General features: G+C 54.0%; 11 protein-coding genes across 24 annotated transcripts; 7 read left to right on the forward strand and 4 right to left on the reverse strand.

Annotated features, from left to right (window-relative positions):
* The first annotated feature begins 19,760 nt into the window (after positions 1-19,760).
* On the forward strand, positions 19,761-70,128 carry PPL (periplakin). Of its 2 annotated transcripts, none has more exons than XM_068969403.1 (22): positions 19,761-19,834; positions 42,495-42,594; positions 48,049-48,203; positions 48,853-48,973; positions 49,551-49,664; positions 49,760-49,801; positions 51,028-51,189; positions 51,287-51,394; positions 53,116-53,211; positions 54,475-54,597; positions 54,695-54,841; positions 55,461-55,612; positions 56,573-56,670; positions 56,832-56,992; positions 60,665-60,843; positions 60,937-61,075; positions 61,802-61,995; positions 63,295-63,445; positions 64,173-64,256; positions 64,961-65,077; positions 65,555-65,647; positions 66,639-70,128. In XM_068969403.1, exons 1-22 carry the CDS (start codon positions 19,773-19,775, stop codon positions 69,309-69,311), a joined length of 5,271 nt encoding a protein of 1,756 aa, XP_068825504.1. In that variant the 5' UTR covers positions 19,761-19,772; the 3' UTR covers positions 69,312-70,128. The 2 variants fall into 2 exon arrangements, with proteins under 2 accessions (XP_068825504.1, XP_068825505.1); XM_068969404.1 differs by having other exon boundaries at positions 56,835-56,992.
* Positions 70,129-70,367: 239 nt separating this feature from the next.
* On the reverse strand, positions 70,368-101,928 carry UBN1 (ubinuclein 1). Its single transcript, XM_068967675.1, has 18 exons — positions 101,803-101,928; positions 98,288-98,575; positions 95,298-95,384; positions 94,642-94,737; positions 94,149-94,283; positions 93,357-93,460; positions 92,264-92,702; positions 85,700-85,770; positions 84,391-84,520; positions 84,079-84,197; positions 83,814-83,942; positions 83,487-83,630; positions 77,926-77,976; positions 77,791-77,833; positions 75,557-76,762; positions 74,304-74,547; positions 73,988-74,077; positions 70,368-72,347 (listed from the first exon to the last, which is right to left on the reverse strand). The coding sequence occupies exons 2-18, from the start codon at positions 98,534-98,536 to the stop codon at positions 72,298-72,300; spliced, it is 3,387 nt and encodes a 1,128-aa protein (XP_068823776.1). The 5' UTR covers positions 98,537-98,575; positions 101,803-101,928; the 3' UTR covers positions 70,368-72,297.
* Positions 101,929-102,709: 781 nt separating this feature from the next.
* Positions 102,710-134,226, forward strand: GLYR1 (glyoxylate reductase 1 homolog). 5 transcript variants are annotated; one of them, XM_068969276.1, is made up of 16 exons: positions 102,710-102,776; positions 103,847-103,883; positions 104,818-104,897; positions 113,067-113,205; positions 113,752-113,994; positions 117,493-117,579; positions 118,431-118,487; positions 119,202-119,252; positions 119,340-119,413; positions 121,798-121,897; positions 126,318-126,428; positions 127,114-127,215; positions 127,912-128,074; positions 128,391-128,570; positions 129,185-129,309; positions 132,135-134,226. In XM_068969276.1, exons 1-16 carry the CDS (start codon positions 102,739-102,741, stop codon positions 132,207-132,209), a joined length of 1,662 nt encoding a protein of 553 aa, XP_068825377.1. In that variant the 5' UTR covers positions 102,710-102,738; the 3' UTR covers positions 132,210-134,226. The 5 variants fall into 5 exon arrangements, with proteins under 5 accessions (XP_068825377.1, XP_068825378.1, XP_068825379.1 ...); XM_068969277.1 differs by having other exon boundaries at positions 102,735-102,776; positions 126,336-126,428; XM_068969278.1 differs by lacking the exon at positions 119,202-119,252 and having other exon boundaries at positions 102,735-102,776.
* Positions 134,227-134,707: 481 nt separating this feature from the next.
* Positions 134,708-140,369, forward strand: ROGDI (rogdi atypical leucine zipper). 3 transcript variants are annotated; one of them, XM_068968793.1, is made up of 11 exons: positions 134,708-134,769; positions 134,849-134,920; positions 135,618-135,700; positions 135,946-136,000; positions 136,705-136,785; positions 137,430-137,525; positions 138,734-138,832; positions 139,183-139,296; positions 139,373-139,422; positions 139,527-139,653; positions 139,960-140,369. In XM_068968793.1, exons 1-11 carry the CDS (start codon positions 134,725-134,727, stop codon positions 139,999-140,001), a joined length of 864 nt encoding a protein of 287 aa, XP_068824894.1. In that variant the 5' UTR covers positions 134,708-134,724; the 3' UTR covers positions 140,002-140,369. The 3 variants fall into 3 exon arrangements, with proteins under 3 accessions (XP_068824894.1, XP_068824895.1, XP_068824896.1); XM_068968794.1 differs by having other exon boundaries at positions 135,618-135,696; positions 135,951-136,000; XM_068968795.1 differs by lacking the exons at positions 134,708-134,769; positions 134,849-134,920 and adding an exon at positions 135,437-135,506.
* An 8,468-nt stretch (positions 140,370-148,837) lies between these two features.
* SEPTIN12 (septin 12) lies at positions 148,838-158,411 on the forward strand. 2 transcript variants are annotated; one of them, XM_068968334.1, is made up of 9 exons: positions 148,838-149,000; positions 151,428-151,553; positions 151,630-151,711; positions 152,435-152,572; positions 152,679-152,796; positions 152,899-152,994; positions 157,243-157,339; positions 158,061-158,112; positions 158,198-158,411. In XM_068968334.1, exons 1-9 carry the CDS (start codon positions 148,838-148,840, stop codon positions 158,409-158,411), a joined length of 1,086 nt encoding a protein of 361 aa, XP_068824435.1. The 2 variants fall into 2 exon arrangements, with proteins under 2 accessions (XP_068824435.1, XP_068824436.1); XM_068968335.1 differs by lacking the exon at positions 152,435-152,572.
* A 14,318-nt stretch (positions 158,412-172,729) lies between these two features.
* Positions 172,730-181,046, forward strand: ZNF500 (zinc finger protein 500). The gene is made up of 6 exons (XM_068968068.1): positions 172,730-172,814; positions 173,422-173,925; positions 175,414-175,597; positions 175,793-175,860; positions 176,813-176,923; positions 179,660-181,046. The coding sequence occupies exons 2-6, from the start codon at positions 173,518-173,520 to the stop codon at positions 180,272-180,274; spliced, it is 1,386 nt and encodes a 461-aa protein (XP_068824169.1). The 5' UTR covers positions 172,730-172,814; positions 173,422-173,517; the 3' UTR covers positions 180,275-181,046.
* Positions 181,047-183,360: 2,314 nt separating this feature from the next.
* On the reverse strand, positions 183,361-192,939 carry DNAAF8 (dynein axonemal assembly factor 8). Its single transcript, XM_068968404.1, has 9 exons — positions 192,401-192,939; positions 191,700-191,841; positions 191,182-191,310; positions 189,562-190,047; positions 187,899-188,016; positions 185,882-186,023; positions 184,946-185,074; positions 184,451-184,537; positions 183,361-183,628 (listed from the first exon to the last, which is right to left on the reverse strand). Exons 2-9 carry the CDS (start codon positions 191,805-191,807, stop codon positions 183,361-183,363), a joined length of 1,467 nt encoding a protein of 488 aa, XP_068824505.1. The 5' UTR covers positions 191,808-191,841; positions 192,401-192,939.
* A 1,002-nt stretch (positions 192,940-193,941) lies between these two features.
* On the forward strand, positions 193,942-208,320 carry ANKS3 (ankyrin repeat and sterile alpha motif domain containing 3). The gene is made up of 17 exons (XM_068968593.1): positions 193,942-194,029; positions 194,966-195,267; positions 196,157-196,355; positions 196,510-196,631; positions 197,760-197,841; positions 199,690-199,825; positions 201,886-202,044; positions 203,717-203,854; positions 204,185-204,291; positions 204,565-204,732; positions 205,898-206,022; positions 206,439-206,580; positions 206,792-206,964; positions 207,222-207,307; positions 207,701-207,784; positions 207,876-207,965; positions 208,053-208,320. Exons 2-16 carry the CDS (start codon positions 195,098-195,100, stop codon positions 207,953-207,955), a joined length of 1,971 nt encoding a protein of 656 aa, XP_068824694.1. The 5' UTR covers positions 193,942-194,029; positions 194,966-195,097; the 3' UTR covers positions 207,956-207,965; positions 208,053-208,320.
* A 299-nt stretch (positions 208,321-208,619) lies between these two features.
* On the reverse strand, positions 208,620-211,106 carry NUDT16L1 (nudix hydrolase 16 like 1). 2 transcript variants are annotated; one of them, XM_068968631.1, is made up of 4 exons: positions 210,954-211,106; positions 210,611-210,871; positions 209,682-209,904; positions 208,620-208,862 (listed from the first exon to the last, which is right to left on the reverse strand). In XM_068968631.1, the coding sequence occupies exons 1-3, from the start codon at positions 211,104-211,106 to the stop codon at positions 209,683-209,685; spliced, it is 636 nt and encodes a 211-aa protein (XP_068824732.1). In that variant the 3' UTR covers positions 208,620-208,862; position 209,682. The 2 variants fall into 2 exon arrangements, with proteins under 2 accessions (XP_068824732.1, XP_068824733.1); XM_068968632.1 differs by lacking the exon at positions 208,620-208,862 and having other exon boundaries at positions 209,683-209,784.
* A 7,089-nt stretch (positions 211,107-218,195) lies between these two features.
* MGRN1 (mahogunin ring finger 1) lies at positions 218,196-254,701 on the reverse strand. 4 transcript variants are annotated; one of them, XM_068967142.1, is made up of 18 exons: positions 254,557-254,701; positions 241,602-241,720; positions 240,074-240,162; positions 239,294-239,440; positions 238,156-238,273; positions 234,087-234,153; positions 233,628-233,677; positions 232,019-232,066; positions 230,709-230,777; positions 229,953-230,112; positions 228,119-228,228; positions 226,018-226,083; positions 224,398-224,636; positions 223,835-223,934; positions 223,643-223,688; positions 222,305-222,403; positions 220,833-220,877; positions 218,196-219,576 (listed from the first exon to the last, which is right to left on the reverse strand). In XM_068967142.1, exons 1-17 carry the CDS (start codon positions 254,642-254,644, stop codon positions 220,837-220,839), a joined length of 1,656 nt encoding a protein of 551 aa, XP_068823243.1. In that variant the 5' UTR covers positions 254,645-254,701; the 3' UTR covers positions 218,196-219,576; positions 220,833-220,836. The 4 variants fall into 4 exon arrangements, with proteins under 4 accessions (XP_068823243.1, XP_068823244.1, XP_068823241.1 ...); XM_068967143.1 differs by lacking the exon at positions 226,018-226,083; XM_068967140.1 differs by lacking the exon at positions 220,833-220,877.
* Positions 254,702-260,279: 5,578 nt separating this feature from the next.
* UBALD1 (UBA like domain containing 1) lies at positions 260,280-265,131 on the forward strand. Of its 2 annotated transcripts, none has more exons than XM_068968802.1 (3): positions 260,280-260,462; positions 263,740-263,802; positions 264,063-265,131. In XM_068968802.1, exons 1-3 carry the CDS (start codon positions 260,343-260,345, stop codon positions 264,414-264,416), a joined length of 537 nt encoding a protein of 178 aa, XP_068824903.1. In that variant the 5' UTR covers positions 260,280-260,342; the 3' UTR covers positions 264,417-265,131. The 2 variants fall into 2 exon arrangements, with proteins under 2 accessions (XP_068824903.1, XP_068824904.1); XM_068968803.1 differs by having other exon boundaries at positions 264,138-265,131.
* The last annotated feature ends 7,505 nt before the right edge of the window (positions 265,132-272,636 follow it).

A 272,636-nucleotide genomic window follows, 5' to 3' on the forward strand; every position in this document is an offset into this window, starting at 1 on the left:
CTGTAATCATCTTATTTACTTATTCATTTTATCTCTTTGTAGCTCTGACCCAGGAGACTGTGAGCTCCACAAGGGCAGAGACCTTATCTATCTTATTCATGTGCCCAACGTCCACGGGATCTTACTGGGGACCTGGCACACTGGTGCCGTGCGTTTTCTTGGTTAGGGTTTTCAAGGACAGTGAAGCTGAAGCTCCAATCCACTGACCACCTGATGCAAAGAGCCGACTCATTAGAAAAGACTTTGATGCTGGGGGAAATTGAATGCAGGAGGAGAAGGGGACGACAGAGGATGAGATAGTTGGATGGTATCACCGACTCGATGGGCATGAGCTTAAGCAAGCTCTGTCGATGGTGAAGAACGAGGACTCCTAGTGAGCTGCCGTCCATGGGGTCCGGAAGAGTGGGACGCGACTGAGCGACTGAACAATCAGGAATGGAAAAGGAGCGCCCCGGGTCCCACTCCTGCCACAAGATGGCAGCACAGTCCGTGGCTCCTGGAGTCGCCACGAAGGGGACCGGTCCGGGGGAGATGGGAGCCCCGAGGTGCATCGCGGTATCCAGGGCTCATCCAGGAAACCCCCACGCTCCTCCTGCGCGTCTTGCAGGGCGCGTAGTGAGCATTCACTGTTGGCTGTTGTCACAGCACGATTGCTGATTGCCGTTAGCTGGCACAAAGTAAGCCCAGATTGGAATGCTAACACCTGGAAGGATAAAGCTGAGCGATCGATTCCAAACTCTCCAGCTCCGAAGACCGCTCCCCACTCCCCAGCAGGGCGAAGGCTGAAATGCAGATTCCCGGGCACCGCTGGAAGAGCCTAGGAATTGGCTTGTTTAACAAAGTCTCCAAGTGGTTCTTCAAAGTGGACACGCCTGGCAGTGCTGGAGGTCATTCCCAGCGCTGGGGGATTCCAGGACGCTCAGAGGAATTGCGGGCCCTGGGGAGGGGTTGGGGCGCTTGTAAGTGGGGGAGTTCGGCTCTCGTGCTCAATGCTCCCAGTACCGCGTTCTGCCCAGACGGAATGTTCCGGGTCATCTCCACGCGTGTCTCCTTTGCCACAGAAGGTGCCGGCTTGAGGGAGCAGGAGCGGGCGTGAGAGATGCAAGGAGTGGGAGCAAGAAAAGCCGCGAGGAGCAGATGAGAGGCCCTGAGACTACGGGTAGGCTCCGGGACTCCTGGCTGACTCCTGGCTGCCGTTGGCGCCGCCCCTGCCCACAACCCGTGAGGACGCCACTGGGGGGAGGGTGGTTGGGAGGAAAGAGGTGCGACAGCTGCGTGGGCCCAGGAACTCAGAGCGGAAAATGGGGCCCAGAGGGGAGGGAGAGCCTAACTGCCCCTTCCTCCAGCCAAGGCAAAAGAATCAGTAACAGCACCACCTGCCACCTGCTTCTATCACAGCACCGTTTTTCTATCAGTCATCCCTACCTTTTATTGAGCACTTACTTGGCACAGTGCTGTATACCAGGCAAGGGGCTTCCCTGGTGGCTCAGCGGCTAAAAATCTGCCTGCAATGCAGGAGACGCAGGTTCCATCCCTGGGTCGAAAAGATCCCCTGGCAATCCACTCCAGTCTTCTTGCAAGGAAAATCCCATGGACAGAGGAGACTGGCGGGCTACAGTCCATGGGAATCGCAAAGAGTCAGACAAGACTGAAGCAACTTAGGACTCATGCAGGCACATACCAGGCATGGTTCTAAGGCTTTACAAACATTCAAACACTTAATCCTCAAAAATAGGCCCTGTAGTGATGAAAACGTTTTGGCACTCCACAGAGGTGGTGGTTGCACAATACTGGGAATGCTCTGAATGCCGCTGAATTGTACACATTGAAATGGTTCATTTTATGTTTTAGAACCACACCTACCCTGAATATTCACTGGAAGGACTGAAACTCCAATACTTTGGCCACCTATGGGAAGACTCAGCTCATTGGAAAAGACCCTGATGGTGGGAAAGACTGAAGGCAAAAGGAGAAGAGGGAGGCAGAGGATAAGATGGTTAGATAGCATCACTGACTCAATGGACATGAATTTGAGCAAACTCCAGGAGATAGTGGAGGACAGGAGCCCGGAGTGCTTCGGTCCATGGAGTCACATGGACCTACTGAACAACAACAACCAACTATACCTCAATTAAAACAAACAGCCTTTTCAGGTCAAAATGCTGTTAATTCTCATTTCCCTGGTGGCTCAGAGGTTAAAGCATCTGCCTGCAATGCGGGAGACCTGGGTTCGATCCCTTGGTCGGGAAGATCCCCTGGAGAAGGAAATGGCAACCCACTCCAGTACTCTTGCCTGGAGAATCCCATGGACAGAGGAGCTTGGTGGGCTACAGAGTCGGACACGACTGAGCGACTTCACTTTCACTAAAGACAAGGAAACTAAGGCACAGAAAGTTTGGGTAACTTGCCCTAGGTCACACAGCTAGCAAGGAAATCAAACCCAGGACTTCTTCCCCCAGAGCTGCAGTGGAAGTACCCAAAAGGTGTGATTTTCCCAGCCTGAGCTTCAGAGATATCCAGGCATCCTGGTCAGGACTGAGGAGGTACCAAAAGGTTGGGCTGATCCTATGGGAACACGGGGGCACGAAGTCAGTCCCAGGGGCAGGACCTCCAGCCTCCACCTGCCGCTTCCTACTGGCCCTCGAGAATGATTGAGCCACAGCTGCCTATTGTTGTGGTGGATTTTGAAGACTCCAGGAACTACCTCACATCTGTGAATATCTCCCTGCAGTTGAGTGCATGTGTGTATGTGTGTGTGTGTGAGATAAGGTACACAAAACGGGACTTCCAGGGTAGTCCAGTGGTTAAGACTCTGCGCTTCCACAGCAGGGCTCAAGGTTTGACCCCTTGTCAGAGAACTGTGATCCCACATGCCGTGGCAAAAAAAAATTTTATAATAATAACATGAAAATTACAAGTTTTAGTCACTTTCTTTCTTTCTCTCTCTCTCTTTCAAGCCAGAGACTTTACTGGGAAGTGGCACCCAGATGGAGAGCAGGAGGTTAAGGGAACCCAGGAGGACTTAGTTATTTTCAAGTGTACAATTCAGTGGCTTTTCGTGCATTCAGAAGGCTGTGCATCCATCACTGCTATCTAGTTTCAGAACATTTTTATTACCACAAAAGAAAACTGGTGCCCATCAAAGCAGTCACTCCTTCCAACTCCCCTTCCCCCAGTCCTGGCAATCCTCAGTCTGCTTTCTGTATCATATCTCATTTGTCCTGGGGCTGCTTCTAATCCTGTTCCTTCTTCCTCCTCCCCAGACTCAGACACTTCCCAGACTGGGGAACCTCCAGGGTCATCAGGGTCGTTGGCAAGGGTGGCTATGTACAGATGTGCAGGTTGTAGCCTGTGGCAGCTTCGATGGAGCAGAGGCTGAGTCTGGGGTCAGCAGGAGTCGGAGGAGGGGAGCGAGGGGAGGGGAACCTGACCTAGAGGGCCGCACAGCCAGACCTCACCCACCTCAACCCCCAGCCCACCCCCAAGTCTAGTCACTTCCACACAAATGCTCTGGGATTCCAGCAGGCATTGAATGTGGAGTCGGGGTCCAAAGGTGAGCAAAAGAGTTGGAGCGCAGGAGCTCTCAGCGAGGAGGAGAGGAAGCGGAAGGGAAGGTAGGGTGCCCTAGCAGAGTCGCAGGGCCTTTGAGAGGGGGTGGGGTGGCAGGGGGGTGAGTGGCGGGTGCCGGAGTCCAGACAGGCCTGTGTGCAGGTTCCAGCCCTGTCACCTTCCAGTGCTCCTGCAGTTTATGTGGCTGCAGTGTCCCCTCCTTGAAAATGGGGATAATGTGGACATGTTTCAGCCTTCACAAAGGAAGGACAGGTCCATGGATGAACCTTGAAGACATTATGCTCAGTGGAAGAAGCCAGACAGAGAAGGACAAATATTGCATGATCCCACTTTCATGTCATCAGGCTCACAGACAAGGAACATAGAGGGGGTGGCTGCCAGAGGTGGCGGGCTGGGCGGGGTGGTGGGGGAGGCAGGGGCAGGGGCAGGGGAGTTAATGTTTAATGGATGCAGAGTTTCAGTTTTGCAAGACGAGACATTCGAGGAAGTCGTGGAGGTAGATAGTGGGGACAGTTGCACAACAGTGTTGAGTGCACTTAATGCCGCTGAACTTGTACTTAAATGGTTAAGGGACCTCCTAGGAGATCTAAGACTTCTCCTTCCAGGGCAGGGGATGTGGGTTCAATCCCTGGTCAGGGAGCTAGAATCCCATGTGCCTAGTGGCCAGAAAGCCACATCATAAAACAGAAGCGGTATGGTAACAAATTCAATAAAGACTTTCAAAGTAAAAACGGGGCTTCCCTGGTGGCTCTGTGGTAAAGAGTCCTCCTGCCAGCGCAGGAAGCATGGGTTCAGTCCCTGATCCATGAAGATCCCACATGCCTCAGAGCAACGAAGGCCGTGCACCACGACCATCGAGCCTGCACTCCAGAGCCCATGAAGCCCTCGTGGCCTAGAGCCTATGCTCCGCAACAAGAATCCATCACAATGAGAAGCCCACACTCCACAATCAGGGAGTAACTTCCGCTCACTGCAACTAGAGAAAAGCCCATTCAGCAACGAAGACCCAGCCCAGCCAAAAATAAGAAATAAATTTAAAAAAATTTTAAAGACTTCAAAAATGGTCCACATCAAAAAAACCTCTAAAAACATGATTAAAAAATAAAAATAAAAAAACATGATTAAAATGGTAAATTTCATGCTATGTGTATTTGATCACAATAATAAAAAAAAAATCTCATTGGAGAAGTCGATAAAACGAAATAGTGCTAAATAGTGCCAGCTTGGAGAGAGGGTCCATTTCCCACGAGACTCTGTTGAGAGGGTGGTGTTGAGATGGAAGGGGAAGGAGACACCCACTCCCCAGCCCCTTTCTCTCCCACCTCCGTCATGACCTTCCTTTGGGCCAAAGTCATCTGGATGGTAGGGCAGACAAAGTCCCCTGCAGGGCAGGGAAGAAGGGCCCCATGTGTGAGTCCCCCACAGACACTGTAATGGATCAGCACACTCTTAGTGGGTTAAAGAAAAAGCAACACAAATGGGGACATGCCTGGTGGTCCAGTGGTGAAGAATCCAGATCCCACATGTATCGGGGCCGCTAAACCCATGAGCTCCCAATCCAGGGGACACCAGGTTCAATCCCTGGTCAGGAAACAAGATCTCACATGCTGCAGCTAAGACCCAACACAGCCAAATAAATCAGTAAATATTAAACACATACAAATGTATTACCTCACCATTCTGGAAGCCGGAAGCTGAAATCAGTCGCTCTGGGCTACAGTCAAGGTGTTGACCACCTTCGTGCCTTCTGGACGGTCTGAGAGGAGACTCGGTTTCCTCGCCTTTTCCAGCTCCTGGAGCCCACGTTCCTTGGCTGGGGGCCACTTCCTCCTTCCTCAAGCCTCGCCGCTCCCATCTCTGCCTCAGTCGGGCGTCCCACGGCCTTCTCCTCAGGCGAGTCTCTGTCCCCAGCCTCCCTCTGCCCGTCTCTCATAAAGACATCTGTCATCGGATGCAGTGCATGTGGGCTGTCGCCTCTGTCGTGTCTGACTCTGTGACCCTATGGACTTTAGCCACCCCGCGCCCCCCACCCCCCACCCCCCACCAGGCTCCTCTGTCCATGGGATTCTCCAGACAAGAACACTGGAGTGGGTTGCCATTCCCTCCTCCAGGGGCTCTTCCCGACCCAGGGATCGAACCCACATCTCTTATGTCTCCTTCATTGGCAGGTGGGTTCTTTACCACCAGCGCCACCTGGGAAGCCCCATTGGATGCAGTGAAAGTGAAGTCGCTCGGTCAATTCCGACTCTTTGTGATCCCATGGATGGTAGCCTACCACACTCCTCCGTCCACGGGATTTTGCAGTGAAAGTGAAAGTGGAAATGAAGTCGCTCAGTTGTGTCTGACTCTTTGGAACCCCATGGACTGTAGCCTACCAGGTTCCTCCGTCCATGGGATTTTCCAGGCAAGGATACTGGAGTGGGTTGCCATTTCCCACCCTAAATCCAGAATGATCTCATCTTGAGATCCTAAATTTAATTGCATCTGTAAAGACCCTTTTCTCAAATGAGCTCGCGTTCCCAGGTTGCAGTGGGTTAGGACTCGGACTGTCTTCTCTAGGGGGACCACCGTCAGGCCACTGCAGGACCCCCCACCCCGGCGATGTGCTGCCCCTGGCATGCTTTCTACCCACTTCCCTGCTCCTGTATCCCAGAGTCTCTTCCAAAAGCAAAGTCCCTGAACCCAAGCTCTGCTTTCAGGAGGACCTGGGCGAAGATGTTCAGCAGATCAGATGTGACCTCTGCCCCCTCATCGGAGGAGGGGTGTAGGGACCGGCTGAGGGAGGGCAGGACTATGATACAGGCAGTCAAAGGTCTAGGAGAGATGAGGCAGGCTGGCCCCTCGATCCTGGAGCCCGCACTCCAACACTAGGAGATCAGCTCAGGTCATGGTTCTGCCCACCACGCTGGGTCAGACTAAGGGGCTAGGGATGAACAGCCACGGGTACAAGCTTGACCTCTTCAACAGACCCCAAGGGACCCCCAGCTCCATCCTGGAGGCCCTAACTGCCCCTGCCTTGGAGAGGGGCTATGGTTCCAAGCCACTGATTTCTCCCCCACCCCCCGTCTGGAGCCACCCAATGTGACAGTCACCAGCCACAGGCAGCTATTTAAATTCATGAAACGGATATGAACATGTCCGATATTTATGTAAATAAGAAATATAAACAGCAAAATTAAACACGCAGTTGCACGAGCCACATTCCAAGTGCTCAACAGCTACGTGTGGCTCGTGCTGAGAGGACAGAGTATTCCAGCACTTGCAGGAAGTTCCTTTGGCAAGGGCCGCTCCAAGTCACCCCCCGGGGGCCGGCAGAGGCTGGGCCCTGATTCGGGAACAGGATGGACTAGGTGGGCGTGGAGCAGGGACCCCGGGGCCGGGAGGAGGAGGGGGGTGTTTGTCCAAAGCCAGCTCTCGTTGACTCATCACTTCCGAGGCCCAGGCCCGGATGGGGGATTAAGCCTGAGCCAGTGACCAGAGGTTGGCCTGGGGTGGGAAAGGGGTTAGCCTGCTGTGGCTGGGCCTCCTGGGTCCAGGGCAGGAATGTTTGACCTCAGCAGAGACAGTAGACAAAGGGCCTGGGCAGGTCCAGACCGGGTAGATAGGTCAACTTGCCAAGTTAGGGGCAGCTCTAGTTCGAATCAGAAACTGTCAAAACATCTGCTGCTTCACTTGTTACCACCTAGACTTCCCTCCCCGTGAGGCTATGGATCCCTGTCTTTCTGACCTCATCTGCCTGTCCAGAGCCTGGCAGTATCATTGATTCTCTGCCCACCTCCTCATGGATGAGCAGTTAGGTCATTTCAGTTCTCTTTTTTTTTTAAATCACAAATAATGCTTTTAATTATTTAGTTTCTTACAGTATTCATATGACGGAAACTGACAAATCCATGTTGTTCTTGTTTAGACGCTAGGTTACGTCTGACTCTTTGCAACCCCATGGACTGTATAGCCTACCAGACTCCTCTGTCCATAGGATTTCCCAGGCAAGTATGCTGGAGTGGGTTGCCATTTCCTTCTCCATTCATTTCTTTAAAAAAAATTTGGGGGGGGCTGTGCTGCATGGCACATGGGATCTTATTTCCCTGACCAGGGATGCAACCCATGCCCCCTGCATTGGAAGCACAAAGTCTTTTTTTTTTAATATATAATTTTATTTATGTATCTGGCTGTACTGGGTCCTCCTCGCTGCCCAGGCTTTTCTCTAGTTGCGGCAAGTGGCGGCTACCCTAGTTTCAATCCCTGGGCTTCCCATCGCTGTGGCTTCTCTTGTTGCAGAGCACCGACTCCAGAGCACTCAGGCTCAGTAGCTGCGGCTCCCGGGCCCGAGAGCACAATAGTTGTGTCTCACGGACTTAGTTGCTCCGCAGCATGTGGGTTCTTCCCAGATTAGGGATGGAACCCACGTCTCCTGCATTGGCAGGCGGATTCTTTACCACTGAGCCTCCAGAGAAGCCCCTGAAAGCGCAGAGTCTTAAACCACTGGACCACAGGGAAGTCCCAGGTCATTTCATTTCTTTACATGTGGTCATCAGCTTGCTCTTCTGTCCCTTTCTCTGCCCAGACCGGGTTGTTCAGGCTGTATCTTGCTAGCTCCTATATCCCCAGGACAGGGCATCAGGTAGGTGCTCCACAAATGGTAGGCACTCTGGGGGCAAGATCCTCCCCTCGGGACAGGGAGCCTGGTTCCCAAGGAAGTATCAGTGATGGCTGGGAGGGAGGGCCATGACGAGGGAGCCGGGGGTCCCTGCCTCCAGCGAGGGCCTCCAGCCACCCTCAGCCTGGGGTCTGGCTGCTTTCATCACGGTGTCTTGGGGCCCGGTCCATGATTTTGTCTGCCTGCAGCGCTGCGTCCTTGGGGATATTCAAGAGATGCTGTGATCTCCCCCTAGGGACGTCATACTTTCACTGTCTCCTCATTCCTGCCCTACTGGCTCCCCGAGAGTAGGAACCTGTGTCCATTCTATTCCATTTGTATCCTGAGCACCTAGAACAGGACTTGTCACATAGTAGATGCTCCATAAATATTGAATGAAGGGACAAATGACTCCCTTCTCTTCCACCCCAGTTCTGACTCAGGACCTACTAGCTCTGGTTGGTCCTCCTCTGGGGACCTTCCCTGGGACAACAGTGGAGTGACCCTCCTGATCACACCATTCATTCGTTCAACATGACACTGGGCACTTACTCTGTGCCCGGCACCTGCTGCTGAATGGTGATTGAGGTAGGGACAACGGTGCTGGCTCAGACTGCAGGGTTTAAATCCTGAGTCCCTTCCTGATCTTCTTGAGTAGGCGTTGAATGCACTGAATGCGTTGAAGCTTCAGTTTCCACATCTGAAAATTAGGGAGAGGAAGAAGGCCAGTTTGCCCTCTTTGTTGTGATTCCACTACTGTGTGCTTGCGTCAGAACTTATCAGATGATACACTTGAAATATATGTACTCTGTTGTATGCCTAGCACACCTCAACGAAGCTAGAAATCACAGTGCTAGCATGCTTCCCTGAGCTAAGGACTTAGCGCAAGGCCTGGCACACAGTAAATGCTCAAAAAAATTTGTTATTTTCTGTCATTATTACATGTTTTCAGTTCAGTTCAGTCACTCAGTCATGTCCGACTCTGCGACCCCATGAATCACAGCACGCCAGGCCTCCCTGTCCATCACCATCTCCTAGAGTTCACTCAGACTCACGTCCATCAAGTCCATGATGCCATCCAGCTATCTCATCCTCTGTCGTCCCCTTCTCCTCCTGCCCCTAATCCCTCCCAGCATCAGAGTCTTTTCCAATGAGTCAACTCATCACATGAGGTGGCCAAAGTACTGGAGCTTCAGCTTTAGCATCATTCCTTCCAAAGAAATCCCAGGGCTGATCTCCTTCAGAATGGACTGGTTGGATTTCCTTGCAGTCCAAGGGACTCTCAAGAGTCTTCTCCAACACCACAGTTCAAAATCATCAATTATTCGGGTCTCAGCCTTCTTCACAGTCCAACTATCACATCCATAGATGACCACAGGAAAAACCATAGCCTTGACTAGACGGACCTTAGTCGGCAAAGTAATGTCTCTGCTTTTGAATATGCTGTCTAGGTTGGTCACAACTTTTCTTCCAAGGAGTAAGCATCTTTTAATTTCATGGTTGCAGTCACCATCTGCAGTGATTTTGGAGCCCCCCCCAAAAAAGTCTGACACTGTTTCCACTGTTTCCCCATCTATTTCCCATGAAGTGATGGGACCAGATGCCATGATCTTTGTTTTCTGAATGTTGAGCTTTAAGCCAACTTTTTCACTCTCCTCTTTCACTTTCATCAAGAGGCTTTTTAGCTCCTCTTCACTTTCTGCCATAAGGCTGGTGTCATCTGCATATCTGAGGTTATTGATATTTCTCCTGGCAATCTTGATTCCAGCTTGTGTTTCTTCCAGCCCAGTGTTTCTCATGATGTACTCTGCATATAAGTTAAATAAGCAGGGTGACAATATACACCTTGACGTACTCCTTTTCCTATTTGGAACCAGTCTGTTGTTCCATGTCCAGTTCTAACTGTTGCTTCCTGGCCTGCATACAGATTTCTCAAGAGGCAGGTTAGGTGGTCTGGTATTCCCATCTCTTTCAGAATTTTCCACAGTTGATTATGATCCACACAGTCAAAGGCTTTGGCATAGTCAATAAAGCAGAAATAGATGTTTTTCTGGAACTCTCTTGCTTTTTCCATGATCCAGCGGAAGTTGTCAATTTGATCTCTGGTTCCTCTGCCTTTTCTAAAACCAGCTTGAACATCAGGGAGTTCACGGTTCACGTATTGCTGAAGCCTGGCTTGGAGAATTTTGAGCATTACTTTACTAGCATGTGAGATGAGTGCAATTGTGCGGTAGTTTGAGCATTCTTTGGCATTGCCTTTCTTTGGGATTGGAATGAAAACTGACCTTTTCCAGTCCTGTGGCCACTGCTGAGTTTTCCAAATTTGCTGGCATATTGAGTGCAGCACTTTCACAGCATCATCTTTCAGGATTTGAAACAGCTCAACTGGAATTTCATCACCTCCACTAGCTTTGTTCGTAGTGATGCTTTCTAAGGCCCACTTGACTTCACATTCCAGGATGTCTGGCTCTAGATGAGTGATCACATCATCATGATTATTTGGGTCATGAAGATCTTTTTTGTGCAGTTCTTTTGTGTATTCTTGCCATCTCTTCTTAATATCTTCTGCTTCTGTTAGGTCCATACCATTTCTGTCCTTTATCAAGCCCATCTTTGCATGAAATGTTCCCTTGGTATCTCTAATTTTCTTGAAGAGATCTCTAGTCTTTCCCATTCTGTTGTTTTCCTCTATTTCTTCGCATTGATCGCTGAAGAAGGCTTTCTTATCTCTTCTTGCTATTTTTTGGAACTCTGCATTCAGATGCTTATATCTTTCCTTTTCTCCTCTCTTCTTTTCACAGCTATTTGTAAGGCCTCCCCAGACAGCCATTTTGCTTTTTTGCATTTCTTTTCCATGGGGATGGTCTTGATCCCTGTCTCCTGTACAATGCCACGAACCTCATTCCATAGTTCATCAGGCACTCTATCTATCAGATCTAGGCCCTTAAATCTATTTCTCACTTCCACTGTATAATCATAAGGGATTTCATTTAGGTCATACCTGAATGGTCTAGCAGTTTTCCCTACTTTCTTCAATTTGAGTCTGAATTTGGTAATAAGGAGTTCATGATCTGAGCCACAGTCAGCTCCTGGTCTTGTTTTTGTTGACTGTATAGAGCTTCTCCATCTTTTGCTGCAGAGAATATAATCAATCTGATTTCGGTGTTGACCACCTGGTGATGTCCATGTGTAGAGTCTTCTCTTGTGTTGTTGGAAGAGGGTGTTTGCTATGACCAGTGCATTTTCCTGGCAAAACTCTATTAGTCTTTGCCCTGCTTCATTCTGTATTCCAAGGCCAAATTTGCCTGTTACTCCAGGTGTTTCTTGACTTCCTACTTTTGCATTCCAATCCCCCATAGAAAAGGACATCTTTTTTGGGTGTTAGTTCTAAAAGGTCTTGTAGGTCTTCATAAAACCATTCAACTTCAGCTTCTTCAGCGTTACTGGTTGGGGCATAGACTTGGATAACTGTGATATTGAATGGTTTGCCTTGGAGACGAACAGAGATCATTCTGTCGTTTTTGAGATTGCATCCAAGTACTGCATTTCGGACTCTTCTGTTGACCATGATGGCTACTCCATTTCTTCTGAGGGATTCCTGCCCGCAGTAGTAGATATAATGGTCATCTGAGTTAAATTCACCCATTCCAGTCCATTTTAGTTTGCTGATTCCTAGAATGTCGACATTCACCCTTGCCATCTCTTGTTTGACCACTTCCAATTTGCCTTGATTCATGGACCTGACATTCCAGGTTCCTATGCAATATTGCTCTTTACAGCATCGGATCTCGCTTCTATCACCAGTCACATCCACAACTGGGTATTGTTTTTGCTTTGGCTCCTTCCCTTTATTCTTTCTGGAGTTATTTCTCCACTGATCTCCAGTAGCATATTAGGCACCTAATGACCTGGGGAGTTCCTCTTTTGGTATCCTATCATTTTGCCTTTTCATACTGTTCATGGGGTTCTCAAGGCAAGAATACTGAAGTAGCTTGCCATTCCCTTCTCCAGTGGACCACATTCTGTCAGACCTCTTCACCATGACCCGCCCGTCTTGGGTTGCCCCGCAGGCATGGCTTGGTTTCATTAAGTTAGACAAGGCTGTGGTCCTAGTGTGATTAGATTGACTAGTTTTCTGTGAGTATGGTTTCAGTGTGTCTGCCCTCTGATGCCCTCTTGCAACACCTACCATTACATGTTTTGCTTCACCTAATCCTTTTAAGGCCCTGTGGAGCAAGTATTAGAGTGTCCAGTTTTGCAGATGGAGAAACCAAAGTTCAGAGAGTTGAAGACATTTCCCAAGCTAGGAAATGGAGGAGTGAGGATTTGACATCTTCGCTCACAGGCTCTTCCCAATTTTACAGATGGAGAAATTGAGGTTCAGAGAGGTTAAGCCACTTGCTTAAGGTCACATAGCTGGTTATATGGCTGAGCCAGATTTCAAACCCAGTCTGGTTTCAAGCTAAAGCTTGATTTGATTTTGTATTTTGTCCCCTATGGCCTGGCCTGTCCATCACTCAGGTCCCCAGGTGCAGGAGGGAATGGGGTCCTGACCTCCTGACCTGGGCCATCCCCAGGAACTGTCACACACTGGCCCCAGAAATGTAGCCCCACCGGTCTGGGCAGCATAGGCCCTGGCAGGGCAGGGAGGAAGTAGGCTTGGTCGTGGGGAGGGGAGTTTTGGATTTGGGTTGGGCAGCCTGTCCTGCGGTAGAGATCCCAGGCCTGGCAGAGCCAGTCTGGCCCCAGGACCCCACCCAGCTCCACTCTCTGCCCTGACAGTGTGACCTCCTCACTGGGTGGCCCTCACTGCTCCATCTGAGAGGCCCAGGGATGGGCTTGAAATGAGGTGTCCAGAGATGTAGAGTAGGTTGTGCCGGCAAGCCATCCAGGGTTCACGATGAGGCTCAGATCTGCAAGATGCTATGAGGGTGCAGTCTGGCTGGGCCAGAGGGGCCGCCAGCCTGTGGGTGAGGCCAGGCCCAAGAGGCCCCTGCTGAGCAGAGGGTTAACCCCTCCATGGCTGGGTCCTGCAGAAGGGCCAGCGTGGCCAGAGGCAGTGGGGGCTCAGCACCACCGCTATTCACCCACTGGTCAGGAGCTGTTCCAATGTTTTACAGCAGACACAGTCATGCAGGTACACAGCCTTCCAGAGAGGGCCGGCAGGAAGGTCATCTGAGCTGCGGATGCTCCCTTGGGGGCATCAGGGTGGGACTCCCTGGCAGGCAGTGGGGAGGTGGCCAGGATGGGGCAGCCTGCCAGGGGCCTCAGGCAGGTTTGGGCCAGAGGCACATTCCTGGGGGATGACTCAGGGGCAGGCAGAGTGGGTGACTCACCGTGGACCCTCTCTTGTCTCTGCTGCCAGCGGCCAGCCTCCTCTCTGGTCCCAGGGGGGCTGTGGTGGGGAGCTCACCGGCCCAGGGCTGAGTGTGAGTCAGCCCATCTGGACTGGATGTCCAGCATGATTTTCCATCCATTGCATTGTTCTGCGAGGAAAGTAAATACATGTTACAAAACACGGGGTGAAGCCGGGCCAGCCCCCTCCTGTCCCCTTGGAGGGCGGGGAGGAGAAGGCCCTCTATGCCACGCCATCACGGAGCACTGGCTCATCCACATTTTACAGATGGGGACGCCCGGTTCAGAGAGGTTAAGCCACCAACCCAAGGTCACACGCTGAGCAGGATTCAAACTGAGGCTGGCCTCAAGCTACAGCCTGCGGGTTCTTCCCCAGAGGGTGTAGACCAGGCCTGCCCATGTGCTGCATCTCTCTGCTCACAAGTGTGTCTCTCAGGGCAGCCCAGAGACCCACAAGCTTTAGCATCCTGGGGGGCGTGGGGGTGGGGTATGTGCTTGTTAACATGCAGATTCTGGGGCTCTAGCCAGACCCACCAACTGCAGTCTCAGGGGCCCTGGAATCTGCATTTCTGAATGCCCTCTAGGTGGGGGTGAGGCCGTACCCCTGGAGATAGGAGAACAGCTGTCTGTCCACAGGGAGGCTGGGCCTTTGCCCTGGGAGGAGAGGCTCCATGGTGAGGAACTGGCCTCCCATCCTGCACACCCCTCTCTCTGCGGGAATGCTGCCCTTCTTGTTTCAAACTGGTTCACCGAAACACCTGAGCCAGCCAGGGAGTGAGCGAGCGCCTCTCCAGCTGCTGGGGAAACAATGATGGCAAACAGGGAGGGTGTGGATGACCCTTCAGATGGGGTGGCCTCCTGGGAGACGGCCGCCTGGCCCAGCTCTAGGCAGGGGACGGGGTTCAGGGGCCAAAGGTGGCCTGGTTGCCAGGGAACAGAACAGCTGGGCAGGTACCATCCCTTCAGGGTGAACATCAAGTCAACCCCTTGGGGAAAGCAAACACGCTCCCCAAGCCCCCACTCCACGGCACAGGCAGACCGGATGAGTCACTTGGCATATGAGGGCTCCTCGGAACCAAGCAAATCCCATCTGCCCACAGGAGGATCCACAGGGGCCAGATCCCAGCTCCCACCCCATCTAGCCTGCCCACGGAGTGTCATGCACACGTGTGTACACACGTGTACACACACACACACACACACACACACACACACACGTTGCCCCAGCTCAGAAACCCAGATTCTAGAGGCTGGAAGTAAGAGGGATGGTGAAGGACAACTCAGTTCCTCCCCAAATCTACTCATTCTCCCCGAAGCACTTGGGCCGGGCCCAGCTGAGTCAGTCCACGAGGGTGGAGACGGGTGGGGGTCCAAGAGCGTGGGGCCAGAGCAGGCTAAGCCAGGAACCAGCCCAGCTGGCAATGGGCCTCTCAGGGCCTCAGTGAGCTTCCCTGGAAGATAACAGACCTTCCTCTTGGGAGGGAGGGTCCTTGGGGAGTCAGTGGGGGTCTCTGGGGAGTGTCAACCCGCTGAAGCATATTGGCCACGTGCTGTGTTTCCTGGCATGGAGTCGGTCCTCAATAATGGAGAAATGGCATTAATATCATCAATGTCACATAACATCATCAGTGTCACGGCTGTTATTCAGCAGCTGAGCTATCAGTGTGCTCACCTGGAGGTCCCTAGTTTGGTTTCCTCTTAGAAGCCAAACTTCACTTTTCTAGGTGTGGGGAAGGAGGATTTGGAAGTTGGGAGAAGTCTGGAGTTCTGAAACAGTTTGGAGTTCCTATAATTGCTTGTAACCCTCAGCCCCACAAGCATGGAGCCTCCACCTGCAGAGGTCAACCCCTCCCATTTGTGGGACCCTCACTCAGGGCCTAGGGGCATGCCAAGTGCTTAACACATGGGATCTCACCTAGGAGGCGGATACTATGCTACTGCTGCTGCTGCTGCTAAGTCGCTTCAGTCGTGTCCGACTCTGTGCGACCCCATAGACGGCAGCCCAACAGGCTCCCCCGTCCCTGGGATTCTCCAGGCAAGAACACTGGAGTGGGTTGCCATTTCCTTCTCCAATGTGTGAAAGTGAAAAGTGAAAGGGAAGTCGCTCAGTCGTGTCCGACTCTGTGCGACCCCATAGACGGAAGCCCACCAGGCTCTTCCATCCATGGGAATTTCCAGTCAAGAGTACTGGAGTGGGGTGCCATTGCCTTCTCCGGGGTGGATACTATAGTTGTGTCCATTTCACAGATGGGGAAAACTGAGGCTCAGAAGCACAAGATGACCTGTGTACAAGCTGCAACAGCTGAAAGAGACTGAGGACTCCAGGGCTCCCCAGGCTGCCGCCCCTCACCCCATCTTTGGAGCCCTGATAAGGTTCATCTCCCTAGACTCAGCCCAGTTGGCTTTGTAGTTGCTGTCTCTTTGTCTCTGGCCTTAGACTATCAGCAACTTGAAGATAGGGAGGCTTCCTTCCTTACCATGGGTTCCATTTTGCTCAAATGTTGTATCTTCCATAATCCTTATCAACCAGTATCTTTCAGTCCAGTAAGGAAGACTGACAAGGAAGGAGGTTAACACCATAGAATGTAGTGGACCCTAACAGAGGGGCATGAAGTGGGGAGTGGAGGCAGGGAAGGGTCTGGGAAGTGGGAATGCCAGGCTTGGGTCATTTTGAAATGAGTCTTGTAAAAGTAACTGAAGGACTTCCCTGGTGGTTCACTGGTTAAACCTCTGCATTTCCAATGCAAAGGGTACAGGTTCAATCCCTGATTGGGAAATTAAAATCCCACATGCCACATGGCTAAAAAATAGAAAGTAATTGAAAAAAGACATTGAAAAATTAATCCAAGCACATATAAAAATAATATCCAAAGGAAGTTTTAAAAAATAAGACAAAATCCAAACACTATGAAAGAGCATACAATGAAAATTCATATTTGTTTCCTGAGGGGACTCATGGCTAACAGAGTCTTGTGGATACTTCCAGAAATTTTCTGTACATATAGGCATATATATTCTCTCTTTCTCTCTCACGCTTTGCTCCTGGCACCTGACAACGAATTCCACATCTCATTCATTTCCAGCTGCACGGTCTTCCCAGAGTAGATGCGCTCTGGTTTATTTAACCACCTGATCCCCATCCCAGTGGCCATCAGGCTGTTTCCAGGATCTCCTCCCTAGCAACGGTGCTGCCGTGAATGACTCCAATTTACTCTCTAAGGGAAAGGTAACCCGGAGAAGGAAGGAAAAGAGTTTCCATGCAGAGTTGTGCCATAAAACAGGGGGTTGGACAGTATTCCCTCCTGAGCCCTTTGGCTCACTTAGGGGCACAGGAAGGGGTCCAGGCTGAGCAAGTTTTGTCCTGACTTCAGGCCAGGTCTAGGCCCCAAGTCACTCCCCCCCCCCCCCCCCACCAAGCTGTGTGTTCTGAAGCCTTGGGCTCCTCCCTGACACCTATTCCCAATGGACTTGTAGTCTGGACTTATAGTCTCTAGGTCTCCTGCATTGCAGGTGGATTCTTTACCATCTGAACCGCCAGGGAAGCCCAATGCTTGTAAGTGGGACTCTAGGTCCCACCCTACTCCCACCCCTGGAGCTAACCTCAGACTTGGGGAGGGAAGGCCCTGCAGGTTGGAGGGAATTGCTCAAGCACTGAGCTGCCTCATGGGGAACTCCCCATCTAGAAGGGGCATCTGAGAGAGAAGCCAGGGCAGTGCCAAGTTCAGAGAGGAGAGAAGGGTTAGGTGTGGCTGGAAGGTCTGTACAGGGTTCCCTATCTGAGAGCTGCAGGCAAGATCCCTCACTCCTGGTTTCTCATACGGGGCCAGGGACCACCAGGGGGACTCGCTAAAAGTTAAGACCCCTGAGAACTTTCCTGCGCATGGCCCCTCAATCAGGAGCTGGAGGGGGGTCACACCCCGGAATCTGCATTTTACAAGCTCCCCTGGGGAAGCTGAGCTGCTGCTCCTCCCAGCGTCCTTTATCCTTTTTAGGCCTTCAGATCCCAACTTGAGGTTGTCAATGTATTGTTAGTAGTATTAGCATGTGTCTTTCCCTCTCCCTTAAGAGAAAGGCCTTTTATGTTTTCGTTTTGTTTTTCCCTTTTCTCATCAACGTAGCAGAACCAGGCAGCCACGGCTGGGAGAATGCCCATATCTGTGGAATGAGCCAATGAATGAGCCCACTGAAAGCGATAGACCCTCACCCTCAAAATGTGCATTTGGACACACACACATTTTGAAAGCAACTGTAGGAGGATCTGCAGACCCCCTTAAGCCCACCGCAGATACCCCCTAACAAATAAGGTTTTCCCAGAATCTCTGTAAGGGACAACAGATGACCTAAAGCAGCCATCCCCAAACTATTTGGCACCAGGGACTGGTTTCATGGAAGACAATTTTTCCGAGGACGGGGTTGGAGGGGGGATGGTTTCAGGATGATTCAAGCACATTACTGGTTTTTTTTTTTTTTTAATTGGAGGATAATTGCTTTGCAATGTTGTGGTGGTCTCTGCCATACATCAACATGAAACAGTTATATATATATATATCCCCTCCCTCCCCACAGTAATAAACTCTCTCCTCCCAGTAAGGAGAAATGCCTAAATGGAGGTGCCAGGCACTGAACCCGGGGCCTCGTGCATGCTAAGCACACGCTCTACCATTGAACTACACCCCCGCTACTACACTTACTGCGCACTTTATTTCTATTATTATTACATCAGCTCCACCACAGATCATCAGGCATTAGATACTGGAGGTTGGGGGACCCCATGACCTACAGGACACTGTTCTCAAATGCTCTGGGGTCTGGGGCAGGAAAAGCCTGTAGGAATCAACTTCCCCATCAACCTCCTTATTTTTTAAATAAAAAGCGGCTGGGGAAGTGACTGGCCTGAGGACTCTGGATGCCTGTGGCGGGGAGTCTGCCTCCTTCCCTCATCATTGCTCCCCATCTGAGCCCTTTGGCATCTCCCCTGAGGACTGGGTGCTCCTCCTTCCCTGCTGGGCTCAACACCCGCAGTGCCCTCCAGAGGGACGCTGAAGGGCTCCCTGCTGTCAGGGCCCCACTCTGGCTCAGGGCCAGACCCGGGTTACTGGCTGTCTAACTGCAGCCTTCTCCGCGGGCACACAGAGCAGCAGGGCCCCGGCGTGACTGGCCTCTGCTGGCACAGATGTAACTTGGCACATGGGACTGTGTGAAGTGTTGTGTGAATGATCTACAGGAATCCCTATGGGGTGGGGTGCAGTTGTTACCACCGTTTGACAGATAAAGGAAACTGAGGCTGGGAGCAAGAGAAGCCTTGCTGAAGAGTCAGCTGACCATTCAAAACAGCAGGATTTGAACTCAGGCAGGCGCACTCTGGGGCTTCCCAGGTGGCTCAGAATCCGCCTGCCAATCCTAGAGACGCAAGTTCGATCCCTGGGTCTGGAAGATCCCCTGGAGAAGGAAATGGCTACCATTTCTTGGCCACTCCTGTATTCTCACCTGGGAAATCCCATGGGAAAAGGAGCCTGGCGGGCTACAGTCCGTGGGATCGCAACGAGTCGGACACGACTTAGCATCTAAACAACATCAAGGCGCACTCCCAAGGTCCCTTTTCTCAACTGCTATCGACAGTCCTACCACCTGAGAGTAATTCACTAGCTATCGGGGCATAGAGACCCGTCAGGCTGTCCCATCTGACTGGGGGCCCCACCTGGGTGTTAGCCAAGAAAAGGGAGCCCCGGTGCCCAAGAGGGGCATCCGAGACCCGGGTGAGGGTCCTCAGCCTGGGGCGCGTGCGCCAGGCCGGGAGTCAGGGGCGAGGGGGCTGCGGAGCGCGCTCGGAAGAGCCGCCAGTGCGCCTCCTCCCGCCTACCCAGCTTCTCGAGTGTCCACGCTGGGAGGTGGGGTGGGATGGGCCGGGTCCTCCCAGGACCCCGTGTCCCCACCCAGATTCCAGGCAGGGCGCCCAGCTAGCTCCAGCCTGGCCGAGGGCGCGCCTGGAAGCCCCGCCCACCCGGCGCCCCTCCCCCGGGAAGGTAAGCACCACCTTCTCGGGAGCGGCGGGGGCAGCCGGGGCCTGCGGGCGCCCCGCCCCCCGCGAGTAGTGACGGGCCGCCGCCGCCGCGCCGCACTCGGGGCTCCCGCGTCGCCGCCCGCTCACCTGCGCCGGCTGCCCGCCCCTCGGTGCGCGCCGGGGCCTCCGCCGCCCCGCCCGGCCGCCACCATGAACTCGCTCTTCAGGAAGAGAAACAAAGGCAAATACAGCCCCACGGTTCGGACCCGCAGGTGGGGGACCGCGCTGGGCCGGGATGCGGGGCGCGGGCCGTGAGGGGAACCGCCGGGCCTCCGGGGCCGCGGCGGCTGGGAGCGGGTGCGCACCGCCCTCCGCGGGGCGGGGAACCCAGCCTGGAGTGCGCGACGCGCGGGGACGCGGGCGCCCGAGGGCCACCCTTGAGCTGGGAAGCACGGCCAAGGTGGGAATGGAGTGGGCCGGGGGCGCGGAAGGAAAACACGCTGTTTGGCCCCGGAAAGTTCTAGGAGCCGGGAGAGTACTGGCTTGGGCGCTTAGAGAGCAAGGTACTGAGGTGGAGTCACTGGGGGGTGGGGGTGGGGGTCTCCGCGTCCCGCGGTCGCTCTTGGGCCAGGGGTCCTCGCGGGCCAGGAAGCACCGCCCAGGTGGAGAGTGGTGTGTCCGGCGGACGCTACACCCAAGGCGGGGCGGGGTGGGGGGCGACGGGGGCGGGGGTGTGTGCAGGGACAGAAGTACCGTCTAGGGGCGCACCCACGCGGTGAATTTGAGCTGGAGCGGGGGCGTGTCGGGGGACGTTCACCAGCGCTCCTTGGAGGGGCGCACAGGTGCTTCTGGAGTCGGGGAGGCGAGAGGTGAGGGGACGAATTGGGGGGCGGGGAACGTGCCACCTGCAGCAGAACTTTCCGGCACCTGCCATCCTGCGCTCCAGAGCCTGGTTCGGAGGAATCCGTGGGTGTGGGGTCGGGTTGGGGGAACCCGGGCTGAGGCACCCCTGGTCCACACTCCGTACCCCACCCCGAGGTCTGCGCAGCTCCTGGGAGGGCGGTCGGGCCTTCTCCCTGAATGATTTCTCAGGGGCGTGGCTGCCCCCAGCACCCCCCCCCCCAACCCCCGCCGAAACTGGCGGCGTCTCTGAGGGCCTCCGGTTCCCAGGGCCGCCTGGGAAGGGAATGACATGTCTCGATGTGTTTGCGTTGTAACGGCAGCCCACGTCCACGTCTGCTTGGTAAGCCTAATGTATTCACTTAATAGCCGGTTTAGGGGAACCTCAGTGGAGATGCTGAGATTGAGGGAGGGGGCAGGACCTCAGACCCTTCCTTGGCCTCTCTCTAGGGAAAAGGAGGCAGGGGCTATAGCTGGGAGGGAGCCTTTATCCACAAGGGGCTTCAGACAGGTGGGGAAACTAAAAAAAAATTGCAGAGCCCACCTGCCCAAGTGTATCCACCCCAAAGTGCCCTCATCTGAGACCCCCTCCCCTGGAAGCAGTCCCTCACTCTCTCCCAGGCCAGGGATGAAGGCGAGGAGACCCTGGCCTGCACTCCCACCCTGCCCCCCGTGGTCCAGCCCAGGCAGACCTGTCTGACAGGTGCAGGCAGCTTGGGCATGGTGTGGAGAGGGTGGGCCCTCCATGTCTTTGTTCAGTCAGTTCAGTTGCTCAGTCGTGTCTGACTGTTTGTGACCCCATTGACTGCAGCAAGCCAGGCCTCCCTGTCCATTGCCAACTCCAGGAGCCTGCTCAATCTCATGTCCATCGAGTCAGGGATGCCATCCAGCCATCCCACGGTGCCCTCACCTGAGACGTAGAGTGTGGGCCCTCCATGCCTTTGAGTTCCAGGCTTTTCAGAAACTCCCCTCCCCTGTGACCCCACCGCCCCTTCTCCCCTTTGCCTTGTTTCAAGTTCAGAAGCATTTCTTTCCCTCCCCTCTTGGGATCCCCTCCCACCCCCACCCCCACCACACACACACACAAGCCTCCCTGGTCTTTCCCAGCCCCAGGGATTGGGCAGGGCTCTGCGCACTGCTCCTCAGTGGCCAGGTCCAGCTGGCTCTCCAGCCCAGCTGGGGTCCCGTCCGGTCCCTGAACTAGTCTTTCAGATGTTGCACAACCAGATGCTCCGTGCCAGCCAGGGAGGGCTGTGCTGTTCTCCCCCCACCAAGACCGGGGCCCCTCCAGGCCTCCACACACATGCACACACCCACACACCAGGAGCTGGGCCAGCCTCGCCCTGCTCTCCGCCTCCCTCATCCCTCTGAGCTTCCCCTTCTTCCAGCTCTCCATCCGTCCAGTCCCCCAAGGGCTGGGCTTGGACCTAACAAAAGGTTATAATGAATCTGGACAATCTGGGAGGGTCTTAGCCTTCCCAGCAGAGGGAAGGAAGGAAGCAATTAACATCCTTTACAGCTTCAAGGACTCAGGGTTAATGGGCATGGATCCTGCACTTCGAAATACCCCTGGCCCAAGGCAGCCATCCGCTGCCCCTAGCTGAATGTGTGATCTCAGCTTGGAGGTCTCTTTCTCCAGGAAGCCCTCCCCGATTCTTCCCAAGATGGGATGAGATTCTTCCTTTGGGCCCCATGGCCTTGCACAGTCACAGCCCTGTGTAGATGCCAGGTGACCGTGGTCTTGCCAGCCCAGCATGTTCCCCTTGGTGGAGACAAGTTCATGGAACAGATTGCAGGGTCGAAGGTAGCCTCTTGAGTGTTACCCAGTGCTTGGCCCTGTACCCATAGCTCTAAGATGCGGTCGCTGGTCACAGGGTGCTGACCCCTAAGTTACTCTTGCACCCTGAGTTTTCTAGGGGCTTCCTCTTCTGTCTGGGGGAGGCAGGGTTGCCAGTGAGATTCAGCATTGAGGTGGTCAGTTGAACACCTCGCCTCTTGTTCCAGAGAGGCTCAGGAACCTCTCTGAATCTCAGTTTCCTCATCTGCATGGCCCGCCTGGTACTAATATCTTCCAAGTGGGGTTGCTGGGAGGAGCCAACATAACAATGGAGAGGATTCCGCCCACCCCCTGCAAACGCCCCCCCACCGCGCTCCCCCATCCCCCCCCTCACCTTCCCCCCCCCCCCTTCCCCCCCCCCCCCCCCCCGCCTCCCCAGGCTCATAGGAAGGGCCCAGAGTGAGGGTCAGCATCCCTGCCCCCAGCAAAGGGGATTCAGGAGCCAGTACTTGTGACTCACACACAACCCTGCGGTCGCAGGCTCTGGACAAGTGAACAGAAATTTGTGAATGGAGAGCCCCTTAGGAGAAAACCGCCCCTCCCTGTTTGTCAGCCTTGTAGCAGCTGGAACTGGGTGTGAGCTCTGCTGCTCCTGCTGCCCTGGTTTCTAATGACAGGTGTCGGAACTGGTGTTCACACCTGCGCTAATGACAGGGTCAGGCTGCTGGTGCAAGGTCACCAAGGATAGTGTCCAGCTCAGCGGGGAGGGCCTTGAGGGGCCCTGGTCCTGCTGCCCTGCTTGGATGCTGAGAGTACAGCCCTGGCCAGTCCTTGCTCTCCAGCTGTGCCACCTGGGGAGAGCTGCTTGGCCTCTCTGAGCCTCTGCTTTCTCAGCTGTGGAATGGGCATAAAAATACTACCTGCCTGGTGATATTGTTGACATGATGATTAAATGGAATAATGCAGGGAAAGGGTTGAGAATTACAGGAAGCCTCGTTCCACAGCAGCTGTGGTAGTTATAACTGTTGAATGCATTTGAATAGGCACCTGCTATGTAGCTGGGATTGAGCTGAACGCCACGATGGACAGGCAGTGCACTGCACAACTCCTGGGGTGTCATTCCGGGGAGTAGGGGTGGCTGTGGAGGAGACGTTGACAGTCTCTACATTTGATGGAATTTTGCTTAATTACCGCTGTGGTTGCAGGACTGTGTCATGGTGGTGATGGGAACCACTGAGAGTTTGGGAGGCATAGAGCTGGACAGATGAGATTTCCAGCCTGATGGCCCTGTTGCTCCCTGACTGGTCTGAAGTGAGATCTGTCAGGGTTAGGGTGGAGACCTGGATTATCGGGGAGGACTTCCTGGGGATGTGTCTGAACTGTCATTGGGCAGGATGGATGGTTAGACCCAGCTCTGCAGTTAGACCGAACTCTGCCTGTGTTTGCGTTTGGCAAAGGAATTTGGCCTCGCTAGAAGCCTCGGCTTTCCCTTCAGTAAAATGGGACTAATTTTGTCCCTCTACCCAGACCTCGGTCCCAGTGAGCACCCAGCAGCCTGGCCTCACTTCCTGACCTCACCTAGGCAAAGTCCTACAAGAATGGCCCAGTCCTAATGGGGACATCCTGTGGGGGAGGCAGGGCCCAAGGGTTTGGAGGCTGGTGAAAGGGGCGTGTGTCCTCCTGGAAGCTAGCTGGGGTACCCGGGGTCCCTCGGTGATGAAGAGCATGTCATCCAGGTGTGGGTTCAAGCCCCAGCTTTGCCTCTCCTGAGGTATGTGTCCTTGGGCAGGTCACAAAACACTTGAGTCTCAGTTTCCTCATCTATGAAACGGGAGTGTTTCATCCGCAGCAGCCATCAGCTGGTGACGTTGCTAGTGGCTCAAGTGAGATAATGCATGTGACGGGCCCAGCTCCCAGTGAGTGCTCAGTAAGTCAAGGCAGTGACAGTGGTGACTGCACACTGCTGTTGAAGATGAAAAGTGAAAGTTGCTCAGTTGTGTCTGACTCTTTGTGACCCCATGGACTATACAGTCCATGGATTTCTCCAGGCCAGAATACTGGAGTGAGTAGCCGTCCCCTTCTTCAGGGGATCTTCCCAACCCAGGGATCCAACCCAGGTCTCCTGCATTGCAGGCGGGTTCTTTACCAGCTGAGCCCCAAAGATGAGGATGGTGCTAAGAACGGGGCTGACCAGGCAGCTGGGCTCCTTCCAGCTGTGGAGGCTGTTGCCCCAGGGGCACAGGAGGTCAGCTGACTCCCATTCTTTCGCCCTAGCATTCAGGTGGACCCCACACACACACCTTAAGAAGACACATGGAGAGAGACACCTGCGTGCATTGATCAGTGTCGGCTGAAAAGCCCGAACAGTCTGCAGGAGGGCCCTGTCAGCAAAGTTCACCTCCCACTACATGGGTAGCCGGGACTGGAGTGATCCGCCCAGCCATTTCTCAACACCTGCGGTGCACCCAGCACAGACATGTTGTTTTATATATATATATATATATATATATATATATGAAATGTTTTATATATATATAAAGGATGTTTATATATATATAAAGGATGTTTTATATATATATATATATATGAAATCTCATTCTGACGCTGAGCCTGTAAGGCTACTGCTGGTATCCCATTTCACAGAGAGGAACGCTGAGGCCAAGAGTAAAGGTACTCGCCTTGGGCTCACGGCTCACACATGGCCAATGTTGGGGCCCCTGGAGAAGGAAACTAGGGCTCCCCACCTCAACCTGGGGTTGGTGCTGTCTCTGGGGACTGCCCCAGGCCAGATGGTGGAGTCACTGGGTTTTGTATCCCTGACTCCGCCCAGCAACCCTTTGCACCTCCCCTCTCTCTGGCTTTGCCCTCACTTGCCCAGTGCTGTTGGCAGAGGGAACAAGACCTGGTGAATTAGATTCAGGACAGAACAGAGCTGAACATGTAACAGTGGCTGCTAATGGTGGCATTTCAGACACAGGGAACTCCTCTGGGGAGAGGCTTACCTCAAGTCATACCTTTTAGGCAACACTCCTAGAAGAGTGAGGGGCCTCTGGAGGGCCCTGGGGGCTGGGGGAGAAGCTGCCTTTGAGAACATGTCCAAGGCTCCTTGTCAAGAGATTTCTGGCTCCTCTCTGCTCCAGGCAGGGCTGTGTCGGGTGTTGCCAGCGCCACCTGCCACTCTCCAGCCTGCCTGCCTGCCCTGACCTGTCTTAGGAATGGGGAGATGGAAATGGCCCCTGGTCTTTGTTCTCTCTGCTTTTGATGGGTCTTCTGTCCTCCTGAGCCTAGGGACCGAGGCCCCCGGTGCCCCTTCCTGCCTCCAGGCAGACTGAGCCCTGCCTTGGCCTCAAGGCTCCCTGCCTCCAGAGCGGGCAGCCCCGCTAGGGCCCCAGGCCCTGTCACCAGTGCCTGTATAGGGGTCAAGAAACAACAGTTAGAACCAGACATGGAACAACGGACTGGTTCCAAATTGGGAAAGGAGTACGTCAAGGCTATATCTTGTCAGGCTGCTTATTTAACTTATATGCAGAGTACAGCATGAAAAACGCTGGGCTGGATGAAGCACAAGCTGGAATCAAGATTGCCAGGAGAAATATCAATAACCTCAGATATGCAGATGACACCACCCTTATGGCAGAAAGTGAAGAGGAACTGAAGAGCCCCTTGATGAAAGTGAAAGAGAAGAGTGAAAAAGTTCGCTTAAAACTCAACATTCAGAAAACGAAGTTCATGGCATCTGGTCCCATCACTTCATGGCAAATAGATTGGGAAACAATGGAAACAGTGACAGACTTTATTTTCTTGGGCTCCAAAATCACTGCAGATGGTGACTGCAGCCATGAAATTAAAAGATGCTCGCTCCTTGGAAGAAAAGCTATGACCAACCTAGACAGCATATTAAAAAGCAGAGACATTACTTTGCCAACAAAGGTCCAACTACTGATTTTTCCAGTAGTCATGTATGGATGTGAGAGTTGGACTATAAAGAAAGCTGAGCACCAAAGAATTGATGCTTTTGAACTGTGGTGTTGGAGAAGACTCTTGAGAATCCCTTGGACTGCAAGGAGATCCAACCAGTCCATCCTAAAGGAAATCAGTCCTGAATATTCATTGAAAGGACTGATGCTGAAGCTGAAACTCCAATACTTTGGCCACCTGATGTGAAGAACTGACTCATTGGAAAAGACCCTGATTCTGGGAAAGATTGAAGGGACGACAGAGGATGAGATGGTTGGATGGCATCATCGACTTGATGGACATGAGTTTGAGCAAGCTCCAGAAGTTGTTGATGGACAGGGAAGCCTGGTGTGCTGCAATCCATGGGGTCGCAGAGTCAGACACGACTGAGCGACTGAACTGAACTGAGGAAGAAACCAGCAGCTCCTAAATTATGCTCCCCCAGAGGAGGGGGCTCAGAGGGTACTAAATAATAACACTGTTTTTGAAAAAAATCTGAAACACGTATGGCCGAGTGGCAACATCAGCGAAGTCTCGGTGGCATTCTTTTCCATACTTTTCTGCACGTTTGAGCTAGGTTAAGAGTTTTCAAGTTTTTAAAAGTGAGGGGTGGGCTAGACCAGGGGGGCTGGCAGCTGATCCAGCCTGGAGGGAAGCCTGCAGTTCTGGATCTGAGTCCAGTCAGCAGGGAGACAGCAGAGAGGAAGAGGGAGCGGGCCTCAGCGGGGGGAGATGTCCAAGGCCTGGGGAGCAAGAATGGAGAGCTCTGGATGCGGAGACTCAGAAGTGTGGGAAGGAACCATGGCCAGGAGCTGGGAGAGGTGTGAACACGTGACAGCCTCTGAGGCTGAGGTGCAGAGGAACAGCCATCCTGAATTATGACTGTATTGTCCTTAGACAGCAGTGCCCTCGTCTATCTTTTCCAGGTGAGGCTCAGTGTTTTAGAGTCTCAGCGACTCTGAGCCAGGAGCAGATGAGCTGGCTCCTGGGGTGTCCCCTCTGGTTGCCCAGCCCATCCTTTCCTGGACAGAGGGCTTGTCAGGTCTTATAAATGCACAGTGGGCTGCTGGCTGGCCGGAGGCTCCACCCCACCCACGGCCTGCTGACTCTGGAAGGCTGCGGAGCTGCAAGAAGACAGTCCTGTGCAGAATTCTTTACTGCTCCAGCAGCCAGGGCTCAGATGTCAGACTTGTGGCTTTGAGGGCTTTTCACTTCTCCATGCTGGGATGGGGACTTTTGGGTTCCAGGTGAAGGTTGAGAAAGGATTCCGAGTTTGTGCCATCAGGAACAGAGGAGGCTCCAATCCTGCTGCTCTGCATCAGGAACTCAACTCTTCCCAACTATAAACTGGGCAGCGAAACCCCCTTGTTACTGAGACGGAAGCTGAGGCTGAGGTCAGGGATGGAGGTAGAGTAGAAAGAGCCTGGGTTTGGGAGCCTGGATCTGCTTTCCAGGCCCAGTTGTGCCTCTTGTCAGCTGTGTTGCTGCTGGCCACCTTCCTGCCCCACTGTGGGCTTCATGAAGGTAGGGGCTTTGCAGACTGTGTGGTCACTCCCACACCCCCCGAATGATGCCTCACACATAGTAGGTGCTCAGTGAGCAGCAGTGAGAGGTCTGTTTTGAATCTACAAATTAGAGACGTGTAGAATCATGGAGAGAACTGGAGATGATGTGTGTAAAAGCAGCAGACACATAGTAGGTGCTTCCTATTTGAAGGCCAGTACTCCTTGTCCACTGGTTTTGAACCTGGAATGATGTCCTAACAACTGGGGTTGTCACAGTTGGCTTGCTGCTGCTGCTGCTAAGTCACTTCAGTCGTGTCCGACTCTGTGCAACCCGATAGACGGCAGCCCACCAGGCTCCTCCGTCCCTGGGATTCTCCAGGCAAGAACACTGGAGTGGGTTGCCATTTCCTTCTCCAATGCATGAAAGTGAAAAGTGAAAGTGAAGTCGCTCAGTCGTGTCTGAGCCTTAGCGACCCCGTGGACTGCAGCCCACCAGGCTCCTCCATCCATGGGATTTTCCAGGCAAGAGTGCTGGAGTGGGGTGCTATTGCCTTCTCTGACAGTTGGCTTGAGCCCCATTTAAATCTTGCAAAAATCTCCAAGACACACCCTAGTGTTACTCAAAGAGGTTTGAACTTCTGTGTGTGTGTGTCTGTAAGGAGAGCCCAAAAGCACATGCCTGACATGAGGCCCCAAGGTGGGGAGGCCTTCCCTGGGTGGAAGCAGGTTAAACCATGAAACAGAGCTGTAGTTACTCCCACCAGCAGCCTTCTCACTGTAGAATCTACTTCCCGAGGATTAGTAGACAGTAAATTCCTCCACACCCAGCCAATTATCACTGAGGTTTCTAGTAGGGAGCCCGTCAATCAGTTGGCCTGTCAGTCTGGTAATTTTTGGATGTTTTCTGTGTACTGTTCTCTACAAGACTTCCTTCCTGCCGAGACCTGGGAATTCTTCCTTGATCTGCTGGTCTAGCCTTGCAGCACATGACTCTGGTTCGTTTCCTTGTTCCCAGCCCTGCCAGCACGTTAGAATCATCTGAGTTTTGGGACTTCTCTAGCAGTCCAGTGGTTAAGACTCCAAGTTCCCAATGCAGGGGCCCAGGTTCCATCCCTGCTTAAGGAACTAGGTCCCACGTGCTGCAACTAAGACCTGGTGCAGCCAAATTTAAAAAAAAAAATTATCTGAGCCTTGCAGGTGATGTCCAGGTCCTATGGCAGACCAGTTAGGTCAAAGTCAGTGAGGCGGGGCCCAGACTTCAGTCTTCTGATATGCAGCCGTCAAACCCGGTGTTTACACTGCCCTGAGTAAAGGGGCAGTGTAACTTGTCCATAAAGTTATATGTACCTTGCTGTTGTTTAGTCGCTAAGATATGTCCAACTCTTCCGCAGCCCCATGGGCTGCCCATGGTATTTCCCAGGCAAGAAGACTGGAATGGGTTGCCGTTTCCTTCTCCATGGGATCATCCTGACCCAGGAATCAAACCCGTGGCTCTCACCACGTCTCCTGCTTTGCCGGTGGGTTCTTTACCGCTGAGCCACCACTGCACCTTGCTCTTCCTTTAAAACAGCTAAAGCAGCAGTTGCCTGGTCTGTTGCACTCTATTCTTTTAGTCCCAAGCTTCCTATGTAATTTTATTTTAGATATGTGCCTTGCAGAATGGCGTAGAGCTGGCTTTTGTTTTGTTTTCATGTTCTCCCCGGGAGTCTTATCTTTTAGCGGGTGAGTTTAACTCATTCTCATTTATTGTACTGACTGCTGTGTTTGGACCTGCTCCTGCCATATATTTTCTATTTCCTATTTATCATGCTTTCTCTTTGTTTTCTTCTTGCTCTCTTCTTGCATTTTATGGGACTGACCTTTATTTTCACAATTAAATTAGGATACAAGGCCTGAAGTGGGCAGAGTGGATGAAAATACCCTGACCCAAACAGTCTGAATCTCTGGAATTACAGTTACTGGAGAGCTTTTCTAAATCCTGCCTATTAGACCATAAACTTTTGGACAATAAGGACTTACTTACCTTTTGGTGGAGGTTCTTCTGTGGCTCTTAATTCAGGATTTGTGTAGGCTGGGGGCTCAGTAAATAAGTGTTGAATTAAACAGACATTTTAAGCATGTTGACAGCTCCAGGGACTTGCTGATGGAGAAGGGCCTGTCCCCAGGGCCTGTAAGAGGGTCAGAGAGATGACAAGGAGTTGGGGGTGTGGTGAAAATTTATTCAGCAATTACTGAAGATCTGGAAATCTTGATGATCTGGAAAGCTGACAGGGGTGGTAACAGTCACCAGCGTGGATACTAACCTTCTGGCCCCAGGCAGGTCTGCCTTCCCCCCCAGGCTCAGCTTATGTATCTGCACTGGAAGCAATAATAGTACCAAGCTTGATGATGGGTTGTTAGGATCAAAGCAGGAACGCATGTCAGACACTGGGGGAGGGTGTGGCCCAGGGAGGGGTTCTGTCATACCAGTTCCTTCCCCCTGCATGGCCTGTTCAGAGGGACAGGCTGGGAGCCCCTCGTGGTGGCATCTTGGGAGAATGAATGACTCAGCCTTAACTACCACCACTGATGGTTACTCAACCACTGGGATTAATTATACTGCTGAAGATGCCAACGAAATGTAAGTCACTATGCCTCCCCTGGATGGTGAACGCCTTTCTGCTTTGTCTCCTGTCCTTGATCTCTCCCCATCACTTTGTGGAATAGTATTGACAGACCCTGATGCTGGGATAGATTGAGGGCAGGAGGAGAAGAGGGTGACAGAGAATGAGATGGTTGGATGGCGTCTCCAGTTCAATGGACATGGGTTTGAACAAGCTCAAGGAGATGGTGAAGGACAAGGAAGCCCGGCGTGCTGCAGTCCATGCGGTCACAAAGAGTCGGACACGACGTAGCGACTGAACAACAATATTGACATCCCTCTTGTTCTGAGGAGGTGGCCCTAACACCTGTTCGGATCTTGACATCATCACTTCCTAACAGTGTGACTTTGAGCAGGTTTCTTAGCCTCAGTTATCTTCATCTGAAAAATGAGGAGAGAAGAATTTTTCACATGCTATAAAGTGTCTGCTCAATTCAACCTGTATTTATTGAGCCCCAAGCCTGTGCAAAGCCTGGAATTAAAGGCTACAGAAGGGTCCTCCCCTCCCAAAAGATGAGTAAATCCTTATTGTCCAAAAGTTTATCACCTAATAGAATTAAGAAAAGTACCCCCAGTTACCAGAAGGGCGTGTTTCTCCCAGGATTGCCAGGTGTCAGGAGATGCTGCGGGAATAGGCTGAGCGGGTGATGGGCACCTAGTGAGTCCTCTCTGTCTTGCTGTGCATTTCTTCAGTCATTTCCTGCACCTGTGTGTGCCTTTGCGGTAGAGACAGGGCAGGTGTCCTGGAGTGAAAGCCTGTGCTCTCTCAGCCTGGCAGTGTTTAAAGAAGGTGGGGTCTGGAGGCCACCTAGCACCCAAGATGAACTTGGAGGTTCCTCTGGGGGCCGCTTAGGCCCTGGAGGCAGGCAGGACCCAGAAGGGGTTGACCATGGGGAACAGGAGGTCAGGCCCCTTCTGTGGACTCTAGGAGGGGCGAGGCTGGGACAGGCTGGTTCCCAGGAGAGGTGTGGGCTCCTGTGCATGCCGGACATTCCGAGACTGATCATCCAGCTCCGCTCGCACCCACTGAGACAGAATTAACCCCAAAAGGGAGGGACTGTGGACATCATCAAGGACCAGAACGTGGGGACTGACTCAGGCCTGGAAGGTGAGGTGGCGCTGGCCAGGGAGGAAGGGCCGTCACCATCAGCCACACCCTGTCCCTGCCGGTTCCCATCTTGACGCCCAGAAAGAAAAAGCATGTTGGGCATGACCAACAGGTGACAGAACAGTTCTAGGCGGGCAGCGACTGCTGGGGTGGGGGCTTATGCTAGGGCTGTGGCCCCTCCGTAGTGGTATGACCCCCTGGAGGTGGGTCAGGAAAGAGGCCGTTCTCCCAGGAAGGAGGGTGGCGTGGCTGGCTCTGGCCCGTGGCCATGGGCAAAGACACTGGAGCTCTGGGGGCCCGGGAAAGGATGTGGGGCTGTGGTCTGTGTGCTCTGGTGCTGCACACCCAGGCACCACGCTCTGCTGAGCACAGCTGGGGGCCCTGGATTGTTTTGAAGTCAGGCAGCCAGAGACCCATAGATGAGACCTGGCCTTGGGCAGGTGTCTGGCCAGTCTGTGTGGGTCTGGTGGGACACTGGCAGGAAGCAAAGGAAATGACCTTTTTTTCCTCCAATTAATTATTAATTTCCTTGGCTGTGTCAGTTCTTAGTTGCAGTGCACAGGATCTCCACTGTGTCACAGGGTATCTTTCATTGTGACACACGGACCTCCTAGTTGAGGCTCAGTGGCCCCACGGCATGTGGGATCTTAGTTCCCCCACCAGGGGATCGAACCCACATCCCCTGTGTTGCAAGGTGGATTCTTAACCACTGGACCACCAGGGAAGTCCCAGGAAATGACCTTTTATTACGTGGACCTAGGGTGCTAGTGGTAAAGAACCCACCTACCAATTCAGGAGATGTAAGAGACGTGGGTTCAATTCCTGGGTTGGGAAGATCCCCTGGAGGAGGGCATGGCAACCCACTCCGGTATTCTTGCCTGGAGAATCCCATGGACAGAGGAGCCTGGTGGGCTACAGTCTATTGGATAGTGAAGAGTCAGACATGACTGAAGTGACTTCGCATGCACGCGAGGATGCTGATAACTACCTTGTGATGCACGCAGGTACCAGGCACTAATGTTCTGAGCCTCCTCCAGCTTCATTATGGCAGGACTGATGGGCTGCAGTCATTGTGGGCTTATCGCAGAGCGGTGTAGGGGCTGCAGAATCACCCAGAACTATGCCATCGTATTTGTTAACCACTTGCCATGTGAGAGATGCATAGAACAACCTGAGATGCCCTGCAAGTATAAACCACATGCCAGGTGTTGAGGAAAAGAGAATGTAAACTGTCTCTTTAATAATGTTCTATTGACTGTCAGAATAATGGTTTAGCTGTGCTGTGTGTGTGTGTTAAGTCATTTCTGTAGTGTCCAACTCTTTGCAATCCTGTGGACTGTAGCCCACCAGGCTCCTCTGTCCATGGATTTCCCAGGCAAGAATAGTGGGTTGCCATGCCCTCCTCCAGGGGATCTTCCTGACCCACAGATTGAAAGTGTATCCCTTATGCCTCCTGCGTTAGCTGTATTAGGTTAAATCAAATGGTGTATAAAAGTTAAGTTCACCTGTTTCTTTTTATGTTTTTCGCGTGGCTACTAGGAAGATTTAAACTACAAATGTACTCACATTCTGTTTTTATTGGACAGTGGTGGCTTTGAAAGCAAATCAACCTAGTCCCCACCCTATCTGCCTTGGGAACATTTTCCACCTATCAGATATGTCTTTCTGTTTGCTACGCAGTAAGTGGATCCAATAACCTCATTGTGCAGACAAGGAAATTAAAGGTAGGCAGGTGAAACAGCACATGTTGTTATTCCAAATGCCAGCAGCTGTTCATTAGATTACTGCTGGGACAAGCTCTGTGCCGGGCACCATGGATGCAGCAGTGAGCCAAACAGACCAAAATTCCAACAATCCTGAGCCTTTCTGGTGTGACACGTACGTCCAAGGTCCAAAGTGTTTTACGAGGCTCCTCTCTTTGAACTGTCTCCATCCTCTGGATGAGGCTGATTCTTATTCCCATTTTGCAGATGAGAAGACTGAGGCACAGAGAGGCTAAGGAACCTGCCCGAGCTCTCTCAGTCTCTGTTCTTTCCCTGGGCCAGGCTGACTCAGTTTCCCTCGCTGCAGGCAGGATGGAGAGGAATGGACCAGTTGCTGCAGGGTGACCGGGACAGAGAGAGCTGACAGCAGGAAGGGCTGGGCCGGGCAAGGCAGGTCCCAGACAGGGGAGCGAGCTCTCTTCTGAGCGTGTTTGGGAGCATCGACAAACCCGATCTCCGACAAATATGCAGAAGTTGGCTGGGGGCAGCAAGGGTCAGAGTGCAAGGAGATGGCTGGGCGTGGCCATTACATTGGTCCAGGCGAGAGGTGATGCTCTTGATCAAGGTGAGGGCCTTAGGGCCAGAGGGAGGATGGAAGCACAGGGCTCTCTTCCCAGATGGAACCAGGGGAGGCAGAGGCAAGCGTATGGGGTGGTCTTCGGGTTCTGCTTGAACAACTGGGTAGACAAAGCCTCTCCGCCCTGCCCGTCGGCCGTGTCCCTGCTGCAGACCAGGTACAGCAAAGCTCATAGTGGAAACCCCCTAAACCCCTCAAATCCCAAGCCTAGTGGCCTAATCCTGACTCCAGACCCAAGAGGGTTCCTCCAGACTGGGGCTGGGGCTGCGCCCTCTCATTACCCATATATGTGCACGGCCCCTCCCCGCAGGAGCTGGAGGAGACATTCCCAAGTATTGAGGTGGCTTGTGAATTCTCCATGCCCGGACGAGGTGACATCCACAAGGCGGAAGCAGAGTGGGTCTGGGCTTGCATGAAGATCAGTGCGGATGGCCTGGGTGACCCAGGGTCTTTTTTTTTTTCAGCTCCCCCATGCCTGTGGGTTCTGACATGGGGCCTTGGCTGCCAGCTTTTATCAGCTCCTTAAAAGGAGCCCAGATCCCTGGGTGGTGACCCTGGGTGGAAGCAGAGAACCTGGGCTGCCTGCAAGGCACCACTTTGTACCTGTTCTCTCAGTTAACCGTGCCCCAGCCCTGAGAGGTGTGGACTGCCGTGACCCCCAGTGACAGACGGATGACCTGAGGCTCAGGAAGGCTAGGTAACTGACAGCTTAATAAGGCCTGAGTCAGGATCCGGATCTAGGCCGCCTGCCTTTGGTCCGGGTGCTTAACCACCAGGTTATACTGCAGCATGGCTTATCGTGGAAAAGGGCCAGGGGCTCCCCACCCAAAGTAAAGCATGAAGGAGTGATTGGCGGTAGGTGGGGCTGAGGGTCCTGCAAGAGCCCTGGGTGCTCTTTCCCCACGTGGAGCATCCGCAGAGTCTGGGTGACCCGGAGTGCCGCCTCTGTCCCCACTTCTCTGATCGGATTTCCTGCCGGCCCACTGACCAGACTCCACCCCCCTGGGCTTCACAGCACGGGGTTCCAGCCCCGGCTCCCCAGTCTGAAGCTGACCTCCTGGGCTTTGAGCAGCCACCCGCAGAGCAGGCCAGGCTGTGCTTGTAGAGTTTCTAACTCTGGTGATGGAGTGAGGGTGCCCGATGCCCCGTGAGGCTCCCAGGCCATCTCCCCGCAGCTCTAACTCCCAGAGCACATCCTGAGGGACAAAGAGACGCCTGTTCCAGGCTGGTGCTTGCAGGCTCAGACCCAGAAAGCGATTGTTTGTCCCAGAGTGTCCTCAAACCCAGTCATGGGACTCTGAGGCAGCCCCAGACGTCCCCCTGGCCGTGCCCTCCTTGCACCAGGAGTCTCATACGCAGACCGGGCCAAGGAAACGGGGTCCCTTTTCATGCCTCGGATGGGACCTGGGCCCTCGCCAGACTCCAGCGTCCTCAGCCTTGGAAAAGAAAACAAGGGCAGATTCTCTGGAAAAACAACCCCTGTCTGCAGGGTGTGACTCCACCTGGCTTGTGAAACCCATTTACCTTGTCTGACCAAAGTCTGGGCTGGCCTGAGAGGGCCATTTCTGGAGACAGCCAAGACCTGGGTCCCATTGGCCTTTATTAGTACCAGGTGGGGTCTCGGGCCACAGTGCCCACTGCCCTACCTGTCAAGATGGGCATCCCTAGACACACCATTGCCCAGAATGATCTGCTTCTGTAGGGTTTTGCTGGAAAACCTGGAAATCTAGACATGAAAAAGTGAGTGTTAGTTAGCTCAGTCATGTTTCTTTGTGACCCCATGGACTGTAGCCCACCAGGCTCCTCTGTCCATGGAATGCTCCAGGCAAGAATACTACAGTGGGTTGCCATTTCCTTCTCCAGGGGATCTTCCCAACCCGGGGAGCAAACCCGGGTCTCCTGCATTGCAGGCAGATTCTTTACCATCTGAGCCACCAGGGAAATCTAGAAGGAACCTTTAAAGAAAGAAAACAAAAACAACTGAGTTATGAGGGCTTCCCTGGTGGTCCAGTGGTTAAGCCTCCTCGCTGTCTTGCCATTGCAGGGTGCACAGGTTCGATCCCCAGTCGGGAAACTAAGCTCCCACATGCCACGCATTGTGGCCAAAACATTAAAGAGAGAACGACTGAGCTATGAACTTCGTTCTGCCTGCCCAGTTTCCCCGGATGCCTCGTTCTGTTCCAGGCCCCAGGTTGGATTCAGTCATTCTGCCCGTCTGACTGTTCCTTAGTCTGGTCTTTTTTTTTTTTTTTTTAATTAATTTTATTAGAGTATAGTTGCTTTACAATGTTGTGTTAGTTTCTGCTGTACAGAAAAATGAATCAGCCTAGTCTGGTCTTTCATGGCCTCGGCAGTTTTGAAGAGGTCTGGTGAGGCGTTTTGCGTTTGTCTGCTGGCTCCCATCCATGGCTTGTGGGTCGTGCATTACCAGGGAGGATTCTGAGGGGGTGCCATGTCCCCTGTGTCGAGGTGCCTTCTCCCTGGTGGTGTTCACCTTGCTGTCCTCGGTGCTGTGAAGTTCCTGTTTTTTAGAAGGAACCTACTTACAGCTTCCCTGGTGGCTCAGCCTGTAAAGAATCTGCCTGCAATGCAGGAGACCCAGGTTCCATCCCTGGGTCGGGAAGATCCCCTGGAGTAGGGAATGGCAACTCCAGTATTCTTGCTTGGGAAATCCCTTGGATAGAGAAGCCTGGTGGGCCATAGTCCATGGGGTCACAAAGAGTCAGACACGGCTGAGCGACTTTCACTCACTTCTTTTACAGAACCAGGCACCACTGGCAGGCGGGGTTCCCCAGGAGAGAAAGGGGGTCCATAGGCACAACCTCATACACAGAACAGGGAGCAATGTAAGGGCGCAGTTTCATCTGGATGGAAAGGCCTTCGGGGAGTAAAGGTGCATGGGGCAGTGCTCTGTGGATAGGCATTGTCACCACTTAGGGGACCCTGGCACTGTGCTAGGTGATTAGACCGAATATTTGCTGAGTGCCTCCAGTGTGCCAGGCACTGTTTTAGGTGCTGGTGAAACTGGTGACACCCCACTCGTGAGCTGACATGATGTCTGATCTGCTCAGAGGCTGCTGTAAATCTCTAGCTCAGTCCTCGAACCCCAAAGTGGTCTTTGAAACTTGATTCCAGGGTCCCAGAAGTGACCCTGACCCTCACTACCCACCTCACTTGCCTAGATAGGATGAATCTTGCCCATCTGATGGATGATAAAACTGAGGTTCAGAAACAGAAAATAGCTCTTTCAAGGTTGTGTGCGCAGTCACTCAGTTGTGTCCGACTCTTTGCAAGTCCACGGGCTATAGCCCGCCCTCCTCTGTCCATGGGATTCTCCAGGCAAGAATACTGGATCTGGTGGCCATTTCCTTCTCCAGGGGATCTTCCCGACCCAGGGATCAAACCCCCATCTCTTGTATCTCCTGCGTTGGCAGGCGGGTTCTTCACCACTGCGCCACCTCTATGGTGGGGATATTGACCATGCCGGTGGAACACCACCTCTCCCGCAGCATGCTCTTGTTGATCTGTCCCTTGCCTTTCGTGGCGCTGGGTTACGAGGTTACACGGATGGTTAGCGCAGTCAGGATTTGAACCCTGTCTGGCTGTGGACACTGGCTGCTCCCTGTGTGACCTTGGGCGGGTGCCTGCGCTTCTGAGGGCCTCAATTTGCTCACCTGTGTAATGAGCAGGTGGGGCTTGATGACTTCGGAGGCACCTACCAGCACCGACGGCCACTGCCCTCAGCATCTCTGTCCGTGTTAAACTTCTGAGTAAGTGGAGGGAGGCTGGGTGTGTCCCTCTCCCAGCCTGTCACTCAGATCCTCTTCCCTGGTCCCTTCCCTTCTCAGGTGGGGTTGGGGATGGGCACCTCAGCTTTCCTGGCTCAGCCCAGAGATCCCCATCTCCGTGAGTGGGAACGGACTCGGAAGAGGCTGGTAGGGAAGAGCTGTATCCAGGCCTCCATCAGTTGGGCCGACAGCCCCCCAGGGGCCGTGTCTGGCTGCCTCAGTGTGGCCCATTAGCTGGATGAAAAGCTGGACCGGCCCAGCCAGTTCTCAACCCTCTTGGGATCTGCACATAGACACACACACACCACCCACCCCCACACCCCCACACCCCTGCCCCTGCAGGTTCCCGACTCACCCGCATTCCTGTACTCCTGGTGTGGGGCTCTGCGGCTCTCAAGGGGAGCACACATCCGCTCCTATGGCCAGCTGGATGGCAGGAGGAAGGCAGGACCCTTTGGGGCCTCTCATCTGGGACTCCAAACCCAAAAGGCAGAAGTGCTGAGACTGCTCCAGAGGCATGGGCTTGAATCCCAGCTCTGCCTTGCTTTAGCCAGTGAGACTGTGGCCAAGCGAGCTAATGGCTTTGTGTGTCAGTTTCCCCATCTGTAAAATGGGAGAGCAGTGCTACTTCAGTGGGTGGTAGGATTAATGAGCTCATCTGGATGTGATTTGCTTAGCACCAGCCAGGCACATGGTCAACCCTCTGTGAGGTTTTAACTAGCATCTTCCAGGCAGCTGGGTGTAACCCAGAGCTGGCCCAGCCTCCATGGAAAACAGGATAAAAGCTGGGGACCATTCAAGAGGGTGGGGGAAGACGAAACACAGCCCTGCCACTTGTAAATGGCACTTGCCAATGTTTTTGATAACAGTTTTGTTGAGACATAACTCGCACACCATACAGTTCACTCACTGTGCTTATGCTTAGGTGGTCAGTCGTGTCTGACTCTTCGCGACCCCGTGGACTGGAGCCCACCAGGCTCTTCTGTCCGTGGGAATTCTCCAGGCAAGAATACTGGCATGGGTTGCCACGCTTTCCTCCAAGGGATCTTCCCAACTCCGGGATCAAACCCAGGTCTCCCGCGCTGCAGGCAGATTCTTTACCATCTGAGCCACCTGGGAAGCCCAGTTTGCTCATTAAAAGTGTACAATTCAGTTGTTTTAAGTATATTCACAGAATTATATGACCACCACCATAATCAGGGGTTTCCCAGGTGGCACTAGCAGTAAAGAACCTACCTGCCAGCGCAAGAGATGTGAGAGACGGGTTTGATCCCTGAGTTGGGAAGATCCGCTGGAGGAGGGCATGGGAACCCACTCCAATGTTCCTGCCTGGAGAATTCCATGGACAGAGGAGCCTGGCGGGTTACAGTCCATGGGGTCGCAGAGAATCGGATGCGACTAAAGCGACTTAGAACAATGCACACCATAATCAATTTTAGAGCATTTCATCACCTTAAAAAGAAACTCACACCCTTTAGCACTCCCTCCCCTTCTGTCTCCTGCCCCTCCTGACTATTAATCTACTTTCTCTTTCTATGAATCTACCTACTCTAGATAATTCATGTAAGTGGACCTTTTGTGTCTGGCTTCTCCGACTTAGCCTCGTGGTTTCAAGGTTTCTCCGCACTGTAGCCTGTGTTAGCGTTTCATCCCTATTTTCTGTTGTACGGATGCTCTGCATTTCGTTCATCTGTTCACTAGTTGAACATTTATGTTGTTTCCGCTTCCTGACTGTTGTAAATACTGCTGCTGTGAACATTTGTGTACAAGCTTTTATGTGGGCCTGTGTTTTCATTTCTCTTGATATCTATCGAGTAGAATTGCTGGTTTCCTTGCTTGTAAAGGGGCACACACACCTCCCCTAGAGAGCTGGGGTGAAGATGCTATCGGGGCTGTGTCTGTGGACGTGTCTCATGTCTGGTGAAGCGTGTGCACTAGATTTCAAGTTACCGCAGTGACTCTGTGGTCATCCCCAGAAGACAGATGGAGAGACTGAGGCACCTCAAGGCTGAGGTGCTTGCCTGGGACAGTCCCAGCAGTAAGTGGTCCAGCAGGCCTTGGAACCCGCGCCTGTCTGACCACACGCTTCCACCGAGCTGTCCTTTGTTCCCCACCAGGAGCACCAGGTCCATGGAGCTGGCTGTCCCCACCCCACCGCCCTGTGTCCCCTTCCAGTGCTGGGCTTTGGCTGGAGTAATGGGCTGGCCAGGGTGCGGTCCAGGAGGCACTTTCCTTGAACCTGTCCCAACCAGTGAGGGGCCTGGTTTGGGAGCTGGTCCCTTGCCCTGAGGTGCGGCTGGGCTGGACCCGAGAGGGATAGAGGCCCCCACCTAACCCACACTGCAGGATCACAGTGGTGTCCTTGGCTGTCACGGTTAAATATTTGGGTTGAGACTCACCACGTCTGACTGCTGAGGCCACGGTGGGGTCAGCGGCTGGGGTTGAGTTGAGGGCGGAAGTGTTCACATGTGCCACGTGGCCAGCCCACGCCAAGGTGGGGGACGATGGGAGTCAGCCCATGGCCCAGCAGCCTCACCCCACCTTACCCAGAGCCTCCATGCACAGTCGCCTTCTCTGAGCCTTCCTGGGTGCTCCACTGAATACCAGCTTTCTCCACCACAGGACTTCTCAGAGCCTTTACTGACTTATTGAGGGGTCGGGTTTTCCTAACCGCCTTGAGTGACAAAGCTTTCATTCCAGGAGCAATTACAGGACCAGGGTTCCTGGGGCCCCACTTGGGGAAAGGCTGTTTCCTTGGTTTTCTTTGCAGAGGGTGTGGCCTGGGTCTCGTTCGCCAAGACCCTAGCCCTCTCCCCTCCTAGCACCTGTGTATCCAGACCTGGCACAGAGCAGGCCCCCAGGCAAGGTTTGGGCCTGAGCCGGACAGTCTTGCAGCTCCTGTTCGTGTTCCTGTTCCTTCCACCACTCCGGCTTCCCCTGCAGCATCAGTAGCGCCTGCAGTGTTGAGTCTCAGACCCTGCCATTGTTCAGTCGCTAAGTCGTGTCTGACTCTTTGCAGCCCCGTGGACTGCAGCACGCCAGATTTCCCTGTCCTTCACCATCTCCCAGAGTTTGCTTAAACTCATGTCCACTGAGTTGGTGATGCCATCCAACCATCTCATCCTTTCTGTCCCCTTATCCTCCTGCCCTCAATCTTTGGAGTCAGTATATGAGGTCTTTGGTGGAGATTGGAGGACTAAGAACCAATCTCAACCACTGCTGGGTAGCTGTGTGACGGTGACCAAGTTGCTTTCCCTTTCTGGTCTTTGTTTCCTCCTTTGTTTAGAGAAAACAAGGAGCTGGATAATGATCATTAAGGCTCCTTAAGTATAATCATGAACCTTCGTGAGACTTACGGGGCACCCAGCTCTTTGCCTGCATACCCTCACTCCCATTCCTAACACCCAGCTGGGAAAGGCCCATCTGATAGCGGGAAGCAGAGGCACAGAGAGGGACAGCAGCTTGGCCAAGTCACACAGCCCCAGTGCACATCTGAGTCCAAAACCAAGGTCTCCTCCACTCCCCCAGTAGTGCTTGCCAGGGTGGGCTGTAGTGAGATTTTGCAGGGCAGACAGATACAGCCAGAGAGAAGACAGAAACGCCGAATGAGAAAGCCTTTCCAATTTCAAATCTCTCCCAGACACTCTGAGAACTCTCAGGGGGTCTCAGCTTGGTGCCAGCAGAGCTCTAGCTTGGCTATGGGGCATGCATGCCAAGCTCTGCCTTTAAGCAGGAGAGGGCAGGGCTCAGTTTCAACGTGTGCAGGCGGCCAGGTGTCCAGCTAGAACTTAATGCCATCCTCTTATTTCTGTGGAATTTATTTTGGCTATTACCTCTTTATGGCAAAGGCTTTTGGTTTTCTGTTTACAATGGGGAAGCAAGTCCTCTTTTTTAGAAAATTTATTTAAATATAAAGAATGAGTAGATTGAAAGAAAAGTATCAGGTATTTAATAATGAGACTGCTGACACAAAAACTTGTACCTGAGTGCTCAGAGTAGTCTGAGCCATCATGGCCAAAAGGTGGAAACAGCCCAAGTGTCCCATCAGTGGATAACCAGATAAATAAAATGTGGCATAGCCAGGCTGTGGAATATTATGCAGCCATAAACAGGAATGAAGCACTGTCACACACTAGCTACAACACAGATGACCCTCAAAATATTGTTAAGTGAAAGAAGTTAGACACGGAAGGCCCCATGTTGCACAGAGTAGGCAAATCCATAAAGACAGAAAGTGGATCTGTGGTCGCTAGGGGCCATGGGGTGGAATGGTGAGGAGTGAGTTGCTAAAGGGGGTGGGGTTTCTATTTGGGGGTGATAAACATATTCTGAGATTACATAGCAATGATGGTTATACAACCCTGTGAATACACTAAAACCCCTGAATTATGCACTTTATTTTTTAAATTTGCTTTTATTGATTTGTTTGGCTGTGCCAGGTCTTAGTCACGACATGCGGGATGGGAACTCTTAGTTGCAGCACGTGGGATCTCGTTCCCTGACCAGGGATCGAAGCCGGGCCCCCTGTGTTGGGAGCGTGTGGTCTTAACCACCGGACCACCAGGGAATTCCCAGAATTAGCACACTTTTAAAGGGTGAATTCTATGACATGTGAGTTATATCTCAATAAAAAAAAAGTGGTAGAACAGAGTAAGCGTGCTCTGCCAACGTGGCAAATAGAAGCACTGGGGTGATGGCCAGAGCAGAGGCTGATTCCCAGAAAGGCGCTGCCTCGCTCTGTACCTTTAGTGATATTGCCCTGGGGGACAGCCAAGCTCCATTCGAGGCTCACTGGGCAGCTTCCACTCTGAGCCCGGGGCTGGGGACAGCCTGGGAGGCTGGGGCGCTGGCGGGACCCCGCCCCTGCCCTCCGGCACTCCCCCACCGCGGCTCACCTCCCCTCTCTCCACCTGCAGCGTCTCTAACAAGGAGCTGTCAGAGCTCATCGAGCAGCTGCAGAAGAATGCCGACCAGGTGGAGAGGAACATCGTGGACACGGAGGCCAAGATGCAGAGCGTGAGTGCCCGCCTCCCACCCGGTGCCCCCGAGATGCCAGCCCCCTGGGGACCCGGGGCTCGGATGACCCCGAGGTTCTCACCTGGGCATGATTCTGCTCCTGGGGGATGTGTGGTCACGTATGGAGACATTTTTAGCCACCGCACCCTGGGGAGTGCAGGGTCAGGTATCTAGCGATGGAGGCCAGAGATGCTGCTATGTAGCCTACAGAGCACAGAATAATTCAGCCTCAAATGTCAGAGTGCCCAGGTGGAGACACATTGAAGAGGAGCCTCCTTAGTGCTGTTAATACCAGCTCCTCCACCCCAGACACCGAGTTCCTGCAGCCATGGGCCCTGTCTGGAGCAGAACCACAGTCTCAGGAGCCAGGCCATGGCTAGGACCTTGGTTTTGCCACTTACTGTGTGACCTTGAGCAAGTCACCTTACCTCCCTGTGCACCCGAAAGGGGGAAACCACCACCCGTCTCCTGGGCTGCTGGAGAGATTTGATGAGATTATGCAGGTGGCACTAGTGGTTAAAGAACCCTCCTGCCAATGCAGATAGACCTTAAAGACCCAGGTTCAATCCCTGGGTCCAGAAGATGCCCTGGAGAAGGAAATGGCAACCCACTCCAGTATTCTTGCTTGGAGGATCCCATGGACAGAGGGGCCTGGTGGGCTGCTGTCCACGCGGCCTCACAGAGTCAGGCACAACTGAGCACGAGGCACGTATGCGGGTGCCGTGCAGGGCTCCCTGTGATCAGCAGCATCATCATCCTCACTTCCCTACCACCGCCACTACTCAGACACAGGCAGGCCAAATCATTTCCCCACTCCATGCCTCAGTTTCTGGGACTGTAAAATGGGGATAACAACCAGCCCGAGCCCAAAGGTTCTCCTAGGGATCCTGCTCCTTGGGCTGGGCAGCCCTGCAGCCGTGCTCACACCTGTGAGCTGCTAAGCTGGCCGTCTCCTCTTTGAATCCCTCCCCACCAGCCCAGAGTGGTTGAGTTTGTACCTTCTTTGTGGCTAGAGAGGGCCAGGATGGACTGTGTCAGTGACAGAGCTGACCTCAGAGCCATTCCCCCACCCCCAGAGTGGGTGTTGCCAGATTTAGCAAATGAAAATACAGGATATCCAGTTCCATTTGAAGTTTAGGGTGCAAATTTTTGTGGGTGTAAGTGTCTCCCACACACTACTTGGGCTATACTTATATTACAAATTATCCATTGTTTACCTGAAATTTGAATTTAAACGGGCGTCTGTATTTCATCCACATTCCAGGCATGACTAAGAGGCAGTTCCTTGGGAGCTCAGGGGAGTTGAGGGTGGACAAGTCATGAGGCTGGCTGGCCCCACAGCTGGCCCCAGGCCCAGACGTGGCTGCCTCTCCGCTGACCACCCAGGTGTCCACTCCCCTGAGGGACACGGGTGGGTGGGGGGAATGACACTCTTTGGGTGAGAAGTAGGGGGCGGGGGAGCTCGGGAAGGGGGCAGATTGGACAAGAGGGTGCTCTGCTCCCCGCTAGGGTCTCCCTCCCCCAGGACCTCCCTTCTCCTCTCCCTGCCTCCACCCCCGATCTTTCTTTCTGGCCTCAGCTGGCCCTGCCAGCATCCCTCCCTCCAGCCATGCCCTGGCCCTGGTACCCAGTCCCTCTGGCAATTTCTGTTTCCTCCCCACTCTCGTGAGTGCCACAGTGGCATGTGTGCTTTCCTAAATGAAAACAGCTTTTTGGGGTGTGTCCTTTTTTCCTCCTAATAAAAGTAATATGTGTTCGCTACAAACATTTTGGGGCCGATAAACAAGTATAAAGAAGCAAATTAAGATGGTTCCACCGGCAGAGAGGAAGACCATCCCCTCACAGCCGGTGTCTCTCTGACCTTTTCTGGCCTGTGAGAGTGTGAGGGAACAGACCCCAGCGCTCGTCTCATGGTATCTGCTTAGAGTCATGACTCAAAGTAGCAAGGATGTGTTTGGAAGATAATTTTGCATGTTTTCTTTGTTTTAATTCAAATGAACAAACTTAAACCAGATTTTGAAGACAGCATGGGCTAATCTTTTTGTCTTTTCCTTCTTTCAGAAGAAAACATCATTATTAATTTTATTTATTTAATGTTTTATAAGTAATGATTTAAAACTATTTATAAATATATATATCTTCATTTATAAGTTAAAATTAATTTTATTAAAAGAGAACCCAAAAGTTCTCTTTAATTTTCCTATTTTTTAAAATGGAAGTGAGGTTCACATAGATAAAGTGAAGCATTTAGAGTATAGAATTTCATGGCATTTCATACGTTTATGATGTGCGATGACCACATCTTTCTGGTCCCAAGTTGCTTTCATCCTCCCAAAGGGAACTCCCATGCCTATCTGCCCAGCAACCGCTACTCTGCCTTCTGTCTCTTTGAATATACATATTCTGGATATTTCATAGAAACAGAATCACACAGTGTGTGGCCCTGTGTGCTGCTGTGCTTTCCCTGGTGGCTCAGATGGTAAAGAATCTGCCCACAATGCAGGAAACCCCGGTTCAATCCCTGGGTCTGGAAGATCCCCTGGAGAAGGGAATGCCAGCCCTGTCTAGTATTCCTGGGGCTGCCCTGGTGGCTCACACAGTAAAGAATCTGCCTGCAGTGCGGGAAACCCTGGTTTGACCCCTGGACTGGGAAGATCCCCTGGATAAGGATATGGCAACCCACTCCAGGATTCTTTTTGTACCTATCCCAATTTTTAAATGCCAGAAAAGCCGGAAGGGTTGGAGAACACCTGTAACCTCACCACACAGATCCTACCAGTAACCATCTCCTGGATTTGCTTTATTGATTATCTGTCCGTCAGCGTGGGCAAAATTTACAGGATATGTCGGTCCCTATGACTTTTTTTGTATACTTAAAAAAACTTGTCTGTGGTAAGTGTCCAAATTTTAAGATTTCACGCTTGTGAGTTTTCGTGTCAGTTGGTACCCGTGGAAACTTTACTCAGGTCAAGTCAAAGGACGTTTCCTGAAAGGTCCTGGGGGACCTTTGCAATTAATGTCACCCCCCACCCCCGAGGTAACCACAGCGCTGACCTGTCCTCATTGATCAGTCTTGCCCAACTGTGGACTCTTGAACTCCTGCATGGCATCTTTTGGCTGGATATTCTCTCTTATTTTGGCTGGACACGTTTTGCATTCCCACGGAGTCCCTGCACCTGTGGAAATTAGGAGATGATTAATTTACTTCCTCCTTTTGCAAAATTAATCTTTGACATGGTCATTGCCCAGCAGAGCTTCAGATCAACTGGTGATGATGGAACTGATAAAATTCCACCCAAGCCAAGAACCATGATGTTGTAACTTTTTAACCAGCCAGACCTACCTGCAGTGGAGCAATGGTCCAGCGACTTTGGCCTTCTGCCACATGGGTCTCACCCCCAAAGCCCCTTAGGGAGCTGCCCCCACCCCTCGCTGCCCAACCCTCCCAGAGTTGGCCCAGGAAAGACCTGGAATGTGGGCTGGATACCATCTCTTCCTCCAAGAGGGAGCTGAGTCATTTTACACTATACCAGGCACCATACCACCTCCGTTCACTTCTTTTTCCTGTTGCCGTTCCTCCCTTCGGTGCTTTTTCTTTTTTTTTAACAGCTTTATTGAGGTGGGTTTTACAGATCAGAAAATGCACCCCCTTCGAGCACACAGTGCAGTGATTTTTTTAGTAACGTCACCGAGGGGTGCAGCCATTTCCACAGGTCAGTTTCCAAACCTGTAATCCCTTTGTAAGCTCCCCTGGGTCCATTGACTGCGGATTCCTGCTCCCATCTGGCCTCTTTTGTGGATCCACCGACTTGGGGCAGTCCCAAGGGGCGTGGCCTTCAGTGCCTGGCTCCTCTCACTTGCTGGTTTTGAGCTCGTCCCCATCTGTACTCCCATCTTCTGGCGGCTGAGGGACAATTCCCTGGTCCCTTGGCTGCCTCTGCTGCAACGTGGGTTTCTCTTACTGCCATTGCAGAGATGGGGACACTGACCCCCAGCTGGGGGTAGCAAACGGGCCTACGAGGTCCCTTATGCGACCCCCCGCCCCGCCTGTGCTCAGTCCAGTCTCTGACTCGTCCCCCCTCCGCTCCACCGCAACAGGCCTGGCTCAGAGCCCATCTCGCTCCATGAAAGTCCACTAAGTGGATTAACAGGCTGTGTTTAACCTGCTGTTCCCACTGCCAGTTCATCATTCTTCCCTGAATTCTCAGAGACCCTGGATTCATCAACCCTGAATATTCGTGGAAGGGTTGATGCTGAAGCTCCAATCCTTTGGCCATCTGATGAAAAGAGCCAGCTCTTTGGAAAAGACCCTGATGCTGGGAAAGATTGAGGGCAAAAGGAGAAGGGGGTGGCTGAGGATGAGATGGTTAGATAACATCACTGACTCAATGGACATGAGCAGACTCCAGAAGATAGTCAAGGACGGGGAAGCCTGGCATGCTGCAGTCCATGGGATTGCAAAGAGTCAGACATGACTTAGCGGCTGAACAGCAACAACTGGACTCATCATTGACTGAGCAATTGTACCTTCCAGAGGTCCACCCACTCTGTTTATTCTCGCCATTTCACTGGCAACACCCCAGTATAGGCCACCCTCAGCTCTCTCCTGGGCCTTGTCATAACACCTGACCATGCCCCTAGCTTGGACCCTCTCCCCCTGAGGAGCCCCTGGAGGAGTCGCCTTTAAGGATGGGTGGCACCGTGCCCTGTCCCACCCCTAGCTTCTTCCCCTGACCGTCCTTCCAGCCATCATTTCCTGCCACAGGACCTGCACACAGGCCACTCCCTCTGCCTCCAGCTCTCTTCCCCCTCTTCCTTCATTCTTAGCCTGCGTCACTGCCTCAGGGGGCCTCCTTGAATCCCAGAGCCCGAGCTCAAGCAGGTCCCCATGTTCCACCCCTGCTATGCTTCCTTGGTAAACTCCGACCTGTGCAAACTTTGTCATCTTTGTTCCCCGACCAGGGAGCGAACCCATCTCCCCCTGCAGTGGAAATGTGGGGTCCTAACCACTGGACTGCTAGGGGGTTCCTGAGGTTTATTTGTCGACAGGCCTTTCCGGGGGTCTCCCTCCTCCCTTGTTGGCACAGTGGTAAAGAATCCACCTGCCAGTGCAAGAGATGCAAGAGCCGCAGGTTCTATGCCTGGGTCAGGAAGATCCCCTGGAGGAGGAGGTGGCAACCCACTCCAGTATTCTGGCCTGGAAAATCTCACAGACAGAGGAGCCTGGCGGGCTACAGTCCACGGGGCTGCAGAGAGTCGGACACGGCTGAGCGCACACACACGCTGCCCTCCTTTCTGGGCTGGATGGGCCATGCCTCCCTGTGCACAGCCGTGTCCCGAGCCTGCTCCCTCAGAGCAGGGGCTGGGCAGGGCCAGGGGAGCCCCCCGATCCTGGCTGTGCCCCCTGAGTCCCTGCCCTCTGTCTTCCCCACCCCTTTCTCGTGCCTCTCGCAGGACCTGGCCCGGCTGCAGGAGGGCCGGCAGCCCGAGCACCGGGATGTGGCCCTGCAGAAGGTGTCAGACTCAGAGAAGCTGCTCTACATGCTGGAGGCGGACGCGGCCATCGCCAAGCACATGAAGCACCCCCAGGGGGACATGATCGCCGAGGAGTAGGTCCCCTCCGCTTCCGGTCCTGAGGGAGCCGCTCGGGGTCAGGGTAGGGGGGCTGTAGCCGCTCAGTGTGCAGGGACCCAAGTCGGGGTTTGTGGAGGGCTGATGGTGGGGCCAGCCCTAGCTGAATGCTTCATGTGATCCTTCCAACAACCCATTTCACAGCTAGGGAAATTGAGGCTTGGAGTACTCGGGTCCCCTGTCCTGGTCACAGTGTGACCACAGCCCCCGACCTCCAGGCTTATGAGTGCACTGTCCCCTGCCTGATGCCCAGCTGGCTTTCTGAGCTCCTGGCTCTTGCCTCAGCTCAGACACGGACAGAGCACTGTTTCTGTCCCAGCCTGCCCGGTGGACAGTGGGCTCCAGGAGCAGCAGACTGGCCTGTTTGTTCCGAAAACCTCTATGGTTCCAGGCTCATAGCGGGCCCTGAGGAAATGTTGGTGGGGGAAGGCAGGATAAAAGAGAGTGGGCAGGAGCAGGCCAGGGAGTGACTGCCTGGACCCAAGGCCACCGTGACCCTGACCTTCCAGGCCACTGAGCAGAAAGCTGAGACTGGGGCATGGGGTGGGAGCAGAAGCCCCCCAGCAGAAGCACTGCGCCTGCCCCCCAGCCCCGCTAACCAGGGTGGTCTCTCCCCTCCCCGCTCAGCATCCGTCAGCTGAAGGAGCGTGTGACCAACCTCCGCGGGAAACACAAGCAAATCTACAGCCTGGTGGCGAAAGAGGTGGACCCGCAGGTCAACTGGGAGGCGCTGGTGGAGGAAAAGCTGGTACGGCCCGGGCTTCAGCTGGGGTGGGGCCATGTAAGGCCAGGAGCCCCCCCTCCACTGCATGGGCACTGGAGCCCTGCTGTTCCCAGTTATTTCCTGATGTCTGTGTTGATGAGATGAGCAAGGCTCAGAGAGAGGTGCAGTGCCTAGCCCAGGGTCAGTAGATGTGGTGGAGGTTGGGAGCCTCCCAGGATCGTTGGGGTCCTGGTCAGCTGGGGGCAGCAGCCAGATTTCTGGCCGGCCGCTGGTCTTCCTGTGCCCTCGCCAGCCCATCTCCACCCCAGAGAAGCCCGGCCACTGGTGTGATCCTGAGCAAGTGACTCCCCAAGCCAAGCCTGTTTTCCCATCTGTGAAATGGAAGCAGTAACCGCGAGGGCCTCTGAGGTTGTAGTGAGATTAAATGAGATCAGGGGTGACAACCTCTTCCCTCATCCCTCCGGGGCCACTTAACTGCCTCCTCAGCTGGTGCTGTGAGGAGGAGAGCTAAGGTTCCCCGGGCATGGGTACTGAGTGGCCTGTGAGTCCTGGGCCCCCTGGCCCATGCCCGTGTGTGTCGTGCCCCCGCCTCCCTGGCCAGGACAAGCTGAGCAGCCAGAGCTTCGGGACGGAACTGCCGCTGGTGGACCACCAGGTGGAGCAACACAACATCTTTCACAATGAGGTCAAGGCCATCGGGCCCCACCTGGCCAAGGTGTGTGCCTGGGGGAGGGGCAGAAGGGACCCTGGGGAGGAGGGGCTCCTGCCTGCACCCCCCACCCTAACCCGTGTCCTCGGCCTTATCCTCAGGAGCAGAACGGTGAACTCCAGGCCAAGTACCAGAAACTGCTGGTGAGATGCCCCCAGGACCGGGATGGGAGGGGACGGGAAGCCAGGCTGTGGGCAAAGAAGTGTGTGCGGTTAACACTTCAAGCAGGATGTAGGGGGATGAAGTGGGGAGAAGCAGTATCCCGAGCCCCTACCTGAGAGGCACCCCTGATTGCCCTTTGCTCATAGAAAACCCAAAGAGACCCTATGGACACAGTTTATTCTACTGTTTGCTTCTTGATTCTTTCTTGAGCACCCACTGTGTGCCAAGTACAATGCGAGGTGCTTAATAAGCAAAAGTTCTCTATTTCTGTTTTCAAAACCTTCTTTGTAACTGCACAGGATGCATAAATGCTTTCTTGTTGTGGATGTTACAGACACCTCAGACATGAGAATGCAGGGACGGTGACAGGGTAGCCCATGGCAGGAGGCTCTGGAGCTGGGCCGCCTCCACCCCTTTAGGTGGGGAGACCTCGAGCATGAGCTGCTGAGCCTCAGGGAACCTCAGTCTCCTCATCTGTAAAATGGAGTCACTTCCACTCCTTGGCTTACAGGAAGCCTTCAGGGTTGCCTGAGTTGATGTTGGAGAAGTCCTTTGCGCAGTCATGGGACATGGTCGGCTCCCCCGTACGTGTTCACTTCTGATCTCATTTGCAGAGTGGAATGCAGACACCCCCTCCCCACTGCCCTGTGGTAGTTGGCACCATGACATGTTAAAGACAAAAGCAGAAGCATAGCTGCTAACATTTATGGAGCACCAACTGTATGCCAGGCTTGGTGCCCTATGAGATCTGTGCTATTATTCCCATTTTGCAGATGAGTAAACCGAGGCTCCACAAGCATGTCTGTTCTGTGAGGGTTTTGTCTGTTTCACTCACTGCTATATCGCAGGGCCTGGAGCCATGCCCAGCACTTGCATACGTGCCAAGTTGCTTCAGTCGTGTCTGACTCTTTGTGACCCTATGGGCTGTAGCCCGCCAGGTTCCCTGTCCATGGGATTCTCCAGGCAAGAACACTGGAGTGGGTTGCCATGCCCTACTCCAGGGGATCTTCCCAACCCAGGGATGGAACCCGAGTCTCTTGTCTCCTGCGTTAGCCCAGCACTTAGTAGATGCACAATAAACGTTTGCTGAACGAATGAAGGGGTTTGGGAGGGTCAGATGACTTATCCAAGGGAGTCCAGCGGGGCAGGAGGTGTGGAGGGAGTCCCTTGCCGGCGAGGCTGCAGCCCTGTCCTTGCCTGCCTGCAGGCGGCATCACAGGCGCGGCAGCGGCACCTGAGCTCGCTGCAGGACTACATGCAGCGCTGCACCAACGAGCTATACTGGCTGGACCAGCAGGCCCAGGGCCGCATACAGTATGACTGGAGTGACCGCAACCTCAACTACCCCAGCCGCCGGCGCCAGTACGAGGTGGGTGCTGGGCTCTGGGGGTGCGGGGCGGGGGGCCCTGGAAGGAGCTTGGGGCTGCCCGCCTGGGCACTGAGCCCCTCCACCGCCCTCACTGCAGAATTTCATCCACCGGAACCTGGAGGCCAAAGAGGAGAGAATTAACAAGCTGCACAGCGAGGGTGACCAGCTGCTCGCCGCCGAGCACCCCGGGAGAAACTCCATTGAGGTGCGTGAGCCCCAGGAAGGAACACTTGCTTCAGGCTGGCCTCCAGGTGACCTCTGGTCTGGGCTCCCTGCACTCAGGCAGGCCCCAGGGTCCTATGTCCAGTGTCTGTCTGTCTCTCCACTTTGCCGTCTCCTTTCCTCTGTCTGGCAACCCACTCCAGGACTCTTGCCTGGAGAATCCCATGGATGGAGGAGCCTGGTAGGCTACAGTCCAAGGGGTCACAAAGAGTCAGACACGACTGAACAACTTCACTTTCACTTTCACTTTTCCTCTGTCTGGCCCTGCCTCCTCTCTCGATGCCCTAGCCCTCGGTCCCTAGACTTCTGAAGACCATGTGGTGCCTGTATTAGTTTCCTATTGTTGTTGTAACAAATGACCACCAATTTGGAGGCTTTAAACAATGGAAGGTTATTCTCTCATAGTTCTGGAGGCCAGAAATTCAGAATCAAGGTGTTGGCAGGCTTGTTTCCTCTGAGGGCTCGAGGGGAGAATCCTTCCTTGTCTCTTTCCTTGACTCTGGTGACTGCTGGCAATTCTTGGCTTTCCTGCAGTTCAGTTCAGTTCAGTCACTCAGTTGTGTCCGACTCTTTGCGACCCCGTGAATCGCAGCACGCCAGGCCTCCCTGTCCATCACCAACTCCTGGAGTTCACTCAAACTCAGGTCCATCGAGTCGGTGATACCATCCAGCCATCTCATCCTCGGTCATCCCCTTCTCCTCCTGCCCCCAATCCCTCCCAGCATCAGAGTCTTTTCCAATGAGTCAACTCTTCGCATGAGGTGGCCAAAGTACTGGAGCTTCAGCTTTAGCATCATTCCTTCCAAAGAAACCCCAGGGCTGATCTCCTTCAGAATGGACTGGTTGGATTTCCTTGCAGTCCAGGGACTCTCAAGAGTCTTCTCCAACACCACAGTTCAAAAGCATCAATTCTTCGGGTCTCAGCTTTCTTCACAGTCCAACTCTCACATCCATACATGACCACTGGAAAAACCATAGCCTTGACTAGACAGACACCTCCTATATCCACCTCTGTGTCTTTACATGGCCTTCTCACCTGTGTGTCCTCTCCTCTTCTTATAAGTACACCCTGAATCTAGGATTTCATCTTGATATTCTTAACTGATTATATCCGCAAAAATCCTATTCCAAATAAAGCCACATTTTGAGTTCTGGTGGACATGAATCTGGCGAATACCTTGTAAGATTTTTTTTTAAAGCACCACTTTGGGCAGACATAGCCCCTACTTGTCCCTTGTGCAGTGCACAACCTGTGCGCCCAAACATGGCAGCCCTGCTTGACTCCTCAGTACATTCTCCTCTCTCCTCCTCTCACTCCTGGCAGGAACTGGCTGGGAGTCACACACATGCAGAAGCCAGATGCCCCTCTCCTCTACCCTTTTCTGGTCTGGAATCCCACCATCCCTCCCCTGGTGTCCCAGATACCTGTGTGTGTGTGTGCTAAATTGCTTCGGTCATGTCCATTTCTGTTTGCTGCCCTGTGGACTGTAGCCTGCCAGGCTCCTCTGTCCGTGGGATTCTCCAGGCAAGAATACTGGAATGGATTTCCTTGCTCTCCTCAAGGGGATCTTTCCGACCCAGGGATCGAACCCGCGTCTCTTACATCTGCTGCAATGGCAGGCAGGTTCTCTATCGCCAGCACCACCTGGGAAGCCCTGTCCCAGATGCCTGGCCAGCAGCAGTGTGCCCCCTTTCTTCTGACAGGCTCACATGGAGGCCGTCCACGCAGATTGGAAGGGATACCTGAACCTGCTCATCTGCGAGGAGAGCCACCTGAAGTACATGGAGGACTACCACCAGGTGCCTGCCACCCGGGCCCCATGGAGGTGCACCCAGCGCCCACTTGGCTCCCTTGTGGGCTCAGCACCGCTTCCTCGGGAGCCTTTCAGAGCTGCCTTCCCACGCCGCCCAGTCTCTGTGGTTCTCATGGTGGACACGCACGTGCCCTAAAATTGCCGGGCCCTTGTCTGCCTTCCCAGGGGGCTGGGACTGGGGAGTCTTAACTCACTAAGAGAGCACAGGTGCAGGAATAGGTGTGTGGGGTTTTCATTTTGGTATATATATTATATGAAGTTTGCCATTTTGGGCATTTTTAAGTGGACAACCCAATGCAGTGATTATATTCACAGTGTTGTGCAGCCATTGCCACTGTCTTTCCAAAACGTGTTCACCACCCCAAGTAGAACTTCTGTACCTAATAAACAGTCACCTCCCCCACTCCAACCCCTGATGACCACCCCTCTACTTTCTGGCTCTTTGGATTTGCCTATTTTAGATATTGCATAGAAGTGGACTCACATGATCTGTGGCCTTTTGTGTTTGGCTCTTTCACTGAACATGTTTTCAAGGTTCATCATGAACTGGAACTTCATTCCTTTTCACAACTGAATAATATTCCATAGATTCCATTGTATGCGTAGACCACGTGTGTGTTCTCCATGCACAGTGTTGATGGATACTGCTGTATTTCCACTGGAACGTGTTTTTAATAAGACAGCTGCACGTGATTCTTCTGAGCAGGCAGTTTGGGGACATTTGAACTCAGACAACGCTAACATAACTAACTTGGTGTCGTAGTATCTCAGTCCTGCCGGGCTGTGGACTTTCCAGCGATCCCAAAATCATGTTCACAGCTGCAGCCCAGGGGACAGCTGTCAGTGAATGATTCCAGAGCTGATAGGCTGAAAAACGGGCAAGAGAGTTTCCCAGAACCAAGTGGGGAGGCTTGTCTTCCATGTACTGAGACTTAGAATAAGTCAGGGTGTTCCCAGCAAAGACAGAAGTGGAATAGAGGAGAACCCTAAGGTTACTGGTGTATGGACATGAAAACAGTGTGTCGTAGAGGTGGCATTGTATGGATTGGTGAGAAGGGACCCGGTTTCTCCCTGTGAAGCCCCCCAGGAAGGTGGGCTGGGGAGGGTTGGGGGCATCCCCAAGCCTGTGGATTCAGGGTAAGTGGGAGGCCCAGCCCCACCTGGGAGTGGGCTTCAAGTCACAGCCAGGATGAGCCCCAGGCATCCTGGTGGATTCCCGTCCGTGATGGGACCCTCTGGTCTCCTCTAGTTCCACAAAGACATGAAGGATGCCCAGGAGCTGCTTCGCAAGGTGGACTCGGACCTGAACCAGAAATACAGCCCCGACTTCAAGGACCGATACCAGATTGAGCTGCTACTGCGGGAGCTGGACGTGAGTGACGCCCGCCGAGTAGGCCCTTCCCTGGCTCCCTGCCTGCTGCCTGGGGAGGGCTGCGTGGTCTCACCCGGGCACTCCCCTCCACATCCAGGACCAGGAGAAGGCTCTGGACAAGTACGAGCATGTGGTGCGGGGGCTGCAGAAGCGAGGGCAGCAGGTGGTGCCCCTCAAGTACCGCCGGGAGACGCCCCTCAAGCCCATCCCCGTGGAGGCGCTCTGTGACTTCGAGGGTGACCAGGTGAGCCCCTGCCCAGGTGTTCCAGGTGCCCCAGGCAGACTGGGCCCGGATCGGCCTCTTCTCAGGTCACTGAAAGGCCTAAGGGGTGACAGGGCTGGAGGCAGGACCTCAGACGTTTTCAGGAGCCTGTGTTTATCTCCGTCATTGGGGTCACTCTCTGCCAGCGCTCTCCACCCCACACACACCCCTACCCCTGCCACATGGTCCCACCTGGCCTTCTGTCCCACCAGCTTAGAAGCACCAGTTATTCCAGCAGATGTCTCAGGGAAGGTTCTCATTGGCCCACTCTTGAGTCATGTGTTCAGCCTGAACCAATCACTGTGGCTGTGAGTGCCATTCTCTCATTGGCCAGACCTAAGTCACACGTTCACCCTGAGCAGTCAGAGGATGAAGGGAGGAGACTACCTGGGCTGGGACTGCATGGGGTGGGGTTTCCCAGAGGGAAGTCCAGGTAGGTTTTAGGCTAGCATAGCCTCTCATCTTCATGATGAAACCTCTTGAGGAGTTTCTGAGAGACAGGCTAAGACTCCCCAGGTCCCAGAGTTAGGCAGGGACTGGCTCCCGACCACCAGCTGTGACAGGTCTCTCCATGTGTCCTGACTGGCCTGTCCCCCACCAGGGCCTGATCTCTCGGGGCTACAGCTACACCCTGCAGAGGAACAACGGGGAGAGCTGGGACCTCACGGATAGCGCGGGGAATGAGCTGACTGCCCCGGCCGTCTGCTTCATGATCCCTCCCACCGACCCCGAGGCCCTGGCTCTGGCTGACAGGTATGGGGTAAAGGAGGAGGAGCTGGTGTGGTGTGTGGCCGCACCTCCCTGGGCTCTCAGGCCCCATTCACAGCCCTGGGCACCACAGCTGAGCCTCAGGGTGCCACTTGTGTCCCACACGTGCACCCCCTTTGGAGGCTCAGGTGGAACAGCAGCAGATCCCGTTGGCCTGGCCAACTTGTGTGTGAGCGTCCGGCTCTGGGTATGTTGCAGAGAGGGGCCTCTCTGCAGGTGCCCCGGGGCCTTGGCACGTGTAACTCCCCCTCCCTGCACGCCAACGCATCGCCCTGTTGACTCAGACCTCTTGGCTTGAATACCCCAGCCCAGGGGCCACCTCTTCTGTGAAGCCGTCCCTGATTGCCCCCTCCCCTCATCTTCCACTCTGGCTCCAGGACGAAAGGCTGCCGCCTCTTGGCTCCCAAGCACCTTCTCCCACCTCGTGCGCTGCTCTCATGAGGCTGCTCTGTGTCTATGTGTCCATCCCACTGGGCAGAGGTTCCTTGAGATTTGGTATACTTGCAGGGTCTTGTTCCATACCTGGTGCAAAGCAGGCACCAAAGAACTCTGTGTTGAATGAGTGATTCAGGAACTCCTTCATTTATTCGTTCAGCAGATATGTATTGAGCATCTGCTATGTACTGCTCCCTTGGAGGAAGCATCGTGGTGGGGAAAAGTTATGAGCAAACAAGACCACTGTAGGTCGCAAGACTTGCTATGAAGGAAAAAGAGACAGAGGAAGAAAGGAGAGGCGGAAGGGGCCCACTGAACCCGGGAGCAGACAGAAGCCGGTGTTTCAGCAGATCCTCTGTGTGCATGTGTTATGTTGACATTTCAAAGCATTTTGAGGAGCTGCCAGACTCCTCGGGGCTGTCTGTTGAGCCAGAACCCAGGGTCCCGCTTCTGTGGGTGGTGGGGGTATGGACCACCTCGGGGTCCCCAGCCCATTTTTTGTTATCACAGCCTGGGCAGCCAGTACCAGAGCCTGCGGCAGAAGGCAGCTGGGAGCAGAAAGGCGCTCCAGCAGCGGCATGAGGTGCTGAAGGCGGAGAGCTCTGGAGGTGGGTACCAGGGCCACTGCCCGCGGCTCTGGGGGGACCGGGAAGGGGCCCAAATCCAGGGTCTGTGTAGTAGATGGGACAGCAGGGTGGGGAACACGCTGAGCTGACCCCTAAACACCCACTAGGGCCCCCACGGCCCCCTGACTCTGACCTCCCTCCAGCAGATGCCTCGGATCTGCAGGGCCGCCAGCTACTGGCCAGCTTGGACAAGGTGGCCAGTGACCTGGACCGGCAGGAGAAGGCCATCACGGCCATCCTGCGGCCACCGCTGGAGCAGGGCCGGGCTGTGCAGGACAGCGCCGAGCGGGCCAAGGACCTCAAGGTACCCAGGGCTGGGGGCACGGGCTGGCCCCCTGGGCCTCCCGCGGGCCCTGCCCACAGTCTCACGTCCATGGGGGCTCTGGGTGCTCCATGGGGTCCGCTTGCCACGTGTAATGGGAAGCCATGAGTCACAGGGAGAGGCGCTGTTCTAGGCTGAGAACTGAAGAGGTGCCAGAGGTCTGGTGCCCCCCAGACATGTCTCCAGGAGAAAGGGCTCTTGATAGAGCTGATGACAGCAGGACTGCAGCCTGAGCAGGTCAGCACCCAGCTGGGAGAGAGGCGGGGTGCCCGGCGGCCCAGGGGCTCTGGGCCGACAGAGCCAGCCCCCCTGCCCTGATTGCAGACCTCAGTTTCTTCAGTAAAATGGGCTGGCTGCCCGCTCAGGGGGTCTCGGGAGGATGGAGCACAGGAACGCCGGCCACAGCTCACCTCCTTCACACACACACACACACACACGCCCCTCCTACACAGACACACACCCTCCTACACACACACACACCCTCCTACACACACACACACCCACCCCCTCCTACACACACACACACACCCCCTCCTACACACACACACCCACCCCCTCCTACGCACACACACCCACCCCCTCCTACACACACACACACCCTCCTACACACACACACACCCTCCTACACACACACACACACCCTCCTACACACACACACACCCTCCTACACACACACACCCACACCCTCCTACACACACACACCCACACCCTCCTACACACACCCACACCCTCCTACACACACACACACCCTCCTACACACACACACACACCCTCCTACACACACACCCTCCTACACACACACACACCCCCTCCTACACACACACACACCCCCTCCTACACACACACACACACCCTCCTACACACACACACACCCCCCCTCCTACACACACACACACACCCCCTCCTACACACACACACACACCCCCTCCTACACACACACACCCACACCCTCCTACACACACACACACACACCCTCCTACACACACATCCTCCTACACACACACACACCCTCCTACACACACCCACCCCCTCCTACACACACACACCCCCCCTCCTACACACACACACACACCCTCCTACACACACACACACACACACACACCCTCCTACACACACACAGACACACACCCTCCTACACACACACACACTCCTACACACACACACCCTCCTACACACACACACCCCCTCCTACACACACACACACCCTCCTACACACACACCCACCCACCCTCCTACACACACATCCTCCTACACACACACCCTCCTACACACACACACACACCCTCCTACACACACACACACCCTCCTACACACACCCACCCCCTCCTACACACACACACACCCCCTCCTACACACACACACACACACACACACACCCTCCTACACACACACAGACACACACCCTCCTACACACACACACACTCCTACACACACACACCCTCCTACACACACACACCCCCTCCTACACACACACACACCCTCCTACACACACACCCACCCACCCTCCTACACACACATCCTCCTACACACACACCCTCCTACACACACACACACACCCTCCTACACACACACACACCCTCCTACACATACACACACCCACCCTCCTACACACACCCACCCTCCTACACACACCCACACCCTCCTACACACACACACACACACCCTCCTACGCACACACACACACACCCTCCTATGCACACACACACACCCTCCTACACACACACACACACACACCCTCCTACACACACACACACCCCCTCCTACACACACACACACACCCTCCTACACACACACACACACACACACCCTCCTACACACACACAGACACACACCCTCCTACACACACACACACCCTCCTACGCACACACACACACACCCTCCTACACACACACACCCCCTCCTACACACACACACACACCCTCCTACACACACCCCCACCCACCCTCCTACACACACACCCTCCTACACACACACACACACCCTCCTACACACACACACACACCCTCCTACACATACACACACCCACCCTCCTACACACACCCACCCTCCTACACACACCCACACCCTCCTACACACACACACACCCTCCTACGCACACACACACACACCCTCCTACGCACACACACACACCCTCCTATGCACACACACACACCCTCCTACGCACACACACACACACACCCTCCTACACACACACACCCCCTCCTACACACACACACACACCCTCCTACACACACACACACACACACCCACCCTCCTACACACACCCACCCTCCTACACACACCCACACCCTCCTACACACACACACACACACCCTCCTACGCACACACACACACACCCTCCTATGCACACACACACACCCTCCTACACACACACACACCCCCTCCTACACACACACACACCCTCCTACACACACACACACCCTCCTACACACACAGACACACACCCTCCTACACACACACACACACTCCTACACACACACACCCTCCTACACACACACACCCCCTCCTACACACACACACCCCCTCCTACACACACACACCCCCTCCTACACACACACCCACCCACCCTCCTACACACACATCCTCCTACACACACACCCTCCTACACACACACACCCTCCTACACACACACACACCCTCCTACACATACACACACCCACCCTCCTACACACACCCACCCTCCTACACACACCCACACCCTCCTACACACACACACACACACCCTCCTACGCACACACACACACACCCTCCTATGCACACACACACACCCTCCTACACACACACACACACCCTCCTACACACACAAACACACACACCCTCCTACACACACACACACACCTTCCTTACATACACACACACACCCTCCTACACACACAAACACACACACCGTCCTACACACACACACACACACACACACCTTCCTTACATACACACACACACCCTCCTACACACACCCTCCTACACACACACACCCCCTCCTACACACACCCTCCTACACACACACACCCTCCTACACACACAAACACACACACCCTCCTACACACACACACACACACACACACCTTCCTTACATACACATACACACACACCCTCCTACACACACAAACACACACACCCTCCTACACACACACACACACACACACACACACACACCTTCCTTACATACACACACACACACCCCCTCCTACACACACCCTCCTACACACACACAGAGTTTCTGGGGTCCTTGGCCCCCTCCGTCGTGGGTGCAACCTTCCCGGGCCCACAGAGGAGACATGGGACTCACAGCGGTGCTGTGGCCCTTGACGGGGCTCGTGCCAGGGCTGGGAGGGGCTGAGCCAAGGCCTGGTACGGGGGTGGGGGCGTGGCTGCAAATTCCTCAGCCTCATGGAGTCGCACCCATCTCGTCAGGGTTCCCCGTCAGTAGCACCATCCCCGTGGAGTAGTGGGAACCTGAAGTGCTTGGTGTTACCTGTTGATTTTCATCAGTCCTGAGTCCCCATCCAGTGCATCAGAACCCCCGGGGATGTTCATTACAGACCCCGACTCCTAGGCCGGTGCCCCAGACCCCCAGGCAGCCCCCACCCCAGGGAGGGTGTCCTGGGGGAGAGGGGCCCCTGGCCGTGGCCAACACGAGGGCTCCGGTCCCCACAGAACATCACCAACGAGCTGCTACGGATCGAGCCCGAGAAGGTGCGCAGCACGGCCGAGGGCGAGGCATTCATGCGGGCCCTGCCGGACAGCAGCAGCACCGCCCTGCTGAGAACGCGGGTGGAGGACACCCAGCGCAGATACGAGCGCCTGGTGCAGCTGCTGGAAGCCGCCCAGGAGAAGTGGGTGCAGGCGGGCAACAGTGAGGCCAGGCAGGGTGGTCAGGGGCCGGGCCACCCTCCACCCCGCAGCTAACTCCTGACTCGTGTCCTCAGAGTTGACATCGCCAACCGCCTGGAGAAGAGCCTGCAGCAGGGCCGGGAGATGCTGGCCACGTATGAGACCCAGCTGGCCCAGGAGGACACAGTGCCCGAGAGTGACCAGGCCCTAGACAGCAGGAGGCAGGAGCTGGCGGTGAGTGTGGGGACTCCAGGCCTTGGAATCCCCTCGCTGAGCTGCGAGTGGGCTCTAAGGGCTCCCATTCACCCTCCACCTCTGGACAATCAAGGGGCCCAAGGCCCAGGACAGCAGGTCTCTCCAGATTTGGAATCCCAGCCACATAAGGGGTTTGTGGGGCCTGCGGAAATCAGGTGCTGGTATCTGCAAATCAGGTATCAGCGTAGCCACCCCCTCTCCGTTTCTCTGAAGGAGCAGACCTAGCCACCTGTGCCCAGATGCCTGCCGGGCAGGTCAGCTGAGCAGAGGCAGCTCTGCCCCTTGCCCAGCACCTGCCGTCTTCACGGTGCCACTGGGCTGTTCTAAGCCCGTCTGTGAGCTCGTGGGAGGCCCCTCATTCATGGACCACCTCACAGACCCCTTGGCTTTGGTGACAGCCTCACTGGGAATCCAGGAAGCAGGCTCGGAGGGCAGAGCCTCCGCCGGGGGCCCTTCAGTCCACATACAGTGTTACCGGCCTGCACTGTGCACCTCAGGGTTTTAGAAGCTGTTTTTCCCAGGTGGTATTCATTGTCACGAGACAGAAATTGTAGAAGTGACCTCAGGTTTGAGGACCACTCAGAGGCAAAGCCCTGGTCCCTGACCGGGCCAGACCCACCACCTCCTCTAAGCAGGCGGCCCCAAGCACTCTGGGCCCTGGAGCCCTTGGCCACGGCGCCCGCCACCTGCCTCTCCGCCCCGCAGGCCATGGCCTCCGAGCTGCAGGCCCGGAAGGCCCTCCTCAGCGAGGTGCAGCGGAACCTGCAGGCCGCCAAGCAGTGCTCGGGGTCACTGGCCAGCCGCTTCCAGGAGCACTGCCCGGACCTGGAGCGCCAGGAAGCCGAGGTGCACAAGCTGTGCCAGCGCTTTGACAGCCTCTGCCAGCAGGCAGAGCTCAGGTCAGGGGCCGCGGGGCGAGGCTGGGGGGTTAGGGAGGGTGGTCTCGGTGGCCTTGGCTTAGCTAGTCTGCCTGAGGCACCCAAGTAGGATTTCTGCGGACAGCGCTGAAGGCTGTTTATTTTCCAAATAATTGCTGCTTTTTGGAAAAAGCAATACACATACAAAATTTTTAAAACCCACAGGGGTTGTAATGACCAAACTGTTTCCCCCAAGATCAGCCCTGCTATGAGTTTCTTGTGTGTCCTTCCAAAGCCACCCTGTACAAACCAGGGTTGGTAGGAAATGCAGGAACACCCAGCGTGTCCTACTAGTTCCCCGTCGTGTGTTTTCCTGGCCTGAACAGTCAGGACGTGCTCCCTCCTCCTCTTGTTTTCTGAAAGAGGGTCTGTGAAGACTGGGTAATACTTCCTTAAATGTGTGGTAGAATTCACCCCGGAAGCCATCTGGGCCTGCAATTTTTTTTTTTTGTAAGAAGGTTTTTAGCTACAAATGCAACCTCTTTTATTAGATATTGGACAATCTGGGTCATCTGATGCTTGAGCAGCTTCACAAGTTTGTGTCTTTCAAGGACACATCGTACACCTCGTCAAGCTGTTGAGTTTTGGGCATGAAATGGTTCATAATATTCTCTTATCCTTGAAGGGAATGTCCTTGCTTTCATTCCTGACATCATATCTTCTTTTGTTGTATTTGTTTATTCTGTTTTCTCCCCCTGATGATTCTGTCTGGGGTTGATCACTTCACTGACTGTTTCAATGAAACAGCTTTGGCTGCAGTGATCTTTCCATTTTCCTGTTTCCTGATTCACTGAATTCTGCTCATCATTATTTCCTACTATAACTACTTACATTTGGTTCAGTTGGCTTTTCTTTTTCTTCCTTATTAGCTTAGACTGTTGATCTGAGAGTCTGCTTTTTTTTTCTCCCTAATCTAAGCATTTAAGTACATCTTGCTAAGTACTACTTTCGCTTTGTCCCACAAATGATGTTTTTATTTTCAGTGAGTTCAAAAGATTTCCACACCTCCCTTGTGATTTCTCCTTGGATCTGAGAGTGATTTAGGTCCTGGGATTCACAGTGGGCATCACCTCAGGTCCGCACACTCAGGCCTGCCTGCCTTTAATGGAGGCCATGCAGTATTCCCACCCAATACTCCACAGTTTATCTAACTACTCCTCTTCCTGGTAAATGTTGCGCTGACTCCCAGTTCAGTTCCCTTTGGTAACCTCTAGAAAGGGATAGCAGGCAGCTCTCAGTGCAACCCAAGCGCCCAAAGGCCTGGCTGGCTTTGCCCCGCAGGGCCCAGAGCCTGCAGAGCGCCCGGGCTGAGCACGACGCCTTCTGCAGCGGCCGTGACCGCCTGCTTCAGTTCCTGTCCCACATCCCCAGCTACGAGCCCCAGGAGACGGACGGCCTTGGCCAAGTGGAGACCAAGCTGAACAACCAGAAGGTGAGCAGGCTGGGAGTCAGCAAACCCCTTTGTGGACGGGCGCCTGGTTGTGGTCCTGGCCTAGCAGGCTCCTAGCACCCGCATCTCTGAGCTCGAGGATAGGGCCCCCCTCGCCGCTCCCTCCCCGGTCCCTTGCATGGGGCCTGGCCTGGAGCAGATCCCCACCCCCCTCCCCGGCACAGGTCTGCTAAATAAGCAGATCACTGCAGGGTCACCAGGGAGCCCTCGTTGGGGGAAACCCCCCTCCACAGCCCAGAGCCCTGGCTCCCCAGAAGACAGCAGGGCCTTGGGGTGAAGGATGAGGAACGGAAAAGCCAACAGCCTGGGCTCAGATCCTGCTCCCACCCCCGGAGCCATGCACCCGCAGTCCAGGCACTGCACCACTGGACCTCCTAAACTGGAAGTGAGGATGGTGCTCACCTCAAAGGATGTGTGGGGAGAGTCAGGGAGATAATCTCAGAAAGACACATGCTTAGCCTTAGCACCGTGCCTGACACCTCCACGCACTCAGTAAACACTGCCTTCCTGGCAAGGTTCGTTAGCTTCTTGGCCCTTCTTCAGAGCCCTTAAGAACTGCCTTTTGGAACCAACAAACGTAAACAAGGAAGCTGTTCGTTATACTCTGCGCTACAGAAGAATTCCAGACTCTAAGGAATTCAGCTACTCTGTCTAGGTTTAGGATTTTTTTTTTCAAGCTTTTATTTTTAAAGTCTCTGTTGTTGTACAGAACCTGCTAGATGAAATAGCAAGAAGGGAAGAGGAAGTGCAGAAAGTCCACACGCACTCCCAGCAGTACCAGCAGGCTGTCAAGGTGAGTCGCGACACCCCGGCAGCAGGGCCTCTTACCCACCATACCCACCACCCACCCACTGGGGGTGTCCTCAGGCACGGCTGGCGGCCGTGCAAACCGGCACCACCTTTTGGGAAACAAGATGGTACCAGGCATCAAAAATCAGAAGGGTTTTATACTGTTTAAAGCAGTAACTGGGGGGAATTTATCATAAAGGAAAAGATGCGAAAAAATGATAACGTGGGATTAACAAAATCAGTATAAAATAAAAAATTATTTCCAACAGCCAAAGAGACAAACTGGAAGTAACCTAAATGTCCAGTATTAGCAGAGGAAACAGCTAGGAAATTATCCAGCTACTTGATGGATGTTCAAGTCATCAAACTGACCCACAGAAGGACTAGGACAGGGCAGCATGAAAAAAAGCTTGCGGTATAGAGTGAAATGAAGAGGGCAGGAAGCCACCTTCTCTGGGCCAGGGGCAGCCTGGAGGGAGGGAGTGCGCTTTGGGGACGAAGGGGTTTGCGGGCCCGTTTTCTCCTGTCCCGCTTGTCGTCCAGGGATGTGGTTGTGTGCCGTTGATGGAGCAAAGGTCCTCCAAACCTCCTGCTAGTCAGAGCAGGGTGCGGCTGAGCGGAAGACCTTCGTGGTCAGCCAGAAGGGGCACGGGAACACTTTGGTCTCACCTGCCCTGGTCTGCCCTTTGCCACGTGTCTCTTACCCAGGACTACGAGTTGGAAGCAGAGAAGCTCAGATCCCTCCTTGACTTGGAGAATGGAAGGAACAGCCACATGAGCAAGCGGGCCAGGCTCCAGTCCCCTGCCGCCAAAATTAGGGAAGAGGTGAGCTCCACGGGCCTGGCCTCCTGGGGCTCCCTTCCTCTAGGGAGCATGACACGCAGGCCTCAGAGGGGCACACGCAGTGGTATACGGGGCTGGGGGCCCTCCTGGGTGCCAACAGTCTCAGTGGGAGAAGACGATGAACTTATTCTGGGCCGGCAACAGTGACACGCCTGGAAAGACAGCCTGCTGGGAGTCATGGCTGGGGCGGTTCCCCTTGCTCCAGTGGGTCCGCACACACAGAGGGCTGACGTTAACCTGTTCCTTCTGTACACGAGCGCCTTAAGGCTCAGAGACAGACCTGCTCAAGGTCCCTGGGGGTTCAGGCTTCTGACTCTAAATCCAGTTTTCTTTCTCACAGTTGAGACTGGTGGAACTCCAGGTAGGAAGTGGCAACTCTCTTTGGCATCTCTCCCCCAATGCCAGGTTTTTCTCAAACACCTCGCTCAGCTTGATTCCTGTCTGTCTGCTCTCCTGTAGGAAGCGGCTCTTGCTGCCAAGTTCACGGAGGTTAATGCCATCAACAGACAGAGGCTGCAGAACCTGGAGTTTGCACTGACCCTCCTGAGACAGGTAATGGGTCTCAGGAAGGCATCCTATTGAAAACTATCCCAACAGCTAAGACACTACGCTCCCTCTGCCTCAGAGAAACAGAGGTGGCCGGGAGGCATGTGCCCTCGCTGCCAGGCCAGGGCAGTGCCACCCCCATGTCCCCCCACGTCCAGGTGGGTGTGAATCCAACCTAAGCGGCCTGTCCCTCAATCATTTGCTGGGTGCCCAGTAAAAGGTAACTTACTTCTAAAACTTGAAAATGTTTACGACAACATTGTGAGAGCCTGGAAGCGACTCAGTGTTCATCAGCAGTGGGTGGGTGACTGAGCCAGGGTCTGTCTGCATGATGGAAACGATCAAACTGCCGCACGACGAAGTGGTCTTCTCTGGCCGCTGTGGATTCTCTCGTAAGTGCAGTCAACAGGGTGCATGCAGACTGGGGGCCACCATTAGTGTGGAAAAGATAAACGCACATTGCACACGAAAATATATGAGTGGCAGAGGTGACTGTACCCTGTAGGGTACTGGGCTTCCCTGGAGGTTCAGACGACAAAGAATCGCCTGCAGTGCGGGAGACCTCGGTTCCATCCCTGGGTTGGGAAGGTCCCCTGGAGGAGGGCATGGCTACCCACTCCAGTTTTCTTGCCTGGAGAATCCCCATGGACAGAGGAGCCTGGGGGGCTGCAGTCCATGGGGTCGCAAAAAGTCGGACACAACTGAGCAACTAAGCACAGCACAGCGCATCCTATAGGAACAGGACCAAAAGGGACAGGCAGCCTTCATGTCATACCTTTCTGTGGCTTTACGATGTTTTCCCAGATGCGTTTAAACTAGTGGTTTTAATTTCGAAAGGAAGCCTAGGGCTCCACCGGCCCCGACACTGAGCAGGGGGTGGGGGTGGGGGTGTCCCTTGGGGACCTCAAGACAAGCATTGTGAGCCTTGGCGGGTGGCGAGACGGGGACCAATGGTGCAGAGTTGAACCCTAACCCTGTGTGGTCTCCCCCTTCCCAGCAGCTGGAGGCAGGTGCGAGCCAGGAGGCCCTGCCCGGGAGCAAGCCAGGCCCCGGAGCGGAGGAGACGTGGAAGATTCAGAAGGAGCTGGATGAGGAGATGGAGCGGCGGCAGCAGCTGGAGCACGAGGTCCGGAGCGCCCAGGAGGAGATCTGGGCCCTGCAGAGCCAGAGCCCGCAGGAGGCGCTGGTGACCAGGGAGGTGCTCAGGAGGGTGCCGGACCCGGCGCTGGAGGAGAGCTTCCAGCAGGCGCAGCAGACCCTGGCCGAGGAGCAGCACAAGAACCAGCTGCTGCAGGGGGAGGTGGAGGCGCTGCGGCTGCGGCTACACGCCCTAGAGGAGGCGGCCCGGGCTGGGGGCCAGGAGTATGTAGTCAAGGAGGTGCTGCGCATTGAGCCGGACCGGGCCCAGGCCGACGAGGTCCTGAGGCTGCGGGGGGAGCTGGAGGCGCTGCGGCGGCAGAAGGGTGCCCGTGAGGCAGAGGCACTTCTCCTGCAGCAGCGCGTGGCTGCCCTGGCTGAGGAGAAGCGGCGGGTGCGGGAGGTGGTCACAGAGAAGGAGGTGGTCAAGGTGCACAACGACCCCCAGCTGGAGGCTGAGGTCCGGCAGCTGCAGGAGGACCAACGGCGGGAGCAGGGGCTCCGGGAGAAGCAGGAGGAGGAGCTGGGCTTCCTGCAGGACAAGCTCAAGAGGCTGGAGAAGGAGCGGGCCATGGCCGAGGGCAAGATCACTGTCAAGGAGGTGCTCAAGGTGGAGAAGGACGCGGCGGCCGAGCGGGAGGTGGGCGCCCTCCAGCGCCGGTACGAGGATGAGGCCGCCAGGGCCCGTGCCAGCCAGAGGGAGAAGACCGAGCTGCTCCGGAAGATCTGGGCCCTGGAGGAGGAGAACGCCAAGGTGGTTGTGCAAGAGAAGGTGCGCGAGATTGTCCGGCCCGACCCCAAGGCTGAGAGTGAGGTGGCCAACCTCCGCCTGGAGCTGGTGGAGCAGGAGCGCAAGTACCGGGGGGCTGAGGAGCAGCTCAAGAGCTACCAGAGCGAGCTGGAGGCGCTTCGGAGGCGGGGCCCCCAGGTGGAGGTCAAGGAGGTGACCAAGGAGGTCATCAAGTACATGACGGACCCTGAGACGGAGAAAGAGCTCCAAAGGCTCAGGGAGGAGATTGTGGACAAGACCCGCCTCATCGAGAGGTGTGACCTGGAGATCTACCAGCTGAAGCAGGAGATCCAGTCCCTCAAAGAGGCCAAGCCCCAGGTGCAGACCAAGGAGGTGGTCCAGGAGATCTTGCAGTTCCATGAAGACCCCCAGACCAAAGAGGAAGTGGCGGCTCTGAGGGCCCGGCTGGCCGAGGAACACAAGAAGCAGGTAGACCTGGAACGGGAACGCGCATCCCAGGAGGAGAAGATCCAGGAGAAGGAGGAGGAGCTGGCCCGGGGAAAGGAGGTGGTGGTGCAGCAGGAGGTGGTCAGGTACGAGGAGGAGCCGGGCCTCCAGGCCGAGGTGAGCGCCTTCACTGAGAGCATCGACGCAGAACTGCGGCAGATTGACGGCCTCCGCAGCGAGCTGCGGCGGCTGCAGCGCCGGCGAGCTGAGCTGGAGCGCCAGCTGGAGGAGCTGGAGCGCGAGCGGCAGGCACGCCACGAGGCTGAGCTGGAGGTGCAGCGGCTCAAGCAGCAGCTGGCCCAGCTGGAAGCGCAGGAGGGTGAAGCCCGCGAGAAGGTGACCCTCACGCAGAAGGTGGTGCTGCAGCAGGACCCCCAGCAGGCCCGGGAGCACACCCTGCTGGCCCTGCAGCTGGAGGAAGAGCGGCGCCGCCGGCAGGGCCTGGAGCACGAGCTCGAGACCCTGAAGCAGCAGCTGGAGCGCCTGGAAAAGATGGAGGTCAAGGAGAAGGTGGTCCTCTCCGAGAGCGTCCAGGTGGAGAAAGGCGACACCGAGCAGGAGATTCAGAGGCTCAGGGCCAGTCTGGAGGCCGAGAGCCGTGGCAAGAGAGAGCTGGACACTGAGGTAAGCCGGCTGGAGGCCAAGCTGTCGGAGCTGGAGTTCTGCAACTCCAAGTCATCCAAGGAGCTGGACTTCCTGAGGGAGGAGAACCACAAGCTGCAGCTGGAGCGGCAGAGCCTGCAGCTCGAGGCCCGCAGGCTGCAGTCGGAGATCGAGGTGGCCGTGGCTGAGGCGCAGGGCCTGAGGAGCCTGCCCACGGCGGCCGGGGCCGACCCCGGGGCGCCGCTCAACTCGCGCCTGCGGTCTCTGGAGCGGGAGCTGGACGACCTCAGGAGGCTCTCCAGGGACAAAGACCAGGAGATTGAGGAGCTGCAGCGGCGCCTGGGCTCCGTGGCCGTCAAGCGGGAGCAGAGGGAGAACCACCTGCGGCGCTCCATCGTGGTCATCGACCCTGACTCAGGCCGCGAGCTGTCCCCCGAGGAGGCCCACCGCGCCGGCCTCATCGACTGGAACATGTTTGTGAAGCTCAGGAGCCAGGAGTGCGACTGGGAGGAGATCTCCGTCAAGGGCCCTGGCGGTGAGTCCTCCGTGATCCACGACAGGAAGTCCGGCAAGAAGTTCTCCATCGAAGAGGCCCTGCAAAGTGGGCGGCTGACGCCCGCGCAGTATGACCGCTACGTCAACAAGAGCATGTCCATCCAGGAGCTGGCCGTCCTGGTGTCGGGGCAGAAGTAGGCCCGCCCCCGGCCTCAGGGAAGACACCGCTGGCTCGCCCCTGCCCAGGACCCTCCCCCGGGTCGTCTCTCCCTGGCCCCCGCACAGCTCCCAGTCCGCTCAGAGCCCCGTGTGCCGCCACCCCAGCTGCTGGGCCCAAGCACAGGCGGGACTGGCCCCTGCTGAGCCGTCCTTCAGCCTGGAGAGCGACCAACTTGTCCCCCGATCATTAACACCTGCAGTGCCTGTCTTCCTCCCCGCCTCTCCTACACTCCTCTATCAACAGAACCCCCTGGGACACCTGGAAGCAACTGACATCTACCACTAAAGCACAAGACAGGCAGCAGCCCCATGGGCCAGCCTGTTCCGCACAGCACTGGCCTCCACAGCCCAGCCAGGGAAACTCAAGGCAGGGAGGGCTCCATTCGGCAAAGCCCCAGCCCCCGGGGGCCGCCACCTGCATTCACAGCCCTCGAGATTCCAGCTCAGCTGACACGCCTTCGAGGCCTCCTGGGGAAACCGATCTAGGCGCTACGCCAAAGGAAGCGCAAAGAAACCAGAAGAGCGTCTGGCCCTGGTGCTTGGGTGAAGCTTAACTGTTGAGCCAGACTGTCCCAAGAGAACGCACCATCAGAGGACGTGTTGTGGTTCTGTAACCGAAGTACTTTCCTAGTGGACTGTCGCTGTCGGCCTTGGATTCGGTGCCTGGTCCTGCTTATTCTTTCACTGCCACTTAAGACTCCACAGTTGATTTTTTATCAAATGAAATTTGGGTTCTCTGTATCTCATGTATTATGTAAGAAAATGGGAAGTAAGAGGGAATTCTATTTATAGCGTGAAAATAAACACCTGCTGGCTTGATTCTAATTTCATGGAAAGTGTGTTTCTTCCTCTCTTGCCAGTGAGGCTGATTCCCCAGGCCTGCTTGGCTTTCAGCCAGAATGAATGTTCCCCAACTACCAGCTCCTAAGGGAGACAGAATTACTTGCAAATATGATAAAAAGAAACGCAAAAGAAACAGGAAAGAAAGGATGTTCTGGAAACCTTGAAACAATTTATTGTGTTGCTTTATACAAGATTAACAACTTCCACACCACCCCCAACACCAACATAGTCGCTGCACAAAAGCCACAGCCCTTTCACACTCAAGAACTGCCAGCAAGGGGAGCCTGCAGCGTGGTGGCCGGGACGCCTCCGCCTGCAGCCCTCCTTGCCGTGGCTCAAGTCACTCACTCTTCCATTACCACAAATAAAGCATCAACAAGGAAAAGAAACCTCATCAACTCCCCATCAAAGAAACGTTTCCCTGAGGCAAGAGGCATCGCTAGATTCCTAAGGAGGAGGGCATCCTGCTCCGGCCGAAAGCTGGGTGGTGCCGGGAGGTGGGGGCGCGGTAGGGAGGGGCACCTGGTGTCCTCCCGCCGCTCAGCGCTCTTGGACGGACGGCCTCTGCGCCGCTCTGAGCTCAGCAATACCAAACTCTTCTTTGGCTCTTTTGCTACTACCTAAGACTAGTCTGTAAACTGGAAACCCAAGTTGCAAAAAATAGATATAGTAAAGGGACAAGGACTCCACTTGGCCCCATGTGACACACGTGTTGGTTTTTCTGTTAAAAAAAAAGTCAGAGCAGAGGCCTGGCCAGCTGGCTGGCCGCAGTCTTGCTCCCCGGGCAGCCGGACAGCCTCTGAGAAATCGCGAGACACCAAGCATCATATCCTGGGATTCAGGACCCAAAAGAACTGCCCATGTCTCCACACAGGCAGGCGCGCATTCTGAAGAGGCTTTTTATTCTCAACATAAGGGAAATGACTTAGCTGGAACAGTCAGTTCAGACTTCACAGGACAGGCAAGCACCCGAAAATCCTTGAGAAGCAGCTGCTGGCTGAGTGGGGTGCTGCCTCGTCCGTCTCCCAGTGAAGGCAGAACCTGCTGTCTGGAGAGTGTGGACCTCAAGGCCTGCTTCTGCACGGCAGACACTTCCCAGGGGCCTGTTCCCGCAGCTCGGCCTGAGCATGGATTTACAATAAACTGGAATGTCTACCTGCAGCCTGGAACTCCTCACACCCTCAGCCCTCAAAAGAGAAGGAGGAATTCGGGGCTCTGCAGCCCACCTGCATGAACTTGGGAGAAACAAGGTGGGGGCCCTGGCTGAGCTGGGACCTGGGAGGCAGGGCCCGGGTGACCTTCCAGTCAGGATGGCCCAGGTTGTGATATGCAACCATAGAAAACTCAAATAAGCTGGCTCTGTCTTAGATACAGACATGTCTTTAAAAAGGTCTTCATCTGAGACCCACTCAGAGGGCCAAGTGGACGTGTCCAGTCCTGCTCCACCATAAAGGCACTGGAATTATGTCTTCCTAGGAACAACATGAAGTGCGGAGAACAGTCCGATTCTATCCAATGCGTTTAATGGTAAGGATCAAAACTGAGCCAAAAATAAGTGTCTTTAAAAATCCTACCACAATTGTTGAATCTACAAAGGTCTTTTCTCTAAAAGAGCTTCATTGTCATGTTGAGTGGAGAGACTAGCCCCCACGATGAGCACACGTTGGGTGTTCTGAGTATTTTTCAGAGAACAAGGTACCTCTCCCAGCTGGAGTGTGAGCCGGGAGGATGGAGAGACACTCTGACCAACCAGGGAGCCCACTGTGGCCAGAAGGAGCCCCCGACCAGTAGGGTGCGCTGAGGTACTCTGGCCAAACGCGAGGAGCTGGGCCACCTGCTCTGCCCCGCCACCAGAGTGCCCAGCACGAGCCGGCGTGCTCCTTGGCCTAGCGCGGCCCCTCCAACGATTGTCTGCAGCAGAGCCACGAGGTGCTGAGCACCAGGCTGGCCAGGGCCCCCAGAGAAGCACAGGGCTGCTCCCTGAACTGAAGGCACATCACACGTGCCAAGAGACGCTCCACTTAGCACTCACGCCTTCTCCAGAAGAAAACCAATGGCAGAGCATAGTTATCATCCAACTTCTGAGACCTCCTTGTGCAGCTTCCAGCCTTTGCCCTGAAAATCACAACTTCCTTGGTACACTGGGCCCTTTCCCATGAAGCTGAGAAGCATCTGAAAAACAGTAAGCAAAAACAGAACATAAGACTCTCAGGATCTCCTTGAAGGCAGCAGTAACCAAACCTCAAGGGGACCACTTCTGAAATAGCAAAAGTCCCCGAACACTGAGTGTTCTGGGGCTCACATGAGCCAGACGCGCTGGCAGGCTACCTGCAACACAGGCAGTGTGCTGGCGCTGGGAGGGCGGCCGCTGGCTGGGCGCCGTCTGTGCCGCAAGGGCCGCTCCCATTCCCAGCCACAGCTGCCATCCCGGGGCAGAGCCTGGCTTCTCGTGAGGCCTGTCAGATGCAGAGCGCCTCTCCACTGCAGACCTGGGGGCTGGAAGGGGAAGCTCACAGGTGCTCATATTCTGAGCCCACACAGGGGAGAAAGCAAAGCAGATACCAGTCAGAGCTGAGACAGCAGAAGGCTTCTCACCGATGACCACTCAGTGTAATCCTACAACACGATGAGTGTCTCAAGAAAGACATTCAAGTGGTCTCTTACAGCCCAGATGCTTTTCAGACAGCCTTTTAACTCCAAGAGGAAAAATAGGAAAGAAATGGTACAAGAAAACACTTTTCCCTTTTTTCCTGAAAATTCCACAGATCAGTAGTCACATTTCCAATAGCATTCCAATTATTTCTGTTTGAGAGTGTTACCAAAAGCAAACAGAGGCAGTGCAGTCTTTCAAATGCCACCCGCTCTCGCCTGGATGGCTCGGAGACCACCAGTTTGTGGAACAAGTCCCTGCTTTCTCCATAGGAACAGGGAGTAACTGCTGACAAGGCTTAGCCCCAGTTTCTTTCTCTGAAGTAAGCATGTTTCTGTCTGAGAGACTTGCAGTCCACCCTTGCACACAGATGGCCTCTGGCATTCACTGTTAAGCATCAGCCTCAGGATGCTGAGCAGTGCAGCCCCCAGGCCGTGCCTGGAGCAGGTGCAGAGCAGCAGGAAGGGCAGCCGGCCCTGCACTACGTGCACTGAGAGCCACGGTCCCAGGACGGGGCCAGGCAGACCGCCCACTGGGCACACGCTGGCTCGGGGCGCCTGTGCCCTCTCCTCGCACTGTGAACCAGGGCTTGCAGGCTGGCCCCTTCTGCAGCCACTGCTGTGTGCAGAGCAGACGCCAGGGAAGAAGGATGCTGCTCAGTCCTGCCGTGCCCCCAACCCCCCGCATCAGCCTGGACTGAAGCGCACACTGCTCCTCTCCTGGACACACACTCCGTTGAGGGGTCAGGGTCCCTCCTGAAGCCCTGCCACTGCTACCCGACTTCCCCTTTCACTTACACTAAGGTTGAGTCCTCTGTTAGCAAGGCCTGCAGTGCCCCAGCTAGCCCCTGGGAAATCAGCACCATCACCCTTCCAGTCTTGGTTACATTGAAGAGGAAACACTGAGCTGAGGGCAAGGAAGTCCTGAGCCGAGTACTCAGGCCACTGCGCCTCCCTCTGTGATCACACAGGGCAAGGCAGGTGTCAGCGTGGGAGAGACTGCATCCCTTGCGCCAAGTACCACAGAGACACCTGAGCCTCCGACGACAAACCCAGACGTCACAGTGACGACAGGGGAGACGCTGTCCTTGGCAGCAGAGAAGGCCTCTGATGGAAGGGAATGGCCCGCAGTGGACGTGGCACTCTGACCACCTGGAAATTACCTGGCAGGCTCTGCGGGAGGTGGGTAGACACAGCAGTGTGCGGGAGAGGCGCGGCACGAGGCGGGCTGGAGTGCACGCCGGCCAGGAGACCTGAGAGGAGACGACAGGGAGAGGGAACAACACACACTAAGGCCGGGAGCAGCCTGGTCCTGGGCGCAAAGCCGGGGGAGGGAGGGCTCAGCACAGCGCCGGGGAGGCCGCCCATGCTCACCCCCCAGACACACACAGGAACCCAGCACACGAGAGCAGGACCCGTCGGTCAGAGGCCCAGGGGCCCCTCCTGTGCTCCAGTACGAGGCAGACGGGAGATACTTACTGTGGCCGAGGCCGTGGTGGAACGTCCCGGGGGCAGGGCCGGTGACGATGGCATCCTTGGAGACCCCCGCTTTAGCAGAGGAGTCAGCACTGAAGGAGATCACGTGGAGGGGAAGCTGGGAGATAATCCCCAAGGGGCTTGAGTTCAAGGCCCCAGGGAGCTTGGGACTGCCAGCCTTATAGGATGAAGACAGCAGGTTCAAGGATGAGGAGCCGGTCAACAGCACAGCCCCACTCGCTCCTTTCTGGGGAGGAAGCACAGAGAGGGGTCAGGAGTCCAGCCCATCCAAGCCCACTCACAAACCAAAGCTGGCACCGCACCGGGGGTGGGTTGGAGAGGGGTACGTGCACGTTAGCCGCCCCTCCACTGCAGCCCCGAGGAAGGACCATCGCAGAGGACCAGCACAGAAGGGCTCCCCGAGCAGCGTTCACTTTACAAAGCAGGTATTAATTATGCCTCCTTTATGCAAGAAAGGAAGGAGAGAGTATCATACATGGATATCAGCCAATACAGGGATATAGCAGTGTGTGTATACGGCCATCACACACACACACACACACACACAAAGGCATTTACCTTTGGTTTTTACAAAGAAACAGAAAAGACCTAGAAACTAAGGAACGCAGTTACAAGGGCTGGAGAAGGAAGGCAGAGGCGAGTGAAGCTCTACTAAACACATCTTTCTATCAGTTTGCTCTTTGCAACCACACTATCTTATATATGGGAAAAACGGAGGGGAAAAAAGCTCTCATTCCCCAACCTTCATCCAAACTTCCTGTAAGGCATCACTCGAGGCGAGCCGGGTCACGGCACCTTTGTCTCACATGTGGAGTCTCCCTAAACCCAACAGAATCACCCTGAGAAGTACCAGTCTTCCTGGTCGTGACATCCCTATAACTGACCACCTGAGGGCAGGACTAGCTTCACATGCTTGCTTGGAGAGATGACAGGCAGGAGGCCGTGCAGGGCGAATTTCCTGACTCCCTCTGGCCATCCAGATCCACAGCCTCCCTGCAGACGCAGGGCTGCCCAGTCCTGCCCTGCTCGTCCTCCCCAGGAGACTTTTCAGGCTTTCCTGGGAGTCTGGCCACCAGAAAAGAAAAAGCCTGAAAACAGGAAGCCCGGTCCTCCAACTGGCAGGCTCACTGTTCCTACCTGACCGTGAGCATCAGCTCTCATTCTCAGACCAGAGCGAGGCCAGTGGCCCTGCCCACAAGGCCCACAAGGGCAGCGGGCTACAGCAGGACACTCACTGGCAGGGAGGTAGACGATGTCACGCTGCTCACCGCACTGGGCTTCAGAGAGGAGGTCAATAACTTGGCCACACCCTGGGTCCCTCCACTAGAATCTCCATTGGGACCACCGGGAGGGGCCACCAGGGTCAACTTCTGGGGTACAGGCGGCTTCTTCACTGCAGGGCCAGGGACAGGTCGGCTGGCGGATTGTCCTGCGGAGGGAGGCTGTGCCGCGGGGAGCAGGTTCCCAGAAGCAGGGCTCTGGACCGGTGTTCCTCCAGACGAGGGGCTGCCGGACGACACCCCATGTTTAGAGACAGAGCCCAAGAAGGGACTGGTCTTGTAGGGTGGTCCTGAAGAGATGGCTGAGTGTGGTTTCACTGGATGGCTCACGGCAGCAGAGCATGAAGCTGGGGTCTTATGAGAGCTGCTGCTGGAGGCTGGCGTGCCCGAGGCTGGCGTGGAAGCATGGAAGCTCTGGCTTTTAGTCGCTGTCTTGACAAGCTGCAGAAGGGATCGGTGACACTGAGGGGAGCCAGGCTTCGGGCCCTGAAGCTTACTGACGAATGGAGCCGGAGGGGTGAAGCTCTTCTGTGGCTGGGTGCCAGCATGAAAGACCTTGACCTGGGGGCTGGGCATGGCAGTGCCCGCCGGGGGCACGTGAGACGTCCGCGGCAAGCCGTGGTGCTTGGCTTTCGGCTGCTGCCCTTCCGGCGGGCCCTTGCCAAGAGCAGCCTGACAGGACAGCTCTTTGTAGCCAGAACTCTCTGTTTTTTTCTCCTGAGAGGACTGCCCCAGGGCCAGCGCCTGTTCAGCCAGAAAATTTAGGGGTGACTGCAGAGAGCTAGAGGGTGGAGGGGCAGAAGGAGGGCTGGGCTTTGGAAAGTTCCTTTTTTCTTCTGGACATAGAATGCCCGCGAGCTTCTCTGCAGGCACTTTCACGGGTGCAGGCAGCGGGAACTCTGAGCTCCCAGCAGCCCTGCTGTGCAATACAGCCAGTTCCTTGGACACTGCCTCCAATGAGGAGGCAGAATTATGGACCAAGTCTCCATCCATCGAGTCCTCCAGGTTGACAGGAGCAGGGTGAGCAAGGCTGCCAGATGCCTGGGACGAGAGCTCCCTGCTTGCGGCCCCCACGCCCTGGCCTCCTCCCAGGTGCTCTGGGGGGCTGCCCATCTGGCCTGATGAGACGGACACCTTCTTATCTGGCTTAGCAGATGATTCCTAGAGGCAAGCAGAAAGGCTCGCGTTTACAAACATCCAAAGATGCCAACTCTGGCCCTGCTGAAGGGGACTCGAGTGTGAGAAAACATACAGGCAGCAGGCCTTCCAGCATGATCACAAAGCCAAGGAGGAAAGGAGCAGGCGGCCTGCATGGACTCGGAAATGCTACGACCCCACCACTCTCTGGCCACGGCTGGGTGGGGCTGGGCTGACCCAGGCATTCTGCCACCGCAACACACACAAGGAAACCGCGTTGTTTCTGAAAAACTGTACGACTTGAACAACAAGATGTGCTCCCTTCCGGCCCTCACCCCACCTCAGCTCCCAGCCGAGGTCAGGATGAAAGGGGACTGCTTTCACTCTCTCCCTCCTTGGTTTCGCCACCACCTAACTCCCCTCTGGGCTCACAGTCTGTCCTGTCACTCCTGCCTCCCCAGCACCTGGTGCAGTGAGTCTTAGGGACATCAGAGGAGATCAACAGACACTTAGGAATAACTGATCTGCACGCTCCTTCCCTTGGGCTGTTCAGGGACGATGAGGGGCGCTACAGAGCCTCAGGAATTGGCAACAATTTTGGTGAGATGGCAGTTTCACTACATCGAGAGAGCTCTGCAACATCAAAGTCATTTCACAGTCTTCAGCCATCGCACTCCCCTCTGCGTCTGTCAGTCAGCTGGACAAAGCCTCCTGCCTGCCCGATGCCAATCCAGGCTCACCTGCACTTGGCTTGGGGGCACTCTTCCCTAAAAGGTAAAGACAATTCACCAAGACGACCTCATTTAACTCCACAACAACCCCAGGAACTGGCCAGGTAGGTGATGCTTCCTAGACATGGGGCTGGAGGGCACTAGTGGCCCAGGTCAGGTCTCTGTCCTGCAGACCCTAGGCCCCTCCTGTGGGCCAGGCTGCCTCCTGGTACAACCTCATCTTGAAGAGCTGTCCCCAGACCAGCAAAGCTCCATGAGCTGCCAGAGCATGGGTGCAGAGAGCTAAGAACAGGTGGCACATGACTGGGCAGGCTGACTCACCTTCACCTTCATTTTGCAAGAGGCCATTACTTTCTTCTTGGCCCTGTGCAAAGGAAGGAACACAGCAAAGAGTCAGAGATCCTTAGAGATAAAAATGCCAATAGTCCTGACAAGTGAAAACATTTAGACACTCACAGAATTGACGTCAGGTGCCCGTGGCCTCGTCTGCTCTCCTTAAACAGAGTCCTGGAACAAAGAGACATGGGGAAGTCCTCACGAGCCCCTGGAAGCAGTCTGCTCCCCAAGCCTCCCCACCTCCCTGGTATGCAGGGACTGTCACCCATTAATGTCAGGGGGCTGCTGAGGGGGCCTTACACAGCTGCCTGGCCACCTGAAAGCCACAGAGCTAGGATTCCCCCCAAAAAGCTATGACTCTGCCCCCAGACCTCTCAGAGTGATTCCTCCCCTAAGGGCAGGAGCACTCTCCTTACTACCTGTTCTCATCCCCTTCAAAGGCACAACTTTTCCCAGAGAAGCTCAACAGAATTTTCTTTATGCCCTTCCCTAAGTACTATCAGGAGTCCAATCTACAGTGAGAAAAGCAGTCCCACTTGAAGGGACTCTAAGAGAAGGCCTACTTGACCAAGAACACTCCGTAGCTCCACGGGGAGGGTCCTGGGAACACGCCAAGCAGGAAGCACCAGGTGTGGTCTCCCACCTGGACAACTACACTACACTAGCCGAACCCATCTGACAGAACCACTCTGTAATCTCAGAGGCTGTTCAAGCTTGCAGCTTCCAGGGGAGGACTTAGACAAGTAAACTGTGGTTCATCCTGGCTCTCAACACAGGAGTAGCCACCCAACCCCCACCTGGTGGCCCGCAGCTGCAAGTGTTCCTGGAGCAGCCTGCACACAGCTTGTGGGAACCAGCATGGGAAAAAGGACCTTGTCTCCAAAGACCAGGGACCTGTGCTCTGATGGCCAATCGTTGCTTCTGATCATGGGGGTGGAAGGTGCAGACACAGGGCAGCAGCCCATTGCTGTTGCACTACTGGCTGAAGCAACTGCCAGGGGATCTAAAGGGCCAGGACCCCCTTTGCTGCTGCTGCTGCTGCTGCTAAGTCACTTCAATCGTGTCTGACTCTGTGCAACTCCAGAGACGGCAGCCCACCAGGCTCCCCTGTCCCTGGGATTCTCCAGGCAAGAACACTGGAGTGGGTTGCCATTTCCTTCTCCAATGCATGAAAGTGAAAAGTGAAAGTGAAGTCACTCAGTCATGTCCGACTCTGTGCGACCCCATGGACTGCAGCCTACCAGGTTCCTCCATCCACGGGATTTTCCAGGCAAGAGTGCTGGAGTGGGGTGCCATTGCGTTCTCCGAGGACCCCCTTTAACCTCTTCCTTTTTATCATTTTTTCCCCCCTTTGGAAGTCAGATGTTAAAGACTAGAGCATTTAAAAAAAAAAAAACTACATATGTGGGAGAAATCAGAAAGTGACTGCATGTGCCTAGGGAAAAGCTTGGAAAACACGTAAGAATAACACGTTAAGTTCACACCTCAGGCTGATCCTTGACATAGAGACAGCCTATACTAAAAACAAAACACAAAACAAGCAAACCCCAGGGAAAGGGGAGAATCTGATTTTCGGAGTTATCACATTGTTAGATTCAAATGTCTGCTGTTCAACAACAACAACAGAAAAAACACACAAGGGACATAAAGAAACAGGAAATATGGCCCATTCAAAGGAAAACACAAATCAACAGAAACTGTCTCTGAGAAAAGTTCAAATGGCAGATACACCAGACAAAAACAACTGTGGACAAAGAACTAAAGGAAGATGTGGAGAAAGAAAATAACGTGAGAAAATATCAATAAAGAGATACGAAACCTGAAAAGAAGCCAAAAAGAAATTCTAGAACCAAAAAGGACAGTAGCTGAAATGAAAAATTCATTACTGAATTCGTTACTGAAAAGGCAGATTTGAGCAGGCAGAAAAAAAACAAAGAACCTGAAACAGGATAATGAAGATGATCGAGACTGAGGAGCAGAAAGACAAGACTGAAGAAAAGTAATCAGTCTGAAAGACCCATGGGACCATCAAGCGCGCGCACACACACCCTCACAGCACGCACGTCCCCGGAGGACAGAGAAAGGGGCCCAGAAGAGTGAAGAAATAACGGCTGAAACTTTCCAAATGTGAAAACAGACAATGTAAGCGTAAATATGTGAATATAAATATCCAAGAAGTGCAAAGAACTCCACATAAGATGAACCCGAGAGACCCACACCAAACACATGATAAACTTTCAAAGGCCAGAGACGAAGGCAGAATATTGACAGCATCCAGAGATTACTGCAGCATCACCCACGAGGGTCCTCAATGAAGTCACCAGCAGGCTTCTCATCAGAAACTCTGGCAGCCAGAAGACAGGGGGCTGACACAGTCAAAGTCTCAAGTAAAAACAGTGTCAACCAGGAACCCTGTATCTGATGGAACTGACCCTCAAGAGTGGGGGAGACGTACATCAATTATACTTCAATCAAAGAGTGGAGGATATCCCCAGGTAAGATAAAAGGTGAAGGTGTTCATGATCAAAAAACCTATCCTGTAAAAAATGCTCATAGGTCCTGAGGGTGAAACGAAAAGACAGCACCTCAAAGTTACATGCACAAATAAAGATCTCAGAAAGGTGAATAGACAAAAACCACTATAGAAGCCAGCGTCATTATAACAATGGTTTGTAATCATACTTTTTAAAGTATGATTTAAGAGACTAATACTAATTTAAAAGCTAGTAAATATTATTATGACTTTGGTTGGTAACTCTAAATCTTGTCTTCTACATAATTTAAGAGTCATTTTTAAAACCATTAGTTTATGTTTTAGGGCACACAATGTATAAAAATGTACTTCTGTGACAGCAGCAGAGCTGTATGGGGGCAGAAATTTTAGATGTTAATCAACTTACAGAAGTATTAGCAACTACTTTAAAAAATAACAATTCAACACTCTAATCAAAAGACAGAGACTGGCAGAATAAATAAAAAATATGATCTGATCTAACTATATGCTGTCTGTTGCGGCTGCAGCGCTGTGGTCAATCGTGTCCGACTTGGTGCGACTCCATGGACTGTAGCCCACCAGGCTCCCTCGTATGTGGGATTTCCAGGCAAGCTACAAGAGCCAAAGACAAGAACAGATTGAAAATAAAAGGACTGGAAAAGGTACTCCATGCAAAAATAACCAAGAGAGCAGAGGCAGCTCTATTAACATCAGACAAAACAGACTTTAACTCGAGAAAGGTTACAAGAGATATAGAAAGCTATTACATATTAATAAAAGGTTCAATACAGCAAGAAGATATAGCGATTATAAACATTCATGCACCTGACAAACCTTTAAAATATATGAAACAAAAACTGATGGAACGGAAGAGAGAAACAGTTTCACAATAACAGCTGGAGATTTCAGTACCTCTGCACAAGAGAGAATAATGAGACAGAAGATAAAGCAACAGAGGACTTCACACAATAAACTAATCAGATGTAACAGAGAGACACAAAACATTCTCCCCAACAACAGAATACACTTTCTCATTTGCACACGGGACATTTTCTAGGATAGATCATATATTAGGCCACAAATGAACTCTTGGTAGATTTTAAAAGACAGATACCATACAAAGTATCTTCTCTGATCACAACGGAAAGAAGTTAGAAATCAGTAACAAAAGGAAAACTGGAAAACAAAATTGTAAGAAAAAGGCAGATACATTAGACAAAACAACTTTTAACAACATACTTTTAAACGATCAATGGATCAAAGAAGAAATCACAAAGACAATTAGAAAATACTTTAAAAAACAAATGAAAATGAAAACACAACATACCAAAATCTATAGGACAAAGTGAAAAGTGGTGCTAAGAGAGGAAATCTTTAGGTATAACTGCTTACATTAAGAAACAAGGAAAAAAAAAAGAACAGAAAAGAAACAAGGAAGGTCTTAAATTTTATAAGGAACAGAAAAAAGAAGAACTAAACCTAAAGCCAGCAGAATGAAGGATATATTAATAATAAAGATTAGAGAAGAAATAAGGAAAATAGAGAATAAACAATTATAGGCCTATTGAGACTTACTATTTTTTTCTGATTTAGTCTTGGTAAGTTTTGTCCATTGGACAAAACTTTTCTAGAAACTTGTCCATTTCATCTATGTTGAAAGACACTTATCCATAGAGTAAAAAGGCAACCCAGAGAACAAAGAAATATTGGGAAATTATGTATGTAATAAGGGGTTAATATCCAGAATACATAGTGAACTCTTAAAACTTAGCAACAAAAAAGCACACCAATTTAAAAATGGTCAAAAGACTTGAATAAACACATCTCCAAAGATGATATGCAAATGTACAGTTAGTACGTGAAAAGATGCTCAATATCACTAATCACTAGCAAAGTGAACTATAGGGCACCACCTCATATCCATCAGGATGATTACTACCAAAAAAAAAAAACACAACAATTGTTGGTGGGGATGTGGAGAAAGTGGAACCTTGTGCACTGCTGGTGGAAATGTAAAAGATAACAGCTATCATGAAAAACACTACGGTGGTGCCTCAAAGTTAAACACATCGTCATACAATCCAGCAATTCCAGTTCTAGGTGTACATGAAAAAGAACTGAAAGCAGGGTCTCACAGAGATGTCTGTATGTCCACGTTCACAGCAGTATTATTCACAATAGCTTAAATGTGGAAGCAACACCAAGTACCATTGATAGACGGATGGATAAGCAAAATGTATATATACAGGAGAATATTATTCAGCTTTAAAAAGGAAGTTAGTTCTGATCCATGCTATAACTGATGAACATTGAGGACATTATGCTGAGTGCAGTAAGCCAGACACAAAGACACTTTGTATGAGTCCACTGATACGAGGTACTTAGAGTAGTCCCAACCAGAGTAGAATGGTGGCCTCCAGGTCTGCGAGGAGGGGAAACACGCAGTTGGTGCTGCTGCACAAACATGTCAGTGTGTCTAACACCACTGAACTGTGCCCTGAAAGATGCTAAAGTTTACATTAAGTATATTTTACCACTCCTCACCCCAAAAATTTTTTTTAAAAAACACTAGTTATAGGAAACTTTCTCTGTCTATTGCAGATACAGTCCATTCATGGAAAGCTATGTAACACAAATTAGCCTGTTACAAAAGTCTGGCACTTGGCTCTAAGAAGTAGTCACTCCTGCCAGTTTCAAATCAGAATTCTGTTCAGAAAATTAGAATGTTCCTGACATGCACCTGCCTCCCAACTTCCAGTAGGTGCCATTACGTCACAACGGAAAAGGGCATACAGCCATAGAACTTTAGTGGGATAAAGAATGACAAAGACAGCATCCCACAAACAACTCCCTCTTCCCAGGGAGACAGAGAAGCCCCTAGCTTCTCAGGTGAGATGATAGTCCAATCCACTAGCCTGTGACTCCGAGGGTGGGGCTCTGGTGGCCTGGCACAGAAGAATCACTCAAAACATCTCTTTACCACAAGATTGGGCTTCTCCTGTAGCTCAGCTGGTCAAGAATCCACCTGCAATGCAGGAGACCTGGGTTCAATCCCTGGGTTGGGAAGATAACCTGGAAAAGGGAAAGGCTACCCACTCCAGTATTCTGGCCTGAAGAATTCCATGGTCCGCAAAAATGCTCCACCCTAAGGTCACACTGACTACACTGGCTGCCCACAGGCCCTCACCTGGCCTGCATCCAGCCTTTGGGCCAGAGAGGTTTGACCTCGGCATCCAGAAACGCCTTCACGTAGTCCTCCCAAGACTGGGCCTTGCTCTTCTCCAGGTCAAAGCTCTCCAGTTTGATCTTCACCACCTGACAGAGCAGCTCCCTGCAGAGCGGGCATAAGTCACAACCTTTAAACCACCCGAACGCTTCTTCAAGGTTTCAATCATGTGCTTTCAGCAGCCCTCATTAAAGAAAAAGGTTCTAACCTTCATTAGAAACACAGGAACATGCTCAGACACTGGCCCCACAAACCCTCCACTGAGGCAAGGTCCCAGTTTGGGCACACCTGATTTCATCACTCCACTGGAACTTCTTCCGGGGTCCCATTATCCTCCGGCCCCCTTTCTCTTCATCTTCCTCCTCATCAGAACAGACCCGTTCTCTCTGCTCCTTGTCCTTCTCCTCTTCCAGCATCCTAGAGAGTGGGAAGAATTAGGAGGGACCCTAAGATCACCACAGACCCGCTTCCTCCTGCCTACCGACCCCCTCTCCAGCCCCCATGACTTCTCAGGAGAGGTGAGGATGCTGAAGGCAGCGAGGGGCGCACTTACTTGGCGGCCTTGGCTTGCGTGTGGGCCTGGCACTCGCCCTGGTACTTGGCCATCTGCTCTGGCATGGCCCTGCCAATGGCTTCCTTAAGTTTCTGGAGTGGCTCCTTCAGACGCCCACCCTGCTAAGAGCAAGACCAGTCATGAGTCTGGTTTACATGTCACTTTTTAGGCCGAGGACACACTCTAAGCATAGCCGACCGCAGAGAGGCCGTGCAGCAGCGGGTCGTGCAGCAGCAGCCGCAGCACCTGTGAGCGTGTGCCACCCTCTCCACTGGGCCCGAAGCCACAGGGCTCCCCTGCAAGGCTACCCACCTGCTCACAGAGGTGCAGTTTTCGTGCGCGCTTGACCAAGGTGTCTTTGCTGCAGGGCAGGAAGGAAGCAAGGTAGGCATACACTCCAGAACGGGTCTGACTGCTCAGCTCCCGGGTCTGCGCCTCTATGCTGAAGAACAGAGCACAGTTACCCACCGCAGCACCTCTCATCTGCAGGAGCCAAGAGTGGGCCAAGCCTTATCTCGCCAGTCACACAGCATCACAGAGCGGCCAGCACAACAAACCTGACGAACTTGGCTAGGCAGAGTGCACCACGGTTCTCAGGTCAAAGACAAGACTGAGTCAAAGGTGTCAAGAAAATCGAGTCTCCAAGAGTGCAAGCTCTGAAGTTCTAAGTTTCATAAACAAAGAAAGCATAAATGCTTTCAAGCTGGGAAGTAATTGAGTTGCTTGGGATTGACAGTTTCCAGCAGAGCTTCCCCTTTTTCCCCCTACAGTTCCAAGTTCTGTCCCTGACTACGTGGTCAAGGAAATCCTCACGCCTGCAGCGTCCCCACTGAGACGAGCAGAATGTGGTCTGTCTTCCATCCCTTGAGCTCTCTGGATCTGGCACACTCCAGGGCACAAACCCCTCACCTGTGCAGACCCTCAGGTGCTCCCTGACCCAAATGGCCAATCTCCCTCTGTCCTGGCCAGGCAAGGTCCTTCGCTAGAATATCCCCTGGTCTTAACTATAGGTTTCACACATGCAAAACCCTCAGCAGTTGCATAATCAGCTTCCTCTGGTACACGATGCAACCAGAAAGAAAATGGCAAAGCTGGAGGGCCAGATACAAAGAATCTGGCTCAGATTTGTATGTGTGGGTTTTGGCTTTTTTTTCTTCTTTTTAATCCAATTCAGACAGTAGGGCGTCCCAGAGGCTGGGGTGTGTGAGATGCGGAGTGGGAGGGTGAGCACTGGCCTCGGAGCACAAGTGCGACGAGGAGGACGACCAGGCTCGCCGAGGAGTGCTCCTGAGGACAGGGCCCGGGCCTGCACCGAGCCATCTCTCCCCCTCCTCAGAGACGGGCAGGCAGCACGACACCCTCCCCAGCACGCTGTGATGAAGACACAGAGTCCCAACAGCGTCTGCTGCCCCAGGTTAGGATGGTCTAGCAGTTTCTAGAGACAAAACAACTGATGTCCCCGCCCCTGACCTCTATTAAAAAAAACCACAATAAAGCAATAGAAACCAATTTTTAAAAATCTCATCAGGGCTTTCTTTTCCCTCAATTGTACTCCCACTTCCCCAGGCCTGCTGAACCCCTGCATGGTAACAGCAAATGCAAAGAAGCGAAAGATACTCACTCTAGGAGGATGCCATTAATATCCTGGGTGAAGAACTTCTGTCTGCTCTCTCCCTCCGCAGCTCTGGCAGCCTGGTTCACAGCAGACAGGAACAGCCGTTAGTGCCCTGGCCCCGCACCGCCCACACACTCACCCACAGGCCTAGAGAACACTGGATGACAAACCCTCGCTGAGCCCTGCCCCGCTCAATCCTAATCCAGACTAAGTTCGCCTATGACCGCTGCATTCTCCCCAAGTGGCGCATCCAGCTCTCTTCACAGGCTGCTACAGAATCTACGGACAGACAGTCCATTCTTCCCAGGACTTGACCCAACCGTTGTGTAAGAGGGTTGAGTCTTATGTGAAGAAAATTAGTCAAGGGACCCGTGAATCTGATTCACCAGCGAGCGAGCTCCTCAGCCCGGCACTCTAGCATCTAAACGGCGAGCTGTGTTTTCCATACCATCTACAGCACAAAACGATCAAGGACTTCAACAAACCTGCAATATCTGAAGGCCTTTATTCACCAAAACAATATTAGTAACAGTAATAATGTGCTGCTTCAGCATTCAGAAACCACACTTCTTTGACAATTCATAATCTATTTAGTGTATGCTATCACAAACTCTCTTACTCAGACCACTGGAATGACTAGCCCACCTGACGACTTACTAACACAGATAGAGCAGGCTGCTATGGTGCTGTGCTTCCCATGAGCGCACAGTTAACAAGCGCCTGGCTGGCCACCCTGGAGACCCCCGAAGCAATCACAGGAGGCAGCCAAGCCACCAAAAGCACAAGAGAGGAAAGCAGCACGCAAAGGTCTGGACCGGGGTTCTCTATTTGGCCACATGCACCTAGCGGCCTTCCGCACCCTAGACGCATCCCATCGGAATCTCCCGGGAAGGCCTGTGTTCCTTAAAAGAGGCCCCAGGATTAGGACCCACCAAAATCACTCTGGTGACGAGCATGTAGAAGATCAAGAACCACTGACCCACACCCAAGAGGTTCCTGGTTCAAAGTTAGCTGCTCAGTCGTGTCCGACTCTTTGTGACCCATGGACTGCAGCCCACCCGGCTCCTCTGTCCATGGGATTCTCCAGGCAAGAATACTGGAGTGGGCTGCCACTCCCTCCTCCAGGGGAATCTTCCTGACCCAGGGATCGAACCAGCATCTCCTGCATCGCAGGCAGATTCTTTACTGTCTAAGCCACCAAGGAAGTTCACTGGTCCAAAGGCTTTAGGCAAAATAAAATGTCAGGCTCGACATATAATACTGATCGTAAATAGAGACAATGAGGTGATTGTCTACAGTGAAATGATCAGTCCTGATCAACCCTTGGGAACACCGACCTTTCTCTAGCCCCTTAGGCCTTCCCCTCACCACATCCTCTGGGTCCTGTCCTGACCTCCTAGCTCTATCCTGTCTCCTCCACTAGCTCTCAGCTGCAGGCGCGCTCCCAAGTTCCATCGAGAGACCTCTTCCCCCAACAATGTCTCCCCGTCAGCTTCAAAATAACACGTATGCACAAAATAACAAACACAACCTAAACGTCTATCCTCAGCTCTGGACCAGAACTATCAATTATCTCCCTGAATGAATGATCCTGGAGTAGACAAATCAAGTTGTCCGAAATCTAAACCACTCCTTTCTGCTCTTCCTCCCAAGTCCCTACTTCTAACAACAGCACCTCACCCTTCTTAAATCCTCTCACTTTTCTTTAGAGCACTTCGGGAGGCCTTCCTGAGCCTAGAATCAAACCCAAACTCCTCCACCTGGCAGTCAGGGTTCTTCAGGACATGGCCTCACCATCCTTTCCAGCCCCCACCTCCCACCATATACCAGGTGTCCCTGTTATCCAACATGTTGCCTGTTCTCAGCCCTGTGCCCTGGCTTACCAGAAGGCCACGTCACCCGAGAGGCTGGCCAAGCCTGCTGCTTCCAGTCCTATCCCAACGGGCCCTCAAGAGCCCCTTTCCCTTCCTTAAGTTTGGCAGTCCACTGGACCATCCTGTTGGCCACCCAATCATGACAGCTTATTTCACCCTGCTCTGTCCCACAGCCCGTTGTTTACATGGCTACCACTTTGTACAACAAGCTCGTGGAGAATGTGAACTGAATCTTACTCATCAACATGTTTCCCACAGTGGCCCATCACCTAACAGCTACTGAGTAAAAGTCAGCTGAGTGGGCGATGAATGAACACACAAATGAACAGATTATCACTGCAAGGATGAAAACTAAGAGGAAGAAAAGCTCAGTACCAGACAAAACTTGCAGAGGATGTGAAAAAATTTATTTAGCTCGGCTAGGGGAGGGACAGAGGCCAGAGATGGCTGGCAGAGAGGAAAGGAAGAGAGGGCAACACTAGCGTCACCTGTTACGCTTTATGCTGTCAGGGAGTTTGGAATTCCCCTGTGGCACCTTTAATGTACTGGGATTGTGACTTCAGTTTGAGAAAAAACAAAATGGAGTCATTCTTTCAACTTAGAGACTGCTGGTTACAGCGCTTCTCGGGTGGCGCTAGGAGATGTAAGAGACATGGGTTCGATCCCAGGGTCAGGAAGATCCCCTGGAGGAGGGCACAGCAACCCACTCCAGTGTTCTTGCCTGGAGAATCCGATGGACAGAGGAGCCTGGCGGGCTGCAGTCAATGGGGGCTGTGCACAGGCTCGCAGAGTCAGACTCGACTGACATGACTTAGCACACTGCTAGCTGTAAGATGCAGAAGCACCTTTAGATTAATTAAACCTAATTAACATGCACTTCAAATGCCTGTTTGTCAGACCCAGCAACACCTCAGGCTTCCAATTTTTGTTTTTGGCCGCACTGTGCGGCTGGTGGGATCCTAGTTCCCTGACCAGGGACTGAACCCAGGCCCCTGACAGTGAAAGCAAGGAGTCCCAACCACTGAGCTGCAAGGGAATTCCCTCCAATCAAATTTTTAGATATCAGCCATTTCAGAAGCTTTCTGGCTATATAATTTTATTTTTTCCTGATGCCTTCTGAATCATGCAGAACAGTATCTCTGACGATCTGGCTTTATGCTGAAGCAGTCAAGGGCTGCATTTTTAAATAAATCTAAATAAAAGAGCCACTATGTAGTTGATAGTTTGCCAGGAAGAACTGAGATCCCACAACCCTAATGAGAAACACCCTTGCCGGAGGCGGTTGTATGAATCAGTTAAATCAATCACTCCGAGATTAGCTAGGAAATGAAATAAACCCAGACAGCCAGATCACGCTGATTTACAATAGTTCCAAGAGCCTTTTAATGAGCTCTTTATTCATTATTAAGAAGAGCCACTTCTAGCCTTTCAGCACCTAGATCACAACTTTATATACTGTACCTGCTTTTGCCGAATAGAGTGAAATCTGGTATGATTTTCTTGACAAAGACCAAAGCAGTTCGTTTGTTCTTAGGGTGCACCGCGAGGCGTGCAGGATTTTAGCTCCCCGACCAGGGGTCAAACCTGTGCTCCCTGCACTGCAAGTACAGAGTCTTAACCACAGGACCACGAGGGAGGTCTCAAAGTTGTTTTTTTCTATCTTATTTTCTGTGAATCGGTGTCTCTTTAGTTTTGCAATGCAAGGGTTCTAACTGTACAGGAGGGTAAGCACTGAGCAGGTAGAAGGGTGGACAACATGTGTCTCCGTTTCTTTTCTATTTTTAGTATCACTATCCTTTCCATTTTATGCTTGAATGAAGAGAAAACAGACACGGGTCATCTGCACGGGGCAGGGTGAGCAGCTGCCAAACTCTATCAAGACAGTTACATATCAAGGGGCAACGTTACCTGAGCTTTCCAACCAGCAAGACAAGACACAACCAACACATATTAGGAGAAGACAGACAGGGGCAAGGCCTTCAGGTCAAACCATGGGCTCCCTGGGGCCCGTGAACAGGCACAGCAGAGGGGAGCAGAAAGCGGAAAGTGGGCTCACACAGCGCTGGAGCGCTCCCTCTCAGAATCTCTCCTTCACACATGGACACTTTCAAATATATTTTTTGAAGTTTTAAGAATAACACCTAGTCAGAAGACAAATCTTATTTTCGGTTCCAACTGCAAAACATTTTTCCCTGGGAGACTGATGCACATCACGTTAGAATCTGCTTCAGCACCACGGGGGACTGCAAACAGGACCACGGACTCTTCCCGTCCCGGGACGGGGCGTCCCCATGGGAGGGGGCCGCTAGCTGCTAACTTACTTTCCCAACACAGTGTAGCAGAGGTGCACACCACCTCGAAGGCTAAAGCATGAGGGTCTTCTGGCTTCCACCTTCACCCTCTTGAGATACTACCCCGAGACTGTCCTGCCCAGAATGAGACGGGAGAGGCCCTGTTGTCCTAGCTATCCCAAGGCCCAGCTATCTCACCAGCTGAAGGCAGCCCCGAGAGCCACCACATGTGTGGGGTGGGGTAGGGTGGGTTTAGACACAGTAGAAACTGATACATGTACCCCCTAGGGCCAAGATTTAAAATCTCAACAAAGCATCACAAAAACAAAGCGAGGAGAAAAAAAAGAAAAAGAAGGGAGTGAAAAATAAAGCGAGAAACATAAACACTGCCAATGTTAGTTATATACATCGTTTAATTTAAATTAAAAAAAAATAATGTCCAGTTCAAGATCTAGGACGAGGCTTCTTATTAATGATCCAAAGATCCCCACGTGACTTTTGAAAATCATGTGTAATTTCTGTGTACACAGGCGTCTTTCCCTGGGAGGAACCTCTGCCAGCAGACTCTCACAGCAGGGCCTGGGGATAGAGCGCCTGTGCACACGTGCAGGCGGCGCCAAGTGCCCCCAGCACCAGGAGCCTTCACAGTGGCATTAAGTCACTTTCTAAAATAAGCTTTCTTGTTCATGCAATCATTAAAAATAATGAGGGCTTTATAATGATATTTATTAAGTGAAAAGAGCAGAAAACAATTATTCACAACTATAATTACAACTGCATAAAAACATATACACAGAGGCTAGAAAAGAAAGTGAGTTGAAAATAGTTTTCAGAGTGGCAGGATTTTCCCAATTTCCCAAGTTTCCTAATGCTGCCATTGAAGGGCCAGGTGATTGGCTGAAGTAACAGTTTCACACGTGAATATATGTTCAAGCCAGTACAGTGACGTACAGTCACCACCTCCTCACCAGGACCTGAGCCTACCTTACCTACGGGCTCCTGACTTGCCTGCATCACGCCTGAAAGACGACCGAGACTCGGCAATTCCCGAGGAAGGAGAGTCTGCTCAGCATCCACCTGATGGGCTCCACAGAGTAAGGTTTTCTCAAATCACAACCCAACGCTGTTCCACATCCTTCCCAAGAAAATGTAATACTGAGTCTCAGTTATCAGACTAGGACACCCCCTGCACTGGCAGCAGGGGCGCATCCAGAGCCACTTTAACTTTCCTCTAAGGAATGACTAGCCTCTGCCACACACATCTGACTTGACTCAAGGCTTTCAGAAGCTACAGGATAATCTGATTACAAACCACAAGACTGAAAAGGGGTAATATTTTTTTTTAACATATATTCTGAGAGCAAGCACAGGACAATAAGCTCATACACACCAAGTTCAGATTTAACTACTTCTACCTTAACATCCTGTTAAGACAGACCCTGAATCCTGACAGGGCATAATTCATTTAAATGGGTACATTCAAACAACACTGTGCTCATTCCACAAGGATGAACAGAGCTCTGAATAAGATGTCTGAATTATTTCACATGCCTTGATCAAGTATTTTTTGCAAGTGAGAAAATCACTTGCAGAAGTGGTTAACATTTTATCCTGCCCTGGTCCTAGTGTATATGAGGACGAGTACACACAACAGAGATTCTCAAACACTGAGAGTCACTGGTTTGAAACCTAAGCTATGGAGAATAAGTGCCCCCAGGGCTGTCACAGTCAGGATGTCCAAGGTGAAATGGCATTCTAACTGAAATACACTATAACTAGTGACCCGTGCTTGGCTTAGCATGGGCATTCATGGGCCCTGGAGTTCACAGGCTTTAGTGCTCTAGCACTAGATCAACTCCCCATCCCCAGGGGGAAATCAGGAGGCATGTCTGCTGTTTTCCAAAGACCGTTACTGCTTTTAACGTGGGGCTGTTGGACAGCACTTATGGTTCAGCTCTTCTTAGTTATCACCATTCCAGATTCCTATAATCACTACCTAACACTAAACCCAGTGGCAACTAAGCATATGCCCCACGCCCAACATGTCTGCAAACTTCTATGAATGTTCAAAACCTCCAGAAGATTACTAAAGAGATGGATCTCTGCCTCAGCTGCCTACTGCCAACATGAATATATGTCACACAAAAGGAAAGATACTCTGACAGGCACAAAGGAGAGAAAAATCTCTCCAGAAGTAAATTTTCCAGACGTGAAGTAATCACGAACGGACAGGCAGAGGTGACCCTGTGCCCTTGCTTGGGGTGGGAAGAAAGCCTGGAAAAGCAGACACTAGGAGCGCCCACTGACTAAGGGTTGCTCTGGGCCATGAGCTGCAAATGGTTCGGGACCAGCAACGATCAGCCCAATCGCTTCCAGGAGAGCCCAGCCACTCCATGTCACCATACCTGAGCCAGCTCCTTAACGCGCTTCTCCAGGGGTGCAGGCAGGCCTTCGGGAAGGGAAGAGGGCTGCCTGAATTCCTGGTCCAGTCCCACCCCAAGGGAATCGCTTTCATCATCCATATCGCGGAAGGGGCTTCCTTCTGGAGACTCACTGAGCAGCTGCTCCAAGTCCAAATCCGTCAGCGAGTCCATGGCGGTGGCCGCCTGCAGCAAGTCATTGTCAGAGGCAGAGCCGAAGAGCGAGAGCAAAGGGTCGGAGGTGCCTTCCAATTCCCGCAAGCCCTGAGCTTCTGCTGATGACACTGCTATGGGCTTATGTTCTTCGTCCCTCTTTCTCTGAGCCTCTTTCTCCTTTTGGAATTTCTTCAGCATCTCTTTAACACTCAAAGCCCCAGAATACTTCTTTTTCTTCTTCTCCTTACTGGCATTGAGGGCTGTAAAGCTGCAAGTAAAAGGGAGAAGTCGGTTACTAAGATTGCAGGACCCCTCGCGAGGGAAATTTCCAGAGGGGCTTTAGCCCCACTCCCAGCACAAAGGTCTCCGGGAACCTCAGCCACAAGTCCACCCCGTCACTCCTCCTCCCTCCTCTTGGTACATGGAGCTCCTCCTTGCTGGGACCGAAGCTTGAGACTGAATACAGGTTAGCAAAACAGTAACACAAAATGCTAAACATCCAATGGGTTTTTTAAAACCACTGCCAGGCTGAAACAAAAGGTTGGAAAAACAGGAGGGGCAAGAAAGACATTTAAAGGGAGAAAGCAGGAGCAGCAGCAACTTGGAGGGCAGCTGGGGTGAGACCGAGGCTGAGGAAGCAGGACTGGAGAAGACAAAGGGGACAAAGACAGAGGAGACCGGGGGCAGAGGAGGGTGCTCAGGAGAACAGGAACGGCAGCAGCCACACAGTGACAGAGAGACCCGCCAACACTGACGCGGGACAGAGCGCGCTCTGATGCCCGACACACAGACGTGAGGGCCCCGACAAGGCCGTGTGGCACCGTGAGGCCCGCGGCCCCACGAGGCTGTGAGGAGGTGGGTGCACGGCCTGGCGGCCCTGACGGTGCCGAGTCCTCCTAGCAAAGAAGCTGCTGCCTCTCACCCGGCTTTGGAAAACTTGGACTTTTTCGATTTCTTCTCCTTGTCATAAGTGTCATCTTTTTTCTTCTTCTTTATCTTCTCACCACCTTCCTTCAACTTCCGCTTCTGAGAATTAAAGACAAGGCACAGTTACACGGCTCCCTAGCTCTGGGAGCAAGTGCACCACGCAGCACTGGCCTTCTCCGCCCAGGCTATATCCTGAGAGCTGTCTTACTTCCTCCACGAACACAGGATTTCAGCTCAGTCCTTGGACCACAGACCTGCAGGTCAGGACAACATTCCCACTGACAGCAGCTCCTAGGAAACCCGGGCCAGAGGCAACAGAGGCCCTTCTGCAGCCTGAACCATTTCTGTTTTAAAATGAGCTGTGTGGGGGCCTACCTCGCATTTTAAACACCCAGGCAGTCATAGATAGCTTTCACAATAAGCTTATCTTAAGGCTAACTCATTTTTGTTGGGGTGAAGTCCTCTAATGTACACAGATGAGACAGAGTAAGCTGGTGCACACGTCCCTCACTCCACACCTGTCACTGCCCTCATCCCCGCCCTGGGGCCACCTCGAGGAGCGAGTCCCCGCCGAGCCTGCTGGGACACAGGCACGGACACAATGACGGAGCCTCCAGGGTCACGGCACACGTGTGTGAAGGGAGCCGCCAACCTCGGCACAGCTGATGCCTCTCCGCCACTCTCCTGAGCCATCCTAAACCGCACAGATTCAGGCAAGTCACCTACTGATCTCATAAAGTCACGTCAAAAAGCACTTCTGAAGTCCAAAAGCGAGCAATGTTCTAACCTTGGGAGATTTTTTCTTCTTTTCCTTAATGAAGTCATCCTCAGATTCTGACGCTTGTCTAAACTGCAGGGTTCCCGAGTTAATATAAAATCCTCCATACTTTGTAGTCAAAGAAGCAGGAACAAGCTCATCGTACTGAAGGGGGAAAACAAACTTGGGTCAGCTCCGAAGTCTGTGCTACGTCCACAGGTGCAGAGTGCATCTTGACAGAACAGATGTGACTCTGTTCCTCTGTCACATTTCAGACAGCATACTAAGGTATGCTTCAGGTCAGTCACCAATGTCCAAGTTAGGAGGTGTTTTGCACAGATCTGATCACCATATTCGGAGAGGGAACCAAGGCCCAGATCAAGGTGTCACTTCCGGTCCCTTCACAGCAGCTCTTTCCACTGAAAGGGCACACCCTCTGCCTCCACCCCCAGCTCCAGGCACTGTCAGTAGGGGCCTGGGTGACGCACTTCTGGTGGTTTCAGTGGTTTCATTAAGTACTCACCGCCTCAGAGTTATCAATGAAGGAATCAGACTCGTCATAACCATAACCCATATCAATCAAGTCCTGGATTCGGTCTTTTCTACGTTTCTTTCCACCCTAAAATTTAAAACAGATCACATGCTTGTTTTTATACTTGTGATAGGAACATACAACACAAGATCTAAACTTTAAACAAATTTTTAGGCCCAGGGTCACAGGACTTTTTTGTTTTTAATATACAGAATTGTTGCCTTGAACTCCAAAAGCTAATGACTAAAGGTTATAAAACACTGGACCAGTCTCTTACACACATCCCCCAAAACCTTGCTCCGTGAAGACCTTTCAATATAGGACAGATTTGTAAATGCATACAGTGGCCTAAGACTGAAGAAAGAACTAAATGGTCTCATATGCCTTGCATCAAAACACTTATTCTCAGGATAAATTCTACGGGTAAAACCCTCTTTATGTTTATTCATCCATTTAGCTCCACACGAGTTCCTGCCATATGCACTTTCTGTACCTTACTGCATTTAATAACTTCATTCTGTTCTCCCCAAGCTCTACACTCGTGTCACACTAGTGTTGATTGGATAAACCACTAAAGGAATATGAAAATGTCTGAAAACCTCTCCCACCCAACAAGGTTGTTCTGTTGCCCAAGAGAGAAATCTTACATATTTTTCTTCAAATTTCCTAGCCAGGGCCTCCACTTTATGCCTTTCCTTTTCTTCATCATTGAAAGGATCCAAGAGATCTTTCTTCTGTAAAGAGACCATTCCACAGAAACAAGATTCACAAAAACGTTCCCACAAAGCTATTCATTGTACCTTCATTGACTCCACACTGATAAACTATATAATAAAAACAGCTTTTTCAGAAAAGACAAGGGAAATACATATCACCTTCCCATCCGTGTTTACCTTACTTGTTTGAAAGTAAAATTTCCATTCATGAGGCTCAACAGGACTTGATTAAATATCTACAATCAGCCACTGAAGTACTAGGTCCTATAGTGCTCCAAATATGGCAAAGGCAGTTTAGTCAGGGGATGCTCACCCCCGCGTAAGACTGTGTTCCAATATAACTGGTTTCCTTTGTAATACTAAAAATTATTTTATGCATTTAAAAACATTATTCTAAGAAAAGGTCCAAAGGCTTCAACCAGACTTGCAAAGCAGCCACTGGCTCAGAAAGGCTAAGAACCCACTGAGCACAGAACAAGCTCCTGACAGCTGTTCAACCTTACTGGTTAGAAGAATGGTATGAACTTATTCTTCTCTCAGTGCTATCAATAGTCAAACCCAAGTTTGTGCCATTCCTTTTCCTTGGAAGCCTATCTTGAAGGATCAATAATCTCCCTTCCCTCCCAATCTCAATACTATCTCCAGATATTTTCAAGTAGTTTTCGAAAGTTTATACTGCATAAACCTTTCTATTCTTTCTCAAATTTTCCAGAGTTGGACCTTAAGCTTTCATGACAAGGAATCTTAATTTTAATAAAAGACTTCTGTATCAAATACACTTAAGACTTTGGAGTCTTAAAAAAACACCAAGACTGGACTTTTCCTTCTTCTACAATGATCACATATAACCTAACTGGTTCAACTAATTTTAAGAAACCCCGCTCATCTGGAGCAGCACTGGATTTAATGTCCACTTCTTAATGCCCTGCAAGCAGCAGTCATCCACTATTTCCTGAATGCATGAAGGTCTGCCTCTGTCTAAACACAGCATCTGGAATGTAAGCTCCTTTCTGTCCAAGCCCTCCAGGGGCTGTATTCGCAGCAGACTTAACAATTACCACACTGTGACTCCTGTTACTTGTGTGGGTGTAATTCTCCTAAAACATCTACAAGAGTGCAAAGTTCCTTTGAGGTTGGGACAGCAGCCTCCCCACCTTCACTCAGTCCTCAGCATTCTACGCACAGTGCCTTCACATTCTAAGACACACGTGCTAAGTGAGTTAATACATAAATGTGTCAGATTACATTGTGCTTTGAACACTGCAGAGTAGACAGGGTAATTTAGGAGTTCTGAACCTGATGCCAGAAGTGAATCCCCTCAAATTGGATCCGAAGTTCTCTATGTAAGACCCAAGCATTTTTCTGCAGTTGAGGAGGGCATCTGAACCCCACAAAAGGTGAAATCAGAGCACTGGAGTTCTAATCTCAGTTGACCTACTGATTTAGTTTGAGCCCATAAATAAATAACCAATTCCTGCTACTTTCTCTTCCTCTCAAGGAAGAGGATACTGTTCCTACTTTGGAGAAGAGTTGATGAATGGATGTGAAATTAACTTTTTCTCAGCCTACCCACTGGCCCTCATACAACCTGGCACAGACTGAAATGGCTTTCATTCAATCAATCAGATCTTTATTAAGGAAACACATTTTTATCTAAAAAAAGTGGATAGTCCTGCGGACCAAAGGCACCCCAAAGAGCACAACCATGGATCAGATGGAAGGAACATGGCCCAGAGGAGTCAGGCACCTGCATGATTTCTTCAACCCCAGACAGACACTGTGAGCCATGCCAGCCCAACCCCCATGTCCCTGGAGCCAGTCTAGAGACTGGAACGCTGCCAGCACAGGACCCTGCACACCTTTCCCACAGAGGCTGGCAGAGCACACAGGCTTACAGCAGGTGCTTACAATAAATGCTCCTGACCCAGCTCCTTCTCAAACTGCATGGTTCCACTGACATGAAAAACAGAAAATGCAAAGCTGATAGAAATCAGGACAGCTGTCACCCTTGAGGGCTCAGGCAATATCTGGGGAAGGAAGAAGGAGGGCTTCTGTTGGCCCCCAAATGTTGTATTTTGTAATCTAGGTGCAGGTTACGGGGTGTTCATGGACAGTCCATCAAGTTGTGCATTTATCACATGGGCGCTTTCATTATGCACATAATTCAGTTTAAAAGTTTATAAAAAATTGTGCAATGTTAATGAATTGCCAAAACATCAGTAATAACTGAAGCTGGGTAATGGGCACATGGGGGTTTATTATATTATTCTCTCCACACTGTACACGTTTGCAACATAGCATACTAAAAACGTAAAACAAGTCTGCCAGGAAAATAAACAGATCATTTAAAAAACATTTTAAGAAATCAAGCTGATTATCAAAAGCCATAAAGGCTGCCCATTTCTGGCAGGGGGAAAAAAACTTCAACAATCCCAACAAAAACAAAACCCACAAAAATAGGTTTCTATCCATCCAAGTAAAGAAACTATCCAGAATACTACTGTGCTTAGAAGAGCAGAGCAGTCTGTGTCTTTGTCTGCCCTTGTATTAGACACAATGAGATTCCCTTGGAAAAGAGAAATGCCCAGCATGAAATTCCAGCTCTGGAAAAGGCAGGGGCTAGTCACACTAAGATGCAACACTTATAGCCTTGGCATGAAAAAATCTGGTGTTTATTCATATTAATTAGTCATAATACAAATTAGCCTTGGATGTGACCATACATTTTCTCTAGCATAAATAAGGAAAATGGTTCTAGAAAGAATTCTAACCCTTCCCTCCAGAGGCAAAACTGGCAGACCATGAGCTTGCTTTGAGGGGGAGGCCAAGCCTCTGTATGCTGCTTCCACCCTCTGGAACCCTTCCAGCACACACTACCCTGAGCATCAGATCCGCAGAGTGCGCTGGGGATGACGGTGTACCTTGTCTGCGGGCTGAAGTCCTTTCACCTTCCCTCGTAAGTTCTTCACCAGCTCTGGGTAGAAGAACTCTGGGCAACGTTTGTGATCCGGCTCAAAGAGGGTGAGTGTGATCCGAACAGCGGCCGCAGCCGGCTCCGAGTCCTGATGCTGCTCTGCTCCCCCAACTTCCTCTTTTCGGGATTTCTTCAAAAACGCAGGATTCAAAGAACCTGGGAGAGAGGTGAACTGGACCCTGTGGGGCTCCGACATGGCTACCAACAAGTCTTAGCGGGTGTCACTGCATGGCTTCTGTTAATATTGAAAACAAGAGCCAGGTCAAACCAAGAAAATAAAAATGGTGATTTTTTTCGTGTTTAGTTTTACAAATTAAAAAAAAAATTCACTGTCAAGAATCATCGTTAAATTTATCTTAATTACCATTTACTACTTTTTTCTGCCTAAATATTATTTACTTTAAATATAAAAAACTTCATATAGATATGAAAAGCATCCCAAATCCTATACTCAGAGATAATCACAATTTAGCGTACTTCCAGTCTTTCTGTCCAATGCATATTCACTAGATCCTTGACACTAGAGAACCCATGCTGATACAGCCTTAAAGAATCCTCAGAATTGCAAAGGAACGTAGAGAAAATTGGTTTTCATTTAATTTATCCAATACACTTTTTTAAAAACTTTGGACTGAGAATAATCTCCTTCTTAAAACCTCTTTGTTTTCAGCACCAGCAGTTTACTTTTATGTAGGGCCATTCTTCACAAAGTTTTCATCAGTTCATAGAAGCTCTGCCCGCCCCAGGATAAGTTTAAGACCACTGTCTCAAGAGCAGTGTGGCTGGACTCACTTCCTCATACCAGTCTGTCACTACCCAGACTTGGGCCTCAGCAAAGTGACAAAATATCACAGGCCAAAGACCTTCCAGGGGCTTCCCCAGTGGCACTACTGGTAAAGAATCTGCCTGCTAATGCAGGAGACGAAAGACATGCAGTTTGATCCGAGTGCGGAAGATCCCTTGGCGAAGGAAATGGCGGCCCACTCCAGTATCCTTAGCTGGAAAATCCCATGGACGAGGAGCCTGGCAGGCCACAGTCCATGGGGTCACAAAGAGTCAGAACGACTGAGCATGCACACAATATCCATATACATTATGTGTATGTGTACACTGCAATATTCCCTTTGTGACCATAAAACTGTGACCTATAAAACCAGCTAAGGGAATAAAATATCTAAAAATGAAGAGTTAAAATAATTCTAATCAGGAAGAAAAGCAACTGGCAGCAAAACAGGTTGGTTTTTGGCAGCAAAAAACCACCATGCACTAACATGTCAAAAAAATTCCCCTAAAAGAAACTTCAAGGGCTCCCATGACATCTGTGATGCACTGGATTATAGAAACAAATTCAAGGTGAAGACATAAAAGTACCCACTCATAAAGCAGGCAAAGTCCCACCATATGAAGAGAATCTGCACATTAACCAATAGAGGATGCAGAAAGGTCAACTTAGAAGTGGTAACTAGGTCCCTGCCTGACCAGTAGGTAATTTAAAAATGTAACCTTATCTTGGTCCAAATTTTAGATAGTATGACCTCAGTCAATCTAATGGTTAAAAATGCATCTCGTGGTTATTATTTTAATTTGAAATCCTTAGAAAAATATAAAATTGAAAGTCTGTTTTTAAAAGACCTGACTTACATCTATAAGTTTATTAGACTTACAAGAGTTAAGTCCTGGAAAGATTTAACTTTAGGTTTACGAGTTCACTGTTTTAGAAGTTTTAGGTACTCGGGAGAACATATAGAACTTTAAGTGCAGTTTAAAACACTCAAAGAAATCTAATTTTTTTTAAAGTTCATTGTTTATGAGAATTTAATCTATTAAACTTGAACTGTGGTGTTGGAGAAGAATCTTGAGAGAGTCCCTTGGACTGCAAGGAGATCCAACCAGTCCATCTTAAAGGAAATCAGTCCTGGGTCACTAGAAGGACTGATATTGAAGCTGAAATGCCGATATTTTGGCCACCTAATGTGAAGAGCTAACTCATTTGAAAAGACCCTGATGTTGGGAAAGATTGAAGGCAGGAGGAAAAGGGGACAACAGAGGATGAGATGCTTAGATGGCATCACTGACTCAGTGGATATGAGTTTGGGTAAACTCTGGGAGTTGGTGACAACCTGGCATGCTGCGGTTCATGGGGTCACAGAGTCGGACACGACTGAGCGACTGAACTGAACTGAATCTATTAAACTAGTGCTTTAACTGAAACTTTGTCAAAAATCAATTTTTTTTTCAAATATTTGAAAAAATCTAAAATGTTTATTTTTATGTATACATTCTTAGATTTATAAATAAGATTTGTTGAAAAAGCTTAAGAGGCTTAAGTATTTAAACACTCAATTGTAAGAGTTGACTCTTAATTCTAAAGAAAAGCAAAGTATTCTACAAATGAAAGCACCCCTCTTAAAAAACCTCAACCCAAGTTATCCAAGAAATTCAAGCCTCCTTGTGTATCTCAGATTATTCCAAGGAATGGTACTTTTTGTTGTTTCTATATACCCTCTCAATCATATTTTCAAAATGATTATTGGTGAAATTTAGAAAAACCCACCGAATATTGAATGCTAATTTTGTAATTAGTCTCTTCAATGAATTCCTAGCTATTTTACTGGTTTTCCCTTAACTCTGTTTTTCAAAATAAGCTGTCCTATCCTATCACAGAAATAATAATTTTGTCTCCTCCTTTCTGAAAAATAATGTTCTATTTTTGTTTCATGTCTTATTGCATTGGCTAGAACTACCAAGATAATATTAGACAATACATTTACTTATTACCATGTTCCCAGCCCTATCGCAAATTTCCTTAGGGTCCAGTGTGATGCTGATGTACGATTCATAAGCTGTACTAAGTCATTAAAAAGTATCCTTTAATTCCTCAAAAATTAAGAGTTCTTAAACTAGGAAGATGTGTTTAATTTTCTTATTTCCTGGAAACTTAAATATGCTTTAAAAAAGATCGGTCTAGTCTCTAAAACAACATGAAATAGTTAACAGTGAATGACAGCTCCTGAAACTAGCTGTCCTGAAACCAGTATTTAGAGGAAGCTGACTGCAAAGAGAAACCGGGCCTCGAGTTCGCTAAAACCCACCTCTTATAACCAAATACCTTTGGGAGACAGTGTGTAGACCTGCCACCTTTTTTTTTGAGCACAGGATGGCTCAATAAAAGTCCGGTTCTAAGTTAAGTCAACATGGGCCTTGAATTCTTTGGGTTCTACAACTAGAACTGGGGATCTTGAAAATTTTTTTATTTTCTACCTGGGCTGTTGACTTGTAGGCATACACTGTGCTCAACTGCTGTCCCCACTTCCCCATTGAACGGCTTAGTCTTAACGCACTGATAAACGACGCCTTAGCATCTGCCTTCCTGCTGTCAAAAAAGAGCCTGCTCCCAACTTCCCCCAAAAGTGTCAAACTACAAGACTGACATGAGAGCCCGGACCCGACAAAGACACGCACCTTTGTCCCCGGCGCGACGCAGCCTACGGCCCCGCGGGTAGCTTTCGTGTCCCTCGCGGCCGTCTTCATGCCGGCCCAAGAGCCCGGGCGGCGGTGCCGCTAGCGGCCGGCCCCCGAGCCATGCCTCCCGGCGGGCGGCCGGCCCGCACCGCGGCCCATGGCCGGGTCCCCGCGCGCCCGAGGTAGTGAGCGGAGCGGGGGGTGGGGCGGGGGCGGATCGCCGGCTGTGCCGGCCCAGGAGGAAGCGGAGAGACGCCGGTTCCACGTCGGCCGGGCAACTCGGAACCTCGCGGCGGGAAGCGCTGCGCCCCGGGGAGAACTTGCAGCGCGGAAGCAGGGTCGGAGCGGCTCCCGAGACGCCGGCTGTTAGAGAGAGCGCCCCGAAAGACCTGTCCGCCCCGCGGGGGCGACCATGCAGAGCCCGCCGGGCGCGGGGCCCCGGGCGCGGGCGGAGGGCTGGCTTCCAGGCCGCGCCAAAGTCCGTCAAGGCAGCTACCGGCGCGCTGACGCGGCCGGCCCCGGGGCCCGCGCCGGACTAACGGCCGTAACGGAAGCGCTGTCGGGGCGGGCGCTGGAGGCCAGAGCCCGGGGGCGGGGCGGGCCGCACGGCCGGCTCCCTCGCTCGTTCCGCCGGCCGCACCGTCGTCGCCGGCGCCGCCGCCGCCGCCTCGGACCGCGGCGCTTCGTTGTCACGAGCCGGAGGGAGGGGAAAAGGAGCCGGGAGTCTCGGGGATCCGGCGCGCGGAGACCGCGGCGCCCGGGTCACGTGCCGCTCGGCCGGCCAATAAGCCCCGACGGGCGCGGTGACGTCAGAGCAGCGGCGTGGCCGGGGGGACGACCGGCCCCTATCACGTGGTCCGCCTCACTCCAATGGGCGGCGCCGGAGCGAGCTGATGTTCCCGACCGCCCGTGCGTCGGCGGTGGTTGGGTGGTAAGATGGCGGCTGTGAGTCTGCGGCTCGGCGATTTGGTGTGGTGAGTCCGGGCGGCCGGGGCCAAGAGCGGTGCGCTGGGGAGCTGCCTCCCCGGGCGTAGGGTGTGTGGCCCGCCCCGAGGCGGCCTTTCTACGCACTCCAGGTCTTGGAGAAAGGGCGAGACGAGGTGCCGGCACAGGGAGTGAAGCCGGGCGGAAGGGGCAGCCTGGCCCCGGGGGACTGAGGCCGAGGGTGGCCGCGGTGGGCCCAGCTCCGAGCACCGAGGCCGGCCGGGGAGAGCAGCGCTCCGGACCCGGACGCGTGGCAGCCCACTGTGAGGAGAGTGACCGGCGCCGCGCGGCTTCCACGGACGTCCGGTTCCTCGCCCCGGGGTCTGGGCTAGGGGGCTCCCAGGAAGAGCCGGGGAGCCCGCGGGGCCGTCTCGTCTGGGTAAAGCCCTCCGACACCCGCGTTGCGCGACGGAACCCACCTGTGCGGGCGGCTCGGCCCGGGGGTGTCGAAAGCTGACTGCCGGCGCTGCGCTTTGAAGAAATGAAGGGAACACTTCTCCATTACAACCGAAGGCTTGGCAGTGACCGGTGCCTCTCGTTGTCGGCTTCTGTGTCCCAGACAACCGCCCGGACCGAGACGGGAGCCGCCTCCCTCGAGCTGCGCAGCTCGTCTCTTCGACCCGGAGGAAGGGCTTCCCTTAGCGTTTTGTCAAAGCCAGGCTGGTGAATTAAACCAGACTTTGTGAAGGGGAAGTCTTGTGTTTACAGAGCGAGCTGCCCCCCACCCCCGTCACGTCAGGGGCAGGCTCTAGACAAACGGCTGTCGGTGGTTTTGTTTTGTCTTTCTGTATTCCTCGTCACCAAAAGGATGCACATACCTGGTGCACCGAAGTCTTCGATTTTTTTTTTTTTTTTTTTTTTTGCATTGCGTTTCTGAGGAATTTGGGCATCTTGGGCCCAGCTGTGGAAGCCACGTTTAAGAATTCCTTGTTGCCAGCTTTTAGTCTGGCAGTGGAGGGTGAAGGTGGAGGTTTAGGAAAAATAAATTGCATGTTGAGTGTGTTGAAGGAGCTGGAATTGCTTTTCCAGAGCAAATGCTGACTCTCTGTGTTTTCTCTAGGGGAAAACTCGGCCGGTATCCTCCTTGGCCGGGAAAGGTGAGTGTCTTGCTACTGAAGGAAGAACGTCTGAAGTTGGCTTTGAGAAGGGGGATCATGTAAGATGGAATTCCCCACAGACTCTAGCATTGAGTTAAACTGGGCTTATTTAAATAACATACTGGTTTTTTGTATTTTTTTTTTTCTTTAGTATCAGTTTATTTAGAAAAGGCAGTATACATAAACCAGATCTTTTAATCTGCAGCGAATTATAATTTCTTGACTCAGAAGTGGTTTTTGATAAAAGTCTTTTAATCCTGAAAATCCATTATGACTTGAATAGCTTTGCATAAATCGAACAAAAGGAGAAGAAAATAAACTTTCCGGGAAGAAAAAAAATCTAAATGTAGGTTAGTGAAAAGTCGAAGTATTTTTGTCCCGACTAAGTTTAAATTTTCTTCCATTTTACCATATGTGCTGCTCCAGTGCATCTTTGCAGAAGCTGGCATTCCACATTTTGCATGAGGCGATCCTTCATAGCCTTCCAAATGTTCTGTTTTTATATTCTTGCTTGGAGCCCAGGAAATGTCTTTAAACTGTGTCTTTGCAATATGGCATTTGCAGTGCCTTATTTATTCGTCACTGTTGTTGTCACCTGTCTCAACTCTTTTGTACAAAAGAATTTTCAGGAGTGTCCCGTATGTTTCTTCACTGATGACAGGGTCATGTTGCAGGGAGTAATACTTTTAAAACGGGATCATTTTAGTTAAAGAGATATTGTATCTACTGAACACTGTAGATGATAGTAGATGTTGGAAACTCTTAGAATATTTGCGCATTTCACGTATCTCAGTAGAAAAGCACCAGGTTTGGACATAAACTAGGCCCTGTGTTTGGTTTTGTTTTTTAAGACATATTTCTTTTATTTCATGTTTTTTCTTACCAACTTATCACTGTGGAAAAAAACTTTTTGTTTTCCTCTTTCATCCTGTAGATTGTTAACCCACCCAAGGACTTAAAGAAACCACGTGGGAAGAAATGCTTCTTTGTAAAGTTTTTTGGAACAGAAGATCAGTGAGTAGAGCTCACTAAGAGTTTCACCTTCCCTATGTTTGGGAGTTGCCCTGGGTTGAAGCTGCTTTGTGAATATTCTAATTCGGTCTCCTAATTCAGTCTTATCATGGTCTATAAAACTGGCATATCCTTCTGGTTTCTGCCTAAATGAAAGGTGTTATTCTTGTCTCCCAGACATCAGTTGAAAAATAGGGCGATGCCTTCTAGATGTGATCACCTCATTGAGATAGGGTTTCCCATCTCTTATACTCAACGCCTCTCCCCTCCAAGCAGATCCTTTTGTTTTTGTTTGGTTTTCTTAATGGCTGTTTATCATTGTGGTTCGGGCATGAGTTATAGTGAAAGGTAAAGTTTCTTTTGTCTTAATAAAAATAGTTGTTTAGCCTTGTTCTTGTAAAACTAGATGATTTGATCTAGCATTGTAACAGTAAAGCTTTTTAACCAGATGTGTTCTAGAGTTGAAATCAGGACTGTTAATTTGAGATTCTTTGATAGGCCATATAATAAATCGCAGCAAAGAGAGGAATGTGTTTTCGTGTTTCCAGTGACTTGGTTAGCTTTCTCAGCACTCCATCAAGTTGATTGCCTGGTTCTAGCTAGATGGTTTAATTTCTCTAAGTAATTGTGTTTGTATATGTGGTTCTTACAGGAAAATGTAGCTTTGGGTTTGAAAAGTATATGCTTGTAGAAAGTGATATATGATATTCCATAGGAAACTCTCTTATAAATGGTGCTCTTCACTAGCAAGTTTTTGTGTCAGAGTGCTCATCCTGGTTTAGAGTTTGCATGGCATGTCTGCATTCACCATACACACATGTACCAACATACCCAGCCCTAGTGCTTGTCTCAAACCAACTTAGCAGCCTTTTGGTGGCAATATTTCAAGGGAGTCACTGGCCCAGAGCTGTGAGAGCCAGAGACAGTCTGGAAGAGGGGATGTTCTGCTAATGCCGTGCACATCACGAGAAAGATCATCGGATGCATAAAACAAGTGCTGAATGTGCAGCCAGACACCAAAGAGAACTTCTGGGAAAGCAAACGCTATGGTCCCTGTCTTCCGGGAACTGAGGTAACAAGACATAAACACTTCAGATGGGACCAAGTGTAGAAGGAGTGGAATTATTAAAGGATTCTAGAACAAGGAGAAATCGAGAACAGCAAGGAGAAATTTGAACAAGGGTCAAAGGAGTCGTCTTGAAGAGACAGGATTTGGATCAAACTCTGGAGGATGGGTAGAATTTGGAGAGGAATAGTAGGGGCATTCCAGGCAGCGAGGATACCATAAACCACTGGGAGATAAGTTGAACGTGTGGACAGAGAAAGACTTCCTCCCAGAGGTAAAGAACCTGTGCTTGAGGAGAGCAGGGCAATATTGTTGGCCTACCTTGATTAGCTAAATGAAGAAGTCACCAGTCTGGAACACAAATGGGAACTCACAGAAAGTGGAGCATTAAATAGCTTACAGGGGACCTGAAAGCCATTGTGTTTTTATGATAATTTTTAACACGCTGAAAGTCTAGAGAAATAAACTGTCGCTGTGTATAAATAGGACACAGAAAATGGGAGCTGAGTGTATCTCAGCACTCAAGCACTCAGCCAGGCAGACCAGTGAAGCCAGTGAAAAAGATGTGCTTTCTGGACACAAAAATACCGTGTTAGTGATGGTGATGATGTTAAGAAGTTCTTTGAGGAGACTCATAAGCAAGCGGATACACCATACACTGCAGTGGCTAGATATAATATCTTTAACCTTCTAAACTTCCTTGATACTGTTCTTCATAAAAAGTCATTAAGAGGAGGATAACATGTTAACTTTTTGTGGCTAAGCTGTTGCCTTAGTGAAAGGAAACAAAGGGAAAGGATCTCCAGCAGTTCTACCGGAGGAGTTCTTAGTGGTCAGCGTTGAGGCAGAGTTTAGATTCTTTGTATCTTCTGAAGGGGAAATCTCCAGATTGTTTCTCAGTAGTGGATTACTTTGGCCACAGAGCTCTGGATTGTTACTGCTGCTGCTAAGTCACTTGAGTCGTATCTGACTCTGTGCAACCCCATAGACGGCAGCCCACCAGGCTCCTCTGTCCATGGGATTTTCCAGGCAAGAGTACTGGAGTGGGGTGCCATTGCCTTGTTACTGGCCTGATGTATATTCAGATACCAGTTTCACTTGCTCTGTGATTTGGGCTGTTTGACTTTTAAGCATCTGGGTCCTTGTCCACATGTGGGGACAACACTCTACCCTGCAGTTATAAGAAAGTAGCATCCCTTACTCATTGTATTGGTTGGCATAGAGCAGGTGTTCAACAAACATTGGGTTAGGGTTAGATCTCTTACTAAAAAAAAAAAGTTGATGAGAAGCAGGTGGCTTTAAGTAAAGACAATATGAGAGAGAAAGAAAGGGACCCTGCCCATGGTAGGGTAGGATGTGGAGGATCTGTGTTTAAGAAGAGTGGTCTGTGACCTTAATGGCTTGGAACACAAAATGATACATTATGCCACCTTTTTTTGTTTGGCTAATGTTTTGTTTTTGTTATTCTTTGTTTCTTATTTTTACATTGTTTCACCTTTATGGAAAAGCTACATTGTTCCCAGCCAGGGATACTATGTGCTGTCTAGTCTGTCCTCTTGACTAAGTCAGGTGACAGAGAGAACTCTTTAAAGTGAAAAAACAAAAACTGAGGAAAGAACATGAGCAGAATTGATGAAATAATTGACTTTAAGGAGATAAACAGTGACTTGATCATAAATCCTCAGGTGTTTTGACAAAGGGCGCTGTGAGTAGAGTAAACATTGTATGGCTGTTTAGGAGGGCTGTGTTTAGGACTGTGTAAGGAGGGCTGTGTAAGATACAGCTCAGACAGGAAATGCAAGTAGCCTTTAGGGGTGAGAACTGCTTTGTGACAGACAGAGCTGTGAGTGGCTATGGCAGAAGCTGGACTCTACCTCCCCTTAGTGCCTGCTCCTGCACATCCTGGAGGCTCTGTCAGTTATGGTGTCCTGACCTCGGTGGACATGTCCCTATCTTTTAGAAACCTGATTTTTTTTCTATTCCTCCTTCCAAAACCTAGAAAATTTTGTTTCTCTCCCACTGAAAGAGAGAACCAAGAAGAGAGGACCCGGGAGTGATGTCACCAGGATGGCAACAGAGTTCATTCCTGACTTTGCTCCCCCCTCAGCAAAAAGGAAGAGAGGATTAGACCTTCCCAGCCAGCCTCCTCTGTGACGGGAAGGACTTAACAAGATGGCCCGATTGCGCTCTCTGAGCCTGGATCGCTGCATGGGACCTGCCCACAGCCCTTTTCTGTTTCATGAAAATGCAGAGGGGAAGAGAACTCCACCATGTGACCAGGATTAAATCTCTGGAGCATGAGGGCCCACCTTGAACAGGTGGTTGCCCGTCAGAGCAGAAACTGAGCTCTGGGTTTCAAAGTTTCTTCAGTGGCCATGGGTGGCAGAATGGAGGGAGTTCATTCAGTTTGCAGGTGTGCAAAACCCACGGAAAACAAACCAGTTCAAAGAATACTGTGGGCAAACTGTGTAAATCCGTAACAGCTCTTTGTATAGCAGTCTTCACATCTGATCCTCACAACAGCCCTTTCAGAAAACAAGGTAGTTGTTCCGGTTCTTATTTTTCAACAGATACAGAAACTGAGAGCCAGGAAACTTAAGGACTTAAGAGATAATACGTCCGAGGTCCCAGCCTGAAGTTCTTTTTACATCAAGCTAGATATAAGGTGGGACAGGCTGGTTGTGAGGTGTCTAAATGAGTGCTGAAATATCAGTAACTTGTAGAAAAATCTGTGCCTCGTAATTAGGGTCACGGCAGGTTGGACCCATCTGAGCATCCCCCTTTCACCTGTTGCCTGACTGACCCACTTTCCCCGCCTCCAACACCATGTAATGGTTGCAGGATTGAGCCAGGCAGGGAGTAAGAGCCACTGCTCCGGTGTTTGAATTGAGCCAGCAGTGTCCTCTGCCAGAGCTGGACAGCCGCGATCCTCGAGAGCACTGGCAGCGGCCCCCGCCCTTCAGGTGAGACGCCCTCTGCGTGGCAGGGTGCCCCGGAGGCAGGGGGCACCAGCGTGGAAAGCAGTGGCTGGCCATGGTGGCAGTGCAGCTTGAGAGCTCTATCCAGCACTGGGGAATGTTGTCAAGTTTTGGAAACAAAAATTTTCTGTCTTATAAGCAAGTCTTTGTTGACATCTGTATGATAGGCGTTGCTTGTAATTAACTGAAATTGTTACCTGTTTTGTGACCTTTTTTGTCTTTTGATTTGCATCCGAGGGAAGGTGTCTTGGTTTCTGAATAGTTTAGACTTGGACCTGTAACAACTCAGTAATCCTCAGCCTCTGTGACTGGTTTAAGCTGGGGGGAGGGGGGCTGAGAGTTATTTACTAAGTACTTCTCACCAAATCCAGATGGAGGGCAAACATACCTGTCTGACCATGTACTTGTTCTCACCTGTGGCCTCTGCCTGTATGCTCTCTGCCCTCTCAGGTCACTGTTTCCGGGAGTCTGAGACATATACGTGAGTGTTTGAGATCATTCATAGACTGGCTTCTTCACTAGGATATCTGTGTAGTCTAGTTTTAATCAAGAGGAAGGCGGGTCAGAATTATGAAAGTGAAAATGTGAGGGGGTTTTGGCCGTTTTGGGTCTTTGTTGCTGGGCCGGCTTTTCTCTGGCTGTGGTGTGAGGGCTTCTCACTGTGGTGGCTTCTCTTGTTGCCAGGACTTCAGTAGTGTGACACATGGGCTTAGTTGCTCCACAGCCTGTGGCCAGGGATTGAACCTGTGTCTCCTGCATTGGCAGGAGGATTCTTTACCACTGAGCCACCAGAGAAGCCTGAAAATGTGAGATTTTTACATTCATTTTGAGTGTATAATCAGAGGGTGGCTTAGGGGAAGTTTTCTGTTCTCAAACGAAAAGTATTTGTAGGAGGTGTATCAGATTACCAGGGTAAGTTTGCTCTTGGCTGTGTTACAGGTGCAGTTACACCGGGAGCCAGGCAGTAGCTACCCACCTGAGCAGACCTACACAAGGAAGTCATGGGGAGAGCCCCGTTCTCAGTAGAAATAGCTCACGTGCTACAGCATGGGCCCTTGTTGTTGATTTGTTGAGGGATATTTTATTTTATTTCGTTTATACCGATTTTTAATATTTATTTTTTCATATGGCTGTTCCGGATCTTTGTTGTGGGATCTTAGTTCCCCCACCAGGAGTCAAACCCAGGCCCTCTGCACTGAGTGTGCAGTCTTAGCCACTAGACCACCAGGGAAGTCCATGATTTGTAGTTTTTTTAAGATTAATAGATACTTAGGCCCAAATCAAGCTTTAAACCATTGAGAAAGTTCCATTCCTCCTCTTCGGCTCAAGTCTGGCCCACAGGCATCTAGCTGCACTAGTGTCTTCCGAGAGCGCCTCAGGAGACGCCAGGTGCCGACCCGGAAGCTGCCTTCCCTTCTCCTCGTCTTTGTGCAGGTGCTCGTGCACTCCACTCACTGCTCTGTACCTTGCCGCTCTCCACTTAGCCAAGAACCTTAAAGGACCTTCCACTTCATTCTTTACAGTGACCTCGCTGATGGCCAGTTAGCTTGTTGTCGGGCATTTACTTCTACAAACAATGTGTAATTGACTTCCTTGAATACAGAAGCAAAGCCAGTTCATTAGACACAACTTGACTATTTGTGTTTTTTGTTTGTTTTTTTTGTTTGTTTTTGACAGCCCGCAGCAAATTGGTTGGAAAAAGTGCAACTCTATCTAGGCATTGGGAGCACATTGAGGGAAATCAAAACTTACAGCTTAAATCAAGCAAAGAAACAGAATGCTTACTTTAAAAACATATAATCAACAGCAACAACCACAAAAAGCCTGCACAGTCATCTGTTGTTTTAGCCCAGAGGCCAGCAGTCCAGCCTCCCTGACATGCCTGGAAGATTTCACTTACTGAGTAATTATTGAGCACCAGTTGCATGCCAGTCCCTGCCTGGCTGGCCTCAGTAGGGCCTTACTGAAGCTCCAGTTGAAAAGCACACCCTTTTTAAGGAGACAGAGTTTTGTAATATTGCCTTTGGAGAAAAAATTATTGAAATGGCCAAAGTGAATTTCAGTTCATCGTGCTTTCAGGAGATAATCCTCCTAGGGCTCTGCTGGGCTCGTGTTTTATTTACTGTTTTTCCAAGATGACAGGATGTTTCTCTAGCAGGAGGTGATTTCTTAGATTAACATTTCTCTTGAACTCATACTTACCCTATCACTTCTTTCAGCAAACTTATTTTCACTTTTCAAAGATGGTCATAAGAGAGGAAAATGTCATTTTAGTATCTCAAATGCTAGTCTTTATTTAGGATAAATGAACCTTGACTATTACTGTTCTCTTGGCAGAACTCAGTAATCCACTTAAAATGCTTCAATGGAAGATAGGCCTGGGTTCATTGGGGCTTCCTCCACAAATATCCTCACCTTTCCACTTACTCGGAGTCCTGTGTTAGTGTGAGGAGATTGGAGAAGAGGGATTTAGGAATCCCTCTGAGGATTCTTACAGTCCTTTCTCAGGGAGGCTTGATTAAAACTACCCTGTCCGTCTTATGCCAGGAATGCGTGCAGGTCTTAGCAGCTGACCTGAAGCTGGGAGAGGGTGGAGGTCTCTTTGAGGACTGTCGGTCTCTAAGGTCACTGATACCGAGTATCTGTCACCTCAGAGCTCCCAGTTAATCTGAAAGTTTGACTTGCTTTTCATCTGATTGTGCTGGTGGTTTGGCCTTAATGCCGTAAACACACTTGCTGAATAATATGGGATCAATTTAATTCCATTTTTCCTCCTCATAGATTGGACCTATGGGGTCTGTTACATCCAATTTCAGACTTCAGGATGAATTGGTCACTTGGAAGGTACCTGCTTACCTCGTCTTTTTGGAAACCTGCAGTGAGACCAGCGTCTGAGTCCCCAGTCACTGTTTTGTTCTCACTCGTCTTGTTTACGCACAGATAATATGCCTAGTCTTGGTTTGCAGACTGATGGTTCCAGAGGTTGTGTTTATACAGACCCATTATTACAACCATTAGCACAACACTTGAAGCGCAGGTGGCTGTTGCTGGGTTGGTAGCACTATTTTTATGTGCAGAAGTTAGCGCTTCAACTGTTATTAGTGAGTATTCTCCAGCTTTCTCTAAAGGAAAGAAGCCTAAGTTCATGTAATAGCCCAATTTCTATATCCTTGACCTGACCAACTTTTTCTGAAGGTTATGCTATGAAACCTCTTGAGTTTTACAGGGTAAAATATGTAAGTAAACTCTTAACCTTGCCAAGCCTATAATTCTCTCCATTGTATGCTGTTTTGGAAACTGACCGTCATTTAAGGAAACCACAAAAGCCAGTGGGGGCAGATTCGTGCAGGTTAGTGTGGCAGGCCAGTTATTCCAGGGTTGATGGCTCTTTTCATTCTCACATGTAATGCATTGGTGGTGGGAATCAAAATCTGAAGAGTATGTTCCTCTCCCTTTAATCACAGGCAGAGTTTTATTTCTGAAAGCCTCCTTTTGTGACTGCTGCCCTTGTTCCGAACCGTGTGTCACCTGTTTCATGTGGTTCAGTAGCCCCGGGTACAATCATTCATGAGCAAATACAAGCTCCGAGACTGCAGACACCTGCAGGAGCAGCAGGTTTTTTAAGCTGTTGCCTTTCTTTAGCTCTCAGAGCATTCCTGAGTCTTGGGATTGACAGGTCATCGGTCTGACTGAGGTTTTTGACTGGCAGTGGTGCTGCTGTGGTTGATAGTGCCAAGAGTCCTGATTTCCTAGGATCCACTTGGAGCCATTTGTGTTGTGTTAGTGAGGGTGGGAGCACATTTCCAGGTCTCCTTGGTCCTGAGCTAATGGCAGAGTGTGTGTGTTTCAGCATGGAAGCCTGGTGAAGGATAGTGGAAATAACCCGCAACAGTGACTTTAGTTGGAGGATGATGATTTTGGTGGTGGTGGTGGTTTGACTTGTTTCCGGAAAACACTTTTAGGCTCAAGTGTCTAGGGGGTGGGCAGTGTATGTTTTGAAAACAGGCAGGCCTGTTTCGAAGACCAGTGTAACCAAATGGATACTTGCGCTCTGCTGAGATGAGGCCTTTGATACTTTGTGGCACAAGCAGTGTAGATCATGTCCTTGCTCTGTGTGTTTTCTGCCAGTGCCTGGATCAAAGTGGAACAGCTCAAGCCGTATCATGCACATAAGGAGGAAATGATAAAGATCAACAAGGGGAAGCGATTCCAGCAAGCTGTGGACGCTGTGGAGGAGTTCCTCAGGAGAGCCAAAGGGAAGGACCAGGTGAGAGGCCCCATGATTCTCACTTTGTGCCGACTCCGGACTGGTTATTTTTTGCATAGTAACTAACAGATTAAATATCACCTGAACCTGAAACTCTATTCTCATGAAATGCCAGTGGGGAGAGAGCTACTTCAGGTCTAAGGCGTCAGCATTTTGCTGATCAGATTGAAACTCCATGCATCTGGTTGACCTTTCTGGAATAGATTGTTGCCCTCAGGAAAGTCGTTTGAACCCAGCAGAAGTCCCTCAGCTTTTGAGTACAGCACAGGCCTTCTCCCTTTTATGGAGGTTAGGAGCATGCCTCTGGGATCTGTCCACTGCCTGAATATAAATCCAGTTTGGGGACTGTGGGCAAATGACCTGAATTTTATTTTACTCTACTTCCCCAAATGTAAGCAGAGATGACAGCGGCACCTACTTCATAGGATTAACATGTGGATGACGCATGTACAGAAAGTGCTCACCACAGGGCACGGCCCGTGTAAATAGGGGTCGTGATGGTAGCAGCCACTGTGCTGGTTATCACTAATATTATTAAACTTACAGACATCATCCCACAGTTCTGCTGATGACAAGAATCGGCGTAATTCCAGTGAGGAGAGAAGTAGGCCAATCTCAGGTGATGAGAAGCGCAAGCTTAGCCTGTCTGAAGGGAAGGTGAAGAAGAACATGGGAGAAGGAAAGAAGAGGGTGCCTTCAGGCTCCTCAGAGCGAGGCTCCAAGTCCCCTCTGAAGAGAGCCCAGGAGCAGAGTCCCCGGAAGCGGGGTCGGCCCCCCAAGGACGAGAAGGTTGGTTCTGTCTCTGTAGCTTCTGGGACTGGTGACTGTCCTTCGTACAGGGCAAAGTCGAGCTCTACTGTGTGCTTCAACTCCCTGAACAGACGTAGGGCCCCCTGCTCTGTGCTGCCCTAAAGAATTCTGCAGACAGGGAAGGGGCACCGCCTGGACGCACAGGCATGAAATAGGAACACGGAACTCGGGCATTCAACCAGACACATGGTCAGGAGTAGAAAGGTCCGCTGAGCCAGCATGCAAGGGCTGAGCAGGAAAGAAGGGAAGGCCTTCCACGGACGAAGGGCACAACCCACATGGGCTTGATGTTGGCGGGCATAGTGTCAGTCCTCGTACAGGACAAGGAGGAGGACAGACGGGTAAAGGCAGCTTGTCACTAGGTCGTGGAGAGCCTCCAGGTCTGCGTCAGCAGTGTTGTACTGCCATGGAGTCAGTAGGGTGGTGTGAAGGTGTTAGAGCTGGACTTGGAGGTGGCAGTGTGCGCCAGGCTGTGTGTTACAGGGCCCGGCTGGCAGTGAAGGAAGGCTCAAAGCCGATAAGAAGGGTAACATCAGGTGTTCATCCATAATGGGGTTTCCTTGGGCAGGGGGAGGGGGGCGTTAGCAAATACTGAAAGGAGCTATGTGAGAAGCACTTCAGAGGAGGAGTTGGCAAGATTTGGTAACTGGTTACATCTAGGGGATGATGAGGAAAGGGGAGGGGAGATGATTTCAAGTCTGTACCTGGAGAAACTTGCCTTTCTTCTGAGCAGAGGAGTTGGCTTTTGGGGCGAGAGGACCGGTTCTGTATGTAATGACATTGAGTGATGTCTAGACTACCAGGGAGGCTTCCAGGAACACAGGACGGAAATGTTGGTGTCGGGGAGCAAATATCTAGAGAGGACATTGGATCCCAGAGCCCTGATTGTGGTTGTCTTGAGGGAAAGCCAGGAGAGAGGAGAGGGGAGGGAAGAAGTTGGCTTTGCAGAGAGAATGCCCACAGCTCAAGGCTGGAAGAAGTGGATGGAGCCGACGAAGGGAAGTGAGGCAGAAGTAACATACCTCTCACCTTTGTGTGGATCTTGGGAGCCAAAGGAGGAAGATTTGAGGTGAAGCAGATAGTCTGTCAGCACACAGGGGAAGGTTGTTAGAGCAGGATCAGAGACTGGAAGCCAGATGGCTGGCACAGACGTGGGATGATGGGGCGGTGACGAAGCGCTGGATGTCAGATGGAGGCGCACAGGTTGAGACACCAGGGAGACCAGGCAGGGGCGGGAAGAGGGTGCTTAGGCACGAGACTGAGCCGAAGGTGTTAGGGTGGCGACGGCTGCCGTCTGGCGAGGCCATGCCCCACCCTCGGACTCCCAGCCAACTTTTGCCAGATCCTTTGGTTTTTCTCAAGAGAAGCTGGAAATACAGATTTTAAGTGAAATATTCCTATTTTAAATGTTAGAAGCTAATTCAAATTTTTACAACACTTCTAAGTACAAAGGAACGTCACTCTGGACTACATTCAGCCTGTCAGCTGCCGCAGTACAACCGCTGCGTTAGAGCGGGCCCTTCTGGCTGTTCAGTGACCCAAGACAGGGTAGATGAGAGCAGCTGAGTGGTGGGCACCTCCAGCTAGAGTGAGGGGAGTTTAGAAACTGCCGGGTGTGGGGCATGAAGGACCTTCAGGAGATGTGATCTGGCTTGATCCGATTGAGTTGATTTCCTGCGGACCCGCAGAAATCTGGGCTGTCTGGTTTTATCTGTTCTCCAAATGCATGCTGTCCGGCATCTCACACCACGGATCTCACCACCTCCTGTGCTCACCCTGAAGGGAAACAGCTTCTTTGGGGTAAAGGGAGGTATGAAGGAGAGGTAAGGAGGAGGCCCTGGGGTCTCCATGACCTGCTACAGCTGTACGACCATGGCCAGCTCCCTTCACCTCGGTTTCCTTGTCTGGTCATTGAAGATAATAGTGCCTCTTAGGTTTGTTTTAAGAATTAAATGAGTAACACAAGCCAAGCACATAAGACAGTGCCTGCAACACTATACATCTGACAGACATTGCACATTTATTATTTTTCAGCAGCAGCCTTTGTGCAGTGAAAGTGTGGTGGTTGTAGTGCACTCCTGGGGGCTGCTGCCAGGCTTACGTGGAGGGACTCTTCTCACACAAGCGTGTGTGTTGCTATAGTGATTGTCATTTGGCTGGCGAGCTCCTCGCTGAAGCAGAGTGTAGTAGTCTAGCTGGGCAGAGCCCCAGATGAGTGCTGTTCTTAGCTATAATCCTCTGTCCCGTGAGGATTAACAGAAAAGGCTGAGCTTGACAGCAGGGGTGTTGATTACGTGCGGGAAGGCGAAGACTGGGTTTGTGTCCAGCTCCATGGGGGAGCCATGCTCGGGGGGTGCACACTCGCCTTCTCTCTGGGGCTCGATTCCTGAGCGGGGAACTGGGACTCTGGGCATGGACCACAGGACAAAACAGAGCTATCCTGTGAGGCTCTCCTAAAAATCCAGACTCAGGCAGGGAATCAGGAGTGGAGGCCTTTGCTCAGTGCTGGGTGGACAGCTGTGTTCCTGCCTTACGCTTGTTCTGTTGTTGTGGTCACTAGGCTAGTGACCGTTTACATTTAAATTAATTTACATTAAACCCAAATTAAAATCCAGTTACTCAAGTCACATTGACCACATGACAGGTGCTCCATAGTAACACGTACCTAGACTGAGCAGATACAGAACACGTCCATCATGCCAGCAGCTTCTCTGGGGCAGCACTGCTCTGGGCTGCTTTGTTTCGTTTTGCTCATCTCCGCGCCGGTCTGGAGATCTAGGGATAAAGCTGTACAGGTCGTCTGCTCCTGCTCCTCTGCCATGGGTTACCTCGTGTCCCTGTCCCCACTTGCTGTCTCCCAGCCTCGGTGGCCCTCCTGACACTTCACCTCAGCTATCTAGTGGAGAGCTTGACCTGCCACACTGAGCTCTTGACTCCCTGCCCCCACGGCACCTGCCTTCTGTCTTGGGGGGGAGAATAGACTCGTGGATCCTGACCGCCCCAGGATCTAATTCTGGCTTCGTCACTTAGTGGCTCTAAAATGTTGGGCAGATCTCCTCACTGCACCACGTGGCTTCCTTAGTTTCTTTTGAGATACGATGGATTCCTTTTGAAGCCAGTACTGTTTTCCTAATGCTCGTTATTTGCAATAAGGAGTTTCCCCTGTGACCTGCTGATCACACTGCAGACCACAGTTGTCTTTCAAGTTCCCTCCATCCTTGAGGAATTTTGGCCCAGGAACACATTTGTCATTCTGGACCAGAGAAAAGAAAGCTTCCCTCTGTGTTGACAAGGACTTGCCCTGTTTCTCCAGTCATCAGAGCTGTGCCTGGGGAGACCTTGAGGCTGGCTAGGGTAGTTTGGGGTGGAGTGTGACTAAAGAAAGCAAAGCAGTGAAGAGGGGCCCCCAATTGAGCGAGGAAGACACCTGCTCCTGAGGCGCCACAGTGTTGTAACCACCTGTCTTTCCCTCTGTAGGACCTCAGCATCCCTGAGTCTAGTACTGTGAAGGGGATGATGGCTGGACCCACGGCCACGTTTAAATGGCAGCCGAACGTGAGCGAGGTAATGACCCCTCCCTTGGGCCATGACAAGCACAGCCTCAAAGCTGGTTTCCCAGCCTTACTGTGTGGTGTGCTTTTCCCGACACTTTTTAATTGCCAATGAATACAGAAGTGTGTGAGTCCACCCTGGCGCAGGCTTGCTGTCAAGTTTGATTTAACTCACTCCAGACTGTTTGGCATACCCACTTAACCATCAGGTATATAATCACATATCCATGTTACAGGTTTTTGCTTTGGGGAGTAGTGTTGATTTTTACAAAAGTGGGATCATTCTGCAGTTTTTTTCCCACTTGGTACTTTATAGAGACACTTCGGTCACGTGCGTGGCTATTATGTTTGGTCGCCTGCACGCTGCCTTATCCTTGGTGTGGGTGCGCCCGCTGCTGGACCTGCTTGTGAAAAGCCCTTTAAAGTCATGCAGTCGTTGCTTCCTCCTTCCTGTTAATATTAACCCTCTGAGCATTTGGCACCAGGTACGAGGGGGCCAAAATCCTGTGACTGGAGGAGCTTGAGAATTTGGCTTGATCTGCTGGGTCATCTGAAGTGACTGGTGAATGCTGGATTTAAAAATCACTGGTACACTTTTTAATTATTTGTCCACAGTGTTTGGGAGTAATTTATACACCAGCCTGCCAGAAACATCCATTCTTTTCCACTTGAAGCCAGTGTTCCTCCAGTTGGAATGGGCATTGTTTATAAAAGGCTTAGAACCAGAGTGGGAAAAGAGCTTCCAGGTAGTTATAAGCTCAGCTCCCAAAGGTGTGTCAGCCAGAGGAGAGACTGGTTATCAGTAGAAGGAGGTGACCTTTGGTGGAAGATAACTTGTTTTATTCAATCATTTTCTGATTTCAGCCTGTTAAAGATGCAGACCCTCATTTCCATCACTTCCTGCTCAGCCAAACGGAGAAGGTAAGCTTGTTCCTTGAGGTTCTTGATCTTCCATTAGGAGCTAGCCTGAGGGGAGAGTGCTGGTTCGCTGGAGCCTCACCCTAGTCTGCTGCCTGCACTGCTGTCCAGAGGAGCTAGTTAAATTTAAATCACATAGAGGACCACTCATGAATCAGGCATTGTTAAGATTTAAAAGGAACCTAAAGAAGCTTTTAAAGCTTAGTGACTGTGTGCTTGAGACATTTGTGGTTGCCCTCAGAGTCTGGGACAGAAAGCCAGCCTCAGGAGCTGGCACGGGTGGCCACACCCATGGGTGGCCAGTGCTGCTGGATGAAGGCAGTCTTCCATGAGCCCTGGGGGTGGGGGCGGTTTCCCCAGGTGTCTCCGCAGGGCTGTCAGCTAGGCTGAGCCCCCATAGGATCTGCTGATGGTGTGTGACCTTGGAGTCGACACGTCAGGATTCCAAGGCGAGGTACACTGGCCACGCCTATAATTTTGGACATATAAACCTTTGATTTTCAGCGTCATCACCAGCAGAAAGCAGCTTGTAGAGCCGCATGAGAACTGGAGTAATGCAAGTTAAGTTTTCATGTGTTGGAGTTCAGCAAAGTTGGACACCAAAAAGTTTTGATCTTAACTTTCCATTTGGGGTCTCACCTCAGTAGGGAAATAGTAACTAAGACCAGTTAAATGTTCAGTTTAATAAGTGATTTTTTTTCACTCCCTCTTTATTAGCCAGCTGTCTGTTACCAGGCAATCACAAAGAAGTTGAAAATATGTGAAGAGGTACGTAGGTTCTACGCCTCGTCACTTGTGTTCTCACCAGGGCCTGGCAGTGGCAGGCCACCTGACGACCTGTGTTTCCTCCCCCAGGAGACGGGGTCCACCTCCATCCAGGCCGCAGACAGCACGGCGGTGAATGGCAGTGTCACACCCACAGACAAAAAGTAGGGCCTTTGGGGGGAGGGCTTCCTTGGGCTCTGGTTCTGTGGGTCTGGGGGTGACTTCAAGGCAGCTTCTTAAGGGTTGTATCCCAGCCATTGCTGGGACTAAGTGGAAAGAGAAAGGGAAAAATTATAATTCTGAACGATTTGCCTGGGAGTAACTTGACTTGCGGGAGACAGAAATTGCCCTGTGAATGTACTCACCTGTGAATGTACTCACTAGTGAGTCTCCTAAGCTGGGAACACTTGGGTCAGTGGTTCTCAGACCTTCCTGAACCACCTGGAAGACCCTTCGTAAAGCACCAGTTGCTGGGCTGCACCCCTAGAGTTTCTGGATCAGTCGGTCTCGGGTGGACCTGTTCCCAGATGAGTGGCTGCTCATCAGGAGACCACACTTAAAGAACTCCTGACCTTGGCCCTGGTGGGGGCAGGTGGGAGCGAGAAATGAAGGCAGCCTGTTGTCTGCTTTCCCCCGTCCTCCCAGCATACCTGCTGGCTGCCCTCCGCCCCACCCAGACAAGTGGGGAGCCTTGACTGCAGTCCCCAGGCCTTAGGCGGCATCCACCCTCGCCTTTACCTCCATTCTGACGGCCCCTTGTGCTTCTCAGTCATGATGATGAGGGCTCTTAAGGCAGGAGCATTCTCCTAAATAACGTCTGAATCTCCTGTCTGAGTCTTCTGTGCGGTTCTTTGTCAGACTAAAAACACTTTTTTTGTGCTGTTGAAGTCACTTGTTCAACCAGATATATTTGGTGAACTTCCATTGTGGTGTGAAGGAGCTGGAGGCATGTGCTAATTAAAGGAGGCATGGGTGTTGCCCATTAAATCAATGAGCAATGTGTTGGCTTTTTTTTTAAAAAATCCAACTCCAGGCTGAGGACAGAGTCCAGTGTTTTCTGCCATCACTCAAATCCTTTTTTTATTGTAAGTGTAAAGCCAGCTACTGAGCAGATTAGCTGCATCGCACCCAGTGCACCTGGTCCACGTTTTCCTTGCCTCAGGGACACCGTGAGCAACTGTCAGTTGCCATGTACCAATACATAAACTTTACCCCCAGGTCTTCTGGGTGTCCTGGAACAGTGAACAAAGGAAAGAGAATGAGTCGTCACGATTTACAATCCTAGAGGAAACTGGTTGCCACCCAGATAGCTGTGAATAACAGATTATACCTTTGGTGAGGAGAGTGGTGGTTTCCATTTTCAGCATTTGATTCAGGTGACTTAGAGCAGGCTAGACAGAAAACATGAGAGTGTTGTATTCCCGCAAGGGTAGGGGAACCTTTGAGCCCATTGGCAGAGGTGGCTGCGGATATGGCTCCCAGGAGACTAAAGATACTGAAGGATAATGCCGGTCAGAGTGAAGAAGCTGCAGACAACATTAGAGCTGAGAGAGAGACAAGCTGGAAGCGAGACCATGAGGTAGTAAATGAAGAAAGAGGCGTTGCTTAACCCTGTCTTGTGCAAGGAGAGATAAAGAATTGTAGGAACCAAGAAGAGATATTTGAGCAAGATAAAATCATCCATAGAACCATGTGGCAGCTATGAGCCCCAAGTTCTGGGGCTGCAGGAAAGAGCAAGTGAGCTGTAGCAAGTGCAGGTAAGCAGCACATACTGACCACCTGAGTTTTAGTCACAGAAGGAGCATAACGGGCCTGCAGTTAGAAGGCGTGGAGAGGGCAGAGGAGGACGGGCCCAGGTGGAGCAGTGTGGGGGAAAGGTTCAGGAGAAGACTCCACATACCGGGGAAGACTGACTCCAAAGAGCAGGCAAGGCTTTGAAGAGGCGTGGTGAAGCCCATCGCTGCTGACTGCATGAAGAGAGCGAAGGTGGTACAGAGCCTGAAGCCAGGAAGAGGAGGTGACCACCAGGGTGTCGGCTTGTGCAGGCGAGGACGGTGGGGGCTCCGCACGTGTGGCGCCTGTTACGTGTCATGGATCCCACGGTGCTCAAAGTTGGCACCTCGAGGCCTTGCACCTGAGGTGGCTGGTGAGGAACTATTGGATGTGCTGAAGATAAATGTCTGGTTTCTCACTGCAGTGGAGTTGTAAGCTCAGCCCCTCCATCAAAGCAACAAGGAAATGGTTGGGAAGATTTGCCGTAACTTGTATGAGTCATACTTCTTGCAGTGGCAGTTGAGGGTTTAGAAATGCCTGTGTAAACTTATGAGCACTTTTGAACAGGGCCGGAGTGAGAAAAGGCACGCTCTGCCAGCACTCCTGCCGGCTCTGCGGTTGTGGTATCAGCACACTGCAGAGCAGCCTGCCTGGTGGACTGAGGTGAGGATCCCCAGGTTTAAGAGGAACAGAGCCAGGGTAGTATTCATAATCCCACCCTGTCCTCCCCTCCACCCCGTCCCCCACTCTGAACTGACCAGTCTTGTCTTTCTAGGATAGGATTTTTGGGCCTTGGCCTCATGGGAAGTGGCATCGTCTCCAACTTGCTAAAAATGGGCCACACGGTGACTGTCTGGAACCGGACTGCAGAGAAAGTAAGCATTCATAGTGGTGCTTCTTGGGTGGGGTGGGGCCTGGGCCTTGGAGTTGGGGCAGCTGAGGATAGGAGTCGCCCTGCTGTCTCTGCTCCACGTTCTGTGTGCATGGAGTGGAAGCCAAGCTCCTAGTCCAGCCAGGGGATGCAGATAAGCCAGCACAGGATGCGATCATAAAAACTCAATATTGAAAATACCCAGAGGTATAGCATGAAATAGAAATTTACCCATCTCTGCCATTACCTGAAATAGATAATAGGTAATAGGGGAAAAAACCTGTCAGGTTTTTCCGTGTGTGTGTGATGAATACATTGATATGGAGAGTGTCCATCAGCAGATCTGCTTCATCCAAGTTAATGGCCATGCTCTGTTGTGTTTGGATTGTGTTAACAACCCTGTGCCGCAGACCATTCTGCAGTGAAGGAGCTGTGCTGTATCTGCACTGGCCTCTGTGAGAGCCACTGACCTCATGTGGCTCTGAAACACTTGGATTCATGGCTCATGGACTGATGAATCGAATTTTAAGATTATTTCACTTAAAATTAAGCAGTCCTAGTGGCTGGCTAGTGGCTACCACATTGGACACGACAGGTTCAGAAATTCTTAATCTAAGGTGGTCCTTGGCTTCGTGGGGCCTGTGTGTGCCATGAAATGGAATTCCAAGTCTTGTGTAATGGAGAGAGGTCATGGCTCCCCTCAAGTTCTCATCCAGGAAAAGGTGAAGAACCATAATCTAAGCAACAGAAAAGTAACGCACTGTGCTTGCCAGGGACAGAGAGACCAGGAGAGACCCAGCCTGTTGAGGAACAAGGCGTGGCTGAGCGTGTGTGTGTGAAGCGGAACAAGGAGTGGCTGAGCGTGTGTGTGAAGTGGTGGGCGAGCATCCCGCGCACGCAGCACAGGGAGGGCAGGAGTGGAGGGAGATGGTAGAGCCGACGGGTCTGGACTAACAAAAGCGTTCCAGGCGAGGCAGGCAGTCCACTTGGCTGAAACAGCCCCTTTCCAAGGATAACAAGGAACTGGTTGGAGAGTAGGGGGAGCCTGGGAGAAAGGGCACTGAAGGCTGTTCTAAGAGATGTGGGCTTCAAGTGCTGGGTATGAGGTAGGCATTGTGGGACCTAGGTCAGGAGTGAAATCCCAGAGACCCTGTTGGCAGATATTTTGTGATTCAGGGCCAGGGCAACCAGGAAATCTAGACAGATAGTTGAAGGACATTGGGAAACTCCAAGTGTATGTGCCCCTTTGATAGAAGTGCCTCTGGTCAGCCTGTTTCCTTGATGAGAAAGCCTGTTATAAACATGGCTATGCCTTTCAGATTAATTTATGAGAAGGCAGTAGAGCAAAGCAGTTACAAATGTGAGTTTGGAATCAGCTGTTACCCTCTTTCTTCAAAAGAAGAAAACAAAGTTTAATATAGATCTTTTTAGAAGTTTAAAAGAGTTACCAAAGAAAAAGATGAAAAGGTTTGATACTACTTCCCACAACAGCAAAAAAGAAAAAGAAAATTTGAAAACAAGATTTTGTATCCTTAAAATTTTCCCACTATTCTAACAATTTTTGTGTTTTTCTCTAGTTTCTCTGTGTGTGTGTGTGTGTGTGTGTGTGTGTGTGTGTGTGTGTGTACAATTGAAGTACAATTGATTTACAATAGTACATTAGTTTCAGGTGTATAGCACAATGATTCAGTATTTGTACAAGTTATGCTGTATTGAAAGTTATTATGAAATAATGACTGTTTTTCTGTGCTGCAGTATATATCCTCATAGCTTATTTATTTTATACAAACAGCTTTTAATATCCCCTACTCCTGTCTTGCCTCTTGCTGATTCCCTTTCCTCACTGGTAACCACTAGTTTGTTCTAAATCTGTTTCTTTTTTGTTATATTCATCCATTTGTTTTACTTTTTAGGTTCCGTATATAAGTGCTGGAGAAGGAAATGGCAACCCACTCCAGTATTTTTGCCTGGAGAATTTATGGACCAAGGAGCCTGGTGGGCTGCAGTCCATGGGGTCTCAAAGAGTCGGACACAACTGAGCGACTAACACACACACATAAGTGCAGGTGTAGAGTATTTGTCTGTCTCTGTCTGACGTATTTCACTAAGCATAATAGTATTCTCTAGGTTCATCCACGTTGTTGCACATGGCAGAACTTTTTTTTTTATGGCTAAGTAATATACCTATGTGTGTATGTATACCACATACACACATAGTATGAATGTATGTTCATCCATTCATCTGTTGATGGGCACTTAGATTGCTTCCATATTTTGGCTTTTGTAGTGCTGCTTTGAACATGTGGGGTGCATGCATATTAATGTTTTTATTTTATTCAGATATAAAACCAGGAGTGGAATTTGTTATTAAACAAATAGTTTAATAATGATATAAAGATTTTTAAATAGGTCACAAGGAGACAGTCAACAAAGGTATTAGATATTTTGTCCTTAGAAATACTCAAAATGTATCACACAAAGAAGTTGCTATTTTTGGCTTGTTAAATCAAGTAGGACAAAACGTTAACATATTAATGGGTACTGTGTTGTTTTTAAATAATGTATTCCATGCTGCTGATCTGATAAAACCATTTTCAGAGCCTGTTTTTTACCCTCAGTTCAGTTCAGTTGCTCAGTCGTGTCCAGCTCTTTGCAACCCTGTGGACTGCAGCACGCCAGTCTTCCCTGTCCATCAACAACTCCCGGAGTTTGTTCAACCTCATGTCCATTGAGTCAGTGATGCCATCCAACCATCTCATCCTCTGGCATACCCTTCTCCTGCCTTCAATCTTTCCCAGCATCAGGGTCTTTGCCAATGATTCCTTTCTTCACATCAGGTGGTCAAAGTATTGGAGCTTCAGCATCAGTCCTTCCAAAGAATATTCAGGACTGATTTCCTTTAGGATGGACTGGTTTAATCTTGCAGTCCAAGGGACTCTCAAGAGTCTTCTCCAACACCACAGTTCAAAAGCGTCAATTCTTCAGCGCTCAGCTTTCTTTATAGTCCAACTCTTACATCCATACATGACTTCTGGAAAAACCATAGCTTTGACTAGACAGACCTTTGTCAGCAAAGTAATGTCTCTGCTTTTTAATATGCTGTCTAGGTTGGTCATAGCTTTTCTCACCATCTGCAGTGATTTTGGAGCCCAAGAAAATAAAGTCTGTCACTGTTTCCATTGTTTCCTCATCTATTTGACATGAAGTGATGGGACCAGATGCCATGATCTTAGTTTTTTGAATGTTGAGTTTCAAGCCAACTTTTTCACTCTCCTCTTTCACTTTCATCAAGAGGCTCTTTAGTTCCTTTTCGCTTTCTGCCATAAGGGTGGTGTCATTTGCATATCTGAGGTTATTGATATATCTCCCAGCAATCTTGATTCCAGATTGTGCTTCATCCTGCCCGGCATTTTGCATGATGTACTCTGCATGGAAGTTAAATAAGCTAGTTGACGATACACACCCTTGACGTACTCCTTTCCCAATTTGGAACCAGGCTGTTGTTCCATGTCCGGTTCTAACTTGCTTCTTGACCTGCAAGAAGTTTTACCCTTCTTGTTGTTTTAGTCATTAAGTCATGCCCCAGCCTTTTGCAGAACTATGGACTAGAGCCCACTAGGCTCCTCCATCCATGGAATTTTCCAGGCAAGAGTTCTGGAGTGGGTTGCCACTTCCTTCTCCAGGGGATCTTCCAGACCCAGGGATCGAACCTGCATCTCCTGCATTGGCAGGTGGATTCTTTACCACTGAACCACCTGGGAAGTCCCTTACATGTATTTGTTGGGGTCAAATACATGTAATAATTTGTATTTATAATTGGGCCAGGAGAGCCATTAGGTAAATTCAGATATGTTTCTCAGTGAGGCAAATAAAATACAAAATCATAGGTCCAAATTATTCTAAGTACTTTTTTAATGCCCATAGAACAAGGAAGTAGACCAAAATGTTAATGATATATTTTGTTATGAGATATTTCAGGTGATTTTATTTTTTAAAAAAGAAAGAGTTAGTGCTTTTTGCTCCCCCACCTCCCACCAGAAGCAATTCAGCAGGAAGTGGCAGCCTGTTGGCCCCAGCCCTGCTTCCCCGGCTCACACAGCACTGGGCAGATTTCGCCACAGCCAAGACAGCCACAGAGAGCTGCGGACAAGTACTGTTCACGTCCTGTTCTTGGTTCAGGAAGCCTCCAGCAGACACTTGTTTTATGCTTCCTGTGGAGCAGAATGTGGAACGTGCATCCTCGGCACCAAGTTTGCAGAGATACAAGATTGTCCTTAAGGGGCTCCCGTCCACTTCCCCTTGAGCAGTCAGATTGCCTGCCTTGGGAGGCCACACAGGAGCACTGGGTGCTGCATCTCTGGCCTGGCTAGTGTGTGTGTTGTGCACTGCCTTGCAGCTCACATTAGGATCTGTGACTTTTGCAGTGTGATTTGTTCATCCAGGAGGGGGCCCGCCTAGGAAGAACCCCCGCTGAAGTCGTTTCAACTTGTGACATCACTTTTGCCTGCGTGTCGGACCCAAAGGCAGCCAAGGACGTAAGGATCCCTCCCTCCCCTCAACGTCTCAGGTTGTGGCCAGGAACACTGGCTGGCCTTCTCCCTTTGTCCCCTGCACACCGAGTGAGTGTCTGCATGTGGGGGGTTGGGTGTCCCATTTGGGGGCCGTCTCCCATTGTGAAGGGTGTTTGCATAGACTGAACACAAGACTTCCTTTAATTCAGAACAAAGAATGAAACTGACTGGGGTCCCTGAGGTCTGTGCTGAAATGGTTCCTGACAAGCTCATGTGTTCCTGGTGAGCTGGAAGCTTTGAGGCTGAGTGTGCCTTTGGTCCATGTGCCAAGTTCCTATATTTAGCTATCACTGTATTTGGATGCTTTAAAAGTTCAAGTGCAATAGTTTATCTTGTTGAACTCGTGACTAAACTAATCCAGGTAAATCCAAAGAAGCCAAAAAATAAATACTGATCTTTAATCTTTTCAATGGGAGGCTTTTAATAAAGAGAAATACACATATATTCTTTTTGAAGGTAAATGGGAACATAACATAAATTCTTCTCTTTCCCTTGCTTATTTACATGCTCTTCCCTTTTGAGCTTTAATAATTAGCTTCTGTTTTGGAAATGAGCCAAAAAAATCAGCAAGTCTTGACCTTAGGTCTGAGGGTCTCCTGGGTGTCTGGCTGGGAGCCTGGGCTATTGCTCCTCCCTTGTGTCCCCACAGCTGGTGCTGGGCCCCAGTGGCGTGCTTCAGGGGATCCGCCCCGGGAAGTGCTACGTGGACATGTCGACGGTGGACGCTGACACAGTCACCGAGCTGGCCCAGGTAGCAGCCTCGTTCAGGCTGGCCCTCCAGCGTCCTTTCAGTTGGAGCCCAAGACCCAGGCTTACCATACCCCAGTGTGGGTCACATAGTTACTCCAGAGCCACAGCAGAGACTGTGGGATTCTAGCCTGTTTTCACTCTCTGCCTTCAAGTCTACAGCTGGTCTGCATGGCTGAGACAGAAGTGCTTCTTAGCTGGGAGAGGCATCAGGTCCCGTAGCCACTAGCCTCTCAGTTGGAAGCAGTCCAAGCTGCCAGCAGGGTCTTTGTGGTTTAAACAGCTTTCTGCAGTTAATACTAGCAGAATATTCCCCCACCCTGAGCCTCTAGGCCACGGTGAGGAGAGTGGTGACTTGTGGCCCATGTGTGTTCAAAGAGTGGCTGAAATCAAAGAAGGGCAGTGTCTGTCCTAGAAAGTGTGGTCGGCCAAGCCGTAGTGTGGTCATGTTGATGATATCTTTGTAATGGGAGCCTCTGAGGACCCCCAGCTCCTCGCTGTCTCCTGCATGGGATTCAGGCATCTGGTGGAGGACAGTCTGCTGGCCCTCCCCCAGCATCATCCCAGTACCTTGGTACATGCGTCTGCTTTGGGGCTCAGTGTGGAGGGCCTAGTGCTCCAGCCCCTGCATGCTCCTTACTTCCTGCCCAAGACCCTCGTGAGAGGCACAGCCTCCAGAAGCTGTGACTTTCCTTTCCAGGTGATTGTGTCCAGGGGGGGCCGCTTTCTGGAAGCCCCGGTCTCAGGGAATCAGCAGCTGTCTAATGATGGGATGTTGGTGATCTTAGCGGCCGGAGACAGGGGCTTGTATGAGGACTGCAGCAGCTGCTTCCAGGCAATGGGGAAGACCTCCTTCTTTCTAGGTAACACGCCTGCCCACCCGTCAGGCCACTGCAGGCCTGGAGGCTGGGTGGGCCATATCCCCTCTAGACCACCCTGAGGACAGCGTCAGTCCCGCACGGCCTTTCTGCCTGGGGCCCCCGTGGGAAGGTTTCTTTGACTTGCACAGTCAGTGCCTGCAAGGAGGAAGAGCCAGAAGGGTCAGAGCCAGTTCTGTCAGGGGCAGGTGAATGGGGCCTCCCCTGGGTGTAGAGGTGGGTCCAAGCAGGGTTGAGGGTGGGCAGAAATCCCTCCCCGTGGGATTCCTGGGATGTGACTGCAGTTCTTTGCCCTGGGCAGGTGAGGTTGGCAACGCAGCTAAGATGATGCTGATTGTGAACATGGTCCAGGGGAGCTTCATGGCCACCATTGCAGAGGGGCTCACCCTGGCCCAAGTGACAGGCCAGTCCCAGCAGACACTCTTGGACATCCTCAATCAGGGTCAGTTGGCCAGCATCTTCCTGGACCAGAAGTGCCAAAGTAAGTTGCCTTTGACCACTCTTGTTGTGTTTTAGTTTCGGTTCTAGCTGGGGAGCTGGGTCAAGCAGCCATCACAGAACAGTGTCTTTGGGAGCTCCTTCTGTGTGAATGGCACATCCTCTCCAGTCAGTCTGGCCCCTAGGCAAAGTGAAGTGAAAGTCGCTCAGTCGTGTCTGACTCTTTGCGACCTCATGAGCTATACAGTCCATGAGGAATTCTCCAGGCCAGAATACTGGGGTGGGTTGCCTTTCCTTTCTCCAGGGGATCTTCCCAACCCAGGGATTGAACCCAGGTCTCCCTCATTGCAGGTGAATTCTTTACCAGTTGAGCCACAAGGGAAGCCCAAGAATACTGGAGTGGGTAGCCTCCAGATCCTTTCTCCAGTGGATCTTCCTGACCCAGGAATTGAACTGGGGTCTCCTGCATTGCAGGCAGATTCTTTACCAGCTGAGCTCTGAGGGAAGCCCCATAGGATTTGGGGGTGCAGGCTGGGAACTTGTCTCTTGGGTGTCTGAGGAGTAGGAAATGCTAGGTGTTGAGCCCTGACAGTGCTCCAGATGCTTTTTTATTTAGGATCCTTTTAATTCTTCTGGTGAATGCCTTTCCCTCCTCAGATATCCTGCAAGGAAACTTTAAGCCCGATTTCTACCTGAAATACATTCAGAAGGATCTCCGCTTAGCCATTGCGCTAGGTGATGCCGTCAACCATCCGACCCCCATGGCTGCTGCAGCCAATGAGGTAACTGCAGGAGGCTGTGGGTGGGGCCTGCAGACTTCCCTTGTTTCCCTTGCACTGCCCCTTCTGCCGACTTTGCCTTGGCTTGGCTGTGTCTGACCTCTCCAGGGGGAGTCTTAGGTTGTTACTTTTAGGCTTTCCTTTTCTAAAGTTGTATGTCTTCTCCAATCCATGCTGACTTTGCTGGGAATTCGTTGACCTGTGGGTTACTTAAAAGTGTGTCAAATATGAGTAAAAATCCTAAAGGATTTCCTAGATATCGAATGGTTATTGATTTCTAATGTATCTTTGTGGTCAAAAAATACACTCTGTGTGGCTTTTACCTCTTTGCATCAATTCAGACCTGTTTTGTGGCCTAGCAGACGGTCGGTCTTGGTGGGTGTGCCACATTCATATTCACTTAAGAAGACTGTGTTCTGCAGTTGGGTGCTGTGTTCGGCATATATCAGTTAGGTCGAGATAGTTGGTAGTATTTTTTCAGATCATCATTACTGACCTTTTTCTCCAGTTCTTTTAATTGCCAAGAAAGGGATGTTAAAATCTCCAACTGTTATTGTGGGATTATCTGTTTCCCCTTTAATTTTGTCCATTTCGCTTAGTATCTTCGGAAGTTTTTGTTAGTGGGCTCTTAGCCATTTGTGATTGTACTGTCTTCCTGATGAATTTGCCCTTTTGTTATTAAGAAGTGTCCCTCTTGATCTTTGTCTTGAAGTCTGTCGTCAGACTTTCATATGGCCACTATGGCCTTCTCAGGTTTACAGTTTCCATGCGTTCTATCTTTTATTTCAGTCTAACAGAAGTATAATCTTTCAGAAAAACAGCTGAGCAATATTCATCTTTGAATTGCAGTGAGAACCACATGTTGTGAAACGCATACATACATACATCATGTGGATTCATTTTAGAAGTTTTCTCTTCCAAGCGCTGTAAGCCGCATGCATTTTTATCCAAGTTAAATAGAGGTCTCTAGTGGCTTTTCCTGTAGAGGCAAAGAAATACAGATACACAGTACTGGGGGGCTCCCTGAGGGTCTAGTGGTCAGGGCTCTGTGCTCCCACTGGTGGGGCCATCTGAGCAGTGCAGCCAAAAATCAGTGAAAAAACGCACAGTGCCGCTCTCTTCAAACCTGCCTTTCCATGGTCGATGATCTTCTGTCCTTGAATTCTGCGTCTCTCTCTCTTCCTTGTCTGTCTGAACATCTGAGTAGGCTGCAGTACAGTTTCTGGTTCCTCTTCTCGTACCTTCAGGTTCTCTCTTGGCAGTGAAGTTCCTGGCTGTTGTATAGTTTTTCGCTGATAAGTTTGTCTGTAACTGGTTACTTCTGAAGGGTTCTGTGGTATCTTGTGTTGGGAGCACTTCTCTGCGAGGTGATTTCCACTTGCCCCTCCCTGACTCTACAGGATTCATGGACTTGGAAACAGACATTTTGGTTCAAAGTGCATCATCTTTATTTTGTCTTTTCTCTCGGGATTACTGTATGCATCTTAACTTCACGTCCTAGATTGGCCCTGTCGTAAAATGTGTATCCATTTACCACTGCCTCCCTCTCATCCTTGGGAGCATTGTTCCTTGGCCTGGGCACCACTGGCACTTGCTGTGGGAGCTGTCCAGGGCATTGTAGCCTCTCTGTCCTCTACCCACTGGATGTGATTGCACCCCCTTGGTTGATAGGAGATGTCTCCAGACATCACCAAATGTTGCTCCAGATGGGGAGCAAAAGGACCCCAGGTTGAGAACCCTTGCTTTAGTGTACACATGTCCTATATGTTATGTTTGCTTTGATTTTTAAGCTCACCATTGTTGGAGTGTCTCGCTTTAGTAGTCATATCAATTCTAAAGATATTCAGAGAAAAGATAAGTTTCTGTTTCTCTACCATTTCCCTTCCTTTCCTTTCCTTTCTGAAGAATTGAATTTCTCTCTGGTATTGTTTCTCGTTCAGCTGGAAGAACTTGCTTTAGCATTTCCTGAACGCAGGTCTGCTGGCAACAGTTAGTTCTCTTTTATCTGAAAAAGGTCTTTATTTAGCCTTTGTTCTGAGTTCACAGCTATACCCAAGCTGTAATGGACATCAATCATGATGACTCCAACTGAACTATGTTTAAAAATAGAAAAAAAATACACCTGTGTCCAGCTGCATTTTTCAACATGACTGGACATTGCCCTGCCCTTATTGAACAATGGCTTTTTAAAGTTTTCTCACACTCTTTCATATTCACCTGGTACCTTTAGAGTGGCTGTTAATTGCCAGGGACCGTCCTAGGCTCTGGGGACATAGGACAGCCCCTTCTCTTCCTTGTAGAGATTACATTCTAATGGAAGGAGGCACAAGGTAAGCACATAAATGTTTTGACAAGGAAGAATTGCAGAAGGTTAGAATTGTGAATAAAATGGAACAGAGTAAAGGGATGGAGGTGGCCGGGTAAAGTGGCACAGCTGGTACTTCAGATGGATGACGGGGAAGGCCCTGGAGCTGATGGGGCAGGACAGGGGCAGCAGCCTCGGAGCATCTTCAGATGGAAGGGATGTGATTGTAACTACTAACCAGTGTTGAGCCCTGCCTCCGAGCCCTTTACATCCCTCAGTCCATTTAACCTTCACAGTAACCCTGTTAGCCTCCCCATGAAATCAAGAAGCAGTGCTGGAGGCACAGAGAAACTGAGGTACTTCGTCCAAGGTCAGGCCAAATCTGGGAGATCCAGGAGTCACACCCAGACAGCCTGGGCTCCAGAACCTACCCACCTAACCACACCTAGAACCCCTCTAGGAAGCAGGTCTGTCTATAAGTCAGCTCTGTGGCCAGACTAAGCCTGTGTTGTTTTTTTTCCAGGTGTACAAAAGAGCCAAGGCACTGGACCAGTCTGACAATGACATGTCTGCCGTGTACCGAGCCTATATACACTAAGTCCTTGACCCCATCCCACCCCTATCTTCCCTCTGACCCCCTCTTCCTCACACGGAGTTGGGGTCCTGGGACTTAACTCTGGACCAGTCCACCTGTCTCCATCTCCTTTTATACAGACTTTGAGACTTGCCATGAGCACAGCACACAGCATCGCTCCTCCCCTGGAGGTCCTGGAGAGAGGAGGGGTGTCAGCAGGAGTGGCCTGTGGGAAGGCTCTTGAGCTGGGCACTGGCCATGGACTAGGTGGCTGTGTGTTCTCACACACACACCCCACACATACACACACACACCACACTGGCTCTTGCCCCAGGATAGAAGCTGCCCAGAAACTGCTGCCTGGCTTTTTTGTTTTCCCTTCTTCCGAGCTGTCTTATCTCAGACCCTTCCAGTTGAGGAACTCGAGTCAGCAGTGAGAACTGGAAGCTTTCCCACTGCTTCCCTCAGAGCGAAGAGGCTGTGGTTTTATCCACTGTCCCCCACTGGATTCCACGCGAAGAGAGGCTCTAGGCTACAATGAGCCAGCAAGACTCTTAAACAGAGGGTCACATGGCCCCTCCAACCTCAGGTGACTCGCTGATGAGGATTGTCACGTTCAAGCTACCAGTGTGCAACCACCTCTCCATAAATGCCTTTGTGAGCTGAAAAGAGATGGACACAGTCAAGCAAAGACAGGGCTCTGGCTTTCCAGGGAAGGTGACAAACAGCCCACCATAGGCAAACCTCCTGGAAGCCTGCTCTCCTCACTGCTTTTGCGCACCTGTCCCAGAAGTCACTGTCACTGTGGAGCCTGGGCTGGGATCCGACTTCCTCACCAGGCTGTTGTAGTATTTGGATATGCATTCCAGCCCTTGGGAAGGGGTCCTGAGGGCAACCACTGAGGAGTGAATGGGGGAAGGGGCTTCCTTCCTGTTTCCGTTACGCCACAGACCCTCCACCTGGTTCTGAAGAACCACTCTGACCCAGGTCCCTTCACAGCAGTCCCCCCTTTTCCAGCCTGTCCCTGCACAAGTCCTCTGTGTTGCCCACCTCTCTCCATTCGCCTCCGTTCCCCCTTTCCTCCCATGGAGACAGTATTTCATTCTGTCTGTTCCTCCGTTGGCCCATACCCAGCCTGACCAATGACAACCATTTCTTAGGCTCAGCTCTTGAAACAGAAATGAGTGTCTTCACTTAAGCCAGCAGCTTGGTCTTCGGTGCTTTCAGGGCCCTGGGGTCTGTCAAGAGAGAAGAGGAGATCTAGGCTTGACGTTACCAGAGCTCACTGACCCTTGGAGGTGAATCTGAGCATTTCTCCTTGGATAGGGGACCACAGGGGCTTGGAACGTGGCATGAGAACAAGGAGAAGTCGCCTAAAGGATGTCAGTGTTCTCTCCGCCTGCATGGGTTGGATTCTCCAAAGTCAGGCTGTGCGGAAGTTCAGCATTTGTAGTGAATATACAGTGATAAACACAATTTGAGGTGGCCACGCTGGTGTGTGCCCCTCCCCCTTGCAGCTTTGGCCCTTTTTCCACTGATCAGAACCCAGGATAGGGGATCTCAGAAAACATGGGGATGGGGAGGGCAAGGGAGATGCCTGTGGTTTTTGACACAGTTGTTAATTTCACTGGGATTTTGAATTCTTTTCTGTCTGAACACAAAGCCTGTTCTAGTCCTATAGTGGGACACTGGGGGGTGGGGGCTGGGGAAGATGCTGTAATGAAACTGGTTAGTCAATGTTGTCTTAATATTGTTGACAATTCTGTAAAGTTCCTTTTTATGAATATTTTTGTTTAAGCTATTTCACCTTTGTTTTTTGAGATCCTTCCCTCTTAAGGAGAAAATGTGACACTTGTGAAAAGCTTGTAAGAAAGCCCCTCCTCCACCACCCCTTTTTTTTTCCTTTGAACCTTTAAATGACAAATCTTCTAGGTAATTAAGGTTGTGAATTTTTATTTTTGCTTTGTTTTTAATGAACATTTGTCTTTCAGAATAGGATTGTGTGATAATGTTTAAATGGCAAAAACATGATTTTGTGCAATTAACAAAAAGCTACTGCAAGCAAAATAAAAACGTTTCTTGGTAACACAACTGTGACCTTGGTAGGGTGGTCTGCGCCCTGACACCGAGCACCACTCGGGAGAGGAGGGGGGGTTGTCCCTCCGGGACAAACGGAGCTAGGAGACGAGACCGGGCGGGAACCGGCTGACCCGGTGGCCAGTAGCCGGGTGCGGCGAGAGTTAGCCATACCGCCGGCCAATCGCCGAGCGCGCCTAGTGCAGGGCGTCCTATCAGAGCCGAGGAGGGGCGGGACGAGCGGGCGCCGCGCCCTGGCGGATGAACCGCTGCGGATGCTGCAGCCAGAGCTCACAGCGCCGCTGTGTTCGGCGCGAGTCGGCGTGGGCGGGTCCCCGGCGCTCTCGGGTTGCGAGCTGGGGGCGTGGCGGGCGCCCGCGCAGCCAATCGGCGGCGAGGGTGGGCCCGGGCGCCGCCAGCTGACCGAGCACCCGCGACGGTCGCTGGGCAGCGAGCGACGGCGATGGCGACCGTGATGGCAGCGACGGCGGCGGAGCGGGCGGTGCTGGTGAGGCGCGCGGGCCGGGCCGGGCCAGGCGGGAGGCGGCCGCGGGCCGGGGCGGCTGACAGCGGGCCTATCCCCACAGGAGGAGGAGTTCCGCTGGCTGTTACACGACGAGGTGCACGCCGTGCTGAGGCAACTGCAGGACATCCTCAAGGTAACCTCGAGGACCTGTGCGGGCGCCCCCTCTCCCCCAGCGCGACTTCCCCCTCGGCCTCCCGCGGCTGCTGCGTACCCGACGCGCGGTGTTCAGACCAGGCCCTGCCCTCAGGCCCCGGACTCAGTCCTAGGACTTAAAAAGCGTCTAACCCGGGGCGCCAGCAGATAATTACCCAGTTCCACAAGCCGTCCTGCCAGGGCTGCGGGCCTGGATTGAGCCCCGGAGTCGGGGAAGCTACCCTTTGAAATTGACGTTTAATTTCCTATCTGAAGGACCCAGCATTTTGACCTCAGCCAAGTCCTCGATCTCTCTGGACCTCCCCTTTGCAAAAAGGAGATAGCAGTACCGCCCTCAGGGCTGTTGTGAAGATTTTTAAAAAACAGCCAATGGAAATACAAAAAAATGCCCAGGCGGTGCCTGATAAGGCCGGAATTGCCGGTTGCCATGACTACTGTCTTCTCAGACTTTGCTCCCCACTTCCAAGCTCGTCAGCCAAACGGGGAGGGTGTCTCTGGGTCCTCTATCCTGTATGGGACACACGGTAGGCCCCCAGGGAATGTGGAAGGAGCAGGTATGGGTTCAGGTAGGACCTGAAATTGGCCGTGGGGGAGGGGCCCTGGGAGCGGGGCTTATGGAGCAAAGGCTCGGCTGGAGTCGGTGAACTTGATTTACCCCACTCGCCTTTGCCCCCCAGGAGGCCTCGCTCCGCTTCACTCTGCCAGGCTCAGGCACCGAGGGGCCCACGAAGCAGGAAAACTTTGTCTTGGGCAGCTGTGGGTGAGCCTGGGCTGGGTGGAAACCGTGGTGGGGTTGGGGGGTGGACTTCTGGGAGGAGGGACCCTTGGGGATACCCTCTAGGACTGGTGGCGTGGCCACGGCCCTGCCCTGTGGACTGATTCCAGCTCCAGCAGCCAGAGGGTGTGCAGTGGGACAGGCTGGACTATCCTGTGACAGCCCGCGGAGAGGCTGGGGTGGTGGGAGGGGGCAGCTGCAGGTGCTGCTCTGACCCCCACGTGTTGTAGCACAGACCAGGTGAAGGGCGTGCTGACACTGCAGGGAGACGCGCTGAGCCAAGCGGTGAGTCCCCCTGCCCCGGCCCCTTCCCATGCCACCACAGCAGCCAACGGGCAAGAGTCGGGGGTGGGTGGGGGGCCTCCTGCTTTAGCTCAGCTCTGCCCCCAACTAGCTGTGTAACTCTGGGCAGGATCCTTGACCTCTCTGGGCCTCAATTTCCTTATTTGAAAATGACAACAACCCCCGTAACCTGCTTCTGAGATTGGTGTGTTACTCCTTTGAGAGGTACAGCAAGTGAGGGGGTGGGTGGTGCTTTGCACACGGCACTACCTATAGTCTGGCCCCAGGGTTAGGCTGGCCCCAGACCAACATCTTAACTCTTTCTGCACTTGATCCTGTAGCAGGTGCCAAGGCCTGGGGGAAGGTCCCCCTCCTCCTTGGGTGGGCGTTACGTCCCTTGGCACCTGCAAATGTTCTCCATCTGCCCACAACCACACACCTCCTCCCCCCCAGCAGAAGCCACCTTCCCCTTTCGCGGCTGTTTTCCCTTTCATTTCTTTGTGGTTCCTTTTGGGCCTGAGTTCCTATTTCCTGTTCCCTGTTTGCCCCCACACAAATGGCCATGTTCTTCCCCCTCTCCCACATGGAGTGGCTTGGACCTGAGCCACCACATACACTCTGCTTCTGCCCCCTGGCTCAAGGGCTTAAGAGTGGCCGGTGGCAGGAGGGCATCCTTCTGCCCGGCTTAGCCCACCCTTGCCTGGCAGGACGTGAACCTGAAGATGCCCAGGAACAACCAGCTGCTGCACTTTGCCTTCCGGGAGGACAAGCAGTGGAAACTGCAGCAGGTAACTGGGCCCTTCCCCGGCTGGGGCCCAGGGCACAAGGGCAGGCAGGAACAGGCCCTTGCAGCGCTGAGGCCTCCAGGGCTGGCCGCTGCGGGGCCTTGAGGCTGCAGCAGGCTTACAAAGATGTTTCCTAGCAGTGCAGCTGGGGTGGGCAGTGCCTGGTCTCCTAGCCTGTCCTGTAATTGGACCTGGCTTCTGCCACCTCCCTCTCCCCTCTCACTGGCCACCAGCTGTTTCCACTTCATGGCCTTTGCTTGGGCTTGTCCCTCTGCCTGGAGTCCACCCCCCAGCTTTTGCCACTGCACAAGCTTCAGCTTAAGAGTTGCCTTCTCTCGCCGCCGCCCGCCCCCCAATCACCTTGTTTCCCTGTGAAAGCTGAGCAGTCTATTACCTTGTGCCTTTCCTCTGTTACCCTCTGTCCTCCTTTGGAAAGTGAGCTGCGAGGGACCGGGGACCGAGCCTGCCTCACTGCATCAGCCAGGCCCAGCAAGCGGCACCCACCCCACCCCTACTAGGAAGATAGATAGGCCCCCTCGGGGTGGGGATCCCTAGGCTGGGCCCCCAGAGACCATGGGTGTTCTGAGGCTGGCACCTTTCCCTGCCAAGGCCCAGCCCACTGACCGCTCCGTGGGCCCTGCTTTTAGATCCAAGATGCCAGGAACCACGTGAGCCAAGCCATTTACCTCCTCGCCAACCGAGATGAGAGCTACCAGTTCAGGACGGGAGCAGAGGTCCTCAAGGTGAGCCACCTCAGGAGTGGGAGAGCCCAGTTCCCTGACCACCGATTGGGCCCCTGGGAAGCTCTGCCCCCACCCTCAGGTGAAGCTGAGCGTCAACCCTTCACCTCTCGGTGTACGCCATGTCCTTCCAGCCAGTTGAATGGCTCACAGCCCAGGCCCCATAAACAGATGTGGGTTCTGATCCCAGGGCCTGCACTATGAGCCAGGCCACCTCAAATCCCTTACTTAGCCATTCTGTGCCTCAGCACCCTTACCTGATAAAAGAGGGGGATAAGCTCTCATGCCTGCCGTCATGACAACACGGGTGACGTTGCCTCTAGTAAGCACCCAGTAGACGAGAGCTGCAGATATTACTACCAGAAACAGAAAAGCTTCTGTATTTAACAAAGTGAATCCATGTGGTGTGAAGGGACAAGATGAGCTCAGGTTCCCTGAGTTCACGCTTTAGCCCTGCCTCCGACTTGCTGTGTGTCCTCGGGTGGTTTGCATGCCATCTCTGGGCCTGATATGAAAACTTGAAACCAGATGGACCAAAGTCCTTTTCAGAACTGTGAGTGTCCTTTGGGGTGTAATGTGCAGCCCAGTAATTCTGCCTTTCCCAGGAGCCAGGTGACCCCAGCGCCCACGGCAGCAGCTGGGTGAAGAGCTGGAAGCAGTGGGCACTGGGGCTCTGAGAGCTTTGCTCCCACGCAGAGGGAGGGGATGAGTCTCCAGAGGTTCCACCATTCCCCAGCCGTGCGGCCTTGGACCTATGGAGCTTCAGTTTCCTTCCTCACCTGTGAAAACAGGGCTCCTGTCCACCTTAAGGCCTCAACTTACCCATCCCAGTGCCTCCTCAAGGAAGCCCTCCCTGACTCCTTACACCCAAGCTGAGTTAGAGTCCCTCCTTCTAAGCTCTTTTACTGCCTGAACCCTCATCCTCAAAGCCCTTGGTCCCGTGGGACTGACTTCCGGGCTCCTCCACCCCAATTGGACCAGGACCCCAGATCCCAGATGGTAGAGCCTTCTGGATGGGTGGTCAGCAGCTCAGATGTCCTGCCCCCACCCCCAGCTGGAGCCCGATCACCCGCATCTTTAGCAAGCCCCCTGCTGCAGGGGTTCAGGGCCTGAGTCTGTGACCCCCAGGGAAGGAATTGGGAGCTCCCATAACTTGGTTCCTCCTGATGGGGCTGCCCCGGCAGCCGCTGTGACCAGCTCTCCTCCCCCAGCTGATGGATGCCGTGATGCTGCAGCTGACCAGAGCCCGCAACCGGCTCACCACTCCTGCCACCCTCACCCTGCCAGAGATTGCTGCCAGCGGCCTCACGGTCAGTGCCTTAGGCCCACCCCTGCTCCAGGAGAGGCGGGAGGGACACAAGGGTGCCAGGGCGTCCTGCAGGCCCCAGATTGTTGACAGAGTTCTCTGTGCAGTTTTCTTGGATTGGGTCTTTGGCTTCCATTCTGAATCCCCAAAATATATCTCCCCCTACCCCTCGGAACCGGGTCACTGGTGTCCAAGCCCAGTGGTGCAGTAAGTTACCTGGGGCACTTGGCAAGAATCAGAAGGCCCCAGTCCACGGGATGGGGACTGGGATTAGCTACCAGCGGTTGGAGGGGCGAGGGTGGGACATGCCTGCTGGCCCTCATCCCCCCTGGATGCCTGGCCCTCCCCCAACAGCGGATGTTCGCCCCCACCCTGCCTTCTGACCTCTTGGTCAACGTCTACATCAACCTCAACAAGCTCTGCCTCACTGTGTACCAGCTGCACGCCCTGCAGCCCAATTCCACCAAGGTGAGCCCCCCACCCAGCCTGCCCTCACCCACCCTGTGGTCTCAGGCCTGACCCCATCTGATGCTTTCTTGTTTAGAATTTCCGCCCAGCTGGAGGTGCTGTACTGCACAGCCCTGGGGCCATGTTGTAAGTATGCTACCTGAGAGGGGTCTCAGGAGCGCCCCCGCCCCTCTTAGGGTGGGGCCCTGGCCCTCTGGGCCACCCTCAGGGCCCCTCTCATCTCCCCACAGCGAGTGGGGCACGCAGCGCCTGGAGGTGAGCCACGTGCACAAGGTGGAGTCTGTGATCCCCTGGCTCAACGACGCCCTGGTCTTCTTCACTGTCTCCCTGCAACTCTGCCAGCAGCTCAAGGATAAGGTGGGGATATGGGGTCAGGACCGGGCTGGACCTCACCCCGAGGAGGCCAGCCAATCCACGGGCCATTCAGCCCCTTCTTTTGGGGTGGGGGTGGGGATGCCAAGGGCTCCTTGTGTGTCTCCAAAGCACCCCCTGATCTTAAGCTCTGTTACACTCTCTGCGCATACCAGTTGGGGGTGGGCCATGATATCACTCGGCAACACTTGTCTTCTTTCCGGCCACTTGGCCCTTGGGTGACAGAGGCTACAGCAGGGCAGACCCCCTGGCCGGACCCCTCATCACTTCCTCCATCTCCCTCCTCCCCAGATCTCTGTGTTCTCCAGCTACTGGAGCTGCAGGCCTTTCTGAACAGAGTGCCCAAGAGCCTGTCCCCTGGGAGTGGAGCCCAGGACATCCATCCTCCCTACACCTGCCCCCCGCCCAACCAGAGTGCCGGCCAGGGCCGGGCACTGCAGGCTATTTATTTCCCCCTTCACGCTACCCTGCCTGTCACCCCTGCACAGATGGGATGGAACACTGGATCCGCTGGGAGGAAGGGACGCCGGTGGGCTTTTTGTTTTGGATGGGGAAGATGAGGAGGCACAAAGTGTCCTCCAGTCCACATCCTGGCCTCCCGACAGGGCAGGAGCCTTTGGACTTGGGCTGGAACCAGGCTCTCCTTCCTTCCCCCTTCATCTCCTGCCTGGCCCCACCCCTAGGAGGGCGAGGGGCAGCCACATACCTCTTCCCACTTGAGCCTAAGGGGTGGGCTGGGAGGGAAGAAGGACAGAAGCGCCCCCCACCACGAGCTGTAGTGTCCTTGGCTGCGTTCACTCAGCAGCCCTGGCGGGGCGTCCAAGAAATAAAGATTGTTCGACTTTGCCTGTGAGCCCTTCTCTGTCTGTCCGGGTGGGACCTGGCCAAGGGCCCCTGATAGTTAGCCAGGCCAAGTACCCAGTGACTTGGCCTCTCAGGTACCAAGGGGCTGAGTGGGCTGGTGAACGGACAGTGGCTGGATGGCTGCAGCATGACATCTAAGGTCTCCTGGTAACAGCCATGCCGGCTGAAGGCTGGGGAACCCAGCAGGCATCTCAGTGAAGCCGTAGGACCTGCACTGCCCACCCTGATGGGACGAGCTCTAGACTCAGGCTTTTGCTGAACGAGGTTTTGTTATTACTCTCCAACAGGGCAAAGACAGGGAGGCAGGGACTGTCCACATTAAGGGTCCAGGTGAAGTTATCAAATCCCTGGGGTGGGGTGGATTCCTGCAAGAGAGGCACAGGGGAGCCAGTGACTTCACTCCTTGGCCCCCTGCCCAACCTACTGCAGCTCCTCGCTGCCCCAGTGCCCACCTGGCCCTGATGCTCGGAGCTCACCTTCTGGGACCCGGAAGAGCAGCTTTGTCAGCAGGGCATGCAGGGGATACAGCTGCCACAGCCGGGAATACAGCCGCCACAGCAGGGAATACAGCCGCCACAGCCGGGAATACAGCCGCCACAGCCGGGAATACAGCCGCCACAGCCGGGAATACAGCTGCCACAGCCGGGAATACAGCCGCCACAGGTGTTGTTGATGACAAACAGCAGCAGGAGCACTATGACCACTGTGGACAGGACAGGGGTCCAGATAAGGCCCTGGGCCTGGGAGGCTGATGGGGGCCGGGGCTGAGCCGCACTCACCGAAGCCGAAGACAAAGGCGATGGTCCACTTAGAGTGGAAGAGCAGGATCATCCAGTCCATCTCAGCTGGGAAGTCCTGGCTGCCACCTGCTCCAGCGCCCCCCTGCCCCACAGAGGGCCCCTCAGAATCCTGGCTTCACTGGGGCTGCTGCAGGCCAGCCCTTGCACTGTCCTCCCACACCGCCCTCTGGAGCCTCACCCCTACCCTGTCTCTCTCCTGCACCTCTCCTGACCCTGGCCTAGGCAACCCTCTTCCCGCCCGCTCCCTAAAGCAGCCCCATCCCTGGACCCCCACCTGCCTTGGAACTGCCCCAGGTGGCTCCTAGGTCCAGGGAGCACGGATTGCCTCCAGCTTCCAGGTCCACAGGACCTGAGGACTTAGCAACCTGCCCCGCCTCCCACCACTCCCCCAGCACAACCCCGCCCCCCAGGAGCTCAAGCAAGGGCGGGCCCTGTGCCCCACAGCTGTGCTTGCTGCCTCTGAACCTCCGTGAGTGCTGCGGGAGCAGGCAAGAGGCCACAGGCCTGGCGGCCTCTTCACTCTGGGTCACTTTTTCTCAAAAGACCGGAGTAGCAACCTGAAACAGTTTGGCCCTCAGCTGCTGTTACCTTCACAGGTGATAAAAAGATGGTAGTGGGTTGGAGGGATCAGTTCAGTTCAGTAGCTCAGTTGTGTCTGACTCTGCGACCCCATGGACTGCAGCACATCAGGGCTCCCTGTCCATCACCAACTCCCGGAGTTTACCCAAACTCATGTCCATTGCGTTGGTGATACCATCCAACCATACCATCCTCTGTCATCCCCTTCTGCCCTCAATCCTTCCCAGCATCCAGGTCTTTTCCAATGAGTCACTTATTTGCATCAGGTGGTCAAAGTATTGGAGTTTCACCTTCAACATCAGTCCTTCCAGTGAACACCCAGGAATGATCTCCTTTAGGATGGACTCGTTGGATCTCCTTGCAGTCCAAGGGACTCTCAAGAGTCTTCTCCAACACCACAGTTCAAAAGCATCAATTCTTCGGCACTCAGCTTTCTTTACAGTCCAACTCACATCCATACATGACCACTGGAAAAACCATAGCCTTGACTAGACGGACCTTTGTTGGCAAAGTAATGTCTCTGCTTTTTAACATGCTGTCTAGGTTAGTCATAATTTTCCTTCTAAGGAGTAAGCGTCTTTTAATTTCATGTGTTAGAGGGATAGAGGGAGGTAAAAATGGAGACAAAGTGGTGAGGGGAGGGAGAAGCAGTTACCTGTCCACCACCCGTGCCTGAGCAGCTGTCTTGTGCCTGGCGGCACAGCTGTAGCCTCCAGGGTTCTCACCATCCTGACCCTCACAATGACCCCGCAAGATGATAGTTAAGGTCGCTTGCATGAGCTCTCTCCCCAGAAACTGGGGCCTGGGGCCCCTGGCACAGCAGCTGGAGGCAGCTCTCACCACCCTCCTGCCCCCATAGCAGGGGCCAGGCCATGTCAGCACTTGGGACTGGCTGTAAACCAGGTGGGCACACCTGCTTGTCCCTTGGGCTTACAGTCTTGCTGGGAAAACCTGTTGGCTAGCATTAGGCTCTGCCTGACCCTACATGGGTTCACCTTTGTTTACTGCACTTTCACAGATAGTATGTTTTTTTGACAGATTGAAGGTTTGTGCCACCTTGAGTTGAGTGAGTCTTATTGGTAGCATTCTTCCAGCAGCATTTGGAAACTTTCATCGTTACTATATTTGTTAAGGCAATCTGTGATTAGTGATCTTTGATGTTGTTTTGGCATTTTTCAGCAGAGTATTTTTTAGTTAAAATTTGTACATTTAGACACAATGCTGTTGCACACTTAATAGACTACAGTATAGTGCAAACAGCTTTTATGTGCCCTGGGAAACCAAAAAAATCCATGAGAATCATTTTATTGTAGTATTTGCTTTATCGTGAGAGTCCCACTCCAGAATTCTTGCCTGGAGAATCCCATGGACAGAGGAGTCTGGCAGGCTACAATCCATGGGGCTGCAAAACGTCGGACATGACCGAGAGACCTAACGCTTTATCGTAGTGACCTTGAACTGAGAAGAATGCCTGTACGTACATTACCCAGTTTATTCCTCACGGCAGTCCTCAAGTGGGTATATTTGCCAGTCCCCTTTTACAGATGTGTACACTGAGGCCTTGAGAAGTTCACCAGCTAGTTCAGGTCATACATGTAATGTGTTCATTTCCTGTTGTTGCTGTGACATACTACTGTATGCCAACTTAGTGACATAATGCAAGTGTATCATCTTACAGTTCTGGAGATCAAGGTCTAAAATGACTGGGTCGGACGGCTTTCCTCCTGTAGATCCCCCAGGGGAGAATCCATTCCTCGGCTCTTCCAGCTTCTAGAGGCCTCGCACCCCTGTTCCTTGGTTCGTGCCCCATCCCCATCCTCACACCTCTGGCTCTCCCCTTCCTGCCTCCCTCTTATAAGCATCCCTGTGATTGGTCCATAGGATCATCTCCCCATCAAAATCCTTAATCACACCTGCAAAGTCCCTTTTGCCACGTAAGGTAACATATTCAGGAGTTCAGATAAGAATGTCTTTGGGCACCATGATTCTTCCGATCACACCCAACGAGCAGGGAACTCAGAACCCAGACCCAGGCATTCAAACCCTGGAGCCCTTGACCACCATAACAGAGTCTCCTGTGCTGGGATCCTTGTCTTAAACCCTCCATCCCCACCCCTATCCCATTCTGAGATCTCAGATTGGTGTTGCCCAGGAGCGGTAGCTTTGAAATGACTATTCTAGTGCAAAACGGAAGGGATGCAGCCACTGTAGAAACCAGTTTCCTCCGGTTCCTTGAAAAGTTATGCATGGAGTTGTCAGGACCTGACAGTTCCACTCCACTCCACATCCACACAGGAACTTGTATCCAAATGTTCACAGCATCATTTTTCACAGTAGCCCAAAAGTGGAAACACCCCCAAAATATCTGCTAACTGATGAATGAATAAACACGACGTGGTCACTCCATGGGCTTCCCAGGTGTCTCATTGGGTAAAGAATCCGGTGCAATGCAGGAAATGCAGGCAGACTCAAGTTTGATCCCTGGGTCAGGAAAATGCCCTGGAGGAGGGCGTGGCAACTCACTCCAGTATCATTACCCGGACAGAGTATTATTACATGGACAGAGGAGCCTGGCGGGATGCAGTCCTCAGGGTCGCAAAGAGTCAGACACGACTGAAGTGACTGAGCATGCACCCAGGGTCTCTCCATGTAATTGAATATTATTCAGCCCTGGAAAGGAATGAGGCACCAACCAACACACACTACAAAGTGAAGGAACGTTGGAAAGACGGGTCAAAGAAGCCAGACAGAACAGGCCACACCGTACATGATTACATTTATAGGAAATGTCCAGAGGAAGGGAATCCATAGAGACAGAAAGTACTCTTTGCCGAGGTCTAGGGCAGGGGTTGGGGAGGGGTTGCTTAGTGGTGATGGAATTCCCTTTTGGGGTGGTGAACGTGTCATGGAGTTGGATAGGGGTGGTAGCTCTGCAGCATTGTGGATGCAGCAAATACCGCAGATCTGTGCAAGTTGAAATGGCTAGCGGGTAATTTGACGTTCTGTGGATTTTACCTCAATTGAAAAAAAAAAAGCAAGGAGGGGAGGTTAAAAACTGTGGTACCTGCCCACCCCTTGGCCTGGCCAACTGACCCGCTGACCCTCAGTCTTCCTGTCTAGACCTCCAGGTGCTTCATTTGTTTATGCTCATTAAAGAAAATCCGAGGTACTCTTGAGTCATCAAAAGACAAAAAATTACCAGTACAGCCCCCACCCCCCACCAAGATCCAAGCAGAGCGATGATGGGGGAGAGGCCACAGCAGGACACGTTTCTAACTAGTCAGACCCCAGACTGGGGTCCTGTTCCCAGCCCTAACACCCACCCACGTGTGACCGGAGGCCCAGACCCAACCCCTCTCTGTCTCGGTTTCCTCATCTTAAATGGGTGTGTGGAGATCTCCCCCATCGGGCCTCTGGGAGGGTTGAATGCAGTAATTGATACAGATGCTCCCTTGGCACAATGACTGCAGTAGAAAACTCACACTGAATGGCCACGTGTTACTCACCCCACCTGTGCGTGCAATCCCCTCCAGTCTTGGTTCTTTGGATACGCTGGGCTCACCTGCCCTCTGCCCTTTGCTCTGATCACTTTGCCCTCAGCTTTCCCCAGTCCCTGTGGGGCTTCCCTGGTGGCCCAGATGGTAAAGAATCTGCCTGCAATGCAATGTTCGATCCCTGAGTGGGGAAGATCCCCTGGAGAAGGGAATGTCTACCCATTCCTGTATTCTTACCTGGAGAATCCCATGGACAAAGGCACTTGGTGGGCTGCAGTCCATGAGGTCGCAGAGAGACAGACACAACTGAACGGCTAACATTTTTCCCCCAGTCCACAAAGCCCAGTGCCTTGAATGGTCCCTGTGGGCGTCTTCCCACCAGAATCCCACATCACTCACATGTGACACTGCCACAGAAAGTGTTTTCTGGGCAGAAACACCGATTTCCTTATTCCCAGAGGCAGATTCTCTTCCCGTGCCAGGTGGGTCCCCATGTCAGCAGCGCTGTTGGGTCATCCGCACAGATCATCCTCCTCTGTGGGGAGGAGGAGGCCAGGCTCGCCAGGTCCCTCTAGCTGTGGCGTCCGTTGTAGCTTGAGGGAGTTCTCCAGCGGGAGCAGCATTGTGTCCTGGGCAGGCTCTGTCCCAGGCCCCAACCAGCCCCACTCCTGTCCTCCAGGCCCTGAAGGTGACATTTAAGCCTCTGTCTTCAGATGTGTGGACGGTAGGAGAGCAGAAGGCAAGGCAGGCAGGCAGGGACAGAGGCTGCTGGGGCTCCAGACAGTGGAGGCGAGTGGGTCGGGCAGAGGGGCTGAGTCTCAGTGAGAAGAATGGGCACGACAAGCCGCCACCTGCTCCTGTAAATGGGCTGACTGGCACACATCCACGCCTGACCTTCTGCTGTGGCTGCCGTTGCACCGTGACAGTGGAGTCGAAGAGCAGGTGCAACAGAGACCTTCTGATGGGCAGAACTTAAAATCTATCAGTTCAGTTCAGTCGCTTAGTCGTGTCCGACTCTGCAATCCCATGAATCGCAGCACGCCAGGCCTCCCTGTCCATCCCATCTCCCGGGGTTCACCCAGACTCACGTCCATCGAGTCCGTGATGCCATCCAGCTATCTCATCCTCTGTCGTCCCCTTCTCCTCCTGCCCCCAATCCCTCCCAGCATCAGAGTCTTTTCCAATGAGTCAACTCTTTGCATGAGGTGGCCAAAGTACTGGAGTTTCAGCTTTAGCATCATTCCTTCCAAAGAAATCCCAGGGCTGATTTCCTTCAGAATGGACTAGTTGGATCTCCTTGCAGTCCAAGGGACTCTCAAGAGTCTTCTCCAACACCACAGTTCAAAAGCATCAATTCTTCAGCGCTCAGCTTTCTTCACAGTCCAACTCTCACATCCATACATGACCACAGGAAAAACCATAGCCTTGACTAGACAGAACTTAGACGGCAAAGTAATATCTCTGCTTTTGAATATGCTATCTAGGTTGATTATAACTTTTCTTCCAAGGAGTAAGAGTCTTTTAATTTCATGGCTGCAGTCACCATCTGCAGTGATTCTGGAGCCCAAAAAACTATCTGGCTTTTTACAGAAAACATTTGCATACATATGAGACAGAAGATTGCTTGTGGCTTAGAGACTCAGGTGCCAGGAAACAGGCAAGAAAGAACTGAGTGAGACAGACTTATGATGAGAAGGATCTTACTGGGGAGGCATTAGGGAGAGGTGAGGACTGGGGCAAACTGGAGAGCATGTAGCCCATCTAAAGCAGGCAGCGAGAGACTTCCCTGGATGCCCAGTGGTTAGGACCCAGCACTTTCATTGCCAGGACCTGGGTTCAATCCCTGGTCATGGAACTAAGACCCTGCAAGCCATGCAGCATGGCCAATAAATAAATAATAAAGAGGGCAGCTTGAGTCAGCTGTTGGCTGGACCCAGAGTTGCCAGGGATTATAAATCCCTTTGCTGTTCAGTCGCTAAGTCGTATCCGAATCTTTGTGACCCCATGGACTGCAGCACACCAGGCTTCCCTGTCCTTCATACCCCGGAGCTTGCTCAAACTCATGTCCGTTGAGTCGGTGATGTGTCGGTCCATCGGTCAGTGAGATACACCAGAAATCTAGACATTGATGTGAACAAGAAAAGAGACTGTAGGGGTGAGCATGAGGACACAGCTCCCAGTTCTGCCACCTCCTCACTGTGTGACCTTGAACCACTCTCCGGACCCTTATGTAAGCTGGGGCTTCCCAGGTGGCACTAGTGGTAAAGAACCTGCCTGCCTGACAATGCAGGAGACATAAGAGATGAGCATGTTCAGTTCCTGGGTCGGAAAGACCCCCGAAGGAGGGCAAGGCAACCCAATCCTGTGTTCTTACCTGGAGAATCCCATGGACAGAGGAGCGATGGGCTACAGTCCATAGGGCTGCCAAGTCAGACACAACTGAAGCGACTTAACACGCGCAGGTCTAGTAACAACACTTACTCCCGTCCGTGAAGACCATTGACAGGTTAACATCCTAAGGCTTCTAGAACAGTTGTTAACACAGACACAACACAGAGCGTGTTGACAGAATGACACCAGCAATGAACAGGCCAAAGAAAATACACACACAGGTGTGCTTTCTGCTGTCTTCTGGTCACAGGTTTCCTTCCCTGACAGAGTGGTTTAAGGGCATGATCTTGGAAGCCAGAGGAACCGGCGGCAGTCCCGCTGTGCCTCTTACCAGTGACCTTGAGCAAGGGAGTTGCCCCGGGGCCCTGGCTTCCTGTCTGTAGAACCAGGCTGGTGTCATTGTGAGGGTTACAGGGTACTGGCCCATTGTGAGGGTTACAGGGTACTGGCCCAAAAGGGCCCGGAGGCGTGGCTTACCTGTCCCTATCCCCAGCCCCCTGCTGCAGCGGAGCCCTGGGGCAGGGGGTTCAGGGGAAGCAGGTGGAGCTCAGATTCTTCAGTTAACTGTCACCTGTCCCCTCCCCCTCACCACACACACCAGGGTCTGCCAGGACAGGGCAGCCCCTCAAGGCTCCCACAGGGACCCAAGGCCACCAGGTGCCACATGAGGCTGCCTCTCTCTCTCCGTGCCCCCTCCACGGGTCCAGACCCTGGCTTTTGCCAGGCTGGCCACACAGCTGTGGGAGCCTGCCTGGGCCCAGGGTTGGGGAGGGACAGATTCCTGGGGCTGGTGCATCTCAGAAAAGGGATTCAGTCTCCCTTGAGAGGCAACACCTCCAGGCACCCCTTGCCAAGCTCCATGGGCCGTGGGGACTTAGCTGGGTACATAGGTCAGGGGACGTGAAGCGTGGGAATGTCTGGGAGCAGGTCTCAGGAGTCAGGGTTCAGAGATGAGAATTCAGATGGTCCCCCTCTGGAACCCCAGCAACCCCCTTCTCCCCACCCTGACCCAGATGACAGGCATCGTAGTTCCTTGGCCCCATGGACCCCTTGAGGCAGTCCCCCTCGCCCAGTTCATCACGGGCCTCCAGCCCGAGGACCTTCTCCTGCGAGAGGCTTGGTTACGTGGGCATCGAGGCTGTGCTGGACCAACTCAAGATCAAGGCCATGAAGATGGGGTTTGAGTTCAACATCATGGTGGTGGGTGAGTAAGGGGTCGGGGCTCACAGGAGGACTGAGTCACGGACACTACCCTGTGGGCCTGGACGTGTCACCTCTCGGAGCCTCACTCTCCCCATCTGTAAAGTGGTCCTGACAGTTATACCTCAGAGGGGTGTGGTAGGTGGAGAAGTGGGAAATGCTGAGTCATGAAAAGACAAAAATCACCCAAGAAGCCCTGAGTAAACCCAATCAGAACATGAAAAGGGGAGGCTGTGTGTGGCAGGAAGTGGGGACACCCTAGATGGTGGTCCCAGGATTTAATACCCCCCAGTGTGTGACCTGGGCCCCTGACCCCTCGCTGCCTCAGTTTCCTCATGCGATTTAGCACAGTGCCTGCCATCTAGGAGGCTCCCCATGGGTCAGCTGACCTGGAATTGCATTTTTATACATGCAAAATTTGGTAGGTCAAAAGCTACACTTCTCTGACGTCCCTGGTGGTCCAGTGGTTAAGACCCCCCAATGCAAGGGGCCCACCACGTTCCATTCCTGGTTGGGGAACTAAGATCCCAATTGCCACACAGCCAAAAAAGTAAATCAATATTGAAAAAAAAAAGACATTTAAAAAAAGAAAACTACGCTTCTCACAAAATAAACTGGATGCAATGGAACATAAAATGTCAGATGTATAGCACCAACGAAGCATATTTTTCTAAGGAGGGGGCACCCAATAGAAATGTCATGGGAGTCACATCCATAATTTCAAATTTCCTAGTAGCTTCCTTTAAAAAAAGAGAAATGGGAGAGATTGATTTTAATCATCTCTTTTATTTAACCCAATACATTCCAAAAATACTACCATCTTGACATATAATACATAGAAAACATTATTCACAAGATTGTTTGCATTCTTGTTATTATATCAAGTTTGCAAAATATGGTTTATTCCTTTACACTGACAGTACATCTTGGTACAGACTTGTGCGTGACCTTATTGCCGGTAACAATAGCCAAGGGTGGCTCCGACTCTGAATATCGAAGCCCAAAGGACAATTTCAGCTATAGATACAAATGTGCATCCTGCCCTGTGACGTAGGATGTTTCCTACGGCGGGACAAGGTCCATGGAATTGAGAAGCCAGCCCAGCAGGGAGAATGGGCCATCTACAAGTACAGACAGCATGGAGATTGTCGTTTTTCAGTCGCTCAGTCATGTTTGACTCTTTACGACCCCATGGACTGCAGGATGCCTGGCTTCCCTGTCCTTCACTACCTCCCGGAGTTTGCTCACGCTCATGTCCATTGAGTCGGTGATGCCATCCAACCATGTCATCCTCTGTCACTCTCTTCTCCTCCTGCCCTCAATCTTCCCCAGCATCAGGGTCTTTTCCAACAAGTTGGCTCTTTGCATCAGGTGGCCAAAGTATTGGAGCTTCAGCATCAGTCCTTCCAATGAATAGTCAGGGAATATTCAGCATGAGGGAGTCTCACCAAGAGAAGCCAGAGACGAAAGAACATGTGCTGTGTGATTCCCAAGTAGAGCGTGGGTGGGCAGAGCTGCTCCTTGATGGTGCAAGTCAGGAGAGTGGCCGTCCCTGGGGCTGTTAACAGAGATGTGACAGGAGTGGTCTTGGGTAGAACCACATGTTCTGTCTCTTCACCTGGTGCCGCATCTATCAGCTGTTTCATTTGTAAAAAGGCATTGACCTGCCCACCCGCAGAGGAATAGATAAACACAGTGTGGTCTTCCCATCCGGTGGAGTATTATTCAGCCATGAAAAAGTAGGAAGTCATGGTGCATGCTACAGTGTGGATGAGCCTGAAAGCACTATGCTGAGTGGGAGCAACCCGACACAAAAGGACAAGTACTGCGTGATCCCGTTTATATGAAGCACCCAGGGAATTCCCTGGAGGGCCTGTGGTTAGGACTCAGTTTCAGTGACGAGGACGTGGGTTCGAGCCTTGGTTGGGGAAATAAGATCCCACAAGCTGCACAGCATGGCCAGAAGAAAAAGGGGAAAAAAGAAGTATGTACACAATAGGCAAATCCATAGATAGAAAGCAGATTAGTGACTGGGGAGTGTGTGACTAATGAATGCAGCATTTTTGTTGGGTTGATGAAAATGTTTTGGCGCTAGAGAGAGATGGTGTTTGCACAGCACTGTGAACGCACTCAGTGCCCCTGAACTGTACACTTTCAGTGGTTAATATTAGTTTTTATTATATGAGCAAAATAATTTTTATTTATTCATATTTTATATAATCTTATATTTTATTTAAAAATTACGTTTTATTTTGTTTCTGCCTCAATAAAAAATGGGGAAGGCATTGAGCTGGAGACTTAGGACAATACATGCTTTTCTGTGTTTATGTTATACTTAAAAAACGGTTGACTTTCTGAAAGAGTTTATTTGAGAGTTTCAGAAACATGCCTAGCTGTTCTGCCATTGTTGGGGCTCTGTGGTTACTTGCAGGACAGAGCGGGCTGGGCAAGTCCACAATGGTGAACACGCTCTTCAAGTCCAAGATATGGAAGTCCACGATGCCGGGTCTGCGGGTGCCCATGCCCCAGACGCTGCAGCTGCACTCTGTGACTCACGGTGAGTGAGCCCCCCGTCACCCATCCCCACCCCACCCACCCAGGCCCACTCTCTGCCTCTCCACTCTTCCCCACAGTCATCGAGGAGAATGGTGTGAAGCTTAAGCTGACTGTGACCGACACACCTGGCTTTGGGGACCAAATCAACAATGACAAGTGGTGAGTCCTCAGGGGAGGCAGGGAGGGGCAAGCCCTGGCTACCCTGGCCCCCTCCCCTCCAGTCTCCAGGAAACATCAGGCCTGAAGCCACCTGGATATGGCATCTTTGAGGCTCAGTTTATTCACCTGTACAACGGGTGTGTGCAGCCCTCCTCCCAGGATCATGGGGAGTCAAGTATGTAAAGGTCTTAGCTTGATCTTAGCGCTCTGATGAAGGCATCGTTGATGAGTATGGCAAGGCAATAGAAGCCCACACTCCAGAATCAGGACTCCTGGGTTAAACTACTTGCCAGGTGTACCACCTGGGCCTGGCTGCAGATGCTCTCTGAGCCTGGGCGTCCTTTTTGTAACTTGGGGATGATGACATCCCCCGTCCAGAGTTGTTTTAGGCTCTCAAGGAGATGAAACACATTCACACAAGCACCTGGGTGAGGCCTGGGATTCTTCATCCATAGACACCTGGCCTCCACCCCTTCCCCAAGGGACCCCGCTAACCTACACAGCTCTTTTGCTTGAATTGGAAAAAGGCAGTAGCATCCTTCACAGACAGGAGCCTGCATGGGATTCACCCCTACACAGCCTCATGGCGGGTTGCCTTTGTGCAGTGCACAGACTGCACCTGTGTACAGGGAAGCCCTGTAAGGGTAGAACACCCAGAGGACCTGAGGGCTGGTGGGGGGTGCTCCCAGCAAGTTTCTGAGGCTGGGCCATCTTCCGCCCCAGCTGGGACCCCATCCTGGGCTACATCAATGAGCAGTACGAGCGGTACCTGCAAGAGGAGATCCTCATCACCCGCCAGCGGCACATCCCCGACACGCGAGTGCACTGCTGCATATACTTTGTGCCGCCCACTGGGCACTGGTGAGGTGGCTGAGCCAGCGGGCGGAGGAGGAAGGGACCCTGGCGTGGGCGTGGGCTGGCACCCGCTCATCGTGCCTTCACCACCATCGCTGCCCCACCTGAGCAGCCTGAGGCCCCTGGACCTTGAGTTCCTGCAGCGGCTCTGCCGGGCTGTGAACGTGGTGCCCGTGATAGCCCGGGCCGACAGCCTGACCATTGAGGAGCGAGAGGCCTTCAGGCACAGGGTGATCTGGGCGCCTGGGAACAAGTCTGGGGTCAGTGGGTGGGGGTGGAGGGGGCAGAGTTCACCTTAGAGTGGGCTGAGGTCAACTGTGTATGGTCTGCAGATCCAGGATGACCTGAAGACTCACAGCATCGAGGTGTACCCTCAGAAGTCCTTTGACGAGGACATCAATGACAAGATCCTCAACAGCAAGATCCGGGTAGGAGGCCATCTGAGGTGGGGAGGCTGGTGGGACTGTGTCTGGGTGATGTGCTGTCCATTCATTCTTTCCATCTGAAGATTTGTCTCTCTGCAACTTGGGGAAAGTTCATATATTTCTGGCAGACACAAATCTCCACTTGAAAACAAGGTGAGCAAGAAATTGGTCATATCAACAACACCCAGAATGGAAGAAAATGTTCTCAAATGATATATTTGATAAGGGACATGTATCATGAATATAAAAAGAACGGTTACAGATCAACACTAAAAGACAGGTGGGACTTGCCTGGTGGGTCAGTGGTTGAGAATCTGCCTTGCAGTGCATGGGACGTGGGTTCGATCCCTGATCTGGGAAGATTCCACATGCCCCACCCCACCCCCAGGGCAACTAAGCCCGTGCACCACAAGTACTGGGCCCATGAGCTAGAGCCCAGGAGTCACAGATGTTGAGCCCATGAGCCACAGCCACTGAAGCCGGCATGTCCCAGAGCCTGAGCTCTGCAACAAGAGAAGCCACAGCAATCAGAAGCCCGTGCACCACAGCTAGAGAGCAGCCCCTGCTCGCCCCAACTAGAGAAAGCTGGCCCAAAGCAACAAAGACCCAGTGCAGACAAAAATAAATTACCAAAGCAAAGAACTCTTACAAGCCAACAAGAAAAGACAAATAGCTCAATTTAAAAATGGACAAGGAGCTTCCCTGGTGGCTCAGGGGTAAAGAATCTGCCTACCAATGCAGAAGACTCGGGTTCAATCCCTGGTCTGGGAAGATCCCACATACCACGGAGCAAGCCCATGTGCTGCAACTACTGAGTCTGCACTTAAAGCCCGGGAGCCGCAACTACTGAGCCTGAGTACTGCAACTACTGAGCCTGAGTACCACAACTACTGAGCCCAAGTACCACAACTATTGAGCCCAAGTACCACAACTACTGAGCCCAAGTACCACAACTACTGAAGCCTGCTGACCCTAGAGCCTGAGCACCACAAGAGAAGTCCAAATGGACAGAGACTTCCCTCGCCATCCATTGGTTAAGACTCATGCTTCCGATGCAGGGGACGTGGGTTCAACCCCTGGTCAGGGAACAAAGATCCCACAAGACACGGCAAAAGAAAAAGACAATGACAAGTGTTAGTGAGAGTGTGGAGACACCACAACTTTCACACACTGCTTGTGGGAATGTCAAATGGTGCAGCCACTTGGGAAAATAGTCTGGTAGTTCTTCAAAGGTTAAACACTGTTACGATATGGCCCAACAATTCCACTCTCAAAAGAAACGGAAACCTTATGGCATTTTAAGACCAAAAAGAGAAAAAAATAAATGCAAACCTATTTTGATATGAAAACTCGTACACAAATGTTCACATAACAGAACATTTAGAATGATCTGTAACAAAAAGTGGAGACAATCTAAATGTCCGTTAACCTGTGAATGGACAGACAAATGTGGTCTATCCATACAAGGGAATATTCCTTAGGCATCAAACAGAATAAAGTTCTGATAGATTCTACAATGTGGATAAACCTTGAAAACATGGTGTTAAATGAAAGAAGTCAGACACAAACGCCATGTGTTATATGATTCTGTTACATGAAATGTCCAGGATGGGCAAATCTACAGAGATAGAAAATAGATTTGTGCTTCCAGGGGCTGGGAGGTTTACGGGGAGATGGGGAGTGACTGCTAAAGGGTTCAGGCTTTCGTTTGGGGTGATGAAAGCGCCCTGGAGTTAGATTGTGGTGACGGTTACACAATCTTGTGAGTATACTGAACTGAACCTCTAAAGGGAAGAATGTTATAGTGTGTAAATTATATCTCAATAAAGTTGTAGAAAGAAAGAGAGAGAGAAAGAAAGAAAGGGATGGAAGGAAGGAAGGAAATAACTCATATCTTCATTTTCCCTGAAGCAACCGAATTCCACGTCCAAGCCCCAGTCTCCCTGTCCTTGTGGTACATTCAAAGTCAGTCTGTCTTGTTCCTAAAAAGCACCTGGGTGAGGTCTGGGATTCTTTGTCCATAGACACCTGGCCTCCACCGCCTCCCCAAGGGACCCCGCTAACTTACACAGCACTTTTGCTCGGATTAGAAAAAGGCAGGAGCCGCCTCCACAGACAGGAACGTGCATGGGATTCCGCCCTACACAGCCTCGTGGTGGGTTGCCTTTGTGCAGTGCACAAGCTGCACCTCTGTACAAGGAAGCCTTGCTTCCTGTCTGGCCCCCAGTTTCTCCACACAGTCTCTCTTTCCACTCCCCACTGGAGCAATGAACAGTATTTCCTATGAAAGATTCAAAGAGCTTTGACCTTCCACTTTCTGTCCCAAGGCCAGCAAAGACAGCAGCCTGGTCACAATTGGATTAGAACTGGGGGAATAAAGAAAAGTTTTTCAAATTAACCTCTCAATAAATCATCCAGACATATAACATCTGTCGAGGGTCGAATACTGGCTGGTGCATAATAAGTGTGCAACAGAGAGCTATTTTTTAAATATTTATTTATTTGTATGTGGCTGCTCCGGGTCTTAGCTGCCTCATAGGAACTCCTAGTTGTGGTATGTGGGATCTAATTCCCCAGCCAGGCATCAAATCCGGTCCCCTGCGTTGAGAGCTTGGAGTCTCAGCCCATGGACGACCAGGGAAGTCCCCAACACATAGTTATTATTATTAGCATCAATTTATTTCCCATCACAGCCTAATTCTTAGAAATAAAAACAAACCCCCATACTGCACTTGAGAGCCTAATCTCCACTTGCAGCCACGAATGGACTTCCCTAGTAGCTCAGTTGATAAAGAATCTACCTGCAATGAAGGAGACCCCGTTTGACTCCTGGGTTGGAAAGATCTGCTGGAGAAGGGATAGGCTACCCACTCCAGTATTCTTGGGCTTTCCTTGTGGCTCAGCTGGTTAAGAATCCGCCCACAATGCAGGAGACCTGAGTCTCCTGGAAAAGGGAAAGGCTACCCACTTCAGTATTCTGGCCTGGAGAATCCCATGGACTGTAGACTGTAGTCCATGGGATTGCAGAGTCAGACATGACTGAGCGACTTTCATTTTCACTTTCTAGCCATGAACAAGTAAGAAACTAGAATTACCAAAGGGCTTAGAAACTTTTTTTTTGGTAGCAATTTTTTTTTTTTTTGGTGAAGGGCCAGACAATGGTATTTTAGACTTTGCTGCAATTACTCAGCTCTCCCAAAGTAGTATGAAAGCAAAATAGACAAGAGTAGATGAATGGCCAGGGCTGTATGCCCATGAATTTGACTGCTTTGGTCCAGGAGCCATAGGTTGCCAGCCCCTGGCTTACAATGTTCTCTCTCTCTTTCAAATTTCTTTTATTGAAGTATCGTTGATTTACAGTGTTGTGTTAATTTCTGGTTTACAGTAAAATGATTCAGTTACATATATAATTTTCCATTATGGTTAAAGGATATTGAATACAGTTCCTTGTGGTATTCAGTAGGACCTTGTTTTTATATAATAGTTTGCATCTGCTAATCCAAACTCCCACCCCACCCCTCCCCCACCCTCCTTCCCCTTGGTAACCACAGCTCTGCGTTCTACATCTGTGAGTCTGTTTCCTAGGTAGGATCATTTGCATCATATTTTGGATTCCACATATAAGTGATATCACATGGTATTTGTCTTTCTCTTTCCGACTTACTTCATTTAGTATGATACGGCATTGCTTCATTCTTTTTATGCCTGAGCAATATTCCAGTGTGCGTGTGTGAGGAGTGTGTGTGTGTGTATACACACCCCACATCGTCTTTATCCCTTCATCTGTCAAGGGTGTTAAGCTTTTCCACGTCTTGGCTATTGTAAACAGTGCTGCCATGAACGTAGGGGTGTATATATCCTCAAATTATACTGCAAAATTGTCTCCTTTAACCTTATAATAATGGTTAAAAGTGATCGCTTTTCCTGTTTCACAGGTAAGAGATGAGACATGAATGGAATTGACATCACTAACGTACTCTGAGTAACCCTTGGTTTCCAAGACTTGTTCTGCTAAGCCCTTCATCATGCTAAGCCCTTCCCAAATATTCAGAGCCCTGCATCAGTCCTATCGCGTCTCCCACTTTACAGATGAGGAAACCAAAGCACCGATCAGAGTCTGTGCCCTCCGACTTCAGACATCTGTGCTCCTGCCACTTTCTGTCCCCACAAAGGGCAGCATCCTGAGGGTTCATACCTCTCTCTCCACGTCCCCAGTGGGGCCAACCCTCCCATCTTCTCTCCTCCCTGCAGGAGCGGATCCCCTTCGCTGTGGTCGGGGCCGACCGAGAGCACATGGTGAACGGGAGGTGTGTCCTGGGCCGGAAGACGAAGTGGGGCATCATTGAAGGTCAGTTCAGGGACCCTAGGGAGGGCTCAGGGAGAACAGATTGAAAAGCGAGGCTTGGCCTCTTGCCCTTGCCATCCTTACACCCACCAGAGAGCCCGGTGTGGGTTTAAGCCCAGAGCCGGAAAACAGGCAGACCTGGGATCAAGTTCCTTTGTGCTTCTGGGTGGCCCCGGGCAAGCTACCCAACTCTGTCAGTTTCCTCACAGTCAAACGGGTATCATGAAATCGTCAGTCTCATAGGGTGGGTGGAGGGGGAACAACCACCACTTTGCATTGAAACCTGGTACCCAGAAGGCACCCTATTCATTCACCAGAATTTATTGTGGACCTACTATGTGCTGGGTGCACTAGGTGCAGTTCCTGAAGGGATACAGTGAAAGTGGCACCAACAAGGTCCTTGTGCCCACAGAGGTGGCCAGACAAGGACAAGTGGGGACGCACAGAGAATGAAATGTGTGGGGTAGGGGGGGCACCTGAAGGAGCAGAGGAAAGTCCTGTGACTCAACAGCTGTTTATAGGAGCCACCTGTACCAAGGGCTGGGGACACAGCAATGAATGAATGAATGAATGGGAGGTGGGTTAACACAGGGAGAAATGTGGGGAGGGGCAGGCAATGGCAGGGGGTGGGGGGTGCAGCATACAGCAGGCGCTTACTCAATGCTGGCCAAGGGCAGAGCACCAAGCAGAGCGCACACTCAGGGTTTGGTGCCGTGTCTTCCAGTGGAGAACATGGCCCACTGTGAGTTCCCCCTCCTGAGAGACCTGCTCATCCGGTGAGCCAGTGGGAACCTGGGAGGCTGTGGGGGCCCCGGGGGATGCCCACGGCCCACCCCCGCTGACCTGCCACCCATCTCCCAGCTCCCACCTCCAAGACCTGAAGGACATCACCCACAACGTCCACTATGAGAACTACCGCATCATCAGACTGAAAGAAAGCCATGCGCTGCCCCGAGGGCCCGGCTGGGTGAACCTGGCCCCCGGCCCGTCCCCCACCCCCACGGGCACCCGGGCCAGCCCCGGGCCTGCGAAGGTGTGCCGGTGGGCCGAGGACGACTCAGACGAGGATTTCTAAACGAGTGCTGGGTGGCCCCTCAACATGCAGCTGTGTACTCGAGTATGTATTAAAGGTGGACATTGCTTTTTATGAAAAGCTGTGCTTTGAAAACAAAAGGCATTTTGTAAATGACTTCTTTGATCTATCCTCCAATAAAAGTATGGTTCTTTCTAAAGTAACAGTGTGAGACCGCAGGCCTTCGGGAGTCTTGAAGTCCTGGGAGGGCCTGTCTTGGACAACCAGCCCCCTCTTCTGCCCAGAACCAGGGTCAAGGTCCAGATCAGGCGCTGCCCTCAGTCACAATGCCTCCCTCCCGCACAGGCATCATAAGATGTGACCTGGAGCAAGTTGTTTCTTCTGGTGGGCCTCAGTTTCCTCATCTACAAAATGGGGATGACACTATCCCCACACTACAGTGCTGCTGTGCAGATAAAACGAAATGACTCAGGGAATGTGGCTGCCACCTAGGAGAAACAGTTCTCAGAGGCAACAGGATAGAACATATCACCAGTTCAGGGAAGAGGCTGTGCCCCATAGGATGTGTGAGCACTTACTGGGGCTCTTGGGATCCCTGCAAAGGAAATGGACTTCACCGAAGTCCTCATGGTACACCTGAGCTCTCCCAGGGCACAGGCAGTGGGGAGCACCAGAAAGTGACCCTGGGACCCTGGTGTCCCAGCTGCTGGTCTGAGCACTCCTCATCACCGGGGCAATCTTTCCTGGGGGGAGGGGAAGGTATTCCAAGTGTTACTGAAAGAAGAGATGCATCCAGCTGCTTACCACTCAAAAGCCAATACCAGCCAGGCAGATGGAAAGGAAAGTGTGCTTTATTTCAGATGCCAGTAACTGGGGCTGGGGGAGGGCGGATGTCTGTCCAAAGGCTGACTCTCCCCACCCCACCCCACCCACTGGCCTCCAGTGGGATATGAGCTTTTATAGACAGATTGGAGGGGGCTACATGCAGAAACATCAGTCAGCTCTGACAGTCATCTTCAAATTGGTCACTGGTGGTCTGACCAGCATCACCTTGGTTCTTTAGGTACAGTTAATCTTCAGTTTCAGGGTCCATTTGTTCCCATTTCTTTGAGGCCAGTTTTCAGAATTGTGGCAGCTTCTGTGGTAGGTGAAGTCTGGCCATCATGCAGTTAACTTCTCCACCTGATGTTTCAGTATCTATAAGACAGCTCACAGGATGTGGCTCAGAATATTATCTATAGCTCTTGAGAAAGAACTAAAGGTCCTTGACTATGCTTAATGACTACATGATTGTTATTTGGTCTCCTTTGACCATTTTCCTTTGTTTCTGCATTTCTCATTTCTCTGATTAAACTTGTTTTTTGACTAAAGTTTTCCATGGACAGAAGGCAGGCAGAGGACACAGAGGCTAAGGACCATAGGGTCCAGCTCCATTTCACAGGGACAGTGGTCTTGTTCTCTGCTAATGACTTTCCCTCCAGTTCTGGAAGCTCTTCCATGCCCACAGAGATGCTGCAGTGCATGCCTGGCATAGATGCAGTTGTGAGCCCAGTAACAGTAATGACTGTACACAGATTTCTTCTGCATTTCCTGACCTGTATCAGCTGGGTAAGGGCAGGGTGGGAGTGGGGCTTCAGCTGACACATCTCGGGATTCCCCAGGCCCAGCAAGTGTGGATGACACTTTGCCCTTTTTTAACTGAAGGACTTTAGCAAGTCACCTGACATCCTAGATTCCACTTCCTCCTGCAGAAAACAGGGACAGTACCCCCAACCTACTCTCCCCGGGTGTGTGAAGACAAGCCTGTTCACAGATGCCTAGGTTCCATAAGGAGCCATTTATCTGAATATTTTGTTCCATTTTATAGGCATGGGGGGTTCCCATTGTGCTGTATGCTAATCAGGTTCATGTCATAATGATAAAGTCATCATATCAACTAACAATGTTGTTGTTGTTTAGTCCCTAAGTCACGTCTGACTCTTTTGCAACTGCACAGACTGTAGCCCAACAGACTCCTTACCCATGGGATTTCCCAGGCAAGAATACTGGAGCTGGTTGCCATTTCCTTCTCCAGGGGAACTTCCCAACCCAGGGATCAAACCCTGGTCCCCTGCACTGGCAGGCACATTTTCTTTTTAACCACTGAGCCACCAGGGAAGCCCAATAACTAACAATAGTGGGCTTTTTTAAAAACAGGGAGTCACAGATGAAGTTAGTTGCAAAGCAGAAAGAGACCAAGAGGTAGAAACCAAGTATATGGTTACCAAGGGGGAAATTGGGGTGGATGGGATGAGCTGGGAGATTAGGATTGACATATATACACTACTGATACTGTGTATAAAATAAACTAACTAATGAGAACCTACTGAATGGCTCAGAGAAGTCGACTCAGTGCTCTGTGGTGACCTAAAAGGGAAGGAAATCCAAAAAAGAGGGAATATATGTGTTGGGACCTAACAAACACCATGATAGGCTTCAGGGACTAAGGTAGGACTCACGGGAAAGGCTGAGTCATTGCCCAGTGAGGTCATCCCCACGGATGCCAGGACTTGTCTAATCAGCATACTCCCCGTAACCTGGTTTGAGTCTATCAGGACGTAAAAGACATCCCCCTGCAGCCAATAGCCAATTAGTAAATATCAGGAAACCCCTGCAGCCAATAAAGATTAGCCAATTAGTAAATACTAGGAAACTCCTGCAGCCAATCAGCCCTTGTCAACTCTCTGTTCTAAAACCTATAAATACTGCTGTAAATCTGGGCTCAGGGCTCCTTGCTCCACTCCACTGCGTTGGATGTGGCGGGAGCCCTAGCTCGAGCTGGAAATAAAACCCCTTCATGCTTTTGCATTGCTGTGGACATCTTATCCTCTCAGTTTTGGGGACTTGGACTCTGGGCATAACATTTGGGGGCTCGTCCGGGATCCCTTTAACTGGGAAGAATAACACTCTCCTGGTAGAAGGGGTTTCCTCACTAGGAAGAAAGATACTTAAACACCGGTGTTAAGTCTGGTTTAGTCCAGCGTAAGGCCGAGGCCCAGCATACGCACTGGAAGGCAGCTGGCTCTTGTTAGGCCTAATCAGAGGTGAATTAGTCGTCCTAGCCAGTGTAAGACTGAGGCCCAGTGAGCGCTCTGGAAGGCAACTGGCAGCCAGCATAAGACTGGGGCCCAGCATTCGCGCTGGAAGGCAGCTGGTTCTGTGAGGGATTGGGAAGGAACATCTCCTCCGACTCCGAATCTGGTGGGCAGTGGATGCCCTTCGGTGAGAAAACATTGGGAAGCAAGACAACAGTAACCCGGGATAGACCTAGCTCTGTGTTTTCAGCCGATATTTGTTTGTCTTCTGTCCGTCGCCTTTCTTTGTGTGCCGGCGCCATTTTTGTTTTTTTGTGTGTTCATTGTGAGCTCCGTCACTGTGGGTCAAAGCTCTTCCACCCCTGTGTCTGTAATGACTGACCATGAAGATCGGGAGAGTCAGAAGAAGAAGCCGATACTCCAGGAATCCTCTTTATATCCTAGCCTGATTGACTTAGACACTGAAATCTCACCTCCCCCATATATGCAGCCACCCTTGCCCCTGCAGGTACCGCAGGTGTCGTCCGTAGAGCAAATGAGGGACTCAGAACCCTCGGCTCTGCCATGGGAAGAGGAGCCGGCCCAAGGAACTCGAGGAAGGACTGGAAGAGGCGGAGACTTGTCTGAGGGCGGAAGCCGGGAGGCTCCTTCATCCACTGTTCAGGCATTCCCTGTCCGGGTGGGGCCAGCAAATCCCGGTGGGGAGCGAACATACCAGTACTGGCCGTTTTCTATGAGTGATTTATATAACTGGAAAACTCAAACTTCTTCTTTTTCCAAAAAACCCCAAGGCCTTATTGATCTCTTAGATTCTATCTTGTTTACTCACAATCCTACTTGGGATGACTGTCAGCAGCTGTTGCAGGTCCTCTTCACCACGGAGGAACGGGAGTGAATTCTATTGGAAGCATGAAAACATGTTCCAGGAGTGGACGGAAGACCCACCATGCAGCCCCACCTAATCGAGGAGGGGTTTCCTTTGATGCGACCGAACTGGGATTTTGAACGCGCTGAAGGTAGGGAGTGTCTCTGAGTGTACCTCCAGACTCTGATGGCTGGCCTCCGGGCAGCCGCCAGGAAACCAACGAATTTGTCTAAGGTAAATTTGATAAGGCAGGAGCCAAATGAGAGCCCGGCAGCCTTTTTAGAGAGGTTAATGGAGGCTTTCAGGCAGTATACGCCCATGGACCCTCAGGCTGATGAGTCACTCGTGGCAGTCTTGCTAGCCTTTGTTAATCAGGCAGCTCCAGATATCAGGAGGAAGTTACAGAGGATAGAGAGGCTGGGAGAACAGTCAATACAGGATCTGGTGAGGGCAGCTGAGAAAGTGTTTAATAACAGAGACCCCTGAGGAGAGGGAGGAACTAATTAGATGGGAGGAAAGGGAATTTAGAGCTAAGGAAAACCGAAGAAATCAGAAAGAGCTGGCTCAAATTTTCTTTGCGGGGATGAGACTGGGACCTGATTCCTGGAAGACTCGAGACACCCAGCCGAAAGAAAGGGAGAAACCAGCCAGACCGACCCTAAAGGGAGACCAATGCACCTATTGCAAAGAGCAAGGGCACTGGAAAAATGAGTGCCCCAAGAGAAACCTGAAAAAAAGGACTGTAAGAAAAGAAGAGTCTCCCTCGGGTACCCACATTTTATATGCAGGAGAAGATAGTGATTAGGGGGCTCAGGGCCTGGCACCCCTCCCCGAGTCCTGGGTAACTATTAATGTGGAGGGGAAACCGGTCGGCTTCATGGTGGATACGGGAGCCCAATACTCGGTCCTCAATCAAAAACTCGGGCCAATGTCCAAGAAGACTAGCTTGGTCCAGGGAGCCACCGGGACAAAGAGATATTACTGGACTACTAAACGAAAAGTGGACTTGGGAGCCCAACAGGTGTCCCACTCATTTCTGGTGATCCCGGAATGTCCGGCCCCTTTATTAGGAAGAGACCTATTGTCCAAAGTCAATACGCAAATTCACTTTGACTCTGAGGGATATCAGTCACAGATGGGCTTGGACAACCAATTCATGTTTTATCCCTGGCACTGAGAGATGAATACAGACTATATTCACCAAAACCCCCTGCAGCTGTGGACCCGGCTATGCTACAATGGATCCAAAAATACCCTCTGGCCTGGGCCGAGACGGCAGGAGTAGGACTGGCAAAACAAAGACCTCCCATCATTGTTGAATTAAAAGCAAATGCTACCCCTCTGAAGATAAAGCAGCACCCCATGAGTCAGGAGTCCCAGCAAGGAATCACACCACACATACAGCGCCTCCTGAAGGCAGGGATTCTTAAAAAGTGCCGGTCCCCATGGAATACTCCCCTGCCTGTGAAAAAGCCCGGGGGAAAGGACTTTAGACCCATCCAAGATCTTCGGGAAGTCAACAAACGGGTGAGTGACATTCCTCCCACTGTCCCTAGCCCATACACCCTCCTGAGCGGCTTGCCACCAGACTACATGTGGTATACAATCTTGGACTTAAAAGGTGCCTTTTTCAGTTTGCCTCTGGCCCCCCAGAGCCAAGAGATCTTCGCATTCGAATGGACTAACGAAGACAGTCAAACTGTAGGACAGCTGACCTGGACTCGCCTTCCACAGGGATTTAAAAACTCGCCGACGTTGTTCAACGAGGCTCTAGGCGAGGACCTCTGAGTACCGGACTAGCCACCCCGACGTTGTCCTATTGCGATACGTGGATGACCTCATGCTGGCCACTACTACTGAGGAGGTATGCCTAGAGGCCACAGGTGACCTCCTTCAGACTTTGGGGACATTGGGGTACTGGGCGAGTGCAAAGAAGGCCCAAATTGCTAAACAGGAAGTCGTTTACTTGGGGTACAAAATAAAACAGGGGCAAAGATGGTTGACTCAGGCTATGAAAGAGACTATTTTACAGATCCCCGAGCCAACGACTCCTCGGCAAGTGAGGGAGTTCTTAGGGACTGTTGGGTACTGCAGGCTATGGATCCTGGGGTTTGCTGAAAAGGCCCGGCCTCTATATGAAGGAAGTAGAGAAAATAAGAACTGGACTTGGACTGAGCCAATGAGGCGGGCGTTTCAGGAACTCTGGCGGGCATTGCTAGAAGCCCCGGCCCTAGCTCTCCCTGACCTGGCTAAGCCATTTCAACTGTTTGTAGATGAAAATCAGGGAGTGGGAAAGAGTCCTGACACAGCAATGGGGACCTTGGAGGCGGCCTGTGGCATACCTCTCTAAACGGCTGGACCCGGTAGCTGCTGGATGGCCACCCTGTCTCCGTATCATCGCGGCCGCTGCTCTCCTTGTCCATGACGCTGACAAGTTGACTTATGGACAGCGCCTCCTTGTCTACACTCCCCATGCCATAGAGGGGATCCTCAAACAGCCACCAGGTAAGTGGATTCCTAACGCTTGCTTAACCCATTACCAAGGCCTGCTGTTATACTTTCAGACACCTTGTTTTCTAAATTCTGCTACTCTCTTGCCCATCCCGGAGGAGGATGGGCCTCTCCATGACTGTGTTGAAGTATTGGCTGAGGTAACCGCCATACGAAGAGACCTCAGCAACATACCATTAAAGGACAGTGAGCTATACGGTTCACAGATGGGAGCAGTTATATAAAGGATGGGCACAGAAAAGCGGGGGCATCATAGTGGATGACACTGGGAGGGTCGTCTGGGCCAAGGCTTTGCCCCCTGGAACATCCGCCCAAAAAGCAGAATTGATAGCTGTGATACAAGCACTAGAGAGGGCAAAAGGAAGAAAGATCACCATTTACACTGACAGCCGGTATGCATTTGGCACCGCGCATATGTATGGCCCTATATATAAAGAACGGGGGTTCTTGACGGCAGAGGGAAAAGAGATTAAGAACCTACCTGAAATACGCAGACTCTTGGCAGCGGTCCACTTGCCCCAGGCGGTATCCATAGTACATGTCCCAGGACACCAGAAAGGAGAAGATGCCAGGGCCCGAGGCAACCATGCTGCCGATGTAGCAGCCCGCGAGGTGGCTGCTGGATACTGCCAAGCTCATGTGCTGGCTGTAGGATTACCACTGCCGGGGATGGGGACTCTCTCCCCAAGCCCCATATACTCTCCCTCCGATTTAAGCTGGATGCAGGATAACACCAACTGCCCTGCGGGCAAGGACGGATGGTATTGGGACCAGGATGACAACCTGTTGCTTCCTGCCGACCTGGGCAGACATCTCTGTACCCATTTACATCAAACCACCCATTTGGGAGAGAGACAGACTTTGACGCTTCTACAAGCAGCGCAGCTGCGGTTTCCCCGACAAAAGAAAACCATACAGGACATAGTCCGCACCTGCAAGGCCTGTCAGATGATGAGACCGGGAAAAGGACAGCACACGGGTGTAAGATACCGGGGGGAAAGGCTGGGACAGCATTGGGAGATAGATTTTACAGAGGTAAGGCCAGGCAAGTATGGCTATCGTTACCTGTTAGTTTTGGTTGATACATTTTCTGGGTGGGTAGAAGCTTACCCCACTAAAAAGGAGACAGCAATAATAGTGGCTAAGAAGCTCCTAGAAGAGATAATACCTAGGTTTGGGCTGCCGGCATCTATTGGCTCTGATAATGGATGTGCATTTGTGAGCAAAATTGTTAAAGGACTGGTCTCAGCCCTGGGGACCAAATGGAAGCTACATTGCGAGTACAGTCCCCAGAGCTCAGGACAAGTAGAAAGAATGAACCAGACCCTAAAAGAAACTTTAACAAAGCTGGCAATAGAGACTGGCGGAGACTGGGTAACCCTCCTTCCCTTTGCGGTTTTTCGGGCACGCAATACCCCCTATAAACTAGGTTTGACTCATAAACATATCTGGTCACTGATACGAGAAGTTCATGAGGGCCAGAGTAAAGGAACAGTCCCGTCCCATGATATGGGCCCGGGAGATTGGGTCTGGGTTAAGAGACACCAGTCAAAAACCTTAGAGCCAAGATGGAAGGGCCCCTATGTTGTTCTCCTTACCACCCCCACTGCCCTAAAGGTGGACGGAATTGGACCCTGGGTGCACTGCAACCATGTGCGTCGTGCCACGCCAGAGGAACAAGAAAAGGCCCAAAAAGAATGGAAGGCGACGCCGCATCCCACCAACCGCTTAAAAATGAAGCTCGTCCGCCAGCTGGCCCCAGACAAATCCCCCGGACTCTCCTGTTGGTGGCCCTCCTTCTCCACTCCGGAACCGCTGGTGCTAACCCACATCAACCTGCTAAGATCACCTGGACACTTCGTAATGGACTAACCCATGAGGTACTCAATTCGACTACTGGAATCCCCCCAATACTTGGTGGCCAGATTTATTCTTCGACCTGTAGAATCAGTACAGTTCAAGTGATGATGCTGAGACAACAATATCAGGCAATGTCTCAGAATGAAGAGGAGGATTCCTCTTCATGATCAAAGGACAGGGGGGAATGTTGGAACCTAACAAACGCCATGATAGGCTTCAGGGACTAAGGTAGGACTCACGTGAAAGGCTGAGTCATTGCCCAGTGAGGTCATCCCCACGGATGCCAGGACTTGTCTAATCAGCATACTCCCCGTAACCTGGTTTGAGTCTATCAGGACGTAAAAGACATCCCCCTGCAGCCAATAGCCAATTAGTAAATATCAGGAAACCCCTGCAACCAATAAAGATTAGCCAATTAGTAAATACTAGGAAACTCCTGCAGCCAATCAGCCCTTGCCAACTCTCTGTTCTAAAACCTATAAATACTGCTGTAAATCTGGGCTCGGGGCTCCTTGCTCCACTCCACTGCGTTGGATGTGGCGGGAGCCCTAGCTCGAGCTGGAAATAAAACCCCTTCATGCTTTTGCATTGCTGCGGACATCTTATTCTCTCAGTTTTGGGGACTCGGACTCTGGGCATAACAATATGTACACATATATGGGCTTCCCTGGTGGCCTAGCGGTTAGGATTCAGCACTTTCACTGCCATGGCCCGGGTTCAATCCCTGGTTGGGGAACTGAGATCCCACAAGTCGCTTGCTCAGCACAGCCAAAATAAAAAAAAAAGGCAAAAAAAACTTGCATTTTATGCCACCTGCACTCTTCCCCCATCACATCTCTCTCCAGACCCTGCCCCATCACCAGGGATAAACATCATCTTGAATTAGGTGTTTACCCAAATTCCACCTTTCTTTACCCTCTACCACCTGTGTTGTTGTTTAATCACTAAGTCATGGCCCATATACATTTAGGGATACCACACGTGTATATATTCCTAAATCATACACAGCATCGTTCTGTGTGTTCTTATAATTCATGGAGATGATTTCATCCTGTCACTTGCTTTTTAGCTCAGCATAATCTCTGAGATTTATCCATCCATCATTCTGTTGATTGACACTGAGATTGTTTTCAGGTTTTTATCATTATAAACATTGCTCTAAACACAGAAGCAGTTTTTATTATTTTAAAAATTAGAATGTATTAAGCTATATATTAAGCCTTTATTGGGCTTCCCTGGTGGTTCAGTGGTAAAGACACCACCTACAGTGCAGGAGACATAAGAAATGTGGTTTCAATCCTTGGGTCGGGAAGATCCCCTGGAGGAAAGGCATGGCAACCCACTCCAGTACTCATGCCTGGAGAATCCCCTGGACAGAGGAGCCTGGTGAGTTACAGTCCACAGGGTGGCACAGAATCGGACAGGACTGAAGTGATTTAGCACAAACCTTTATTATGTATTAGGCATTTTGTTGTATATTTAAATCACAAGGTTACCTACCCCGGCTGTTACTATCCTCATTTTACTAATGTGTTATTCTTGTCTTCTCCCTCCTTCACCCCAGCCCAATCACTCCCAGGGCCCTGTGGACTCTGCTTCAGGAATCTGGATCAGATCACTCCCTGAGTGACTACCACCATCACCAATATTACTTCAATTCAGACCTCACGGCTTCCCTCATAGTTCAGATGGTAAAGAATCTGTCTCCAATGCTGGAGACCTGGGTTCGATCCCTGGGTCGGGAAGATTCCCTGGAGAAGAAAATGGCTACCCACTCAGTATTCTTGCCTGGAGAATCCCATGGACAGAGGAGCCTGGCGGGCTACAGTCCATGGGGGTCCAAAAGAGCTGGACAGAACAAAGCGATTACCACTTTCACTTTCAGACCCAGGAGCTTCCAGCTGGTCTCACTGCTCCCCTCTGGACTCCCTGACATCTGTATTCCACCAAGCTTCCTCTCCTACCAGGACACTATTCTGCTTAAAAGCCCAAACTACTCCTTTCTCCTGGCTCTTGGGATATAACGTTCAATCTTCCTGGGAGCCTTCCAGAGACCCCTGCTTGGTCCCACCTCTTCAGCCTTGTCTCCCAAGGTTGGCCCCCTGTACCGGGACGACACTGGTCTCCTTTCTGTCCTGCAAATGCACCCCTATCTCTCGGGCCTCAGGATCTTCACACTTGCGGTTCTTTCTGTGTGGACCCTTTCCCCACAAATCCCCAGGCTACCTTCCCTCTGACACATTCACCCTAAGAGGGTCAGATCCCCTCTCCTCTACTGCTTTGGCAGCATTTACCAAAGAGGTGACTAAACAATTATTTGGGCAATTATTTGTCCCGTGTATACTTTTTTCTTGGTAGAATGTAAGTTTTATGAAAGAAAGCACTTGCTCATCATCGCCAAAATGCCAGCGCCTAGAAGAGCTGGCGGATGGGATCGCTCAATTGGCAGCTTTAAAAAATATACGTATGAATGGATGAAAGGATTTTGAACGAATTAATGTCCCCCATTCACAGATGTGGAAAAGGAGCACGCAAGGGACCAGCAACGACAATGTGGCACCCAGAGGCTGACGCCCCTTTTCGCCCGCCCCTCACCGGGTCACCTCCAGGAAAGACCCTTAAAGCAACATGACCCCGCGCCCGCCGCAGGTAGCCCTCTCGGCATCTGTCTTTCTGGGAAATGTAATGTAGTTGTCTCCCTGATGTCAAGTGGGCCTTAGAAAGCATCACTAGGAACAAAGCTAGTAGAGGTGATGGAATTCCAGTTGAGCTATTTCAAATCCTGAAAGATGATGCTGTCAAAGTGCTGCACTCAATATGCCAGCAAATTTGGAAAACTCAGCAGTGGCCACAGGACTGGAAAAGGTCAGTTTTCATTCCAATCCCAAAGAAAGGCAATGCCAAAGAATGCTCAAACTACCGCACAATTGCACTCATCTCACATGCTAGTAAAATAATGCTCAAAATTCTCCAAGCCAGGCTTCAGCAATATATGAACCCTGAACTTCCTGATGTTCAAGCTGGTTTTAGAAAAGGCAGAGGAACCAGAGATCAAATTGCCGACATCCACTGGATCATGGAAAAAGCAAGAGAGTTCCAGAAAAACATCTATTTCTGCTTTATAGACTATGCCAAAGCTTTTGACTGTGTGGATCACAATAAACTGTGGAAAATTCTGAAAGAGATGGGAATACCAGACCACCTGACCTGCCTCTTGAGAAACCTGTATGCAGGTCAGGAAGCAACAGTTAGAACTGGACATGGAACAACAGACTGGTTCCAAATAGGAAAAGGAGTACATCAAGGCTGTATATTGTCACCCTGCTTATTTAACTTATATGCAGAGTACCTCATGAGAAACGCTGGGCTGGAAGAAGCACAAGCTGGAATCAAGATTGCCAGGAGAAATATCAATAACCTCATATATGCAGATGACACCACCCTTATGGCAGAAAGTGAAGAGGAACTAAAGAGCCTCTTGATGAAAGTAAAAGACGAGAGTGAAAAAGTTGGCTTAAAGCTCAACATTCAGAAAACAAAGATCATGGCATCTGGTCCCATCACTCCATGGGAAATAGATGGGGAAACAGTGGAAACAGTGTCAGACTTTATTTTGGGGGGCTCCAAAATCACTGCAGATGGTGATTGCTGTCATGAAATTAAAAGATGCTTACTCCTTGGAAGAAAAGTTATGACCAACCTAGATAGCATATTGAAAAGCAGAGATATTACTTTGCCGACTAAGGTCTGTCTAGTCAAGGCTGTGGTTTTTCCAGTAGTCATGTATGGATGTGAGAGTTGGACTGTGAAGAAGGCTGAGTGACGAAGAATTGATGCTTTTGAACTGTGGTGTTGGAGAAGACTCTTGAAGAGTCCCTTGGACTGCAAGGAGATCCAACCAGTCCATTCTGAAGATCAGCCCTGGGATTTCTTAGGAAGAACTGATGCTAAAGCTGAAACTCCAGTACTTTGGCCACCTCATGCGAAGAGCTGACTCATCGGAAAAGACTTTGATGCTGGGAGAGATTGGGGGCAGGAGAAGAAGGGGACGACCGAGGATGAGATGGCTGGATGGCTTCACTGACTCAATGGACGCAAGTCTGAGTGAACTCCGGGAGTTGGTGATGGACAGGGAGGCCTGGCGTGCTGCGATTCATGGGGTCGCAAAGAGTCGGACACGACTGAGAGACTGAACTGAACTGAACTCCCGGCTGAGGCTGACAGAATGGCAGGCTGCTTGTGCTCAGCTTGAGTGCCAGTGCTCTGGACTGGCCCCCACCTTGGTTCTGGTTCCCTCCAAGAGCCTGGCTTTCCTGACCAGCAGCCCAAGATTGTAAGGGGAAAATGCAGCACAGGTGGTCCTGCCTTGCTTGAAGCTCCACCACGAGGCTGCCCTGAAATCTGGTGTCTTCCCTTAAAGATATCTCCCACTACGCAGGGGTGGTCCCCAGAACCCAGGGGGTGGGCAGCCCAGCGTCTTGTTCTGCCTGTGTGCTCACAAGAAAAAATGGATGTTGGTTGTAGCGGGGTAAGTGAAATGTGAGCAAAAATGGAGAATGAAGCAAGAATGAAGTGGATGGAAAGAAGGAAGCCAGTGGGAGGTGCTAGGCCTGGGGGTGCCAGTGCTGAAGGACTCAGGGTCGTCTGGTGGTTAGTCACTGATTTTATGGAGCTCTTACTACTCACCACCAGGCACACAAGCCTCACCAGATCCTCTACCTGCTCAGAGCTCCCTACCTACCTACACCTCCCTCCTCCAAGCTCCACAGGGACACCAAAGACTGACTGTCCAGTTCACCTCCTGTTCATGGTGCCTGCAGAGCAGACCCCAATAAATACATACTTGTTGATCAAATTAACAAATGAAGAAATAAGCAGTTGATAACCAAGATGCACCAAACAAGTAATTTTGTCAGTCTTCATCTTCCAGCCTCTAAAATTGGAGTTAGAACTAAGATACCTGAGTTCCAGCCTCACCCCAGCTCTGCACCTACTGGTTGTGTGTGTCTTTGGGCAGGTCACTGAACCTCTGCACCTGTGTTTTGTTGTTGCTGTTTTGTTACTAAGTTGGCTAAGTTGTGTCCAACTCTTTGGCTACCCCATGGACTGTAGCCCTCCAGGCTCCTCTGTCTGTGGGATTTCCCAGGCAAGAATATTGGAGTGGGTTCCCATTTTCTCTTCCGGGGATCTTCCCAGCCCAGGGATCGAACCCAGGTTCCCTGCATTGCAGCAGGTTCTTTACCATCTGAGCCACCAGGGAAGACCTGCACCTCTGTTTACTGATCTTATAAAACAGGGATAATAAAACCGCCTTTGTTTCAAAGAGGAACCGATTTAATAATTACAAAGCGTTTAGAACAGAGCCTGGCATATACATTGTACTGTGTAAGTAAAGCAGTAGATTTCCAGGGTCCCCTCCACCTCGGGACTTTCTCAGGTCGCGGGAAGTGGTAGAACGGAAGCTGGGAGAATGGCCAAGTAGGTGGGTAGCCTCTGTAGCACTCACACATGCGCACTGAAGGTGCAAGGCTGTTCTGGCCTACAGTGCCTACTGTAGTGGGTAGCCTATTCCTTCTCCAGTGGACTCAGGAACCGGGGTTCCCTGCTCTGCAGGCGGATTCTTGACCAGCTGAGCTACCAGGGAAGCCCACAGCGCCTCGCAGGACCCTTCTAACCCAGGGCAGTTCAGTTCAGTTCAGTCGTGACCGACTCTGCGACCCGGGGGCCGCAGCCCGCCAGGCTTCTCTGAACTGAGCGGGTCCCACCTCGCGGAGCAGAGTCGCTCCATAGTTCGTTTCTTTGCGTGAAAGTCGGTTCAGCCAATAGTGAAAGGGCTGCGTTACCGAAAATGCCTCCCTTTGGCCCGCCCTCCAAGACCCATCCCCATTCAACAGCGGGCTTGAACGAGCGAGGACTACGTTACCCAGAATGCTTCCCTTGGGCAGCCCTCGCGGCCTTGCTCTCCAGCTCGACGCGCGGCTCAGCCAATGGTCGCTTCCGAGCGCCCGGGTCTGTGTTGCACGGATACTGGTCCTAGTTTCTGGACCGCCTAGACCTCCGTACCCACTGTCCCACTCCGGTTCCACCCCGCAGCACCGGCTCGCCGCGAGCTCCCCACGAGTCGCAGCGCTGTCGGTGAGTGCGGACGCAGGGTCCCCCCTCGGGCTTCTGTCCGCGGCGCTTGATGGAGCGTGGTTCGTGTTCGGCCTCGGTCCTAGCTGTCCCTCTTGCTGAAGGGACGAGACGGGAAAGCGGGTCGGCCAGGGAGTCCTGACCCTGTCAAGACACTGGAGGGAGAGGGGCTGTGGTGGGGCTCTTGGAGCCCCAAATCCGGGTTCAGCTTGGAATAGAATCTAAGCCCTCTTGGACAGGGAGGTCCCAGATTCTCATTACATTTTCAAGGGACCTCGTCCAAAAATGGCAAACTGTGAAAATGAAAACCCAGCCTCTCTAGAATTATGACCGCGTTCCATGCTCTGTGTTAAAGTAAACCCTTTTAAAACATCCTGTTTAGTCCTCTCAGCAATCTCCTCTTTCACTTGAAGAACTGAGGCCAGGAGATTAAGAAATTCTCCTGGGAATTATGGGGTTAGTAGTGAAGACAGGTTGATCTACTTTAACTGTTTCTTTTGCCAATAAGGGAGAGTTGGCCTTGGGGCCAGGGCAGGGGCTTATGGGCGCAGACGCTTATCCAGCCTCTGGAGGTGCTGCACCCCATATGAATTTAACTGTCTCTCCACAGAGCCCTGAAAACATCTTTCCCAGTGTCTGGCCAGAGGTGCAGGGAGAGACAGGCGTTATTTCCAGGCTGGAGAAAGGGCAAGGGCCGCCAGGAGCAATGGCGACCTCTCCCGGCCCCCAGCCTCTGGCCCCCCTGGAGCAGGATGAGGGTGACATCCTCGTCGTGAAGGTGGAGGATGACTACTGCTGGGAAGAGGAGCCGTCCCTGGAGGCGGAAGACCCCAGCCCTGAAACCTTCCGCCAGCTCTTCCGGCTGTTCTGCTACCAGGAGGTGGCGGGGCCTCGGGAGGCCCTGAGCCGCCTGTGGGAGCTCTGCTGCCGCTGGCTGCGGCCCGAGCTGCGCACCAAAGAGCAGATCCTGGAGCTGCTGGTGCTGGAGCAGTTCCTGACGGTGCTGCCGGGGGAGATCCAGGCCCGGGTGCGGGAGCAGCAGCCAGAGAGTGGTGAGGAGGCCGTGGTCCTCGTGGAAGGGCTGCAGCGGGAGCCCAGGAAGCAGAGGCCGCGGGTGAGGTGGGGGGCATTTGGGCCCTGAGGTGAGGATTCGGGGCCCTGCTCCTGAGGTCTGCATTTGGAGGTTCCATGGGCTCTGGGCTGACACTGAAGACGGTAGCTGCAGTTCCCCAGCCTTGGCTAGTGTGTGTGCATCTCTTGTTTAACCACTGTAGTCCCCGTTGCCCTTTCTGAGCTATATGGTTTGGTTCCTTAACCCCATCCCAACATACACAGGTTTTGATGGGAGAGAGGCTGGAGGCCTTTTAAGGCTGGACCTTGAGAGTTGAAAAGATTCCCAAAGAAGGAGGAGCCCTGGGAAGAAAGACCAGGTGCTGATGGGTGCCCTGGTTGGAGCCCCAGTCTCTCCAGGGCCGTACCATTCAATACAGTAGCTGCCATGTGTGGTTTTTCTTATAGTTAAATAAAATATAAAGTAAATTTATAGGTTGTATTTTACCACGTTCCAGAGGCTCAGTCATCACATGTGGCCAAGTGCTACTTGCTGGACAAGGATAGCACAGATATGGGACACTTCCATCATCATGGAACATTCTCCAGAAAGCACCACTCTTGAGCACTCTCCTCCTCCTCAGCAAATTTGGGGAGTATTGGGGAGTCTCTTACAAATCTCTTCTGCTTGGGTCAGATTGGTTCCTTCTGACTTGATACTTGGCAAACCGCAGGTCGCCTTTCTTCCCGTGGCAGTGCCATTGGCTGCACACTGCTGTTCTTTTGCATCTGTCAAAAGAGATCAGCACCCACCCCGCCACCAAAAAAACCCGACCACAAGGTGAGTCGAATGCAATAAGCAAATCCTGCCTTGAGATGGCCAACAGGAATCCAGGAGCCCTTCTCAGACCCCCGCCAGCCTGGGTGCTTGGGGTCCCTGGCACAGGCTTTCCTCTGCCACTGTGCACCGTCACCTCCGGGTGACAGAGCTGTGAAATGTTAAGCCTGGGACAGGGTCCCTGGCGCTGGTTTCACAGTTCCCCAGGGACGTCTCTTGTCCTTGGTACGGTTATGGAGGTCAGTGCACCCTGAGACCCAAGTTCATCTGATTCGCCTTCCCTAGAATTAGGAGGTAGATGGTTCCAGAGGGCCTGGAGATGACCTTAAGAAGTGGAACAAGTGCAGTAACCCAGACTTCCAAGATGAAAGCTGATTCGGGGCATTCCTGGCTCAGTCCTTTTGGGAACACTCACGGAGGGGAGGAAGGGTGAGAGTGTGATACGGTGTGATGGAGCGAGATGCAGAGTTTCAGGAGTGGAGCAGGCCTCCCCTTCCCCAGCTTGGAAGCCTGACCTCTTCCCGGGTCACTGGCCTTCTTCCTGGGGACTGGCTGAAGGGCGGCACGTGGATGGTTGCAGAGGCCATCAGACTGAACAAGGCGGCCCGGTGATGAGGCAGAGCCTGGGATCAGGGTGCCCACGATGAAGGGTGGGGCACCTGTGGACACCCCCGGCCTCCTGGGAGCTGGCGGGCACATGTCTGTCTGTTGTAGGATCCAGAGTTGCTCCCTAATGACACGCTGTCCCATGGGACAGAGGAGTGGTTCTCGAAACACCAGGTGGAAGCCCAGCCAGAGGAGCTGTCCCTGGGGGAAGGGGCTCAGCACTCCAGCCAGCCACCCCCAGCCCAGCTGAGCCACAGGCCAAGAGGAGGCCCCTCGCTCTGGCCAAACAGGGGTGAGTAGCTGCCCTTTTTGAGGAAAGTGGAGCCCTACACCCAGGAAGGGAAAGGGGAAGGACTGTGGCTGGTCAGACCTGCGTGCCTGTGGGATGGGCGGGCTCCCTGCAGGTGAGTGTCCATGAGGGGTGGCTGGACCTGTCCCGCCTTCGCTGCTGTGGCCACGGGTGGGTGACTCTGTACTCTCTCCCCAGGCCCCACAGCTTCACGGCATCAGGAGACAGCAGCCCTGGCCACATCCTTCCTTTCAGCCTGGTCCCAGGTGAACAACTTCCCACTCTGCAGCGTCCCCATGCATCCCATGCCCTTGTTACAGGCACGCTTCTCTCAAGTGGTCAGGTCTGTGGGTTTTCGAGGCGGACCCTCACCCCCTGCTCTCTGATGCCACCTGAGTATCAGGTGTGTGCTGGAGGATTCTGCGGTCCCAGTGGTAAGCTCGGGCAACCGCTTCAAACCAGCTGTATGCTAAAATCTCCTAGGATCAGGGTAAAATTAGAGAATTTTCCCCCAGACCTGGCCTGGAATCCTAATCTCCTTTGTTTGTTTCAATAACAGCTCTGTTGAGGTATAATTCACATACCATGCAATTCACCCATTTAAAGTATACAGTGTTTAGTATATTTACACAATCAAATTTTAGAGCATTTTAATCACCTCCCCAAAATACCCCCCACCCATTAGCAGTCACTCCCCATTTCTCTTAGCCCCTGGCAGCTGCCAGTCTTTCTGTCTCTGTGCATTTGCCTCTTCTGGATATTGTTTGCTTGGGTGTTAATTGTGCTCCCAGGTAACTCTGGTGCTAGACTTGGGTTCCACTCGCCTAGAGGCATCCTGAAGTCCCCAGGTCACCCCATTCGGGTCTTGGGGCTGGCTTGAGCTGAGGCAGGGCAGGCTAACTTGTGAACCCGAAAAGTGTTGGCTCCAGTGGGTGAGATCTCAGCAGACACAGCTGCTCCCTCCAGCACGTCTGTTCATGGTCCCTGGGCCTGTGGCACTGGCACGGAGCTAAGTGGTGACAGTGTCCTGAAAAGCAGGGTCCAGCCGTGCCTGAGCTGAGCTTTGGAGGAGCGGGTAGATAACAGCATGTGGAAAGGGAAAGGGTGGGAAGGGAAAAGCAGGGGAAGCAGGACCTTCCGTCATCACATGAGAGGAGGGGATGGGCGAGCCTGCCTGCAGGGGCAGGGGCATTGGCTCAGCGAGCTAAGTTCCCGCAGGTGCCAGTGGCCTTGGAGGACGTGGCTGTGTACCTGTCCCAGGAGGAGTGGGGCTGCCTGGACGTGGCTCAGCAGGACCACAACTGCGACGTGCTGCTGGAGGATGCAGGTGCCGTGGGGAGGCGCTGCCAGACGCCGTGCTGTGTCCCAAAGTGGGCGAGTCTCTGGGAGGGTGCCGCTTCCTTCGGGCTCATTGAGGGTGTGTGTTGGTCTCCAGGACCCAAGGCCCCTGGCCACCTCCCTGTTCAGGACTTTCCCTGGCTCCCACCACCTTTAGGAGCTGCTCTGACAGCTCTCAAACTTCAGTGGCCTGAAGAATCCCTGGGGAGGATGTGAACAGTAGGGACTCGTGCGCCCCCTGCCCAGGGGATGGCTGCGTGAGTCAGGGCTGCTCCCTGGCGAGTCTGCTAAGCAGCAGCTGCATGCAGCCTGCACTGCCAGGGCCACCAGGTGTCCTGCTGGCGCCCTGCCTGCACTGAGGGCAGTGTGGTGCTTGCCCTGTCTCAGGCAGGTGCCCAGAGCTGTCCTGGGGGCCTTCTTTTCCTCCTCCACCACACGGTTGTCCAGTGTCAGTTCAGCCTCTGTGCCACCCTCACCCCCTGTGGGCAGGGCTTCTCTTGGCCAGGCTCTGACTGTCCACGGCCTCTTCTCCCCACCCCATGCTGTCCCTTCTCAGCATGCCCTGCTGCTCTTGACATTGGTTCTCTTCCTGAGATGTTTTCTGAAGGACTTGAGACCCTGCCTTGCATGAGTTGGAGTTCTCCAGAGCGAAAGAACTATTAGGCTGCGTGTGTATGGAGAAATTTGTTTTAAGGAATTGGCTCTCATGATTGTGGTGGCTGGCAAGTCTGAAATTTGTACAGCAAGCCAGTTGGCTGGAAACCCAGGCAGGACTTCTAGGCTGCCGTCTGGAGGCAGAATTTCTTCTCCAGGAAGCCTCAAGTTTTGCTCTTAAGGCCTTCAGCTGATTTGGTGAGGCCCACCCTCAGTGTGGAGGGTAATCTGCTCCATTTGTAGTCATCTTGATTGTAGATATTAATTACGTCTACAAAATAATCTCCACAGCAACATCTAGACCGGAATTTAGGGAATTCTCTGGTGGCTAATGTGGTTAGGGCTCTGTGCTTTCACTGCCAAGAGTGTAAATTCAGTCCCTGGTTGGGGAACTAACATCCTGCAAGCCACATGGCCAGGAAAAAAAAAAAAGCCTGCTATATAACCAGACGGTGACACCATAGCCTGGCTGGGTTGGCACAGAAAATTAATGATCACATACTTTCATTTATATTCTCACTTTTTCCAAACTAAGTGTGTACACAACAAGTAGGGATGAAACTTGTCCATCGCCGAGAACACTGGCTTGCTGAGTGTGCAGCTTGCTGCCCCACCTCTCTGTGCCCTCTGTGCTGGGTCTGCCTCCTGCATGTGTTGTAACTCTTGGCCGTTTCCCCTCGGTTATGGTGAGACTCTGACACCTCGTGGCACCTGGTTTCCTTCCCAGAGCCAGGGAGAGCCGTGGGCCCTGTTTCCTCACTCACTTCCTCCTCTCTGAGCAGCCAGTCTACACAGAAGCAGAGCACCTCCCTCTCTGACTTTCAAGGCATTGAGCTTGTCCGCAGGTCCTCCTGACACCCCTTTGCCCTCATGAGGAGGAGGTTGTTGCAGTCCTGTGTTCCATCCCGGCCACACCCACATCCTCTCTTCTCTTTCCCCACGAGCAGGGCTCCCCACGCCCGGGCCCTATCTGACCGCCCTGCAGGGGCAAGGAGAAGGCCTGCGGGACCCAGCTCGAGCAGCCTCAGGGCCAAGGGAGGTCTCTGGTGGAGCCAGTTCAGGTAAGGCGTCTGCAAGGAGATGGCATCCCAGATGAAAATCTCCCTTCTCTTGGACTGAGACCTTGGTGACTGTGTCTGTGGGCTTCAAGCTCAAGGGCTTAGAGCAAGTGTTGGCAGGCTTTTTCCAAAAAGGGCCAGAAGTGAACAGGTTTTAGGGACCATGCAGTCTCTCTTGCCATCGATGCCTCAGCTCCACCGTCCTGGTGCAAAAGCAGCCACAGATGGTACAGAAAAACACAGGCGTGTGTGTGAAACTTCGCTTGCAAAGACAGACTGAGCCCCACCTGAAGGAAAGGCGAGGGGAGACGGGCTTTAGGGGCTCGAGAGGCACGCCCTCAGGGTCACAGGAAAGAGTCCTACCAGCTCAGCTGGGACAGTGTGCTGCGCACAGGTGCAATGGGGAGCCTGGTCCCAAGGAAGACATGAGGGGCCGAGAGTCACCCGGCCAGCAGAGCTTACTCTCCGGGGCCTGCACTGTGGGTGGAATTGCACAGTCATGTGGTCACTCAGTGTGACCGTCTGAGGAGCTGCCAGACTCAGTTCTCTGTAAAAGCTCTCCCCAAAGGCCAGGGCGGTGGTTCTGTCACGTCTCAGTTGTACGGACAAGGTGAACGTGAGCTTGAGCCCATGCTTGGCTTCCCTGATGAGCCAGTGTGGGAACAGGAGGGGCCCAGGTGGGGGTGGGGGAGTCGGATGTTACTTGAAGGGCCTATTCCTCCCCTGTTGAATCATGGGCTTCCGTGTCCTCAAGTGTGGATGGGACCGTCACAGCCCCACCTCAGGCCTTGAAGAGTTGCTGTGTGCTTCTGAGCGTCTGCCCGTGATTTTAGTTCCTGGAATCAAGCTCTGAGTGATGTGCGCCCGAGGAGGGTGTGGAGAGGGCACTTGAAGACCGCTCTGCATCATCCACCTCACATGGGCCGCCCTGCCCCTGCCCACCTTCTCCGAGCATCCCTGCCCCCCTCCGCTCCCAGTGGAGCCCTCAGCTGCTGTGCTCTCTTCTGTCTCAGAGCGTGGGAGCCATTTGGAGGATGGTGAGGACACTGGGGAGGACGCGTCGCTGAGCACAGCGTGGGCCCAGGCGCTCCAAGATCTGGGTCCGGGGCCCAGCCAGGCCAGACCCCAGCGGCCTCAGGACCCTCTTGGGGTCCGGAAGCCACACACATGCCACGAGTGTGGCAAGGCCTTCCGCAAGACGTCGCACCTGACCAAGCACCAGCGCACGCACACGGGCGAGCGGCCCTACCAGTGCCAGGTGTGCGGTAAGCGCTTCGGCGACCGGTCCAACTGCAGCACTCATCAGCGGGTGCACACGGGCGAGAAGCCCTACGCCTGCGCCGAGTGCGGCAAGCGCTTCAGCCAGAGCTCCAGCCTGGTCATCCACCGCAGGACGCACACGGGCGAGCGGCCCTACCAGTGCCAGCTGTGCGGGAAGCGCTTCAACAACAGCTCGCACTTCAGCGCACACCGCAGGACGCACACAGGCGAGAAGCCCCACACCTGCCCAGCCTGCGGCAGGGGCTTCCGCCGGGGCACCGACCTCCGCAAACACCAGCGCACACATGGCGGGGAGCAGCCGCTGCGCAGACCTCCAGGGCTCCAGGACACGCCCGGGCCTTGGGCCTGATCATTCGGGGAGCTGCAGGGTCGTTTCATTCCTGGAGTCAGCTCCCCATCTCCAGGCGTCTTCAGACTCTGTTCCTGTGGGCCCAGTGTGAGCAGGAAGCCGGGCCCTGCAGGTGGATCAGGGCCCGGGGCTACCACAAAGAACGCACACGGGGGAGCACTTAACGGCAGCGGGAATTCTCAGGTCAGGGGCCAGAGCCTGAAGTCAAGGTGCCTGTGGGATGCTCCTTCAGGAGGCTCAGGTGGGGTCTACCCCGCGCTCTCCTCCAGGCTTGTGGCCACAGGGCTCTGCCACCGCCTCCCCAGCCCCTTCTGCGTATCTCCACGTGTGCTCCTCTCTTGTAAGGACGCCGTCATTGGATTTAGGGCACACTTAGTCCAGAACGACCTCACCTTAGCTCGTTACATCTGCAAGGACCTGTTTCCAAGTGGAGTCCCGGCTGAGGCTCTGACTGTTGACTTGGGGGACACCCTTCAGCCCACTTTGGGGGAAGCCTTGGTGGCTGCGGCCACTTGCAGCTTAACGTGTCGCCGTCCTCCCAGGGTTGCTCTTTTCTTCCTGCAACCTCGCCGCGCTTGCCAGGTGTAGCCCGTGGGGGTTCTCCATTATCACAGTGGTTGGGGGTTCCCCTCGCAGATCCACGGCTGCTCTGTTGGATGGACGGATGGCGCGGGGATGCTTCCCTGAGACCCTTCCTTCTAACCTCCCCCGCCTGCCGGGAAGTCTGGGGGCTTCTCCAGGAGGTGCCAGGGCTGCCATTGTTCCAGCCCAGGTGGCCATGTCCCAGGATACAGGCTGGCCTTGGTTGCCCCGCTTTGTCTTTCTGATGTGGTCATGCCTCTGATCGGTTCCAATCTGTGGCCTCACGCATGGCCGCGTGGTGCAGTAAGAGGCCTTGTTTGCTGTCGTCACGAGTGACGTCGTGGGGCAGCTCTGAAATCACTGGGTTTCAGGATGTTCCAACCGATCACTAGACATACTGTAATTTCTCCACGCACCCCACACACCCGGGGGTGTGAGCTGCTCTGCTCTGTTCCCTTAATAAACAGCGTCTGTCAGTCGTCCTGGCACCTGTGCTCTGTCCTGCGTATTCTCTGGAGACAGGCCACCCAGTTGAGGGATGGGTTCTCCATTCTGGGCCAGCTTGTGGGGCACGTAGTGTCGCCAACAGCCCACCCACCTGCCCCTCACAGACTCGCTTCTCATATCGCGTCTGCTGCTGGAGGTAGCTGCCCTCTCCCAGGCCTGAGAGCTGGGCCAATCCAGTGCCTGTTCCCTGACATTCTCTGTCCTGTAACAGGACTTCCCATTCTCCCGTTCTAGATGGAAACTGAGACCTGAGAGCTTGAAGCACCTTGTCCAAGGGGCAGGACCCACTCTCAACCCTTGGCCTCCTGGCCTGCTGCTTCAACAGTCAGCAGAGTTGAACTTGGGACAAAGATTTTGTCTTCTGTCACTGTTAGGGAAACATCTTGAGTGAACTTACTGCCACTGAAAAGGGTAGAGAGAGTAGGGGAAATGGAATCTTAAAAACAGCCGTTGCAGGGCTTCCCTGGGAGTCTAGTGGTTAAGACTGCATGCTTTCACTGCAGGGGGCGCAGGCTTAATCCCTGGTTGGGGAACCAAGATTCTGCCTCCTGCAGTCTGGCCTTCTGCCTCCACCACCACCCCCACCCCCGCCCCAATAGTTTTTGCTCTTGAGAGCTAGTGACTAGTGGAGGCTGTGTGCCCAGTGCCTGAGCTCTGACCGTGCTGTGTGCACCTTGGAGTGGAGGGCGGGGGCCTCCACAGTGAGGAGAGGGCCTGGGGGCTCCCAGTGATGGCAGTCTGGCTCCAGTCCCTGCAGGACAGGCTCCCTGAGGCCTCGTGTGGCCTTGGAAGCCAGTTCACATCTGGCTTGTAATGAAAAAGCCCCTTGTTGTCAAGAATGGGGGCTGCCGGTGAGGCCCCCGTGGCAAAATCAAGTGCAGTCTGTGGCCGCAATCTTGGCTGCCTGTGGCTGGGCGGGGCCTGCTCTATCTTGTGTGGGGCTGGATGGGAAGGGGGCCCTTGCCCACCCTCAGGGCCTGGCAGCAAGTGGTGACCCCAGTTGAACACTGGAACACATCCCCAGGGGCCAAGGGCTGTGCTGGGCTGCCTGAACCCTTGGCACAGGGGGTCCAAGCCGACTGTTCTGCCCTTCCCATGGGGCAGACAGGGCGGAGGGGCGCTGAGACCTTGAAACAAGTTGGAGTCAGAACAGTTGTCGCAGAGTAGGGCTTCAGCCTGTTGGGAGCAGCTGGGCCAAGAACTGACGAAAGGACTGAAAATCGGTGGAGGTCAGGAGTAATGCTAGGAAAGGGTTGGTGAGGGAGACGGCAGGGCCTCCTCAGCTCTTGCTGGTCGTCCATGAGGGTAGGCATGGTTCCACTGTCCACAGGACAGTTTCCAGCATTAGAACATTCATGTTCTGTATTTAAAAGTCAACCCACATTTACTTTGGAAGGACTCTAGAACATGATTATATACGTGCTGCCTTTGTGTCTTGGTTAAAAAAAGGCAAATTTCAGTCCACCCTTCCATCCAGACATCTGTGTGTGTGTGTGTGTGGTGTGCGTTGTATGTGGTGTGTTCAAAACAGCAAATATCAAGGACCCAGAAAATCAAGCTAAGTTTTTCAAGACCTTTTCAGTCCTGAAATTCTCTAAAGAAGTTTTACTTAAGCTTTGTAGTTACAACAACAAAAAAAAAAACCTTGTATGATGGAAATCAATAGATGCACGTTAAAGAGGAAAAAAATGCAGAAATGGAAAAAGCTGGAAAAGAGCCCTAGTCCCACCATCAGAACAAATCCATTGTCTCTGTGGTTTCCTCTGGCCGCTTTTGGAGGTTGTGGGGCCGTGTGGCGCGTCTGCTTTATGTACAGGTCCGCCCTGGTGTCCTTGCTGTGAGTGTGGGAAGGTGTTCTGACTGATTTCCAGCAGAGGGCTGGCAGCAGAGCCCCAGCTGAGGGGGTCCCTGTGTTGCAGATGGAAACGGGAGAGTGAGGGGACCACCAATGCCTCGGTGTTGGTGTCGAAGGCAAGTCAGATCACCTGCTTGCCTCCTCAGACCTGAGGCATCTGCAGTTGACCCTGAGGAGGCACCGGGCCTCCCGGGCTGTCGCTGGGACGTCCCCCTGCAGGTCTGGCCTGTGTGCCCCTCTCGGCCCAGAGCGTTACGTGTTGCTTCACCCCAGGGCTGGACCCGGCCAGATCTCCAGGGGCCTGAGCCTTCTGACTGACAGGACTCTCACCAGTAGGCAGCTGAGGCCGAGCCGACGCCTCCCGAGATGCCCTGAGCTGCTGGAGGAGCCGACTCTTCCCCGTGCAGTCTCTGTGACACAGGAGACGTGACCACCATCAGCGCTAAGTGAAGCCAACCTCCCAATGCTGTGCCACAATATTGGGGTACTGTGCCCAAAACAGGACACCAGCAGAGAGAAGCCAGGGTGCTTCTGGAGCGCATGCCTGGTTCTCAAGACACTAAAGAAATCAGACTGCAGTCTCCCAGCCCGTGCCGTCACATAGCACGTCAGCACATTAAAGGCCTCTTTGAGGACACCTGTGTGGCACTTCTCAACCCCGGTTTGTCTCCCCTTTCTGTTCCTGGGATGTCCAGCCACACACCACGTGGGAAGAAAGCAGCAGTAGACTCTGACATTCCCAAGGGGCAGAATCTGCAAGGTCTGAAGTCCAAAAGCGACAGAGACTGCCAGAGTGCGCAGTGCACATTCGCCCCGTGGCCCTGGGGTAGCCTCCGCTCCTCAGAGACCCACGCCTTCCCTGAATCTGACGTTTCACTTAGTTGACCTGAGCCTTTCCTCTCTGGCCGTTAACCAATCACGTAGTCCCATCCCTACAATATCTCTTCACCTCTGTTCCCATCACTGGCAGGGAGCAGGGAGCAAGTCAATTTGCAGAGCTATTTTTCAGAAAGAAAATGTAATCCCTTCTTGAGACCAAGCTAAGGCATCCTGGGGGTTGTCTGGAGGGGCGCAGGTCAGGCTGGGCTACCCTGCCAGCCTCCCAGAGCAGCCCACACCCTCCTGTGCCAGCTCTGTGCGTGCAAGATGCTGAGAGCAACAATGTTAGAAATGCGAGCTGGGACCAGGTGAGCACCCCACCTGTGACGGTGAGGGGTGCCCCATGTGGTTACCGTAGCCTGGCTGGGCCCTGCGGGTCTCTCCGAGCTGCTGTCTCTTCCGCCTCCTCGCTGTCAGAGGAGCTGGAGTAGGAGCTGGAGCTGCGGGCAGACGAGAGGTGGGTTCCTCTGGACACGCCCAGTCTACTCTGGCCAGGCGTGGCTCTCGCCAGGGACTTGGAGCGCCCAGGGCTCCCGTGTGACCCAGGGGAGGAGGATGGGCAGCCAGCCAAAGCCGCAGGGCCAGTGAGCTTCCTGCATGTGGTGGAGGGGTGCGGCCAGGGCCGGGTACCCCAGCCTCAGCTCAGCGAGGCACCCCCGACCCTGTGCCCCAGCTTCCCCGCTGCCTGCAGGGAGGGCCTGCGGCCGGGGCCCTGTGGGACTGTGGGCCAGGCTCAGTTCCTGACTGAAAGCCCTTCTTCAGTGAGCAGAGCTCCCAGGACCTGCTATCCAAGTCCCCTTCCTCCCGAAGCAGTGGGTCTGCTGCAGGGCTGTCCGCACTTTCTGTACCTCTCCAAGGGCCCCTGGTCCGATGTCTTCGTCGGCCGCAGGTCAATAAATATGGTGGGAGGCTCCGCCGGGTTCCTCACCCGCATGTCCTGGGCCAGCGCCTGGAAGCCCAGCTCCTTGGAAGCACATCTGGGAGGTGGGGGTGGCTGAGTTACTTCCCGGTGGTCACCGTGACCTGCCCATGCTGGGCTGGGTGCCCCAGTGCAGGACCCTGAGGCAGGTCCTGAGAACAGCCCTCAAGATTCAGGCCAGCGCTCTCCAGTGGAACTCTGCATGGTGGTTCTGTGTCTACTTTCCAGTATGGTAGATGCTCACCAAAAGCTATTTAAACTTGCATTTAAGCTAATATAAGTTAGAAATCCCGTTCCTCAGCTGCACTAGCCATGTGTAGCCAGTGGCACTGACTGGACAGTGCAAAATCCTTTCTACCAGACACATGGGTTGTCAGGGACAGAAGCCTACTTCAGCTAGCTCAGGCAAGAAAGGGAATTCCTGGCTCTCAGACTTCTAAAAAGGGTGGGACCACCAGAGTGTTGGAAGTTGGGATGCAGCTGGGCCTTAAGGGACCCCAGGGCCCTGTCCCCACCCCTGCCCACCCTGCCCCCCAGCTGACCTGGCTGGGGACAGGTGCTTGGGGCTAGCCCAATCAACGTGGCCAGAGGGAGAGGGTGCTCTCCTAGGGAGGATTCCCATGGGGTGGGAAAGAGCAGGTGCTTTGGGGCCTGAGTCCCAGCTCTGCCACTTATGTCCTGGGCAAATCAACCTTTCAGCCTGTTTCCCCATCTGTAAAATGGGGATAATAGTAATACTGACCTGATCATATTCTTGAGATGAAGAGAAATACACATCAGGTGCCCTGCCCTTAAATCAAGTCACCGTGAATACTAAGAGAAGCTACTACTAGAGAGGACGGGGTCAGGGGTCAACAAAGCCCACCTGCTTCCGACTTGCCATGGCCGGGCTCCCCAGGGCTTATCAGCAGGCACTCTCCAAGCAGAGGTGGCGGCTGTGGACTGCCTGGCACACAGGAGGCTCAGACGTTCCATGAGCCGGTCCTGGGTGCTGGGCTCGGTGTGGTCTGCGGAGAGGGCAAAGGCAGCTTGGTGGGGACACAGCCCCCACTTTGACCCACTGCAGCCTGAGCCTCAGGACTCCTCGCGTGGACATGCTAGGCTTATGCACAGAGAAGTGCCAGGGGCCCAGCCCACCCTCTGTGGCTCACAACTTTAGTGCGGCCCCCTCCAGCTCAGCAGGGTGAGGGGCCTTTTCTTTCACAAGCAGGGAGCTGTGTGCACCCCGGGAAGCAGGGGTGACCACCTGTTCACAAGGTAGTCCACTTCCTGGCTCCTGTCTCACTTGTCAGAGGGAACCATGGTTAATAGTTCTGTGTGCTTCTTCCTTTTTTAAATAGCAACAGGGGGAGCTTCCCTGGTGGTACAGTAGCTAGCCTTTCCATGCAGGGGTGCAGGTTCAATCCCTGGTCAGGAAGCTAAGATCCACATGCCTCCTGGCCATAAACCAAAAATATAAGAAATACAAAATGCAAACAAACCCAAAACAGAAACAAAATTGTAACAAATTCTATAAAACCAGCCCACATCCAAGAAAAATCTTTAAAAACATTTAAAAATGGCAACAGGATCACCCTCTATACGTTTTTTTTTGTTGTTATTTTTGCCTCACTAAGCAAGTGACAAGACTTAGCAACTTCACTTTCACTTTTGACTTTCATGCTTTGGAGAAGGAAATGGCAACCCGCTCCAGTGTTCTTGCCTGGAGAATCCCAGGGACGGGGGAGCCTGGTGGGGTCGCACAGAGTCAGACACAACTGAAGTGACTTAGCAGCAGCAGCAGCAGCAGGCGGGATGTGGGATCTTAGTTCCCTGACCAAGGATGGAACCCATGGCCCCATGCAGTGCAAGAGTGGATTCTTAACCTCTGAACCACTAGGAAAGTCCCCCTCTATAGACTTTTTTTCACTGAATATACTTTATATCCTTCTGTGTTGAGACAGATGCGTGATGATAGACTGTAGAAGTGGAATAGCTTAATTAAAGGCTTGTGTGCCTTTAAATGAAGAACGGGGGAGTGGTAAAGAATCCACCTGCCAATGCAGATTCCTGGGTCAAGAAGATCCCCTGGAGCATAGTGGAAACCGACTCTAATATTCTTGCCTGGAAAATTCCATGGACAGAAGGGCCTGGGGGGGCTACAGTCCATGGGGCTGCAGAGAGTGGAACAGGAGCGAGAGACTGAGCAGATAGCACACAAATGGATGACAGCTTCCGCTACACTGCCCCAGGGGGCGACCACCAAGGCCCTCAACCCTGCCCCACTTGTAGAAGCGCGAGTTTCTGCATATCGTGCTCTAAGGGGTTAAATTACAGATAAAACCCTTTTTAAAAGGAGCCTTTGCTCTGGAACCAGGGGCTGGAAATTGCACCTTCTTTACCTCAGGCCTGCCTCCACTCGCTTTTATGGGCCAGAGTGGCCAAGAGGGATGAGAAACTCTTGGGAAACTGTTAGGAAACCGCCCAGAGCCAGGCCACAAGCCCAGTGACGGCGTTACCTCTGGCTTTGTAAACAGAGAGGCAGTGGAAGCAGGATTCTGTTTAGGAGCTGGCTGAAGGGGGCACAAAATGCAGGATTACTTGGCTTCCAGAGGGAAAGAGGAAGGTCTGAGGAGGTGGGGAGGAAGGAAAAGGCAGTCACATATATAGCGGGTAGATGAATGGGTGAGTTGGTGGGTGAATGAAAGGATGGATGGGTGGGTGGATGAAGTCTTGCGTCCTGCGTGTGTGGGAAGGTGAGGGCTGAGCAGCACAGAGGGCACAGCAAGCTGCTGAAGTGACCCTGCCCAGTCCACCCCCCATTTCACTGGGAAGCCCTGGAAGGAGCCGCCTGTGGAGACACACTTGCCCCCCCACCCCACCCCCGGTGCTCAAGGTCAAACCTTGGCCCTGGAGGCGGTCAGCCGCCCACCACGCAGCTCCAGGAGCACCATCTCCCCGGTCCTCTTCTCGCCCAGTCAGACTCAGAAGGACTTGATCCAAATCCCACTCTTCAAGTTCCTGAAATAATTAAAGCAGGCTGCCTCGGGGTCCCAGGGACAGGAATTTTGGATCCACGGAGGCTGTCCCGGGATGGCTGGGGGAGAAACCAGGGTTGAGATGAGGCGGCTCACTCACCCACCCTGGCACACCTACCCCACACATAGGCTTTGCAGAATGAACCACCCCCGTGAAGGTGGGTGGGGCCTGCCTTTCTTGCCACCCCCTTTCCTATGCCTTTTTTGGGGCAATACTTCTATTTCTGGCACAAAGACATTGTCTGGCTTGGAGGAAGCTCAGTGTCATTTTAAAATTATTTAGGTTCAGACAGGTTTAGAATGTTGGGAGGTTAGAACGTTTTGCTCCTTTAAGAAAGAAACACAGCAGCTGTTGGGATTGGGGGGCTTGGAAGAGGGCTGTGGGGATGGTGATGCAGTGGGCATAGAGATGTTAATCAGGAATTAGAGTGTCCTGTTAAGGCTTTGAGCACCTCCCACAGGGGTTGAGGAAAGAATGGAATTGACAAGATAGAATTGGTGAAAGTGATCTCCAGGTAATCAATGCCAGTTTTCTCTAGGTTGTTATGAAAACCTGTCACATAAGGCAACAAAGATAATTTTGTGATGTTTCTATGTCATATGGGGGCATCTTCTAATGACCCCATCTTTCTCGGGGAGGGCTGGTTTGTGTGACTGACCAAGGCTCACCTGTTTGATAACTTTGTAAAGCTGAGAAATGCAAGGGTTTTCTTTTCCCTCCATTGGAGCAGCTAAGCCCAAAGGTACCGGTTCTATTGCCCCATTGAGCCTACTGTATTTAGGGTAGCAATTTAATCTCCACATTCCCCACTCCCCTGTTGAACAAAATCCCAGTTTCTCATGATCCCTTTGAACGGCCTTTGTCATCTTGCTGGTTCTCGTGGATGATCTGAATAACAGCATTAACGGGGGGCTCACTGTTTGTATGAGAACAAGGGCTTGAACGTTTTCAGATGCTGCTTTGTCACGGTCTGCTCTATCTTCTATGTCTTCATGATGATGCCTGGGATTAGTTTTTTCTTTCTTTCTATTTTAAGAAAGCTGGGGACTACCTGCTCCCCGCTGTTCACTGTAACTCTGAGGATTGTCTGTCTGGCAGGTAGGACTTGCCTGCCTGATGGTAGGCCTGGTGCCGTGGGCCTGAGGTCATTGCTACAGACTGAATCTCTGTGTCCCTCCAAAATTCATGTGTTGAACTCCTAATCCCCAGTGTGATGGTGTTTGAAGGTGATGAGGTCACGGAGGTGGAGCCCTCATGAATGGGATTGGTGCCTTTAAAAGAAAGGAGACTCCAGAGAGCTCCTCCTTGTTCCAAATGAACCAGGAAGCATGCTCTCAACTAGACACCAAATGTGATGGAGCCTTGACCTTGGACTTCCAGATTTCAGACTGTGAAAAATTAGTTTCTGTTGTTTAAGCCCCCTGCCCAAGTCTATGGGACTTTTGTTACCACAGCCCAAAGAGCCTAAGACAGATGTAGTGGGGAGGACCAACACCTCGAGGAAGCCTGGGCTGGGGGCATGCCTACCTGGAGGGAAAGCACGGGCAGACACCCCAGGGGCCCCTCTGAAGGCACCTCCACAGCGTCGCAGGCCTTCTCCTTCCCTCGGCTCACGTCAGGGCAGGCTGCGTCCTGGCTGTCCCAGGTGACTTTGTGGAGGATGTCTTTCTCAATCATCTTCCTCCTCTCCCTCCGCAGACCTCTGTGGTTGGCTGCGTCCGAGCCTTCCTGGGCCTCTGAGGCTGCGCCCGGGGGCTCTATCTGCAGGCCTGCTTCCTGAGCAGAGCGGGTGGCCTCTCCCTGAGGCCCTTGGTGAGGACTCTGTGACGCACTGGTGTTGAGGGTCCCACTCGCATCATCATCCTGCCATGGGGGGCTCTTTGCAGACATCCTGAGAAGAGAGCTGCTCTTGCCGAGGGCCCTTCCTTCCAGAGGGGCTGACTCCTGGGGCTGGGGCCATGCATTCCACTCGCCCCAGGGCTCCATGGCAGATTCTACAGGCACCGCAGCTAGCTATGCAGGAAACAGGTGTCCCTGGTTAGCAGCCTCCAAACATCCCTTGGGGGGGGGGGGGGTGTTGTGTGGTAAGATGTGCAAGGAACATAAAATCTGCCATGTCAACCATTTTTTAATGTACAGTTCAGTGGCATTGACTCTATCCTAATGCTGTACAAACCATCCCCACAGTCTATTTCCAAAAGGTTTTCATCACCTGGAACAGAAACCCTGTACCTCCCCTCCCCCAGCCCCTGGTGAGCTCTCATCTACTTCCTGTCTCTGTAGGTTTGCCTGGTCCAGATATTTCATAGGCGTGGAATCACACAGTGTTTGTCTTTTGTGTCTTTCCACTTGGCTTTGTGTTTCCAAGCTTCCAATGTTGTGCTGTGTGTCAGGACTGCATTCCTTTTCATGGGTGAATTCTATTCTGTTGTATGGATACACTTCATTGTATCCATATTGTCTGTTGTTTATCCAATTGTTTATCCATTTTGTCTGTTGATGGACACTTGGGTTGTTCCACCCTTTTGGCCAGTCTGCACAGGTGCAAGTGGTTAGAGGTGGAAAAGACAACACCCAGGCCTCAACCCCTGTGAGCTGGTACAGGGTTTTCCATCCCAGGTTAAACCATAATTGTATGGAAGAGTAACTGCTGAGGTAACTGTAGAAATGGAAACAACACAAAATGAAGTGAAGTGGACATGGTTCCAACTGAACTAACCAGGGCGCTGGGCAGCCTTGGCAGTTTTCCTGTTTAGAGTTATTTTAGATGTATTTCTAGGCCTGGCTGGGGGTGTGGGTGACTTCTGGTGTGGACATGCTCTGGCTCCATATGATGACCCTGGGTCAGTGCTTGCACTCAGGACTGTGTGTGGTGAGGGGTCAAAGGGAAGAGCAAGGGGTACAATCAGATGGGAAATCAGGTCCCTGGCCGCAGCTCTAAGTATTCTGGGCTCCTGGGAGCATGACGTGCACAAGGCCAGTAGATGTCTGGTGTCTGAACTCCTTGGGCCGTACCTGGAGAAAGGCCCGGATGATACTAGACTGGGGGCGTTAACCTCTTTAGAACCACACTGCTTTAAAGCCCAGTGAGGGCCAGGAGCACCCACACCCAGGTTCCTGGTCCCCTGGAGCCTGCCGTTAACAAACCTCAGGAGGAGACTCAGAGGAAGTCACCCAGGCCTCAGCAGGGTCATCGGCCAGTTCCTCTGACAAGTCTGGAATCAGGGTGGTTTCATTTCGCTGGAAGATGAACAGCTCCTCGTCCTCACGGTCTGACTGTGGACAGATGAGAAGGGTTTGGGTTAAACAGCCAGAGGCAGAGCCAGGAGGGCCTCAGCTTCCACCCACCTGCCCTGCCCCAGGCTCTCCGGCTGTCTGGGGGGACCAGTTCTCTCCCAAAGGGCCTCACTGACACCGATTTCAGAGGCTGATTTAGAAATGGGCTCAGCAGCACCACCTGGTGGAGGTGAGATCCAGGGCACCCAGTTCTGGGTTACCTGCCACCCGCTAAGCCCAGTTAATGCCTGGCACAGAATGAGCAGGGCAGTGAGGTGACAGCTTGGTACTTCATTTACATGACACAGAGCTCTCCGGTCAGCATCGTGTCTGTCATGGGAGGAAAGGACAGTGGGGGCCTAGGAAGATGGAAGAAGGTGCTTGCTTACCGAGGAGGAATCCGAGTCCAGAGATGGGAGCTGATGCTTGGCGGCCTCAAGGATGGCGTCCCAGGGGTTGGGCAGCGAGGGCCGCCCATCTTCATCAGGAGATGCCATGGGGTGCCTCTCAGCGTACCATCATCCAAGGAGCCTTGCAGAGCACATGGAGTGAGGTGAGAGGGTCCCAGCAGCAAGGGTCCAGAGCTCAGGGTGCTGATTTTCCAAAGCATATACATACCATCCCTTGCCTTGGGGGAGTGAAGACAGATTGGGGGACCACACACCCCATCTCCCTTCTAGTTGGCAGGTTTCTGTTACTGAGTGCCAGCCACTGTGCCATCACGTACTGTATGTGTGTGTCTGCACAATGCAGGATGGAGCCACAGATGAATGGATATGGTGATATTTTACAATATATAGATATATGTATTGATATATATGTACTTGATATGTGGATATATGGATATGATGTACAGAATGATACATAGATATATCTATAGATATACGATATACATATAGATATATGTAAACTATATATGTCCAATATAGCATAGATACTATTATTATCTACAGACAGAATTTGTATCAAAGTCAGAGGGGATTTCAAGCTACTACTTTTTACTGTCCCTTACAAAGGAACAGAATAGACATTTTGGAGTCCCCAGAACACTTTTTTTGGAGTTGACACTCAAATTGTCAGGCCAACACACCTCTTTTGTATCCCAGAGTCTTAACAGACCCCCTTCAGGGGTCAAGGAGGCTTAGAATTGTGGGGTGATGGCACTTCAGAGCCGGCGTCTTGAGAGTACTTGCAGCCTGAGAGGCCTTTGTCACTATAAAATGGGAAGAGAACACTCCTGCCCCAGCCCTGGCCCCCAACAAGGGAAGCAGCAGGCGAGGCCAATGGGGGCTTTTTGCTTTTTCTGTGCTCACAGGAGTGGGACAGGAGCTTGGTGTACCCTGATCTGGGAACAGCAGGGCAGGTCTGGTATATACATCACAGGATGTTCTCCGGCTGCAGGGCAGATCAGAGGGCAACAGAATCACCTGGTTGAAGGGGAGAACCGGAGACTCTTAAGTTCTCCAGGAGGACAAAGTAACAGAGAAAGAAAAGGCATTACAGGTTGCGGCAAGAGCACCTAAGAGCTCAGAGGAGTGAAAAGTACCTAACGTGTTGGGGGAAGAAATTTTCACTTGCTGGAGTTTGCGGTGCAAACGGACCAGACCGTGAAGGGTCCTGAACGCCAGGTTGAGCAACAGCCCCAGTCCGGCAGAATCCTGACCGTACCTCCACGTCCGTTTCTTGGCTGCGGCCCGTTAGCCCCGCCCCCGCCCAGCCCAGCCCCCCACGCCCCCGCCCAGCCCAGCCCCCCACGCCCCCGCCCAGCCCAGCCCCCCACGCCCCCGCCCAGCCCAGCCCCCCACGCCCCCGCCCACCGCCCCGCCTCCGGCCCTGCCCACCGCCGGACCGCGTTGTTATGACAACTGGACGCCACCGTCCACTCGGGTGGGGCTTTTAAATTCTAAAGTTCGGAAACCGGAAACCATCGCGCGTCCTCCCACCTATTCCCCAGCTTGCTTCCCCAACCCCCACCCTGTCCACCTCCCAACATTTATCTCGCAGCTGCGGCCTCGGCCTCCGCCTCTCTTCCCCGCCTCGACAGGGACGAAAAGGGCCCGCCGCGCCTCTTCGGTCGTGTTCTCCCGCTTGGGCAGCGGCGCGATTACTAAGGCCGTCGCCCCCTTCGGAATCCCGGTTCATCAGTCTTACATCACTGGACGGCCAAATCCTTCCCACCCACCCCCCCGCTCGTCTTTCGGGACTTGGCGCGTCCTGCCGCTCCTGAAACACGATTGGTTCCCCTGCCCAGCGGAGGGGCGGGGCAAGGAGGACTCCCCATGCTCATTGGCTGCTATGGGCGTCACACAGAGAGCCGGGCGAGCTGACCGGAAGGTCCGGGTGCGGGACGGACAAACAATCTACAGCGCCGGGAAAGGCCGAGGGGGACCCGCGAGCGTCCCGGCGTGCTCCGCGCCTCCCGCAACCACTTCCGGGGCGGGAGTGGGTCGCTGGGTCCGCGCGCTGTGGCGGTGACCGGCGCGGAGGGAGCCCGAGTGGGCGCGGCCGAGGGAGCGCGGCGGGGAGCGGCGGCCCCAGGGCTGCCCGGGGCCGAGGCCCAGCGCGGGGAGGCTCCGCGGCGGCCCGGCCTCTGCCTGGTGCTCGCACCTGCTGCCCGTTCGTGGGGCGTCCCAGCCCTGCAGCTGGTTCGCCGCGGGAGTTTACAGCTCCGAGGATCTTCTTCGCAGCTGAGGAGCCGGGACAGAAAGCCACGTGCGGGGTAAGGTTACTGGGAGGAGGCGTCGGCGCTTGGGTAGTTCCCTAGGTTACCCTCCCCGGGGCCCGAGAACGAAGTGGGGATGCCTGGAAGCAGCGGAAGGCCCACGCCCCGGGACAGGACGCGGTGCCCTCGGGCTTTTACAGACCTCCTCCCTGTGGGCGTGACGGTCACCACCAGCGTCATTTGTTGTTGTTATTTACTTTGGTGTGCTTTAAAAGTAACAGATACTTAGCATTTTACCGAATGGACAGAACGCAGAGGTGGAAGGAAAATTAGAAGATTTCATTCTCAGTGCTGCTTCCTGGAGATAAATTCTAGAAGCGATAAGCAAAAGATTTCCGACAAGTATACGTGATATATACCTGTATATGACTCTGTTCCTAAGGAATAGCCCGTCGTTTTAGAGCGTCTGGCATGGAGCAGGGTGATAAAGCAGCTTTATGGTCCCTGGGTATCCACGTTCTCCTTCCATGATTCTGATAGGCTCTTAGCGTTGTGCCTGGTTTCAGACAGTTGAAAGTCGCTCAATCGTGTCTGACTCATGGGGTCTGACAGACCTCATGGACTGTCCATGGAATTCTCTAGGCCAGAATACTGGAGTAAGTAGCCTTTTCCTTCTCCAGGGGATTTTCTGAACGCAGGTCTCCTGCACTGCGGGCGGATTCTTTACCAGCTGACCCACAAGGGAAGCCTAAGAATACTGGAGTGGGTAGCCTATCGGGTCTTCAGCGCATCTTCCTGACCCAGGAATCAAACCGGGGTCTCCTACATGGCAGGTGGATTCTTTACCAACTGAGCGAGACTCCAATAAAAGAGAATATGGGTCCTACCTTGGAGGAGGCATTTGGAGTAGAAGAGACACCCCCAAAGAAGGCTGAAGGAGTGTTCAGAAAGGCGTGCAGAACTGACACTCAGCTGATTTGGATTCTTGTTCAGGTTCGGCAGCCAGGATCGTTCAGCTGCTGTGGGCAGCAGTCTGCTGCGGCAGGAGTGTGACCATCGCATTTCATCCCCTGGAACTACCGGGAAGGAAAGACCCAAGTGACCCCAGCATCCCCCTCCACAGCGATGTCGGAGCTCAGCGATGAAGCCAGCGAGCCAGAGCTGCTGAACCGCAGCTTGTCCATGTGGCACGGGCTGGGCACGCAGGTCGACCGGGAGGAGCTAGCTGTCCCCCTGGATCTTCACACAGCCGCTTCCATTGGCCAGTATGAGGTGGTGAAGGAGTGTGTGCAGCGGTAAGAGGTCTTGGGAGGCGTTCCTTCCTCTTGGATGTTTGAGCACCACCGCCCAGGTGGAGCCATTAGGAGGCTAGCGAGGCCTGGCCCACAGCTGTAGAGGTTTAACCCATGGGTAGATTGTGGACTTCCTTGGTGGCTCAGACGGTAAAGCGTCTGTCTACAATGCAGGAGACCCAGGTTCACTCCCTGGGTCGGGGAAGATCTCTCAGAGAAGGCAATGGCACCCCACTCCAGTACTCTTGACTGGAAAATCCCATTAACGGAGGAGGCTGGTAGGCTGCAGTCCATGGGGTTGCTAAGAGTAGGGCACGACTGAGTGACTTCACTTTCACTTTTCACTTTCATGCATTGGAGAAGGAAATGGCAACCCACTCCAGTGTTCTTGCCTGGAGAATCCCAGGGACGGGGGAGCCTGGTGGGCTGCTGTCTATGGGCTCGCACAGAGTCGGACACGACTGAAGTGACTTAGCAGCAGATGCAGAGCAGCATGCCCGGCCTCCCTGCGCCCTCTGGATGTAGCCTTTTCCTTCGCAGTTATGACAGTCAAAAAATGTCTCCAGGCTTTGCCAACCATCCTTTGGGGGCAGAACCTCCCCTGGTCGAGAACTGTCTCTGTGGCTGGTGGGAGGAAGGAAGAGCTGACTTTGGGGTAGGAAGAGGGCACAGATGAGAACAAGAAATTGGAGCACGGAGGCAAACTGAAGGTAGTTTGCAGAGGCAGTGGTCCAGAAAGTGGAGTCACCCCTGAACCCTGTGATGTCCAGGGTGGCGATTGACTCTGCTTCCTGTCAGCACTCCCCACTCTTTGTCTTGGCCTGGCCACTGGGTTTGGTAAGTCCCACATGTACAATGGCTGGCGTGTCTAGCATATCTTGCATTTGTTTAGGAGAGAGTTAGATTTGAATAAGAAGAACGGTGGTGGCTGGACCCCGCTGATGTATGCCTCCTACATTGGACATGATACCATCGTGCACCTCCTGCTCGAGGCAGGGGTCAGTGTGAATGTGCCAACCCCGGAAGGGCAGACTCCACTGATGCTGGCCTCCAGCTGTGGCAACGAGAGCATCGCCTATTTTCTTCTCCAGGTGAGCTGCGAGGGTCTCAGGCCACTCGGCAGATAGGGAAGCACTGCAGCATGCTTGGGTAATCACTTCGATTCTCTCAGTGTAATGGCCTGGAGGGTGCCCGCCCTGTGCAGAGGAGATGTGGCCTTAACAGGCATTCTCTGTTCTCTTGAAGCAAGGTGCTGAGCTGGAAATGAAGGACATTCAGGGCTGGACTGCCCTTTTCCACTGCACCAGTGCTGGGCACCAGCAGATGGTCAAGTTCCTTTTGGACAGTGGAGCGAACGCCAACGTGAGGTCATTACCAGGTCGTCCGCAGCCGTGGGAGTTGGTTGGTCACGTCTGACTCTGAGGAGGGCAGCTGTCGAGGCAGCTAGAGGCCAGAGTGCGGGAGCCCCTGCCTCGGTGTGGCAGGCTCAAGACCTGGGGTGGAGGGGACAGTGCCGCCCAGGGCAGAGGCACAGGGAGCGTCCTGGCTTTCTCACTCACCTGTCAGGTGACACTCGGTGCGGCACCTTAAGCTCTGTGGGCCTTGCTTTCTTCATCTGAAAAGAGGATGGTGGTGCCTATGTCATGGCGTTATTAGAATCACATGTCCTGTCATATGCCAGGGCCTAACATAGCGAGTGGCACTTAACTGACACGTGTTAAATGCCAGTCCCTTTCTCTTTGCTGCCTTCTGTGTGTGTACATGTATATATCATTCCACATACACATATGAAGTGGTGCTTCGAATGCACTCCTGAGTTTTTTAAGCTGGAAGTAGTGGTGCTGTCTGAAGCATGTCACCGTGATAATCCTCTTTCAACACGGCACCCACCTGACTCTGCACACCCTGGCTGGTGTCAGCTGGGGTCACACACTCTAGGTTTCCAGCCCATTAAGAAAAAAAGGGCTTCTCATTAAATTGCAACTCATTTATTGACATTCTGACTTGAGTGATGCTGAAACCTGAAAACCATGTGTCTTCAAACATGAAAACCAGTGGTTAGCTTGCTTCCCGTCTCCTAGACTGGGCGGCACTAGTCAGAGCCAGGGGGTGCTCTGAAGAGGTGAGCGTGCGCCTGGTGCAGTTCAGCTCTGAGTTAAGCATAAGCAAGCACCAGGTACATATGGAAGGGCAGCATCAGTTCGTAGTCCTGGAGTCCCCAGAGGGTTCCAGGAGGGGCTTGATCTGCAAGGTGGGGGTATCTGGAGAGGTGGAGAGGAGGTGCTCGCTATCTGTGAGCAGTGAGGGGCGATAGCTGCTTTTTGCTGTGGTTAAGTGGAGGCTCAGATCACAGCAAGTGGAAACAGCTGTGAAGGAGCAGAGACAGGAGGTGGATTGTCTTTGGAACAAAAGACTCCGGGCTCGGTGGCGGGGGCGGGGGGAGGGCGGAGGTGTCACCGTCGCCAAGGTTTTGTCTGACCGAGGTCCCCATGCAGGGAGCCGGTGTGTGGATTCACTCCGCTGATGGAAGCTGCGGCCGCCGGCCACGAGATCATCGTGCAGTACTTTCTGACTCATGTGAGTGACCCTGCTTATTAGCTTGTAATCCCGTCACAGCAGCTGAGGCGTCTTATCACCGAACCATAAACTGCAGGAGAGCTTTCTCCTACACAGAAGGAACGGCTCTGCATCCGTTTATTCAGCACATTTTTCACTGAGTGTCTGTGGATAACCAGTGCTGAGTGCCACTTTAGGCATTAGGGGTACAATCGTGAGTGAGTATAGAAACATATTCTTAAAATAACTTTGAAAATATTGTTATTTGAAAAGTGTGGAAAAAATTTTAAAACAGTAAATAGCACTCATCATCCCATCACTGACAAAATTTGTACAGAATCGGGAGGCCACCTCTGTTCCTCCTCAGGATGCCCACTGGGTTGATAAAAGACCACGTCTATAGACACCTGCAGACACATGGGTTTATACATTGAACGAAGTGGGATTCTACTGCACGTTTGCTCTGCAGCTTCTGAAAAATAACTTAATGTGACATAGACATTGTGCCCTTTCATGGTATTCCACACAGCATCCATGCCATGTTTAGTTAGATCAGTTCCTTATTAGTAGAGTTGAGGTTTCCCCCGTTAAGCAGTTACAGGCAGTGCTCCAGAAGATACCTTGGCACACAGCTTCAGCATGCATGCAGTTACTTCTGTATGCTATATTTCTGTTTTTATAAATTTTTTTAAAAATTTATTTTTAATTGGAGAATAACTGCTTTACAATGTTGTATTGGTTTTCTGCCTGTTGTCATGCTCAGTTATGTCCAACTCTTTGTGACCCCATGGACTGTAGCCCACTAGGCTCCTCTGTTCATGGGATTCTCCAGGCAAGAATACTGGAATGGGTTGCTCGTGTGTGCGTGCGTGTGTGCGTGCGTGTGTGTGTGTGTGTGTGTGTGTGTGTGAGATTTTATTTATTTATTAAGCTGTGCTGGGTCTTAGTTGGGCCATGTGGGATCTTAGTTCCCTGTCTAGGGATAGAACCCAGGTGGGGTCCCTGCATTGGGAGCATGGGGTCTTAGCCACTGGACCACCAAGGAAATCCCTGGGACTTTTTGTATCATAAAATGTTAACACGCTATCTCTTTCTAAAAAAGAATTTGGGGGCAGTACCTGCACACGTACGAACCTGGACCAGACAGAAGGCACACATGAGCCTGCCTCCTCCCTCCGCCTCAGTCTCCGTCGCCACGCTCTCCCCACGGCTGCTCCCCAGCTTGCTTGTTTTTTTTAAACTGGTCTGTCCTAGCTTGTTCTTCACCAGTGGACATAAAGCTGTCTCCTCTCGTGCGTGGCAGCGTAGTGCTCCCTTGTCGGGTTGAATCAAGTTCTCCAACCGTGGCCTGCAGATGGCATCAGGTCGTGTCTGCCGTCACGCAGCGCCCTGCAGGAGGTCTGTGCACATACATCACACATGTGCGGCCACGTCTGTACAGCTGGGCACTGAAAGCAGGAGTTTTGGATGTAGCCTGAGGACAGCCTTCACTTGGAGGCGGCAAGACTGCTAAGCAGAGAGCAGGTCGCACCACCCCGAGCCCTGTTCACGGTAGTGAGAACCGCTGCGAACAATGAAGCGCTTCGAACGTACAGAGTTAGCACCAGTATAACCCACCATGGGTCCAGAGGCAGCCACACTGCCCTGACTTTATAGTCTCCTCACGTGCTGTGTGCAGACTCGTTTTACGCATTTTAAAGATTTGTATATACAAATATGTGCTTATTTCTGCGATGACTGTCACTCAGCGCAGTGTGGTGCGTGTGGATGGGGCTCGCTCGTCTCAGCCCTCTTCTCCAGGGTCTGCAGCCGGGAGTGAGGCTGGTCTGTGGCTGAGGCTCCTAACTCTTCTTCTGCAAACCGTCCCAGGGAGTCAAAGTGGACACGAGAGACCACAGTGGAGCCACAGCCCGGATGCTGGCCAAGCAGTACGGACACATGAAGATCGTGGGACTGATCGACGCCCACTCACCTTCTCTGCCCAAGAGCCTCTACCGGAGCCCAGGTACCTGTGTCTGCAGCCTGGCCTCTGCCGGCGCCGCCGCCTCCCCTTGGGCTGAGGTGGGAGGGACCGCCCAGCTGAGGATGGGCGGGCAGGCGGGAGGAGGGCAGCTCAGACGGGGTGGCTCTGGCTTTGTTCCTTGACTTTGCTTGTGGCATTTGTTGCCACGCAGATGTTTCAGTTACGTGTCAAGTTCATCAGTGTCGTGTCGCCTAGAACTGCTTAGAGAGAGGAAGGAGACTGATGTCTGTCCACCGTGCTGAGTTCTGCCTGACTGGATTCTGTCACTGTTGGGAGTTTATAATAGTTTTATTTATTGATTCTCTAGTGTTTTTCCAGGTACACTACCATAAAACCTGCACATAGAGAAAAAATTTACTACTTTTTTCCGTGGTTCTTATACCTCTGATTTCTTGGCTTTCATCACACTCACTCATCCCTCTAGTTCCCTGTTGAATGAGGTGGAGGTAGTGGACTTTCACTTTGGCCCTAATCTTAGCAGAAATGCCACTTTAAGGTAATACGCTGGCTTGCAGAGTAAAGTTTGCATGTATGTTGTCATGTTAGGAAAGTATCCATCATTTCCTATATTCTTAAATATCTTTGTACGTGCCAAATTTTGTCAAAGGTGTTTTTAACATCTATGGAAATGATTGTGAATTTTCTCCTTAGACCTGTTAGCACAATATATTAATGACTTTTCTAAAAGTGAATCAAGTTTATATTCTTGGTGTAAATCCTACTTGGCATATTATAATATTTAAAAATTATTATTTGGTTGCGCCCAGTCTTATTTGCGGCATGTGGGATCTAGTTCCCTGACCAGGGATCAAACCCGGGCTCCCTGCATTGGGGGCACAGAGTCTTAGCCACTGGACCACCAGGGAAGCCCCTTGTTTTCTTAATGTGGTTTTGCGAGTTGTGTGGATATTCATAACTGATACTGGTCTGTGATTCTCTTTTGGTCTGTCTTTACCAGCTCTAGGTCTCAGTATTAAACTTGCTTCATAAGCAGAACTGGAAGCTCCCCTTCCTTTCTGTGCCCTAGAATGGTGTACATAGCATTGGTCCCACATGGTCCTTGAAGGACTCTCCTGGGACCCTCTCCAGGCCTGGCCTTTGCCCTCATTTCTCTTGTGTGGTTTTCTTGAAGACCCGCTAGTCTCTGTGTGGTGAATGGGGTGTGCCGAGCCCCTGCACTCAGGGAGTGGCCGCCGGCTCCTCCCTGCCCTCTGGACTGCGCCAGGGCATGGGTTTGCCTGGTTCTGTCTTCCACTGAAGGACAGGGGCTGCGGCAGCTCAGTGTCATGCAGCCACCTTTGCCTTGGCTCCCCTCCCTGAACGTTCACGTTTTGTGGCTCCTTCACCCTCTGCTTGGACGGCCCCAGTGTCCTCCTGGTGGTGTGGATCCTGGAGTGTGAGGGAGAGGTCCACTCAGGGGCACTGCCCCAGCTTGGGGGCGCTCAGGCAGCGGCCGGCTGAGCCTGCAGTTCACGGCTTAGTGAGCTGCTCCCCTCCTGTCTAGGCAGCACACATGGCCCGGGGTCATCAGGGGCTTCTGTCTCTGCCCCAGTCCTCCGGCTCCAGAGTGAGACCCTCCCCGATGGGAGCTTCTACCAATAAGCCGCTGAATTGTGCCCTCTAAGCATCACAGTGTTTGGGAAACGATGAAAAGCTATACAGTGCTGACAGTTGTGGGCACACTGAGCTCTTCAGCTCAGATGGGTGGTGATTTGAAAAACTGAGAAAAACAGCACATGAGCCTTCATGTGGCCGCTGTTTCCCAGTATATTGTTGAGGTTGAGAATACACAATTGAGGAGAGGAGGATGGACTGGACCCCCGTGATGCTCAGCGGTCTTGTGACCCCCCCCTCACCCCCACATCCCTGTGGTCCCCCGAGCACTGGACCCACCCACAGTGGCATTTCTTACAGGTGACAGCCCAGGAACACTTTGCTTAATTTAGGAAAATCAGTTACGATATTTTTCTTCCAGCTCGTTATGAAGATTAGTTTAATCCATCACTAATCAGGCTGTCTGAATCTTGGTGTTTGACCCACAGAAAAATATGAAGATCTGAGCTCTTCAGACGAGTGTGGCCCTGTCCCTCAGCGACAGAGGCCCTGCCGCAAAAAGGGGCTCAGCATCCACGAGGGGCCACGAGCCCTGGCCCGCATCACGGCCATCGGACTCGGGAGCCGGGTGCAGCAGCCTTGCTACGGTGAGCGCCCCCCGACCCCGGAGTCCGGGATCCTGTCCCAGAGAATGAGCGCTCAGGCTTATGACATGGGGCCCCGGGAAGCCGGGTGTGGGCAGCTGCTTGAGGACTCAGAATGGGTCACAGGGATGGAGGCACACCAGGCCCCAGCTGGTTCTTTGGGCCATCCTTTAAACTTCCTTTCTGTCAGGTAGAATTACAAATAGAACTTTCTCTCCTGGAGAAGTATCGCTGAGCTCAGATCCGTTCCTCAAGGGGGTGGGTCTCGCGGGGATGAGAACTGTCAGAAGGTAAACGCACCTGGTGGGCCAGAACCTCAGACCCCAAGTGTCCAGATCCCCTGAGCTTTGTCAGACCGTCTGCTCCTGAGTGCTGAGTGCAGTGCTCTTGAGGAGCACAGACGCTGAGTTCTTGGGGCATGTCGGGGTTGACGCTCTCGTGCTGGTCTGGCCGTGTGACCAGATTCAGGTGTGGTGTCCTGCTCATCAGTGACCAGGCCACCCTGGGAACTCCCTCCCAGCCTGGAGACCATCCCAGCCAGGAGACCACGTGAGGACTTGATTCCCTTCTCAGACCCTTGGGTAGGGGTCCTGGCGCTGGCTGGAAGCTCCAGGCCCGCCTCCTCCCAGAGCCGGGGGTTGACCAAGAGCTGGTGCCCCAGGCGAGGGTGCCGGCAGTAGTCTTGTGGCTGGGAGTGCAGGACCCTGGGATGAGGTCTGCTCCTTCGGGGGCACCCAGGCCACCTGTCCCGCCTGCGCTGTGGCAGGAGGCGGGGGGGGTAGGGGTGGGGTAGGGTTGACAGTGGGAAGGAGCGCCCCCCAATCTCATAGCTGTGGCCTTCAAGGAGATTGCTTTTTGTCTTACATTGTGTGATGGTTTAACTTTTTGTAAGCGTGTATATTCTCTTCCCCAGCAGTTAAAAAACATTTTTGAACGATAAAGGTATAAAGAAGGAAATAAGTTACCCCTGGTACCACCAGCCAGGCGCTCGTGTGCACACACACACTTCCTGTGGGGAGGGGCAAGTGAGGTGAGAGTCGCTCTGTCATGTCCGACTCTTTGCGACCCTATGGACTATACAGTCCATGGAGTTCTCCAGGCCAGAATCCTGAAGTGGGTAGCCTTTCCCTTCTCCAGGGGATCTCCCCAACCCAGGGATCGAACCCAGGTCTCCCACATTTCAGGCGGGTTCTTTACCAGCTGCGCGGGGAGGGGCAAAGTAGGGGTTAAACGCTGAGTTTGTGTCTCGCCTCTCCCCCTCGTTTTCTCACAGGCAGATACACTCACAGGTTATACTACACCGGCTCTGTTAACGTTTAGCCAGAGCTCCTCAGCTTCCTGCTCAGCCAGGGGTGTGTGTTTCCAGCTACAGGAACGCTTTGTGGCACAGTTCTTTGGCCCAGCAATCTGTAAACACAGCTTACGGGCTCCTCCTCTCGGCGTCAGTGTGGCTGGAGGGAGAGGTAGCCGTGCACCAGCTGTTGGGCACACACTTGCCGGGGACCCCTTGGAGCCTGTCGATGGCACAGCTTGTCCAGGTTGTGGCACCAAGTGGACAGTGCCGTCCTGGGGCTCCCCTCCCCGAGGCCCCGAGGAGGAGGTGGTTGAGTGTGGGAGGAAGAATGCCTCCTGCTTCTCCTGTGCGGGGGGTTTACGTGCCCCGTTCTGCCCACAGAGCAGGTGCCTCCGCGGGGCTACGTCAGCTTCAACAGCAGCGATGAGCACCCCCTGGAGGGGGGCGGCCTGTGCTACAGGGACGTCACCTCGCCCATCAATGAGCGGGACGTGGAGAGCAGCAGCAGCAGCAGCCGCGGTGCGCTCCCCCAGCCAGCTGGGCGGGGGAGAGGGAGGCCACTCCTGAGGAGTCTGGCTTGGGGCCAGGGTCACTGAGCAGGTCCGGGGTTCGGTGCAGACAGGTCTCACCCTTGGAGTGGCGAGTCCTCAGGAGCATCTGAGTGTTCTTGCGCCGCCCGCTCTGCGTGATGCCTGGGTCTCCCCGAGAACAGGCAGACGAGCCCTGCTGTGCGTGGAGGGCGTGTGGCCCAAGCAGTCAGCATGGAGGCAGGGAGGGCGGGGGCTGGACTGGGCTGGGTGTTGCCATGGCCAGGCCTGTGGTCAGGCACTCTTGTCTCCCCTCCCTCAGAAGAGCAGGCCTTCTTTGCCAACCCTGGGGTTGCACGGAGCAGCAGCAGCGAGGGCCTGGCCCGGGCCCCGGGACTCAGCAGCGAGGCCTCCCTGGAGAGCAACGAGGTGACTCTGCCCTGCCCTCCCCTCCCCTCCTTGCCCAGCGTTGTGGGGGCGCCTGATGGCTCAGCCAGGTGAGCGGGGCTGGCAGGCCGTTTCAGAGGCACCTGGAGCTCCGTGGGGCCGCGGTGGCAGGCAGGGCTTTGGTGAAGGTTCAGACCTCCCAGTGTCCCCAGGAGGTGAGGGAGTGTGGATGAGGCCAGACACTAGCGGCGGAGCGGGGAGCGGGGCCTGGAGGGGCCAGCTCAGAGCCACTGTAAACACACATTTCTCACCCAGGATTCAGATCATGTGCGGAGAAGCTCGGTTCGCAAACAAACTAAAAGTTACGTGAAGACCAAGAACCGTTACGGCAGCAGTGACAGCCAGTGGGCTCCCAGCGCCGTGACGTCCTGTGCCCTGGGAGTGAGCCCCCAGACTGACAGGCCCCCGTATTCAGGACCCCAGGTAACGCCACGGGCGCTCTTGGATTACTGAGGCGTTTATTGGTATTTTCTGTGGGCCGGCACTGTTGAGAAGGGTGGGGCAGGATTCTCCACACGACCTGGAAGACTACTCAGGCTGAGAGGGTTCTCACTGGGCAGAGGGGCCTCCATGGAGGTTCCTGTCTCGTTCTCTGGTTTCCATGCTTATCTCAGCCTCCCTGAGCCTGGGGAGGAGAAACGCTGGACCAGCGTCAGCACTGACGTCAGGTGACAGGGACAAGCTGCACAAGAGGCAGAGATGAGGTGACACTCAGGACTGTCCACTGAGGGTCACTGGGGCCGCCACGGAAGAAACCCTGCAGGAAGGCTACAGCTGCAGCAGTGCGAGTGAAGAAGAAATAACCTCTGAGACCCTGGACGCTTTGGTTTTGGGATCCAAGCACTTGTGCATCAAACACCAGGCATTGGTACTTGCGGCCTGGACCTCAGTGATGCTGGGGAGGCCAGGTTTCGATACCACAGATGAGAAGCAGGACAGGCGGCACTGGGGCCAAACAGAATCAGCCAGGCAGAAGCTGTGCGCTGGTCCCAGCAGAAGCATCGGGAGCCATCCTTGCCGGGAAGAGCCAGATCTTCCCAGTTTGATCAAAAAATGCATCTGCACGTCCAAGAAACCAAATCAGCTCTAAGTTGGTTAAACTCAGAGCCACACCTGGACACATCACCGTCAGTGTCAGAAACAGTCCTGGAGCAAGAGTCGAGTGGCTCAGCACAGACACGGGAACCTCCAGATAGTCTGTATTTCTCATGTGTCCACGGGGCCCAGAAAACATGGGGTGATATGTTAACCAGGGACGCGACATCCTGCGAAGTCTCTCCCCCAGAGCAAAGGGGACGCGGGGACAGCCCCAGGCAGCGGAGACTGAGGGCCACTGCCGCAGCCTGCCGGGCCGTGGTTCCTGCTGCAGTGGCGAGGCTGGCCTGGGAGCACCAACGGGCTGACCGTGTCCCTGGACGCCCTGAGGACACAGAGTGGACAGCCTGGGCTCCCTGACACACCTGGGGGTCAGCAGGCTCAAGACGGGCTGGGTGCTGAGCGGAAGGACGGTGGCCCCGCGTGCATGGTGGTCCTCGTCCTGCCCACGTCTTCACGGCCGCCCGTCCTGACCCGGCCTGCTCGCCCCCAGGACCTCGCCACACTGCTGGAGCAGATCGGCTGTCTCAAGTACTTGCAGGTGTTTGAGGAGCAGGATGTGGACCTCCGCATCTTCCTGACCCTCACTGAGAGTGACCTGAAGGAAATCGGCATCACGTGAGTGTAGGCCTCTGGCCAGCTGAGGTTGCAGCTGGGGGGAGGGGGTCACCCTATCCAGAGGCTGGCTTCTCCCTGCCGTCAGTGCCCTCCACTCCAGCAGCTGCTCCCGGCTCGGATGCCGGCAGCCTGGGTCCTGAAGCCCAAGCTGGCCCGGTGGACACCGCTGTACTCAGGGCACCGGATGCTTCCAACCTTCACCCTGAGAGCATCTGAGCAGCCCGGCTCCCCGTGCTGTGAGAGCCGGGCAGGGCAAGGGGTCACGACTCCCTGGGACACTTCGGTCCTCTCCCCCAGGGTCTTGGGGGCTCCCCGCCCCCTTCAAGGCTGGGGTGTCTGTAGCGGACAGTCTTGGCAGGATGGCCCACGGAGCCTCCGTGTACGGCAGGTGCTGAGCAGTGTCCTCCCTGATGCAGGTTGTTTGGGCCCAAGAGGAAGATGACGTCCGCCATTGCCCGCTGGCACAGCAGTGCCCGCCCCCCCAGTGACGCCCTGGAGCTGGCCTACGCCGACCGGCTGGAGGCCGAGATGCAGGAGCTTGCCATCCAGCTGCACAAGGTGACGGTGGGGCAGGGAGCAGCAGAGAGCATCAGCTGGACCGGTGACAGCTCGGGGGCAGGAGGGGGCGCCCAGGAGGGCAGGCACATGAGGCACACCTTAGGGCTGGGGCAGGGCTGAGGGCGATGAGCCCCCAGACCTGGAGAGGAGGCAGCAGGCGTGGAGGCCAGGGCGGGGGACCCAGCCTGAGGCACTCTCCTACCCACCGCAGCGCTGTGAGGAGGTGGAAGCCATGCGGGGCCTGGTGTCCCAGGAGCAGGAGCTGCGGGCCGTGGTGGAGAGCTGCCTCCTGGAGCAGGATGGTGCCCGCAAGGATGTGCACACACAGCTGCAGGAGACCTGGGCCCTTGCCCAGGACGCTGCGCTTGTCCTGGACCAGCTGCGGTGAGCGGGTGTCCGGCCCCCCCGCCCCCCGCCAGCGCCAGGCTCTGTCCCTGTCTCTTCTGAATTTCCCACCAGTGGGTGGTTTTCAGGGTCTCCTGGAGTAGCTGCCACCCCAGGCTGTCCCTCCCCACCGGCAGGAGAGGGGCCCCCATGGGCGGCCCTGGCAGGGGCTCAGAGGAACCCCCAGGCAGAGCCTGCCCCTCACTCCAGGCCCCCTGGCCTTGCCCCTCACCGCTGCTTGGTCTCCTGTCTCGCAGAGCCTGTCAGGCCGAGCTGTCAGCCCGAGTGAGGCAGGACGAGTTCCTGCATGAGGGCCCCCTGCGCCCAGGCCTCCCTGCAGCAGGTAAGGAGGGCAGTGTCCCAGCCGTGGGCAAGCGGACGAGGGTGGGACGCCTTCCAGGCCCAGGTCTTGCCACCTGTCTGCGCTTGTTACATGGATGCCTCCCCGGTCCCCTCATGCTCCACACCCACGTCCTCACGGTCTCTCCTGGGAGGCCTCGGCTGCTGGCACCGTCCAAGAGGCCACAGCCCAGCAGGCCGGGGCCCTGGCACACTCAGCCCTGGGCCTGGGCCCCTATTGGCTGGCCTGGGCCCCTACTGGCTGGCAGTACTCTGCTTCACAAGCGGGCAGAGAACATGCTCACACGCCGCAGGAAACGTGGCTCTGGAGGGCCAGTCCTGTCACAGTGGTTCAGGGTGCCCAGAACCCACGCCTACCCAGCTCTCTGCTCCACAGACCCCAAAGGCTGGCAGGCCTCCTTGCAGGCCCTGAGCCTCCCCGAGCTGTCGGGAACCCTGGAGGAGCGAGTCCGGGAGATGGGTGAGTCCAGGGGCTGCAGTCCACCAGCCGTAAGGTCTGCCCTGCCTGCGCCCCAGCTTGTGAAGCCGTGACTGTGTGCTCCCATCCTCAGGGCGAGTCCTATGCTCGGTGACCCAGAGCCTGGAGAAGCTGCAGGCACTGAGCGGGAAGGAGAGCTGGCGGGAGCCGTAGCCGGGGGACGGTGAGTGTCCGGCAGCCATGGGCCCAGAGAGCAGAGTCAGCGGGGTGGCCGAGGGAGCCCCCTCCACTCTGCCTTTTCCCTTCTCAGAACCGGACGTGGGGTGACTGATCCACCCTGAAGCTGTGTGCCCGAGGACAGGAGGGCAGCGAGTGGGCAGCTGTGGCGGCCAGAGGAGCAGGCCCCAGCAGCAGCAGCAGCAGCAGGCAGGCAGGCCGGGGCCAGTGCAGGGCAGTGAGGCCTGCAGCGAGGCGGGACGGGGCCTCTTGTCATCTCGTCAGACCTGGGCTGAAGCCCAGAGCCGGCAAGGCCACGGGGAGCGTCCCCATGCCATGCTGAGGTTTGCCCAGGTGGGGAGGCCTGGGGGCCCTAGGCAGCGTAGGTCATTTGTGGGAAAATAAAACTTACACTCCGGTGGTGCGGGTTCGGTGCTGGCCTGCGGTCCTGGCTGATGAGGCACAGCAAGGGGAGGGCGGCGCCGGGGAGGGCGGGGCCGTCTGCCACGTAACAAGCGCAGAGACAGGTGACCTCTGCTGCCCCATCCCTGGCCCTGCGGCAGGACCACCTGTGCACAGAGCCCCTCCCGACAAAGCTACCTAGCAAGTGAAGCACGCCCCAGAAAATCAGAGGAACAAGGTTCAGGTGTTTTATTACAGAGCCAGTGCTCCTGCCCACACGTGCCAGCGCTGCACCAAGGCTCCAAGGCGGGTGCCCAGGCTGGGGCAGGAACCTGCTGTCCTTACCAGCCAGGCTGGTACCACGGAAACCTCAGCATCACTGAGAAGTCTTTTCATACCTAGGAGACCGCCAGTGGCGACCCTCCTGACCCGGCGGCTCCACTGTCACTGCACACTCAGCCGGTGCTGCTGGACCGTCTCCTGGGGGTGCCCGCAAAGGGTGCTGCCAACAGAGGGGGAGGCTCTCAAAGCAGGCCGGAGCAGAGCCACCCAGACCAGGAGAGGGGCGGAAGGCCTGTCACTCTCCATGGAGAAACCACCGGATCAGGCTCATGGCCCAGTGTCCACGGTGGGCAGGGCCATAGTACCCACAGGGAGGTGGCCACACCCTGCCTGGGAGGGGCAGGCAGCCTGGGCTCCAATCTCAAGGGCCCAGAGCACCACTCAGGCTCAGCCCCAGCCCTCAGTCCCTGGCAAGCAAGGAAGGGACACCTGCGTCTACGCCAGGCCTACAGCCAGGACCGAAGAACACACAGCTTCCCTGTCCCTCCAGCAGCTCCGTCTACACCTGGGTCCCATGGCCCTGCCTGTCCACAGGGACCAAACCCAAGGAGGTACAGCTGCTTTGAAAACTCACCACAAGTAAAGCTAACCAAAATTCACAGTGTCACTACCTAGCTCAGGCTGGGGCTGGCTCAGGGCAAGATGCAGGAAAGAGTCAACCCAGTAGTGGCCTCCTCAAGAATAAAACTGCCCTGAGAACAAACCAGCTTCTCCAGGGCCCTGTGCGTGCACCAACGGGCATCAGACAGCCCCTGGGCCCCCTCCAGTCCACAGTGAGACGTGCGGAGTGTGCCTCAGCATGGGTGTGCCCAGGCCAACCCCCAGTAACTGCTCAGGGCACTGGAAATGACAAGGTGCCCACTCCCCCAGTCAGGTGGGGCAAACGTAGCACATGCTAGAAGACGGGCCCGCAGGAACACAGCCCAAAGGCAGAGAGAACTGGGGAAGGGGGGCAGGGGCAAAAGGGTACAGGAGGCACCTCAGGAGGAAGACGGGAGCAGCTTCTCCAGGGCTTTCTTCTGCTTCTCCGTGGCGGCAGCCAGGGCCTCAGCCAGCTTCTCCTCCGGCATCATGTTGAGCACCTTGAGGGCGAACAGGAGCTGGTACTTGGCTGTGCTGATGAAGGCGTTGCTCAGGAAGTTGGGAAAGCCCCCGACTCGGTCCTTCTGGGTGTACAGAGGGACACGGACGAGTCCCAGTACCTGTGGACAGGGGATGAGGGTTGGGACCAGGACCCTGGGGGACGGCAGAGCCGTTGCAGGAGGGTCTGATGAGCCACTAGGCTGGAGGTAGGGCAGCCAGGTTGCCCAGGACATAATGTGAGGCCCTGGCGGGGGTGGGAGGGGCAACCGGCTCCCTCGGGAAAATACAGCCCCTCCTTTGCCCCAGCGAGTTTCAACCCCCGCCCCCATGCACGTACCCCGTCCCCAAGTCCCAGCCCTCAGTCCCTGGCGAAGCCCCCAGTCCAGACCCCATGCTCCCTCTTCCACCTGATGAATCCCAAACACCCCGTGTCACTCCCAGGCCTTCTAGGCGATGAAACCCACAACTAGAAAGAGCCGTCGTGCCCCCACCACGAGAACCCAGACTTCTGTACTCTGCAGTTCACACCCCCCCGGGGCAGGCACCGCCCCTTCCCAGCCTCCCACCGATCCCACGCCCCCACTCCCAGGATTGGCAATGGCAGGCAGCAAGGCAGATGGAACACAGCCCCGAGGGCGCCCCGGCCCGCCTCCCACCCTGCCCGGCCCCTGGTCCCTCTCCCCACCCCGAAGCTGAGACAGCGTCACCCTCCCAGCCCGGCCAGGGAACCCTCAAGGGGACGTGTTACCCATCGGTGCCTTCCGCGGGGCCAGAGCCAAACCCCGGGGCGGGGGGCGGGGCCCGGGGCCCGGGCGGCGGCCCCACCTCCAGGCCGTGGTCCCGCGAGTGCACCGCGCTGATCTCCACGGCGTGCAGCTGCTCCAGCGTCAGCTGCCGCGCGTACAGGTGCGCCACGACGCGGTGCGGGCCCTCGGTCAGGTGCGAGCTCAAGTAGTCAGCCTCCGTGAGGCGGAGGCAGCCCAGGCCCAGGCCCAGCACCCGGTTCAGTCCGTCCTCCAGCGACCAGAAGCGCCGGTCCACGAAGCCCCCGGGGAAGCCCAGCAGCCCGTCGAAGCGCATCTGCATCTGCAACGGAGCGCCGGGTCACGGGCGCGGGTCCGAGCGGCGGTGCCCGGTTCCCCGGCCGCCCGCACGCCCGCGTCCTCACCAGCACCGAGAAGCGCATGGGGATGCGGCCGAAGAGCTGACCCGGGTTCGCGGCGTACAGCATAGCGTGGCACGAGTGGCTCCAGCCGGGGCCCAGGCGCATCGCTTCCACCCGACTGATCCGCTTCAGCTCCGGCACCGCCGCCGCCGACATCTTGGCACCAGCGCCCGCGGCCCGGACGCCGCCCCTTAAGTGCGTGCGCGGCCCACCCTCGCTCGGCGCGGCCAATCCGCGGGCAGCCACGCCCCGGCCCCCGCCCCTCCACCAATCGCCGGCGCGCGTCGCGGCACAGCCGTAGCGGCGCCCCGGCGCATCATTGCGAGGCGCAAGGAGCGTGCGCGGGGGAGCGGCGGCGCGCGCCCCAGCCACCGCCCAATAGCCGCGCGCCCAGGGCGTGCCCCGCCCACGGCCCGAGCGGACCAAGGGTCCCGGAGGCCCGACGGCCCGAGCGCACCCGAGTGGAGCGCGGACTCCCGGTCCCCGGCGCGGGGGCGGCGCCCGTGGAGTCCAGGCTCAGCCTGCCCGCCCCAAGAGGGAAGAAGTCTCAAGATCACTTTGCGCCGGGGCTTCCCCCAGCGCCCCTGGCAGCGCCGCCCTGCGGGGCTCCCGGCGCCAGCTCCAGACTCCACCGGCGCCGGCCTCTGGGGCCTCAGCTGAGCCCTGGCATCACAGGGCGAATCCTCCCCTGCAGGCATGCCAGCCCCATCGTTCTGCCACCGGCTGAGCACTGGAATCCAAGGTTGCTGCCGTCGGCCTGCCTCTAGAAGAGCAGGACAGCGGGGCCCATAGTCCCAGTCCACTCTCAGCGCTGAACTGGGTGAGGGTGCATGCTGAGGAGCCCTGGGGCTCCCTAAGCCCCGCCTGCTGGGGCAGAAGTGATTGAAGTCCCCGGGCAGGGAGTTTCCCAGCTTGGTAGGGTAAGCACACTGACTGAAACTGCCCACCCTGGCCAAGCACCGTAGTTCCTGTTTGCAGGAGTTGTTTTAGGACAGGAGGTCCTGGTAAGGAACAGGAATAAGCCACCACCAACTGGGAGAGTTCGGGAAAGGTCAAAAAGTGACACCACATGTCCAACCACCTCTCAGAATCCATCTCACTGGCATCCATCTTGGCTGAACAAGGCGTGTGCCACCAGGAAGGACCCTGAGTCCGAACAATTGGCCAAAGACAACCTGGAACCTAATCCCATCACCGTAAAACCAGAGACTGTGAGCCCCAAGGCAGAGCAGTCCATCCTGGTCTTCCCTTACCCTCCTGCTCTCCGCCCAGGCGTCCCTTCCCAGTAAAGTCTCTTGCTTTGTCAGCAGGAGTGTCTCCTCAGACTATTCATTGCCCAGTGTTACACAAGAGCCCACTTTGGGGCCCTGGAAGGGGATCCCCTTCCTGCAACAAATAGCGACTCTGGAGGGGACTCTTCTTTGCTGCGACTGACATCCTGACCACTCGGGGTACTCAGGGACCAGCTTGCCCGCCAATGGACCAGACCTAGCGGCTGCAACTGGGACCTTTTTGTCCCTGCTCTCCTCTTGACACGGACAACTGGCCAGAGTGCCCTGACCAGTTAAGGAACAAGAGACTTTACTGACCTTTCTCCCCTTTGCTCTTTCTTCTCCTTAACCCTTCCTATCCTACTCTTTTTTCCTAGTCCCTTGGTCCTGGAAGCAGGAATCTGGTCAAAGGGCCTCAAGGATTGGAGACTGAGGATTGGAGACTGATCACCTCCTCTTGGCAGAGAACTCAAATTCTGATTCTGTTCTGGTCTGGTTTCTGTTAAGGCCGAGTTCCAGTCCCCCGCTTCTCTGGAAGCCCAGGGTAAAATCCCGTGAGGCCTGGGTATCTGCAGGTGGCAAGAGACGTCTATAAGGCCACCCCTTTTGCCGTTCTCTCCCACCTCCTCCCCCTTCTTCCTTTCAACCTGGCTTCCTTTCCTCCCTTTGAAATCTCTGAAGACTTGAGATATTTTCATTTACTCTGTTAGTACTTGGATCTGAAGTTCTGTGTCTCTATGGGAGGTTTTCTTAGAAACTGTAATCTTGTATTTAAGGGAGTGTTTTATGAGAACTGCCAGGTCTATGTGTGTGTTTTATATTCTGTGTTCTGATTTGTGATGCCCATTTTGCTTTGTGTGGCTACCATTCGGTTTAGACCTGCTGCCATTTTGTTAGAACTTGATTTTCTTTCCCTGTGCCTTGAGACCAGGGTTCTCAGGAACACCTATCTAGACCATCTCTTAATTCCTGAGACTGAGGAAAAATGGGGAGAAGTCTTTTTATAAACTAGTGAATTTTATATCATAATGTCTAATGCATGACTAAGTTTAGAAAATGGAGCTAGGTCTTGCCTTGTATCTGTCTGAATATGTGTATGTCTCGGTATATCTTTGTTTCTGGATAACATTTTTGAGATTAATTTGTAAATTAGCTCTATTTAATTGACTTAAATAAAAGTAAGCAGCTTACAAATCAGATAATTCTAAATTAAACTAAACGAATTCCAGGTTCACATGAAGTGGGAAATATTCAGTATTAAATTAATACCTGGTAACACAGACATCCATCAATAAGTATAATACTTTTGTACCTAGGTTTCCGTCAGTTTAGTCGCTCAGTCATGTCCGAATCTTTGCGACCCCATGGACTGCAGCACGCCAGGCCTCCCTGTCCATCACCAACTCCCGGAGCTTGCTCAGCCTCATGTTCATCGAGTCAGTGATGCCATCCAATCGCCTCATCCTCTGTCGTCCCCTTCTCCTCGCCTTCAGTCTTTCCTGGCATCAGGGTCTTTTCCAGTGAGCCTGTTCGTTGCATCAGGGGCCAAAGCATTGGAGCTTCCTATAGGTTTACTAGAGGTCAAAGAAGACTGTGTTCTGATACAAATTTGTCAGCAAGAAATGTACCTCATTGTGGAAAATACTTGAGGGAAACTAAGATGTGTTTTCAGTAGAAGGTATGAAAATACTGAAAATAATTATGCATGCTCAGGATTTTCTAAAATTGGATCACAATTAGTTGGATAAATGGATTTTGTTAGGAATGACACAGCCACAGGAAAACTGGTTAGAGCCAACTAGGTCCAGTATGACAGAGTCGATTTTCTCGAGCCCTTGAGCCTTGGTATATACACCCATTGTGACATAGCAGCAAGCTAAATGATACACCCATCAGCATCGACTGAATCTGACCAGATGTTCTAAACCCTTTTGATTGATTTTTGTGGACAAAACTTAGATCGAATTCTGTTGAAGTTCTTTTGATCTCTAGTTAACTTTGGGGTGCTTCAGAGCACCCCTGAAACATCCTATAGAGAGGTATTAAACTAATTGTGTTTATTTGGTTGGTTAAATTACATGGGAAATATTATCAAATGAGTGATAAATCCTCGCAGGTTATAATGTATGGTAAATATTACTAATATAGATATCCTAGACATTATATGGAGTTCCTAACATTCTGATATGTCCTAGTATTCTAATGAGAAGCCTGATGACTTCACAGACGTTAACAAAAGGACTGAATGAACCAGCGAATATGCATTTAGCTTTTATGGTTTCTATCTGAAAAAAATCACAGGTTTGAATCTGTGTTTTGGGGGAGTAGAGGAAACCTTCCCCTCAAACTAATTATGACAAGAATTTGGTAAAATTAGATGTTACAAACAAATAACAATTATATTTTCTATCTGACTTCTTCAGAAATTGGACACTCTTGGTTTCTAGTAACTTTATCAGATGAGTTAGGAAAGTTACCTCACTAACAGGTACAGAAATCTCAAGGAATTTTAAGACCTTGAAAATGGAAGAATTCACCTATATTGTTAGGTGAAATCTATAATAAGATTTTGGCATGACTTTCCCAGTCCTGAAAGGTTTTATTTTACAAGTTCAGTCTGAGACTTTAACAGCAAAGTAAAAAGTCTATGATCAATTGGTTATATAAACCAGGTTAGGCCAAATTTTTGAGAGCATAACTATTTTGCAAACAAACTAGCATTAATTTTGTTATATTTGATAAAAATGAGGGTAACTTTAGGGAGAAAAAGATGTTTCGATAAATGTTAAATCTCTGTTAATAGAGGTCTGTATCTAGTAAGACTCATTTCCTGGATAGTTCTTTGCTGTTATATGATATTAATGTAAAATTTAATTGAATTCCTAAAAGACACCCTAAGTTTGTTTCTGAAACTTACCTCAGTAATCTGTCTTTGGATAAAGATCAGATGTCTCATAAGCTGCAACCAGGACTGAAGAAGGACATAGTTTAAGGAACTGTTTCCAACCTGGATGGAAGGACCTTTTCATCAGGTACTCTTAACTAGCTCATGCACAGTGAAATTGAAGGGATATTGACTCAGACTAATTCCCACTTCCAAAGGCCCTACAGTGGACTGGTCTATAGAGAGGACAGTTGACCTGATCTCACTTTAAAATGATGCTCAAACAGAGGAGAAACTGGACTACCCAGGACGAGAAGATGACATCAGAGATAAGACAGCTTGCCCAAGATGCTGGACCTGACTAGTATGATCATTTAAAATGTTTTCTTGACTTCTTAGACTATTGCATATAAATCAAATGTTCTTCTATCATAGGCCTGATCCTATGCTAGTTTTAGAAACAATCCAGTTGTTGGGTTTGTGGCCAATTACCTGTGTCTAGTTCTGGGTTACCCTGGTGAATTTCTCTACTCCAAGATGCAAACTGGTTGACCCTGAGAAAAGACTGGTTGACTTTAAAAGAAAAGAAAAATTATAGTCAGATCCAGGTCACTACTGATAATCACTAGATAGGATCCCCTCACCTGGCCAGTTAATGATGCCTGCTGTGACCCTGGCCATAAGTTTGAGTTTATGTTGCTCAACGTAAATGTTGAGTTTATTGTTGCTCAATTAGAGCAACAAGCAAAGTTTCAGCGAAGGAAAAAACATCTCCTGCAATTATGGGATGGATTTATATAAATAACACCTGGCTATGGTAATTTAGGCATCCATCTTGGCTGAACAACATGTGCGCCACCAGGAAGCACCCTGAGTCAGAACAATTGGCCAAAGACCACCCGGAAACTAATCCCATCACCATAAAACCCGAGACTGTGAGCCACGTGGCAGAGCAGTTCTCCTGGCTTCCCTTACCCTCCTGCTCTCTGCCCGCGCACCCCTTCCCAGTAAAGTCTCTTGCTTTGTCAGCAGGAGTGTCTCCTCGGACAGTTCATTTCTGAGTGTTACACAAGAGCCCATTTTTGGGCCCTGGAAGGGGTCCCCCTTCCTGCAACAAGCCCAGCACACCAAGTACCTTCCAAGTCAGACACCACAATGCCAAGTCCTGTTGGAGGAAACAGGGTCTCCCCCATCCAACAAGGGAGGACCTGGGGCTCCAATGAAGGGGTTTGTCTGAGGGCACCTGGCAGTCAGTGAGAGCCAGGGTCCCACCCTAGACTCCCACTTTCTCCCACCCAGTGTCCACAACAGAAAACCTGCGGAAGCGGGCCCGAGTTGCTTACCTGGTGTCAGTACTGGAGGAGGTGGTCCAGGGCTCAGCAGCATCAGTGGGGCTCCCCTGGAGTTTGTGGGGCCACGCGCTCTACTAGCTGGCCCCAGCTTCATTTTTCTCCTGTGGTGGACACCGATTTGCACCACAGCCTGCACTCAGAATGGGCGCGCTGTGGCACAGGCCCGGGAGAGCTGTGCGGTGAGGGCGAGCCCCGGGCACAGCGAAGGCTGCCCTGCGCAGGGCTGAGCAGGAGAGTGCCAGAGGGCAGGCAAGGGTTGGCAGGACCTGTCAGAAACTCAGTTGCATTGGGTCCACAGTGGGCTTCCATCCGGAGATGTCGGGGGTGGGGACCCAACAGAGAGGCTTTGGGAGACAGTGAGAGACAGGGAGGCCTGGCGCGCTGCAGTCCATGGGGTCGCACAGAGCAGACGTGACTTAGCGACTGAACAGCAACAGAGAGGCTCTCCCCCACCGAGGCCCTCTGCCTGGGTCAGGGCCCGGATGGGGCAGCTTACTGAAGGGAGAGAGCTCATCAAGGGGAGGGGCCAATTCAGAGGATGCTGCCTCCAGGCCGCGCACACGTTAACAGAGGCGGCGGGTTCGTCCGGGGTCAGTATGCAGGGGGATCAGTGCAGCCCACGCAGGAACCCGTGTGACAGTGTGCGTCCTCCCACACTGGGGTCACACCCGACCAGGCACGACCGAGGGTGGCAGCCTTGCTGGAGCAGGGACAGGCTGCCGGAGTCTGAGGGCCCAAGGGAGCCACTTGGAACCGTGTGCAGAGGAGCCAGGACCCACCTGATAGGTGGTTCTGGTGGTGGGTATGCCACTTCTCAGCCTTCCCCTACTGGGAGGCTTGCTGGTCCGGGGAGCCGAGACCAGGCAGGGGTTCTGGCTGGGTGCCAGCATCCTAGCAGCCGAACCTAATTTGCTCCCCACGGGACAGCTGGAGAAACCTGCTCCCTTGCCGAGAAGCCTCTGATCGCTCCTAGACTGAAACTGCACCCCACACCCCCAACTCTGATGCTTGGGCCACTCCAAGCAGACACACCAGGCCCACTCTCCAGGCCTGTGTCCTTGCTGGGCCAACTGCTGGGGGACAGCCTTCAGGGCTCAGTTGGAATGTCTCCTCGGTGGAGCCCTCCCCAGCCATGGGTTAAACCCGCTCCGTCTCATGACCTGCCGACTCGCTTTTTAATGGTCCCCAGACCTGGGAAAGACTTGGATGACTTGTGTGGCGTCTCGCTGACAGAGGGCAGGCTCCTGGGGGGCCTTGCCCGTTTCGCCCTCTGCTGGCACAGCAGGCACTCGGTTCAGGGTAGCGGGATGAACCGGCAACGGGTACACTGCATCACTGGCAGACCTGGGGGCCCGGGGCTCCGCCAGCCGCTCAGGAGGCAGGGCTGAGGTCTGAGGGTCCCACCCCCCTTTGCTCCAGGCCCACAGTCAGCACGGTGACAGCTGGAAGAGGAACAGGAGCTGTCTTCACGGCCTCCTGGAAGCTGGAGGTTTGCTGGCATCTTAGACTTGAGGGAACCGGGGCTGCAGCCATGAGCGGGCTCCCATACCACCCGGCCTCCCAGGAGGGAACCTGAGCCCAGCGGGGCTGGGCACGGAGGGAGCGGGCAGGATACTGCTGCGCGGTTTTATTACTATAAATATACAGTAAAAACGAACAAAAACTAGCCAATCAGAGTACATCAAATGACAGCACATGTGAGTCCAAGACAGGCCAGTCTGCACCCTGTCCTGCAGAATCACTGACACCAACACAGACGGTGAGAGGCTGGGGTGCTGACCGTGAGAGGAGTGAGCAGCAGGACATGGCCTCCCCGCCTGTGTGTGCAGGGGTGCGTGTGTGTGCATCGCCACGTGTGCCCCCAGGAGCACATGGTGGCCGAGAGGGGAGGGCACGCAGGGAGCCAAGGGGCTGGGGCAGGCCGCCCCGGCTGTGGCCTCTGCTCACAGGCTCGACCGGAGAGAAACGGGGGCGTCCCCCAAGTGCCCCGGGTGGGGCTGCCAGCCGCCCCGGGACCGTGCTCCCTGGGGCAGCTCCACAGGGAGCCAGGCCCTCTCTCGCTGGCCGAGGGCCAGCTCCTGGGTGCTGAGACCCATCCACCAGGCTCAAGGCCCTGCACGGGCAGCTGGTCCGGGGCACCAAGGCCAAGCGCCCCCTTGGCCTTTCTGCTGCCCAGAAAATGTATCTTTAAAAGATGAGGTCACCTCAGATGGGATCCACAACCCCCAGGCAGGTCCCACCACAGGAGCCCCAAACTGAAGGAATCAAGGAGGGACGGTGAGTCACGTCTACATGGCAAACAGAGGGCTGAGAAGCCCAAAGGCCTGTCACGCCCCCTAGGGGAAGAGCAGTGCCACGGGCAAGTGGAACCCCCACCTGGAAGGTCTGGTAAGGTGGGCGAAGCTGCCTCTGAGAAGGCGCCGGGCTCAGAGAAGGGCCCAGACAGAACCCCTGCCAGTGGCTGGGCCCACGGCAGGTCTGGCTGCCAGGCCGGCTGACCTGAGGGAGGCGCCCCATGGGGCCAGTGGGGAGGGGGAGGCCACACGCATGGTGGGGGACAGGCACTGTTTCCTTCATTGGCTGAGACTCGGCCCCTGCTTCCTTCCCTCCCAGAGTCCCGCGTCGTTCTGACGAGGCTGTGCTCGGTCCGCCACCGAATTCTCCGCTTTGCCACGTTCACTGGCGCCGACGGGCCCCTCACGGGCTTGGGGGCTGTGGAGGCCCATCCAGGCTTCTCATGGGTGACCAGCCCCCCGGGGCATGCGGGGGGAGCCCAGAGCTCGGCGCCCAGGGCAGAAAGCCGCCGTCCTTCATTGTGGACCATCAGCAAACCTTGACCGTAGAAAAGGGGAGTGGGCGGAGGCAACGGTCAGCTGTCCTCTCTGATGGAGGGTCACACGGCCCCTTGGAGCCGGAAACCACACCGCCGTGCAGACTGGAGGGTCCGGGGTCGCGCTGGGATCTTGGCGGAGGTGGGGGCTCTGCACTGCCAGCCGGGCCAGGCTCTCAGAGTGGGGTAAGCTCAGCAACCCTGGGGTCGGGGCTGGGGCCGCCAAGCGGGGGCCGGGGGTGCCCAGCGATGTGGAGGCTGCGGGGAGTCTCCATGGAGGTGGACCATCCTGCAGGGCGAGAGGGCAAAAGTCAGCGGGCAGCCCATGGGCTCTGGGCTCCCACAGCCGCCCAGCATGTTTGCAGTGGGGCACACGGCAGGCCGGCGACCTTGGCCAGCTAAGGGGTGCCCGCCGCTGGCCCCTGCCCACGCCTGCGCTGAGCTTCCTGCTTCTGCCGGGCCACTGTCCCGTCACCACTGGGTTCAGCTGGACTCGGTGGCCCCGGCAGAGGGGCACAGGCAGTGGGGCCCGGGGCACCCCAAGAGGCACCCCCAGGGTGCTATGAACTACCCCTGTGCTCAGGCCACCCCGGGCACTGGTGCCTGGGGCGCCACACCTTGCAGGCCCCAGGCAGCTTCAGGGGCAAACCCAGGTGTCCCTGGGGCCAGCGACAGACCCTCGGGGACCCAGCGAGGGGACTGTCTTCTTAGGAGCTGAGGCTGCACACGGGAAGCCAGCTCTGCCATGCAGCCCAGAAGACAAACACGGTTCTCCGCAGCCAGGTCTGAGCAGTTTCTCGCTTCTTGAAGTTTTACCCAAGTGGCAACACTATCTCCCAAGGATGAGGCTGGGGCCAATGTCATAAAAGTGCCAGGTCCGATTTCAGTTGAAGCTAAACATTGTCACAAGAAGCGACCAAGGAAGGTAGGAGAGGTCTGTGGGAGGAATGTCGTCGGTGGCGGACCCCGCAGTTGGGCAGCACGGCTGACTGGGAGGGGGGCCAAGTCCTCCAAGGCCGACAGCCGGGGGCAGGACCCCACCACATTCATCTAGAAACCCTGGGCCATCGAAGGCACCAGATTCTTTCTCTCCAGACTTCCCAGCGGGCTGAGGTTGCCTGGAGGAGGGGCAGGGGTCCCCCAGTGCCTCCCTCTCTTTGAGGTTGCTCTCGGAATGGCTTTCAGTAAGATGCCCATTTGGGCTGTCCGGGGACCACTCACAGGCTGACCCCAGAGCATGCTGGTGTTCCAGGAGGTTCCAGGGGTGGGGGACAGGCTAGTTGTCAGCAACAGCAGGGTCCTGGCTGGTGCTGAGTCACTGATCCTGGGACCCTCGAGGCTACAAGAGCCTCACTGGGCATCCTGGTCCAGAGGGAAAGTCCTCCGGTTCCAAAGGCTGGTCGGACCCCTCCCCCAAGGACCACCTCTCTGGAGCACCCCTGCTGTGGCCTTCAGAAGCCTCTGGATTCAAAATCCAGGGCCCCAGAGAAGACTTCCCCATATGGGGAAGCAGCCCCCCGCCCCTCGTGCGAAGGCGTCACGTACCGGCTTACTCCTCTAAACCAGCGGAGCAGGAGCCGGGCCCCAGGGCTGCCAGAGGAGGAGAAAGACGGAAGCTCGGTTAGCAGGGCGCTCAGAGGGGCCGCACACTCCAGGCAGAGGCGCCGGCACAGGGGACTGAGGTGCAGGCGCGGGGGCGGGGTATGATAGGAACAAACGCCATGCGCACGCGGACAGGTTGATGCACAAGAGAGGTGCCGAGCACGTTTCCCGAGAGTGCGCCCGGGCCTGGTGCTAAGGCAGAGGACGCCAGGCCGGGGAAGGACCCAGGCAGCCGGCAGGGATGAGGGGCTGGGCGTGGCGGGGCCCAGCAAGGGCCTCCAGCCCGCGGGGCTGATGGGGCACCGGGCATCGCAGGCCTCTCCGTTTTACGGATTTCCCCACCCCGACTTTATCCTATCTGGCAGGTTACACTAAGATCCACTAAACCACGCTTCCTCCACCCAGAGGACACCTGCAGTTGCTGAAAAGAAGGTACCCCCCACGTGTGGGGGCTCACGTTCTTAAAGCCACACAGTGCCGTGGGAGATGCTCAGGGTCTCTGCTGAAGGAGGAAGCTCGGGGGAAAGAGGCGGCGGCATGGGGGTGGGCGGTCACAAAAGTGGTGGATCCCTGAGGGCCCCAGCCTGCCCCCAGGAGCAGGCAGCCAAGCTAGGGGGGAAGCGGGTGGAGGACAGTCCAGCGTGGCCCCCGTTCTGCGCTGGCGTCAAGAACCAAGCCCACCCCACTGTCTGGTCACGCACCAGGGCCAGCCAGTGGCCTCTGCCGCTCTCCCCACCCCGCAGCTGGCCGAGATCCACAGGAGGTCTGAGACACGCTGGGGGTCCTGACCGCCAGAGGTCCCGGGCCCAGTGATGGGCTGGGCCAGCCCTGCAAACGCCTGGACGCTCTGTGGGCCACTGGAGGGGTGAGAAATAGGGGGCAGTCCTGCACGGGCTGAGTGTGCTCGGGGTGCCCCCAAGCAGCACCCAGGGGCCAGGGTGAGAGGCCATCGGCAGGATCGGCAGGATCAGGATCCGCTCAAGGCTCCGGGAAGCGGAGTCTCTCCTGACCCCTCCTCCCCACCCTGCCCGACCAGGTTTTCACCCTCAGGAAACACCAGGTCCTCTGGAGTCCCGAGTCGCTCTAACAGAGCTTCGCCCGTGGGTTCCTCTTGGGGGGCCTGTGTGTGTCGGTGAGCCACCTGTCGTCTGCCTCTTCACACCAGCACCCCGACCTCCAAGCTCCCTCTGTTTGCACAGGCTCTGCTGCTCGGCCAGAAGCCCAGGGACAAGAAGCCCTTCCACACTGAAGCCCATCTCAGCCCCCCAGTGCCCAGCCATAGCTCAAGGCAGTGTGGCTCCCGGGGCAGGCGGGGGCAGAGAGGAGGGCCTTTCCCGCCACCAGGAAGGAACCAGGCTCTGAGAGCAACGAGGCTGCTCGTCTCGACTCCAGAACCTCAGGTGTAGCGCCCTTACCTGGCAGGAAGACGTCGGCAGGTGCACTGGGCTGGCTGCGGCCACAGGGCTCGGGGCTGCCGTCCTGCAGGACATTCTCGATGGACGGCACGCGGCTCCCTGCAGGGGACAGGGCAGGTGGGGGGCCTGCAGGCAGGAGGTGGTCCGGCCATGCCCCTGAGCCCAGACCCCACCCCGACTCCCCCGCTCTCCCGGGACCGAGGCAGACGGTCCGTTATGTTCTCTTCCTTTTTCCTTTTCTCCTGCCCCCTGACCCCTCTGGGGGGGCATGGGGCTCTGTTATGTTTTTATTAGAAAAACATCCCATGCCCACATTGAAAAGAATGTCTGCTATCTTCCGGAACGGGCAGGTGGGCACACAGCTCCAGGCCCACAGCGGGGCATTCACGTCGGGGGTGGATCCTCCTCCTTACATGTCAGACCTCAGCTGGGACCTGCCCTGCGCTTCTGGGGCCCTCAGAGGGCCCTGGATCCCATGACAGGGCCCTGGAGGCCCCCGGTCCCGGAGCACTGTGCAGGTAGGAAGGAGCTGCCGCCACTGGGGGGTGAAGCTGAGGCCTGAGGGGCAGACGGGCCTGCCTGCACGGTGAGCAGGAAGCAACAGCACTGGGCTCCCAGGGGGACACCCCCTTCCTGGCACCACTCCCAAGGGCCTGCAGGCCGCGGTCACCCCGTGACCCTCGGGGCCAGGGGCCACGCAGCTGGGAGGGCTCACGCTGCCAGAGATGGCAGGGTGCTCTGGGGACCTTGACCACACCCGGGCCTCCCCCGACACCAAGCCTGGTGAATCTCTGTCTCCTTGTCTGATGCGGGGAGGAACCACTGGGACAGCAGAGGGATGGCGTCTCCAAGTCGCATCACCTCCCTTGAGGCCCTGTGGTGGCTTGGCAGGTCCCTGCCCCACCCAGAGCCAGTGCCTGGCAGCGGCGGCTGGGACTAGACCCCAGGGGCCACTGAGTGCTAACGAAACCCTCTGCTCAGGAAGGGCGCCAGGACCCCCGCATGGGGGACACACAGGGGAGGGACTGGCTGAGCTGTGCACGCCCCTGGCCATCGGCCACACCAGGCCCGAGTCCCAGAGGCCCCGGTGGGACCCTGCTGTGGTGGGACAGGCAGAGCCCCAGGCCAAGAGCATGAGGCACCAACCACGGCAGAACCGTCCAGGTGGGAAGAGAAAAAACGGCTGTTGCCACTAAAGGACGGGCAGGGAGGGAAACCGGGCGGCCGAGGGCTATCCTCCGTGCAGGAACTGCGGTGTGTGGTCAGCTAGCAAGGCTCGGAGAACCCTCAGAGGAGCAGGGGCGGAGCACGGCGGGGCTCAGGCCAGGGAGCACTCACCTTGCTTCATCGACGAAGTCTCATCCACCGTCTCAGTCATGAAGCTCTAAGACACAAGACACGTGCTTAGACCCTGGTGCTGACAGCCAGGCCCCGGACACAGGGGGCCCCACGGCCTTCAGCCCCTAGCAGTAGGGGCTGGGAGGCCAACAGGCAGGCAGAGGGGACAGACGGACAGGGCAGGGGCCTCACCTCGGGGGAGCTGCTCAGCGCCAGCCCCGCCCCGCCCGGCACGGGCAGAGCCTCCGAGTTGTCCTCCTCGTGGATGGGGGACGACGGGGACCGGAGGGTGCTGGGGACAGAGGGGGCAGAGGACAGGCGGGTGAGCTCAACCAAGCCAGCCCCAGGGGCCCCAACAGCCGGGGGGCCAGCACAGGTGCGCCAGGCCGGGGAGTGCGTGGCAGGAGGCCCCCAGGGCCCGCACAGAGGGGAAGGGAGCCTCGGCCAAAGGACAAGCCCGTGGCCTCCCCAATCTTTGGAGCCGCTCTGTGACACACAGAAGGCACTGGGGCTGTGGGAGTTCTACAGAACCTGTGCCTCCTTCATACTCTTCTAAAAACCCGTGAGCGTCTGAGAAAAACAGCCCGGCAGGGCTGGTCACCAGCACCTCCACGGGCGGCCCGGAGGACCCATGACTGACCCGTGGCCAGGCCCTGGGCACATGGCCCCCGGCTTGCAGTGGGGCAGGCGGGGCGGGGGCGGTGCAGCTGACAGGGCCGCACGCCGCCGCAGGGGGCTGCCGGTGCCGGGCTCACCTGTCAGGGGACTTGCTCCGGGGCTTGCCCTTCTGCAGGCTGCTTTCCACCATCCGATCGATCCCAGCAAGTGGACAGCTGGCCTGCGACAGGCCGTCTGAGACGCCTGAGTAAGTGATCTCCTCGTAGAGGGGAGCCGTGGGGACAGCTGGGGGGACGGCTGGGGGCACCGCCCGAAGGCCATTGAGTGCCTCGAGCAAGGAGATGGGCTCGTAGCCGGGCGGGATGCTGTCGGCGCTCTGTGGAGGAAGCGGGGGTGAGGGGCCAGCCGGCCAGGCGCCCGCCCACTGCCCACGGCGCCCCCGAGACGGTCTGCTCCCCAGAGCCTGCTCTCTGACCGTCCCCCGACCACTCCACCTTCCAGGCTCTTGTCCCCCGCCCTCGGGGGGCACCCCTGCCCAGGGAGGCCTCGGCCATCAGCCGTGGCCCTGGACATCCAAGTGTCCGTGTGGTGCCCAGAATGGAGGCAGAGAAGGCGTCCAGAAGGCCACCCGCCCCGGCCTCGGCCAGCCCCTGCCTGGCTTTCTGCTCCTGCCTGGTGGGCGCAGAGCGTGGGGGGCGCAGTTAGTAAGAGGAAGGGCCGGAGCAGAAGGGCAGCAAAGCCGTGGGAGAAGCCACTGGGAGCGCGCGGTCCAGGCCAAGAGGACCCGCCCGACACAGGGGTGGGGCCCAGAGACTTTCCGGGGCTGCGCAAGCACTGCTGGGCCGACACGGGCTCCCGGGAGTCTAATGGGCCCAAGACTGGTACTGCCCACGCTGTGAGGATCCAACCAACGGGCTAAGTTCAGGGCTAAAGGCGAAGGGAGCGGGAGGCCAGGCGCCGGGGGTGTTAGTTGGGCTGCCGGGGCCGCAGGTGGGATGGCCACCTGCCATCAGCTTGTGAGCGAGGTGAAGGGCAGTGCACTCTCCTTGGAAGCCCTGCCTGCCCCGCTGACCTGCAAGAGGTGACAGGGTGAACCTGGGGGCCAGGCGGGCAGAGGAGCCGGCTGGGGCTTCCTGTCCTCAGCAGCCACCTCTGGGCCACCTGGGACCACGGCGCCTGCATCTGCTCCCAGGCTGACTGCAGGTTCAAGTTATTACTCTAATCTCCCTCGCCCCTCGGAACAGGGAGAAGAAAAGGAAATCTCTGTGTCTAAGCTGACCCTCTGCCTTTTACCAAGGGGGTGGTCCAGGCAGAGGCCCGGCCTGGCAGCTACTCACCACCTGCCCCCTGCCTGCCTCCACCCCGAGATGCAGGGAAAATGAGAGAAATACGAGTGTTGGCCCGCAGGGCAGGGGTGCAGGGCGAGCAAGCGTGAGGGACATTCGCAACAAGAGCGGCAGCCTTAGTTCCACCTCTGATGTCATTCCACTGCCAGCAAGAAAAAAAAGGGAAACAGGGCACTCGGGAGAAAGCAGAGCTGGCGAGAGGGGTGCCGGGGCTTCGTGCCGACAGACCTTGTGTTCTGCTTGTTCCACAAAACTCCCTTCCTGGGTGGGCACGCCGGGACTGGGGATAGTGGGTCTGACAGGTTAAAGGAACTGGACACACTGGCCTGGGGTGAAAGTGCGTGCCCGTTCCGTCACTGCAGTCATCGGGGCACGGGGCAGAGACGAAGCCACGGGGCCAGACACACTTACTGTTTCCCCTTTAGGTTTCTTGCTGGCCAGGGAGGCGGGGTGCGACTTTGATTTTTTAAAGGGACACTGTCAAGATAAAAATCATAGGTTTTACCGCTGCCACCCCCCGTGCGGCGCCGAGTGGGCTGGACGGGGTCTCCCTGGCCTTCTGGCCTCCAAGCAGGCCAGGAGCCAGCGCTTTGCAAACTCTACCAGCCTCTGAGCCGCCCGCGGGGACCTGCCTGAGCATGGGTTCTACCTCGGGGCCTGGGTAGGCTGGGCCTGTGCATCCTCTTGGCACTGGAGGAGCCAGTGCCTGTCCCCAGCGGCCACTCCTGGTTTGGGCCAACTCCCACCCCCTGCCAAGCAGCAGGTCCTGGCTGGGGCGGGCAAGACAGCGGCCAAGCACGCCCCACGAGGGGGCCCAGCTGGGCACAGAGAAGGGAGCTGGAGGCCCCAACACGGCCTGGTCGACTCATTGCCAAGCCTGACTCCTAAAGATGGAGTTAAAGCCTCCGATCGCTCCCACTCGGTGCTGATCTTAAGATTCACTGCAGAAAATGGCTCACGTGGGCTCTGGTGCTTCGTGGAAACTGCTCGCGCAGGGAACGTGGTAGAGAATGAGGGCCACTTACTTGGGATCATAACATCCAGAGAGGGCTGCGCTGGCCCTCGGGAGCATGCAACGTTAACCATCCATGCCCTGGGCTGCCCTGCACTGTGGGAGGTGCTTCAGCCCTTCCACAGTGAGAGGGACAAACACGGGAGGGTCCCACCTGACCCTCGGACACCAGGGCAGAAATCAGGAGTGGCGGCAGTAAGAACCCACTGCCTGAGCCCACTCTCCATGGAGCAGCCAGCCTCCTGCCTCGGGGTGGGAACCTCAGCACCGTTCTCTCCACCAGCAACATGGATGGTGCTGGAGAAGGTGCTCACTGCTCTGAAATAAAGTCTACCGTTAAACGGCCGAGGGCCTGGTTTCAGAGCTGGAAGCCCTGGTGCCCACAGGCCTAGCAGGATAAGCAGTGTGGCTGGCCCAGGACAGTGGGGAGATGGGCATCCTTGCCCCTGATCCAGGGGCACACAGCACCTTAAGATACTGAAAGACTTAAACAGCGGCCTGGTTCTCAAACACTGGGGCAGAACTCATCACACCTGCTGGCCCAGGGCAGGCACCGTCTGTGGGGATGCCAGGCCGAGCGGTGTTGGCTCGTCTCCCTTTCAGAGCGCTGGCAGGGCCTCTGAGAATCACGGGATCCAAACAACTCAATCGAGAGCCAAGAAAACAGGCTCACAGGCTGACAACGCTCGAAGCCAGCGGGGACCCAAGAGCCGGGCCTGCCCCACGTCCCTCCTCCATCTTTTGTCTCTCTGCCCACCTCGGCGACCCCCGAACCGCTGCCCCGTCTGTGTGTCTCTCCACACTTCCTTCTGCTTCTCCACCTGCCCTTCTCTCAGCACCGCCCTGTCAACCTTCATCTCCATCCGCCCATGTCTCTGTGTGTCTGTGTCTGTCTCCCTCCCCGTCTCTCGAGGTCCCTGAAGCCTGGTCTAACTCCCCTTGTCCGCTGCAGCAAGGTCTGACCCACGGTTCCTTGGGAGCAGGTGCGGCGGACGGCTGCGGGTGCCCTCCTGTGTGCCTGGGCAGGGGCTGGGAGGGCAGGGAGCATGTGAGGATACGCCACTGCCGCCCTTTGGAGGAGAACTCCCTTCCTAAGAGCACACAATGCCCCTGGCTGTCTGGTGTGGTGGAGCAGAGATGACTGACACGATGACTCAGACTCAGCCAAAGGTCACCTGCATCTCAGAACCTTGCTATTGGTAGAAGCAACGTCCTCGGGGCAGCCAGCGCTCACGGGGCCGGGGTCGACCCCCCCCGAACTCAGCCTCACCGCTGCCCCCTGGGACCAGGCAGGTGAGCCAGGGGCCCCAAAAGCTGGCAGGGCACGGCCCTAAGGGCAGAGCCTGGACAGCCCGCTGCTGACCCACCAGCCCCACCAGGAGCCCTCTCTGTCCGAACGTGAGGGCGGGGCCTTACAGTGGGCGGGGCTTCTCACAGGCCCCCCACCCACCCACACCCCCGCCCTCTCCAGCTCCAACACAGAAAGGAAGAAGCACTCACAGAATGCTCGTCATGGTCCATGCTCTGGGCCAAAACAGGGCTGAAGGAGATGGGGGACAGGGCCCCCGGCTTCTTGCGCACCGCCCGGATCTGCAGAAGAGCTCGGAACGCTGCGGGGGAGGGATGGGTTCAGGTCACGTGGGGGCAGCACTCTGAGACCCTGCTGAGTTTCAGGGACCCTGACGACCACCCACCCTGCAGTGATCCTGGGAGAGGCCCAGGTTAAGGTTAAAGGAGAAAAAAAAAAGAAGGGAAAGAATATAAGTAGATTCCTCCCTGTAGGAAGCCAGAGGCTCCAGGGAAACATACCACCTTCTTGGAATTGAATATAAGAATGAATTCCTAAAGACCATGATTCTCAGACACAAGGAATTTCAGTCAGTCCAATACAGCTGATGAAACATAACCACCTTATATTTTAGTTTTCAGGTGGATGAAGAATTTGTTTTGTGAAAAGTATGGTAGTCATGAAATAGTACTTGTTATTGAAAACAAAACAAATGATTTAATCACAACAAAAGCCTTCAAAATGCCCTGCCCTGGTCTCCTTTGACTGTATATACAAACAACTAAACGCCTTTAAGCTGGAATGTAATTCACTAAAAACGAAAGTAAATCCAATTGGGAAACAAAGTAAAATGGCATGTTATTAATCCTTACTGAATGTAAGTTAGGTTTTTTAATATGCTAAACGGTTTCATAGGGCAAAGAGCACTTAGTTACAAAGACCAATTTGCATTTTTAAAAAAACTGGACTTTTTGGTTTTTTTTTTATACCAGGCTTCAGGGCACCCACCAGTCTGTGGGATTTCAGTCCCCACCAGGGATTAAACCTGGGTCCCAGTAGTGAAAGCCTGGAGCTCTAACCACTAGGATACCAGGGAACTCCCTGAGCTTTGCTATTTGTAAATCACACTTTCTTTTTCTCTCCCAGGGTTTCCCAAGGCCATGAATATTGATTAACTGCTCTGAAGCATGATTTTAACGTAGCTATAAACTATCCAACAAAAGAGCTTTATAGTGAACAGTCACTGACCAAAGAACTAAACACAACAATAAAAACATGTTTTTACGACCCGAATTTCAAATCTACCCATGCACTGCTTCCGAAAGCAACAATACACCTGACAGCCGCCTATGACTGAAAAAAAAAAGGCCATCCTTTATTTATTCAGAGAAAATGTCCCGCAGCGGCCACACGAGGGCGCCCTCACTGCCCACACCCAGCACCGACTGGGACCGGGCCAGGACCCCAGAGACACCAGCAGGACCCACGCCCTGAGGACGGTCCTTCTCTGCTGGAGGATGGATGTTTTACTCAAAATTTGGCCTGATGTGACAACCTTTTCCAGATGCTCCAGGAAACCAAATTTAACTCCGTGTTCATTTACACCCAGCACATTTTCCACTTTATTGTCGTGTTTTATCAGACTCATTTGAAAAGACCCTGATGCTGGGAAAGACTTAGCAGCAGCAGCAGCTGGCAAAGATTGAAGGTGGAAGAAGGGGACGGCAGAGGATGAGATGGTTGGATGCCATCACCAACTCGATGGACATGAGTTTGAATAAGCTCCAGGAGTTGGTGATGGAGGCCTGGCGTGCTACGGTCCATGGGGTCGCAAAGAGTCGGACACGACTGAGCAACTGAACTGAACTGAACTGCTCCGAGTCTGTCCCATGTACTCCTTGAGAAGCTCTGAGTCACTGATCGCGTCTCGGCAGCTCCCTGCACACACCGGCCGCCAGTCCCTCCTGGACCGGGTCCGACCTCCCCAGAGGTGCTGGCCATGACTGTGGGGGCCCTGCCTGTGCCGCCCCCGCCTGCCCCACTCACGCAGCCGGCAGATGGGGCAGTTGCTGGCCTGGTAGCGCAGCGTGTCCGCACAGGAGTTGCAGAGGCAGAGGTGGCGGCAGGGCAGGATCAGCGTGTCCCGGAGGTCAGACAGGCACACCACGCACTCGTTGCTGTTGTCGCTGTTCTCCTCATCCGAGGGCTGCGGGGACACGAGGCGCCCAGGGTCAGTGGCTCCTGAGGCCAGAGGTCAGACGCTGGGGACCTTCCCCCCCGGGGGCTGCGGGGGCCAAGGGAAGCCCCCGGGGGCAGAGGAAGGTCACCAAGGAGCAGGGCGTCCCCCCATCCACCCCCCCCAAATAGAGAGGACTCAGGTCTCCTGTTCCCCACAATTGAGGGGGCCTTTGCCCCCACACCCAGGCTCTATGGGCCGCCAGGCTCCCCTCACGGATGTCACACCCCGAGCTGAGCCGCTGCTGTGAGGGGGAAAAGGCCAGGGCCACCTGGGCAAGGTCTGGGGGCAGGAGCCGGCCCGGCGTCCCAGGCTGCCCTGACAGCCGGAGCCCAGTGATGGGAAGGAGGCAGCACATTTGCTGGAGAAAGGACAAAACGTCCCACAGGCTCTGATAACTCAAGAATGAAGGAAAAGCGATGGAGCTGGGGTCCTGGGGCCTCCAGGGGAAGGCACGGCAGGGCCCTGGCCAGGATGGGGGCCCAGGCAGGTCACCACCTCCGAGCAGCCAGCGGAGCGCGGGGGGCACGCTGGCCTGGCCTGCCCGTGGGGCCGCGAGCACGCACCTTGGTCTCCTGGTTGTTCTTGTTCTCAATGCCATAGATCTCCTGCAGCAGGTAGCTAACCCGGTCCACCTGCAGGGCAGAGCAGTCTCTGGGCACTCAACCCCCCGCCCAAGGGCTCCTCTGCAACCCCCAGCCCGACACCCACTCCCAGGGGCCGGGCTCGGGTCCTGGGGGCAGGCGTGGGTGTCTGCTCTGTCCAACCCCCGCCCCCCGCAGGGAGCAGATACTGCTGGAGACGGGCAGGGTGAGGTGCCCACAGGAAGCATGGACACTGGGTTCGGCCAGGCCCTGCCCAGCCCGGATGGCATAGAGCCAAGCTCTACTGGGCCTGGTGACCACACTTTCTGCTCACCTTATCAGGCCCAACCCCACAGGAAAACGACTCTGGACCCTCCTGTCACCCCTCCCGCCTAAGACTGACCAGAGTCAGGCCTCAAGGTGACTACGTTTCAGGGTGGCCTGAGTTGCTGCACTTCCCACCACACAGACCACAAAGACCCTCCTAAGAGCCATGGTGTGCCAGTCAGCTCTCCCAAAACCCGTGCCTGGACCACCACTGGGGTCTCTCGCCCTCCAGCCACCTCCAGGCATTGGCCCTGCCAGGGTTCTCTCGAGCCCTCTCTTAAAAAACTGGCCACCGCCAGCCCCGGGCCGTGGCTGACACGCCTGAGCAGCGGCACACAAGGGCAACCTGATCATCACGGCTCTGGAGAAAGACCCCACCGGGGCCATGGTTAGACCAGCCTCTAGGCTCGGCTCAAGGGGCCCTGGCCTCTAAATCCTCACAGAACGTTCTGAAGCGGGAGGCCACCAGGGGTGATTCTTCCTGGGGCTGGAACATGGAGTTACTGACTCCAAAGAAAGGCCGTATTGGTCTATAGCTCCCATGGGTTCCAAGAGATTCCATCTTTGCCTTAAATACGGATCAAGTCGATTCAAGTCTTTATTCAACACGGAGGTCATTTCAGCAAATTGGAAGGAGGAAGGAGGAAAACTGCAGTGTTTCTTTCCTAATTTCTTCCTTCCTTCCCTCCCTCCCTCCCTTCTCTCCTTCTGTCCATTCACACGTTCAGCCAATGTTTACACAAGACTCAGGACTACAGTGGTCAACGCAGATGCGTAGTGGGTACGCAGTACATGCAGACACACCCAGTGACTCTGACCCTGACTTCTGGAGCCCACGGCCCACTGCAGCGGTGTCACCAGCAGCCATGGTGGCCTCGCAGAATAACCCACAGAGACCACAGGGTCACGTGTGCGCACGAGTCGCAAATCAAAAGGGCTCCCGGTGTTCCCTCTGACAGACTTACGATTTGCTTCTGCTTTAAAGGCTTCACGGAGAAGCTGCCGTCCATGTGCTGCGGGGGGGAAAGACCCACATGTTAACCCGGCCGTGCTCAGGCCCACCCTTGGTCAACCCACGTCCCCAGCTGAAAAAAAGGACCCCACAAAAACTTGAGAGTCAGGCCAGGGATTCTCAAATCAGCCCTCTGACCTGGCTTCGAAACTACCCGGAGAATCTTCTAAATATACTGCCACCTGGGTTCCACCCTGATCTACAAAACCCAACTCTCCCTGGGTAGTTAGCTCTCGAGGAGGCTCAAGTTCACCATCAGCCTAGTCCCAACGAAGGCGCCTCCCTAGGGCGGGAAGCAGCACCTGGGCAGCAAGAACTGAGACGGGTGGCTCCAGCCCTCAGAAAGCCTGGTCTAATCGCGAAGACAGCACGAGGACGCCACATGCCTGCCTCCGCAGGGAAGCCCAAAGCTCAGAACCGTGAGGACAAGCGGGTCGGGAGGGATCTGGGGAGCCACACTGCTTTGAGCCCACAGTTAATCAATCACAGAACCTGATCTGAGCTCCTGCTCCACAAACACCCTTTCTGAGTCCACCGAGACCAGCACCTGGCCTTTTTTGTAAGCCTGGTAGGTTCTGAGCGAAGTTTCTAGTATACTACACCCCAAAAATAAGGCCGTTTCTCACAGGGCTCTAAACGCAAAGCACAGAACGGAATGTCTGCCAGCGACAGCCCATCGCTGGCCAGAGCAGACAGATGGGTAAACAGTCACCTTTCCCTCCGACCAGGCCAGCCTGAGGAGTACAGCCAAGGGGCCCAGAGAGGGAGAGGGCTGTCCCTGCCCCCCACCAGAGGGGCCTCAGGCCAGCTGACTGACCCCCGGGGGCACCGGGAAAGGCCTGGATCACAGGGAGGAGCCGGGCTCGCACGGGAGGCTCTCAGTGCTGGACACACGGCTGAGGGAGCCAGGGTCCCGTGGGACGTGCAGGTCTGAGCCCAGTGTCGTCGCGTCCTGCTCCTCGGCCACCTGGGCCACAGGCTGATGTTGAAATCTGCCCGGTGCTGGCCGAAGTCCACAGTAGGCGGGGCTCGGCTGTGGCCTCTGCAAACAGGGGCCACGCCCCACGACTTCCAGCAGGGCTCTCAGTGAGCAGGCACCCTGTCCCAACACTGCCAGGCCCTCGCTCACTGTATGCATGGATACACGGAACTGCCTGGCCCCCAGGAACAACAGGGCCAGCGAGAGGACCATCCTGAGACCCTGAGACTCCCTCGTGCAGAGTCGGCAGTGAAGGTGACCGTAAGTTCCCCCACTACACACTGAACACATACATGAACAGCCAGGGCCTGGACTCGGGTCTGGGCGGGAAGAAAGGGACAAACACCTAAGGTCAAACACGTGTAATGCCAGTAAGTGAATCCTTCCATGTAAATGGTCTTATTCTATGTGGGCACCCCCAACTTGGGGCCCCCAGGAGGGCGTGAGCCTCACATCTAGGGCCGTGCCAGGCAGACAACAGACCCTCGGCCACCCCGCCAGCATTCACTGGGCGCCTACTGTGTGCAGGACATGACGGTAAATCAGAGGTCAGCAGGGCAGTAAGGAGCAGGACGGGACTTACCTTTTCGAAGGCGGCCAAGAGCACATGGGCGTGGCCGGTCACTTCCACGACTGCCCAGGAGAGAGGAGGGGGGTCAGAGCCGGCCTCCGCCGACCCGACCCCAGCCCTGAGCTTCTTCTCTCCAGACGGCGCTTCCCCAGCTCACAGCCTGCACGTGGAGCCCACCCCTCCGGGGACCCCGCGGCCCACAGCAGCGGAAGGTGGCGGCTGGCGTGGTCCGGGGGCTGACAGCCTTCGCAGCTCCCCCGCGGGGTGGATGCCAGCACCGCTGGCCTGTCTGCCCTGGGATCCACCCTGGGGGAGCGGGGTCGGCACCGCCCGCGGCCGACGGGGCGCCTAGAACCCTCAGCCTGCTGAGCCACATGGGCACTGTCTCTGGACCGAACCTCCCCGCCCCCGACGGATGGGGTGAGAAGGTCCTTGTGCCTGGAAGGGGTGTTGAGGGGAGATGCCACTCACCATCCCCCTCATCCACCACGGCCTGGATGACCACTGGAAACACACCCCGGTCCAGGTCAAAGTTCAGCTGAGGAGGGAAGGAGGGGACAGTGGTCAGAGCGAGCTGGATGGAGCAGGTGCCCTGAGTGGGGGCGTCGAGGCGGTGGGCCAAAGCACACACAGGCGCCCGTTCTTTGCGGGAAACAGAGTAAAAGAGCGTGCCTGTGTTCTGTGCGTAACTCGGGGCCGCTGGAGACGTCTATACCACCTTTTCCAGAACGTCCTCACCCGCCCTCCCAGCCCCGGGACCTCCACGCTGCCCACACAGGGCCCCCAACCCTGGACGGTCCCAGAAACAAAAGTGCTCGCACCGGCCCCCTGCGGCAGGCACCCCCGACACGGCAGCGTTGTCACAGTGCGTCCGCCACCCGGGGAGGCCCGGCCAGGCCGCACCGTCTCCCCCACCTGCTCATGGACACTGGGTTGCGTGGGCCAGCCTCTGCCTGACCCTGCCCGGTGCACCTCCAGGCACTGGGTGCCGTGGCGACCCGGCATCTAACCTTGGGAAGAACAGCTCCCGCCTGGCCCAGCAGAGATGGACGCAGAGTGGAGGAGCCCGTGTGGCTGTCTGGGCTTGCGGAAAGGGCTCCCCTCGCCGTCCCTCCCCTCCAGCTTAAACCTGCCTGCGATCCCCGCTGCCCTCCCGCTGCTGACCACGCTCCACCCAAGTGTCCACCCGGTGCGGCCCTGTATCTGCGCGCCAGTGGGGCGTCACACGGAGCCGGTGGGGCATCACACAGAGCCCGCGTGGCGTCACACGGAGCCGGCGGGGCGTCACACAGAGCCCGCGGGGCAGAGGCGCTTGGTGAACACATCTGCCTCAGGGTGGTGCCTGGCAGGTCCCCAGCTGCAGGGAAGCGGGGGGAGCCAGTGCTGGGACGGGGCAGATAGCACGACCAGGCTCAGGTCTGGCTCTGCAGTGCGAGCCTCTGGTCCCAGTCCTGACCCAAAGACTATGAGCTGGGAGGGCACGCGGGCCACGGCTGGAGGATGGCACGTCCCCAAGCACCCTGGGACGCAGGCTGGGACCACACGTCTCCCCTGGTCCCAGGCTTCAGCTGAGAGCGTAGTCAGCTCAGCAGGGGCCTGCCTGTCCGGATGACATGGGACCCGGCACGCAGCCATCCAGCTTTTCATGATCGATGCCAGTAGGTTCCTGATGTTCTTAAGCCAGACTGAGGGGATTCTGCCACTTGTGAACAAAGAAGCCCTGACAGAAACCCGGCTTTGAAGGCCCCTGCAGCCTCCCTGGTGCTCCCGTGAGCATTCAGTGCCCAGAGCGCAGGGCAGCGCCCAGCATGGGACATCTGTCCAACAGAGGGATGCTGCAAACCCCGAGGGTGACGACACTGGCTGGTCCGGGGCTGAGCCAGCGGACTGGGGTGGTGACGACTGGGCACCTCGACCCCGCCACCCCCTAGACACCAGGACCTGGTTGAGGGGACCCAGGAAGCGTGGGCACCCAGAGAGCAAGGACCACCTCCCCTGAAACTCCTGCTCCCCAGAGCCAGAGCCAGGCCTGTGGGGAGAGGATAGAGACATGCGTCCACCCAGAGGGTCTGTGGGAGATGGTTCTTTTCTTAAAATGCTTTTTGTTGAGCCAAATGGCATGTGGAATCTTAGTCCCCACCCAGGGATGGACCCGCACCCCCCTGCAGTGGAAGCACGGAGTCTTAACCACTGGGCCACCAGGGAAGTCCCCGGGGACCCGGGTTTTCAATGGGGGGGCAAGGCTTTCCTAGGGAAAACGGGGGCCAGGTTAGGAGCTGGAGAGCAGCAAACACCAGAGGGAGCCCCGCTACACTCTGCTGTCACAGAGGAGCCACCAGACAAGAGTCCGCAAGCCCCAGGCCAGACGGACACGGGGAAATGTGGGGAAGAGAGCAGGGAGGGGAGGGGGGGACACACAGCTGTGACTGAAACCACCAGAGGCCCACAAGGAGCTGGTGGGGAAACTTTGAAGAAGCCCCACCAGCCACAGGGAGACCTGTAGGTACCGACATGGAAAGACCACATAGTGGTTCAGGAATAAAAGGAAACAACACACGTGTGGCAGGCGGCCACGTGGGAAATCTCTATACCTTCCTCTTAATTTTGTTGTAAACCTAAAATCACTCTAAAAAAGCCTTTAAATAGCAAACTAAAACAAAGATAAATGAAAACACACATCTAAAGACTTGCATGCAAACATTCACGGCACCATCATTCATGGCAGCCAAAAGGTGGAAACAACCCACATATCCATCACCAGCTAGTGAATGGACAAACAAAACGAGGTTGCATCCATCCAGCGGGACGCTATGCGGTCACACAAAGGGATGAAGAACCGACATATGCTACAATGTGGATACAATATGGACAAGCCTTGAAGACGTGACGCTGAGTGACAGAAGCCAGACACCAAAGGTCACGTTCATGAGAAATGTCCAGGAGAGACAAATCCAAAGAGACAGGAAGCGGACGAGTGGATGCCGGGGGCTGGAGGAGCGAGGCAGGACTGCTAACGGGCAGAGGGTTTCTCCTGGGGGCAACGATCATGTTCTGGAGCCAGTAAGGCAGTGACGACAGCCACACAAATCTGAAAACAGTAAATTCCATCCAACCGTACACAAGCTTCCCAGGCGGCGCTGGTGGTAAAGAACCCGCCTGCCAGTGCAGGAGACGTAAAGAGATGCGGGTTCGATCCCTGGGTTGGGGAGATCCCCTGGAGGAGGGCATGGCAACCCACTCCAGTGTTCTTGTCTGGAGAATCCCATGGACAGAGGAGCCTGGCGGGCTACACTCCATGGGGTCGCAGAGTCAGACACGACTGAAGCGACTTAGCACACGTGCATATTGTTATAATCTTTAAATAAGCAACCCTGGGGGGAAATGGCTTAAAACAGGGAGGACGGCCAGGTCTCGGACACCACATGCCCACGGCCGCGTCTGGAGGCTCCGTCAAGTGTCCCTACTGCAGCAAGGGATGCTCCTGACGCTGGGCGAGCGGGGGCCAGAACGGTGTCCCCACCAGAACCCAAGTGTCAACAGCGCCGAGGCTGAGAAACCCCGGCACAAAGGAGAAGCCCGGGTTTGGCACCAGAGTATCTGTCCCGTCCCTAACACCTGCCGACACCCCCGTCCACGCCCTCAGCAGGCAAGGACGTCATGCCAGGACGTGACGGCATGGCTCTGTTCCCCATACAGCCTAACGTCTGGAACCTTCTATTTATGGCAGAGCTGAGCCGTTTCCCAGCTACAGCAATGACTGATGAAATTTCCACTTAAAAACAATACACGTAGCAGAAGGAGGCATGGGCATGGACTGCAAGCGGGCGCAGGGCTTCCCTCCAGGTGATGAGAATGTCCCAGAACTGCCCGACGGTCATGCCCTGTGAACCGTCTGTCACTGACATAAGCCTATGCTGTGTGTATTTTATCACGGTACAAAATGTGTACAAGGCGGTCCAGTGGTTACGACTCTACACTTCCGATGAAGGGGGCACAGGTTCGAACCCTGGTCAGGGAACCAAAATCTCACACACTGCACAGCGCGACCAAAGCAAGCAAACAAACAGAACCACATGTAGGGAAAACTGAGCCGATTCCACAGGCTGCACAGCGTGACCAAAGTAAACAGACAGAACCCACATGTAGGGAAAACTGAGCCGATTCCAGGGACTTGTTAGCTGAGGAGATCAGATAAGGAGAGATGAGGGCAGGGTCTCAGGATAGCAGCACTGGACAGGCTGAGTGTCCACGCCCTGGACCCGCCCGGCCACACGCTGACAGGCCAGGGATGTGGTTCCCCGACGCCCCGAGAGAGGAAAAGGGGGCGGCCCCGGGGAGCACTCAAGGCCAGCTTGGCACACAGCCTCTCACAGCCACAACCATCCGGTCCCAACGCCCGGACCGACCATGCTCCACGGTCCAGGCACCTGGCGGGGTCCAGACCCCGGTCAGCAGCCACAGCTGATGCTTACCGACCACTGAGGAATCTGAGCAACAGGCCACTGCACTGGGCCCCTTCCCAGGGCAGGAGGCTCCTTACCTCGTCGTCCTTCCACTCCGAGAAGTCGATCTTGAAGGAGGGCAGCGAGAACTGCTGGCTCACACCGCGCTTATAGTGGACGGTCTCGGACTGCAAGGCTGGGCTCCTGGGGCTGTACCTGAAGGGGCCACATGAGAAAGGATGGTGAGACGCGCTGCTGGGCCCCGAGCCTGCACCTGCCCAGCACCCACTGCCTTCGCAGGCTGGGCTGCACCTCTGCAGGCAGCTTTCATGGTCTGTGCGCTTTTCTGAATGAATGGGGGACAAAAAATGCAGTGACCCCCTTCCCCTGCCTCATGCTTGCTCCCGGCCACCTGCTTCTCTGCCCCGTCTGCAACCGGGGAAGTCAAGGCATACTCACACCTGTAGGTGCAGGAACTATTTTTTAACACTCAGGCTGCAGTCCACCTGCACTCTGCTCACGTGCCCGACACTGTCCCACAGACATCACGGACACAGATGCCGTGTTCTCAGGACCCTGCGTGGGCTCCACCACAGTTCCACTCTGACTGACAGGATCAGACCCCCGCTGGTGGACACCGGGCGGTCACCAGCATCTTACTATCCCAGTATCTTGACGATGTGTGCGAGAACATCCCCCAGATAAACTCCCAGGAAAGAACAGCAGGGTCAGGCAGCACACACTCTTCCCATCCTAATAAAACCCTGGCTTCCCCTTCTGCAGGGGTCCCACACACGACCCTCACCTGCCTCCCTCCGCCCCACCCACACCCGCGGTCCCCGGGCCCTCGCTCCATCTCCAGGACAAAGGACACTCTCAAGGATCTTGGCGTGTCTGCTCTGACACTGGCCCTGGGGTGGGGGCGGGGGTGGAGAGGCTGCTGTTATGTGATCAGGGACTCAAAAGGCTGGGCTCTCAGCACTGACCACTCCGCCCCCGACCACATCTGGCCTCCGAGGGGACTCCTCCAGCAGGACAGGGGTGGGTATGTGTCCGCTGGCCCCGCCTGGGGCCTGGCCCTGCAGCATGGAGGCAGCGCCGTGGTCCTGCTTAAGTTGCAGACTTCGGACTCTCAGAGCCAGCGGGACCCTTATTTCAAATGAAACCTCCGACAGCTCAAGCATGGGACACAGACAGAGCAGAGCGCCTGGGCCCGGAGCCGCGGGGGGGACTCACGCGGCAGTCCCGTTCAGGAACTCCTCCACCGCCTGGCAGTACACGGTGATGGCCACCCGAGCGTCGGCGTCGAAGGTGAACTCCAGGCTGTAGAGGATGCGGGGCTTCTCGCCATCCTCAGTGGGGCTGTCGGTGCCATCCTTGTACCTGCGGGGGACGCGGAGGGACAGGGCAGGTGAGCGGCCACGCCTCCAGGGCGTCCCCACCCTGCAGGGGACAGGACTCCCCGGCCCCGGAGGCAGGGGCCTGGCTGCGCCCCACCTTTTGGGGAACGTGGAGGCCATGCCAGGTTTGGAGAACGAGGCCCAACGTCGCAGGGTCCCCCTTCCCTTGCCTCCTGCCCCGGAAAGGGAGGCTGATGAGTCCTCGTGGTTTGGGGACAGCCCAGGCGCCTCTGGTCTCCCAGGTTGGAGGTGGTTTCTCAGCCCCACGAGATCTGGGCTGCATCGCGCAGGGCGGTGGGGGTGTCCTGGGAGCTGTGGGGTGCTCAGCAGCAACCCCGATTCCTGCCTGCCAGGGGGCCAGCAGGACCGTCCCCCGCCAGCCCCAGTTGTGACAACCAAGACTGTGCCCAGACCTGGCCCACAGCCCCAGGGCACAGTGGCCGGCTGAGACCCTGGGTTATAGGCTGTAGCGCCACAGGCTGAACCTGGTGGCCCCGCCCCACCGTCAGCCGGGGCAGCTCTGGATTCCAGGCCTGTTTCTGCAAGTGGGTGGGCAGGCCAGGAACCACTATCTCCCAGGCATAGGGCACCCCAGGGGCGGGGCTGGGGGACCCACCTCACAAGCCGGAGGGAGTCTTTGCGGATGTTCACCAGGCTCCTCAGCGTCTTCACGGGCTCGTGGGGTGCGGGCGTGACGTAAGGGAACTAAGAGGGAAAGAGAATTGCAGGGGAATCCAGGGCTCAGCAGAGGACAGAAAACAGGGCTTCACCGAGGCGATGGCCACAGCCCCACCTGGTCACCCCTGGGCCCTCACGCCGACCACAGGACAGCGCCACCCTCATCCGCATCCAAGGAATTCACAGGGGACGCAGCCAGCACGGGGCACGGCTGGGACCAGAACCGCCCCACGGTGTCTGGGTCCCCAGTTCCGGGAAGGACCCTCCGCTGAGTCCCTGGGGCAGAGGTTAGGGCTGGGGCCAGGACAATGGTCAGTACAGATTCTGACGGGGATACGTGCTCACACACTCACACACACACACACACGCTCTAAGGCTGGCAGTCTCTGGAAGGCGTGCTCACACACTCACACACACACGCTCTAAGGCTGGCAGTCTCTAGAAGGCGTGGGAGTGAGGTCAGTCTTGGAGACAGCACACTGAGTCTTGGGAAATGCTGTCACTGGGAGGCCAGGTACGGGCACCCAGCATTTTTGCATTAGCGCAGGTGACGCTACGGTGGTCTCGAGATGAAAGTCACACGGGAACGGGTCTGCAGGAGGCCTGCGAGCCAGGCCCTGGGTCTGAGCTGAGGCTGCAGAGACACAGAGGCAGGTCCTGCCTGCTGTCATGGACGCAGTGGAGTGTGTGTGGTGGGGGGGCAGGCAGCTCAGCAGCACATGGAGGTCCGCTGGCTCCGCGAGTGGGGGGCCGGCGCTCCGGGTCCCGGGCCCTCGACCCCCATCAGTTAAAAGAATCAAGGCTCTGTGTCAACCAAAGGTGGCTCCACGGCTAAAACAGCCCACAACTCAGCAGCCTTAGGGGCCGAGTCACTGCTCCTGAGAGAGGGCCCCTGCCTGACCCCTCCCTGGTACTGGGGACCGTCATCTCAGGACGCAAGCCCCAGGGCAGGTCCCTGCTCAGCAACCCTCTACGGCCCTCGTTCTCTCGCTTTCTACTCTCCATCCACTGAACGCTCCCTGCTTTATCGTCTGCACCTCTTCTGCTAAACGGGGCAGGGTCTGTCCCCTGCCTCCAGCCCCTGGGAGAGTCCTGGGCACATGGCAGGTGCCCAAGGGTGGAGAAGGAAGGGACAACAGCATGAGAAGTCACTTCTCTGGGGACTCGTGGGGGACTTGCAGAAATGGCGCTGGCCATCTTTCTGCGTTTCTGCTCGGGTCTTGTTTCTCGCCCATTGCTCTACAGAACACGGACCTTCTTTTTCCTCTTTAAAGACAGACACCCGTGGGGCCTGGGATGAGTCTCAGATGAGACTCTCTGAGTCTCAGTCGTGTGGCCTCCGGGGGGCCCGGGCCTCACGCACACGTCTCGACGGCACCTCTGTCCCGTGAGGGGGAGACCTGGTACCCGGTGGCAGCTGGTGGCCTCGCCACGCCGCCCATGTGCCCAGCCCCCCTGAGACTCACCTGGACCGGACGATTGCCCAGGAAGTTCAGGTCCATGTTCTCTCCAAAGAGGTAACCTTCAGGGTGGGGGGTGTCGAATTTCTCACCTCCCATGAAAAAGTGCGATGCGAAGTAGTTTCCTGGTGAAAAAAGGAGACGTGGCTGTAGACGACGAGGCCCAGCATGGCCCACCAGGAACATCTAGGGGCCCAGAAGCTCTGCCCAAAAGGGGCCGGCTCCACACACATGGCCTCGGCCCCTCCACCGGCCCGGGCGCCCCCACCCCACTCAGGGACTCACCCGGCTCTGACACCACTTCCTTCTGCAGCAGGTTGAGCTCTGTGCCCAGCAAGGACATGTCCCAGCCCCAACCCCTGGCACGTGTGTGCCTGACCTTGTATGGAGATACGTAGAGATGTAAGTAAGTTCAGAGGAGGTCAGACAGGACGGGGGTCCTAAACCCAGAGACACCAGTCTCTAAGAGAAAGAGGGCGAGGTGGACACAGACACAGAGCGGGGCAGGCCCTGTGAGGACAGAGCAGAGGCTGGAGTGAGGCAGCCACAAGGCAAGGAAGCCTGGAGCCGCCGGAAGCCGGGGGACGAGGAAGGAGCCTTCTGCAGACCCTTCAGAAAAAACCAACCCTGTGGACACTCGATTTAGGACCTCTGGCCTCCGGAGCAGAACGTAAATTCTTTTGTTTTAAATCACCCAGTCTGAGGCACCTCATTACAGCAGCCACAGGAAACGAGTGTGCTTCCCTGGTGGCTTAGACGGTGAAGGATCCGCCTGCAGTGCAGGAGACCAGGGTTCGATCCCTGGGTCAGGAAGAGCCCCTGGAGAAGGAAACGGCAACCCACTCCAGTATTTTTGCCTGGAGAATCCGGTGGACAGAGGAGCCTGGTGGGCTGCAGCCAATGGGGTCACAAGGAGTCGGACACGACTGAGTGACTCACATACACACACACCCAGGAAACACCACCTTCTCTGACCCCCAGACTAAGTCAGCACCTCCCTCCACCTCAAATCCGAACCCCAGGGACCTTTTTTACCTTGGCACTGACCACAGTTTAAACTGTATGGATCTGAGTTATCTCGTTTCTACCCAACTCCCTGCAGGAGACCTGAGGCTATATATCCCCAGAATGCATGCACGCGTGCTAAGTCGCTTCAGTCGTGTCCAACTCTGTGTGACCCCACTGACTGCAGCCCACCAGGCTCCTCGGTCCCTGGGATTCTCCAGGCAAGAATACTGGAGTGGGTTGCCATGAATATCTAAGCACTAAACCCACATTTCTTATAAAAATAGATGGACGGAGCCTCGGACATGGGTCAGCTTCAAAGGACTGAGCTCACAGCCTCGCTGGGGGAAAGGCTGAGAGGACCACCTCCTCCAAGCTCTCCGATCTGATTCCTGCCCACTGTCCCCCTTTCCTCTCTGGCACAGAAAGAGGCAGGGTGACCACAGGGCCCTGTGGAGTGTGAGCCAGAGGGAATTCTGGGCCCTCGAGCTCTGCTGGGTGCCCTGCATGGATCCCAGTGTCCCTCCTAAGAAACGCAGCCTTGGTTACGGGGGACACAGCCAAGGTTGCCTAGGCCGGAAGGCTCAGAACCAGGAGTCCAGCCTGGTGGCTCCAGCTGGATGTATGAGGCCAGGGTGTACTCCCAGCCCATGTGTGGAGCAGGAACCAGAGTAAACCGCGGTAAGGGAAAAGGCATACGGTGCTGACAAGTTAAATAAACGTAACACCCCGGATTTCACGGAGCATCATACGTGTGTGCTCTCTCATCATGCCCAGCTCTCTGTGACCCCGTGGACTCCAGCCCACCAGGCTCCTCTGTCCACAGAAGTCTCCAGGCAAGAATACTGGACTGAGTTGCCATTTCCTTCTCCAGGGGATCTTCACAACCCAGGGATAGAACCCAGGCCTCCTGCATCCTACCAACAATGTAAGAAGCTTCCCTTGTCTCCACACCGTCTCCAGCCTCTGCTGTTATATCAACTATGTGTGAAAATCACTCAGTCGTGTCCGACTCTTTGTGACCCCAAGAACTGTATAGTTCACGGAATTCAACTATATCAACTACAGAATATCAACTACAGTTTTTAAAATTATGGCTCAAACAAATCCACGCTCTGTCCCCTCTCTGCTGCACGGCCGAGGGACACCTGGCCTCAGACGGCTCGCCCCACCTCTGCCCGAGGGACTCAGACTCTGCCCTACTTACAGGTGTCCCCGTGACCAGGATGACAAACAGATAAACGGCCTGGGAGGCTCCCGGCACCCCTGCACTCGGCCGTTTTCCTTTACACATGTCAGCCGTGGAAGGGCAGGTCAGGTGTAAAGCCTACCCATGTTCATCATCTCCCAGGATGAGGAAAATCATGGCTGTTTCCATGACGACCCGTGGAGGCAGGCAGCGGACTTCTGGGGTTCCTTTCTGTGTTGTGTGTTCACTTTCACATGTCTGGCTGTACACGTGTGTGACCATCATTTACAAACGAAAATTAGAAACTTAGAAACTTAGTTTCTTAAATGAACTAACCCTGCTAAGGAGCTAGGTGCCAGGACATGCAAAGATCTCCTTGGGATCTGAGTCAAAAGGCAAAGTGCTGGTCAGTGTGGCGAGCAAGCCGGACTCAAGTGGAATGAAAGGGGTGGGCAGGATCCACAAACAGTCAGGCATCTTTGAGGAGGTGCAGAGAGTGGGAACGTAAACCACCCCCCTCTATGTTCTCCCCAAAACATCGGCTGTGTACCCACAGTGCTACCAAAACCCAAGCTGATCAGGAGACCACAGTCTGAGACCCCACTGCAGAGTGAACGTTTGTGTTCCCCCCCAGAATTCACATGTTGAAACCCAAGCCCCAACATGACGGTGTCAGGACGTGGGGCCTTCGGGAGGTGATTGTGTCAGGAGGAGCTCTGATGAACAGGGTCAGTGCCCTTGTAAACGAGGCCCCACAGAGGCCCCAACCCCTCCTGCCATGTGGGGACACAGAAGGCAGCCATCTATGAACCAGGAAGAGGGCCCCCAGACAAGGAATCTGCTGGCGTGCTGTGTTCCGGCAGCCCCAGGGGACGAGGACAGACCCCCCCCCGGGCCAGAGCGTCCAGATGTCTGGACCCACGTGTGCACGTGCTCAGCCGCTCAGCTACACTCTACACAGGTCACTTCATTAATATAAACTCAGGTGTAGTTGCAAAGGGTCTGTTAAGATTAAAAGACACCCATTACACAGTTTCACTCTTCCCCAAGGAAATTCCAAGGGTTTGAGAAATTCTGTGCCAGAAACAGGTGAAGACCAAACGTATATTTCTTACAAATCACGACGCCCCTGCCAGGTAAACTGTGATATGGACTGAGACACCCGGGGGCCCTGCTAAGAAACGCAGCTGCCCTGGAACCTGGGAGGCCAGATGTGGGCTTCACTCAGCCGCCCAGGTGTCTGGATGGAGGGGAGCAGGAAAGGCGAGAAGGCCAGGAACGGTCCATCCATTCTCCTGGCTGAAAATCCTTTTCGCTTTACCACCGCACAGTTCCTAGCTTGCTGACACCCGCTGCCGTCACACCCCAGCTGGGCCGGCACTCCAGGGGTCAGGAGGGCACTGTCCGCAGAGAGGGCTGACCACGGAAAGCCTCTCCAGGGCCATGAGATCACCCACCAGGTGGGAGACAGCCCCTCGGACTACAAGCCTGTGCCCCAAAACTCAGAGGAGCCAAACCCCAGGGCCCACCCGCCACGATCGGCCTGCTCAGGGATTCCCCAGGGTCACGGTCACGTGTGTGCACGGAACAGCTCCTCCGCTCCCCACACTTGGGCTGGGGAACTCGGTGCAGCCAAACCTCCTGGGGCCTCGGCATCCCCAGTAACACAAGGCCTCGGTCAACAACACTGGCTTCGGGTGGAGGGCCGCTGGGAACGCCCTGAGGACAGGAGTGGCCAATCATGCAAAGGAGCTTCGCATGGGTGAGGAGACACCTGATAAACACCGGTGCTTCCTGGCCTCCCTGCCACGTGGAAGCCGTACCGGAGTGGACAGGGTAAGTGAAAAGCTCGCACCTGCCCTCCATGGAGGGAAGAACAGTGAGTTGAGAAGGGTTCTGACTGAGCAAAGCCTCTGCTTTGCTGAATCCCCACCTCTTTCGAGGGGAGAGGTCACACACACACACACACACACACACACACACACACACTTCTTTTGTGGACATAGCCTCCACACACGGAGCTGGGCCCCGGCGGCCACCAGCACACTCAAGTCCCAGCCGCTGACACAGCTGGGGGGCTGCAGTGGTCACCTGACTGTGCCGGGCCGTTCCCAGATTCTGCCCCCAGCCCTGGGAGCTGGCCCAGGACCGCAGGACTTGGTCCCTTAGGGCCCCGGGGGTGAAGCCAGCTCTGCGCCTGTCACGGCAGCGCGACACTGAGGCCGGGCGGCCGGGGCTCCATGGTCTCCTCCTGGCTTCCCGTGCCGGGTTCCCCATCCTGGGTTCCAGAGACCGCCCCCACTGGGCTGTCAGCACATGTTCCACTGGGAGAGCTGGTGTAAACGCCAGTCTCCAAAGAACTCATAACGAAATAAACAGCACTTAGGAAAATGCTCCTGCCATTGAGTGAGAAAAGAGAGGAAATCCAGTATTTTTTTTAATATGCAAAAGATGCCACAAAAAGAGGAAGAGAAATGAATGGCAATTTATATACAAAAACATACCCAGTCTAAGTAAAAATAAATAAACTAAAACTACCACAAGATATCTATGGCTAATAGTACAAAGAAAAGCGACATAACAGAATAGAACACACACACACACACACACACGCACAGGTGAGAAAGCAGAACCCCTGCAGCTCTGGTGGGGGTGTGAACGGGCTCCCACCACACTACAATAGCTTTGGACTCTGCACACACACACCCGAGAGGGCCAGACCCACGGCCAGGAATGAAAACAGCCCCAGAGGGACGGGCGTTCAGGGTTGTCAGGACAGACACAGAAAGCAGCATGGCAGCTGCCAGGGGCTGGGGGAGGTGGCAACGGGATGGAGCTTCAGCTCCGCAGGAGGGTGATGGTGGGGCTGGCCACATGGCCGTGGACACGTACTGAATGCCTCTGAATTAAACACTTACAATGGGCAGGATGGTAACTGTCACGGGGAGTTCACCACAATTATTTTAAAAAGTGAAAAAGCCAAAGGCACCCAAGGAAATCAGACTGGTGGGCACAAAAGCCAGTCACAAGAGTGTCCTCAGCGGCATCACCTCTGAGCCTGAACTGGAGCCCCCACGGCGCCCTCCACGCGAGCTCACAGCTGAACACAGAGCAGCACCCACAGGCACCGGGGCGTCACGTGGCAGAGACAGGAAACGCTGCCGCCCGCTCACAGCCTCAGCCTTCGCGTCGCCCGACGTGCAGCCAAGAGCGTCCGCTTCCATTTATACGAAGTTCAGGAGCAGGCACGACTCACCTCCGCTGGAGCCCGAGCGGGCCTCCCAGGGAGGAGGGGGCAGAGACTGGGGAGGGGCACCGGGGGCTTCAGGGGCTGCGGTTGCTCGAGTCCACCAGCCCGCTCGCCAGGTGATGCCCCAGCATATGGAAGCCCCTGCCCTGTGCGTCTCCCCAGTATGTGACACTGTGAACATGGACATACGTGTGTACACACTGCATGTTTCTGCAGCACTGCACACAGTTCCTCCTTTCGGGTCCTCCTAAAGCACCGAGGGCATCCGGTCACTCGGGGCCATTGCAGGATTGCAGGGACAGGACCCCTGGGTAACAAAAAGTGGAGGCTATCTGAACAGTGGACTCCAGGGCTGACTGGGGGAGCCAGCACCCTCTCCGGAGGCCAACATCTCAGGCACTGGGCACCCAGGACCAAGCCAACACCGCGTGGGATGAAAGGATGAGAAACCACCATTCCCCAGCCATGCCCCCACTCCCAGCTCAGGGACAGTAGGCCAGTGATCTCTAGACAGAGAGGGACCTCCACTCCACTCCACACCATTGGCTCGTCTGCAGACAGGCAGGGTGCAGGCCGGGCTCCCCCAGCTCCCAGGAGCCGGGCAGACACCAGGACAGTTGGCAGAACTGAGCGATTCCACTGCTGTTCACTGAGCCCGCACCTAGCGCTGCAGGGGAGGCATGCAAGGCCCCAATGCCCTTTGTTTCACAAAATAATACGGAAACATGAGGCCCGACGCCTGTACCAGACCACACGGAAACACACAGGAACGGCCCACAGATAGGGTCCCATGCTGGCATCTGGCCACGGGCCCCCAGCTGGGGGGTGAGGCAGGCAGCGGTGGTCACCGCCTGGCAGGTCATCCAGGAAGTGCAGGACTTTCCCAGGAAGCTGCCAGGCCTGGGAACACTCGGGCTGAGGCCGGGTCCCGCCCGCCAGCTCCCGTGGACTCACAGAGTCTGGACTGAGGGGCCCAGGCACCAGAGGTTAACTTAACCCTAGAGGCGTGGAAGTGGGGCCTCAGCGCAGGCGACCAGCCCAAGGTCACGGGGCAGCTCAGGGCGCAGGGCCTCTGGACCCCGAATCCAGGGCCCCTCCTGCCACGGCTCCACAGGCAGGAGGCGACTCCCTCTCCCAAGGCTGGGCCGAGCTCCACCTGTGCCCACCCAGTGCGTGTGGTCAGCACAGCTAGGCCACCCCAACTGTGAGGAAGTGCACACCCGCACCCCTTTGACCCTGGGTAGCCGGGCCCTCCACGCCATGGCCAACCTCCAGGCATGGGATGAAAAGCCCACTGGTCAGCCGGCCTGCCCAGCACAAGCCCAGGCTTCCTCCCCTGGCGCCAGCTGAGGGGGCAGCACAGCGGACCCCCAGAACCCCGAGGGCAAGCGCCACGGCGAACCGCAGCCCCAGTGGGCACAGGGCACAAGCATCCACCACCAAGGCGTCTAAACCCGGCTTCTCCCTCAGGGAGACAGGTCCTCGGATGCCCACCACCACCTGCAAGGGTTTTTGTTTCCGCTTTTACCTAAAGCAGAAAGGTTCATTGTTGCTGTGTAACAAAAATGTTAACAACTGAAGCTCAGAAGATTCAGCTTCTTTATACAGTTCTTTCAATGACAGAATCCAAACTGAGTTCAGGTGAGCCAAAGCTCAGAACCGGCTCTGCCATATGAACAGTGCAGGGGGCACGATGCAGGCAACGATGGCACAGAGCTCTGAGCGGGAAGGTAAGACCACTGAGGGCAGGTGCAGCCCCTTCCCCACCCTCGCCCCTCCACCACCAACCTTGGGGCTCCAAACGTAAGCTCACTGCCCCCAGGACACTGATGGGGCCCAGGGACCCAGAGGGTCCCCTGGGGGATACAGAGAGCACTCCCTTGTGTGGAACACCTGCCTCGGTTCTTCCCTTTAGGCACCAACTGATCAGAGTCAGCAAGGCCCCATCCAGAAAGGGCAAACCCGACGCAGGTGGCAGCGGTCACAAGCAGGCACCGCTAGATGCACCAACACAGAGGCACACACCCAAGGCCTCCCGGCATGCACTGCGGGCCCCTCATGGCGTGGTGGCAAGCCCAGAAGTGCATGGAGCCCCAGCTGCCACCCCAGGGAATAGGATGCAGCCCAGTGACTTCTCTGGTGGTCCAGTGGCTAAGTCTCCGAGCTCCCAATGCCTGGGGCCTGGGTTCAAACCCTGATCGGGGAACTAGACCCCACCTGCCACAACTAAGACGCGGTGCAGTCACACAAATAAACCTTGAAAAAAGAAAAAAAGGTGCAGCCCAGTGTGAGCAGCCTGGACTCTAGAAAAGGGGGTGTTTTCTACAAGGCTGGCTGCACAAGCATTTATTAAACACCTGCCGTGTGCAGCCCCGGGTGCTGGGAGACAAAGGGCACAGTCTGGTTTCCAGCTCCTTTGCCAAAAAAAACAAAAGTCTAGTGTCACGAGGACATGGCCAAGTCTCAACGAGATAGTGAAAGTGCTACTCACTCAGTCGTGTCCGACTCTTTGCGACCCCATGGGCCGTAGCCCGCCAGGCTCCTTTGTCCCTGGAATTCTCCAGGCAAGAATACTGCAGTGGGTAGCCATTCCCTTCTCCAGGGGCTCTTCCAGACCCAGGGATCAAACCTGGGTCTCCTGTGTTACAGATTCCTTACCATCTGAGCTACTAGGGAAGTCCCTCCGATGAGATCAAGGAGGTGAAAATGCTCTGAAAGGACATGCACCTGATACACAAAAGGTTCAGGTCCGGGGCGTATTTCATGTCCACCTGAGGGGCTGGTGGGTCAGGGGGCTGGCGGCTCCTCCTGGGTGACCCATCCCTACCATGACCTCCCTCATACACCAGAGCAGGGCCGCAAAGACACACAGGGCTGGAAAGACACGCGAACAACCCAGGAGGAGGAACAGCCAGCCGTGGAGCAGCAGCCCCCGGCCAGGCGCTCCTGTGGGGACCCTGTGTGCCCCAGGCCCCCCGGCAACGGCACCCTTCTCCCTCAGGGCTCCAGCCAGGTGTCCTAAGGCCTGCTCTAGCCCTCGGCTGGGGACCGGCCACCTGTGTGATTGGGGCAAGGGACAGCAGGGCAACAGCGTGCAGAATTTACCGTCAACTGATCTCCGATGAAGATACAAAGGCAATTTGATGGGAAAAGAGAAGTTTTTTCAACAAATGTTGCTGAAGTAACTGAATATCCATATGCCGGAAATAAAAACACAAGAACCGAGATCTTGACCTCAAACTATACATTAAAAGAATTAACTCAAACTGGACCACAAACTTTAATGTTTCAGCTAAAACTATAAAATTTTAAGGAAAAAAAAAAAAAGGGAGAAAAATCTCCGTGGCCTTGAGCTAAGGCAAAGATCTTTAAGGCATAATTCCAAAAGCATTAAACATTAAAACAACTGAGGAAGTCCTTGGCAGTCCAGTGGTTAGACTCCACATTCTCACTGCCAAGGGCCGGGATTCAATCCTTCCTTGGGGAACGATCCCACAAGCCACAGGGTGTGGCCAAAATAAAAAAAAGAAACGTGATAAACTGGACTTCACCAAAATTTAAAACTTTTACTCAAAAGACACCATTAAGAAAATGAAAAAGACAACCGCAGACTGCCAGGAAACATTTACAAATCACAGAGCTGATACATGAATTGTATCGTCGTATCCAGAACCCATAAAGAACTCTCACCACTGAAGACAGTGCAACTTCTAAAAAGTGAACTAGCCTAGTAGAGCCACGCCCACCCCGTCCCTAACCTGCCCCCCTATCCCACACACAAAGGATGTACAAAGGCCAATAAGCACACGAAAAGACCTCAACAGCATTAGTCATCAGGAAAATGCAAATCAAAACCACAAGATACCACTTCACACCCACTAGGACGGCTATAATTAAAAAGGTAGACAATAATAAGGGTTGACAAGAATGCTGGGAATTTGGAACCCTCACACACTGCTGATAGGAATAAATGAAGTAACCATTATGTTATGGAAAACAGTCTGGCAGTTCCTCAAAAGGTTAAACAGATGACCCAACACTTCCACTCCCCGGTGTATACCAAACAGAACTGAACGCACCACACAAATGTCCACGAATGTTGACAGCGGCATTATTCCTAAGAACCACAAGGTGAAAACACCTCAAGTGTACATTAGCTGGTGAACAGATAAACAACATGCACTACAGCCACACTGTAAAGCACAACGTGGCTGAGCCTCAAAAACGTCATGCTAAGTGGAAGAAGCCAGATACACACAAAAGGCTGATTCCAGCATCCGAAATGTCCAGGAAGGACTAACTCTAAAGACAGAACACAGATCGGGGATGGGCGGGGGCGAGGGTGATGGCGGAGAGCGCCTGTGAACGGCACGAAGCAAGGAGATGTTGAGGGGTGATGGGAAGGTCTGAAACTGACTGTGCTGACGGCGTCAGGATCTGTAAACTTACAGAAAGTCACCAGACTACAGGTTTACAAAGAATGAGTTGTATGGCAGAGGACTGATACCGCAACAAAGCTGTTACGAGTAAAATAAATAAATACAATGAAAACAAAGTGAATGCGGTTAAATTCAACCTACGTACTGTTACAATGCGCGCTGGAAGTTTTGAAGTACAAGAAAATCGGACAGGAGATTTTTAGAAGTCCTCACCCCACCCGACCCCCCACATACAGGTAACCTTATTGCAATAATCATTTCCCTGATATATACCCATATCAAATCATTACACTATATACTTAAAAGTTATACAATGTTATGTGTCAATTATATCTCAATAAAGTCAGAAAAAAAAATGGACAGTGTTACAGAGGTGTTAAAAATAAGTATTAGCAGGGATTCTTGGGTGGCTCAGTAGTAAAGAATCCATCTGCCAATGTAGGAGACATAGGTTCAAGCCATGGACTGTAGCCAGCCAGGCTCCTCTGTCCATAGGACTTTCCAGGCAAAAACACTGAAGTGGGTTGCCGTGTCCTCCTCCAGGGGATCTTCCCAACCCAGGGACCGAACCCACATCCCTGGTATCTCCTGCATTGGCAGGCTGCCTCTTTACAGCTGAGCCCATACGCCACAACTACTGAGCCTGCGCTCTGGAGCCTGGGAACCGCAGCTACGGAAGCCTGAGCATGCTAGAGCCAGCGCTCTGCAACAAGAGAGCCACGGCAATGAGAAGCCCGAGTCCCCCAACCTGAGAGTATCCCCTACTCGCTGCAACTAGAGAGAAGCCCACGCACCAACAAAGACCCAGCTCAGCCAAAAACAAATTAATAAATAACATTTTTTTAAAAAGTTCTCAAGCAAATTCTAGCTCCCAATGATTCTTTGTCCATAACACAATCAGCAAAATTGGCAGAGACCTGAAAAGATAACAACTTTCTCATGAACTGACTGTACAGTCCAGGGGTCCCTAAAAATCTCAACCCCCCTCTTCCATCCCCAGCCCACTCTTGAGGAAACATACTCAAGTCCTGCTTAGGTCGCTGACTGCCTCCCAGAACAAGGTGGCCTGAGAGAGAAGGAAGCAGAAAGGGCAGCCTTTGGACTGAACAGGCCCAGGAGGGCACTAATCTCGCTGGCAGCAAAACCGAGGTGCACATGGCATTCACCTGGGTGCCAGCCCCAGTCGATTAGTTGTGGCTGACTCGGGCGTCCAGGATCAGTAGGGGTGTCTGGACTGATTAACAAGGTCAGCCGCGCATAATGCAAAAGCAGTGCTCTAAGTGCCTTGCATTTGTGATTTCTTCTCCAAGTACCCAACTGAAGGGACATGAGGTTTGCTCCGGTCCCAGGTGACCACCTTAAACTTATTGCTGGCTCTGCCAAGCCACAGCTAACTGCTATTAAGAGTCTGAATGGATCACCTAATTTCCTCTATAAGCCAACATAGCAGCTAACAACTTGTGGAGACGTCTTAGGTGCTAAGCACTGTACAAGGATCAGCCCATTTTACAGATGAGGAAACTGTGACCCAGCAGGCTAGGTGGCTTGTCTAAGACTAGGAAGACTCAGCCAAAGCCGATCAGGAAGAACATCGGAGACAGAAGAGGATGACTTCAAATAACCGACTGCTCCATCAGGTCTGGAACGTCAGCCTCCAGGGAATCCCACACCAGCGGGGACTTTCCTGTCCTTGGTCCTGTGCCAGGGACCCAGAAGGCATGGAGACCTCCCATGCCTATCAGGGAACAGGGCTCTCTGGCCCAGCTCTGACTGACCCCAACTGCGCTAGTCCCCACCCTGTTTATTTCTGGTGGTCCCAGACACTTGCCTTCTTTACCCTTCCACAATGAGAGCAGAGCAGTTCTCCAATTTGAGTGGACAGTCAACTCACTCTGGGAATGGGTTTTAGATGCAGGTTCCTAGGCCCCCAGCAGACCCAGGAAATCTGAGGCAGGGCCTAGGGAACGCACCTTAAACAAGCTTCCCCATGGTCCTGGACATACTCAGGGGAAACCTGGCCTGGGGGATGCCCGCAGGCCAACTAAGAGGCCAAGAAACCACCAACGGGATGCAATGCTGCAGAAGCCTGAATCAAAGGCCCCAGTCTGAAAGTGCCCACAAGGCCCAAATGCCCTGTCCTCCTCCCGGGCAAACGACCAGATGAGGAGATGGAGTGTGAGGAACCCGAGCTAAACTTGCAGGTCAGGCCACTCTCACCATCAGAGGCAAGAGAACAGTGTGTTGGGGGGTGGGGGGCAGTGGGAGGGGGACAGCTGGCCTGGGAGTCGAACTCTTGGTCCAGTTCTGAGACCCTGCTAAAGTCACTTCCTCCCTGGTGGCCCACGTCTCTCAGACACAAAAACGGGAAGCTGGAGAACCTGGGAGGTCCTCTCCAACTATCCCTTGGTTCTCCAGCAGGGACTCCCAGCTCCTCTCCCAAGGACAGTAATGCCTCCTTGGGCCCAGGCCCACTCCCCAGCGCCTTCCCACCCACCCACTAAACACACGCGCCAGGCCACGGCAGAGCTAAGCCTCTGTCCAGACGGGACAGAGGGGGGACCGTACAGAACCCTGTCCGGGTCTCCCACCGAGCCACCGAAGAAGGCGAAAACTGGCGATGGAGTGATGTTGAGCCCTTTGACAATGACCACTTTGTAAACGCAAGCAAAGCGCCGGGCACGGGGTTAAGTCCTTGCCAGCTGCGCGCCCCAAAATCTCACCCCGGTCCTTGGGGAGGTTTCCTATCGAGTGTCTCCCGGGTGTGCAGCCGTGGGAGAGTGCAGCGCGCAGGGGCGAAATGACTGACCCAAGGTCACCCGGCCGGGCCGCGGCAGTCAGCGCCGGACCGACCCTCGCCCCAGGGTCCGGGTGGAGGGCGCGTGGAGCCCCAGACAGGGAAGCTGCAGGGAGGGCCGCGGGGCCGAGCAGAGCCCCCAGCCCACCCTCCGCCGCGGGGCCCGCGCCGAGGCCCCGCCGCCCGCTGCCCGCCCCGCGCGCTCCAGCCCGCGCGCCTCGCCATCCGCGCCCGGGGCAGGGGCCCGGGACGGGGCCGAGGCGGCAGTCGGGGCGGCCACTCACCGGACTTTGGGGGATAGCGATAGGCCGAGTTCGCTTGGATGTCGATGTCCTCCACGCCCGCGATGCGGCGGCTCAGGATGGAGCCCATGGTGGGCGACGGACCGGGCCGAGGCTGGGGGGGCTGGGGGGGCGGCGGCGGCGGCGGCGTCCTCACGCGGACATGGCCCGGACCAGGCCGCACGGACGCTCGCCCACAGCCGCGGGCGCACGGCCTCCCCGAGCCCCCACCCCCGGCTCGGCCCGGGGCCCGACGCCACGGCAGCCCTTCGCCCCCCCCGGAGCGCGAAGCACCTCGGGAAATGGAGTCCCCTCGTAGCAGTGGGGGCCGAGCGGCGGCGTGGAAAGCCCGACTGGGAACTACACTTCCCAGGAAGCTCCGCGCCCGGGCTCTCCGAAGTTGTTGACAAACCCTCCAGGACAAACCAAATGGACCTGAGTCCAGAGGGGAGAGACCATCAACCACCCTGCAAACTATCCAGCCCTTTGCATTCCAAAGCACGAGACTAACATCATAAGTCTTTAGCTTTTTAACAGTTTGTTCGTACGTACACCTTTCGAGGAACTAATGCCTTCCATTCACTCCCTCTTTGAAATACCTCCCTGAGCTACCACGGTTCTCCCCACTTCCCAGGGTTTGATCTCCTGGCCCGGCCAGCAGAGGGCAGACCCTCACCTGCCACCAGGCAAAGAAGAGCTGGGGGTGGAACCCAAGATTGCTTGGAGGAGTGCTCACTTGGGAAGCGAAGCACCTTTTCCAGAACTCAAGGCATCTCTCCGTCTCCATGTCCAGGACAGTTATTTTGAAGACATCAAGTCCCTCGCAGAGGCAGTAAACCTCTCCCCATTTTAGAGACAGGGAAACTGAAGCACAAAGAGAGTGCTTAAGAGTGCTTAAGCCAAGTTCAAAGAATCCAGGTTAGACCCTAACTGAACGGCCAGGGAATTCCCCAACTTTCCATTTGAATAAATATTTATAAATATAAAGAACCAGGGTTAGAGTTAAAGCCTCCTCACAGGTTGTAAGGTACTTTCCTGGCTTTTGATTTGCGCAAAACTCTGTAAGCAGGCAAGTGAGGATTTGTTGTTTTCACCAACTTTTCAGTTGAGAAACGGCTCTTCTGAGAAGAAAGTGGCTTCCCAAGACAAGCCTGTTCTACCAAGAAAGGAGCTGGGGGACTTTTCTGGTGGTCTGGTGCCTAAGACTCGGTGGTCTCAATGCAGGGGGCCCGGGTTCCATCCCTGGTCAGGACACTGGATCCCACATAGTGCAACCAAGAGTTTGCATGCCTCAACTAAAACACTACACATGCCTCAGGGTAGACTGAAAGATCCTGTGTGCCACAACCAAGACCCTGCGTAGCCAAACAAATAAATTATATGTATATGTATAAAGGAGCTAGGGAGGACAGAGGCTGGCTAGGATTCTTAGATGGTAAATTCACGACTGTCCACATTAAAGTGAGTCTTCACACCTTTCAGGACTCCAGAATCCAATCTTCCTATTTTCATGGGGCCTGGGAAGCCAAAAGTTAAAGGAAGTGAAGGACTTCGTGATTGTAAGGGAGAGTGCAGGTCTTGAGGGAGCCTGATCTAACTAACCTCTCTGCCGTGCAAGCAAGAACCCTGTTTACTGAGCAGCTGCTATGTGCCAGACGTTGGTGTTGAACCCTATCCATGAATTCTCTGCTGTAGGTTCTGTTTTCATTCCCAATAAAACAGAAACAGGAACAGGAAAGAGACTGGCAGAAGCGAAGTATCCCACTCAGTTTGCATAGTAGATAAGTGGTAATAAAGCTGGAATTTGAACCAGGCCACTCCTTTTAATGTCACATTCCCCTGCCACCCCCAGCCCCCATCACCCAGATGCAAGAATGCTCCAGTACCAGATTTCTTGTCTCTTGCTCCTAGATGGGCCTGAAGATACCCCCACTCCATGCGACCATTTTTCCTTCACTTCAAATTTCTTTCTGTTGAATCACATAACGCTGTTCAATCATATATACACAAACAGATAATACCAACACAGCATTCAATTGATCGGTCTCCCTGCTTGCAGGGAGGGAAGGAGCGTATTGTGGTTCCAGATGTTCCCACTGACAAATAATTCTAAGAGAATGTCCTCCCTACAGATTGTGGCCAGGGCAGTCATTTCCATGGCCTGATATTGGATCAATTAAAACACTCCTCTCAATAGAGCTCTGGACTTCAGGTATATTTTTTTTCTGTGCTAATCCACGCCCCAGTGGGAGACGGGCACTTTCTGATTTGATACTGGTTCTACTATCAACCTCTTGGCTGATTCATTTATTTACTCAACAAATATTTATCATGCAGCTACTATATGAAAAGCAGTGAGCCAGGCAAAGAGCCAGGCAATAGAGATTAAATGGTGAAACCACCAGATACAGAACATCTAGTGAGGAAACACACTTTAAGGTGAGCAAATATATAAGTAAAATGCAGTGGGTGCTATAGGGGAGTGGCCTGAGGTGCAGTGAAATACTAGGAGAGACCTACTATTGCTAGGGGAGTCAGGGAAGGTTTCTCTGAGGAGGTGACATTTAAGCTAGGACTTGAAATACAAGGAAGAGCCAACCAGGCAAACTCTGAGGGAGTAGGTCAGCCCAGGTTCCAGGCAAGGATAACCACCTGTGCAACGGCCCTGAGAAGCTGAGTAAGATCGATGAGCTCAAAGGCCAGTGCAACTAGAATCTAGTAGGCATGGAGAGTTCAGGGACAGGGATCAGAGGTCAGGCGGTGGCCACATCTCAAGGCCCCTCAGTTATTTAGGGATTTCCTGGTAGCTCAACTGGTAAAGAATCCACCTGCAATGCAGGAGACCTCAGTTTGATTCCTGGGTCAGGAAGATCCATTGGAGAAGGGATAGGCTACCCCCACTCCAGTCTTGGGCTTCTTTGGTGGCTCAGCTGGTAAAAAATCCGCCTGCGATGTGGGAGGCCTGCATTTGATCCCTGCATTGGGAAGATCCCCTGGAGAAGGAAACTGCTACCCACTATAGTATTCGCAAAGAGTTGGACACAACTGAGTCACTTTCACTTTTAGTTAGGCAGCATCTGGTCCTTTGAAACACAAAGAAAGACCCCAGCCACACTTCAGGGCCTCAGAGTGTAAGTCCCTCAAGCCCCTATACTTCTCAAGCATTCCGAGGGTGCACGATCCCTGACTAATTCTAGGCACCCTATGGATGTCTGATAAATACGTCTGTGGGGTGATTGAAAGAATGAACTTGGAGAGAAGGAGGCTGGGATCCCGGGCCTTCCATAAACTGGCAGTGCCAACTTTCCCAAGAGCCTCAACCGCCCTGGACCTCAGGTAAAAAGAAGGCACTGCCGGAAATGCCCTTTATACCACCCTCCCACCATCTACTGGCCCCAGCTGTCAGGCCCCATCTGAGCCTGCTAAGAAATCCAAAGTCCACTCTCTAGCCAGTCTGATCCTGGCTGAAAACAAGGTTGTTTTTTCCCTTCCCCTGTGTCCCTTGGAAAACAAGTTGGCTGGGGGGCCACAGCAGGCAGAAGCGGGGGACACAGGGGGCAGAAGGGTGACCTTTGCTCCTGCTGTCCCCCCCTGCCCCACCCCAGCCAGTGGGCTGGCCTGGAAAAGTCCCTTCTGAGCTGGGCAAGTCTGGGCAGGTACCCGAATGGTGCTCAAATGAGGGTGAGGTACTTACTGCCTCTCTAAGCAAGAAAAGTACCCAGTGGGCCCTGCCAGGACAGCATCCACCCTCCTGTGCCAGGAACACACCTTGCTGGCCCACTGGGTGCCTGGTCTTCTCCACTGGCTCTGAACACTGTCAAGAGTGTAAGGAGGTCTGGATTCCAGCCTCAGTTTCCTTATCTTTAAAATGGGGCTTGGGTTCCCTACAGTTGTCCAGATGGAAGCACAGAGGTGCTAGAAACGGTGTTTTTAAGCACCACAGGCATTAATGCCCCAGAGCAGTCCTGGGAGAGTTATGGAGATTCTACAAACCAGGAAACTGAAGTTCAGAGCCCTCCATTCAGTCCAATTCTGCAACAAGGCGCTAAGCAGGGATGGCTCCTCTGGAACCAGATAACACCCAGAACATCGCCTAACAGTACTGGACCTCTCTACCACCATTTGATCTCCATACTGTTCAGCCACAGTGATTCTAACGCGGACAACGGATCAGATGTACCAAAACCCCTCAACGGCCTTTAACCCGCCATCTCCAGGGCCTGTCCCTGCTTCCTGAAGACACCTTCCACACTTGCAAATTCTACACCTGTTCTAGGGACTTTTGACACACGTCCCACTCCACCCTAGGCACCATCCAACCCTTCTACTAGAGTTTGTTCTCTGCATGCTTGGGGCCAGGTGAGAGTCAGACACAGTAAGGGCCCAATGAAGAGTTGCTCAACTAATGAAACTGAGGTCCAGGCAGGGCGGGGAACCGGAATAAGGTCAATCAGAGCCGGGGCGACGGAGCCCCGAGCCCCAGCTCCAAATATGCTGGGCCCCCTCCCCGCTCCCCACACACCCGACCGGCGACCTCAACCGGAAACGGCGTGTGTGGAGCTGTAAACACAGCCCGCAGCACCCCCCAAGCCCCCGCGCTCTTCAGCCCCGCCCCCGCCCTCCACGTGATGCACCCCCGCCCGCCCCTACCCAGTGCCCGCCCCCGCTGCTGCCTCATTGGGCAGCCAGCTTTGTTTACCTTATATGGCCAGGTCCTAACACCTCGCGGCCGTCCATTGGCCAAGGAACGGCCTCACTCACTTGACGTCACTCGGGACTGAACGATGCAAATAAACCGGGGCATCCTGGGAATGGAAGTTCGGGGGCCGCCCCGGAACTGGCTCCGAGCGGTCCTAGCGACCGCACACTAAAAGTCGAGATTTCCGGCCAAGCGCACGAGATTTTGCGTGGGAAAGTGAGGGCGTCGCGCGGAGGGGTACCTCGGAGCTCCAGAGGCTGCGGGCCTCCCCTGTCAGTCCCAGCCCTCAGCCCTTCCTCTAGCGTTCTTCAGGCCTCCTGTGCCTGGTCCAGCATCGGGCCAGGGAGGGGAGGGACCAGCGTCACAAGTGGGAGATGCAGGCTTCCAGTCCACGGGTGTTGGGGAAGGCTTGGAGGGCTCCCTGGAGGCGGTGACTCGAAGTAGAACCCTAAAGGGCAGATTCATTCATTCACTGCACAAATATTTGTAGGCGCCTGATGGACAGGAAGGCCTGGCATGCTGTAGACCGTGGGGTCGCAAAGAGTCGGACACGGCTGAGCGACTGAACTGAACTGAATATGCCAGGCTTTCGGGGCCTTACGGCCCTCGTGTTGATGATTTGTGCAAAAATAAGGCGCTTAGTCAACACGGGGGATGCCAACCACACTGAGGTTCGGGATCCTGGGGTCTTGGCCAACAACCAGTGTTTGCGCCCGTGCACGGTCTGTAGCCCCCGCCTCCTGACCACCTCCCCCCACCCCCCCACACCCCCCCACACACACACCCAAATCGGTGCAGTCACGGCCTGGGCACGCGCCCGCTCAGCTTCTGCACACTAAGTAGGCGCCTAACACTCAGGACACACCCTCGGGCCCGGCCCGGCCCGCACGCCCGGCCGAGCGCGGCGGAAGCGGCGCGGGACTACATCTCCCAGCATGCCGCCCGCGGCCCGGAGCGAGGCGAGGCTCGGTGAGTCAGAGCCGCACAGTAAATATTTGTATTAGCCGGAGCCGGCTCGCTAATGGTGGACGCGTGAGGCGGAGAAGAGCGCCGTGGCGGGAGGCTGGAGCGGGCAGGCGGCGGCGGCGCCATGTCCGTGAACATGGACGAGCTCAAGCACCAGGTCATGATCAACCAGTTCGTGCTGACGGCCGGCTGCGCGGCCGACCAGGCGAAGCAGTTGCTGCAGGCGGCCCACTGGCAGTTCGAGGTAGGCGGCCGGGGCCGGGGGGGGGGGGGCCCGGGGCGCGGGGTGTCCGTCCCGCGTGGCGGCGCGTGCTGTGGGGCGTGTGCGGGCGGGTGTGGACACGTGCCGCGGCGCGCTCCGCCGGGCCCGGGCCCGCGCTCTCGGCCCCGGTGTCCCGGCGGCCGCGCGCCCCTGCGTCCGGGCTCCGGCGCGCACACGCGGCGTGCGGGTCAGGCCCAGCAGCGCGGCCGCGACTACGCGGCCCCCGGAAACGCCGCCCGCGCGGGGTGGGTGGGAGGGGCGGCCTGCCCTCGCCGGGTCCGGAATCCCCGCCCCCCACCGCCCAGATTCCCCGGGCGATCGGGTTCCGGGGACCCCCTTTTTTGTTCGGTAACGGCCAGGGCGGGGCGGCGCTGAGGCCCCGACGGACAGTCGTTCCGGCAGCCGGAAGGAGGACGCCAGTGGCCTGAGCCGAGCTGGGCCCGCGCCGCCCCCGCCTTGGAAGCCCTGAGCCCGCGGGTGGAGCCGTCCGGTGTGTGTGGGTCTGAAGGTCTGCGTGCCCGGTGGGCAGCTCGGCGGCGCGTGTCCACGTACTTGTGCATTTGTATTTACGCACGCGCCACGCTACGTGTGGGCATGTTGGCGTCTGTGTGTGTAAACACTCGGTCCAGCCCGCGGCGCGGGTGCGGGCTGTATGCGCTCCGTGTACGCACAGGTCACCGTTTTGCAGACGGTACTCAGACGTGTACACACACGGGTATCCAGGTGGTGTGTCAGAGCCCCATACGACAGCTAAGGGTGTGATCTGTGTACCCCGCTCCGGAGGCGTATCCAGGTGCCCTCCTGTGCTGGCTGCCGAATCTGCCTGCACAGCGCACGGCTTGGTGTACACGGTTCAGTGGCTTTCGGCCAGCTGGGCGGGAGGTGGGGCTGCCCCAGCCTGGCCCCCACCTCCCCAGGCCTCCCTGACCCATAGAGCTCTACTGCCCAGGGCTTGTGCTGCCAAAAGGCCACCTGGCCTTCCCAACTCAGCTGCCCCAGAAATAACCCGGGATGGTATCTAAGGAGGAGGCCAGAGCCCCTTGAGCTCCATCCCTCACAGGTGTAAGGTCACAGTTTCAGTCTGTAGAGTCTGTGCCCAGCCTGGGCTGGGGAGCCTGGTTTCTAGATGGGAAGCCAGCTCAGGGAAGGTACTCCCGGCCAGAGGAGGGACAGGGAGCCTGGGGGCTGTGGAGTTCAGCTTCCTGGGGGGTGGGACAGAGGTCATAATTCCTGCCCCGAGGTTGGGCCAGTCTGGGGAGGCAGTGGTCTGTCGACTCAAAGGAATCCTTGCTCACTTTCCCACCAGAGATCTCAGGGGGACCTGAGAGCTAATCCTGGGGTGGTCCTCAAATCACAAGATGGGACACTGCTGGCTGTCTCTGGGCAGGTCCCACCCTGTGGCCTCCGTTTCCTTCGCGGTACCTGGGGCCGCGAGCTGTGAGCTGACCTCTGGGAGTGCATGGGCAGCCCCCCTTCCCAGCACGGCAGCCCCACCCTGCAGGAAGCTTCCTAACCTAGAGCTGGATGTAGCAAAACTTGCAAAACCACATTCATGGTAGTTTGCTGGAGTCCCACATCTGCATACACATTCCCGGCCTCGGGCTGGGCGGGCAGGTGTCCGGTGGGAAGCAGCCCTGCCCACAGAGCCTGGCACAGGCCGGCAGTCCCTCAGGGTTGGTGTCCCCTGGTCACTGGAATTGAAAATGTATCTGAAGATTAAAATGCCTGGGGAAACTCTGACCTCAGGACGGGCAGGAACAGCTTGCAGACTGGGGGCTTTGATGGCCCCCACAGTACAAGTCCTGGGCTCCCCGAATCTCAGCTTCACCATGTGTAAAGTGGAGACGTGGTTAGTAGGGAGGTTCTTAGGGTAAAAATGGAGTGTGAACATCCAACCCTTAAGTCTTCCTGGGAGTGAGTGGGGTTCCTTGCCTCCACCCCCAGCTGGCAGTCACTTGGGCTGAAAGCTGGCCCAGCAGGAGGCCTGTTTTGGGGTCATATTCTCTGTGATTCAGGTGTTAATGGGGACAAAAGGCTGCTGGGGGAGGGGGACCTGTGTGCTTTTAAGTTTGGGGGTGCTCTAGGAAGGCAGGAAAAGGGCAACCGCCTCTCCCTGGAATGCTCACACACTGCAGCTGCCTGTAGCTGCCTGTGGAGCTGCCGCTGGGGGAGGAATGGGTTGGTGTCCCCTGGGGCTCCTGGCCCGGGAGGTGTCACAAGGAGGTGCTTGGAGACCGAGGCATTCTCCCCCCGCCCCCAGCTCCCACACCCGTTTGGGGACGTTGGGGTAGGGCGTCTCCAGCAGGAAATTCCCAGAATAATTCATTTGAATTTAGTAATAAAACCCCTAGGGTAAGCCTGGGAGCCAGGCTGGGTTTCTGGGTATGTTGGGAGGGGGGGAGGGGGCTGACAGCCCTTGTCTGCTGTGGGCGGGGAGCCCGAGGGGGTCAGCGTGGAGGGCAGAGCTGCCGCAGACCCTTCACATACTTGACGGGCTCCCTCACCCTGCACTTTCGCAAGAGCAGCTGGTTCCCTTATTTTCCTGGATGCCTAACCAGGACACACCAGTGCTGGAGGCCACCGCCCTGGGGGCCCCTCCCCCCAGCCCCCAGGGCCACTCGAGGAGTGGCTGCCACCCCCTTCCCCACCTGCTTCGCACAGTCCTGGGCGCGAACCCCACTGCAGCCTTCCTCTTGCTCCACCAGTTTGCGGGAGGCTCAGACGACTGGATAGGAGTGCGAAACCCACAGCACGCTACCTTAATCCCGGCCTGGCCCGGGGACCTCAGGAGCACTGCTACCAGGGAGGGAGGCTGCCAGCCTCCTAGTCCAGTGTCCCTTTGGTGCAGAAGGAGAAACCGAGAGGCAGGGCAGGGCCAGGCCCCTTGGCTAGCCCAGGAGAGGAGCGGTGGGTTACAGGTTCTCAACATCGGGGTGCCTTTGCCATCCTCTGGTTCATAGACAAGGAAACTGAAACTCAGGAAGGAGTAAGGACTTGCCACCCATGGAGTTGGTGACCATAGGGCCAGAGTCTCCTGGAGCTCTTTCCCCATGAGACAGGCCCTCACGTCACTCATGGTGACGAAACCAGGTAAGCTGGAAGCACCTGGCGGCCAGCTTGCAGGCAGTGTCCTGAGGGTCCTCCCTGCCCACCAGCCCAGGGCTCCACAGCTCCTCTCTGGGTGGTGGCGAGAGTGGAGGAAGGCCAGGCCAGGACCACTGGGGTACTGAGGGTAAGCGTGGGCCTTTTTTTCCTACAGACGGCCCTCAGCGCCTTTTTCCAAGAGACCAACATCCCCTACAGCCACCATCACCACCAGATGGTAAGTGTTCCCTGCAGCCCCACGGGCATCCCTGCAGGACTCTACCAGTTTGGGAGTGGGGGATAGCCGCCCAGGCCTGAGGAAGGAGCCGCTGGGAGGGACTCCTGGGAGCTGGGCAGCAGGCGGCGTGGGCCTGCCCACGTGGGCATTGCTCTGCTCCCCTGTGAGCTCCGGACTGGGGGACCACCCAGGGGTGGGGTGCACTGGGGAAGGGGCCCTTCTTGAAGGGGCACTCACCCCCCTCCCTCTTACCCCCACAGATGTGCACTCCTGCCAACACCCCCGCCACGCCCCCCAACTTCCCCGACGCCCTCACCATGTTCTCTCGCCTCAAGGCCTCCGAGAGCTTCCACAGCGGAGGCAGCGGCAGCCCAATGGCCGCAACGGCCACGTCGCCGCCGCCGCACTTCCCGCTCACCGCCACCGGCAGCTTCGCGGCACCCGGCTGGCCGGCCGCGGCCTCACCCCCAGGGGGCGCACAGCACCACCAGCCGCCGCAGCCGCCCCTGTGGACTCCGGCCCCCCCTTCCCCAGCATCAGACTGGCCTCCCCTGGCCCCCCAACAGGCCGCCTCAGAACCCAGGGCCCACCCCGCCATGGAGGCCGAGAGATAAGGGAGGCCCCTCCCCCCTCCCGGAGGCCAGGACCCCGTGGGGCGGGGGAGAGGACGTCTCTGCGGGCCCCCTTCACCCTCCTCTGTCTGCACCCCTTTTCCCCGGAGCCCTGGAGGGGAGAGACCGGACCCTTGAGCCAGCCCACAGGCTGCCCAAACACGTGCCCGGCGGCGCAGGTCTTTGGTGCCTGGCTTCCATGGATTCGGTTTCCAGTCACCTGGGTGCTGGTGGACAGAAGCTCGGAGAACAAGCAGCCTTACCCGGAGGACTCGCCCGCCCTGCCCCACCGGCCGCGGGGTCAGCGGAGCATCGCCACGCCGGAGACTGGGCCAGCTCCTGCCTTGGAGCTCCCCGGGGCCGGCGGGCCTAGATCCCCACCCTTGGGAACGCAGAGCCTTCTCCGCATGTGTGCGTGTAGCTGTGTCTGTGTATTTATACGTATGTCCCTCTTCGAGAAGCAACCTAGTTTATGGGGCAGCTGGACTTTGCATGTTAGAGTGAGCCCCCCTCGCCCGCCACTCCTCCCCCCAGGGCCCTGCGCCTCTCCCCTGCTCCCTGGGCAGCCAGCCTTGCTCTTCCCTGCAGAGAAAAGGATTGTGGGAAACTCCAGGACTCTTCCCACGCATCCCCCAGCGCCTGCCTGCTGGGGCTGCCTGCATGCCTCCCCAGAGCCCGGGGGTACCCCATCCCCAGTTCCTTTCCCCCTTTTAACAAAGGAGAAGAAAGAGTTCCAAACCACCACCAGGCTCTGTGGTCGTGCCTCATATCCTAAGCTTTGCTGCCAGCTGGCTCCACGTGGAGGAGGAGGGTGCCAGCCGAGCCCAGAGCAGAGGCCAATCCCCCAGTCCCGCCTGGCTCCACACCGCTCCTGTCTGTCGCTGTCTTTTCAACCACAACGTGCTCCGGAATCTTCCTGCCCACCCCAGGCTTTTCCCACGAAGTTAGTTCCTGCTCTGTGTTCCCAGAACCCCCGCCTCTGTCTGCTCACCCTTCCCCTTGTCCGACTGGACAGATCCCGACCTCCAGGGCTAACAGCTGCCTTCCGGTCTGCCTGGGTTTCACACAAGGACTTTTCTTGCTGTCTTTAGGGCCCCAGTGGCCAGTTGCAGGCTAGACCCTCAGCCCCACCTCCAGCAGCCACTCTGGGTGGGGCTGGGCCCTTCCTTGGGGGAGGCGCAGGCCACAGCCCCCGTGGTAAGATAGCGGACATGGATGCAGAGCCTGTGGGCCAGCAACAGGGACTGGATGAGGCTGGGCGGAGTCCAAGCCGCAGCTCAAACCTTCGGTTGCCAAGGAGACAAACCACTCAGGGGCAACAGACAGTGGATCCCTGGCTGCTCCCACACCAGGCTGGGCAGGCACCTACTCTTCCTGTAAGAGAGAAACTGGGCACGACTCTGCCCTGGGCTGCCTGTACTAGGGAAGGGCGGGCGTCCCTGGGGCAGCTTTGGGAGAAGGCAGCCTAGACCTTGCACCCCTTGGTGAGGCTGGAACTTGGGGGAGTAAGGGGGTGTGGGCCCCCGCAGATGGTCACCAGTGGCCTGACTCCCTAGTCAGGATGCCTACCCCACTCAGCCCATTGGACGGTGCCTGGGGGTGGAGAGTTCTGTTCCAGAAGATCTGGCTGGCAGGTGCCTCAGAACTTGCCAGCGGCAGCTCTGCTGCTGCTCCCCGGGGTCACCACGCAGCCCATTGCTGCCCTGTTTGGGTCTGGACAGCCTCTCTGAATCACTGGAGACCCCCACTGATCACAGGACTGACTGCAGCACCCCTGCTGCAGCTGTTGCTCATGTCCTCACCTTGAAGCCCACCCTTATAATGGCCTTCAAGGGTGGGGGCACAGCTCTGCCTGGGGCGCCTGTGGAGAGAGAGGAGGCTGTCCTGAGCTCCTGAACCCTCACTGCAGCCCTTTCATCCTTTTGGAAGAAGACAGTTCTCAGGTCACTGAGGGTCGGACAAGACTGAGTGACTCACTTTCACTTTTCACTTTAATGCATTGGAGAAGGAAATGGCAACCCACTACAGTGTTCTTGCCTGGAGAATCCCAGGGACGGGGGAGCCTGGTGGGCTGCCATCTATGGGGTCGCACAGAGTTGGACACGACTGAAGTGACAGCAGCAGCAGCAGTTCTCAGGAAGCTGCCACACCCCCTTCTGAGTGTAGGAAAAACGTGTAGAGGCAAGGAAGTGCTTCTGGGAGTCAGTGTGAGCTCCCCAGTGGGCAGATGACTGAGGTGGCCTTACCCACTGGAGCACACGTGAGGGTGCAAGGTCCAGAACGTTTACTCAGGCTCTCCACCCCAGGCTGGCCTCGGGGGGGCCCATGGGAATTGCACCCTCACTCAGAAGTGTGGTCACCAGACCAGCTGGGTCCCGTGGGAGCTTGTCAGAGATGCAAAATGACCTCTAACCCCAGCCCAGACCTCCTGAATCAGAATCTGCTTCGAACAGGATCCTCATGCGCCCTGTGGACATTCAAGGGTGAGAATCCCAACCTGACCAAGCTCACTTCTGTCTCCAGAGGCCCCCGGGGGCTGGGCCTAGAGGCCCCAGGAGGAGGTCCTGGAAGAACTTCAGTTTCCTGTAGATGCAGCTTTTCCAGCGTGGACACTCCAGACACTGGGGCGTCCTGTGCAGCAGCCCTGACCCGCCTCCATGAGTCCGAACTAGTAGCAGCGCCCAGTTAGGACTAGTGTCTGCAGGCAAAGTCGCCCCAGTGGAGAGCCGCAGGGCCTCCGGGTAGCGCCCTGGGGTCCCACAGCATTGGTCTTTGGGGTGGGAGACCAATACAGTTTTAAACATTCCCCAGGGCATTAGTAATCAACTTGTGAATGTACTAAAAACCACTCAGTCATACACTTTTAAAGGGTAAACTACGGCACTTCACTTATGTCATAGCTTCATGTCAAGAACACTTGAAGCAGCTTCCAGGTGATGACTGCTGGAACACAAGCCCCTCGTGGAAAGCGGGAGCCCACTAGACTCGTGACCCTCTGGCCTGTAGAGCACAAGTGTTCCCTGGGCGCTTGAGGAGGAGGGCCCAGGAATCTGATTTCTAACAAGTCCCCTGGGCACGGTGGGAACCAGAGCAGGAGGGAGCGGAGGGTGGGGCTGGAGCTTTCCACCAGTGCCTGGACCCTGCCAGGTGTGCTGGAAGCCCCCCACACACCCTCCCTCCTATTCCGCTGAGCACCTCCCACACAGGCAAAGTTATACAAAAGGGGGTGGGAAATGCGAGGGGAGGCAGAGGCGGGCTCACATAGATGTCAAGCACTCTGGACAGAACCCAAGGGCAACACGGAACCTGGAACTTCAACTTCCCCAAGCCTGGCGGCTCAGAAGCAAGACGGAGGAGTCAGTAACCACCTCCCACCACATGTTCAAGTGTAAACTGGCTAAAATGCAAAGATGAGGTATGAACAGAACAGTCACATTTACAGCCATTCTTAGCGGTCTGTTTCGGCACTTCCTGGAACCGCCTCAACAACACATGAAGACCAGCCTCTGGGCTTCATCACCACCCACCTGATCACCAGACTTGAGCTCCATCACTTTGTTTCCAAAAATTCCACTCTGAAAACACCATTTGCATCCCAGCGGTTCCTGGGAAGAATGTGATTGGAGCTCTCCTTTCTGAAGAGGGGATACGACTGCAGATGGGCATGGAGGCCTAGCCTCCCCATGTGACTTGACGTGGGTGGGTCCTGTGGTTCAATGATTGTGTGTGCATGCAAAGTCACTTCAGTCGTGTCCGACTCTGTGACCCCATGGACTCTAGCCCAGCAGGCTCCTCTGTCCATGGGATTCTCCAGGCAAGAACACTGGCGTTGCCATGGGTTGCCATGCCTTCCTCCAGGGGATCTTCCAACTCAGGGATCAAACCTGCGTCGCTCACGTCTCCTGCATTGGTAGGCAGGTTCTTCATCAATAGCGCCTCCTGGGAAGCCCGTTAAATGATCTGGCATGGCTATCTTAAGGGTTCTCAGACTCAGAGGCCCCTGGTGTATGCCGCTGGGCTCGATTCGTTGGCCAGCACTCTGAAATCAGTTTACATGAAGAGCTCCACTTCCGGCTTGCCTTGGACGTTTGTCACATATGGCCCAAGTTCCCTTAAGGCCACAGCTGGTTGAAGCTGACCCGTCACGGCGGGAGGCCTCCCAGCCTGGCCCTGGCTGGCCAGCCACTCCTCTGGCCACCACGGCTGCGTCTGCCTCACACCTCAAGTCAGCTGGCGTCTCTGAAGGAGATTTGCTCTTCCCCAGGAGCATCTGTGAAAGTAGATGTCCTGCTCTGTCGGGCGAGGGGGGCCTGGAGGGGTGAAGGGAGGCTCTGAAACGCTTTCTGCGGGCAGGCAGGGCACCTCCTTCAGAGCTGTGAAGAGAAGGGCTTGTTCTGAGATTCCCCTGGATGGAGGCAGACACTCAGGGCCCCTGAGAACACTGTGGCCGAAGCAGAAAACCACGCGGCTCCTGAGACTGCCCACCCCCAGCCTGGCAGCTGGCGGGGCCGCTGTGGCCCTGGAGGTCTCTGAGGGTCTTTTCATAGCCGGACTCCTCTGAGGACAGATGAGGGCTTTGACTCCAGTTCCTCCTGGTGTCTGCGTCAGGGAGGCCGCCTGGGTTGGCCAAAAGGAGATCTTTTGAGGCAAGGGCTATTTCCAGTTCCTGCATTTGGAAAGGTCTCCGGTTGCTTAGCCACAGTTGATGTTTGGGAAATATATGTATTTCAAGTAAGTCTTAGAAGAACGCAGCTCTTTTAGGGGTGTAAGGGTGCTGGGTCCTGCTGGGGAGGGTTGGGGAGGGCCCATTCCTTGGATGGCTGAGACCTGTCGGCAGCCCAGCATGAGGCACCAGGAGCCTTCTGGCAGAGTTCTGCTCAGCTTTCTGGCCATTTCTCATCTCCTGGGAAATATGAGGTGCAAATATTGGCGGGGGGGGGGGGGCTCATTTTCTATGGATCTAGGAAAAGTTGAGAGCAAAAGGAAGGGGAGAGAGAAGAGAAGCCCTTCTCTGGAGGTTGTGTGTGTTTGGAGGGTCTCTGCCTAGAGCTCTCGAATCCATGCAAAGTCGGGGCTCAAGCCAGCCAAGGGAGTGGTGCCAGGGAGACCCATGTGCCCCTAAGACGTCCCTGCACAGAAGGCCTTCCCTCCGGTGCCCCTGGCGGCCTGCTTTGGGGTCCTGAAAGTGAAAATCCCTCAGCCATGTCTGACTCTTTGCGGCCCCTTGGACTATACAGTCCATAGAATTCTTCAGGCCAGAACACTGGAGTGGGTAGCCTTTCCCTTCTCCAGGGCATCTTCCCAACCCAGGGGTCAAACCCAGGTCTCCCACATTGCAGGCGGATTCTTTACCAGCTGAGCCACAAAGCGGGGTCCTGGTGGTGCCTTTTCCAAGGCAAACCATCTTGTTTGGGACATACGTTTGCTGTCGTCAGTTGTGCATACCTTAGGGTTAATGAGTCTGTGGTCTTTGAAAGGAAGAGAACCTTCAGTGACCCTTTCATTTGCATTGGTGGGTTGTGGGGCTGAGTCTGGGGTGCAGAGCAGTCACCATGCAACACCCTGAGGTAGGATCCTCTGCTTGGCCAGAGCCATCTCATCTGTGCCTCTCATGCCAGGCCAGCCCACGTACCTCCCTCTCCACAGGGCTGATTCATCTCAGTCTTTTTTCTTTTGGCTGCACCTCAGGGCTTTGGGGATCTTAGTTCCCCGACCAGGGATTGAACCTGGAATCTTTGGCAGTGAAAGTCTAGAGTCCTAACCACTGGACCTCCAGGGAGGCAAGTTTTAATGTGCTTTTTTCACAGCAACAACACCATCAAAATAGCCATTATAGGGAATTCGCATTCCTGGAATATTGAAACCTAGCAAATATTTTTATAAAGAATTTTTTTTTTTTTTGACTGCACCACACGGCTTGTGGGATCTTAAGTTCCCCAGCTAGGGATTGAACCCAGGCTTTCGGCAGTGAGAGCCTACAGTCCTAACCACTGGCCCACCAGGGAATCCCCTCATCTGAGCCTTAAAACAGAAGGTTCCAGGGATCCCTCTTCACTCGAAGGCAGACCAGGACAGTTGGTCACGCTCCTCCTTGTCCAGTCTGGCCCAGCCAGGAACTGTGGCCCCCAGCAGAGGAGGAGGTGGGGCACAGGGCCTTCAAAAGTGCCCCCTCTACTGACCCCACCCCCAGTTTCACACACTCCCCAAGCACCTTCCCCTGCTGGGGGGTGGGCACCCTGGTGAGCACCGCCCCCCCCCCCCAAGGAGGAGGTGCAGCACCGCCCTCCCATCTGCCAAGGCCAGCAGGTCCCCTGCCCCCGGGGGCTGGAATAGGACAAGGGGGTTTCTGCCCTTCTCCTTAGCAAGGATTCTGCCTCCAGCTCCCGCCTGCCCCCACAGGGGACAGAACTGTCATCTTCAAGACTGCTCCTGGCTGGCTGCAGGGGCCTCACCGTCCTCCTCCTTCCCAAGCAGCCAGGAGACCTGTCCCTGGGCAAACAGTTACCCAGGGCCCTACATGGCTCACCCCTCCACCCCTGGGCTGCAGGAGCCCACTCAAGCACTGACTCCATCAGTAAATCAAAAAAACAGGCTGGAAGGCAGCTACCAGGGGCTGAGAGAGCAGGGCTTGGCTGCTGTGAGTCCCCACAGGTCGAGGCGGCAGAAGACAAGCCTGACCGCACCTGGCTTGGGTGCTTCCCTGGGGCCACTACCTCTCCTCTGGCCCAAGCCCAGGCCACAGGGGAGAGGTGTTGGAAGTTGGACTCCTCACACTGGTGTCCAGCACCCAGGAACCATGGCCTCCTGGGCAGGTGGCCAGAGAGCTGAGGCCTTATCGTGTGAGCCTGGGTAAGTCACACCATGGCTTCTGCCCTGGGGCCCTGCTGTGCCCACCACTCAGAGCCAGGACTGCACAGGGCACTGTGCCACGGGGGCGTGTGTGATGGGGCAGGGGAGGTTTGTCGTGATTCTCTGTGGAGACTCAGCCCCAGTGGGGTGGTGGCCAGAGCAGGGCTGACAGGCCCACCCACCCATGTGGGACGGGCAAGGCCAGCTGCTGCAGAGGGCATGGGGCCAGTCACCCTCATCCAGAGTCAGAAAAGTAAAAGGTTTTATTCTGGGGAGAAGCTGATAAAAATACTCATCTCTGCTATGGGGGTGGGGCCAGGGCTGCACTGGCTGGTATCCCCCAAGGCGGCATAGGTCACGGGGCTCAGGAAGCGCTCGGCTTCATTTGGACGCAGTCCTCGGAGAAAGAAAAGAGAAGTCAGGTCCAGGAGGGGGTGCGTGGGAGGGGAGGCAGGGCTGGGGGACCACTGGGGGTGGGGGCGGTAGGCACTCAGCAGCCAGGACACCTTTGGCCACCAGTCCAGAGGATCCTCTGCCATGCCAGCACCCTGACGCCCCCAGGGTGGATCCCCAGGGCAGCTCGCCGCCCCCCACCCAACTCCCTGACTCGCTCCACCACCCCAGGGACCTCTGGTGGATGCTAGGGGGAGGTGTGCCCCAAAACCAGGCAGAAGGAAGCTTTTTTTTAGTCTTTGTGGAATGTGACAGAAGTGTCAGGAAGCATACAAAGGGTAGAGGGTGCAACTGGACAACCTAGGGGTGGAAAGGGAGAAACAACCAAACTGAGAGGAAGAAGCGTGTGTGCTCAGTCACTTCAGTCGCGTCCGACTCTGTGCTACCCTCTGGACTGTAGCCTGCCAGGCTCCTCTGTCCATGGGATTCTCCAGGCAAGAATACTACAGTGGGTTGCCGTGCCCTCCTGCAGGGGATCTTCCCAACCCAGGCATCGAACTTGTGTCTCGTACATCTCCTGACTCACAGGTGGAATCTTTACTGCTGAACCACCAGGGAAGCCCGAGAGGGAGAAGGGGAACTGATAAACCATCCAGGGACTTCCCTGGTGGTCCAGTGGTTAAGACTCTGCGCGTCAGATGCAGGGGTGCAGGGGTTCGATCCCTGGTCCGGTAACTAAGATTTCCCAAGCCCTATGGTGTGGTCACACACTCACAAAACCAGCCCAGGGGCAGAAACCACACGGGCTGAGGGACCCACCAGGCAGGTATGAGCGCTCTGCTCTTCGTCCCGGGGGCCAGTCACAGAACCCCAGGTGAGCATGCTTTGCTGTTCAGTCCACCAAGCACACAGACAGTGAGCACATGACCCAAAGAACCAGCAAGATGCCAAACAGGATGGAGCGGTCCTGGAGGATTCCAG

The sequence above is a fragment of the Capricornis sumatraensis genome, chromosome 3 (assembly GCF_032405125.1).
Source record: "Capricornis sumatraensis isolate serow.1 chromosome 3, serow.2, whole genome shotgun sequence".
NCBI classification, from domain to species: Eukaryota; Metazoa; Chordata; class Mammalia; order Artiodactyla; family Bovidae; genus Capricornis; species Capricornis sumatraensis.

What these genes read in the sequence shown, in the direction of transcription:
- PPL (XM_068969403.1), top strand. Translation starts at nt 19,773, where the DNA reads ATGAACTCGCTCTTCAGGAAGAGAAACAAAGGCAAATACAGCCCCACG. An exon ending in TGCTACTGCGGGAGCTGGAC is followed by an intron (nt 54,598 to 54,694) that starts GTGAGTGACGCC and finishes CTCCACATCCAG; the next exon opens with GACCAGGAGAAGGCTCTGGA. An exon ending in GCCCTGGCTCTGGCTGACAG is followed by an intron (nt 55,613 to 56,572) that starts GTATGGGGTAAA and finishes TTGTTATCACAG; the next exon opens with CCTGGGCAGCCAGTACCAGA.
- UBN1 (XM_068967675.1), bottom strand. Translation starts at nt 98,536, where the DNA reads ATGTCGGAGCCCCACAGGGTCCAGTTCACCTCTCTCCCAGGTTCTTTG. An exon ending in ACGCAAGCCAAGGCCGCCAA is followed by an intron (nt 83,943 to 84,078) that starts GTAAGTGCGCCC and finishes CCCACTCTCTAG; the next exon opens with GATGCTGGAAGAGGAGAAGG. An exon ending in CAGTGGAGTGATGAAATCAG is followed by an intron (nt 83,631 to 83,813) that starts GTGTGCCCAAAC and finishes CCCGCTCTGCAG; the next exon opens with GGAGCTGCTCTGTCAGGTGG.
- GLYR1 (XM_068969276.1), top strand. Translation starts at nt 102,739, where the DNA reads ATGGCGGCTGTGAGTCTGCGGCTCGGCGATTTGGTGTG. An exon ending in GTCACACCCACAGACAAAAA is followed by an intron (nt 119,414 to 121,797) that starts GTAGGGCCTTTG and finishes TTGTCTTTCTAG; the next exon opens with GATAGGATTTTTGGGCCTTG. An exon ending in CCTGGACCAGAAGTGCCAAA is followed by an intron (nt 128,571 to 129,184) that starts GTAAGTTGCCTT and finishes TTCCCTCCTCAG; the next exon opens with ATATCCTGCAAGGAAACTTT.
- ROGDI (XM_068968793.1), top strand. Translation starts at nt 134,725, where the DNA reads ATGGCGACCGTGATGGCAGCGACGGCGGCGGAGCGGGCGGTGCTG. An exon ending in TGCAGCCCAATTCCACCAAG is followed by an intron (nt 139,297 to 139,372) that starts GTGAGCCCCCCA and finishes TTTCTTGTTTAG; the next exon opens with AATTTCCGCCCAGCTGGAGG. An exon ending in GCCAGCAGCTCAAGGATAAG is followed by an intron (nt 139,654 to 139,959) that starts GTGGGGATATGG and finishes CCTCCTCCCCAG; the next exon opens with ATCTCTGTGTTCTCCAGCTA.
- SEPTIN12 (XM_068968334.1), top strand. Translation starts at nt 148,838, where the DNA reads ATGGACCCCTTGAGGCAGTCCCCCTCGCCCAGTTCATCACGGGCCTCC. An exon ending in GAAGTGGGGCATCATTGAAG is followed by an intron (nt 157,340 to 158,060) that starts GTCAGTTCAGGG and finishes CGTGTCTTCCAG; the next exon opens with TGGAGAACATGGCCCACTGT. An exon ending in CTGAGAGACCTGCTCATCCG is followed by an intron (nt 158,113 to 158,197) that starts GTGAGCCAGTGG and finishes CCCATCTCCCAG; the next exon opens with CTCCCACCTCCAAGACCTGA.
- ZNF500 (XM_068968068.1), top strand. Translation starts at nt 173,518, where the DNA reads ATGGCGACCTCTCCCGGCCCCCAGCCTCTGGCCCCCCTGGAGCAGGAT. An exon ending in CCAGGAAGCAGAGGCCGCGG is followed by an intron (nt 173,926 to 175,413) that starts GTGAGGTGGGGG and finishes TGTCTGTTGTAG; the next exon opens with GATCCAGAGTTGCTCCCTAA. An exon ending in TGCTGCTGGAGGATGCAGGT is followed by an intron (nt 176,924 to 179,659) that starts GCCGTGGGGAGG and finishes TCTGTCTCAGAG; the next exon opens with CGTGGGAGCCATTTGGAGGA.
- DNAAF8 (XM_068968404.1), bottom strand. Translation starts at nt 191,807, where the DNA reads ATGGCATCTCCTGATGAAGATGGGCGGCCCTCGCTGCCCAACCCCTGG. An exon ending in TGGACTCGGATTCCTCCTCG is followed by an intron (nt 191,311 to 191,699) that starts GTAAGCAAGCAC and finishes ATCTGTCCACAG; the next exon opens with TCAGACCGTGAGGACGAGGA. An exon ending in TGCCCGTGCTTTCCCTCCAG is followed by an intron (nt 188,017 to 189,561) that starts GTAGGCATGCCC and finishes TAATTATTTCAG; the next exon opens with GAACTTGAAGAGTGGGATTT.
- ANKS3 (XM_068968593.1), top strand. Translation starts at nt 195,098, where the DNA reads ATGTCGGAGCTCAGCGATGAAGCCAGCGAGCCAGAGCTGCTGAACCGC. An exon ending in GGAGCGAACGCCAACGTGAG is followed by an intron (nt 196,632 to 197,759) that starts GTCATTACCAGG and finishes GTCCCCATGCAG; the next exon opens with GGAGCCGGTGTGTGGATTCA. An exon ending in TGCAGTACTTTCTGACTCAT is followed by an intron (nt 197,842 to 199,689) that starts GTGAGTGACCCT and finishes AAACCGTCCCAG; the next exon opens with GGAGTCAAAGTGGACACGAG.
- NUDT16L1 (XM_068968631.1), bottom strand. Translation starts at nt 211,106, where the DNA reads ATGTCGGCGGCGGCGGTGCCGGAGCTGAAGCGGATCAGTCGGGTGGAA. An exon ending in CCATGCGCTTCTCGGTGCTG is followed by an intron (nt 210,872 to 210,953) that starts GTGAGGACGCGG and finishes GCTCCGTTGCAG; the next exon opens with ATGCAGATGCGCTTCGACGG. An exon ending in CGCGGGACCACGGCCTGGAG is followed by an intron (nt 209,905 to 210,610) that starts GTGGGGCCGCCG and finishes CCCTGTCCACAG; the next exon opens with GTACTGGGACTCGTCCGTGT.
- MGRN1 (XM_068967140.1), bottom strand. Translation starts at nt 254,644, where the DNA reads ATGGGCTCCATCCTGAGCCGCCGCATCGCGGGCGTGGAGGACATCGAC. An exon ending in AGAACAACCAGGAGACCAAG is followed by an intron (nt 230,113 to 230,708) that starts GTGCGTGCTCGC and finishes GTGTCCCCGCAG; the next exon opens with CCCTCGGATGAGGAGAACAG. An exon ending in TGGACCATGACGAGCATTCT is followed by an intron (nt 226,084 to 228,118) that starts GTGAGTGCTTCT and finishes TTATCTTGACAG; the next exon opens with TGTCCCTTTAAAAAATCAAA.
- UBALD1 (XM_068968802.1), top strand. Translation starts at nt 260,343, where the DNA reads ATGTCCGTGAACATGGACGAGCTCAAGCACCAGGTCATGATCAACCAG. An exon ending in CGGCCCACTGGCAGTTCGAG is followed by an intron (nt 260,463 to 263,739) that starts GTAGGCGGCCGG and finishes TTTTTCCTACAG; the next exon opens with ACGGCCCTCAGCGCCTTTTT. An exon ending in GCCACCATCACCACCAGATG is followed by an intron (nt 263,803 to 264,062) that starts GTAAGTGTTCCC and finishes TTACCCCCACAG; the next exon opens with ATGTGCACTCCTGCCAACAC.